Source organism: Erinaceus europaeus, chromosome 13 (genome assembly GCF_950295315.1).
Source record: "Erinaceus europaeus chromosome 13, mEriEur2.1, whole genome shotgun sequence".
NCBI lineage: Eukaryota > Metazoa > Chordata > Mammalia > Eulipotyphla > Erinaceidae > Erinaceus > Erinaceus europaeus.
In genome coordinates, this window is record NC_080174.1 from 72,863,875 (window position 1) to 73,147,167 (window position 283,293).

The 283,293-nt window shown below is 49.0% G+C and overlaps 1 protein-coding gene and 1 non-coding gene across 7 annotated transcripts; one reads left to right on the forward strand and one right to left on the reverse strand.

The window, feature by feature from the left end:
• Positions 1–4,633: 4,633 nt before the first annotated feature.
• Positions 4,634–195,226, reverse strand: SSBP3 (single stranded DNA binding protein 3). Of its 6 annotated transcripts, none has more exons than XM_060206250.1 (18): positions 195,086–195,226; positions 194,026–194,098; positions 193,704–193,765; positions 190,922–191,006; positions 61,507–61,596; positions 34,521–34,601; positions 33,426–33,485; positions 27,944–28,010; positions 27,789–27,865; positions 18,446–18,510; positions 17,757–17,805; positions 17,170–17,205; positions 16,681–16,735; positions 15,266–15,336; positions 8,115–8,193; positions 7,876–7,904; positions 7,654–7,755; positions 4,634–6,462 (listed from the first exon to the last, which is right to left on the reverse strand). In XM_060206250.1, the coding sequence occupies exons 1-18, from the start codon at positions 195,139–195,141 to the stop codon at positions 6,433–6,435; spliced, it is 1,167 nt and encodes a 388-aa protein (XP_060062233.1). In that variant the 5' UTR covers positions 195,142–195,226; the 3' UTR covers positions 4,634–6,432. The 6 variants fall into 6 exon arrangements, with proteins under 6 accessions (XP_060062233.1, XP_060062232.1, XP_060062235.1 ...); XM_060206249.1 differs by having other exon boundaries at positions 18,446–18,534; XM_060206252.1 differs by lacking the exon at positions 34,521–34,601.
• A 46,305-nt stretch (positions 195,227–241,531) lies between these two features.
• Positions 241,532–241,618, forward strand: LOC132532558 (small nucleolar RNA SNORD35). Its single transcript, XR_009544498.1, has one exon. It is a non-coding gene; the product is annotated as a small nucleolar RNA SNORD35 (small nucleolar RNA).
• Positions 241,619–283,293: the final 41,675 nt, after the last annotated feature.

A 283,293-nucleotide genomic window follows, 5' to 3' on the forward strand; every position in this document is an offset into this window, starting at 1 on the left:
TTCATCAACCTTGCTCTCACTGCTGTGGTCTCATCCTGGTGAAGGGTGTCTCCATCTTTCCATGTCCTGCCTGGCACCCTGGGCATGTGACTAGGGCTCAGTAAATAGTCAAACATTGGGGGTGAATGTCTTTTAGGACATTCTGAAGTGAGGGCTTGCCACTGGAAAGGCTGGGAGAATGGGGAGGAGGAAGCTGAAGGCCAGCTGTCAAGGACTGGGGCTGTATGAGCACCTGGTCAGGGGAGGAAGAAGCACCATCAGAAGAGCCTCTTCTTGTATACACACACGCACACACATACACACACATACACACGCACGCACATACACACACGCACACACATACACACACACACGCACGCACACACATGCACACACATACACGCACACACATGCACGCATGCACACACATACACGCACACAGTATTTTGCACCAGTGAGCCCAGGGCTGGACACATCCTGCTCTGATCCCTTCTTCCCTCCCCTGCCCAGGCCAAGGGGAGCCCCAAACCCACTCAGTTCACTAGGTCCTTACAGAGGTCTGAGCTTACTCAAGATTCATCCTCACAATACCTGTGGGATTCTCATGTCAGCAGGGTTGGGGTGCGGTAGAGAGCTGTTCAGGGTCACCCAGGTTTTAGCTGAGCTGCCTCTCACTGTGCCTGGCAACCCCCCTCCCCGCCACTCTCCTCAACACACACTGGCTGCTGGCTTGCCTCGAGGTTCTTCTCTTCTGACTTCAGGTAGAGTGCCAGCAAGGCAGGGGCACAGAGCTTTTCCTCACTCAGGCCTGGCAGCCTGACTGGCAGATCCATGATTAAGTCCCTTGTGGATGAGGTGTGACCCCCAGTCCCAGGAAGGGGTGAAAGCCCCTCTGGCATAAGAACAGAGATTTCCTTTTCTCTGGCCTCTCTCCTATCCTGGCTCAGCGTAAAGGTAACTAGTTCTACCTCTCTTCTCAATGACCTGGCCCCAGGGAGAAGGTTGGCCCCAAACCAGCCTCCCCTGGCCTGTAGGGGCAGTGAAAGTAGGGGTGTGTGTCTCTGTGTGTGTGCTCACAAGCACAGGTAGGCAGGGACAGGAGGCAGGCTCTCCACCCAGGCTCCTGGAGAGCTCCTACTCTGCTGGCTGTGGCCGCAGCTCCATGCTGGTGAATGAACAAAGGCTTCCTCAGAGGCCAGGGCAGTCTCATCTCTCCCACAGGACATGTCTCCACGAGTTCAAAGGGGTCTGTGCTGAGGAACAGCCTGGAAAGCCTTGTTCCACAGGGAGGAGGGGAGGGGCGGGAGGGGGAGATGGAATCTATTGGACTCTGCAGGCTACTCCTCCCATCACTTATTTGGACAACCCCAAATGTAACACCAAGAACACTTCTATAAGCCCTCACAGTCCGAGGCGGTGAGTCAGCATTGCTCTTTTTCTCTATTTTTTAAATAAAATATTTATTCCCTTTTGTTGCCCTTGTTTTATTGTTGTAGTTACTGATGTCGTCGTTGTTGGATAGGGCAGAGAGAAATGGAGAGAGGTGGGGAAGACAGAGAGGGGAAGAGAAAGATAGTTATCTGCAGACCTGCTTCACAGCCCGTGAAGCGACTCCTCTGCAGGTGGGGAGCCAGGAGCTCGAACCGGGATCCTTACACAGGTCCTTGTGCTTTTTGCCACCTACACTTAACCGCTGCGCTACTGCCCGACTCCCCTTTTCTCTATTCTTAAAAAAAAAACTATTATTGGATACAGAGAGAAATTGAGAGGGGAGGGGGAGCTACAGACTATACTTCACCACTCATGAAGCTTTCCCCCTGCAAATAGGGACCAGGGGCTTGAACTTGGGTCCTTGCAGATGATAAGTGTATGTGCTTAACCAGGTGCACCACCATCTAGTTCCATGAGCCAGCATCTCCATCTTCTATATGATGATGCTGAGTGAGGACAGTTCTGTATTAGCTGATACCCTGCAGTCTCGTGGCAAGTAGCGGCAGAGGCAGGAGCCCCTCAGCCTAAGCGGACTGATCTCAGGACTGGTTCAGCCATGACTCTTCCCGCCACAGCCCTGCTCAGGAGTATAGGGGTGTTCCCACAGCGTCAGCAGGGCAGGCAGTTTTACCTTTTTTGCCTCCAGGGTTATCGCTGGGGCTCACTGCCTGCATTCCAAATCCACTGCTCAGGAAGGCTATTTTCCCCCTTTTATGCCCTTGTTTTTTATCATTGTGGTGGTGGTTATTATTATTGTTGTGGTTGATGTCATTGTTGTTGGATAGAACAGAGAGTAATGGAGGAGGGAAAGACAGAGATGGGGAGAGAAAGTTAGACACCTACAGACCTGCTTTACTGCTTGTGAAGCGACTCCACTGCAGGTGGGGAGCCGGGGGCTCGAACCGGTATCTTTACACCGGTCCTTGCACTTTGAGCCATGTGTGCTTAACCCGCTATGCTACCACCCGGCCCCCTTACTTCCTAGGTATTGTTAGACTCAGCCTTCACTGCTGTCCTCATGCCAGCCCGTTTGCCTTCTTGTGAATAGACAAGGGACTGTGTCTCCAATGTGGCCAGTCCCCACTGAGATCCCTTTCAGGATGAGGACTGCACTGGAGCTCTTAAAATTCAAGTTGGGGGGGAGTCGGGCAGTGGCGCAGTGGGTTAAGCGCACGTGGCGCAAAGCGCAGGGACCGACGTAAGGATCCCGGTTCGAGCCCCCGGCTCCCCACCTGCAGGGGAGTCGCTCCACGGGCGGGGAAGCAGGTCTGCAGTTGTCTATCTTTCTCTCCCCTCTCTCTGTCTTCCCCTCCTCTCTCCATTTCTCTCTGTCCTATCCAACAGCAAAGCAATGTCAACAATGGCAATAATAACCGCAACGAGGCTGCAACAACTAGGGCAACAAAAAAAAGGGGGGAAAAATGGCCTCCAGGAGCGGTGGATTCATGGTGCAGGCACCGAGCCCAGCAATAACCCTGGAGGAAAAAATAAAATTCAAGTTGGGGGGCTGGGTGGTGGTGGCACACCTAGTAGAGGTTACTCACTACCGTACCCAAGGATCTAGGTTCAAGTGTCCAGCCACAATCTGAGTGGGGGAGGGGGAAGAGCTTCATGAGCGGTAGAGCAATGCTACAAGTTTCTTTCTCCCCACCCAGAAGTCACTGAGTGGTGTCATTAAGGATTACAGGAAGGAAGAGTGGAGTCACTGTGCAGATACCAAGCCCCAATGAGAACCCCTGGTGGAGGAAAAAGAAAAAAGTGAAGATCATGTTGAACACTACTAAAATAAATAATAAATCAATAGTGAGGGGCAGGGATGCAGTTCAGTTGTAGATGAGTGCTTTTTTTTATATTTATTTTATTTTCCCTCTTGTTGCCCTTTTTTACTATTGTAGTTATTACTAATGTCATTGGTTTGGACAGGACAAAGAAATGGAGGGAAGAGGGGAAGACAGAGAGGGGGAGAGAAAGATAGACACCTGCAGACCTGCTTCACCGCCTGTGAAGCGACTCCCCTGCAGGTGGGGAGCCGGGAGCTCAGACCGGGATCCTTGCATTTGTACCACATGCGCTGAACCCACTGCGCTACCACCCAATCCCCCAGACAAGTGCTTTTTGCATGCTTTGAGGCCTGGCTTTGACTTCTGGCAACACACATGCAAGAAGACAAAACAAAAACAAATCTTCATGAATTCTCTACTGCCCTGGATGTAATTAAAGTAAGATAATTAGGGGGTTGGGTGGCACAGCTGGCTAAGGCACAGGCATTACCATGCATTAGGACCCAGGTCTGAGTCCCTACCCCACTCCCCACCTGCAGGGGGAAACTTCATGAGCGGTGAAGCAGGTGTCTCTCTTTCTCCTTCTTCTATCTCCCCCTCCTCTCAATTTCTCTCTGCCCTATCAAGTTAAAAAAAGGAAAGAAAAAAAAGGGAAAACTGGCCCCAGGAAGTGGTGGATTCATTGTACAGGCACCAAGTTGCAGCAATAACCCTGATGGCAATAAACAAAATAAATAAAATAACAATTAGACTCTCTAGGATCAACAAATTAGCTCACTCGGAGAGGTGTGCTGCCACATAGGTTGGAGTCCGGCCCCCATCACACTGAAGGAAGCTTCAGTGCTGTAGTCTTGCATTCACTATCAAAGACAACACATCAGCCTCCCTACCACCCAACAACTAACAACTCAGCTGTGGGGCTGCCTTTAAGTACAAAATGTCAAGGCATCTGAGGCTGGGAGGGGTGGGGTGGGGGCTTGGTAAAGCAAATCCTTTCCCAAGTAGGAAGCAGTAAGGCATGGCTGCAGCCCCCAGTGCCCTCCTGAGCACTGCCGACTTAAGCTGAAAACACTGAGCTCCAGGAACCCTTTTCTATGTCCAGAAAAAGAAAGATCTCTGGCAAACTGTGTTTGCAACACAAGAAACAAACCAGTTTTGATCCTGTCCTCAAATATTAGAATGGAGACTGATGTCTTTCCTCCCTAGCCCTCACCAACAGCAGAAGATAAACATGCCCAGGAAAAGGTAAGAGAGATGCCACAGGACCAAACCCAGGGACACACAGGGAACACAAACTCTGTGGCCAGCCAGTTTCCATGCACTCTGTATAATCAGTTCAGCAACTCCCCCCACACACCCCCTCCACACATGCCAGGAAGGGCTGCGGAAAAAAGATGTCCCTTTAATAAAACGTTATCAACATATATCGTACACAAACTACAATGTATCATAATTACTTTTTTTTTCCTCTCTTAATTCAGAACCAGACTACAAGGTAAGAAAAAACACAGAAACAGCTACAATGTTCCCAATAATCCGCACAAGGTCTTTTTTCAGGCAGATGATATCTCACATAATATAATATACATGGATCAGAAAGGGAGGGGAGAAAACAAAGACCAGCTACGGGGGTGGGGTGGGGTGGAGCAAGGAGGGGGTGTAAATGTACAAAGAATTTGGGTGTCTTCAGGGCAAGACACAAAGGTTTCCATGGGAGAGGGGGCGCGGCGGTGAGGTGAGGGAGGCCATGAGTCATCCCTCTTGGGAAGGGACAGGCTCCGAGGTCTCGCGTGTCTGTGTGTGTGTGTGTGTGTGTGTGTGTGTGTCGGTTTTTGAAAATAAAAACAGGAGCGGAAACAACACATTTGTTTGGTTGTTGGTGTCCCTCCCCTCCCCCCAGCGATTCCAAAGTCTGTCCATCCAGTTCCAAGCATATACAGAGCAATCCTGGTCAATATCCCCATTTTTTTTTTTTAAAGGAAGAAAGAGAAAGAGGAAACAAACAAACAAACAAAAAAAACCCAAACTTCAGCCTTACGACGGTCCGTGAGGACCCAAGGGAGCTGAGGATGTGGAGGTCAATTTCCTTGTCCCAGGTCATAGCCATCCTGGTGGGGGCGGCCTCCCCCTGTGCCACTCCAGGCCACCACCCAGCTGGCAGGATCCTCGCTGGGAAGACTGGGGTGCAGGCAGAGGGTGGACAGGAGCCTCGGGGGGAGAGGTGCAGAGAGAAGGGAAGCAGTCCTGGGGACACAGTGTATGCCACTGGGTCACAGAGCCACCGGGAGGAATCCTGGAAGCGGTTGGTCAGGTGGTCTGACCCCTGGGGCCATGAAACTGGGGTGTGTGTGTGTTTGTGTGTGTTTTTCGGGGTCCAAGTTGCTGTTGGCCAGTTGGGTTGGGAAAATGGAGCAGAAATAACAAAAAAAAAAGCAGGCTCCTGTCCCCCTGTCCCCCCTTGCCTGTGCTCCCCAATAGAATGCCCCAGTAGGGTAAGTTCCTTTTTTTGCTTAAAAAATAAAGGAGGGGGGCTTTCTGAAAGAAACCACTGATTGTAAACTGCCCAGCATATTATTTTCAGATGGCTATGAAGACAGTACACTGAGCTCTCATGCCTAGACTAGCTTTCTTAGTGGCAGGCAGGGCTGGGGGACAGGCAGGCAACAGGGCTTGGCTGGTATTTTCGTTTTTTTTTTTTTTTTTTTTTTAAGGAGAAAGCAAAGAGGGTGGCTGGGGGAGGAGGAGGGGCTTGCTCTAGAAGCTTCTGTAAAAAAAAAAAAAAAATCAATTCCCCAACCAACCCCCCTGAAAACAAATTAAAGGAAAAAAAAAATCCCAAACAATGTGAAACCCCAAAATGAAACAAAACAAAAACCACAAAAAAAAAAAGTGTCATGTACATGAAAAAAGGTCCTCTTGGGAAAGGGCGAGGGTGTGGGGATTTTTCTGGTCATTGACTTGAAATATATCTTGAGTTTTGTCCTTCGTGTTTTATGGAATAAAAAGTTCAGCCTTTTTATTGCATGAAACTACAGTTGGGAGAAGGTGGGGGTGGGGGGAGCAAGGAGATGCCCTTCCCCCGGCTCCTGGGTTACGACATCTCCCTTCTTCTTGCATAATTTCTGGCATCTTCCCGCCTGCAAGGCCGGCTCTCTCAGCGTCTCGAAGAGGAGGAGGGGGGTCACACACTCATCGTCATGCTGGGGGAATACTAAAATGGGAGAAGCAGAGAAGCACAGCGGTAAGGACCTGGGTATACAGGCCTGGTGGGACCAGGGGGTGTTAGCCTCTGTCCCCCCTCCACCTTTTTTATGTCCCCTCTCCAATCAAGAACATTGCTTAGCTCTGGCTTATAGTGGTGCTGGGCCTCGAACCTGGAACCTTAGCGCCTTAGTCATGACAATCTTTTGCATAACCATTATGCAGTCTCCTTAAGCCTTCAGTAACTTCTTGCCAATGGAAGCAGCAATAGCTCTTATTCTAAGGGAGGGGCATGGGCCTGGTGAAGGCTTGCCCTGGGGCAGGGGGAGAACCAGCCCGAGGATGTCAAAGGCTGTTTCAGGATGCTGCTTCTCTGCAATGAGATGAAGTCAGATCACAGAGCCTACTCTGGGTCTGCACTGAGACTCCAGGAAATCACTGACTGCGTGAACATTGCTCCCAGGACAGATGCAAATGGGAGCCTGGATCACTGACCCAGAGGGACACAGCTCCAAATCCTGTCTGTGTGGACACCTCCAAGGGTCTGGCAGTGGGCAAAACCACACTGTGGTAGGGAAGACTAGCCAAGGCCAAGGGCCTGCAACATGGCTGTGGGACTCCAGTCCCTGGCGTGGGCTAGGAGACTCTACAAAGTGTTAAATCAAGCCCAGTCCCCATCACTCTGGGTACAGCTTTAATGTATGGCTCTTGTCTTTCTTCTCCTCCTACTGGGAAAGTCTGCCCCCTCTGAGGGCTCAAGGCCTCAGGTTCACTCCCTGCTAGAGCTGAGCAGTGCTCTGGTTTAAAAACAGAAAAGTCAGGCCTAGTGGTGAAGCCCCACTTATGGCAAAATAATAGGAACCGGGGAGTGGTGAACACATTACAATGCAGACTTGTATTCAAGGCCCCACCTGCAGACGGAAGGCTTTATGAGCAGTTAAGCAATGCTGCAGGTGTCTCTCTTTGCCTATCACCCCCTCCCCTCTCAATTTCTCTGTGTCTATCCAAAATAAGTAAAATATATTTTTAAAAAAAGTAAAACAAACAGCCTCTGGTCTGGGAGACAGTGTAGTGATTATGCAAGAGGCCCCATGCCTGATGTTCCAGGGTCCAGGTTCCATCCTTGGTACCCCATTCACCAACACAAACAAACCAAGAGTCCCCAGACCAATGCAGGGGTGGATGGAGCAGAGGGGCTTACATTGTCATTCTGGAAGGAGTGGAGGAAGTTCCCTCCTAGCTCGCCGTCATCTCGCGGGGTGCCTGGAGGATTGCTAATGCCACTTATGTTGTTAGGAGAATTCTGTGGAGAGAGGGAAGAAAGAAGTTGAGTCCTGGGTCTCAACAGTCTGCCCACCCACATGGGGAGAGGCTTCCTGGGGGGTTCTTCAGGAATAGGTGCTCTGAGGAAGGAGACACTCACTTTTGGAAGTCCATCTATGTCACCTGAACCTGGAAGGAAAAAGAAAGCAATTCAGTGTCTCGCTCACTCTCCCAGGGAGTGTCTCCATACCCGTCCAACCATGTTCAACGCAGACTCTGCCAAGAGAACCTTCAGACCAGGCAGCATCTTTCTCTTGGGCTCTGCCCTCCATGCCAGCCAAGGTCAGGGGTGCAGGAGCAGTTGCTAAGAGGAGGTGTGTGGATCGGGTGCTGGCTTACCTAGTGATCCGTTCATGTGGTGTGGCTCCATGCCGCCCATGCCTCCCATTGGGCCGTCCGAGCCTGGCCCCATCGGGAACTGAAGGAGAAGCACAGGGCGTGAGGCTGAGTGGGCCCCCCTCCCCCACAGGGAGCTCCCATGGTGGGGGCAGCTCCTCCCTCACATAATGCCTACATCTCCTAGCTGTACAGTGCTGAGGCGTATGTGAGGAAAGAAGCCCCAGAGAGGGAAAAGTGGCCTAGACCCATGCTCTTGTGCTGACAGGAGAGACAGAAGGAGGGACAGGTGACTGGCAGCAGGAGGCCCCATGCAGACTGATGGCAGGCAGGTCAGACGTCAGCAGTGAACTCTGCTCTACCCTCATCCTCAGAGCTATCGGAACCATGAAGCCCACCCACAGAGGAAGCAGTCAAAAGCCAGCGCTTACACAGCCTGGCCACAAAGGGATGGCTGAGCCCAGCCTCCATAGCCAAAGGCCTGTGAGGCAGAGCCGGCATGAGGTGGATAGAGGTGGAGACGGCAGACCAGAGGCTCGTTTGGCATCTGGCCTGTGCTGGGTGAAGAGGACAGAGCCGAGCCTGCAGTCTGCAGAGGAAGCTCACAGCTGTGGACGCTCAGCTACCCCACAGGGCAGATATGTTAACTTCCAGAGAAGGCAGAGAGAAGTCAGAACAGGCTGTCTAAAGGAGGTGGCAAAGGCCTCACAAAAGTGTGGGACAGCTTTAGTGCAGAGGCTGGTCCTGGAAGTCACTGCCTGAGCAGAAGGCAGCAGAGAGTGGCTGGAGCAGCTGCTACCCTACACCCACCACCAGGCCACAGCAGCCATGTCACCCCAGTGGCCTCCTCAGGGCCGACCTCAGGCTTTGGAGGCATATTTTGCTATCTGGCAACAAATAAAACCCTGACTAATCCAAATGGTAGAATGATGCAGGGGACCAAGTTTTAGGGAGATAACCCAGGGCACAGAAAAAAAAAAAATCTGCCTGACATAATATAAGCAATAATTCATTATATAAAAACAAATCATTAATTTAACATAAACACACTGAGAAATACTAATATATATTGCTGCTAGGGATTTGCCTATACAATTCTTCATGTCTATACCACTCCTGGTGAATCGATAGGTAGAAGGTAGGTAGAAGGTAGAGAGGTAGGTAGGTAGAAGGTGAGAGGTAGGTAGAAGGTGAGAGGCTGAGAGGAGAGACACCACAGCACTGTTGCACTGCTTCTGAAGAGAAACAGCGTAGGGTTCCCATGTGGTGGCTGGGGGCTTGAACCTCGGTCCTCACACATGGCAAAGTGTGCACTCTATAAGGTGAGCTGTATATTGGCCCCCAGGGAATAGATATTTTAGTTCTAGACTTGTTTATTCCTCCCTAGGGAACCAGAATTTATTTGCTGTCCCCCCTTCCCACCGGCTCTAAGCAGCCATTTAATTCATTGTTTCACTGGACTTACTTGTTCTGGATAGCTCTCTCTCCTCCTTCTCCCTCTCTCTCTATATATATTTAAATATTTATTTATTGGATAGACACAGCCAGAAATTGAAAGGGAAGGGGGTGATAGACAGGGTGAGAGACAGAAAGACACCTACAGCACTGTTTCACCACTTGTGAAGCTTTCTCCCTGCAGGTGGGGACTGAGGACTTGAACCTGGGTCCTTGGCGAACTGTAACATGTAACTGTACACTCAACCAGGTGTGCTACCACCCGCCCCCCCTCACTGATATTTCATATAAACAGAATATATATATAATGTGTGACCTCCTGTGACTGGCCTCTCTGACTTGTCGTGTTTTCAAGGTTCACTCCTGATTTACCAGAAATTGATAATCCATTCCTTCTTATGGCCGAGTGATATTTCACTGCATGGACACACCACCTTTGTTCATCCATTCATCAGTCAATTTAGGCTATCCCTAGCTCTGGGTTATGTTGAAGAACTTTTTTTTTGTGTGTGGGGGGGGGAGTCAGACGGTAGCGCAGCGGGTTAAGCGCCGCACGTGGTGCAAAGCGAAAGGACCAGCATAAGGATCCCAGTTCGAGCCCTCGGCTTCCCACCTGCAGGGGAGTCACTTCACAGGTGGTGAAGCAGGTCTGCAAGTGTCCTTCTTTCTCTCCTCCTCTCTGTCTTCCCCTCCTCTCTCCATTTCTCTCTGTCTTATCCAACAACGACGACATCAATAACAACAACTACAACAACAATAAAAAGACAACAAGGGCAACAAAAGGGAAAATAAATAAAATTTAAAAAAAGAAATATTTTTTTCTTCTTTTTCTTTTCTGACAGAGGGTGGGGGACAGCAAGAAATAGTGAAGAGACCTGCAACACCTTTGGTGAAGCTCTCTTCTAGCAGGTGGGGACTAAGGACTTGAACTGGGTTCTCACACACGCTGATGTGAGTTCTACTGGCTACCACCTGATCCCTGTGTGATCACAGTCACCTTGCTTAACCTTCTGAGGAACTGCCACCGCTTTTTTTTTTTTTTTTTTTTTTTACAAAGTAGTCACACCGCTGAACACCCATACTAGAAAGATTTAATCTCTTCACTGCCTGGACAGTTCTAGTCCTATTTGTCTGTCTGAATATAGCCATCCTGGTGGGTACAGAGCATCTCTATGGATCTGATCGGCATACCCCTGACCACTAACACTGCTTGGCATCTTTTGAGTACTTAGTAGTTATCTGCACATTTTGGAGAAATGCCTAATTAGATCCCTGGGCCATTTTTATTTATTGAAGTTTCACACATGCACAATCCTACCACAGAAGACTGTGTGTGTGTGTGGGGGGGGGGGTTTTGAGATTCAGGCTATAGCATTATTCTGGCTTATGTGGTGTTGGGAATGAACCTAGGACCTCACACATGAAAGGCCTGCACTCTGCCCACTGAACCACCTCCCCAATCACTCCCTGTATTCTTAAAACGGCTAAGTATGGGGCATCTGGTTGACTGCACATGTTACAGTGCACAAGGACCTGGGTTTGAGCCTCCAAGCCCCACCTGCGGGGGGAGAGCTTTGCGAGTGGTGAAGCGGTGCTGCAGGTGTCGGTTTCTCTCCTTATTTCTTCATACTTTCTTGATTTCTGGCTGTCTCTATCCAATAAATAAATCTAATAAAAAATAAAAAATACATAACAAATAAAAAATACCTAAGTGTAAGGTTGAAGAAAGAGAGAAAGAAAACCTTATATACAACTAGGCTCAAAATTCTGTATGTAATTTTTCAAAAAAAGTATGTTTTGATGCCATAATATAACAGCCTTTTTTGTTCCCTTAAGAAAAAAAAAAAAGATACTATCTAGGGCTGGAAAGATAGCTCAGTGGGTTGGAGTCCTGACATTACAGCGATGGAAGGAGCTCAGTGCTGCTGTGTTATCTCCCCTCTATCTGAGTGGAAAGTGGAAGATTTATTGTGCAGTTACTGAGCCCATCTGAAAACCCTGGTGATCAAAGACAAAAATAAAATGTGACCCTGACTGAATTTCCAGGAGGTTTCAGCAGAGCCACTGGTGACCCAGCTCACTGTGAGGGGTGGAGAGAGGCACAGAACTTCCTTCCTTAATGATAGACCTGCAGCCTTCAGGACATCTTTTCCCCCTTTGTGCAGTGGTTACAGTGAAGGGAGTCAAACACGGAATTCACTTTGGTGGTTGGTAAAATAGCTCACTTCGCCATGCAAGTGACCCAGGTTCAAGTCCAGCTCCCATAACTGGAGGAAAAGTCCAGCTCCCATAACTGGAGGAAACTTCAGTGCTGTGGTCTCTTTCCCTCCCTCTCTCTTTTTATCTGAAAAAGTCAGCCTGGAGGGAGTTGGGCAGTAGTGCAGCGGGTTAAGCACACATGGCACAAAGCACAAGGACCAGCGTAAGGATCCTGGTTCAAGCCCCTGGCTTCCCACCTGCAGGGGAGTCGCTTCACAGGTGATGAAGCAGGTCTGTAGGTGTCTTTCTCTCCCCTTCTCTCCATTTCTCTCTGTCCTATCCAATGATGAAATCAGTAACAACAACAATGAAAAACAACACAGGATTTGTCCACAGGTAGACAAATCCTACCCTTTTGCAGGGTAGTGCTGGGGAACAAGGTGTGCAGAACACTTATGGAGGCAAGAAGACTAAGTGAAATTTATCAAATTTAACTGAGTGGTGGGGACTCAAACCTGGCTCCTTGCGCATGATAAAGTGTGCTCCACCAGGTGAACTATCTCTGAGTCCAAGAAACCTTTTTTCTTCTTAAGCCAACAAAAGTGGGGGAAAAAAAAAAAGTCATCTTGGGAGGAGTCGGACAGTAGCGCAGCAGGTTAAGCGCAGGTGGCACAAAGCGCAAGGACCAGCATAAGAATCCTGGTTTGAGCCCCCGGCTCCCCACCTGCAGGGGAGTCGCTTCACTGGAGGTGAAGCAGGTCTGCAGGGGTCTATCTTTCTCTCCCCCTCTCTATCTTCCCCTCCTCTCTCCATTTCTCTCTGTCCTATCCAACAATGACAACAACAATAATAATTACAACAATAAAACAAGGGCAACAAAAGGGAATAAATAAAATTTTTTTTTAAAAAAAAGTCAGCCTGGAGCAGTGGTACCTTCAGCAGGGGAAGTCACTTTGACTTGCTGCTCTAACCAACCTGGCATGAGCAGAACAGTCTCACGACAGATGTGTGTGCACACAAGATCTTGTTTACATGCACATGTGTGTGGACCTGCAGGAACCTACTGCCAGCTCTAAATACTGTCCCCCCACCCCCAATGCTTGCCAATCAGGTCCTCTGCACCTATACATCTGGTTTCTTTTAAATTACCTTTATTTATATATTGGGTAGAGACAGCCAGAAATTGAGAAAGAATGGGATGATAAGGGGAGAGGGGGAGAGAGAGAGACCTGCAACAATGCTTCACCATGGGCAAAACGTTCCTTCTGCAGGACCTGGGGGCTTGAACCCGGGTCCTTGTGCACTGTAATGTGCACTCAACCAAGAGTGCCACCATTCGGCCCTTGCCCTTATAAACTGATCAGGTGAGCTGTCCATGCTTTCTAAGATGTCCATCATTCCTACACACACTTGAGAGTCATTGTGTCAATTAAACTTCTTTTCCTCAAGGAAAGAGGGTTGAATGCAGAGGCAACAGGATCCACATAGTTCCAGAGAAGTTACTGTTTTAACAAGGCTGAGCAGGTTCTGTTTAGCTTGGCTTGCCTTCTGGAGTCAGCAAGCAGTTGTTTCCAGCCCTCAAGTCGTCCCTTTGGTTCAAGCGGCTTTTCTGCACCCTCAAACTCCCCCCACCACCTCCAGTTGGACTTGGAGCCACTCAGATGTGGCCTGCTCCCCCACTTTGTCCTCTGCTCCTGGGGGTTCCCTTACTGGTCACCAGCAAAGTTCTTCCTGTTTTACTGTAATACCCCCATCCAGTTCCATCTCAGCAGGTAACTTCTTTTCTGTGGCCAGAACAGTGCTGATCATCCTACTTCTGAGCTCTCTCCATGTTTATCAAGTCAAATGCTTCAAACGTGCCTACACGGAGACCTAACACTTTCATGGTGAAAAGCCTGAAGCCACAGGTAGACAAATCCTACCCTTTTGCAGAGTAGTGCTGGGGAACAAGGTGTGCAAGAACATTTATTGAGGCAAGAAGATTAAGTGAAATTTGTCAAATTTAACCGAGTGGTGGGAACTCAAACCTGGGTCCTTGTGCATGATAAAGTGTGTTCCACCAGGTGAGCTATTTCTGAGTCCAAGAAACCTTTTTTCTTCGTAAGCCAGAGTATCACTCAGCTGTAGCCTGTAGTGGTGCTGGGGATTGAACCTGGGACCTCAGAACCTCAGGCATGAGAGTCTTTTGCAGAACCACCATGCTGTCTCTCCAGCCTATAAATGTTTTTGGTATTTATTTGTTTGTTTTTATTTTACCAGACACTAATCATCTCTGGCTTATGGTGGTGTGGGGAATTGAACCTGGGACTTCAGAGCCTAAGGCATGAGAGTCCCTTTGCATAACCATTATGCTATCTACCTCTGCCCATCTTTTTGTTCTTTTGGTCATCCAGGGCTTCACTATTATGGGCTTTTTCAGAAACAGAGAGGCAGAGAGAGGGAGAGAGAGAAACCATAGTGCTGAAACTTCCTTCGATGAGTTGATCTCGGGTCATGCACAGGCAAAAGCAGCATTCTCTTTAAGTGAAGTAGTCTACCAGCCATGAGTAGCTTTTTTTTTTTTTTTTTTGCCTCCAGGGTTATTGCTGGGGCTTGTATGAATCCACTGCTCCTGGAGGGTATTTTTCCTCTTTTGCTGCCCTGTTGTTTATCATTGTTGCTACTATCACTGTTGTTGTTACTGCTGTCATTATTGGACAGGACGGACAGAAATCGAGAGGAGGGGAAGACAGAGAGGGGGAGAGAAAGATAGACACCTGCAGACCCGCTTCACCCCTTGTGAAGCGAGCCCCCTGTAGGTGGGGAGCCAGGGGCTCGAACTGGGATCTTTATGCTGGTCCTTGAGCTTCGCGTCATGTGCGCTTAACCGGTTGGCTGTGCTACTGCCTGGCGCCTGTAACTTTTTGTTTTAAACCAGAGCTGAGCACTGCTCTGCGAGTGACTGACCCTGGGATTTTGGAGCCTCGCCAATATTTAGTAGTGTGTGCCCATTTTGTCCTGGCCTTGTGAGATTCCATCTCCCGCGTGCCCTTGCAGTCCTCAAAGTCTTCCTCATCTTTGCATACTCACTCATTTCCCTCCCTAATGTGGTGTCAGTCACCTGACCAGTCAGCTTTCTTCCCAGTCATGTGTGGGTGGCGCTGACACTCACCATCACCCTTGGCTTCATCGCCTGAACTGTTAGGACACATGGGCAGGGGACTCACGACATGTAAAGGAAAGCCCCACGGAGCCGGAGAGCTTGAGTGTGGGTAAGGTCAGAGGTGGGGCCCGCTGAGCCTCGATGGATGGGGATCACTCCGTCCCCTCTCTCCTTCCCCTGCCAGCTGGGAAGTGGGCACCAAGATGCCCGGGAGTTAATCACTTTCCTGCTGGTTCCTTTTATTCCTCTTTGGTAACAAATGGCTGAAATCAATTAAACTTGCTTTCCCCTCAGCTGATGAAGTTAATTATGATTTGTTATGGTATCTGATATGTAAATTATTAGAAAGCAGACTTACATTGGACCGGCTGCCTCCAGGCGGCACCGGATTAATCATTGTGTAGATGTTGTCACTGGAATTTGTTGAATCTGTAGAACAGTGGAAACCCACAAGTGTGTGTGGGGGGGGTGTGATTAATTCATTTCTTAATTAAAACAAACTCGTGGCACTTGAACTCATTCTTTTGTATTTTATCACCTAAATTTTCCTCTAAGTACCACCATTTTCTGGCTAATTTGTATTTAATGAAGATTCACCAAGTTTTTAATCACAGAAAAATTCAACTGTGAAAACCACTCAGCCCTGAAATGAAGGACTTCAGGGCGTGTGGTCAGCAGTATGGACTTGACAATGGGGGAATGTCTGTCTCTCGGTGTGTGTTTGGGGGGGGGCTATCTACAGGTTCCAGTTCTCAACCCCCCAACTCCAGACACCGCCTGGGACCAGGCTGGGGCAGCCAGTTCACCACTGGGTCTCACTCAACAAGCCCCTTAGTTTTCATCAAATGGGAAAAGAGAAATGACACTATGGGGGGGGGGGGAGGGGTGCACCCAACCAAGTTGATGGGTGAGGCTGAGGCAGGGAAGGGGCTGGAGATGCATTAGCATATGGAGTGGTTTAATGTGACCCAGCGCAAATGTAGGTCACGCAGCTCATAAAAATGCAGCCAGAGAAAGAGGGAGGCAGTGAGGGTCGCCAGCTCCACCCCTGCAGCTGAGCAGCCTGTCTGTGATGGGGAGCTGAGGAGGAGGTGGGAGAGGGGACTCCTGTGACTCCCCCAATTAGCAGGAAAAGTCTCCTCAGAAAGAAAAAAATAACAAAACCAAAACACCTTGGACGTGGATCTCTCAGGAGCAGGCATCGTATTTCTCAGGCAGAGTTCCAACCACCTCGCACTTTTTATTTTTGGGGTGGGTAAGAATTGTGTGTCGGATTCCTGTTGGCTGCTGGGTGCTATTCTTGGCTGGGAGAAAAATACAATTGTGGTGCTGTGCATGCATGTATACTCATGCCCTCTTCTCATTAAAAAAGGGGAAAAATGGGATGGCATACGTAAGGGACCAGAAACCAAGAGGTCTGAGTGCTCAAGAAGTGACCTACTAAGAAGTCCTCACGCCAGGAAACCAGGACCCCAAAGTCCCTTTTCAACGTACGTAGAGAAGCACAAACCACGACAGGGTTCTCTCCCTGCATATGGGAAATCAGGGCCTCTTGTTCCTGACTTCCTTGTCCTAACCTTTCCTTTATCCAGAGATAAAGAATGACCTGGCTGAGGTCACAGAGCAGCCTCATGTCCTCCAGTTCCTTGAAGCTACAATGTGGGAGGAACTGCTTAGGCAGTGATAGCTTAATTCTATACTAGGGCCCCCCAGCCCCCCAGAAAACCCTGTCACTCACCCCAAGAGCACCCCCTATACCCCAAATCCTCTCACCTGCAGGACTAGGCATGATGGGTGTTCCTGGGGGGCCACCACCACCAGGAGGGCCCTACAGATGTGACAAAAAAAGTGACATCAGAAACCTACAGGGACAATCAGGCTCCAGACAGCAGCACTCAGTCACAGGAGCAGACAGCAAGCAACTCAGTGAGCCCCTGATGCTGGCGTAACCCTCAGGCAAGCAGACTCAGGGTCTCCTCTTCCTCTAAGCCTGTGTGGCCATCAGTGAAACTAGAGGCCTGCAGGGGAAGCCAGTGGGCAGCCCCCTGCCCCAAAGGGGAGTCCCAATTCTAGGCCTTGGGTGGGCACTTCCAGGCCACTGGCAGACATGGACCTCTGAATACGAACAGCAAGTTCTAGCACGATCTGGAAGCTGTGTTGGCGTGTTGTGTGAACAGGAGGACAGGGGTGGGGGGCTGTGCAGCTCTTGTCCACTCAGTCATGTGACTAGAAATGCAATGCCCCGAACCCATACACACTTACCACGTAGGTACCAGGTGATGAAGAGGAGTATGGAATCTAGAAATGAGAGGTGTGTGGAGCTGGGTGTCAGTCACTTCCTCTGACAGGCAGTCCCTTGGCTTCCTACCAAACCCACTGGGGACATGACCCATTCGAGATGGAAAAGGCTGTGGGTCCCACTGAGCCACCCGGTCAGCCTCGCTCGGGGGGTAGGGGGGTAGGGGTATGACCCAAGTCTAGCTGCTGCGCTGGACTGGCCCCCAGAGGTTGCCCTTCTTCTCCCCATGGCACTGGCAGGGGATGGGGCCCAGTACAGGGACAGAATAACAAAGCTTTACCCCACTGGTCTGCCCTGTGCCATCCTGAGTGCCAGGTAGACAAGTTGGGCAGGGAATCCACAGGGCAGTGTGCTGGGAGTCAGGACTGAGCCTCCAAAGGCCCAGCACACAACTACTCCCAAAGCTTGGCCTCCAGGTGAACTTCACTTTGGAGGCATCAACGAGTCTTGGGCACAGTCCCCTCCTCCATCCCCCACCAACTGGGGACGGGAACCATGTCACTGCCAAAGACCCCACTTCTTAGCAACAGCCCCCGCCCCCTGTACTTACTGAGTTAGCACTGTTAGGATTGGGCCAGGGTCTGCCAGCTCCCGGGCCCCTGTGAGAAGGAAAGACAGAGAATGAAAAAGGTACTTGAACTCCAGTGGGTGGTGGTTCCAGGGGCAGAGCCAGAACTAGGGATCAATCAATAATGAGGGTCTTTCATACAGGCCGAGCGCCTGAGAGGTCACCTCATTCTGGGGGTGTAATGGGACAGGTTCACAGGAAGATAGCTACAAACGCCTCTCCACTGTAGGAGGGATTTATACAAACATTTCCTCTGTGTATGCACTTTCCTGAGAGGGGAATGCACGGATTTCACAGCAATCTTCCACTGCAAAGGGGCCAAGACCCTCTGAAGCACTGAGCAGTGACTGCTGGGGTCAAGCATCCAGGGGTTCAAATCTCGACTCTGCTCCTTTGAGCTGAGTGAGCCTGGGCAAGTTATTCCACCTCTCTGTGCCTCAGTCATATCCTCTTGAAGTGGGGGGCTAGTAGATACAGTGTCCTTGTAGGGTGATTAGTCCAGAATCCTGAGGGGGTCATGGCCAATAGGATTTGGGGGTGAGGTCTCACCACCCCGTCATCAACAACCTCTCTCGACTGACAAGGAGAATGAGGTCCAGAGAAGAGCCAGTGACTGCTGGGGTCACAATGATTCTGGGGGTGCCTGCAGGGATGAGTGGCTTTGGCCTTACATGTTAATCCCAGGCATGGCGGGGCCGAGGGAGTTGGGTGGTGGTCTCATGCCGCTGCCGTAATTCTGCAACAATAACCAAGGGTCAGTCTATGAGAAGGAGAAGGGGAAGCCGGAGGGGGGGGGGGGAGACAGACAGACAGAATATAATTGAGAGGGTTAGTCTGTGGAAAGGCTCCAAGGAGAAAAGTATACATAACACAATCTTTTTTTTTTTTTTTAAAGGGGTGTGTGTGTGGAGGGGTGGGTCACATGACAGGTCCACAATGACAAGCCAGCACAGAGGACAGCAAGGACAGTCACACTTTAAACATATCTCTAGGGTGGGGTTCCAGTTGGTTCTCTCAGGAGCACAAGGAGGCTGAGAAACTGGCTCATGGTCCCTGTGGGCACCTTCCCTCGGGGGCTGGACTCAGCAGCAGGGCAGAGGTGACACTCCAGAAACTCAGAGGGAGGGGCTGGGAGGTGGCTCACCTGGCAGAGTGTGCTTTACCACAGGGGAGGACTGGGGTTCAAACCCTACATAACCGGGCATGACAAGTGCTGTGCTATCTTTCCTGTCTTTCTTAAATAAAACAAACAAAAAACAAAGAAAGCCTGCTGAGAGCAGTGGGATTATACCCATGGGATGCCCCAGCACACCTGCCCTGCAAAAGAGATAATAACAAAGAGGTAACAAACCAAGAAAACAGAAACAAACAATGTGGTTACCACCTCTGAAGACACTGTTGGGAGGCTGGACTGGTCTGGGTGAGGAAGGGGGAGATGATCCCTGCCAGGTCAGTCCTGCAGCTGTCCCCACAGCACACCTTGACCTAGGTATGTACCTACAGTGCCCCCGACCCAGGTCTGGGCTGTGCTCCCATGCCTGCATGCCAGGATCAAGTCACCTGCTGCTCAGGTGTCTGCACTTGGGTCCCTCAACTGGCCCCTTACACACTGGAGGGGGAGAAGGAGAGCGGCAGCAGCTCCTACGCGGGGTGTGGAGAGTCACCAGGCCTCCTGAGTCCCAAACTCAGCTCAGCATGGCCCACAAAGGCAGAGGGGTGGGTGCCTAGAGCAGAAAGACTGTTGGTTCCCAGTTCTTCTACTATAACTGAGCTGGTGCTGCCTCCAACCCGTCTTCCAATGCTTAAAAAAAAATAATAATGATTTTTGCCAGAGCACTGCTTAGCTCTGGCTAGGGACTGAACCTGGGGCCTTTGGTGCCTCAGGCCTGAAAGGTGTTTTGCATAATCATTATGCTATTCTCCAAAAACAAAACAAAACATAAAACAGAGCATAACTCTGGCACATGGGATGCCAGGGAATTCAACTCTGGAACTCGTACGAGAGAGTTCAACACCTCATCTGCTGCACTATCCCAGGCCACACTGGTACTGTTTGTGGAGATGAAGGCTGTGTCTCTTCTCCATTTTGGCAGGCTCCTCCCTCCACACCCTCAAGTCCCAGCTCAAACAGCACGGCTCTGTGAAGCTGTCCTGTCCTCCCCTTTGGGTTAACTGCATCTGCCCAGCTACACCAGCAACGCTTTGTCGTCCACCTCCCCAAGTCTTGTGTCACCTTGGGCTGTGATCATAGATATATGCCCAACTCTCACTGCATTCCTTTTGGCAGCGCTGGGGTCTTTGAGGCCTGCATGATTTCACTGTTCCTGGGTCAGTTCTGCATTCAGATAAGAGGGGCAGAGAGAGTGGGAAAGAGACCACAGTCCCAGAGCTGCCCCACTGCCTTGGTACCTCCACACGGTGCCAGGGCTGAAACCTGGTCTACACTCATGGCAAGGCGAATTCTCTCTCTCTGGCCAGCTGAGCACTTTTTGATGGTGAGAACTGCATCCTAAAGGTCTTCATACCTCCTCCCCCTCCCCCTTTTAAAATGAGATAGAGATAAATAGTATAAGAGAGAGAGAGGAAGGGGGGAGAGAGGGGGAGACAGGGAGGGAGAGGGAGAAGAAGAAGGGAGAGGGAGAAAGAGGGAGAGGAAGAGAAGGAGAGAGAGGGAAAGAGAGGGAGAGAGAGGGAAAGAGAGAGGGAGAGAGAGGGAAAGAGAGAGGGAGAGAGAGGGAAAGGAAAAGGGGGAGAGAGGGAGAGAGAGGGAGGGAGAGGGAGAAGAAGAAGGGAGAGGGAGAAAGAGGGAGAGGAAGAGAGGGAGGGAGAGAGAGAGGGAAAGAGGGAGAGAGAGGGAAAGGGGGGAGAGAGGGAAAGAGAAAGAGAGGGAGAGAGAGGGAAAGGGGAGAGAGGGGGAGAGAGGGAGAGAGAGGGAAATAGGGAGGGGGAGAGAGAGGGAGAGAGGAAGAGAGAGGGAGAGGGAAAGAGGAAGAGAGGGAGAAAGAGAGAGAGAGAGAGAGAGAGAGAGAGAGACCTGAAGCTTGCTCCACTACTCATGAAACTTCCTTCTTCCCTGCAGGTGGGGACCGGGACTCAAACAGGGTTCTTGTGCATGGAACTTGTGCCTTTTACCAGCTGCACCACTGTCTGGCCCTTCTTTCCATTAGTGCACCAGGTGGCACAGGCTGGCTGCTCAGTCAGACAATAAAAGATGGAACAAGTGAGTGGAGGGAGAATGAGCCTGGCTGTAACTTAAATGCTGTCCTTACAGGAGACACTGAGAGAAGTAGCAACATCAGCTGGTCTTCACCGAATACAATGAATATATGCGCATTACTGCACACAGACAGAGAGAAACTGAGAAGGGAGGGGGAGACAGAGAGGGCAAGAGACAGACACCCGCAGCCCGGCTTCACCACTTGTGTAGCTTTCCCCCTACAGGCGGGCTTGAACCTGGGTCCTTGTGCACTTACTCAGGAGTACTACCACCTGGCTCTTCCTCACTGTGCACACTGTACAGATGACTTTACACGAAATCTCCATTCTGGTCCTTGTAACAAGCCATGAGGCTGGTATCACTCCCATTTTATTGAAGAGGAGACTAAGTGAGGTCTAAGGGGGAAAGCTTTACCCGAAAAGTCACTGTTGGCAAGTGGCACAGCTGGGGTTTAACCTGGCTGTGCAGGCCTCCAGAGTGTGTACTCCACACCCCACATCTGGTGAGAGGCGACTGGGAAGGAGGCCCAACGGGAGGCTGGAGACCCAGGGCTGGCAGGCTGGTGGCCGGCACTGTAGAGGTCTCCCTCCCAAGCCTCTGCGTCACTTCTGCTCGGTGCTAGGAGCCACAGAGGGGCTTGGAGTTGGGAACAATGTCTGGGTGGGGTGTGGACAGTGACAGGAGCCTCACTGGGTTGGCTGGCAGGCACTGAGGCAAGCAGAAGGACCCCTAGAAAGCCAACCCTTGTGAAACCTTCAAAGGCATCTCTCCTGGGGCTGCTCAAAGTCCAAGGGCCCTAAGGAAGAGGCGTGTGGCCGCCCTTGAGAAGCCGGCCGGCTCGTGTCCCCCTCTCACAGATGGGGTGTTGACTGCAGCCCCGACTCCTGAAGTCAGAACACAGTGAGCCAGTCCCGGCCTGGAAATTCGCTGGTGACCTGGACGAAGGACACACGTAACTGCAATGCTTCTTGTGTGTTAGGCCGTGCTCTGTGCTTCTCACCACCTGCACTAAGTCATGAGACAGCCCTACCGCTCTCCCCACTCTGAAGATGCTACAATGGAGATGCAAAAGCCGGGGGGCAGTCCCTTGTGCAGCTGAGCTCGGGATCCCCTCTGCTGTGTGCCACGTCGTCTGTAAAATGGGGACAAAGAGCCTGCAACCTCCCAGGGCCCAACGAGGACCAATGCGGATGACGGCTTTCCAGTGCTGTCAGGCGTCGAGGTGTGCGCCAATGTGGGATGTCGGCGGCGGAACAAACACCAAAGCCCTTAATGCCGCCTTAAGTATCACAGAACCTCAGGTCTTAGGGCCCTTTTTAAGCCCCGCGCACACACACAGCTCCTAAATCCCCTCCACAGATCTGAGCCTTGGCTCTCCTCCTCCGTTTCCTCACTGTATCCAGCTTGGTGGATCAGAAAGGCTCTCCATCCACAGTAGCACCTTGCTGCCTCTCACCTGGGAGAGACACATGGGCAGGGCTGCTAGGGCTCCTGATGGCAGAATCCAGTGCACCTGCTGTTCCCACCCTTCTCCACCTAGCCAGTGTGTCCACCAGGTCTCCCCTGCTCCAGAGTCATGCACCCTGAAGACCACCCTCTCACGTCACAGATAAAAAAAAAAAAGAGGGGAGCCAGAAGCCAGAGTCTCTCCCAAGACCTCCTACCAAGTCAGGGGTGAAAGTTGGGGTGAAAAACAGGGTTTGGTGGCACATTTCTGACCAGGAGCATCAGCCTTTCCCACGGGGGAGCATGTGGAAGCAGGGCTGGGTCTCAGCAGAAGCGGCTCTCTTTATGGAGCATCTGCCATACCCCACCTCTTGCACCACCCCAGGCCAGGGCAGCTGGAGATAAGAGAGGAGTCCTTAGCGTAGCGGGTTAAGCCACATGTGGCGTGAAGCACAAGGACTGGTGTAAGGATCCCAGTTCGATCCCCTGGCTCCCCACCTGCAGGGGAGTTGCTTCACAAGCAGTGAAGCAGGTCTCCAGGTGACTATCTTTCTCTCCCCCTCTGCCTTCCCCTCTTCTCTCCATTTCTATCCAACATACCAGCTGGTGGGCCACTCTTACCCCTCAGTATGGACCAGACCCCATAGACATGGCCAGCCACAGGACTCCTCTCTTTTTTCTTTAATTTTCTTTAAATATTTATTTATTTTCCTTTTTGTTACCCTTGGTTTTTTTTAATTGTTGTTGTAGTTATTATTATATTATTATTATTATTATTATTATATTATTATATTATTATACATGTCCTATCCAACAATGACATTATTAACAACAACAATAATAACTACAACAACAATTAAAAAAAACCAAGGGTAACAAAAAGGAAAATAAATAAATATTTAAAGAAAATTAAAGAAAAAAGAGAGGAGTCCTGTGGCTGGCCATGTCTATGGGGTCTGGTCCATACTGAGGGGTAAGAGTGGCCCACCAGCTGGTAAAACAATGTAAAATAAATAACAGGAGAGAGGTTTATAGAGGCCCTGGGGTTGGTAGCATGGGGATGGCTAGCTGATCTCACCTAAGGAGGCCAGCACCTGCCTCTTCACTGAGCACCTGTCTGGCTCTATGGGAAATTTCTACCCTCACTCACTGCTTGGGAAAGCAGGGAGAGCCACCCTGGCCCAGAAAGCCCTTTGCAGACAGACCTTAGCCTTTAGTCCCCCCTCCCCCCGTATTCCTGAAGAGGGGCTAGGCAGCTATTCTAGGACAGTGATGCACGAGACACTTGTTAAAGCCCTGGACTTCCAGGCCACACCTCTCTCAGCCAGTCTGATAAGGACCATGTCCACATCCGGCTTCTAGAACCTCAACACTATTATGGGCGGAACAAAATGCTAATGATTTTCATCCAGAAAACCAAACCAAACTAAACCAAATGAAGTGATCACCAAACCCAGACAACTAAAATCCTGAGCACTAGCTTTCAATACTCAAGTTGGGAAACAAGAAAGGTCACCATGAGAGTTGGGCGGCAGCGCAGCGGGTTAAGCACACGTTGCAAGGACCTGTATAAGGATCCCAGTTCAAGCCCCTGCCTCCCCACCTTCAGGGGAGTCGCTTCGCTTCACAGGCAGTGAAGCAGGTCTGTAGGTGTCTATCTTTCTCGCCCCCTGTCATCCCCTCCTCTCTCCATTTCTCTCTGTCCTATCCAACAATGATGACAATAATAACTACAACAATAAAGCAACAAAGGCAACAAAAGGGAATAAATAAATGTATTTAAAAGGAAAAAAGTCACCCCATGGGTTAGGCAGTGACGCACCTGGTTCAACACACACATGACCACTGAGCTCCCACCTGCAAGGAGGAAGTTTCATAAGTGGTCATGCAGATGTCTCTATCTCTTTCCCCCTCTCCCCCCATCAACTTCTTTCTGTCCTATCAAGTAAATAGCTACCAGGAACAGTGGATTCATTATGCAGGCACTGAGCCCCAATGGTAACTCTTGGTCGTAATAATAGTAGTAATAATAACAATAATGATGAAAAACTTAACCCTCCTCCCCCCTTCAGCAACCCTATAGGGCAGGTGGTGGTCTCCATGTCATGTCGCAGGATAAGAGCTGCTGAGCCATCAGCAGCACGCCTGGTAAAGTGCACATCTCACCATGCACAGTGACTCAGGGTCAAACCTCCAGCCCGCACCTGCAGGGGAAGCTTCACAAGTGGTAAAACAGTGCTGCAGGTGTCTGTCTGTCTCTCTCCCCCCATCTCAATTTCTCTCTGTTATCTCTAATAAAAGAAATAGAGTTAAAAAAACGGGGAGTCGGGTGGTAGTGCAGCGGGTTAAGCGCAGGTGGCGCAAAGCGCAAGGACCGGCATAAGGATCCCGGTTCGAGTCCCCGGCTCCCCATCTGCAGGGGAGTCGCTTCACAGGTGGTGAAGCAGGTCTGTAGGTGTCTGTCTTTCTCTCCCCCCGTCTTCCTCCCTCTCTCCATTTCTCTCTGTCCCATCCAACAACAAAGACATCAATAACAACAACAATAATAACCACAACAACAAAACAAGGGCAACAAAAGGGAATGAATAAATAAATAATTATTTTTAACAAACCAGATAATGGCTGGATAATGGGTGAGAACGAGGCTTCCTTGCCTTAGTCTCCAGCCTCTTTCCTGTGCTAAGACATTCAGGAAGTCCAAGATCACTGTGGACTTCTGCACCAGGAATGCCTTGCAGTGTGTCACTGAGGCCAGGAGAGGCGCAGCTGATAGACCGCCTCCACCCTCTGGCAGGACCAGGCAGCCCTACAGGTCAGGGCAGGAAGGGCAAAGTCCAAGAAACCTGGAGCTGCAGTGGACAGGGGTTTGATTCCCTTCAGGAGGATGACGCTCCCTGAAATCTTTCGGCACCACATGTTCCAGGATAGCTGAGGCAAAAGCAGCGGGCAGGGTGTGCACACCACAGCTCTGGACAGAGCAGAGATGCAACACTGCTAAATAGAGGCGGTGTATGTGATCCGGGCACTGCTCTATCCTCCAAGGAACGGAAAGTCTGCAGAGGGGAGCCCAGAAGCCAAGCATCTGGAAGCAGGGGTGCAAGCATCTGACAAAAGGGTTATTCTGCAGGGCAGAAAAGAAGGGAAGGACACCCTTCTAGAAAACTCTTCTAGTCTTGCTGTGAAACTCCCCTTCCTTTTTTTTTTTTTTTGTTTTTTGTTTCTTTTTGCCTTCAAGGTTATTGCTGGGGCTCGGTGTTGGCACTTGGAATCTACTACTCCTGGTGGCCATTTTTTCCATTTTAATGACTAGGACAGAAAGAAATTGTGAGAGGAGGGGAAACAGAGAGGGTGAAAGACAGACACCTGTAGACCTGCTTCACCGCTTGTGAAGCGTCCTCCCTGCAGGTGGAGGAGTGGGGGGCTCGAATCTGGATCCTTGAGTATAGTACTACGTGAGCTTCAATCAGGTGCACCACCGCCTGGCCCCTGACCCCTGCCCCCAGCTGTTCCCTTAGGTTTGTAGCTACTCCTAGAGAGCCAGAGGTCAGGAGTCCCCAGGAGGAAGAGCATAGCAAATTGCTCTGGCCACTGCAGGGAACAGCCATATTCAAACAGTCAAGAGAGAGAGGGTCAGGGAGGCGGCTCAGCAGTAGAATGCATGCCTCTTTGCACATGTAGTACCACCTCACAAGAGAGACAAAGCAAACAGCTGCATGGAAGGGCCGAGTGCCACTCAGGTCTCTCTCCTACAATTAAAGAACAAAACAATGGAGTCGGGCAGTAGCGCAGCGGGTTAAGCGCATGTGGCACAAAGTGCAAGGATCAGCAGAAGGATCCCGGTTCGAACCCCTGGCTCCCCACCTGCAGGGGTGTCGCTTCACAGGCGGTGAAGCAGGTCTGCTGGTGTCTATCTTTCTCTCCTCCTCTCTGTCTTCCCTTCCTCTCTCCATTTCTCTCTATCCTATCCAACAATGACGACAACAATAATAACTACAACAATAAAACAAGGGAAACAAAAGGGAATAAGTAAATAAATATTAAAAAAAAAAAAAAAAAAACCTCAGAAGGGTAGGATCAGTGAGAAAGTTCTGGAACAGGAATGGCCTGTCAAATTTCTGCCCCATGACATTCTGAGACACCTGACCCCCAGCCTCAATCTGTGGGTGGGGTATGGTTCTGAGTGACCAGAAGCTATTGTGTTGTAACTGTAAAAGGACAGATGGAGTATTTGAGTCATTTCTTTCAGAGATACAAAATTCCCCTTTTGGGTGACAGAGCCATCTGGCCAAGAGAGTTTGTGACAGGAGACTGGTATATGAGATTAGAAAGCCCTGGGCTGAAGTGGGTGCTCAGGGCCCTGGACACTCTGACGTTTCCCCTGTCTGGGGTGACTCTGTAAAGAACCAGGGATAGACTCAGTCCCCACTGATAGGCAGGGCCTATTGGGATAGGTGGGGAAGCCAGCATGACTCACTCAAGAAGAGGCTCCTTTGCTCAACAAATTGTTTGGCTTTGTATGTTAACTCTCTTTTCAATCACCAGGTTCCAGATGCCACCAGGATGCTGGCTAGGCTTCCCTGGATTGAAGACCCCACCAATGTGTCCTGGAGCTCAGCTTCCCCAGAGACACACCTTACTAGGGAAAGAGAGAGGCAGACTGGGAGTATGGACCGACCAGTCAACGCCCATGTTCAGCGGGGAAGCAATTACAGAAGCCAGACCCTCTACCTTCTGCAACCCTCAACGACCCTGGGTCCATGCTCCCAGAGGGCTAGAGAATGGGAAGGCTATCATGGGAGAGGGTGGGTTATGGGGATTGGGTGGTGGGAATTGTGTGGAGTTGTACCCCTCCTACCTTATGCTTTTGTTCACTAATCCTTTCTTAAATTAAAAATTTAAATAAAAAAAATAAAAAAAAAAAAAAAGAAGAGGCTCCTGGTGAGTGGCCACTCCAACTAGGATTGTTGCTCATGCTCCATCTTTGGGTCATAGTTTGCTATGACCCTTGACCTAGCTCAAGTCCACCCACCTAGGGGGGACGGGGAAAGAGGAGGCTTTGCGATTTCTGGGGACACTCCTGTCCCTATTACTCGGGCATCAACTTTCTATATGCCTTATGTCCCATGTCAGCACAGTCCTCTCCTCATGCTCTGCTCCCAGGGGTCCCCGACTCTGCTCTGGGTTGTGACTGGGGCCAGTCCAATTATAAGCAGAGAACAGGGCAGAAACTCGGCCACACACTCTCCTCTCACAGAACAACCAACAAACTGTGGAGGAAAGAAGGCGAGTGCGACAGACGGTGAAGACAGACAGGGAGGTAGGTGGAGACAGACAGATGGATAGTTAGTTACCTGTGGGCCAGGACCCATGGGCCCCATGCCTCGGGGAGGGTTCATTCTCTGCATTGATCCTCCCATGTTGGGGTGCCCTGCATGAGAAGCGGTGAGCTGTGAGCCGGCGGTACGAGCCCCCCTACCTCTCCTGTCCTCCCGCTCTGCCTTCTCACCTTGTTGTCGTGTGGGATCCATGGAATTGGGCAGCAGCGGCTGCGTCCCAGGAACTCCTCCCGGGGGCTGAAAGAGACACAGGCACTGAGACACAAGATGACCAGCCATACCCTGGAACTGGGGGACAGCAGGAGAAGTGCCAGCACACCTCAACCTTGCCATGGAAGGCCTGCCCCCACCCCCCTCCCACTCAAATTTGGCAGCATGAGCAGATGCTGCGGCAAACAGGCGTGTGGTGGGCTGGGGCTCCAGCTGTGGGGAAGGAACCACTGCCTGTTCTCTGTGGGTCTGTGTGCCTGCCAGCATGGGAACACAAGGGCTGTGTCACACCTGTCCCTCGTACTGCTTCCCCTTTGTCTCATGGAGACATGACAGTGTTGGGGAGCAGGGAGACACCCTAACTGATGACAATGCTGCCACCGTGGAAAGGCCTGTTTATGGGACAGCAGGGGGGAATGTGGCCTCTTGAAACTTAGTGAGGGACAATGAGTCTCCGAGGCACTCAATGACTCACTGGTAGAGTCTGACTGAGCAAAGCAGGATTTTCCCGCACTTGGGTTAAATGAGGGACTAGCAGGATTCTGGGTAGACTCCCAGAATCCCCCCAGAGTGGGTGCAAGCGACAGGTGCTGGTGTGACTACCCTTAAGAAGAAGAGAGAGGACTGGGTGCTGCAGGGTGTTCCTGGTCAGTGCTGGGTGTGCCCGCTGTGATCTGCTTGGGACTGAAGGTATTTTAGCTACAATCTTGGGAAAAGAGAGAGAGCAGAGCTGGGGTGCAGTGGGGGGGGGGAGGGGAGTGAAGGGGAAGGAGACATCTGCTTCTAGAAGCCAGGACAGGTGACACCCAAGAATGGAGGCTTTGTGAGAACTGGCTCCCTGTCGCTACCTGCAGGACTCTGTGCTTCTAGGGTGTATGTGGGGGGGAGGTCTGGGAAGCTGCCACAGGGACCCTGCTACCTCCATGCTGCAGGTGGGTTCCCGAGACCCAATTAACTTCTAGGAGACGGCCACACTGGCACACCAGTAAGTGCTAAAGAGGTCTGAGGAGGAGGTGGTGGGAAGCAGATAGGAGTGAGTCTCATTGTCCCCAGTGTCAGAATGAGGTAGATGACTGTGTCTCAGGTGGGAGGGTTCTGGGAGGGTCACAAGAGCATTAGCAGCGGGCACCTGGGGCTTCCACCTGCCTGGGGCCACTCTGCCTCTCCTTTCCAGAGCTGGAACTCAGCTGTCCCCACCCCCTTGCTTTCTGCCAGTTCTGCTGCCCCTCCGAGCCCCAAGCTCCCAAACGAGCCAGGCGTCTATCCATTTGAAAGCTACCCCCCACCTGCCCCACCCAGCCTGGTTACAAGACCCTAACGGGTCAGAGCAAGGCCTGCCTGAGGTGGCCTGGTTTAGGGTTTCAGAACTCTAAGGTGGACAGGGCACTTTTCTATATCATGAGCTGAGGCCCCTGACTCTGATGGGGCAGCTTGAGGCTGGGCCATTGCTTCTCCCCAGGCAGCCTGAAGATGTTCCCCCTCCCTCCCTTGCTGGGATGACTGGGTGGGAGCAGGCAGTTTGAGTTATGGCCAGGGGTCAAAGGGTCTTGCCCTGAGAAGGCAGGACCTCTCATAGCAGCTCAAGTAAGGGGGCCACAAACATCTGCCACAATCAGGCTTGGGGGTTGCTGGGAGATGCTCTGGGCTGTGCCTGGAAGGAGGGGTTCTTCTGTCACCGCAAGTGTCCGCCCAGGGACAGACAGATGCTCACAGGTGTGCATGCTCACTCAGGGGGATTCCACAGGGACATGCGGGGTGGGACTTGGGGGCTGCCTGACCATCCTGACTTCTGCCTCTCTCCTGATGCTGAGTTCAGTGGTTTCTCACCAACCTATTCACCCTCACTGGACACAGCAATGCTCCTTGTGGTCCCAAACTTCTAGTCAGCCAGACAGAACACTGGCTAGGTAAGACTTTTTTGTTTTAAGGATATATATAATTGGATAGAGACAGAAATTGAGGGGGAGGGAGGGGGAGAGACAGAGAGGGAGAAAGAGACACCCGCAGTACTGCTTCTCTACTTAGGAAGCTTTACCGCTGAAGGTGGGTACCAGGAGCTTGAACCTGGGTCCCTGGTGCATTGTAATGTGTGCACTTAACCAGGTGCACCACTGCCTCCCTCCTATCCCCCGTAAGACTTTCAAAAGCCAAGTCAGACCAGAGAGAGAGAGAGAGAGAGTGCTCACTGGGTAGGATGTATGCCTTGTCAGGCACACAAGCTTGGGGTTGAATCTAGGAAGTGAAAACACTGTGCAAATTAAAAAAAAAAAAAGGAGTGAGTCCCAAGTCAACGACTCTTAGCTTCTCATCTCCTAACCCAGGAGGTCACGTGAGCCAGGCTAAGGCCTGAGGCTTCTGTTCTATCCACCTGTGTGTGTTGGGGGGGGGGGGTGTGCACTGGGCTAACTCAGGGGGCACAGAGGCTTCTGTGCCACTGTCATCTCAACCCAAGTGAGACTCTCTCCATGAAAACTCCTGGAGCAGTGCCCATGAAAGAGAGGATGTGCTTGGAGCACAAAAATCAGAGTTCCTAAGAAACTGAGAAATCAGCATAGATTTCCGATGGGGGCCGGGGCCAGGCTGGGAAAGCTAGCATGAACTGTGAGGTGTGGATGATGGATTTCCCCTCTTTACAGCTACTCTCTTGGGTACTTGCCCACGCTTAATTGATAAACAGAAACATGGATGTTTCCTCTTGTGCCCCTCAATTGCTCCAGTTATGTATGATCAGGCAGCGTCTGCTCCCTCCTCGGGGCGGCCTGGTCAAAGGCATGGCCCTAGATGGGTGGGCTGCTGGAGGGAATGTGGCTACTGAGGCCCCTGGGTGTGATGGCAGCGGCGGAGAGCACTCACTGAGCAGCTAGAAACAAAGGCGGGCCAGTGCTGCCTCCCCCAAGCCAGCAAAAGGGGCTGCAGGAGAAAACGGCACCAGACTCAGAGCTGGAGTATCACTGGAGACTTCTACAAGTCTTTCCACCACTCAAACCTCCCATCTTGTCTTCTGTGATTTAACCAAGAGTACCTTCTTATTCGAGAGAAAAACAAAAACAAGCCCCGTCTTTAAGATTCTCTTTAAAAATTATTTTTTTTCTTTTCTTTATTATTCGATAGAAACAGAGAAATTGAGAAGGGAAGGAGAGCTAGAAAGGGAGAGAGACAGACAGACACCTGTAGCCCGCTTCATCACTCAAGAAGATTTCCCCCTGCAGATGGGGACCAGGGACTTGAACCTAGGTTCTCGTATACTGTAATATGAACGCTTAACCAAGTACGCCGTCACCTGTAGCCCCCTTCCCTGTCTTTAGTATTTGCCTAAATTTGTCTGTGTCAGAAAACACAGGAAACAAACAACTTCTGCAGAAAGAATTAAGAGGAAAACCAAGAGGCAATTTGACTTTACAACTGGAGTTCCCTAGGCTGTGTCTCTGTCAAGTCCCCACATCATCTTACTTGGGGACTTGGATTTAGAGAGGGAGAAGTGTGGCCTAGTACTTGGCCTGAGATATGGCAAAGCATCGGACTGTCAAACCAAGTCCTGAGTTGGGTGCTTGGCATCCCATGTGCCAGAGTGATGCTCTGGTTCCCTCTCCCTCAGTAAAACATTTATCATTAAGAAAAAAAAAAAATCCAAAAATGCCAGGACCTGAGTTTGAGCCCCAAGCTCCCAACTACAGGGGGAAAGCTTTGCAAGTGGTGAAGTAGTGTTGTAGCAATCTCTCTCTCTCTCTCTCTCATTATCACCCCATTCCCTCTTGATTTCTGGTTGTCTCTATCCAATAAATAAATAAGAAAAATTTAAAAAGAAAGGAAAAATGGAATCATATTAAAATAAGTCTAATAAACCTGCTGGCTATACTTCCAGCTCCAAAGGCAAAAAGGGCTGGATAAGACAGGATGGTGTGATTGCCATGTTTTTGGAAGGGTTTTTGCAAGGTCTAAGAATGCCGTATACAAAAAAATATTTTGAGGCTAGGGCAACAGTTCAGTGCTGGAGTGCAGAGCTTGCACACCTAAGCCCCTAGGTTTGACTCCTATGCAGGACTGGAGTGGTGATCTAGTCTTATTAGAAAGTACTTTGGGGGAGTCGGGCTGTAGCGCAGCGGGTTAAGCGCAGGTGGCGCAAAGCACAAGGACCGGCATAAGGATCCCGGTTCGAACCCCGGCTCCCCACCTGCAGGGGAGTCGCTTCACAGGCGGTGAAGCAGGTCTGCAGGTGTCTATCTTTCTCTCCTCCTCTCTGTCTTCCCCTTCTCTCTCCATTTCTCTCTGTCCTATCCAACAACGACGACAACAACAATAACTACAACAGTAAAACAATAAGGGCAACAAAAGAGAATAAATAAAATAAATATTAAAAAAAAAAAAAAAAGAAAGTACTGTGGGGGAGCAAGGTGGCAGCACACTGGGTTGAGTATACATGTACACAATGCGCAAGGCCCTGGGCCTGAGCCCCAGACCGCCATCTGCAGGGGGGATGCTATATGAGTGGTGAGGCAGTGCTGCGCATGTCTGTCTCTCTCCCTCCCTATCTCTCCCCTCCCTTCTCAATTTCTCACTGTCTCTAGCCAATAAATAAAGATAACGACAACAACAACAAAAATTAAATGTCTTTTAAAAACTACTTTGGTTTAACCAGAAATGTCTCTGTGCCTTTGAAGTCTGCCTATCTTCAAAAGGTGATTTTCATCTTTACTGTGGCAGCTCCCCCCTGCCTGCATGGGCTGAAGGAGGGAGAGCAGCTAGGGGCCGACTACCCCAGACCACCTAGAATCACCACCCCGAATGGGCCGGCATAAGGCATACAACCCCAGGCTGGGAGGCCCTCCTTACTAGAGCAAACCACTTTTCTAATTACTCGAACAAATCCTTTCTTGTCTCGAGCTGGGCCTGGGAAGCAGGCAGACATTGCTTAAAGACTCACAAATGTCCTGCTCCACTGCATCCGGGCTCCTGATCTAAGCATTCCTACGGGCCATTTCTCCCCTTAATAGCAGGATTATATTTACCAGCCTTGGCAATTCTCAAAAGCTTCCAGGAAAAAAAATGCACGCTGTCAATTAACTTCATTAAGGAGGAAGACCCTTTTCCAAGAAGGGCTGGGAGGAAGGGACTGCAGGGTGGGGGTGGGCACCCCCCCACACACACACCACCTTCCCAAGAGTTGCCGGAGCCCTGTATCCCTCACCTGGCCCTCTCTGCTGCTGTCCTCCTCCCCAGGGAGGCCAGTGGGCAGCCAGGCCGTAGGGGCTGTGTCAAGGGCTTGCCAGGTGGGCATGGAGGCCTGCTGACAAGTTACCTCCCAGGCACAAGTTCCCTCTTCTCATCCTCTGCCCCCATTCTAATTTGAGTTATAGCCCAACTGGGGCCAAGGGGAGACCAAGTGAGGGGAGAGAGAGAGAGAGAGAGAGAGAGAGAGAGAGAGGATGTGACAAAGTACAGTACCTGGTTTCCCATTCGGATTGGGGGCCTGGGGCCGCCTGCGTATCGCGGTGACATAAAAGGCTGCAATTACAGGGAATTAGTTCAATGATAGCCTGTGTCGCCACAGGGTGACACACACACACACACACACACACACACACACACACGCTCTACTCCGCAAAGTCCAGTTTTGTTACAGATCTTTGAAGCTCTCTTTCTCCCTGTGGCCTCTTTCCTTTATTTGGAGGGTACAATAGAAGCACACAGCACGTGGGACTCCTTACTCTGAGGGTGTGTTTGCGGAGATGGACTCTAGCTAGAGGGGAAGGCTGCTGGTACTGTGTCTGGAAGCTGGGAGTGCATGACATCAGTGCAGGGCAGAGGAGGACACATCTGCTCGCAGGAAGGGCAGACCCAAGAGCCCCAAGAGGAAGTGGGACATGAAACCCTGAGCGTGTGCAGACCAAACTGGACACGCGCGCACACAGGCACACACAGAAACCAACCGACGAGACGAAGGGAGTGAGGAAGGGGAGCAAGGGCACCGCACATGACAGCAGGGAGGCTCCCTAACTGAAGGCGGGTGGGGTGGGGTGGGGTGGGCCAGAAAGCTTTCTCAGTAGCGAGCACGCACAAAACAGAAGGCTCGGGATGCAGCTTGGGTTACAAAATGAATGGCGAACCAAACTAAAGAAAAAAAGAAAAACAAACCAAAAGTGAGAGGAAAAAAAAAAAATCAAAAACAAAATGCTAAATGCAAAACAAAAACAAAACCAAAAACAAACAGCCGCTGATGAGGTCACAGAAACATTCCTGTTTCTTTTCCTTTGGGTTTTACCTCCAAGCCGGTAACATGTGATCTGAGGAACGAAGACTAGCTTTCAAAACACTATCCATCCATCCATCTATCTATCTATTTATCTATCTATCTATCTATCTGTCTATCCCAGTCTTCACAAAAATTGTATTTGTCAATCAAGACTAGATGGCAATGGCCTGATCCGCCCCTCCACCCCCGTTATGATGTCTGTTTGTTCTCTGCTGGCTGGGCTGTGTTCTCCTGGTGCCCCGTGCCCCTGGCTGGCGGGCGGGCAGGGGGGGCCACAGTACGTTTACCTGACTGTGGGGTCCCATCATGCTGCTGGGATTGTGAGGTGGTGGCTGTGCGTGCGGCGAGGGCTGTGACCCCGGAGGACCCTGTGAGGCCAGACAGTAGAGGCAGGTTATAGATCACAGCACATGGAGAAGCGCAGGAGAAGCTTAAAAGAACAAAAAAATTAAACCAAAACAAAGGGTGGGCGGCGGGCAGGCGTGCGGGCTCTGGCTGGCAGGGAGGTGTGAGCTGCTGACTGGGTCACCGGCTGGGTGGGTGGTAAACACAGGGAGAGAGAAGCTTAGAGACACACTAGCCCCTTGAGGGGCTTATGGGAGATACAGCCCAGCTCCTTTGTGGGAGCATGCAGGAGTGGGCCTGCACCTCGCCTAGCACTGCAGTAGAGTTTGCCATGTTTAATACATTGGTTGAGATGGGCTCAGAGCACACACAGGGGCTGGACCCACTCTGCTGAGCGTGTAAGTGCCCCTCACAGTGGGTGGGAGAGAGCCAGGCCCCTGCAGCAAGGAGAGCCCTGAGGGATCAGTAGTCTGTGCAGGGGTGGGGGCCCTAATGAACGAAAGGCAGAGAGGGGAGGAGAGCTGGTGCCAGCGATGGGAATGAAAGTGGTCCGACAAGAGGAGGTGGTCAGCCAGTGTCCATTCCATGTAGCTCATTAATTCACCTTCACTGAAAAGGACCCTCCCTGCAAGGTGCAGTTTCCTTGTTCTTATTTTTTAGAAGCTGGGTCTCAGGTAACAAGAAGACTCGGTCCTGTATCTGTGACTAGTAGACCAGCTCACAGCTCAGAGTTTGAGAGTCTCAACACACAAAGGAGAGGGGCACAAGGGAAGGGAGATGGAGGCTGCTAGGTGGGTGAGTGGCGGGCAGGGAACTCTACTCCAGCTGGTAAAAGCCACCCACAGTTCAGAGCTGACCCCTGGGGCCCAGGGCTATGCTGACCTCGACTACCTCTGCCCAGAAAAAGATAGGCGGATAAATTCACTAAAACCACGCGGTTGGTCAAACTGTGGGTTGCAACCCATTAGTGGGTGGTGAAATCAATTCAGTGGGTAGCAGTCATTATTTTAAAAAACCTGAAACAAAATATAGAAGAGCTCTGTGTGCTCTAAAACAAATGTTTTTCACTGACTGCTATTCATTTGTAGATCTGCGTGTGCATATGTGCGTACAAACGTACTTGGTGGGTCACTATATTGGATGGATTTCTGAAGGCTGTGAACCAACCCCCAACCCCAAAAAGCAAACAGCAGCCTAGGAGATGGCATGATGTAGATAAAACACTGGACCCTGGGGGCCAGGCGGTAGCGCAGCAGGTTAAGTGCACATGGTGCAAAGCACAAGGACCATCGTTAAGGATCCCAGTTCAAGCCCCCAGCTCCCTACCTGCCAGGGGAGGGGGGGGTGTCACTTCACAAGTGGTGAAGTAGGAACGCAGGTGTCTATCTTTCTCTATCCCTCTCTGTCTTCCCCATCTCTCTCGGTTTCTCTGTCCTATCCAACAATGGCAACAACAACAATAATAATAATAACAATAAACAACAAGGACAACAAAAGGGGAAAAGATAGCCTCCAGGATCAGTGGATTTGTAGTGCAGGCACCAAGCCCCAGTGATAATCCTGGAAACAAAACAAAACAAAAAACAGTGGACCATCCAGTATGAAGTTGCAAGTTTGACCTCTGACACTGCATTTGAGTGATACTTTCACATAAACATTTTCTTCTCTCCTTCCTTCCTTCCTTCCTTCCTTCCTTCCTTCCTTCCTTCCTTCCCTCCCTCCCTCCCTCCCTCCCTCCCTTCTGCCACCAGGGTTACTGATGAGATTAGGTGCCTGCATGATGACTTCAATGAACCCTGTGGCCCTTTATTTTTTTCTTATAAGGAGGGAGAAAATGGGTGGGGAAGAGAGAAAAGAGGGGGTGGGGGGGGGAGGAGAGGGAGACCTGTAACACTGTTCTACTGCTTGTAAAGTTTCCTCCGTTACATAAGGTGGAGACTAGGGGCTCGAACTTAGGTCCTCATGCACAGTAACATCTGTGCTCAATTGGATGCAACTCTGCTTCGGGCAAAAAAAGAAACAGAAAAAGCTTGGAGTTGTGCGGTAGCGCAGCCGGTTAAGCGCACGTAGTGCAAAGCGCAAGGACCAGCTTGAGGATCCCGGTTCGAGCCCCTGGCTCTCTACCTGCAGGTGTCTGTCTTTCCCCCTCTGTGAACTTCCCCTTCTCCCTCCATTTCTCTCTGTCCTATCCAACAACAATAACATCAATAACAACAATAACCACAACAATAAAACAATAAAGGCAACAAAAGGGAATAAAAAAGTAAATATTTAAAAAAAACAAGGGCAACAAAAGGGAATAAATATTAAAAGATATTTTTATATTAAAAATAGAAAAAAAAAAAAAAGCAAAAGCACAAGCAGCCTGTTTATGTATTCCTGCCCACTCAGAATACTTGAAGCTGGCTTTGTGCCACCCTTCTCCGCCATCATTATACCTTTACAAGTTGCTTCTGAGTTCAAGCCCCTGGCCCCCACCTGCAGAAGGAAAGCTTTACGAGTGGTGAGGCAGTGCTGCAGGTGTCTCTCTTTCTCCTTTATCTTTCCCACCCCTCTCAATTTCTCTCTGTCCTATCAAATATAAGGAAATAAAAAGTCACTTTTGAGAAAAACTCAAGAACTTCTTGAGAGTGTAGGTGAGGCTGGAGAGGCACAAGCAGGATTTCCCTGCTCGCTCTCTCCCTTCAAGGCCAGGGGGCTCAGCTTCCTATTCACCCAGGAAACACAGCTGGGGCGGGGCTGGGCCGGGCTGGGCCGGGTCAGCGAGGGGCAGGCACGGTGAAGATCTGTCCAGACACAGCTGGCGAGGCAGTCTGGGGACCTGGGGTGCCACGGAGGATAGGCCTGGAGCTTCTTGGCCAAGCGAGAGGCTGCTCACTTCCGGAAAGCTCCGTGGAGCAGATGTTTCCTACCTGCCACGCTACTAATTTCAACAAGTGTGTGTCTTTCTAGCGGCTGCCAGCAACGGCATGGTTTGTTACCATGAGCAATTTTCTTAATTAACAGACATTAATTAGCCATTTAGCAATTTTGCAAGCATTTGTTTAGCGGCTTTCCTAAACATGAATACCACTGTGATAATGGCACTGATTAGAGGGGTCCCCTAATTAACAGTACAGGGAAGGAAAATTGAAATCACATAAATTAAAAAGGGAGGGGAAGTTAATGAAGGCGGGACATATTTGCACCTGCAAGTCTTTTGTACCATGAAACTTGGGTGCAATGTAAACAAAATAAGATGATTCAAAGCCAAGCCCCCACCCCCACCCGCCACCCCCCACCACCACCAAAGGGAAAAAGAAAAAGAACGGAGGGGAAGGGCTCACGGGTGAGGTCCAGTTGCCAAGAGGGGGCAAAAGGCCTCTTGGTTTTTCAGTTCTTGGCAAGTAGGGAGCCTCTTCCCTCCCCGCCCCTCACTGCACTCCCTGCAACAGTCAAAGCTTCTATGGGGACAGCAGCCTGACGCTGGGCAGGTCCCTCACACCTGTGCACCCCTCAGCCAGGAGAGGGGCACAGCAGCTCACTGACCTGAGAGAAACAAAGGGCTCCAAAGTGTCTGACATTCGGGCAGCCCTTAGCCAAGGCCAATGCTTGAGCCGAAATCTGAGGGCTTGCTCTGCCTGCAGTTTCTGCCTGCTACAGTCCTCTGAGGTCCAGAGGGCAGGGCTGCTACTGTTGCTGCAAGCCAAAGGCCACATGAGTACTGGGCAGTGAGGTCCCAGTCCAACCCCGGCAATGTCTCCAGTTCATGGGGAACAGTGGGGGAAAGGCCATGAAGTCTGGGGATGAAGGTGCAGTTGAGCTGAGGCTGGGGTTCAGAATACTGAGGACCAGAGGACCTCGGCGGCGGCGGTCAGTTGTCACAAGGAAAGAAAATCCCAGGGGAGGACTCAGGTCCTGGAACATGATGGCAGAGGAGGACCTAGTGGAGGCTGAGTCGTTATGTGGAAAACAGAAATGTTAACGCATGCACAAACTATCGTATTTTACTGTTGGCTGTGAACCATTCATCCCCCAATAAAGAAAACGAAAAGAAAAGAAAGACTCCACTGCTCACTGTCAGATCAAGTGCAGCGTTCACTCCCCAGGGCATGAAACTCCCCTCCCACTGCAGAGGGCTGACCGCCTGGCTCCACTGGCAGCATTAGGAGCAAGAATGCTTTTCTCCCATCCGACAGCTGCACAAATTCAGAGTTCCACCTATGTCCCCACTACCCTAAGACCCCAGTCTGGTGCTCTCTACTGTCTCTATACTTGCAACAGTGCCAGGGAGGGGTCGCACAGCTCTGGGTGTCGTCAGGAGTGGACAGATAGACAGCCTTGTGCCAGGGAGAGACATTTGTGCAAGAAAAGAAAAACGCAAACAGGCTTGTTGCCCAGCTCCACAGGGGTAAGGAATCCACCCTGTGGTTTTCTCCAGCCACAAAGATTTCTCTTTCTGCATTTTTCTTTTTTCTTTTTAACCAGTGCACTGCTTAGCTCTGGCTTACAGTGGTGTAGGGGATTGAACCTGGGACCTCAAAGCCTCAGGCATGAGAGTCTTTTTGCATGACCATTATGCTATCTACCCTCACTCTTCCTGCATTCTCAGTGAGACACCCTTAGGAAGGTTTAGAGGAGAACAGACTTTATAGTCTTTTCCCAACTAGTTCTCCATTTGGGCAAAAGGTCACTGGTAAAGAGGAACCTACTGGAGGGTCCTGACTGCTCTCTGTTGGGGTGTGGGCACCTGTCTTCATCTGTTTTTGAAGAGCATGGACAGACAGGTGGACAACACTGTAGTGGAATGCAAGAGGAGGTGGGGGGAGGGGGGGCTGGTGAGCTTTACCATACAGGACGATGTCCTACTCTGCCCCATGACCTCCCTGGTTCTGACTTGCTGAAAACTTTTGAAGAGCCCCAAGTAGATGCATCTGGAAACCTCTGTGGTCAAGACAAAACTCTGAGCCCAGTTCCATTCAAGCTCCTTCCCAATTGTCCCTGTAGCTCAAGCAGCCTTCTTGGTGTGTCTCAGAGGAGAGGCGGGGGGGGGGGGGGGGGGAGGGGGGAAGGGAGACATGGACACAGAATCCATAGGGGCTGAACTGGAGCTGAAAGCTCCTGCTAGAAACTGAGGGGTATCCACACCTGCCCAGTCACTCATCTGTTAGGTGGCCCTGACAACATCGGCCAGCCCTTCTTCCAGTGGCCTCCATTTCCATGGGGGACAGAGAGGTTTGGGAGAGAGATGTATCATATCCAGAGCCACATCTCCTAGCTCTGGCTCTGTCCATCATATCATGATCACTGAACCTAAGAAATCAGGCTTGGAAAGAACCGGGTTAAAACTCCAAGCCATCACTGAGAGCATTTGTGTTTTCTCATTGGTGCAAACAGAAGAATTGTGGTCATGATATTGGAGCCATACAGCCACACGTGAAAGTGGCCCTGACCTGCATTAGTTCACATCATCCTTGACTCCCAAGGGAGAAGGCTATTAAATGCACTTCAGTCAAGGAGGTTCAGAAAGGTGAAGCCGGGAGTCGGGCAGTAGCGCGGCAGGTTAAGCGCAGGTGGCGCAAAGCACAAGGACCGGCGTAAGGATCCGGGTTTGAGCCCTGGCTCCCCACCTGCAGGGGAGTCGCTTTACAAGTGGTGAAGCAGGTCTGCAGGTGTCTATCTTTCTCTCCCCCTCTCTGTCTTCCCCTCCTCTCTCCATTTCTCTGTCCTATCCAACAACAACAATGACAACAATAATAACTACAACAATAAAACAAGGGCAACAAAAGGGAATAAATAAATTAAATAAATATTTAAAAAATTAAAAAATAAATTAAAAAAAGAAAGGTGAAGCCACCCGCCAGGGGTACACAGCTATCAAGCAGTGGCACCAAGCAAGCCTCAGAGTCTGATTCCCGGGCCCTCGGGAGGCTCAGGTGGCCCGTGAGCCCTCTGGTCCACAAGGGCTGTCTCCACAGCCCATGAGGAGAATGAAGAATGAACCCTAGAGGCTGAAGGACTCGAAGGTGCCTCCAATCACTCACCCACATCTCCTCAGTGCTGCAGCCCCTTTGCTGGGACCACAGAGGCCCTTGCAAGATCTCAGGCTAACTGGGGAAAAGCACAAGGACACGGTGACAACCATGTTCCAATGTCAGCTTAAACTACACCAAGGGCTCCAACAGAGGCTGACAGGTGCAAGCAGGCCCCAGTGGCTATGGAATGTAGTAGGCAAGGCCCCGTCGTGTAGCCAACAATGAGCAGAGACAAGAATGTGGGTGCCCACACAGATCAGGACTCTTCCCATTCTGCTGCACAGCCTTCACAGGGTAATGGCAAGGAGAGCTGAGTCCAGGGGGAGACCTCCATCCTACAGGGGGAAACCCTGCTTCTTAATCTGGGGAAGGGAAGCAGGAAGCACGCCAACTTCCTGCCTGAGCCTTCATTCTGCTCCAGGCCCTATTAATGAACTTGCCATTCTATCTGAGACGCTCCCAAGATCTGACCAGAGATACCTAATGCCTGTGTTTTTCTCTGCATTTGCTTCCCTCGTGATTTCAACAGTGGAACAGTGGGCGGTGTAGCATCTAGCAGCCTCTTGAGAGGCGCTGAAGCAGGGCTGGGAAAGCTCTGCTCCGGTGTGATGTAGGCAGATACTAACTGGGGAATGGAAGAGCCTATGCTGGTGTCAAGCAAGCGTGGTGGGGAGCAGGGCATTCCCATGGCACAACAGATCTGAGGTCTCTGGTAATGCTCTTCACAGTGGGCCAGCAGGAGCCACCCACATACCTCTCAGTCATGCTTCCCGCCAGTCCCTGTAATTATTCCTGCAGCCATAGGGGGTGGTGGCAGTGGTGGCGGCAGCAATGCTGAGGGAGGCCTCACAGTTACACAGCCCCGGCTTCCTGCCCTAGCTACTCCAAGGCACACTGGGAGTCCAACTCCCCCACAAGGAGGACGGAAGATGTTCCACACATACTGGGGGGGGGGGGGCAAGACGGCTGGCACATGGGAGGTCCCTATGTCTCATGCTACAGTCACTACTGTTTGCCTATTGACAGGGAAACAGGGAAAGTGGAAGCAGCACGTGTTCTGCCTGGAGTGCCTTCCAGAGCCAGCTGAAAGCCCACACATCGTCCTCCTCCTGTTAGGCGCTTTCTGAATGGGGGCGGGGGATGAGGCATCCTCTTGGGACATCCTGCCTCAGATATGGGCATATGCTGTAGGCTCTAGTGATGCTGCCTCCCATCCCACCTGAGGGTCCACAGCAGGCTGTGAGGCTATCAGCAGGCAGACCCACGGCCACAGCCAGTGAACCCCTGGGCTCAAGAAACATCACCACCACCAAGGGGACCATGCTGGTCCTTGGGATGAAAAGGGAGGATGAAAGCTCCTTAAAATTGAAAATTAGGTGGCGCACCTGGTTAAGCACACAAATTATAATGTGCAAGGACCTGGGTTCCAACTCCTGGTCCCCATCTGCAGGGGGAAAGCTTCACAAGTGTTGAAGTAGGGCTGCAGGTGTCTCTATCTCTCCCTCTTAATTTTTGTCTCTATTCAATAATATTTAAAAAAAACACAGAAAATCAGCTTAGAAAAAAAGTCCACAACCCCACATTGCTATTTTAAGGATAATAATAATAATAATAGCAACAACAACATTTGTGCTGTTTAATATTTCTGTAACTGCCTGATTTAGCAACAAATGCCAACCCACCAGCTATCTAGAGGCCATGGACTTGAAGAGAAACAAGAGGCCAGGGGTGAACAGAACTGACTGTCCAAGGCGTTTGTCAGGGGTAGAGCCCTCCCTTGTGGCCCTGAGTCTACACTGTCTAGCAGCAAGTGGGTGAGCAGTCCAGGAGACACGCGGGAGCACACACCTGAGGCGCTGAAGGGCATGCAGACAACATGAGCCTCGCTGTCCTGTCTGGACCAGATGTGTCCTTTGTCCTAAGGCAAATCTTTGGGGGCCAGGGACACGGTGTCAAGTTTTGAGCTGCTAAGAACAATTTCTATCCCACAGTCCTAGTCCTCTTGCCACTAGGTGCCTCCCCCCCCCCCCCCCCCCGGGCTTATCTGGCGAGGTTGAGGGGTGGGTTTTACTGACTGGCAGTCGGGGAGATGAATCATGCATTATTGGTGGCCCGTGTAGTCTGATACTGGGTGTGTCACTTTAATTGAGTGAATACAAAATCACATTAATCATACACATGGTAAAAGGCAGTGACAGACAATCCAATTTGCTTGAACATGAATGCTGATGGAAAAATTCAGGAATTTTTGGTCCAGGAGGTGGCGCAGTGGATAAAGCATCAGACTCTCAAGCATGAGGTCCTGAGTTCAATGCCCGGCAGCACATGTACCAGAGTGATGTCTGGCTCTTTCTCCCTACTCCTATATTTCTCATTAAAAAATGAAATCTTTAAAAAATAAATTAAAGGGAGTCGGGCTGTAGCGCAGCGGGTTAAGCGCAGGTGGAGCAAAGCACAAGGACCGGCATAAGGATCCCGGTTCGAACCCCGGCTCCCCACCTGCAGGGGAGTCGCTTCACAGGCGGTGAAGCAGGTCTGCAGGTGTCTATCTTTCTCTCCTCCTCTCTGTCTTCCCCTCCTCTCTCCATTTCTCTCTGTCCTATCCAACAACGACAACAACAATAATAACTATAACAATAAAACAACAAGGGCAACAAAAGGGAATAAATAAAATAAATATTAAAAAAAATAAGTAAATAAAAAATAAATTAAAAAAAATTGAGGAATCCCATTATAGGGAGATGTCCATGGTGTGCCTGTGGGCCACCGGCAACCCTGATCCATCAACACACCTGCCTCCACCCCACAACCTTCTCGGTGCAGGAAGCTGACCGCCAGGTACAGTGAGGGGAAAAGAGCTTTCATCTCCCGATTTGAACATGAGGTCCTGGGAGGGTAGGATACGGAAGTTTGTCGTGGGTGTGGTGTAGAACTATAGAGTCTTATAATCTTGTAACAAACTGTTAATAATAAATTTAAAAAATTATTTAAAAAAAAACCATGCAGCTCCTTGGAAGAAGAACTATCTTCTCATCTCCATTAGAGACACAGACTTGTCAGTTACTGGGAGAATTGTCACTCTACCCTGTTTCTATCTGTCCTCTGTGGGGCAGGGGCTTTTCTATGTATGTGCACAGAGGGGACAGGCCAGAGTTGGAACAGTTTCAGAGCAGAGGGAGTCCATGCCATCTGTGATCCCACTCACCCAGCGCAGGCCTGGCACGGGCACAGCAGGGCCTCTAGTGGCTGGGCTGGGGCCCCCTGAGGTTTGCATCAAGGAGACAAGGCCTTGACAGTCTCAAGTCTCCATGTGCACTAGACAAAGGTGGGGTTTTTCGAGAGAGGGAGAGGGAGAGGGAGAGGGAGAGGGAGAGGGAGAGGGAGAGGGAGAGAGAGAGAGAGATCTGCCTGAGTAGAAGTGGCCCATCTTCCTGGGATAGGCAGCAAGTCACCAGACAGAAGGACAGGACCAAATATGACACCCACCCCAACTCTAAGGATCTTGTCAGGAGTCCTTGAATCCACCACGATCCTCTTGGTGGAAAGACCAAGCGAAGATACATGTGGTTTCCACCTGAGCAGAGGTCCCTGCTGGCCGTCCCTTCTTCCTGTGTCAAGCCTGGGTGGCATTGGGCAGACTACAGAGAGAGGCACGCTGTGAGCCTGGTTTTCCAGGACTGACTGCCATGGGCCTGCAGGAGGCGCTCGGTGAATGTTCTGATCAGGAGGTATAAGGCATGCGCACTCCATGGAGACCGAGACGCAGAATTAGCAGGCCAGGCTTGAAAACAAAGGGAGGAAACACAGCAAATGAAAGCACAGGCCAGGCGGGTGGCCAGGGCTGAAAGTGGGACTCTCCACACAGTTGCTCTCAGCCTCTTCCTTCAGCCCCATGCACAGATGGGAAGACTGAGCACTGGGGACAGGAGTGACTGGCCCCAGTCACAGGTTCCAGCCCTTGGACCGTACTGTATAATGCAGAATGGAAGAGGAAGAAGAGGAGGAGGAGGAGGAGGAGGAGGAGGAGGCGGCTGATGTCACAGCAGCTTCAAGACTACAAGAGCATGGATTCCATACTGAGTTGGAGCAGGGTCAGCAAACTGTGGCTCAGGGCCTGTTCCCTGTTTTTATGAATAAAGTTCTACTGGGACAAAGTCATGCTTATTCCTGTACTGGCCAGCCATGGCTGCTTCCCCTCTCAAATAGCAGAGTAACTGTGACAGAGACCAGATAGCCCAGAAACGTAACTATTTATTATCTGGCCTTTCACAGCACGTTTGCCTACCTTTACACTAAATGATAGTTTTCCAGACTGAACAAACGGGACTTTCTAAATGCTTACGGAAAAACAACACAGTACTGTACTTACATTCTGATTTTATTCTTTTTTATTGACTTCCTGATTTTAACTGCATATCTAATAAGCTATCTGAAGTACAGATACTTGGAAGCAACACAGGTGGCTGAGTAAGTTGTGGTATATATGCAGAATGGAACACTACTTACTCAGCTATCGAAATTGGTGAATTCACCTTCTTCACCTCATCTTGGATGAAACTGGAAGGAATCATGTTAAATGAGATCAGCCAGAAAGAGAAGAGTGAATATGGGATGATCTCACTCATAGACAGAAGGTGAAAAGTAAGAACAGAAGGGAAAACACAAAGCAGAACTTGGACTAGATTTGGGGTATTTCACCAAAGTAAAAGACTCTGGGGTAGGGGGGAGGGTTCAAGTCCTGGAACATGATGGAAGGGGAGGACCTAGGCGGGGGGTGGGGGGGGTGTCGAATCTTTTGCAGAAAACTGAGAAAACTCACACATGTGTTGATTGTAAACCACTGGTCTCCCCAACAAAGAACAAAGAGTAAGCTGATTTTACAAATAAGACTACTGAAATGCAGTGACAAAGTCTAGGTCTAGCTCCTTGGGGACATGCCAACTAAGCACTAGGCTAAGCGTTATTTATTTATTTTTCCAGAGCCCTGTTTAGTGCTGTGGGGGACTGAACCTGGGGCTTTGGAGCCTCAGGCATGGGAGTCTCTTTGCATTACCATTATCTACCCTCCACCCAGCAGGCCTAAGTCCTATTACGACCCTGCAACAGGTTGTGTGTCTGAGCACTGACTCTCAGATTTCTTGGTCTTAGCCAGTATTCACATATCAGGCAGGTCACCCCGGAGTTACCACCTTGCTGACCACTCTTCCCAATTTCCCTCAGGTCACAGTAATAGTACACAAGCTCATCTCTCATCTGTCAACGCAGGACTTAAAACATTTATGTCTTTAAAGATTTATGTATATTTACTGATTTATATACTTTTAAATCAAGGCACTTCTCAGCTCTGGCTTATGGTGGTGCTGGGGATTGAACCTGGGGCTTTGGAGACTTAAGCACAGGAGTCTTTTTGCATGGACATTATGCTGTCTCCCCAGACCAGCACAAAATATTTTGAGGATTTGATTTCTAGCACGGAGTTTAGTAGATCCATGCTCTTTTTAACCTCTTCTCTGTAGAGGGATTCTTTGGGGCCACCACAGCCAGGAAGAGGCTCTAACAAAATGCTGTGGTTGGGACGGGACAGGAGAAAGCTGGCTGGCTTGCTTTCAGCTGCTAGGTTCTGTGGGCTTCCCTGCTGGGGAGAGAGGGAGGGAGAGTTGGAGAGGAAGGAGAGGAGAGGACATGAACATGCAACTGGACACTTTTCAGAGACACAGGAAAAGGCATTCATCCACTAACTCAGAAGCTGTAGGCAGAACCTACTCCCACCTGTGAGTGTACCCAGCCTCTGGGCTCCAGCACACGCTGTGTGTTAGAGAAACCTGAATAAATAGTACAGATCTCCCCATAACTCACCCATGCCGTAGGCTGGTTGAGAACAAACCAGGATAATTGCCGCAACACTTGAAGACAGACTGGGTACGCTAGGAAAGGAGGGAGCTATGACTTCAGAAAAATCACATTTATGCCAGACCCCAGGAATGAGCAGGAAGAGGGTGCTGGGCTAACCGGCAGGAAAGGCAGTGGTGCTGGAGGACCTTAGATCTTTGCAAGTTCATGCAAGGGATTAGCAATCAAATCTGTGTCTTGAAAAATTACACTCTTTTGTGTTACTTGAGATGTGCCTGTGCCCTCTTTCCAGATAGAAGATTGTGGCCACTAGCTTTTGCTGAACATGAGGAGCGTGTACCTGCTTCCCTGTCCAGCCAGCCCTCCCCAACGCTTGTGAAGGAGCTGGCGGTTAAACACCTAAAGGTGATGGTTTCCCAGTCCTGGAGACAGAGCAGAGCTCTCTGTGTCACCACCCCCAACACAGACTTCCCCCAACACCAACTCGCTGCAGTAGAGCTGGACTCTGGGTTAAGTTTAGAGAATCAGAAGAGATCAAGATCCAGGATCTGGGACGGAAGTGGTCCTGCAGAACACAGATGGAGGACTTGTATCTTGTCAGGAGGACCAATGCCTCTCCTCTCCAAAAAGTACTGCCTTTTGCTCTGCAAATGAACAGAGCTGCAGACAAACAGCCAGCTCCTTCTGGCCCATCTTTACGCCGCTCCGGCCAGAGCTTGGGCTCTAAACCACAGATCCGGAAGGGTAGTTGTGTCCCCTGAGCTGAGGAGTGGGGAACAGGAAAGCCAGCCAGTGTCTCCCTTTCAGGTGGTATCTCAGGTCTCTTGCTTTCTAAGAGGCTCACAGAATAACCTAGGATCATTATAATCTTGTTCTCCTTCCTCAACTAGGGAGAAGTGGCAGTGGGGTAGGGTGAGGAAAGGAACCAGTACTCTGGAGAGAAATGGGTTTGGGAAGCCTGCCTGACTGGCCATAGGCTATGAAACGTGACACGTCTCATGGCCACTGAGGTATAGCACTGCGGTGCTGCAGTCCTGCGTTCTCAGGCACATGGCCCTCACTTCCCTCTGAAACTCACCCGGAAGTTGCGGTCCTCCCATCTCTTTAAAGAGACACAAGACAGGGGCTGAGCGGTGGTGCACCAGGTTAAGTGGACATAGTGCAAAGCACAAGGGTCCTGTTTTCCCCATCTGCAAGGGGGTCACTTCACAAGAGGTGAAGCAAGCCTGCAGGTGTCTTTCTTTCTCCCTATCTCCCCCTTTCCTCTCAATTTCTCTCTGTGCTATCCAATAAGATAAAGCTGAGCCTCAGGATCCCTCCACTTTATGGCATCCTTTAGGGACCACCTCTTGCTTTCGCCAGGCCTTCCTATCACCTCGCTCCCAGGGAGATGCTTCAGGCCTCTATATGCGAATCTGGGCTGGTCTCATGGAAGCACGGCCCTCCTGGGAGAGGCCCTCGTGTATCCCACCTGAAGCTGGATGCTTTAGCCAAATGATCAGCAATTGTCTTGTTCTCAAAATGGGCCTTCATTTCATTTCCCCCAGTGCTGCAATGTGCTGAAAGTATTGGGAGTACACGGGTTAGTTCTGTCACCCTTTACCTACCTTCCTTCCTTCCTTCCTTCCTTCCTTCCTTCCTTCCTTCCTTCCTTCCTTCCTTCCTTCCTTCCTTCCTACAGAAGCAGAGACAGAGACCACTACACCAAAGTTTCCCTCAATGCAGCAGGAGCTGAATTCGAACGTGGGTCATGCACATGGCACGGCAGCACACTATCCAAGAGAGCTATTTTGCCAGGCTTCGTGTTGTAGTTCATAGATGGAGAGACTGAGCTCCGCTTTCCCCTCAAGGAAAAGCTGCTACCTCAGAACAGACTACCAGTGTCCAAACTCTCAGACCCTCTCCATAGAGTCAGAGTCTTGGACTCATATACTATATTAATAATTAACTCAAGGAAGAAAAATTTAATCAGATCCACATTTAAGGCAATTTTTTTTTGGGGGGGAGGGGATCATGGGACAAGTCTTTGTTAAAATATTCTTGACTCCAACTGACTCCAAGGTTGGCAGGCCATGGAGAAGGGGAAAGAAAAATGCTGCAGCCACAGCAGAGTCCATGCAGATGTGGGCAGAGACGAGATCTAAGAGCAACAAGCTCTGGCCTTGCCCTGAGACCAACAGCTGGCCCAACACAGGCTAAGGTAAGGGTCACGGGGGCTAGGCCACAAAAAAGCTCAGTCTCACTAGGAAACTGGACTTCTTTTTTTGCCTCCAGGGTTATTGCCGGGGCTCAGTGCCTGCACCACGAATCCACTGCTCTAGGAGGCCATTTTTTTCCCTTTTGTTACCCTGGTTGTTTTACCATTGTGGTTATTATTGTTGTTGCTATTGATGTCATTGTTGTTGGACAGGACAGAGAGAAATGGAGAGAGGAGGGGAAGACAGAGAGGGGGAGAGAAAGACACCTGCAGACCCGCTTCACCACTTGTGAAGCGACTCCCCTGCAGGTGGGGAGCCGGGGACTCGAACCGGGGTCCTTACACTGGTCCTTGCGCTTTGCACCACGTGCACTTAACCCACTGCGCTACCGCCCGATCCCCGAAACTGGACTTTTAAAAGGAAAAACACTTATACTTTATCCATGGTACCACCTCCTGGGGAAGGAATGAGCCATCCCAGTGACCTACAGTCAGCTCAGGCTAGAGTCTACCCTGTGGACGGAGTCATTACTGAATGGACGCTTAGGGCCTGGGGCTGTCTTTCTTGTGACCCCAAGAGTCCCACTGGGCCACACAGAAACCCATCACTCTCAAATATACACTGAATGAACATGGATGACTGAATGCCAGTCCCTGGGAAGGAGCCCTTGTGCTGATTCCTGAGTAGCTTCCTCGCATTCTGAGCACATTCCTAAATGCACAGCTGCTGAAGCGGGTGGAGCCTTTTTTTTTTTTTTTTTTAATCAAATTCTACGTGATGAGACCCACGTAGAATTCACTAGTGATGTGGTCCGGGAGGTGGCACAGTGGATAAAGCATTGGATTCTCAACCATGAGGTCCCAAGTTCGATCCCTGGCAGCACATGTACCAGAGTGATGTCTGGTTCTTTCTCTCCTCCTATTTTTCTCATGAATAAATAAATAAATTCTTTAAAAAAAAAAAAGAATTCACTAGTGATAACATGGGAGCATAGGTGAAGACTCAGCTCCTGGGGTAGGAGAGCTGGTCTCCATCAATCCCTCAGCAAGAACAGAATCAGAAACTTCTAGGTGTATGGTCACAGCCTCCTTGACCAACTCTAAGAATAAGGTGGCAGGGCTCAAAGAGTTAGGCGGGCAAGAGTGAGAGACTGTGTGAAAGGTCTAGTAGGGCCTGGTGCTTAGTTGGCCTCAAATATGCCAATCAAATTAAGCCTACCCACAAACTCTTTGCCACCAAGGCTCTCTACCTTGGCTCCCAGCTTGCAGAAAGGACCTGGAACACACCTGCCCATGTCCACAACACAGGATCCTGGGTGCTGCCCTGGGTCAGACACCAAACAGGGTCCCACAAGTGTCACCTCATGGTCTCCTCACAATTGCCACAGGAGCCTGGGGCTTTCTTCATCAGCTGCTACACAGAGCAACTAAGCTGGAAGCAGGTTAACTGACAGGTGGTAGACACGACCACCCAGGTGCCAACCAAGGTGGCACAGCCTAAGGTCACTAGGACGGAGGGACTGCTTTCAGAGAAGGGGAGGGAGGAATGGAACAGGGAGCAGGTAAGCCACCAGGGGATCCTGTCACTGGGCTTCTGACCACTGATCAGAACAACTCAGATGTTAGGACACTGGGTCGGTCATCTTTTTGTCTACAACAGACAAAGACACACTGGGGGCAGAGAATTAAGAGTAGCACTCTGCATGTGCAGTGCTGGGGATCAAACTCAAGACCTCATGCCATCTCCTATTGGTAGTAATAAGCCATAATTGAACATGAAAATCTGTTTCTAAGTAGTTGGTTTTCATCACAGCTCCAGAAAGGAGAATGGGGACCAGATAAGTGATTGCTTCTCAGCAGGGCTGAGGATACCCCAGTTCAGAGAGGTCAGCTGACCTGAACGTGGACAAGGAGCCAGAAAATGATAGCCTTGCTCTAAGATCTTTAGCAGCTGATTCTCCTGCATTCAGGCAGCTGCCTGCTGCCCCACCCCCCATCTCTACCTCTGTACATCAGAGCTGATGTGGGGGCCTCCTTTGAGGGAACCCCTTGGGGAGTGCAGCACACAGCCCAGAGTCCACATGCCAAACCTATCCTCTCACCAAGTCTCACTCCACCATGCTGGTCTCAGCATGACCCCAAAAGAGCTTTCTGGAGCCAGGGTTGGGCCTGGCCCAGGGGCTTCAGTGAACCCATGGTCTTTGTGTAGGAGAAGGAGACAGTCAGGGAAAAGAGCAGCTGGAGAAGTAATTTAGGCAGAAAGACTCCAATCGCACACAGTGGGCCTCCTGCTGGGCCCCCAGTTCTTCCAACAGCGCCTCACACTTGGCACACAGTGAGATGATCACCACCTCTGGACCCAAACAGTTTCTTTTTGGGATGGAGTACTCTTTACTGTTGTGTGTGCACGTGTGTGTGTGTGTGTGTGTGTGTGTGTGTGTGTGTCTCCAAGCTGACCCGAGTCATTCCAGAGGCGAGTTATTATTACATGATGTGTTGGAATTCTCCTCAAACCTTTTCTACCAGGCCCAAGGAATCCAACCTTTTTTCAGGAGAAAATCTCAGTGGGATTTGCAGAGAAGGAAGCAGGGGGCAGGAACAAGGAGGATCTATTTTACCACGACCAAGAGACACGACAAAAACACAGCAGGCTCTCCACTACCCTGGGAGGGGGTGGGAGAGGCCATTCTAAGAAAAATACAAGATAAAACCCCAAATACAATAGAGGAGAGGCTAAAGCAACCCAAGCCCTTAACGCATGTGAAGCTGCCAGCACCCGCTCTGGGGTCCAAGAAAAGGGTGCAAAGAGAGGGGCCGTCACCTGAGGTCTCCCTAGGAGCCATGGCGATGAGAACACAGGCACCCCATCTCCCTCTAATGAGAGCAGAGACTGGGGGTGAGGGCAGTGCAGAGGGAGGTGATGGGGAGGCAGGCTACAGCCCTGCAGGGGCTGGGCCTCAGGGAGGCAGCCGCCTGGGGCTTTGTTACTGAGCAAATCTCCTAGGCTCTGACTGCTGATGCATAGCTAACAGGGCAGCAGACATTGATTTATGTTCAACTTTCCATTTCATCAGTGAGAGTTACAGCATGCCATGTGGAGTTCAAGCTTTTTTTTTTTTTCTCCCTTTTTTGGGGGGGTGGGGAGAAAATTCTCGTTTATAGACAGACCAGCACATGTGCACATAGGCACACAGGCCTGGCCTGTCAAGCAAGGACACACTGCCTGCCACCCCCCCACCCCCAAGAGGGAAGGCAAGGGGGCCAAGGCACGTCTGGAGTAACCTTTTGTCCGTGGTTGCTAGGAGCCCCGGTGCTGGTCATCTGCTGGCTGGGCAGCCGGGTGGGGTGGGCGGGACAGCAACACTGCTTGACCTTTGTGGAGGTGGGGCTGGCAAGGGAATAGGGCTCTTCTTCCTTCTCTCAAGCCCAGGACATGCCCCTCTCTCTCTCTCTCTCTCCCCCTCTCTGTCTCTCTCATTCTTGTGTGAGACAGCATTTGTGAGCCAGTCTGTGAGTGGCTCTGCAGCAGGAAGGGTGAGAGGACCAGCCCAGACCTGAGCACTGCAGGCTGGACAAGGGCCTATGCTGTTTTGTACCAGAGCACTGTTCAGCTTCTGGTGGCAACAGGAGTTGAACCTGGGACCTCAGAGTCTCCCAGTTTAGCTCTTTTGCATAACCATTCCAGTAGCTTAATTTCTAAGCTGCCCAATGGTTTCTAAAACTACTGAGCACTCCTTGCTGCATAGATGTGCAAAGTGAGGCCCACCCAGAGAGGGCTGGATGGTTTTCCAAGGAAACACAGCAGCCTGGCAGCAGGGTTTTACCTCCTTCCTCCCAGAACAGGGAGCTTCAGGCTCAAAGTCAGCCGCTGACTTGTACTGCACTTGTGGGGTGGGGGGAGGAGGTGGAGAACACTGCCAATGCCAAGCTCTCAGCCTTGGGCCCAGCAGGGGTGGCCAGCCTCCTCTCTAATCCCTCTCAGCAGGGGTGACCCTGCCTTCTGTCAGTCCTGACATAGCACAGACAGCAGGCTCAGGAGGGCTAAGGAGAGAAATGGAGGAGAGGAAGATGGAAAGGGGGGTGATGGGGAGGAGGGGGATTCCACTGCTCCCCAGAGGAGAAGTACTCACCCCTGACCTGGGACCTCTGACCTCCACCTGAAGCTGATGTGGCCAAAAGTGCAGAGATGGGCTCAGAAGAGGAGTGGGTGGGTGTCTGTTGCCCACCAGACAGGAGGCTCACCTCCAAGACTTGGAGCCCAATGTCCTGTCAATTTGGCTTCAGTTTCCTCATCTCTGGAAGGAATGTTCAGCGAATCCCACCCTCCCATGCAGCCCCCAGCTCAGTGACCCAGCCAACAGGGGCCAGTGCTGGCCAGAATTCCCAGGCCTTTTCCTGTTCTGCTTCCTCCCCAGCTCCAATATCATCCAGCCAGCGACCTTAGCTGCCAACTCGGGCCCTGGCCCCTTCCTCCCAATGAGAGGATGGCCTGGACCCCCACGTCATACCCATCAGCCTCAGGCACCCTTCCTGGGTGGCTGTCACCCTCCTTTCTTAGGACCCCTCCGAGGGCACCTCTGTTTCCCCAAGTCAAAGGTATCGGTGGTACCTTTTTCATGGCTGACCTGGGGCCAGCCTGGCCTACCAGGCTCTGTGGCACCTAGGCCTCCTACCACTCCCAACTTGCCCTTTCACACCCACGTCCTGGCACAGGCTCTCCCTTGCTTGGCATGCTGCCTGCTCCCGCCCCTCTCTGGCAAATGCCTCCTGCTTAGGCTCCAACTCAAATGTCAGCCCCTGGGGGAGATTTCCCCAGGCCAGACGAGCTGCTCCCCTCTGAAGGCACTGGCCTCCTTATGCAATCACCCCTGCCTCAAAAGCATGGCCCCCAGCTGCCTCTGCAGGGCCAACCAGAGCTAGGTGACTGGGAGGTCACTGCATCCTATGAAGACCATGTCTGGCGGCCTGGGAGGTGACACAGTGGATAAAGGGTTGGACTCTCAGGCATGAGGTCCTGAGTTCGATACTTAGCATCACTTGTGCCAGAGTGATGCTCTGGTGTGTGTCTTCTCTCTCTTTCCCCTCTCATAAATACATCTTTTAAAAACAAAAAGTCCATGCCTGGCAGATCTTGGAGGTTTACGCCCCACCTAGTAGAAGGCTTCAGGAGCCACCAAAAAAAAACAAAAAAAAAAAAAAACCAAGTGTGTCTAATTCTTCCTGAAGTTTCCTGATCCCAGACTTGCCTGAGTCAGCACGGAGAAGCCTTTCCTGTGGCACAGCTTGCTGGCTGGAGGAATGTCGGCCCACTGTGCTGTCGGCTGCTTCCCGCCAGAGAGGAAGGCAGGAAATGGACAGCGTTAGGCTCAGCTCCTGGGAACTGCCCAGGCTGCTACCCTCGGTATGTTCTCATCCACTGGGCTTTGATCCTCCCTGAAAACACACCACCCCACCCCGAGACTCCCAGGCCCCAAGGCTGTCTGCTGGGCATCTTGTCTCTACTTGGTTACCACCAGTGCCAAGATGCTCACTCACCTTGTCAGCATTAACAAGGTGGACAGTGGCAGGGTTTCCTTACAGAGACTCAAACTGACCTCAATCCTTTTCTCTCTCTCTTTTTTCAATAGTTTTTTAAAAAAAATTTTATATTTATTTTCTTTTGTTGCCCTTGTTTTTTTAATTGTTATTGTAGTTATTATTGTTATTGATGTCATCGTTGTTAGACAGGACAGAGAGAAATGGAGAGAGAAGGGGAAGACAGAAAGGGGGAGAGAAAGACAGACACCTGCAGACTTGCTTCACCACTTGTGAAGTGACTCCCCTGCAGGTGGGGAGCCGGGGGGCTCGAACCGGGATCCTTACGCCAGTCCTTGTCCTTAACCTGCTGCGCTACTACTGCCCGACTCCCCCTTTTTTCTCTTTAAAAAAATTGAAGATCTGAGGGCGAAAAGCTCACAGAGGCAGAGTTGAGTACTGGTCTACCTGTCAGCACTCCAGATATTACAAGTCATACTCCTTTTTCTCCTGTCCCTTCCCTTTTCTACCAGAGCCCTGCTCAGCTCTGCCTTATGGTGGTGCTGGGGATTGAACCTGGGGCTTCAGAGCCTCAGGCATGAAAGTCTTTTCCCAGAATCACTATGCTCTCTCCCCAGCACTTCAGGTGACTTTCAGAGCCCTATTATGGCTGCTTCTCTCCTAGAGAGGCCCAGCAACTTCTGTGGGTAATAGGGAGGGTTGTCCTCTAGAACTCTTCATAGGGAAGAGCTATGGTCTCATGTCTCATTTTGATTTCCTACATCAGGGTCTCAGGTTCCTGGGTCACAGACAACCCTTGTTTCTTCTTGTCCTGCCAGGCTGAATGAGGAGGTGGTTTGGGCAAATCTCTAAGAGGGTGGGCTCGGCTGGCAGGGACAAAGACTTGCTGGAGTAGAGGCACAGCAGTCCTTAGTGATCCCTACCACAGGCAGGGCAAGTGGAGCTTTCGGGAAAGGGCACTGGGTCCCCCGTGACTGTTTTTCCCACCTTCCCAGTTTCTGCAATGCCATCGATGTGGTCACTACCAGCAGAGGAGGTACAATGTAACTGTTTGGGAAAACAAACTTGGCAAAGCATCATCCTCAGTTCTTCATGGATGGAGCCCACAATCTCCAAAAAGGTCCATAAGCAACTGCCAGGACTTCTCCAAACTCACCTCCCAAGAAGCACCTGTTAGTCATCTCATTCTAAAGATGTCCCAGCTTGGGATTAATCGGCTCCAGGAAGCCCTTCCTGATCTCCTGTCTGGACAGACCTCTCCACTTCCTGCTACAGGGCAAAGTTTAACCGTCAGTTTCTCTGGTAGCTGGCTGCTCCAGTGGGCAGACAGACTACGGCTGATTCAGTTCTATCCTTGAATCTACTCCCATGCCTTCACATAAGAGGTGGTTGAGGACTATCACGAAGTAAAATCCCTCCTGCTGCATTAATAGGTGACAGACCTGGGCGGGCTAGGTTAGGAACAACAAAAACACATGACATGACTTCTAGGAAATGCCCCATGTTTAAGGAAGACATGGTAAGCTGGAATCTGAAAACCCTGCTGTTTCAGTCATTCTCACTAGTATTCTTTTTTTTTTAAAATTTTATTTATTTATTAATGAGAAAGATAGGAGGAGAGAGAAAGAAGCAGACATCACTCTGGCACATGTGCTGCCGGAGATCGAACTCAGGACCTCATGCTTGAGAGTCCAAAGCTTTATCACTGTGCCACCTCCTGGACCACTAGTATTCTTTTTAAAAAATATTTATTTATTTATTTATTTATTTGCCTCCAGGGTTATTGCTGGGGCTTGGTGCCTGCACCACGAATCTACTGCTCCTGGTGGTCATCTTTTCCCCATTGTTGTTGTTGCTGCTGTTGGATATGACAGAGAGAGACTGAGAGAGGAGGGGAAGATAGAGAGGGACAGAGAAAAAATAGAGACCTGCAGACTTGCTTCACGGCTTATAAAGCAACCCCCCTGCAGGTGGGGACCTGGGGGCTCAAACCAGGAATCCTGTGCTGGCCTTGGGCTTCGCACTATGTGCACTTAACCTAGTGCCCTACCGCCAGCCCCCGCCCCCCGTATTCTAATTTTGATTTTTTTATATTTTATTTATATTTATTGACTTTTGTTGCCCTTGTTTTTTATTGTTGCTGTAGTTATTATTGTTGTTGTTATCCTTGTTGGATAGGACAGACAGAAATGGAGAGAGGAGGGGAAGACAGAGAGGGGGAAGAAAGATAGACACCTGCAGACCTGCTTCTCCATCTGTGAAGTGACTCCCCCGCAGGTGGGGAGCCGGGATCCTTACGTGGGTCCTTGCGATTTGTGCCACATGTGCTTAACCGCTGTGCTACCGCCCGACTCCCCCGCCCAGTAGTCTAACTGACTGCCACGAGCCAGCCAGAGGTAGCATTTGAACAGAAATGTTCACTGGCTGCCAGTGAAAGAAGACAGAAGTGTCCTTTCTCTCTCTCTGCTTTGCTTTCCTTCCTCTAGACAATCAGGCTGCGCTTCTCTCTGTTCGGATCCCTAGTGGCCATGGCAGAACGACGACAGCCCTTGGCCGATGACCCTGGGCAGGGGGCTCACCTTCCCCCATCAGTAGTGTCTCCCAGCCATGCCTCCTCAGCAGAGGCAACTGTGATCAAAATGAAACCAAGTCACCTGTCCGCAACCACCACCTAACTGAAAACAACTATTGGAATTTGAAACAAAACAAGAACAAAACCAGCTTGTACTCACTGCTCTCTCCTCTCTGACCCCTGCCCTCATGGAGTTCCCCAGCTCTGGCTCTGGCAACCCTCACTGGATGGGGCCTCCCTTAGAAACACCAAAAGGCCAATGAGCTGGGGGACCTTCCCAGACCAGCGGGGTTGGCCAAAGCCAGACTGAGTTTGCCAGATGTGCAACTCAACTGACTTAAGCTGCAAAAAAAAAAAAAAAAAAAAAAAAGCCAAGCCACTGCTTTGTCATGTAAAATCCATCTGGATCCATAGCTGAAAATCCAAGTTGGAAGGGCCTCTGGAGACCATCTGGTCCACCCCGCTCCATCTACTGGCGAGGAAACTGGGGCCCAGAAAAGGGAGAACTTTTCCAAGGTCCATAAGCAGCTGTGGCCAAGTGGGGGACTAGAACAGACACACCCAAGTGCCGTGTTCTTCCTGACTCCCCACTACCACCCCTGGGCCCCAGGCCTGGTCACAGAGTACTGGGTCTACAGGCTTTGAGGCTGGCTGGGCTCTGCTCCTGCGAACACAAGCAGCACAAATACACTTGTTTCAGACATTTCCCTCGTCTCTAATACATGCCAGGCCCCAAGGATGCCAAGAGTAAGATAGTCTTTTTGTAACTGATGTGCAGAATTCAGATGCTCACATGAATTTCAACCATGAGCCCAAGAACCTCAGGATGCGTCCCCAAGTGCGGTCTCAGTAGATCCCCCCCAATAGCCAGCTTTCAACTTGCTCTCAGATAAGTCTCACACCACCTGACTAGACAGGCATGGGTCACCTGGGAAACCCAGGTGCTAAGTAAGAAGAAGCAAGTGGAAGGCTTCTAGTATGTGGAGGCTGACCCAGCCCTCTGATTCCGGGAGCAGCCTTGCAGTTAAAGGACTGAGAGTCCCAATGCTGCTTTTTGAGGGCCAGGCAAACAGCCACTCCCCTCCAGCTCATGCTGTCTCAGTTTAGCACTAACTAGGGGGTGGGGTTCTGACCTGAAATCTGGGCTGCCCACCTTGTCACCAACTCTGTCTGAAGCTGGATCCAGTGACCCAGGCTGGCTCGTTGGCGCAAAGACCCTCCAGCCATAGCGGCAAAGCTGCCTGCCCAGACTGAGGCCAAGCAGGGGGAGAAGTGCAATTGTTGGCAGCAGATAAGATCCTTGATATCATCTCCATTTCCTTTCTCATAGCAGAGTGGCTGCCTGCAAGATGAGCTTGGGGCAGGGCTGGCAATCAATAAATAGCCAATATTCCTGTTGTGAACAGCCTGCTCCGGAAACTGTCAGTCACCGCCTCCTTCCAGAGAGATGCCCCTTTTCCTAAGCAATGACCTAGCCCTGGCCACTGAGCAGCGCAGCCAGTTCAGACCCCATCACTGTCATCTGATCGCACAGAAAATGATATCCCCTGAGGACAGAGGGGAGTAAGGGTGGAGAGGCAGCCAAAGTCACCCCAGGAAACAGAGAGACCAGATCACATGCTTCTTGACAACCTAGCTCGTCTTGAGGGTCCAACCCAACAGGGGGAGGCAGAGAAAATGCTGAGTCAAGAAAGCCCAAGGGGCCAAGCGGTGGTGCAGCTGGTTAAGCACACACAGCACACACATTACAGCGCACAAGGATGCAGGTTTCAAGCCCATTCCCCACCTGCAGGGGGAAAGCTTCATGAGTGGTGAAGCAGGACTGCAGATGTCTGTTTCTTTCCCATTCTATTTCCCTGTCTCTACCTAATTATAAATAAAAATATTTAAAAAGAAGAAGAAGAAGGCCCAGAAGCCACCTCTGTTAGATGACGGCTCGTGGTGGCTAAATAAGGACAGGAATCAGTCCGGACTTTCTGATCACACACGCCTACACGTCACAGGGGAGGGCCCAAGAAGTATGCTTGGAATTAGGGCCTGAACCGTGGACAATTATACCAAAGCAGGAAGCTGGGAGCTGCCCACAGATCAGGCTGACCTCCGCCTTGCTCTCAGGCCAAAACAGAAGTCAACGGCCTGCTTAACGAAACACAACCTACAGTAACTATCTCTTCCTCCTCACCACCGTGGCCTTCAACAGGCCCCCGGATGCCAGAGGTCTCTGGAGGGATGCACACATTGGGAGTCCAGAGGCTGGACAGGCTCTGACTCCAGGCAGGAAGGATAGACAGAGACACAAACACACACACACACACACACACACACACACACACACACACGTACCCTATGGAACATTCATCTATGGTGGTCAGGATGACTGCTGCCCATAGCAGAGATGACCCCAGTGCCTGTGGTCTGAATTCAAGCTGAATAAGTTTTGATGCTTGGTTTGGTCCAACCTAGAGCTTCTATATATGTTTCTATCCTTGGATAGACCCCAGTATTGGCAGCCTGCTAGGGACACATAATAAGATATATGGGGGAGGGGGGGGTTAAGGATTTAAGACATAGCTTGGCCCACTAGAGTGCTTGCCTTGTTATTAATGGGTTCAAGCTCCAGTACCACACGAAAGCACCATGGATACTTGGGTTTGTGTGTGTCCCTTCCAAAGGTGGTGGAGGGATGCTATAGTATCTCTCCTTTTCCCTGGCTCTTCTGTTGTCACTGGGGCTTCCCTGCTCTGGGGCAGGGCTGGCAATCAACAGCTAATATTCCTCTGGAAATGGGCAGCCGTACATGTGTACACCCGGGGTTCAAACCAATGGCTGTGCATATGGAAAAGGAGGTGCCTTCCCAGGTGAGCTATCTTACTGGCCCCATACACTCTCTTAAATAAATACTGGGAAAATGGTGCCAGGGAGACCACTCTCAAGTTTTACACATGGCTGAGGCCTCACCACATTGATGATGATGATGATGATGATATTATGTCCCAGGAGGTGGAGCATGGCTACAGCGTAGGACCTAACATATGAGGCTTCAAGTCTGATCCCTGACATCACATGTGCCCAAGTGTTGCTCTGGTTCTCTCTTGCTATCTTCTCCCACATGCAAGTCCCTCTTACTCTTACTGACACCAAGGTGGATGGCCTGTTGATTCTGTTTTAGGAGAACACCCAAATACCACCGGTCACCTCCTGGCTGAGGAGCAGGATGTCCTCACCCTCCCTCCCTGGGGAGTTGACATTCACTGGAATGTGAAATCTTGCAAAAGCAAAGTGTCTTCTAAGTCATCTCTCACTCAGGGACGAAATCCCTCTTGACATCCTGGGAGAGGTATTTGTCTTACTATTATTTTTATAAAAACATGGACAGACAGACACACACACAGAATGGGGGAGGGAGAGAGATTGAGAAGCCACACGTGGCAAAACCTTGCACTGTTCAATATTCAAGTCAGCTTTCTGGTCGGCCGGTCTGTTTGTCATGGTCCTGCTCAGACACCTCTCCAAGGCCTCCCACAGCCCATGCTGCACACAGCTCAGGACTCTGCCGCATCCCAAGCAGGAAGTCTCTTTCGACTCTGCTCTACTAGTCTCAGTTATGAATTCTTTGCTTCTCCCCAGCCTGACAGCTCCTTCCATATTATTTACTTTTTAAAGATGTATTCATTACATGTGATGTATGTATATGTTTATATACACACATATATATATATATATATATGGAGTGACAGAGAGAGGAAAAGAGGGGGGGGAAGAGGGATCAGCGTAACACTCGGGTGCATGCAAGTCTGAGGCTCTACCAGCCGAGTGGTTGCCCTGTCCACATTCTCATCTGGAGGTGCTAACTTTCCTTAAGGCCTGATGAACTGTCCAACTCCATCAGTGTTGGGCTGGAGGAATGAGACAGAGCATTCAAGAGCTTCGTCAGGGAAGTTAGTTCCCTTCTGACCCTGCACCCAGGTCTTGCACCCAAGACGGTACTCCCAGTCTCAGGGACTCCAGTCCACTGCTAGGCAAAGGGAGAGTTGGAGGATGAAGGGTGGGGGGAAAGGGGTGCGGAGGCGACCATATTAACCCCCCAACTTAGCATGAAGCCCCTGGGCCTGGTCCAGCAAGGTGTCTTTTGGCCAAGGTTAGGGCGTGGCTCCCGCTCTTGGCAAGCAGCGTGCAGTGGGCACAGGAGCCAGGAGGATGCTGTCTGTGATCACACTTGGAAAAAATCGAGTGGTTAACCAGAGGGAGAGGACGATGGAGCCTGCCAGGATGGTGAGGTTTCGGGGTTGGTTTTCTTCTGTAGATTACGCCTAAGGTTTGTAGTTTGGACAGGCAGAGTAAACAATGACAATGACAGCAGCAATGAAAACAGAAACAAAGAATAGCTTACTTGTTGAAAAAAAAAAAAAAAAAAAGGAAAAGAAAAAGAAAAACCAAAGCAAAAAACCAAACCAAAACAAAGAACCCCTTTGCTGAAAAGACAGTTCCACAAGGACTCAGAAGCAGCCCAGCCTCCACTCTAGCAATGGATGGGGGGTGGGGAGGGGAGAGGCGGGGAGGGCTGTGTGTGTGTGTCGTGACTGCTGGTGGGGATGAGAGGAGGGAGGCGTGGGTGGGGGTGGGGAGGGTCTGAGCCAGCTCAATCAACTGTATTTAGACCATGGCAAACTGAGCTATGCCTTCCTCTCTCTGCCTCCCTCCCGCCTGCCCAGGGCCCAGCCTGGAGTGAGGGGGAGACAGGACGCAGGGCCAGCACGTACCTGAAAGAAACCTGGGGGGATGGGACCTCCAGGCATCCCATCATTGGGGGGAATGTTGCCAAGCACAGGGCTCGGGGCGGCTGCTGCGCTCTGTGAAGACAGGAAGGCACACGGTTAGCAGTCACGCCTACGAGGACAGTGGCAGCTTCCCCAGCCCGGGGTTCCCACACATCCCACTCCTCACCCCTCACGTCTATCAAAGACCAGTGTTCGTGGAGCAAGTGACATACCCCCTGAACAGCCTTCTTCTCAGCTGCTTAATGGGGGGAAATTAAGTTCACTCCCACTATGTACACATTCTGAAACAGAATAGCAGGTGCTGCTGTGGACAGGACAACCAGCCTGACTCACTACCTCTGGGATGCAACTCCATGAGGGCAGGAGATGAGTAACTAGCCACCATGCAGTGACTAAACAGGCAGCAGGGAAGTGTCCGCTCGGAAATGTCCCTGGAGAGGGTTAAGGAGTGAGGTCACCCAGGGGACCAGTCAGGGTCCTGGGTACCATAGTCCACAGTGGACAATGAAGACCCAACCCATAGAGGGGGTGGCTTAGTGATTTCCTTTCTTTTCCTTTTTTTAAATTTATTTTTTTATTCCCTTTTGTTGCCCTTATTTTGTTGTTGTGACTGATGTCGTTGCTGTTGGATAGAACAGAGAGAAATGGAGAGAGGAGGGGATGATAGAGGGGGGAGAGAAAGACACCCACAGACCTGCTTCACTACTTGTGAAGCAACTCCCCTGCAGGTGGGGAGCCGGGGGCTTGAACTGGGATCTTTACGCTGGTCCTTGTGCTTTGCGCCACCTGCGCTTAACCCGCTGCACTACCACCCAACTCCCCTCCTTTTTAAAAAAATCACCACTGTCATCACTGAGGCTCTGTGCCTGTATGATAACTCCAGCTATACAGTGCCCCCCCCCCCCAGGCTTATCACTGGGACTCGGTGCCGACTCTATGAAATCCACTGCTACTGGAGTCCATTTTTTTTTACATTATATATATATACATATATATATATAATTTATTTATTTATTTACAAAAGGAGACATTAACAAAACCATAGGATAAGAGGGGTTCAATTCCACACAATTTCTACCACCAGATCTCCGTATCCCATCCCCTCCCGATAGCTTTCCTATTCTTTATCACTTTGGGAGTATGAAGCCAAGGTCATTGTGGCCATTTTCCCCCCCATCTTTATTGGGTGGGACAGAGAGAAATTGAGGGAAGAGAAAAAGAGAGGCACCTGAAGACCTGTGTAACTGCTTGTGAAGCATCCCTGCTACGGGGGGTGAGGGCTTGAACCCAGATCCTTGCACAGGTCCTTGTGCTTAGTACTATGTGTGCTTAACCGGTGTACCTCCAGCCGGTCATTTTTTTTTTTTTTTTTGCCTCCAGGATTATTGCTAGGGCTTGGTGCCTGCACTACAAATCCACTGCTCCTGTGGCCGTCTCCCACCCCACCCCCTTTTTTATTGGATAGGACAGAAAGAAATTGAGAGGAAAGGGGGAAGTAGAGAGGGAGAAAGATAGACATACACCTCCAGACCTTCTTCATCTCTTATGAAATGACCCCCCACCCCTTGCAGGTGGGGAGCCGGGGGCTTGAACTGGGATCCTTGTGTACCTTTTTTTTTTTTAAAGACAGAAATTGAGAAACAGAGAAAAGAAGAGAGACACTGCAGCACTGATCCACCACTCATGAAGCCTGCCCATGCTGGTACTCCATCTAGACAGCAAGGGGTTTGGACCTAGGTCCTCAAGTATCTTGAAGTGTATTCTCTAGTGGGTAAGCCATCTCCTGGGCCTGTGACTTTCCTTTTTAAACGCTGCTAATCTGGCATTTACCTGGTACATCTGCCTCAACAAATGCCTCCCAGGGGTGAACAGACGCTGCTCTCTCAGCCTGGCCTCCTTCCAGACAATCTGTGTCCCACCTGGTGTGTGGCTGGCGTTTCTGTGCCCGGCCCCGTGCTCAGCACAGGCAGGGGTGCAGCAGCACAGGAAGTCTCTGGCCTCACTCCTCCCTAGCTACCAGGGAGGGTTCCTCCTACAGGAAGCTCACCTCCAACCTGGGTGGTCCCCCCTGTCCATTAGGACTGAAGGTGTGAAACGGAATCAACCACCCACCCCAGAGATCTGACTGCTCCCCCACTTTGGATGGATGCAGCTACCATCACCACCTTGAAGAAGTCACTTCATCTTTCGTCAGCTAGAAAAATTGCAACCAGAACCCCTAAACTTCTAATAGTGATGGCGGAAAATGAAGTCACAGGTGACACACAAACACATGGCAGAGAGCAAGAGGAATGGAGTCTGGGGAACCAACACACTGGGATTTAAGTGCTGTCACCTGTACAACAGGATGCCTTTGGGCAAGCCACACGGCCTTTGCTGTAAGGAGAGGATCCCTGCTATCCCGGCCCGCCTGCCAGCCTGGGGAGGATTAAGTGACAGGATGGGTTGTGTTTTGTATACGAGGAAAGATCTCTGAATCTGGAAGCACAGGGCAGGTAGTGTGGGTGCCTTAACAGACCTTGGTGAAAGAGAATGGGGTGGGCTGGGATGGTGAATCAACCCAAGGTTTTGTAATCATTACGCCTACAGCAATCGCAATCTTCTCTGTAATTAAAGAGATCCTACAACATCCTCTAATGTGTTTATGGGTTCCAGGCATCCCCCAAACATCCCGGATCTAGATCTTCCCCCTCCGCTAGGTCTGAGGCCACAGATCCACTCAGAGAGAGAGGCCACTGATGCCCAGCTGGGTCCAGCATTATCTGGGATGAGCGCCGCCTCAGGGACCCGCCAAGTTCTCCATTAGCTACACTGCTGTTTGTTTGTGGTCTCGGGTGCAGTGAAAATGCAAAGTTCCCTGACTGAGAGCCAACTCCTTAGCGGCAGCAGCAGCAGAAGAAAAGTTTTTATTTAAAGAGAGAAAAAAAAATCCCCCCTCACTTTGCTGAGGCTTTGCTGCTCTGGGTCAGTTTATTTCTCCAGACAGACACACACAAAGGGAAAGACACTGCAGTACCACAGCATCCTCCAATCTGGTGGTGGTGGTGAGGGGGGTGGGTTCAGGATCAAACCCAAATCACATGAACGACAAAACAGGCAGCCTCTCAGGTGAACTATCTTGCCAGCCAGAGTGCAAAAGGGTTTTTTTTTAATGGGGTGGGGAGCTGTGGAGATAGCATAATGGCTCTGAAAAAGACTCTCATGTCTGAGGATCTGAAGCCTCAGGTTCAATCTCCAGCACCACCATAAGCCAGAACTGAGCAGTGCTCTGGTCTGTCTCTGCTGCTCACATCACCACCACCACCACCACCACCACCACCACCACCACCACCACCACCACCACCACCACCACCACCACCACCATCATCATCATCAAATGGGGTGAGATAAACATCTATAGATATTTTCTTCAAGTTGTTTCAGATACTGATTTTACATCTAACTTTAATCCTTCAAGAACATCATTTGGGAAAACATACACACATACAGGCACACATGAAGAATTTCATTTCCAAAAATAATAATAATAATAGAATTTCATTTCTTAGTCAACTGCCTCAGTATAATCTCCCTGCATTTGAAATGGTGCTATTTTTCATAAACGAAAATTTTATAAGAGCTTGAGTCTTGTTTCTAAACTTTAAAATTCTCCCCTGTGTTTCTACTACTTCATTTGAATGGCCAGAGCTTTACACTGTATTTTATATCTGCCTCAATTCTCCTTCTTCTTCTTCTTAATATTATTGGATAGAGACAGAGGGAAATTTGAGAGGGGAGGGGAAGATAGAAAGGGAGAGAGAGGGAGTCGGGCTGTAGCGCAGCGGGTTAAGCACAGGTGGCGCAAAGCACAAGGACCGGCATAAGGATCCCGGTTCGAACCCTGGCTCCCCACCTGCAGGGGAGTCGCTTCACAGGCGGTGAAGCAGGTCTGCAGGTGTCTATCTTTCTCTCCTCCTCTCTGTCTTCCCCTCCTCTCTCCATTTCTCTCTGTCCTATCCAACAATGACAACAACAATAATAACTACAACAATAAAACAACAAGGGCAACAAAAGGGAATAAATAAATAAAATATTAAAAAAAGAAAAATGTAAATATTAAAAAAAAAAAAGAAAGGGAGAGAGAGACAGAGACACACCTGCCCTCTTGCTTTACCACCTGTGAAGTTTTCCCCCTGTGTGTGTGGGGGAGGGGGACAGACCTTGGGCTTGAACAACCTGGGTCCTTACACACTGTAATGCATGTGCTCAACCATGTGCACCACCACCTGCCTGCCCTCCCTGCTTCAATTATATTTCTATTTTTTTAAATTTTATTACTAGATAGAGAGAAATTGAGAGGGGAGGAGGGCATAGAGAGGGAGACAAAGAGACACTTGCAGCCCTGCTTCACCACTCATGAAGCTTTGCCCCTGCAGGTGGGGACCAGAGGTTTGAACCCGGGTACTTGCGCACCACAGTGTGTGTGCTTAACCAGGTATGCTACCTCCTGGTCCTCCTGCTTCTATTTTTAATGAACATACAAAGCTATAAACGTTTGGAGAAAAACCACCATCTTTCAGAAACAAGAGCTACCGTGCTCCATGGACATGGTTTGTCTATACTTATTCATGTCTCTGTTTAAGCCCAAGGGTCGAACACAGTAGGAGGACCAAGGAGTAAAGTGGGTGCGATCAGGCCATACTTCTGGGGCAAAACAACCCCCCCCAACTGAATATTTTATCTAGTCAGGGTGGGTGGTGGAAGATGGAGTCCCTGACCAGTGTAGGAATAGTCTGTGGAGATACAGCTTAGGCAGGGGTGGCTGGAGGGAGCGGCTCAGAAATCAGGTGTGAGTTCTTAAACTGACTCTCCTTGAGCCCCTGGGTGGCCCTTGGAGGGGGAAGACAGGGGGGTTTAAACCTGGGTCCTCATGCTTGGCAATATGTGTGTTATACCAGGTGCACCCTGCCTGGCCCTGGTGCTTAGTTGCATTAAAAAACAAAACAAAACAAAAAGATTATCTATCAATATTTATTTATGAGGGAGAACCAGAGCATCACTCTGGCACATAAGATGCCAGAGACTGAACCCCATGTTTGAGAATCCAATGCAAAATTAGTTCTAGAAAGAGTCACCAATTTGATTCTTTATTTTACCAGAGCCCTGCTCAACTCTAGTTTATGGTGGTGCTGGGGATTGAAGCTGGGACTTTGGAATCTCAGGCATGAGAGTCTCTTTGCATAATCATTGTGCTATTTTCCCCCACCCAATTTGATTCTTTAAATTGGCGTTTGTCATTCAGCTGAAAACACCTTCCTATTGTAGACCATAACAAAGTGAAAGGGAAAATTATTCACAGCTGTTAAAATGGCACAAGCACTTTCACCCACAGCCAATGGTCAAAGACAGTATGATTTTCTAATGAGCCTAAGAGTGTACAGAGAGATCGTTATTTAACCAATTTAATTAGCAGGCATTAAGACAGTGCTGGCTAACTTGGTGGTCACAAATGGTGTCTCTTTGGCATTAGATATTTTGAAGTATCTTTTGAATCACTCACTTCTGAAATGGTTTACACTGGCTATTTGTGGATCTACTTTTTTTTTTGGGGGGGGGCGTAAAATCTGCGTGTTTTTTCTTACCGAGTTTAAGATTCCTCATAATAAAGAAATAACGACTTTTAAATGAAGGCATGAATCAAAGAACGTAAGAAACCAAGACACCCCCATACACTCCAAGACCTCACCGTCCTATGAAAGAAATCAGAAGTGAGCCAGTCAGTGTCTCTCAAAACTGAGGGTGGGTGGTTCACAGTGTGGTGAGTGCCAGGGTTGGAGTAACCATAGCTTTGCATTTCTTTTTAAAAGATATTAATTTGGATAGAGACAGAGAGAAATTGAGAGGGGAGGAGGTAGACGCTTGCAACATTGCTTCACCACTCATGAAGCTTTCCTTCTGCAGGTGGGGACCAGGGATTGGAACCTGGGTCTTTGCACACTGTAATGTGTGCTTCAACCAGGTGCACCACCACCCAATCTATAACCATGGTTTTCATAGACGGATGTTATCATTCTCTAACATCCCCAATAAAAAGGAAGATTACATGAGCAAAACTGAGGTCGCAAGGCACTGGGGTGACTCATTTAAAATCTTCTCTGGGGGGGGCCGGGTGGTGGCGCACCTGGCTGAGCACACATATAACAGTGTGCAAAGGTCCAGGTTCAAGCGCCCAGTTCCCACCTGCAGGGGAAAGTTTTGCAAGTGGTGAAGCAGGTCTGCAGGTGTTTCCCTTCCTCTCCCTATCTCCCTACTTACTCAGTGTCTGGCTGTCTCTATCCAATAAATATTTTTAAAAAACGTATAAGAGAAATGAATAAAATATTTCTCTGGTAGCAGACAGAAGTCGCTCTACCAAGTTTCTTGTGTCTCAAACAATGATAACCACTGCTACTCCTTGATCAAGTTATCATGTGGCCATAACAGAAAAATTTCAAGAGGGCTGAAAAGTCTAAAGATGAAAACTAGTTACCAGTTATGAAAGGGTTAAGAAATAGTCCCCAGCTCACAAAATCCAACCCCAACCCCAACCCCAACCCCGGGGACCCTCTAGGCCTGTGGTCTAGGTCTATCATGTTACACCGCTCCAACCCACACCCTGACAGCAGGTTCGGGTCCACACCCATCTCCAAGGCTCTGCGCACAGTCAGGCATACAGCAGGTGTTCAATAAATGATTATGACTTTCATTATTCAAAGACTGCTCACATGTGGCTATCCTGAGCAAGCCTTCCCGGACTGCTAGGAACTGGCCTCTCCCTGCGGTTTCCAGCTCTGAGTTAGAGCTCCATTAAGGCACTCAACAACACGTCTCATGTGAGTTTTCTCTAAAAACACAAAACCCAAACCCAAACCCCCGGACACTCACTCACTAAGGCCTAGAGCATGGCGGGGCTGTGGAAGGCACCAGGGTGGAGCCCCCCTGGGGTGGTGCATTTGGTGGCGTGGCCCCCTACAGCCAGCTGCCCCCCCAAGCTGCTGGAGCACAAGGTGCCATTCAGACAGCTGCCTGAAGCTCTGTGAGCCCCCCGCAACATACTTTATTTTTGTTGACAGCCAGGGAGGCTTCAAGGAGGGCTGATCCCACAACTAGCTCCCTGCAGAGCAGCAGGGTTTCTTCATAATCTTGGTTGCTTACATAACCGCTAGGGCCCAGGGGTGCACAGCAAGTCCTCCACTCTGAGCCTATGCGCCAGACACATGCCAGCTTCTTGCACATGTATGCAGCCACCCTCCCCCAAACACCCCCCAGATTCAATTTTCAGCAAAGCAGGGGGAGGGGGAACACCTGGACACCTCCCCTGCCCACAGTCGGCACTATCCCCCCTACTGTTTCCAGGTAGAGAGGCAGGCACTAAACTCGGAGCCTTGAACACTACACTAAGGGACTAGACCTTTCTTCTCAGAGGAGGGCAAAGAGGCTTAAGCCTAATCACCCCTGACCTCTTCAGCGTCCAGCTTTCCCCACCTCTTGGGCACCCCATCATCGCAGTGCACCTGCTGAGGAGCCCATCACACCAACTCCCGCACCACCGCCTCAGCATCTAAGACTCCAAGCACACACAGAACCAGTTAAGCCCAGGTGTGATGCTGAGTCCTTTCTCTGCTCTGTAGCAAGAAGTCGCCTGTGATGACAGAAGCAGCAGGGTTGGTGGTGCAGGGCATAGCCATGTGCACACGGGCTGGGAAGTGGTGGTTGATTCAGGGAGCAAGGAGGACGTGGGGAACAAGCAAGGCTCGTGTCGGAGGATGGGAGGGAGGTCTGAGTGGCATCATCAATCCAGAGCTCCAGCATTTGATGCCAAGTCCTGCAGGGATCTGGGTCCCCACGAGTCAAGTTTCCTTAGAGGGGTTATAAAGCGGCATCCACATACTGGAGGTGATGCTGAAGGGATGTCAGCACAGAGAGGAAAAGCCAAGGGGGTCAGGCAGTGGTGCACTGGGTTAAGCACATGGTACAAGGACCCACACAAAGATCCTGGTTCAAGTCTCTGGCTCTCCACCTGCAGGGGTAGTAAGTAGCTTTACAAGCGGCGAAGCAGATCTGCAGGTGTCTATCTCTCTCCCTCTCTATCTTCCTTTCCTCCTAATTTTTCCGTTAAAATGAAAAAAAAAAAAAAAAAAGAAAAGAAAAAATGGCTGCAGGAGCAGTGGATTCGCAATGCAGGCACCAAGACCCTGCAATAACCCTGCAGGCAAAGAGCGAGAGAGCGAGAGAGAGAATAAAAGCCAAGAATGAGAGAAATGGAATTCAAAGAAGAAGAGGGGACAGAGCAGGGAGTCTCCTGGATTCATGCAGACCACAGAAGACTCTCAGTTTCGGAGAACAAAGTCTACAGCTTGAAGAAAACACAGAGCTGCCACTGTGTGAGGAGACAGAACCAGCTGGTGTTAAAAATAGGCCCAGATGACATGACACAGGATCCCTGCCTTCAAAATTTGAGGGTGCTGTGACATGGAAAGGAGTGGGTGTGCCCTCCTGGGGCAAGAGGTGGCCCTGGGTCCAGCTTTTCCATATCTAAGCACCCGAGTCAGCTGCCTCAGAAGGTGTGGGTGACCTAGAGCTGCTGGCTTAGGCACATGGACCCAGCACACTGTGGCCTGAGCTGTACTCTGCCACACCAGAGTCATGCTCATTGCCCTAGCCTCAGTCTCCCATTGCACGGAGAAAGTCACACCCCTATTGTCAAATGCCATTTTTCTATTATGGGAGAAGATGCCAGGACCCCACCCAGCCCCGACTATGGACCAACTACTGTGTGACTCAGATGGCCCTGCTAATCCCAGAGTCTTCGCTCAGTCCCAAACAGGCTGAGATCCTGCTGTTTCAAGGGTAAGTGTTACTCTGACCTCCCAGCCATTTGACCTGGGGACAGGCCAGGTGCAGGGGAGCAAACCCCCCACCTGCTACAGCCAGGCCACCAAGCCTGAGAGAGCTAGATTCTCACACAGCATCTTCCATAAGCTCCATGGGGAGACAGGATGGACGAAGAGGAATCACTGCCTTTCCGTGCTGACCACAGAGACCAGGAGGGGGGAGAAGGCACACTAGTTAACCCTCCACACTCCTGGGCAGACGTCCCTCCTGTCTGTCGGTTAAGGAAACTGAGGCACAGAAGTCATCTATCACTCTGAGTTTAGTAGCTCTGTCCTTGCACTCCCTCTTTGACTGTGGTCCACGGAACCCAAATAAATGGACTCCAACTCCTCTGCCCAAGCTTGTAATTCCCAGGAAGAGTTCTATGTCACCAAGAAGAAACAAGAGCCATATGTTACAAATACAAGGTATAGGTTCTGTGAGTATCTGATTATCCCTGCAGTTGTATCTCTTCCCCAACTAGACTGACCTTCTCCCTCTGCAAACATTTTGCTGAGATGGCCTTCATTAAGGGGTGTGTGTGTGTGTGTGTGTGTGTGTGTGTGTGTGTGTGTGTGTGTGTGTGTGTGTGTGTGTGTGTGTAGGAATGTAAGGTCCTAGAAAGAGGCTGTTGGATCTAATTGGCAAATTACCTGGGAAGACAGGGAGAAACGAGGTAGGTGGAAAACTTAAGGTGAGGAGTACAGTGCTGTGTACACTTCACAGACGTCAGAGACGCCTGGCAAACACCAGCTTGTGGGGCTGCCAGGACGTGCACTGGCCCCAGGGACAGGAGATGACAGAGGCCCGGCTCTGCCCTCAAGGTTTAGAGGGTGAGACCGACTGTGGTGTAGAGCCAATGGTTGTGGGAAGGTGCTCCGGCGGGCACTGCGAGGAGGGGATTAGGGGGATCAGGGCGGCTTTCTAGACGAGGTGGCACTCAAGCCAGGGCCTTAAAGGACGAAGATGCGGGAGGTGATAGGGAGGGGAGAGATTACTGCTGTCATCTTAACCCTCTGCGGAACCAGGCCTTCTGACAGCCTCTTCTTCACAGAGCAAATCCCACCACCTCTCTCCCCTCCCTGGGGCTCAGCTCTGGCTCTAAGTTTGGAGGGTGAGGTGTGGGGGTGCAGAGCTCACTCACTCACTTTCCCTACCCCAAGAAGGGTTGACTCTGCTGCAGGCCACTCCTGATCTGAGAAGGCCTGGCTACCCCACTGGCTGGCCAGCTTGTTGGCTAGCTTTAAGCCTTTTCCAAAGATCCAGAGAGAGTTCAGGTGGGACAGCAGAGGCTCTAGGATAGAGGGGCCAGGGTCACTCAGCTTAGAAGTCAGAGCTGGAAGCCAAGCACTGCTTTCAGCTGTGCCCTGGAGTCTCTGGTCTAAAGTCAAAACGGATGATGTTTAGAAGTGGTTGCTAAGAACAGAGACATCTGGGGTCAAGTCCCTGGACCTCCATTTTCGAGGGGCTAGGTACTAAGGCTCTTCACTGTCATCTGGAAAGATAAAGGGTTCGAGTCACAGCAAAACTCCTGAGTTGGTAACACAGCAATGGGGAACACGCTTGCTTTTTAGGACCCATCAAGAGAGCAGGCTGGGGGAGAGGAGAAGCCTGGCTGCACAGGAAGATGGCATCCTTGTGTTTGGATGTAACCCTTGTGAGGTGTGGCCTCTCCCTACCCATTAAAAACCACTATTTCTTCTGTTAAAAAACAAAGGTGGTGGGGGGGGAGGCATTTTCAGAAGGAAGAGGCACTAGCTCCCACATGTGAAGAAGGCAGTGGCCACTGTCCAGCAAGTGCCTGGTTTCTTCTGAGAACTGGATCAAAGGGCAGCATTTGTGTAAGAGGCGGAGCCCCGTGTAATTAATACCTAGGGAGATTGTGGGGCACTGGCCAGGGTGTCTTCCTCCCTGTGCAAACACCTCCCCCAATCTGGACTGCAGCACAGGGCACTAGGTGTGTGCACACCCAAGACAAGGAAGGTTCTGGGCTAGAGTTGCCCCCACCCCCAGCCCCGAAAGTGAACTGCACGGAGTGAATCCACAGCATGCTATGTGTGCAGTGCTGGATTTCATAAAGAAAGATGAGCTATGGCTCTAGTTTACACTATTAGCAACACACACACACACACACACACACACACACACACACGCATCCCACATCTTAGAGGAGTTACTTACAACCGCAAACATGTCATAGTAGGCCAGTGACAGCTCCTTAAAAAGAACACTGACAGTTGCTTTTGCAAAGTGGAAAATTCCCTGGCGTGGACCCTCATGCACGTTCAGTTCCAATGACAACTTAATCCTGCCAGGGCTGAGGTGTGCAGAGAACCACCATAAATTTTTTTTTTTTAAAGTGCCTACTTCTAGACATTTAAGTTTGAAAGAAATCATGAAAGGTCCATGGGACATCTTTATAGAGAATGGGAGCTACCCCCGTCCACGGTCGGCATCAAACTTGGTGGGAAGAGAAGCATCTTCCTTCGGCTCACCCTCTGCTGCCACACCAGAACCAGGAAGAGTTCACTGGGATCCTGGCACTGAAGCTGCAGAAGTGACGCTTGGCCTGGACTAGATGCACTCTGCACACCCAGCGCCAGCTTTCCTGTGTGGACGATGGGCCAGAGACACCGAGCTCTCCGGGGCCAGGAGGGAAGCGGGTGAGCAGCCTACCTTTGGGGCTTGCACGGTGGACGTATGGACTCGGAGCTGAGCAGATGCTGCCTAAGCTTTTAAAGCATGCGCTAATTGCACTAATTTAGCTAACAGTCTCTGTTTTGTCCCCCGCCCCAGTCAACCAGCGTCCTTTGGTACTGCTGGAGAGATGCAAGCTGTTGGCTTTAGTGTTATTTTGTCAGCCATTAAACGATTCATCGGAGTCATTAATTGATTTATTACTGCTGCCTGCTCAGAGGGTTTAGCAAATAAAGAATGATGTAGGTCACAGCGTAAAGGAAATTGGACCAAACAGCACCACGAGGAGCAGGCCACTTAGGGAGTCTGCCTGTATACACTCGGACAGCCCTCTGAGGCCAGCTGTTAGATAGGGGGCAGAGCTGCTGGCTTCCCTGCCTGGAATCTGGGTGCCAGTCTGCCTCCTGTGTGCGAGACGGGCTGCCAAAGATGTAAAGGCAGAGAACCGTGTCCGGAGGTCCCTGGCAGCCAGCTCCTGGGCACCTGCCAGCATGGTCCCCAGCCACTGAGTACCAGGGGGAGGGAAGTCCATGCCATCCCCCCACTGGGGGTGCTGATAGAGTATCTGGGCTGGTAGTAGAGCCCTCCAGGATGCTGGGAAGCCAAGGAGAGGGTCCCAGCTCTGAAGGGACATACACAGGTCAACCCCCGTTCTCTCCCTGCACTGTCCACAGAAGTGCTAGAGCTGCAACTGCTGGGTGCCAGCCTGGCATCTGCCCCCCCCTTTTGTCTCTGACCCTTTCAACAGTCCTCTGGGTAAGTGGCACCACTGTCGAGCAGTCTGGGCAGCTCTTGGATGCGTTCTGAGTCAATACAAGAAACTGGGATTGAGATATGAGGGGGCTAGAATATTCACTTTCCAGTAAACACCACCTATGGGAGAATTCATATCACGGGGTGTGTGTATATGTGGGGGGAGAATGTGCAAGTCTGTGTGTACACATGTCTGTCTGCCTGTCTCCAAGGCAAGAAAGAAAACAGCTTTGGGACTCAGTTTCCCCGAGGAACCAAACAGTCCTTCTGGTGGCTTCTGATTCTATTATTGAAGAAATAGGCCTCAAGGACACAGACACCCCCGTCCCATCCGCAGCATTCTAGAGTGGAGCTTACTCTGGCAATCTGTCAGAGGAGGCTCTTGGAAGAAGGCCAGGCGCCCACCAAGTCGAGTCTGCTTTGATGCTTGGCATGATCCAGACTGTGACCTACTGAGGCCTAGCCAGAGTCACGGGGCAATGGTCCCTTCACTGAGCTCCCCAGGAAGGCTACAGAGGACCACCAGGCAGAGGTTTCCTGTTAGCAGCCACAAGAAATGAGCCCAGAGCACCCAAGAACACACAGCCCCTTTAAGATCCTGATGAGAAGCTGTTGGGGAGTGGGGGTGGGGTAGGAACCAGGCCCAGAAGGACCAAAAACAACCTGACAGCCCAAAGCTCCAGGGAAAGGTCAGTTCATTTACCATGTGCTCTGACCCAGACTTGACTTCTGAAGCAGACATAAGATGAGCCTTTGAGGCGGCTCAATCCCCTTCCCCAGGTGTCGGCCCACGCAGCACTGAAAGCACAAGGCCAGGCCAGGTCTTTACAGAGCCCTCCAGTGAGGACCAACAAATTAAGATTCTTCCATTTAAAAAAGAATGGCTGTGGCCTGGAAGGTGGCGCAGGTGGATAAAGCATTGGACTCTCAAGCATGAGGTCCTGAGTTCAATCCCCAGCAGCACATGTACTAGACTGATGTCTGGCTCTTTCTCTTTCCTCCTATGTTTCTCATTAATAGATAAATTTAAAAAAATCTAAAAAAATAGTTTATATATATATATATATATATATATATATATATATATATATATATATAGAACAGCCACAGACAGTTACAACCCCCCACACCACACACACACCCTTCTAGATTTTAAAGGTCCTTTTCTGAATGATTTGTTTATTGGGGAGGGGAGCACACACATTAGTGAGAGAACCAGGGCATCACTCTGGCACGTGCAATGCCAGGAAGCTAACTCAGGACCTCATGCTTGAGAGTCCAAGGCGTCATCCACTGTGTCACTTCTTGGGCCACTAAAAAAGCCTTTCCTTCACATGTTTTATTTGAACGTATGTCCAATGAACCAATACATAGGCCCTTTTCTCTGGAATGCTGTCCCTCTCAGGAGTCCTCCCTCTTTGTCTTTTTTGAATGAGCCAGCTGTTGAGGATGGTTTGACCAGACCAGCAGGGGAAAGGTGTTGGCTCAGTAAAGCGGTTGTTATTTTTTTAATGGATGAAGTTCTTGCTGAAATTCTACATTTCCAGAAGGGCCGATATGGATCTTCATAGTAAAATTCCCAAGCAAGAGAACTCAGTCACCTGTTCACTTATGTGACCACCTGACTACAGCTATTCCCTCTTCTCCAAACACCAGCAAGAGCACCGCATATGTGCCACTATGCCACGTCACGTGTGAGACTCAGGTGCTGAGCATACAGGTGCTACCTGGCTGGCAAGAGACTTGGATAGGTCACTTTGTGTCAGTGGGCAGGTCAGTACAATGAAGGGGCACCATCCTACCTCCACACCTGGGCAAGTGAGGTAGCTCTAGTTACAAAGGAATAAGATAACCCATGGGGAGTCGAGAGGAAGCTTCAAGAAGCTCAACTACCATGATCATTCCCACTCTGGAGAAAACCAAGATGGCCCCAGTGGGCCAGAGGCACGGGGCAGGGATCTGAAGGGTCTGTAGAAACTGCTAAGATCCAGCTGCTTCTCTCCACTTCCATGTCTAAAGCAAAGACTGCTGTTTATTCTGATGGGCCTCGGATGCCCAGATTCTTGACCTCCCTCAAGATAAACATCTATTCTACAGTCCAAGTAACCACTTTTCCCATCGGTTTTCTAAAGGGGCAGAGAATGGGCCTGGCTCCCTGGAGACTTTGGGACAGGCAGAGATCCTGGGTGGCAGCTGAGGATGCCACTCTGAGATGACTGTCTCCATGTCCCACAGACAGAGGAAAGTTGTGCCCTCGAAGGGCTGCCCATCCATCACAGCTAGCCCTTCCAAACCACAGCTTCACATGGGGCCAGCCAGAGACTGCGCACTGAGCTCACTCAGGAGGAATGTATGCTCCGCCTTCCTGGTTCAATCCCTCACTCCACATGAAATGAAAAACTGAGCAGGGCAGAACCTGGGACACCAGGTTCTGAGCCCACAATGGCTTCTGACTGCATGCCTGCCTGCTGCCTACTCGCTGTGCTTATTCTTGTTCCCGGGAAGGGCTCACTCCAGGGCACATGTGTTTTGCCACTTTCCACTTTCTCTGGTCAACAAACTAACTCCCCCACACATCCCATTTACCTAGCTACAGGAATCCTGTTCATTCATCAATGTCCAGCTCAAATAGCCCTGCTTCCCAGTTCAGAGCAAGCCTGAATGTCCCCAGTAGGGTCATGAGTTCAAACACAATATCAGAAAATATCTCTTTGCGTCTGCATCCAGTGATGGGACCCGACACCAGAGAACTCCTAACCCAGACTTGCTGTGATAAAGTGGACGGAGTAGCACTGAAGGCGGAAGCTTCAGTTTTCCGACACCTTGGCTCGTTCAGAGTGGCAGGCAATTCACCCCAACTTGAGATTGCTACTGAACACAAGGGAAAGTGCACCTCTCTTAAGGTTGGCGTGAGAGTTAAAGCCAGCAGGGAGATCATGGAAGGGCTGTGATCTCATTTCAGCTTCTCCTCCTCCACTCTAGTCTCCCTCTTGCCCTGTACCTGGGGGCTACAGAGCTGGGTGGCACCCCTATTTTTACATGTCACCCCCTCTCTACCTGGAATGCCTAGCTCCTTTGACAGTCTTTGCCATTTCAATATATCCCTACATCCCTCTGCTGCTCTGGGTTCGAGGACTTTATCTCCTTAGTCCACAAGAAACTCTTAGCTATGACTCAGTTTTATTTATTTTGCCTCCAGGGTTATCACTGGGGCTCGGTGCCTGCACTATGACCACTGCTCCTGGTGGCCATTTTTTCAATTTTTGTTGTTGCTGGATAGGACAGAGAGAAACTGAGAGAGGAGGGGAAGATAGAGAGGGGGAGAGAGAGACAGACATCCGCAGACCTGCTTCACCGCTTGTGAAGTGACGCACCTGCAGGTGGGGAGCCTGGAGCTTGAACCAAGATTCCTGCGCTGGTCCTTACACTTCACACTATGTGTGCTTAATTTAGTGCACTACTGCTCAGCTCCCTCTTCCAGCATTTTTTTATCTAGATTTATTATGCAGACAAAGATGATTGTCCTGAAGGACTGTTAAAGCCTACAAGTAGAACCCAAATATTTACTTTATCTAACAATCAATAGCCAAAAAATGATAGGAGGCTGTGACAGAGCTTCTGGACAAAGCAAGGTCTGGCTCTTCTGGGAAATCTCTTTCTTATTTTTCTGCTACATAAAGCTCTAACGTTAAAAAACAATTTTTATTTCATTATTATTTTTTAACCAGAGCACTGCTCAGCTCTGCTTACGGTGGTGCTAGGAATTAAACTTCAGAGCCTCCGGAGTGAAATTCTTTTACATAACCATTCATGTTATCTCCCCAGACAAAATATTTTTAAATTAATTTGGGGGGGAGATTTATTTGGCTATTCACCTGTTTATGAGAGAACCAGAGCATCATTCCGGTCCATACGATGGCAGGGATCAAACTCAGGGCCTTGGGCTTCCAAGTCTAGTGCTTTGCCTGTTACATCGTCTCCTTCAGGAGCTTCTATTTAAAATTAGGTTTAAGGAATCCAGAAGCCTTCAGAAACTGGATCTAGAAACTTAGAACAGAAAAGAGTCCCCAGTCCCTCTGTGCTGAGGATAGCCTCAGCCCAAAGACCTAAGCATCAAGGGCAGAAAAGGCCCAGGAGGGTCATGTTCTAAGATGCCTATTCCAAGAATGGTCTCACCTGTGAGTCAGGACAATGAGCCCTGCCTCCTAGAGTTTGTGGAAGGGAAGTTTCCTCTGCCTCCCTCTGAAGAGCACTTGTATTCTGAACCTGACCTATACTCACAGGGGCTCAATAAGCACTAAGCAAACACTCCCAAGATTTCCTGCTTTTCTCTTTCTGCCAGGCACTGCTCATCTGGTCAGCCCCAGGGAATCACATGGGCTCTCTAAATTTGCCCAAGGTACTGCACCCCTTTGGGGGTGGGGGTAGGAGGAGACCGCTATCTCTCCTAAAGCTGATGTCAATCAATTCTCCCAACCTTTAAGGTGGTGATTCTGCTCCTTTGTGTCATAGCTGATGTGTCTTTCTGGGGAAGACCACAGTGTAGGAACTCTTCCTGCTGTGTTGAGACAAACACTGGGGGGCAGGTGCCACCCACGTACTACCCCCTCCAGTGGGAACCAGAGGGAGACACACTCCAGGCATGGGAAGAAAGGACTTGAACCATGAGGTCATGAAATACCCCTCTGGGGCAGAACACATGGACCTACCAAGTTGTAAAAAAGGGAAGTTACCGGGAGTCAGGTGGTAGCACAGCAGGTTAAGCGCACATAAGGACCCCGGTTCGAGCCCCCGGTCCGCCACCTGTAGGGGAGTCCTTTCACAGGTGGTGAAGCAGGTCTGCAGGTGTCTATCTTTCCTCCTCTCTGTCTTCCCCTCCTCTCTGTCTTCCCCTCCTCTCTCCATTTCTCTCTGTCCTATTTAAGAATGATGACATCAATAACAACAATAATAACTACAACAACAATAAAAAGACATCAAGAACAAAAGGGAACATAAATAAAAATTTAAAAAAAAAAAAAGGGAAGTTACTGTTCCCTGCCTGGCCTACCTCAGCCTGTGGTGGCATGTGAATGGAGCCCTGGGAAGGCCCCCTCCCCCTGGAACCATCAAAGGGGCTGGAGAGGATGAGGATGCTACAGTGACAGAGACGCCGGGCTGGGAAACAGGCCCTGGATGGCTGCCTACCCTCACCTATAAAACAAAGAGAGTGGGTGCCCAGCTCCCCAACTTGGCTGCACATCAAGCACCCTGGGGCTTTGGCAACACCCAGGTTGCAGGGGTCCAGCCTTCGGCACCTCTTGGGACCCCTGCCCCATCAGCCTCTTCCTGTGTTCTGCCTCTACCCTGACCTATGGGCAGAGAGGGACTCCCCGTCCAGAGATGGCCGGCCAGATGGGCAGTCCTCTTCTGCCCGCTCACCCTCCCCAGCTGGGCCCCCAGGAGGCCTGCAGGAAGGCTCCAGATGCAGGTCGGGGCTTAGACAGTCGCCCAAACAGGTATGGGCCCAGATTTTAATTGGCCTCTTGGTTAAGCCTTCTAATCTCATTAAAGCTGCTTCCATCATGCAGACCAAGGTTTTGAATTTAATAACAGGACAGCACAGCTCGGACCCACTGAAAGCTGATTAGGTCTGGAGAGACCCGAGAGAACCGCTCTGGATTGGAAACCCCCCCCCCCCCACGGCCACACATCCCCTGGGACCACATCAGACCCTTCTCTGCCCTGATGCCATGCAGATGGCACTACCGCAGACTGAAACAAGAGGGGACACGCTGAGGAAGGGGAGGAAGTGCTTAGAACAGGGGTGCAAGGCCAGACCTGCCTACCCCACCCTGGGGGAACCAGTGCAGCCCTAGGACTTCCCACACTTAGAAACCAGAGCAGTGATATCTTCTATCTTATCAATAACAGGTCAGCCCACCTGGAGATAGCTGCCCTTCTGGGCTCAGCACTAGGCTCAGTGGTCTTACTGCTACTCTTCAACCTGCTTTAGCCACTGGGAAGGAGAGGGCAGAGAGTTTGGGGTCCAAATGGTTACTTGGTGTCTTGCCGCCAACCCCCCTTCCCCACTTGAGGCCCCCCTCCAAAAGGAAGACCTTCCTTGACATGAGGGCTGAGGGAGGAGACAGAGGCTTGGTGTGTGCACACACCCCTGTGCAAATACTCTCAGCCTATGTCTCCATCATCTCCTAATGGCTAAATATATCCTGAGGAAAGAACTTGGCAGGGCTCAGGGATTCTGCAGTGGCTCCAAAGTAGCAAAAACAAAACACAAACACACACACACACACACACACACACACACACACACACACCTCTGCTTGGGATGCCACACTGGGTCAAGGACAGACACAGAGACACAAAGACGCAGCCAACATCCACCCATGGTGTGCCAGGGTCCAGTCCAACAGAGGGCTGCTGACAAGTTATTAGTATCTGATGGGAAAGACAATCTTTTAGAAGGGAAGGGACTCGGTGCAGGTTCCAGGCACCAATGCCTTATCCCAGGAAGGTGTTTGGGGGCACACCCAGTAGAGTGTGTACACACACACACACACACACACACACACACACACACACACACACACACACACACGCATACACCCTTTCTCTCTCTCTCTCTCTCTCTGTCTCTCTGGGACTCACTCTAAGGCACTGGCAGCATTTTCCACTTCACTTGCCAAGAATGGAGCCACACTGCCCTGCATGCTCCTCAGCCCCCTGCAAACAAAGGTGGCAGTCACAGGGATGGCCTCCACACCCCCACCTCTGGGCTCATGTCCCCCCACCCCTTGACATCGTCACCAAAGGAGAAAGGGAGGCCTGCAGTGGGATCCAGGCACGCCCAGAACTGGCTAGGGTGCCTCTTACTCCACCATGCTGTTATGCTATGGAGAATGTGGACAGAGGTGGTGTGTGTGTGTGTGTGTGTGTGTGTGTGTGTGTGTGTGTGTGTGTGTGTGTGTCCATCTGTCCCTTCAGCCAATCCACATTGTTTGCAAGTGCCCCTGAGACCACCCTCTTGGGCATGAGGGTACTGAATTACTAGGGAAATGTCCAGTGGAGAAGAGAGTTGTGTGGACAGTCCTTTCACCTCTGCCAGTTCCTGACTTCTCAGCTTCCACTGGACCCCTTTGGGCCTGACTCTCACCCCCCCCCCCCCATTTGGCCCTCAAGCCTAGACCACAGTGCTGGCCCCTCCCCTTGCTTGCTCCAACTCTTCTCTCTGAACAGACCTCACCAGGCCACACTACCCATGTAAGTTCACAACCTCTGATCACTGCTCCTGGCTACGTGCTCCCCCTCCCCCCCAGACCCAGAGCAGCCCACCTCCCCAAATTTGCCCGTGCCTTTGCAAGCTTTCAAGTGCTCTGACAGACTCTTCCTTGACCCTGGACACTCTCCCCTTTCTAGTCATCCACTTCTTTTGCTGTTGTATTTTGGGGGAAGCCCTGTGGGTGGTGCCTGCCAGGCCATCTCTCGGGATGTCGTCGCTGGATCCCAGGATCCCTGGGGCAGATGGTCTTGTGTGTGTCTCAGGGGAGAAGGCAGAAGGCAATTTTAGGCCGACACAGCTTCCAAAGGAAACTCTTACAGCCGACACCAGAGGCGCGGTGGGATCTAATCTTCATGTTTTCAAGCTAAAGGAACGAAGGGCAGGGAGGACAGGGAGATGTCAGGCAGCACAGAGCTGGTTGGCAGGACCTTTATCCACTCCTCCAGGTCTGTCCAAAGCCCCCACTGCAGGACAGAGTTCAGCAGGGGTTTGCCAAGACCATGCAGCTGAGAAACAGGGGCCCAGAGCAGTGCTAGAAGAGCTGACAGAGTAGGTTCAGGGGTGCAGAAGTCTGCCAAGAAGTCCCATGGACACTCGGCTTAATACCCTGAATGGTGCTTGACTGAGACAGAAGTGACAAGGAATGACCAGACCTGACCCATGGAGGTATTCATTCAAGCAGCACTTGCAGTCCTACAAATAAACGGCACAAACAACTAATTACGAGCCAGCGTGACATGGCCTCCGGGATTCCAGAGAAAGAAAGGCTTATTGTCGAGGGGTGAGGGGGATGGCCAGCCAGGACAGCTTCACAGAGCAGTGACACCTGATCAGTCACCATCTGCTCTTTGGTTCTGATGGTCTCTGTCCCCCCCATGTGTGAACTTTCCTTTCTCAGCTAGAATGTAGACCCTGAGAGACTGAGGCTGTGGCTGTGTCCCCAGCCCTCCAGAACCCCTCTCTCTCCAAAAACGTCTGGGGGTGAAACAGGACTGCTGGCAGCCACTCTTGACTGCCTGATGTTTCCATTCCCCGCAGCTGGTACTGATTGCTGGACTCACTAGGTGAGGAAAGAACCCATGCCCGTTCAGGATGCCGGGACCAACCAGCACGTGTCCCGACACAGTTCAGTTCTGACGCCCTCAGCTCAGCAGCACCGACTGACCTAGGAGGGAGCACACAGCCTATGCCAGATCCAAGTTTTCCCAGCAGCTCCCCCCTCACCTTCTCAAGGTCCTGACACCCCCCATCACATATATTTCCACAGAGGCCCTGAAGAACACAAACTCCAGTTGTTCCCTTTCTCTGCTAGATAATGGTTATTTCTTGAAGCCCCTCCTACCCTGGGACCCTCGGCACTGGGGCCAGGGGGAGACAACCAATGGGGGAGGGGAGGAGATGAAACAAACACACACACACACACACACACACACACACACACACACACACACACACACACACACACACGACAGGAAGCTCCAACCCAAACAGAGCTAATCCATTCAGAGCCTACAGAGGCTGAGCAGATGGGAAGCCAGCATCCCCCTGCCCGCCAACCCCCCCCCCCCCCCCCCCCCGTTCCAGGGCCTCCACCACAGTGTTATAATTATAAAGGGTGACCCAGCCACATGCTCCCGGGGCCGCCCCCTGCTCCCAGGCACCCGCGGGCACCGCCTGCCTTCATCTGGTTTGGGTTTAGAATGTGGCCCCTCCCTCCCCAAATCCTATGTGCAAAGACGCAGATGCCCAGACCTTACAGCAGGCTTCTATGAGAAGGAGGCCCCAACCTGGTGTGTCCTCTGCCTTGTCTTGCAAATCTCAGGACTCTGGTGTGTGTGTGTGTGTGTGTGTGTGTGTGTGTGTGTGTGTGTGTGTGTGTGTGTGTGTGTGTGTGTTGGGGGGGAGGAGTGACGACAATCCTAGAAGGGCTCCTGACCCCTAGTTTTCAGAGCCTGGAAGCACCTGTATGTGTGATGCCATCTCCCTGCATGCCTGTCTGTGTGTCCGTCTTCTCTCCAGCTAGGAGGCACAAGGGCAGGGACAACCAGTGCCCAGCAGGGTAAGGCTGTGCTAAGTGCAGGCAAAGCTGCTCTCGGTGAATATGCACCAGGAGCACCATAGGGTTTCATAATGGCGTTTATATTTCTTTGCATTTGTCCCCTTCTCTAAGCCTTTATTTTCAAATATTTTATTTTTCGTAAGAGAGAAAGTATGTGTGTGTGTGTGGGGGGGGGGGGGGGGGGGAGCCGGGTGGTGGTGCACCTGGTTGAGCACACATGTTACAGTGCACAAGGACCCAAGTTCAAGCCCCTGGTCCCCACCTGCAGAGCAAAACCTCTGCCAGTGGTGAAGCAGTGTTGCAGGCGTCTCTCTCCCCATCACCCCCTTCCCTCTCGATTTTAGGCTGTCTCTATCAAATAAATAAAAGATAATAAAAAATTTAAAAAGAGAGAGAGAGAGAGATGCAGAGAGAAAAAACAGAGCACTGCTCAGTTTTGGCTGATGGTGGTACTGGGGACTGAGCCTGGGACCTCAGAGCCTCAGGCAGGGAAGTCTTTTGCAGAACTGTTATGCTGTGTCCCCAGCCCCCCTTCTCTACATCTTAAGCAACCCAAGGGCAGACGCGCTATCTCCCCCATTCATTGTCATCTCCTCCATACCTGGCCCAGGTTGAGTGTTTATTAATACTTGGTGAGTGGCATGCGTCCTGTTGCCACTTTAGGAACTCTGACTAGCGCAGGGCTAGCTGGCTAACTCAAACAAGAAGCCGGCAGCGCTGGACAGGAGCTCACATCTCACTGGGTCAATCCTGCTGGTCCAGAAAATAAAGCAGAGTGACGTGTTTGCACCACAGATGGAGTCATCTGGGCAGACGTAGGAGTCCAACCAGGACCCGATGCCCAGGTCAGCTTGGAGGTGTGGGACCTGAGGGGGGAGACAAAAGGCGCCCGAGACGGCTTTTGTCATCCAGAAGGAGTGGGTGATCTAGCAGGACCGATGAGACAGACATGTGAAACAATTAGAGAACAAGATAACTGCCAGGCTCACGGTATTATTCCCTGATATAATAAAGTACATGCTGTACAACACAATGAGAGACAAGTGTGTGGCACACCGTGCTAATTACACAGGACAAAGAGTCAGCAAGGGAGAGCTGCAGGGGCACTGGTGCTGTCACACAGGGCCCCGGAGGCCCAGGGATCAGAAGTGAGCATGGGACAGGGGTGCCTCCACCTGGAAGCCTCTCTGGATTCCCATGCTTTCCTGGGAACCCCTGCGACCTCCTGCCCTGATTGACCTCTCTGTGGCTCACAGTCCTTGTTCAGCTCATTCCTTCAGCTCAGGCCATCCACCGGGATAGTCAGCAGGGGCCAAGGGGGAAAGTTGGTACCAAGCCAGGTCCTGGTAGTTCTCAGGGTTCGTCATTTCCAGTATGATATTATGAGCTCAGCACTGTGTCGATCCTTTGTCTGAAGCCTATTCTGCCCTTCCACAGCCCCAAAGAAGTGCAGATATGCTCAGCGAGGGCAGCCACCCTTAGCCATGGCCGTAAGGTCTAAAAAGTGAAAGTGAAAGAGCCACAAGACAACCCCCCAAACCTCTACACATCTCCACACCCACACAGCCAAACACAGACACCCTAGTCCCTTGCATGTATGAGAATCGGAAACATGAACAGCTCAAACCAGTGGGCATTGGGAGGGACCAGACCCCGAGGACTCAGCATGAAGAAGCAGAAGCATGTGAGGTGACTCATTTTTGTGCTGACCACAGATCAAAAAAGAAAAAGGAGAGGGAGAGGGAGGGAGGGAGGGAGGGAGGGAGGGAGGGAGGGAGAGAGAGAGAGAGAGAGAGAGAGAGATGTGGAGGACGGAGTAGGGCTCTGACGGAGGGGTCTGGCTAAGAGCAGGCGGCAGAACTGCAGAGGAAACTTGCAGGCCTTCCAGAGCATGGCAGCAGTGTCCCCCTCTCCTAAGTCGAAGGACCCTGGAGTAGTGCCCCCTCCCTGCCTGCCACCAGGAAACACCTGTCCAGCTGGACGATGAACAGTCTGTAGAGGTAGGGTACTCTGGGTGAGCTTGACTGGGGGATGCGGGGAGCGTGACGTGCACAGCAGGTGACACTCCAGAGCATGTCATCCTGGCCGGAAGGCCTGGTGTGCACGTCTGTGCAAAGGCCCCTCGAGCACAAGGGATGGAGGTGAGAGAGCTGTCACAGGTAGAGGCTGAGAAGCACAGTCCAGAGAGCTGGGGGGGGGGACCCAGAACCTGGGGTGAGGCTGAACTTACAGGTGCTGCTAGAGAACAGACCAGTCCTCACTTACAGGGATACCGCTGCCCCCCCAGTCTCGTCAGTGGGGACCCAGCACCTGCCTAGCTCAAGTGAGCAGCACTTAATAGGTCAACACATAGTAGGATTTTAATGATGAAATGTGACTGCTAAAGCACAGTCAGCAAGATGAGAACAGTCGGGAGAGTAGAAAGCTCTGAGCAACAAAAAGGGCAGACAGAAGAAAAGACCAAGGAGACAGCTCAGAGGCACTGCACAGGGCTTGCACATATGTGGTGCTGCGTCTGAGCCCTGGAACTGCATATGCCAGAACTGAGCAGTATTCTGTGCGCGCCCTCTCCCTCTCCCTCTCCCTCTCCCCCCATAAACACAAAATAACATCAAGAAGAAGTAAGAAAAGGAAGATGGGAAGCTAGCTAGCTTTAAGCTACAGGGCTGCTGGCTTCCTCTTCCTCTGTCAGGCTGGACAACTGGGAGCCACAGAGGAGCATCAAGAGCGTGCAAATCCAGTGGTAGTGTACCTGGTTGAGCATGACAAAGCACAAGGACCCAAGTCCAAACCCCCAGTCCCCACCTGCAGGGGAAAACTTCACAAGTGGTGAAGCACTGCTGCAAACATCTCTGTCTATCTCTCCTTTCAATTTCTTTTTTTAAAATAAAGTTATTTTTTAATTATCTTTTTAAATATATATTGTAAAATATTTATTTATTCCCTTTGTTGCCCTTGTTGGTTTTTTATTGTTGTTGTTATTGATGTCGTCGTTGTTGGATAGGACAGAGAGATATGGAGAAAAAAGGTGAAGACAGGGAGGGGGATAGACAGACACCTGCAGACCTACTTCACTGCCTGTGAAGTGACTCCCCTGCAAGTAGGGAGCCAGGAGCTCAAACAGGAATCCTTACGCCGGTCCTTGCACTTTGCACCACGTGCGCTTAACCTGCTGCGCTACCACCCGACTTCCTAAAAATTATCTTACTGACTTACTGGATAGAGACAGCCAGAAATTGAGAAGGAAGGGAGTGATAGAGGAGGAGAAGAAAAGAGAGAAACCTGCAACACTGCTTCATCACTTGCAAAGCTTTCCCCCTGCAGGTAGGGACCATCTCAGTTTCTCTCTGTATCTAATAAATGAATGAAATAAAATAAAATAATAAAGTTCAGAGGTCTGGGTGGTAGTGTACTGGGTTAAGTGCACATAGTATGAAGTGCAGGCATTCATGCAAGGACCCGAGTTCGAGCTCCCACTCCCCACCTGCAGGCGGGGTCGCTTCACAGGGGGTGAAGCAGGTCTGCAGGTGTCTATCTTTCTCTCCCCCCCTGTCTTCCCCTCCCCTCTCAATTTCTCTCTGCCCTATCCAAAAAATTTTAAAAAATGGCCACAGCTGAGCAGTGGATTGGTAGTACAGGCACTGAGCCCCAGGGATAACCCTGGAGGCAAAAAAAGGGGGGGTAGTGAAAAGAGAAACATGTCATAACTTTTCCGACCCCGGACAGCAGCCTTTCCCCTCCTACTCCAGTTTACCCTAAGTCGGCCTGCCAGCTGCGTCCTGTCTTGCAGCCCAGACACCCCCAGCCACCCCACCTGGCTCACTTGTTTCAGCACCACAGCCTTCAAGGCTCCATGCAGCTTAGCTGCCCTTTCCTGGCTCCCTTACTCAGGTGTGTCCCTCCACAGACCAGGACCCCACTGGCTTGGTAACTCCTAAGTTTCCTTCTAATTGTCCTTCCTGGAGTGCAGGTCCCGGTAGGGCAGAAATAGGTCCACAGAGAGGCCATGGGGCCTTCCCACAGGGGAATGAGAGTGCTCCTTGCTTCTGGGCAGAATGGGAGGAGCCCGGTATCACACACCTTGGTGTGATAAGCCTTTGGCTGGTGCCGGCCATGTGTCAAGGAGCAGCTGCGCTAAGAGCAGGGAGAGCCACAGGTCCAAACAGGCATAGGGTTTCACGCCAGGACACCAGAAGCCGTATCTGTAACATCAGGTGATTCGAAACCAGACTGAGTACCAGAGCAGCCTCACCTGATGCCAGGTTTGCCCTTTCCTGGGTTATCTCTGGAATGCTCAGGGAAGGTGCTGATGAGTGGGGGCAATTAGCACCCTGGTAGTTCAGGGGTGCTGCTGCTGGTACCATCATTGTGTTGATGATGGTTAACTGGGTGTCTCAGTGTGTAAATATTAATATTTATTTATTTGACAGAGACAGGGAGAAATTGAGAGGGGAAGAGAGAGAAGGAGAGATAAAGACAGACATCTGCAGCCCTGCTTTACCACTAATGTAACTTCCCCCCTGCAGGTGGGGACTGATGACTTGAACCCAGGCCCTTGAGCAGAGTAGTGTGTGTGCTCAACCTGGTGCACCACCACCCTGACCCCCTTTTTTCTTTTTTTTTCTTGTTGTTGTCACTGGGACTTCACTGCTTTGGGCTGCATTTTTCAGACAGAGAAGGATGGACAGAGAGGGAAAGACAGAGGGGTCAGGTGGTGTTGGGGAGCCGGAGGCTCGAACCGGGATCCTTACACTGGTCCTTGCACTTTGCACCATGTGTGTTTAACCCGCTGCGCTACCGCCCGACTCCCAGGTAGTTACTTCTTAAGATCTGTTTCACAGGATTAAACTGCAGAGGGTCACACACTGCTGGTACCTTTCAACAGCCTCCACCTTTTCCAACAGGGCCACCACCATGACTCACCTTGACCCTCAACAACTGGATTCTAACAGTGAAACAACAAGGACTTGAGGGTGAGGAACCTGCCTTACTTTCTCTCTCTAACACAAGCATTTCTGATATAAATTAAGGCATATTTTAAAGCCCAGCTCCCAACAAGCAACCTCAAGCCCCTCACCAGAGAGAGTAGGATAAGTGGGGACTCATCCTTGGGTTAATTAAAAAAAAAAAAATCAAGACTAGGGAGTCGGGTGGTAGCACAGTGGGTTAAGCGCACGTGACACAAAGGACAAGGACTGGCGTAAGGTTCAAGCCCCGGCTCCTCACCTACAGGGGAGTGGCTTCACAGGCGGTGAAACAGATCTGTAGGGGTCTATCTTTCTCTCCCCGTCTTCCCCTCCTTTCTATTTCTCTCTGTCCTATCTAACAATGATGACATCAATTACAACAATTATAATCACCACAGTAATAAAAAATTAATAGTTAAAAAAATCAAGAATAGGGAGTAAGGCGGTAGCGTAGTGGGTTAAGTGCACATGGTGCCAAGTGCAGGGACCGGTGTAAGGATCCAAGTTCGAGGCCCCGGCTTCCCACCTGCAGGGGAGTAGCTTCACAGGTGAAGCAGGTCTGCAGGTATCTGTCTTACTCTCCTCCTCTCTGTCTTCCCCATCTCTCTCAATTTCTCTCTGTCCTATCCAACAATGACAACGACAGCAATAATAACAACAACAATAAGCAACAAGGGCGACGAAAAGGGAAAAAATTGCCTCCAAGAGCAGTGGATTCGTAGTGCCAGCACTGAGCCCCAGCAATAACCCTGGAGGCAAAAAAAAAAAAAAAAAAACAAGAATATTATGTAGGGGGGCCAGGTGGTGGTGCACCTGGTTAAGCACACACATTATAATGCTCAAGAATCCAGGTTCAAGGCCCCAGTCCCCACCTGCAGGGGAGTCTCCACAAGCAGAGCTGTAGGTGTCTCTTCTTCTCTTTCCCCCTTCCTTCTCATTTTCTTAAAATATTCTTTTAAAAGAATATATGTGGGGTCGGGCGGTGGCGCAGTGGGTTAGGCGCATGTGGCGCAAAGCGCAGGGACCGGCGTAAGGATCCCGGTTCGAGCCCCCAGCTCCCCACCTGCAGGGGAGTCGCTTCACGGGCGGTGAAGCAGGTCTGCAGGTGTCTTTCTCTCCCCCTCTCTGTCTTTCCCTCCTCTCTCCATTTCTCTCTGTCCTATCCAACAACGAACAACATCAACAAGGGCAATAATAATAACCACAAGGAGGCTACAACAACAATGGCAACAAAAGGGGGAAAAATGGCCTCCAGGAGCGGTGGATTCATGGTGCAGGCACCGAACCCAGCAATAACCCTGGAGGGAAAAAAAAAAAAAATATATATATATATATATATATATGAAAGAAACTGCAATCTCTGGTGGTGGCTTAGAGAAGAAATGACTGGGTGCTGGTTGGTGGTGCACCTGCTTGAATGCACATGTTACCATGCCCAAGGACCCAGGTTCAGTGCCCCAGGCCCCAGCTGCAGGGGAAAGCTCTGCAAGTGGCGAAGCAGAACTGTGGTGTCTCTCTTCCTCTCTATATCCCCCTCCCCTCTTGATATCTGGGTGTCTCTATGAAATAAATAAAAAGAATACAGTTTGTTTTTTAAATAAAGAAGGTTTGGAGTAATTAGAGATAGGAGTCTGCACATGATACTATGTATACGGACCAGCCAGAGAAATAGCTCAACTGATAGTGTAGTGGACTTGCATGCCTGAGGCTCTCAGTTCTGTGTAAGGACCCAAGTCCAAGCCCTCAGTCCCACTTTGGAGGATGGGGGAACTTCACTAATGGTGAAGCAGTGCTGCAGGTGTCTTTCTCTATTTCCCCATCTCTTCTCAATTTCTCTCTGTCCTATCAAATAAAAGGGTGCAAAAAGGAAAAATAGAGTGGGGTGGTAGCACAGTGGGTTAAGCGCAGATGGCACAAAGCGAAAGGACCAGCTTATGGATCCCGGCTCCCCACCTGCAGGGGAGTCGCTTCACAGGCGGTGAAGCAGGTCTGCAGTTGTCTGTCTTTCTCTCCCTCTCTTCTCTCTACTACTCTCTATTCTATCCAACAATGATGACATCAGTAACAAGAACAATAATAATTACAACAATAAAACAACCAGGGCAACAAAAGGGAATAAATGAATCTTTTAACAGGAAAAATAGCTGATGGGAGTGGTGGATTCATTGTGTGGGCAGAGTTCCAGATAACCCTAGTTGGGGGGGGGGGGAAGACACTGGGAAATGAATCAACACATGTGATACTGGTGAATAACCTTCCCAGTTCCATTTTTAAATGGTGGAGGGAGGGGGGCAGAAAGAAAGAGAGCAAGACACCAATGTACTACCACCACCCACTTCCCTTGGAGCTGTCCATGGTGCCAGGAACGGAACCCAATGGTAATGTGTATGCTCTACCCATTGCGCTGCCTCCCCAGCCCTAATGCGTTTTTGGCAAACTGTCTGAGGGACAAGCAGAACAAAGCTGTGACAGACCAGGTCCCTTTTCGTCATGTGTGCTCTGTGTATGCAAGCATGCAGAACTCGGTGGCTCCAGCACTGCAGGGTACCCAGAGGGCTTTCCTCACCCTCCTGGGTCCTTAGTAAGACCCCTCATTCACTTGCCTTAGGTCTTGGCTGGGAAAAGTGAAGTGTGAGATGTGACTAAAGGGGAGTTAGGAAACTCCTACCAGACCTCAGCAAACAGAACCCTTCCATTGCCACGAACCACAAAATTTTGCAAGCAGCCTAATAAGAGCTGACGGGGTTGCGACAAGTCAGGTCGAATCAGTGACAGCCAGTGTAGACAGATCATCCAATAGTAGCCATGGACACTGTGCTGAGGGCCAGCTGCACTATGAAAAAGGACTCGTCCCTTAAACACACATGTACGTATGTACGTTATGTATACACAGAGCTAAAAAAAATCCCAGGGGACTGGAAAGTTGGCTTCTTTGTCACTCACTGTCCCTGACACCACATGGTGACTCAAAGATCCTGTCAGCAGCAGTCCTAAAAACCTCCTAAAGCTTCCCAACTGCCCTGGACTCAGAAGAGCCAAAAGCTTTAGCTGCTCTCCCCCCCCCCAAAAAAGGGGGGAACAAGAAAGAAAGAAACCCCTAGGAACACACCAAATCCATGTCCAACTCCTTTGCCCCTTGGAACAAAACCCATCACAGGCTCACACAAAGAGGGGAAAGGCAGGACAAAGGGGAGGCCAGGTCACACTCGACAAGGCGCTTTCTTGTCGTTTCCAAAACAGAGCTGTCCAGCTTATTAAAGCTTGCTTGTTGCTCAGATGTTGATGGGGGGGTGGGGAGAGAAGGGAACAAAATCTCAAAACAAAAGGAGAGACATGCCGGGTGGGGCGACCCAGGCGCCCGCTCCTGCACACTTCCAAGCCTTTGAATGCCCGCAGAGCTGGGCCTGGAGCCGGCAGCTGGCTGTATTATCTGACAGCTCCAAGGGCCCAGGCAATGGGGAGTGTGTCCCGAGCAGGTGAACGCCATCTGCCCGCCTCGGACAAGATGCCTGCGTCAGTGCTGTTGCTGCCAGCAGGCCAGGCCGTGCTGCCCACAGAGGGGCACAGCCAGCCTCCCACCCCCCATGGGATGTTTCATCCAGGCCTTCTTCTTACCAGACTTGGGGGGGGTGTGGCACTGGCTCAGTAACTCCCAGTTATTTATCACACTGGCGGGACTCTTTTGAAAAACACTTGGTCACTTTTCCTGAAGATTTCCCAAGCCTCCAGAAGCTGTCTTGGGGAGTGGGGGGGGGGGGTGGACAAAAGGAAAACTGAGCCCACTGACATACCTCTCCCATGGATGAATTTTTAAGGAGGATTTTTAAATTGATCTACAAAGAGGAGAAAGTTTTCTACCTGCCTTTTAGAAAGCACTCCCTGCATTAGAGAAAAAACAGTCCCAACACATCCCGGCCCATTTCCTCCTGCCCCCACCCCTGCCCCCGCCCCACCCTGGCTGCTTTAATTGGGGTAAGTGGCTCCCTGATGCAATCTGCGAAGGACGTGGTTCAGATCAGAGGGGCGGGAGAGGGCTAAATGGAAAAGTGGGCCAGGGAATGGGCAGCACTGCCCATGGGATCCAGAGATGCTCCGGCTCTGTCTCTTTACTCTTGGGAAGAGTCCACACCCCACACCCAACCCCTACTCCAATGGAATCCACTGGCTGGTCTGTACAACTGAAATGACTGCAATGTTGTCACAGGCTGGGGGGTGGGGGGGCAAGGAGGGCACTGCATTTTCCAGAACTGAGTCCGCCTATGAACCTGGGGTGTCTGTCGGGTCACGTCCAGTGCTCTCTGCACTGAGAGTGGCACCTGAGCAGTCAGAGCCCCACAGTTTGATGTCTTCCAATGTTTGGGTCTATTCCACTGACAACTACCGGTAACAGAGTTCTTTCTTCTCTGCCAGCTTGGCCGTGTCTTTGATGGAAAAAGGGACAAAGGAGAGAGGGACAGAGAGGGACAAAGGAGAGTGGGAGAGAGAGGGACAAAGGAGAGAGGGAGAGAGAAGGAAAGAGGGAGGGAGGGAAGGAGAGTGGGAAGGAGGGAGAGAGAGAAAAATAAAGAAGGAGAAAGAGAGGTAGAGGGAGAGGGAGGGGAAGAGAGAATCAATCCCAGAAGGGGGCAGCAGAGTTACAATCTAGTCCTGGCAGGTCCAGCTTGGGGTAAAAAACCCACCAAAAAGGCAGGTGAAAATAGCTCACTTGGATAGTGCACTGCTTTGCCATGTGCACAGCCCAAGTTTGAGTATGGGCCCCACTACACTGAAGGAAGCTTCAGTGCTATAGTCTAAAGAAGAAAGGAAGGAAGGAAGGAGGGAAGGAAGTGGGGGGGGCGGGAGGGAGACAAAAACCCTAGGAGGACCCCAGTTCTTGGACGCTTGAGGACAGGGCTGAAATATCCAGGACCTACACAAAATACAGAAAGTGACCAGGTTGGCACAGCAGAAAAGTCAAGGACAGCCCCCCCCCCCCCATTCCCAGATCCTTAGAGACTCCCGGACCAAAGAGGAGACAACTACCCTGCCTACCTTGAGGGACTGTGGTGGAGCTCACAAAGCCAAGAGGAGGGGAGAGTACTTGGAAGGATACTTGGCAAAGTATGACGGGCCCTACCAACAAGCTCCCCACATGAGTATATTTGACTAGCAGCAAAGGAGCTGCACACGGAGCCTTCGAGCATCGCCACCACCAGCTGCCCACCATTCCTCAGGAAGGGAACTGCGTGCCAGCAGACTCAGGAAAGCAGCCTGATGACAAGGAACCAGCAGCCTCTCTGTCCCGTTATGCTGCGCACAGCAGATTTCTGGGGTCTTCAGTGGAAGAACCAGCGAAAAGATTATTGAGAAACAGTGCTCGTGAGACGATGCCAGGGACTCGCGGACACCTGCAGCAGCCGGCCCCCTGCCCGGCATCGCACGGCCAGTGGAGGCTCTCACACACATGGAGCTGAGCCCAAGCCCAGCTCGGCCTCCTTCCTGCATCTAGCGGCCGGCCGCCTGGCCTTTTCTCCTTCTTGTACAACAAAGGCCACAGGAAAAAAGGCTCTAGCCTCAGCACCAGCTCCCCAGAGCTTTGTAGTATTTCAAAGGGAAACGAGATTGTTCGGGGCAACTGGTGGGAGAGGGGGGCTTCCTTCCACAAGGAGGGTGATGAGAGCCTGAAGAACAGGCAGGGTTCACAGAGGGCTGGAGCAGGAGCTCCCCCACCCCCCAACTCCAGGCCCAGAGGAAAGAGTCGATCCTCTGTGTGTTCTTCAAGGCTGTCCCGTTTGTTGTCACAGGTGCGTGGCCTGATTTGCCACCAGGTCCACTCTCATGCGGGTCTGGGGGCCGGCCACATGCTGGTGTTACCCAGAGGCAGAAGCCACAGGGCAGCACGCCCAGTGCAAGCTTCTGAGTGTCTCCTCCCTCTGCCCCCTGCCAAGCCTCCCCCACCCACCTCTAGTGGGGGTGATGGGTCCAGCTTCCTGGAAATGTCTCCTCCACTTTGAATCCTTTTCAGAAAGGCAGGCCCCAGGCGGGAGACCTGGGAGGGGCTGGGAGAGGAACATCCTGTCTGCATTTGGTGAGGTGGGAGGGGGTTGAGCCTCAGGGCTGCCCACGTGTGCTGCAGACCTCTTTTTTTTTTTTTTCCCCTTCCCTCCACTGAGCAGGAAGTGTTCATCTGACCGACAAACAGGCATCTGGGGGTCGTGGTAGGGTTAAGGTGGTGAAGCCCAGCTGATTTGTGGAAATGAACAATCCAAGACAATGAGTATGTGAGAGGAGAAATCGGCTCCAGATGCAGGCCAAAGCCAGCTGCCCAGGGACCAGTCGGGTAATCAATCCTGTTGATATATTTATTCTCCAAAGGAGGACAGGGGTGGGTGGAGGGTTTGTGTGGCTTGCTGCTGCTGCTACACCAGACAATGCAAGGCAGCTGGGAACACAGTCCTGGGATTCTTCCTTCTCCGAGGAACAGTCTGGGGTTGGGGGTGGGGCAGCAAGGGGACATGAGCACGCTAAAGCCACTGCATGTCAATGTTTTCTGACGCCAATGCCAACGGTCAAGTCCAGGGACTTGCACCAACGCGATGGGTCTGGAATGTCCTTCCCCCAGGGCTGCAGATGGTCAACTACCTCTGTACACAGGTCTTAGGAGAATGCTTCAAACAAGATAGCTAAGTTTTTTTTCAGATCTTGAGACAACCAGTAAGCACGAACCCTAGATTATTTGCTTTCAGCATCAAAAGTGGTTAAGATGGAAGGTGGGGGCGGGTAAGTAAACACACACATTACAATGTGTAAGGACACAGGTTCAAGCCCCTGGTCCCTACCTGCAGGGGGAAAGCTTCACAAGTGAAGCAGGGCTGCAGGTCTCTCTATCTCCTTCTCCCCTCTCAATTTTTCTCTAGCTCTATCTAATAATAAAAAAAAAAGGGATGGAAGATGGGGGTTGAGGTTTGCGGGGAGATATATAGTCAGCTGACCAATTATTAGGCAAGAAAGTTGGAGTCAGCACCCAGACTTCCCTACCCATCCTGGGGGCCTTTCCCCAGAGCCCAAAGGGCATCCACCTCCAACATGTAAGTGGAGATCCTGTCCCCAAGGGGGGGGGGGGACAGGTACTCTGCCAGAGGTGGGGGAGGTGGTCATCCAATGACAAACCCCAACTAAGTGTGGGTGACACGTTCAAAACCGTAGTTTTGACATTAAGAACCCTCTACATGGTACACAATCTGGCTGTGCTCTGGCTTCGATGCTGTGCCCAGGTCTAGCTATTGTAGCTTCCCCAAGGTGTATTTTTGTGTGTGTGTGTGTGTGTGTGTTGGTGGTGGCTGCAGGAAGTGCCACCTTCACATAAGAAATCCTTAAAAAAAAAAAAAGATTGCGAAATGGATGGAATGTTGCATTTGACCTCTCTAACGCTGCTTCCTAGGACATTCTATGAACTCGAGCACTTCTCTACATTCCTCCTCTAAGGACCACAACAGGCACTGTGAAGTGAACTGCCAGACCATCCCAGCTGCTGGCTGCACCCCAGCAGGGACGAGGCTGCCTGTTCCTTCCCCACAGAGAAAGTCCAGTGTCGGAAGGCAAATACATGTGAGCACTGGACAAGGAGGGAAGACCTGTTGATGTGCCCCAACATTGTTGCTGCTAAGAGAAGCTGGATGAAGAGAAAAAGGGAAGGAACGTGGAGATCCTAAGAACAAAGGAACAGCAGAGCTTGTCACTCTGGCCTTGATCATCCGTGGCACCCTCTCCAGCCATCTGTCACATCATATAGAAATTCCCTGTGTGAGTCTCTGCCCGGAGAGACTGTTGGCTCTTAGCCATCTCCCCATCCCCACTGAGCTCAGTGCCCAGGAGGCCCCAGAAACATTGTTGAGCAAAACGATGAACCAGGCTTACTACCGGGGCCACACTGTACAAAGGGAGTGAGGAGTAACCATTCCTCCAGGCCAACGTTCTCCAGTCCACAAGCTCTAAGAGCAGTGTGAGCTCTCACAGCCAGCCAGTCAGCCAGCCGGCCATTTCTCTTCCCTCTTGGGGAGCCGTGGAGTCTCTGGCAGTCAGAGAACTAACTCATCACGCCACGACAAGCAGCTCATAGCAGTTGGATTCAGTTGGTACAGGATGTAGAAAGTGCAGCCCGGGAGGTGGTGCAATGGATCAAATGTGGACTCTCAAGCACAAAAGTACTGAGTTCAATCCCTGGCATCATGTGTGCCACAGTGAGGCTCTTGTTCTTTCTCTCTCTCATTTTAATAATTCTAAGACAGATACAGAAAAGTTAGGGTTAGGGTGGGGGTAGATAGCAACATAATGGTTATGCAAAGAGACTCTCATGCCTGAGGCTCCAAAGTCCCTGGTTCAATCCCCCACACCACCGTAAGCCAAAGCTGAACAGTGCTCTGGTAAAAAAAGTAAGGGGTTTGTAATATTTTTTTCATCTACAATAACAAGAAATTAAAAATTAAATAGCACCCATTAAAAAATTAGGGGGTACAGGCAGTGGTGCACCTGGTTAAGTGCACATATCACAGCGCAGAAAGACTCAGGTTCAAGCCCCTGGTCCCCACATGCAGGGGAAAGTTTCACAAGTGGTGAAGCAGGGCTGCAGGTGTCTCTGTCTCTTTCCCTATCTCTCCACCTCCCCTCTTAATTTCTCTGTCTCTATCCATTAATAAACAAAATTAAAAGAAGAAGAAGAACTTGTTTAAGTGGGCAAGGAAAATAACCGGTTTTGTGTGGGACTTGCAGGCTTGAGGTTCCCTGTTCAATCCCAGCCACTGCATGTAGCTGAGTAGTGCTCTGGAGTGTGCTTCCCCTCCCCTCCTCATATCATGTAATAGGTATAGATTTTTTTTAAAAAAAACTTTTAAAAAATATTTATTTTCCCATTTGTTGCCCTTGTTTGTCTTTATTGTTGTAGTTATTACTGTTGTTATTGATGTCATCGTTGTTAGATAGGACAGAGAGAAATGGAGAGAGAAGGGGAAGACAGAGAGAGGCAGAAAGACAGTCACCTGCAGACCCGCCTCACTGCCTGTGAAGTGACTCCCCTGCAAGTGGGGAGCCAGGGGCTCGAACCGGGATCCTTACGCCAGTCCTTGCACTTTGCGCCACGTGTGCTTAACCCGCTGCACTACTGCCTGACTCCCAGGTATAGATTTTTAAAACCTGATTAATAATCCCCCAGGCAAGAAAAACAGCAGTTAGAATGACCATTCATTCACCCCAGCATCAGTACAAATCAAGACAATCTTTTGCAAGATAATTGGGCAAAAATGACTCAAGAATCTTGCAGAAAGACAACCATACTTTTTCTGATCTAGTCATTTCACATTTGGAAATGGATTCCAGGGAAGTCTTCCAAAATGAAATGCAAAGATGTCCACTGCAGAGTTACATACGATGGCAGAGTGGGGTGAAGGGAGGACAGGAAGTAAATGCCCAGTGACGCAGGAATGGCTAAATAAAACCTATGCACAGCCATGAAAGGAAAACGAGAGGCTTTTCAAAAGAAAAGTCCGTCTGACCACCAACACACATGCCTGCCAACCCACTAGCAGAGCAGAGATCTTCCTTTCCTTCTCCAAACCATCCCTAAAGTTGTCTTCAAGAGACAGGGGCTGACACACTTACGGGACGAAGCAGTGATACCTGTGTCTCCATCCTCGTTCCAAGCCTCATCTCCAGGAGAGCAAGGCAGATGAACCTGGTTTCAAGCCCTGTTAACACGACATCTCCCAGAATGACATTTAACCAACAGGAACCTTCTGGGAATATTGAAATACCCTCCAAAAAACCTCAAGCAGGCAGGCAGGCTTTAGATACGCTGTGCATGCGTGGAAAGAGAGCCGTATTTCCAACAGAGAGAGCTACACCACCCCGTTCCAGCAGCACCAGTGGCCAACTTTCCGCCCTTATCAGCCATCTGGGGCTCAAAGGGAAAGTGTCAGATTGATCACCAGGGTTGGATTTAAAAAAAAAAAAATTTTTTTTTTTCTTAAATCCCCTTAACTGAGAAAGCAGCTTGAGCCAATTCTGCTTTTCTCACAGACACCAAAACACCAAGCTATAGTTACACCAGTTCATCTTCACAACCCCCGAGTTTTGGGGGGTGGGGTGGGGGTGGGTGAAGGGGTGGGGGGATCGTTTTCCAAGGAGCTTTCTGCAGACTCTCACCTCGAGCACAGGCTTAGATGAACAGGACTGCTGGCAAGGACCATTCTCAGCCTTCGTCCCTCAGGTCCTCTTTGGGTGAAAGGGTGACGTCACCTCCAGGAAGTCTCTCCAGATCCCCAAGCCAGGAAGCCCCTCTCCTTCTCTGCTCTTGCACTGCGAAAAGGTTTTTCTGGACTACTGGACTACCTCACTAGCCTGGCTCACGTGAGCGACAAGGCTTGTCTTCTCCCGGAATGGACGTGGCACTGTCCACACCCCGAGGTTTTAATTTTCTCCTGTTTACAACATGGTAGGTGGCTAGTCCTACCTTACAGATGAGGATACCCAGCCTGGGAATGGCTGCAGTGCTGAGGCTGGTCCTCAATGTCTGCAGCAGACCACAAGGGACAGAGAAAGGTAGGGGACCAACGTATTCCTGCTTATCCTAACAGCCATGGGGAGAAGGATGAACTATGTACACCTTCCAGCTCCAGATAGAGTGCAATCACAGAAACAGCCAACTTCCTTCACACACAGCCTCTGACCACTGAGCTGAACTGGAGCCCAGGCCACAGAACAGACTGGGGCTGGGGTCTAGGCCCTCCACTAGGTGGCCTTTCGGTCATTAGAAGTACCCCCCCACCCCCCGGAATGGGACTGTAGCTGTTGGCCAGACTCACCTGGCACCATGCAGGTAACTCAAGACACAGCAGGCAGCAAACAGGGATAGGGAACCAACCCAAGCCTGAGACTTTACGGCTTATGGAGAACCTTCCCAACACATGAGCAGCAGCAGCAATGGGACTGGGGTTCCCCTCAAACAAGGGCATTGCCTCATGGATCAGATTCGTCCTAAGCCTTATTATTATCATTACCACTGCCACCAGGATTATTGCTGGGGCTTGATGTCAGCACTATAAATCCACTACTCCCAGCAGCAATCTCCCTCCCTTTTTTTCCTACTTTACTTGATAGGACAAAGAGAAATTGAGAGGAGAAGGATATATATATATATATATATATATATATATATAGAGAGAGAGAGAGAGAGAGAGAGGGGGAGGGAGGGAGAAAGAGAGAGAGAGGGATAGAGAAAGAGAGAGAAGAAGGAAGGAAGACACCTGCAGACCTACTTCAGTGCGGGAGCAGGGCTGGAACTAGGTCTGTACACATAGTAATGTGTGCTCAACTAGGCGTGCCAACATCTAGCCCCCTTTATTGTTGTTTGTTGTTGTTGTGGTGGTGGTGGTGGTGGTTATTATTGTTGCTGGATAGGACTGAGAGAAATCGAGAGAGGGCAAGACAGAGAGGGCAAGAGAAAGACAGACACCTGCAGACCTGCTTCATTGCTTGTGAAGCGAGCCCCCCTGCAGGTAGGGAGCCGGGGGCTCTAACTGGGATCCTTACACTGGTCTTTGCACTTCATGCCATGTGCACTTAGCCCGCCCCGCCCCTTATTATTTTTAAAGACAGATCTATCTGTCTATGAGAGGGATAGCCAAAGCATCGCTGTGACACATGAAGTGCCAGGACTAAACTCAAGTGCTTTGGAACTTCATGAAGAATTAGTGTCCACCTTCTGCTCAACAACCGGGAAGATTCTCAACATGACCCCCCCCCCACACACACACACAACTCTCTGACACCACCCAGACCCTCCCAGAATCTGATCTGCTTTCTAGGCAGGGGCCAGCTTTCCAGAGGGACAATGACTGTCTCTAGGAAAAACGGCCAAAAGCCATTCTGCATCCATTAGGTTGTAAAGAAGAAAAGGAGAAAGCAGCTAAGGCATGGTGTTTCCAGTATTTTCACGGTTCTTTCTTTTGAACCTTCTCTTTGATGGTGGCAGGTGGTCTGGCTGAGGCCTGAGGAAGAAGCCAAGCACAGGACTAGTGCATAGAGTGGGGAGACTGGTTTCAAACTCACTGGTCAAGACTCTGCTTCAGCCCCCAGGCCAGTGGGCAGGAACAGGACCTCAGAAGTGAATCAAAACCAGCCCAGTGGTGGAGGGGAGGGGGCTGGGTTTAGGTTTCTACATGAACACCAGCAACTTCAGGGAAAGAGTAATGCAGCAGAGGGGCTGCGAGCTGGCACACTGGGTTAAGTGCACGTTACAATGTACAAGGGCCAGGGTTCAAGTCCCCGCTCCCGACCTGCAAGAGGGAGGCTTCATGAGTGATTAAGTAGGTCTGCATGCATCTCTTTTCCCCTCTCCCACCTAATTTCTCTCTGTCCTAATACAAAGTAGCACTGGCATCAAGCCTTAGCAAGAACCCTGGTGGCAGGGGGAAAAAAGTTATGTAGCAGAAAGGCCCCTGTGCAGAGTGAGAAATGCTATTGCTGCAGCCTGGGAAGTAGCACTGAACTCTCATGCTTGAGGGCCCGTCTGATTCCCCAGCACCTTACATGCCAAAGCAGTACTTGGGTTCTCTCTCGTCTCCTCCCTTTTCTAATAAATAAAAGAAATGCTATTATTGTATTTTCCACCACCACTACCTCCCCCCCCCAAAAAAAAAACAAACAAACAGGAGAGGGAAGCTTCAATGATGCCAATACAAAGGTCACACTGATGGGGGCTGACTGGTCATTGAGCAGTCAGTCAAGAAAGATCTTGAGCATCGTTCAGGAAATTGAGGCAGAGACGATGGAGATGGTCTGTACCTCAAGATTGGGTGGAGACAAGCAGATAAATAGCTTCAGTGTGTGTGTGTGTGTGTGTGTGTGTGTGTGTGTGTGTGTGTGTGTGTGTGTGTGTGTGTGTGTGTGTGTCAGAGGCTGGAAACTATGCTCTTGCTTACAGGAGACACTCAACCAGCAGCAGTAAAAGGATGCATTTGATCTGACACCTAGAAGAGGCAGGAAAGAGTAGGCAGGAAAAGAAGCTACAAAAAGGAGCCCTGAGCAATTTGGGGTGGAAATAATTTCATGTGCAAAGACAAAGGGGCACCAGTGGATGCAGCCCATCCAGAGAGCTGCATGGAGCCCTCTGTCCTACAGGACACATGAGAAATGCTGTGAAGCCTTGGAGGCCCACTAGGGAACTTGTGCTTCATCCTTAAGACGAGGGACGGTTAACTCTGAATGAGGAAACTGAGGAGTTGAGTAAGGCCACCACCTGCCTGAGGTCAGATGGTTGGTGGGTGTTCTCCCTGGCTTCTGTCCTGGGGCTCCTCTCACCACACCCTGCCGCTGTCTGGAAGCTCTCACTACATTACCGAAATAGTCCACAACTGCTGGAGGGGCTCTTCGGGATGAATCTGCACAAACAAGTAATGCAACTCTCTAGCCTGAGCTCCAGCTTCTTCCGGCTGTGAAAGACTTGGGTGGTGGGATGGGGGTGGGGGGAGGGGGAGCAGCCCCTAAGAACTGCTACCCAGATCAACTGAAGGAGGTACACACAACCTCGGCACCGGGTGTGTGTGTGTGTGTGCACTGTGCACTGCCCCAGGTCGGCAGGCTCGGATCATTCAGTCATTCCAAGACGTCTGAGTGTCTAGCCTGTGCTGTTCTGATCACTATACACAGGATGAGGAGACAGAGCTGAAGTTCATCATGGACACCATAAGCTTGGGGGTGGGGGAGGTTTTTAGCCCTTGAGCTTATAAAGCAAGGGAGTGGGTAAGCAAGAAGAAAGTAAAGCCCTCAAACTTTAAGCATTTCTTAGAAGAGAGAGACAGAGAGAGAGAGAGAGAGAGAGAGAGCAGGATAGAGCAAGTGAGCAAGTGAGTTCTGGTTAAAAAATAAGGACTTCCCAGGATTCAGTGGGTAGAGAGGGCACAGTCCCACTGGCCCAGCTCTTGTTCTAGCCAAGGCCCAGCTTATTAAGATCACAGTGTGAGGAAGTCTGTTCTCTTCCCAATTTTGCTATGTCCTATCCTCGGCTGTCAGCTGGGACAGGTGGACCAAACAAGAGAGAAATAGAGTTATAAGCAGTAAGGGAGTGGTGAACAGGGCTGATGAGAAATGAAGGCTCACGAGGGCTCTGAGGAGCACACCACAGCACCACCAGTGCAGCCTTGTGGCACCGGGGAAGGAGCCAGTTTCAGTGGGTTGAGGTCTGTGGCCTGCAGCCAATCATCTGTGTCTGCCTCTATGTTTCTGCCCCTGGGTCAAGAGACAGCCCCTCAAACACTCACAGTGGCATCCTTTTGTACTGCCACCATCTAAGGATGCGTTCATTAAGTAAGTAACATCAGAATGGCATCTACTGAACAGCAAAAGATAATGGCCAGGCCAACCTAAGTAATCCAGCTGGGGAGACAGCATAAAGGTTTTGCAAAAGACTTTCATGCTTGAGGCTCCAAGATTCCAGGTTCAATCCCCTTATCACCATAAGTCAGAGCTGAGCAGTGCTCTGGCGTCTGTTTCTTTCATAAATTTAAAGAGAGAAGCCCCAGTCTCTCCCTCCTAAGATGGGCAAAAGAAAAAACTAAGGACAGGCGTGGTCTCTTGTGGAATGAGTCAGTTAGCTCCCCCTCCCCCCCATGTCAAGCAACTAAGCCCAGTTCAGCCAAAACCAACAATGCACTTATGCCTCAAGTGCTAAGTCAACTGGTATTACCAGGAGGCTCTGAAAGTCCAACAGTGCCCGGCACAGAGCAGGTACCCCCAAACGATGGATTGTTTCCTGCAAAACTGTACCAGGCACCTTGCAGGGGTGAGGTAGGCTCCTGCCTTTTGGGACAACACTAATAAAGAATGACTTACACACACTGGTGGAGGATGCACTGTGGAACTGTGCCCTATAATCTTCTAACCGGCTGTCAGTGTCACACACACAGCACCCTATGGTCTTCAAGGAACTCAGGAGAACACAAGTTCCCAAACCAAGGAGAATGAAGAGATCTTTGAGTTATTAGGTTACTGGGGGTTGTGTGCTAAGGTCCCTCCTTCCCCCTCATCTCAACTCTTAGAGAGTCAATGGCTAGTCCTGGAACAGGTCAATTAAGCTCCCACAGCACCTAAACTACTCATTAGATGGGGGTGGGGTGGGGGCGAATATCTCAGCTCTAAAACTCTGCCTCTAGGGCTCAATTAACTTTGTGAAAGACCTGGAGATGTACAGATAACAGGTACTTTTGCTTCAAGGGGAGACAAAAAAAAGTCAACAACTCCAAGAAGATCCATGCCCCTGGTCCTGGGGGCCGCCTCCAGCAGGCAGGCGGGGCCGGGAACCAGTTCCTCCAGCAGGGCGGGATGCCAGCGCTGAGTCCTGCTGGAATGAGGCTCCCCATCTTACCTGGAGAAGCTGGATGCTCCTGTCTCCTGTCCCAGCCTGTTCACCAGACCCTGTCCCAACAGGCAGGGAGGCCCGGCTCTAGGTCTCACCCACCATGCTCTCTGCCTTCAGGTAGGCAGCCCAGCAAGAAGGTCTGTAGAGGAGAGGGTGGGTGGGTAGGGGGAGCCAATTCTGGATGTCAGTGATAGCTAAGATGTGCACTGAATTCATGCAACTCTCACTTGTTCTAGAGCATAAAAGGACTAAATCCTGAGTGGACAGGAGAAGAAATGTCTGACCTGCAAAGACAACAGCTATGCCTCACATACCCCACCATCATGATTTTCTAAGTATCAGTTACAGAAAGCCAGACTGCTGGGTATTGTCCCAAGCATTTTACCAGAATCCATTTAGGCTGGGAAAATAGCATTAATGGTCGGCAGGGCTTTAATGCCTGAGGTTCTGAGGTTCCAGGTTCAATTCCCAGTATTACCATGAGCCAGAGCTGAGCAGTGCTCTGGTTCCTTTCCTCGCATCAAAGTAAATGAACCCCTTTTAAACCTTGATAGAACAAGTTTCATTTAAAATAAAAAAGAATTAACTAAGTCATTTAATCCTCAAGTGTGCCTTGTAGTCTGTGGTGAGCCCCCATTTTACAGATGGATGCAGAAGAGAGAGGTAGGGATTTTATTTCTCTGAGATCAAAGCTACTCTTTCCTGTTCTTTTTTCTTCACCCTTCCACACCCCATTTTCTTCTTTTTTTCTTTTTTCTTTTCCCCAATTTTCTTCTTTTTTCAAGTGTCCCTGAATTCCTGACCTCTGTGACCAAAAAATCTGGTGTTTAAGGTCGGATCTGTGAAACAACTTATCCCCCAGAACAGGGCTATCTCTCCTCACGGGATTAGAGGTGGGTACAGATCAGAGGAGTGCAGTAACCCTCAACTTTCTTCCAGGCCTTGCCAGAGCTCTCCCACAACAAATCCCTCCTCTCTGGCCATCCAGGGCAGGTGCCTGTCCCTTCCCAATACTGTCACTGTCACCACCTCCTTTCCTCACCAGGACAAGAGCCTCTGTGCTGATGGGATCCTACCCACTCACTCCCAAGGTTTCTGAGAGCCATCCTGATGATAGCTCCAATTCCCTCCCAAAGAATGCTGCTTCCACAGGGACCCCACAGCTCCACATGACCTCCCTCACCCCCTCGAGAGTGATCACTGCCCCCCAGGACGCGACCCTAATTTCCCATCACATCTGTATAACAGGGCAGGCAGTTCATCACAGGGGTGGTGGAGTCTGGAGGGCAGGGAGAGAGAAAAGCCGCCTGATTTACAGAATTTACCAAACGGGCCCGTTTTTCAACATGTCCTAGCCCTTGTGGGGAAACTCCAGGTTTTTTAGGAGGAGGAGATTAATGGCAGGGAGTTAATGGGGCAGTGATATATACTGCCTGAAATTCTATGAAAAGTTCTGTGCCGAGGCATCCGAGTCCAGCGGGCCGGCTGTGATTTAGGAAGCCAGCCCCTGAGAACAGGCAGGCCCAGGGCATCGGTAAATCTGCGGAGCGAGGTCATTTCTGGAAAGCAGTTTTCAAGATCTACAGCCTTATGGGCTGCCAAACCTCCTGGCTCGCCAGGACCCAAGCACGAAGACGGGGGGATGGGGGCAGGAAGAGGGAGTAGAGGGGGACCCCACACTTCTAGGAAGTGAGAAAGTTTGTCAGCAAGAGCTGCAGCAGGAAACCAAGACAAGGTGAACTAGCATTTTCCAACTTGCTTCTCTGGTGAGAGGAGGGTGTTCAGGAATAAAGATAAGGATGAGAATGGAGCCATGGGAGCCTGCGTAACCACCTACGGCCATTATCTTCTGTCAGCGCAGAACAGCCCTGGCTCATGGCAGCTAAAGGGTCCTACAACACAGCCACAATGTCCACAGACAACCATACCCTACCCACTCTGTGGTCCAGACACCTGCCCTTTGCTCCCACAGCCTCATGCCTCTCAGGGGGTAAAAGTCCCTATCAGATCAATGACACCACTGTCTTTCTCCAGCACCGTAATGGGGGGGGGGGTGCTGGTGGTAGTGCAATGACTGAATTAATTAATTGATTTTTTTTTTTATTGCCTCCAAGGTTATTGCTGGGGCTTGGTGCCTGCACTATGAATCCACCACTCCCGTTTTTTTTTTTTTCCTTCTCTTTACTTTTTTCTTTTTAATTTTTACTAGATAGGACAGAGAGAAATTGAGAGAGGATGGGGAGGGCCTGGGTGGCGGTGCACCTGGTTGAGCACACGTTTCGATGTGCAAGGACCGGGGTTCGAACCCCTAGTCCCCACTGCCAGGGAGAAGCTTCACGAGTGGTGAATCAGGGGTGCAGGTGTCTCTCTTCCTTTTCCCTCTTGATTTCTGGCTGTCTCTATCCGATAAACAAATAAAGACAAGAAAAAGGGGGGCAGGTGATGGTGAACCTGGTTAAGTGCTCACATTACAGTGCACAAGGACCAGGGTTCAAGCCCCTGGTCCCCACCTGCAAGGGGAAAGCTTCACAAGTGGTGAAGTAAGGCTGCAGGTGTCTCTGTGTCTCTCTCCTCCATCTCCCCCTCCCCTCTCAATTTCTCTGTCTCTGTCCAATAATAAATAAATAAAATTTTTAAAAAGGGGGGGACAGACAGGGAGATAGAGGGAGAGAAAGATAGATACCTGCAGACCTGCTTCACCGCTTATGAGCGACCCCCCCCCCTTGCAGGTGGGGAAATAGGGGCTCGAAACTCTCCTGGTAATATGTATGCCACCTCCTGGCCGCCCATGACTGAATTCATTTTTTAAAAAATATTTATTTCCTTTTGTTGCTCTTGTTTTATTGTTGTTACTAATGTCGTCGTTGTTGGATAGGACTGAGAAAAATGGAAACAGAAGGGGAAGACAGAGGGGGAGAGAAAGACAGATACCTGCAGACCTGCTTCACTGCCTGTGAAGGGACTCCCCTGCAGGTAGGGGGCTGGGGGTTCCAACCAGGCTTAGGCCAAGTCCTTGCACTTTGTGCTACCTGTGATTAACCCGTTGCACTACCGCCTGACTCCCAACTGAATTCATTTAAAAGCTGCCTTCCTTTTCCTGCCTGTTTCTCTTTCTCTCCTATCACTCCCTGCATCACTAAATCACACACACACACACACACACACACACACACACACACACACACACACACACACACACTTACCCGAACAGTCAACCCCAAAAGGCATGTGGATTTAGTCCGACTATGGATGTGAATATGGATCCATTACAGGCATTTACTGCTTCTCCACAAGCCTCAGGTTACTGTGAATCCCCCCAGAACCAAATTTCTTATCTAGGACATTAACACAGTGGCAGAGCTGTTTGGGGTGGGGTGTAGGGGGCCCTGCCTGGAATGGGGGGGTTGCACCTGCCCTGGCTCCCACCCCCACCAGCCTCTGATGCACCTTCAGCAGAACCAGGCGTGGAGTGTGGGCAAGGTGTGGGCACTGGGGCCCTTTCGTTGGCTCTGGTGCTGCTGGCGACTTCGGCGGCGATTCTAACTCTCAAATCTCCCTCCTGGAGCTCGGGTAATCTGATGATCGCAGTGGATAATTAGAGTCTCTTATCAAAACAATTAGCGGATGAATGAACAGGCAGTTCTGCCTCTGACACAACGGTGTAGGAACAGCCCGAGCAGCAAGGAGAGAGGGGAGGCAGAGTAGGGGAAATGGAGAATTCCAGCCCCCTGCCAGTCCCCCCCTCCTGCTTCCAACCTTCCTGCCCAGCCTCCAGGTCAGCTCCAATCTCACCCCCCTGCCCTCAGCACTATTCTCCCCTAGCTGTCCCTTCTCAGCCCTGTTTCCTTCTCGGTGGGGTTCCAGAAAACTGCTCCCCTGGCCCCAGTATCTCAGTGTGACTCCTTTGGGTTTATTCGCCCGTTTATGCAGGCAAGAGCACCCCAAGAGCAGCTCCTGGCATGGGGCAGAGGCTCTCCAAATGTTTATGGCGCAGACGAGCAGGCCCAGCCTGCTTCCCCCCTCACGGCTGACTGAGAAGTCTTCCATGGGAATACCCAGGCCGTTCCACCCAGTGCCCCCGTCTGCAATTTCATTAGCTAATGTTTAAAATTCAAAGCTCCTCCATCATTCCCATGTCTCCCCATCTGTAAACAGGCCTGTGGGTCCGATACCATTTGTTTCCACCAGCAAAAATACACAAGGATTAGCCAGAAAGCCCTTTGGAAACATAATCCAGAGTAGCCCCGGCTCATAAAGTGGGAACGATTTGTTGGAAGAGTTGGTCCTCCTGTTTGGTTTTCAGACCCAGGAAACAGGGCCAAGAAGGTGGTGGGGGGGGGTGGGGGTGCCCAAGATGTCTGTGGGGCTTTCACAAACAGATGGCGCAAAGGAGGGGACGGGGTGTCTCGGGATCTGGGCAGTGGCTCAGTAGCTTGGGGCTCGAGGTGCATCATTCTGGACCTAACCCCTCTAGGATCTCACCCCTGTGCCATAGTCCAGAGGGGTACACTGAGGGGGTGGGGGCTATTCCCCACCCACTCTCTATACCTCCTAATGTTCACCAGAAAAGGGAGGGAAAAGGAAAGAGAAAGGAGGGGGCCAGAGTGGAGTTGTTCCCCATCTGCTTTTGTTTTCCGTCGAGTTCCTTTCAAGGCCTCGGTTCTGCTAAGCCCTCCCAAAGCCATGGCATCATCTGTCCACTTCCCCCTCTGCAATCTGCCACCCTGCCCGCCCCTGACAGCCATCAATCACTCTGTTATGTGCTGACCTCAAGGCTCAGGGGACAGAATTTTCAAGTCAAATGTAGCCGTTAACATAAATAAAGCATTGCTCTGGATTTCTCTCCCTCCCTCCTTCCCTTTCTCTCTTCCTTTCTCTCTCTCTCTTTCTCTTTATGATTTCTGCAGCTGTTGCTGGGGATTCAGTAGGCAACAAAAGTGAGGGTAGATGGGCAGAGTGGAATGGCAATTCTACTTTTCTGAGTCATAACAATTATGATGTTGTAATAAGAAACATTTTTCTATGAATTTTAAAGCACCGGTTGGTTATCCTACTTTGCCATTGTTTCAGAAGGAAGGAGGGCAGGTTCAACATAACTGAAGGTTACAATGAACTGTCCTGAGCAAGGCCCTGCACCCCATGGAGCTGGGGCTCCCCCTGCATCTGAAATACAGCAGTTGTCCTTTAAGCACATTTACATGCAAACGACTTCCACACACCAAATATAGTTCTGTAAGCCAACGTTTATTTTTGAACATGAAGAGTCTCCCATAATAAAGCGCACGATAAATGCTATGATCCTCAAAAATGGTTTTTCAGGGAACTGGTCTAGTGACTAGAGGGAGAATGGGTACCCACATCCAGGGGGTCTCCCTGTGACCTCACAGCCAAGCAGGTGTCACCCAACGAGATGCCCCCCACACTCTAAGAACAACATACCACAACACGAATGAGGGAACCATCAGCACAGGCAAGGCCCACGATGCCAAAGCGACAACCCCCCACCCCTTTCCCCAGAACCTGAGGATGCAGGACAGACAGGTCAGGTAGGCCAGCAAGAGCCAGGTGTTTGGGAATGTTCTGCACACAAGCTATAAGCTGATCTTCAAAGTCACCAGCAAGAACTCCCCTGAGACAGCAGATGAAGGTGACTACAAGCACCTGACCAGGGTTCAAATATCTAGGTGGACTCTGGTCCTGCCTATGTGGTCTTGATCAAGTCACTAGCCCTTGCTGGGTTTTCTCCTCTAGCCAAGAGGTTCATTTCCCCGTGCTGCCCCTGAACTAGCCACCACACTGAAGCTCCAAGTAGCTCTTCCTCAGGTGAATGACCACTATGCGCACCGGGCTCCCTTCCCTCCTAGGACTTGACTCATTTATTTCCATGAAAAAAAGAGACAGAGGACAGAGTACTGGCTCAGCTCTGGCATATGGTGGTGCCAGGAACTGAACCTGTAGCCTCTAGGGCCTCAGCCAGGAAGGTCTGGTACATTACCTCTGCACTACCTCCCCCACCCTGGCCAACCTGCCTAACAATGCCTTGACATCCTCGTTCAAATCCTAGGCAACCCTGGGGGTTCCCAAATTCCTTTTGGGAGATAAAAATCAACAGCTTGGGTACTGAAAAGTCATTATAAACCACACGAGCGCGTGCACACACACACACACACACACACACACACACACACCAAAACAAAACAAACAGACAAACAAAAACAACAGGGTGTATACTCTCTGGATGGCATCCCCCTCACCCGTGGCCCAGAATCTTACACTAAGCTCTGAGGGCATCATGATCCCCACCATAAAGTGTCTGGTGCCAAAGGCACTGAAACAGGGTAGGGGTGTCCTCCCCTTGCAACAGGCCAACTCCATCCAGGTCACATGGGAAGGAGACAGGAACTAGAGTGCATGTCTTTTCTCTTTGGAGCCCCTGGCACGCGCGCGCATGTATGTGTGTGTGTGTGTGTGTGATTGCAAAGTGGAGAGGGTCTCCTCACAGAAGCAGCTAGAAACCAGCGTTCATTTCACAGATCTAACCATTAAGTTCCAAAAACTACTTCAGAAAGTTTACATGGCTATACCAGTCCCAAAGCTGGGGAAACAAATATACCTCGGGGACTTGTGGAAGAAAGGCAGCTTCTTCTCATCTCCAGTCCCCACCAAAACTCTGCGGGAGGCAGGATGATGGACACACCATCAAGGGGGTGGGGGTAGGAGGCTGTGTGCATGTCTATGACCCTGAGGATGAATGATGGACTTTTTTATACATGCTGTTCAAGGCAGACACATTAAGAGGGCTGCATATTTATCTTTCTGACATTTTAAAATATGCCGCAAAAAAAGCTGAATCTTAAATCAAGGTGCATTTTTGAAGGCATGTTAGATCAGGGACAAAACTGCTTGCTTTCTTCCTTCAAGGAGCATGTCTGCGGCAATGCTAAGGGGTTGCCATGTGCCACACTGAGTTTTGAGGGGCCACAGAACCATCCAGAGGACTGGAGCCTGCAACCTCATTGCCACAGCTTCTGCCTCCCACCTGCCTACACTCCTCTAGTCTAGGTCCATGGTGCAGAGCACCTGAGCAGACTTCAAGAAGACCACAGGCTCTGCAAGGGCTCACCGACAATGGACACTTTCCAGGCTCACGTCAGGGCTCTATTGGTCTGTCTATTGGTCTGAGGCACAATCCCAAGTGGGGATCCCCCAGCATTTTAGGAATCTGGAAGCTGCAGCAGCAAATACTCAAAACACAACAGCTGCCCAAGGAGTACTCCCTCCCGGGGGGAGGGGGTGCACCACAGGACTCTGGCTGGTGGTCCTCTCACCCCCGAGCCATGTTCTGCGGCTGCTGAGTCTTGGGGGGGAGGCAGCAGAGGAGTGAAACCTGGATGCTTTTTTTTATGAGGGGGGGGTGAAGGGAGGGGCTGATTAGATGTTCCACAAACTCAGGGAGGGGTTAGTGCTTGGGAGGAGTATATAACACATACCTTGAACACACGCCACACACTAAGGGGGCTGCACACTCCCAAACAATTCAAGTGCACACCTCCAGCCCTGGCAAACCAACACACAGTGCGGTCTGGTTACAGAAGTACCTGGTTTAGATATCCTGCATTCACACCCCTCTAAGCCAGAGCCATATTCATCTACCAAGAAGCAGCCCCTGGAGCACAGAGGGCGAGCCTGTCAACACAGGGTGCTATTCAGAGCTCTGGCCCTGGGCCTGGTATTAGAGCTGAGCCAGAGGGAGCCACAGTCAACAGGGGAAGGGGGAAAAACCAAAACAAAATAGATAAATCAATGAGCAGAACTGCTGCCACTGCAGGGTGTGTGCTCCTTCAGGGGAGTGCGGGTGAAGATCTGTGTCGACCAAGAGACAAGTGCCACCAAGGAGTTAGTGATACACATGGAGATTCACCAAGACGCTCTTCTCCAAGGCAGCCCATCCGGACACGTCCTTTCACGCGTCAGCAGACTCCTCCAGGTATTCGATCCGAAAGGTTACACACCACATCGGCTGACTGTCAGTCCCTTGGGGTTAACAGACCTAAGAGCGACCCCTTCCCAGTAGGCCCATGCTGCTGCCATTAGCATCAGTCACTTGTTCACCTCCCCCAGCGACTCTCCAGCAGGGCTGGACAGAGGAGGGGGCTCAGCTGTCCCGCGAATCATGGCCAACGTGCGGACACAAGTTCCACCTGCTGACAGTCTACGCCTCTGTATGACCCACAGCTCCAACCATATGCAGTTCAAACATGCCTCCCCCAGCCTCAACAAGAAGGACACAGCCAGCTTAGAAAACTCCCCTGTGACAGCCCCCCGCCCACGCCCCCATGTCCATACCAAGGAGTGATGAGACACCACTAACAGCCAGTACAGACCATCCTGAGTATGTGAACAGCGCTGACAGGACAGCGAACACCAAAAACTGGGGTGGGGTGGGAGGACAGGGGCGGGGTCACCACAGTAGTGGTGGGAGGGCAGGGGTCCTGTGAGGCCCATGAGAGCAGAGCCAGGAACACGAGGCAACTGCTAATCATGGTTACGGAAGGCGTCATTAAATGGTTTATTAAACTCTGCAGAGAAAATACATCAGCATCTATCAACACAAACACTTGTATAGACATCAAGACCTTGAAAAGGTCCTTAATTCTAATAGTAAGTAGATAACATCCCCAAGCACATGTGCCAGTGTGACAAACTCCATGTGGAAAGTCATCTCGATTGAGAGAGACACAGGTAGACCTGGACCGAAAGACAAAGGCACATATGTGGGTAGCCGCATGTCACATCATAGAAGCATCCGCCTGCATGCACACACACTTAACCCAGATGCCAAATCACTTCCAGATGCTGCGGCGCTGGGCGGCCTTTGTTAAGAAAGAGGAGGGGAAAAAGCTGGCTCTTCATGCCCAGATAGCTGGGCTCAGGTTGCATGAAACAGGATTAGTTCAGAAAATAGTGCAACTTCACAGCCAGGGTAAAACAAAAACAACAAACAAACAAACAAACAAAAACAACCCCCAGAGAATGGAAAGTGTGAACAGAAACACAACCGGCAAGGCTGACAGTGATACAATGCTCAGATCTTTGGCTGGGCTCTGGGCACCCCTCCTGAGATCTAAGTGGGGTGGGGTGTCTCAGGGCCAATAACAGAGCCAGAGTTCTACTCCAAGGGCCTTGATTGTAGGGGGGAGGTGGCAGGATGTGGCACCTACTGCTGTCTCTGCCTTGAGCCCATGCCAATCAGCTAACTGACCCTCTGCCAGCCAGCTCTCTATTCTGGGTGGTCTCCACCACAGACAAGTGGCACCTTTGTCCTCGCAAAGACTCAAGTGGCAGAACAGGAAGTGAGGATGATAGGTTCGCTTTCCCCGACCTTGTGTCACCACTCACGTGTCACCACTCATGGCCAATGCACCAGCCACCCAGCAGAGCCAGAACTCTCTCCATCTGTCTCCTCCCAACCCCAGGAGCCCCAGCCTTCCAAGCACTTTCAACCTCAAGTCCATGTGGGTCTCCCCCACTTCCATACAAATCACTCCTCGCAGACCTGTAGGTCACTAGAGGTTATCTAGCCCAAATCATCTTATCAGCCAGCCAGAAGAGGTGCCAGGGCTCAGAAAGACTAAGCCACTTGCCCAAGGTCATTGCTGGGACAGGATCCCAAAGTCACTCCTTACATTCCGCTAACCAGCCACTGCCGCCAGCCCTGGGAGGCAGAGGAAATGGCAATTGGGGTAATCAGACGCTGGCAGCACAGGCAGCTGGGACGGCAGAGGAAAGGAGACCTTGGAGGCAGGAGCCAGCAGTCCTCACATCAGCCCTGCAGGAGAAGAAGCATCAGCAGTGAGACGCAAAGAAACCAAGAGTGAAAGTGGAGGAGGCTGAGGGGATGAAGCACAGGTCTTCTAGTCCTGCCTCTCTCACTGATGAGCTGAGACTCCTTGGCTAGGTCCAGCTGCAGGCTGGGGTCTGCTTTTCTCCTCTGCAGAATGGAAAGGCTGAGCTAGGTGCTCTGCCTCTATGAGCCACCTGAGACAAGGGAGGACAGGAGGGTGATGGGTTCCCAGGGTCCTGTGGTAAGAACTCAGAGGAAGCCATGTCAGCCCCTGGGGTGGCCCCCAACCATCATGGCACCAGGGGCAGACAAGAGACGGGCAGCTGGCTCCAAGCTGCACAGACAAGCAGGAGTCAGGCCTATCAGAGTCGGGTTGAATGCTCGCCCAAGACCAGGAGGCTCAAATCAAGTGTGTGGCTGCTGGCACTCGGGTCAGGAGGCGAACACGAATACACACACACACACACACACACACACACACAGCGCGCACGCCTCCTCCCACGCAGCATTGTTCCCGCTGCCTCCGTCAGCAGATCTGCCGGCCCAACAGCCGGGAGCTTCCTAATAGGGCAGGCGGGACCCTGAAGACACCCGGTCACTTCCCCTCCAGAGGTCCACGGGGACACACCACCGCCTGGGCTGGGGGATGTGCCAGGAAGCTGGACTTGTCCTCAACAAAGGGCTGGGAGCCAGCCAGTGACGGGTGGGCCCTGGGGGCCTCACACACTCCACACCAGGTGGTCCACTCCAGTCTCCTGACCTTGTAGGCACCCTCCAGATCCCAATGGGGTACACTGTCACCCAGCCTGTGCACACAACCTCCTGGGAGAGCCTTCTCCATGCTCAGCGGGAGCCCAGAGTTAGGTGTGCAGGGGCCTCTAGCCATGCTGCTGTCCTGGATCCAAACACAGCCGCCAGTGCCCTGTGGACAGGCTGCCCGGAAGACTGAGGGACCCTGGGCTCTCGTCTCCACCCTGACCAGTCTGGTTCTCTTACATCCGGGCCACATGTATGGCCTAGAAATGAAGAACCCCAGGGCCAGTGAAATAGCTCACTTGGATAGTGTGTTGCTTTGCCATGTGCATGACCCACATTCCAGCCTGACCCCTACCCCACTAAAGGAAGCTTCCATGCTGTGGTGTTTTTCTCCCTCTATCTTGCTGCCTGAATCTACCTAAAATTAATCAAACAAACAAATCTTGTATTAGAAAGAGGAATTAAGAGCACCAACTCACACAACCTGGATTTGAGTTCCAGCTCTGCTACATACAAGCTTGCAGAAACTTGAGCAAGTCACTTAACCGTCCTGTGCCTCAGTTTCCCCATACGTCAGACTGAGATAACAATGCAGTTGGTGCACAGGAACTGCTTGGAACAGGAAAGACCACATAAAAGTCAGGTATTATTACAAGCCATCTTCTAGCTAAAGGCTGTTGCTTCCTTTGGAGGACCTAAATTCAGTATATTATCTTTTTTTTAAAAAATTTATTTATGAGATGGATAGGAGAGGAAGGGGGTGTAGGGAGAAACAGACATCATCCTGGTACATATGCTGCCGGGGATCAAACTCATAACCTCAAGCTTGAGTGTCCAATGCTTTATCCACCGCTCCACCTCTCGAACCACCATTCAGCGTATTATCTTAATTTTTACTACAGTACTGCTCAGCTCTGGCTTATGGAGGAGCTGGTGATTGAACCTAGGACTGTGGAGCCTCAGACACATAACCATTCTGCTGTCTGCCCCATACGCCTTCATTCAGAACAGCCCTCCCAGTTTACTCCAGAGGAAATGGGCTTCCAGATGGACTCGGGCTCATGTCAGTTCTGCTATAGTGACTGAGACACAGGGCCTGGCACTGTAACCTGTTCGGCCCGGATCTCCTTGTTGGGGGGGGGTGGGAGGAGAAAACCGAAAGAGGCCTCCACCCTGCCTCAAGGAGCGCCTTTGAAGGATGAAATGCTAATGCTTGTAATGCACCTAGCTCTCACTATGAATTATTAACAGTAACAACCTCTTCTCTCTCTCTCTTCCCCCCCCCCTCTTCTGGACACAGAGCCCATGTCGCTTCCTTTCAGCAATGGCCAACTGCTGGCACCTGGAACCCAAGGGCAGGTAAATTCCAGGGTCGCCTGCTTGCCTGCCTGCCATACAAATGAAGAGCCTTCATCTTGTGCCTGTGAAGTTGGGGCTTTTTTATTTGAACCCACATACGGGACTTTACCTTTCTGCCTATTAAATTCCATCCTGTTGTTCTCATCCTGGAGTTGGGAGCGGGAGTGGGAGCGGGAGCGGGAGCAGGAAGATCCACTCATCAACTCTCAGACTCAGCCCACACAGACGGGCTGCAAACTCCAGAAATTCATGGCATTTGGGGAAGCTGGACCCTCACTCAGGCCTCAGGCGGCAACAGTCACAGCTCTGGGGGCCTCTGCCCGCCAGCACCCAGACACATGACTCAGTTCATGACTGGGGTCCTCACAGGACTGGAGGGGTGGGGGGTGGGGCACTCTCGCCAAACATCAAGCCACACGCACACACGGCTGCCATAAACACAGTCCCTTTCCAGGCCTCTCCTGCAGTCCTTCCTATACAGTAATATGTTCCATTTCTCCCCCCACCCCACGTAAACACAATCAGATTTATTACATTCCAGCAATGTTTTCAGGATGGGGATTGAGAAAACTTCATTTCCCAGGAACAAAAGGCACTTGTGCACAAGTGTGCAAAGAAAAAAAAAGGGGGGGGGAGCAGGGGAAATAAAAATCAAACCCACCTTCCAGACTATGGGCCCAGGCAACCGTGAGCCTTGAGAAGCTTGAGACGGCAGGAAACAAGCTGCTCTAAGGCTAGGGGTCCAGACCACATGTCAGGCAGACTTCAAACCCGCCTGCCACAGGCTGCAGGACTTCATGCCGCCATTTCAGGGCTGACTCGCGAGTCGAGACACCTCCATTCCGAGAGCCCTTGGTTCCTGAGGCCCTGATAGGCCTGGCCTGGCCTCAGGAGACAGGTGAACAGGGGCTACATGGGTCATGGGCCCTGGAAGCAGCTAGGGTTGGGCTCTTGTTCAAACAGTCTCTGAGCTCTTACTACTCCTCTGAGGCCAGAGGAGGCAGCATCCTAAGAGGGGTTCCAAGGGAATCCCGGCAGGAGAAGAAAGTAGTTAGGGGGTTGGGGGGGGGGGTTGGCAGGAGACATGATCCTCAGAAAAAGAGAAGCTCCCAGCAGCAGTCAATATGATGTCACAGGACAACTACAAGCAGTGGAGCCAGAGGGATAGACTCAAGTTCCAGCCTCACCGCATCCTGTGTGGCTTTGCACAGATGCCTGAACCTCTCTGGGCTTCACGTGCACCACATGCGCAGAAAGGAAGGAACGACCAGAAGGGCCTCTGCTGTTCTCCTAGCACGGACACTCCAGGTTCAAGCAGGGTGCTCTGCATCTTGGGAAAATGCTGACTTCCTTTTCCGCTGATGGAGTGTCATGACTACACTCCCCACAGACAGAGACACACAGTCTCCCTCTCTCTGTCTCGTTCTCTCTCCTCTTAAACACAAGATAAAAACAGAACGGGAGAGGACGAGAGATAGCACAATCCTGAGAGAGAGCGCCATTCAGAAAGCTATCCCTTATACATGAGGCTCCCGTGAGCTGCTGGAGGTGTGAACCCAGGTCCCTGTACATGGGCAAGTGTGCACTCTACCAGGTGAGTGACCTCTTGGCTTCTAGATGTTAACATCATAAGCCTACCATCATCCATTCAGTGGAGCCAAAACATGTTAAGTCACCTGATTCCCTTCAACCAACCAGCTCATTGCAGCAGGCAAGGCAGACAAGCACAAGTGTCAGTTAAGGAGATTTTGACTGGTGCCCCTCTACCTCCTCGGGAGGGCAGCAAAGGGGGATGATGCCTAGACCCTCCAGAAACCTATGTAGGTCTCAGCTCCTCACAATATTTAATGAGAAGGGATGGGGTTCAATTTCTGTGCCAAGCTCATGCACTGGGGTGTAGTACACGCAGCCCTGATCACGGCCCCCAAAGCCAGGGAGCCAGTGGGCACAAAGCAGACACCCTCCCAGACTCACATCCGGTCTCTGCAGGTTAGCCCCACTCCACAGCTTTTCAAAGTCAACAAAGTCAGATTTTTTTTCTTTTCCCTTCAATTCCTAAAAGGCTTCTCAAGCCCCTTTTAATCTGCCTGCCATTTTGTTTGGTCTGCTCAGCTCAAGTCAAAGGGAACATGACATTTGGAATACTAACTGCAAATAATCCCACACAGAGGACAGGCCCTCTTGTGCTGCAGTGTCATGCGTGCTTCATGAGGAAAGCAGTGACACTCCAGCGACATAGGTGGGGCCCCCAGACCCCAAGTGTGGAGAACACCCAGCACCAACAGCTGGTCTTAACTTGCCCTGCCCAGGCATGACAGAGGAGAGATGTGGGCTGAACAGGCACCAGAGCACTGAGCTTCTGTATCCTCCGAGGTCTGGGTCTATTCCCAGCCACCATAACACACCAGTCTGCCCACAGCGGGCTCCAACAGTGGGGCCGGCCACAGGCTTCACTGGGTTCCACACACTCTCCATCCTTCACACACATGCGCACATGGGTGCAGTGGTCTAAGGTGCTGGCTGGCTGCTTTAACCCTTGGCAAGTGCAACAGAGGGAGAGAGGGAGAGGCACCGGAAGTGCTAAGCAAGGGGCAGGAATGGCTTCCTGTGGCCCAGGCTGACCACTGAGCCAACAGGGGGTGGGCTGCAGAGAAGTATTTTCTTTCCAAACTTTTAAAATTTTCTTTTGCTTTTCTATTTTTAGATCTGATTATTATTATTATTATTTTTTCTCTCCTCCAGGGTTATTGCTGGGTTTGGTGCCTGCACCATGAATCCACCACTCAGGAGGCCATTTCCCCCCCCCCTTTTGTTGCCCTTGTTGTTGTAGCCTCGTTGTGGTTATTATTATTACCATTGCTGATATTGTTCGTTGTTGGCTAGGACAGAGAGAAATGGAGAGAGGAAGGCAAGACAGAGAGGGGGAGAGAAAGACAGACACCTGCAGACCTGCTTCACCGCCTGTGAAGTGACTCCCCTGCAGGTGGGGAGCCGGGGGCTTGAACCAGGATCCTTACGCTGGTCCTTGCGCTTTGCACCATGTGCGCTTAACCCACTGCACCACCACCTGACCCCCTATTATTTCTTATATTGACACCAAGTTTATCACTGGAGCTCAATGGCTGTGTGATGAATCTTTTTCTCTTTTTCCTTCCTTTCTTTCTTGATAGAGATGGAGAGAAACTGAAAGGGGTGTGGAGAGAGAGAGAGAGAGAGAGACACTTGTACCACAGCTTCACATTTGCTGCAAGTGGGGACTGGTGGCTTGAACCCAAGGCTTCGTGAATGGTAACGTGTGCACTCTACTGAGTGCATCATGGCCTGGCTCTGAAAACTTTTCAAAGCCTTCTGGTATAAATGTAAGACCCCAGAACCTCAATAGAGTAACAACAGAAGATATGACTACGCATAATGTCATTTGTGTATGCAAATGAAAGTCAGCAGCAAATAAATTAAAAACATATACTTGAACCCCTTGTCTCCGGATTCGTTAAGCCAAGTCCTGAAACTCATCACCTCCACCAGAAGCCACCCGCCCCCCCCACGAAAGCCTCATGGACTGATGTTAAGAATTTCATTTCTAAGCTGCCCCAGCTCCCAAGGCCTTGCTGGATCCCTAGAACCTCGGGCCCAAGCCTGCCTCTTACACTTGCCTTGTACATGAGTATCTCCTGCTGCATTTCCTCAGGCCCAGGAGGCGGCACAGTGGTAGAGTGTAGGACTTGCGTGCAGGAGGTCCCAAGTCTACTCTGTGGCATGGCAATATACAAGAATGATGCTTTATTCTCTTGTTAATAAAAACTTTTATTTTAAATGAAGGGTGTTTCCATTTTCCCAACTAGACTATCAAGCTCTTGAAGAGAGAATCCTTTGGCTTTTGGTTTCCAGGTATGGGAAGAAAGATTTACCACCCATCTCAAACTGAATAACTACCTGCAGATCAAATCAGGGACCAGATGAGCATAGGGGCTTTCAGCTCTGCTGCCCCCTCTAGCCCAGGAAAGCTGCTAGAGGTCTGGAAGGTGGAAGTCCTAATAGGACAACTCTGAGCCACCCAGGTTGACTGTGGGTCGATCCACCTTGAGAGAAACATATATCACCCAAGGGGGAGAGGAGGGTGAGCATGAGTTTCCACACAGAGGGAGTTCTCTCTTCCTGACTGAGGCTAAACAGGGACCCAACCACAAACATCAAGTAAGGCTGAACATGACGTGGACTGTGTGTAAAAATAGCAGCTCTATCTCATGCCCCCTCCCTCCTTCCCAGCAACACAAAGGGCAGAATAAAGTGACACCCCTAACGAGCCTTAGCTTGTTCCAGCCTGGACAGGGCAGCCCCAGCCTCCTACATCTGGGCCAGCTGTTGACAGAGGACTCCAAATGTGACATGCTAATTGCCCTGATTATTCACAAGTACCTGAAACCAGACCAGGGGTGTAAGAAATCCCCAAGCATGAAGTATGAGGTCCAAGCTCATCCTTTGTGCTCCTGAGGGGGCTTTACAGTTTGGAGGATATGTCCTGGGATGTGTGCACACATGCTTACCTCTCTCTACTCACCCAACCCCCTACAAACACAACTCTGGACTAAGAGGTCATAGTTTTTTAATTCAAAAAAAAAAAAAAAAAGCCTCAGAATTGCAGTGCCCTCTACAGAAACTGATGGTTTAAAAAAAGAAAAAAAAAATTTTTTTTTTTTAAACCAGAGCTCATCTCTGGCTTTTTGGTGGTACAGGGGACTGAACCTGGGACTTTGGAGTCTCAGGCAAGAAAGTCTCTTTGCATAACCATTATGTGATCTACCCCTGCCCAGACGGTGAAAATTTTAAAAATAATAATTTAAAAATGACTCAGTAAAGGGAGGAGGTGGGGGGGGACAGGGAAGGGCTACAAATTTTATCCCATGGGGTTATAGGGAATATTCAAAAATCAAGTGGAAAGTTCAGTGAAACATTTTAAGGACAAAAACACCTATTTGGCATAATCTACCCTGGACAGACAGTGAACGCCGCTAAGAGCGTGACCTCAGGAATCAAGCTGCTTAGGAATCCAGGCTTTGCAACATCTGAGCTGTGGGACCCTGAGCAAGTTAATGAATCTTTCTGGACCTCAGTTTCCTAACTGGGAGATAAGGATGCTAGCTATTTCACAGGATCACTCGGGGGTCCTTGAGATAAGAGCAAAGCATCAACAGGGTGCCTAGCACAGGGTGGGGCATGTGTGTTGGGTAGGGGTTCTGGGGGAAATGGAATTTCAAGTGTTCTGAACACAGCCCCCCATTCAGGCAGGTGGGCGTGGAGAGTTAGTGGGGCCAGGGAGGGAGGCGGTGGCAAGGGGCCTCTGTGTTCCTGCTCTGTAGTGCCCACGGCAGGCTGCTTTCTGGAACGCCTTTCGGCCCCTGACATGTGACTGCCATCAAACTGGTGCTTGGTCAATATTTACAAAACTAATTGAACAAATTAATTTATCTCTCTGGCCTCCTCTATGCATTCCAGTTACCAAAAAGAAACAGGCCGCACAAAGGAAAGCTTCTCAAGGTGGCTTGTCTATTCTCAGCTGCAGGCATGTTTGCAGAGGGAGGTGACACCCACTGCCAGTTTCCCCCACAGACCCCAGGACCTGCCTCTAACCCCCCACCCTCCTGCCTCACCGCCCCCCCCCCCCCCAACAGCAGTAATTCCCACATAAGAGTGGGCACGAGAGAGGGAGAGAGGGACAAAGGCGTTAGAGGTTCCCACTGAAATCCTGGAAGGCAACCTACCTGCAGTGAAGAGCAAGTACCACGCTTTATTTTTAGCCAGAGGATAGAAAGCTACTCTGGGAAGGGTGCGAATTCTGCTTCATCACCCTCAGTACCTTTCCAGGATCCCAAGAGGCTTTGAAGGGAAATGGTGATTGATAAGGGGTGGAGAGAAGAATTCCTGCGACATCTCAAGAGGACACATAATGAGGTATGACCTGGTGGGGGCGGTAAGGTAGTCTCTGCGACCCACCAGAGAAGGATCTCAACCTGTCCCCCTTCCCAAAGCAAGGAGAGACTGGCTGAGACCCTGTTAGCTCTGGAAAACTACACCCTGAACCCCTGAACCGCTGGCAGAAAAAACCCCATTCTCCGCATTGGGGGTTTGGCTCTGAACTCACACCTGACTTTGTGGCATGTCTGCACCACTGGCCACATCAGGAGACAGCACTGAGTGCCAGTTCCAGTGTTTAAGCTTCTAGCTTCACCCAACTGCACCTATTAACCAAACAGAGCAGACCCTGACCCAGAAGCCATGCACCCATCCACAGGGACGTCCAGTCTTTACCGTGCTGTGCTGGACAAGGCAGCACAGGACAACCTGGACCCTGCCTTCCCAAGCCTGACTGCTGAAAGTTACAAGATGTTAATTCTACAAAACAGAAGTGTGGGGAGCAGGGGTTAGGGGGCCTGCCCTACTCAGGGCCAGCAGGAGCCCCTTTTAGGCTCCTATGAAAGAGGAGCAGAGGCCAGGGAGGATGTACCTTCCTGCCAGGAAGAGGGAAGAGCCTGTGCAAAGGGCCTTCTGAGACCAGGGGCAGGCTCTGTGGCTAGAGGACAAATGGAGTCTCAAAACTGTCCCTGCTGGGCTGGAGGGCAGGGGCTCAAATGTGGTGGGTGGGTTCTTGCCGCCACTCCAAGCCTAGTCCAGCGGGCTGTCGTGTTCTGGAAAGGTGTCCTTTCCCCTCAATGATGGAGCCTGACCGGGGAAGTCTCCAGACCCAGGCCCTTGCTCCCAACAAGGCAAAGAACTCTTGCTTGCATCTTACTCAACACCCTTGGCATTTTTCTAAGGTTTTGCTATCCCTGCCCACACTCCACCCCACCCCCTTGTTTTGCTTCTGGTCTTATTTTTATTTATTTATTTTTAAACTGGGGCCAGCCTGCTTACGGTCAAGTTAATGCATTTTTAAAAAGAAGGCCTTGAATGTGAGAGGGGTGGATCGATCACCCTGCTCAGCGTTCTTCCTCCACCACCGGCAGGCCAAGGGGTGGGCAGCCTACTCCTGCAAAGTGGGCCTGAGAGTGAGCCCCCCCCCACCCTCAATCTCCCACCCACACACTCCCACACCCCTCCCTGCAATGCCTACAGCAGCCCAGTCTAGCACACGAGAGGGCAGGATGGGTAAGAAAGAAAGCTGGACACAAGAGTCCAAAGTCTTGAGTTCAAGCTCCCCACAGTCTCTGACATCTTGGATGAGAGGCATCACACTTCCCCACATTTCAGGTGGCTTCAGTGAAAAGCAAAACCTGCCTAAAAACAAGGAGGAGATGAGAGAGAGAGACCCAGGATGTGGCTGGCTGACACACCCTAAGGGCCCCTTCTCCAGGCGCCCCACCTACGGCCCCCTACACTGGCAGGGGAGAGCAGGATCCTCTCTGCTGCCGTGGGCGCCCGCCTTGGTGAGCTGGCACGCTCTGAGCTCCCTCAAATGAAAGCCCTCCCTGGGGCTGACAGATGGGGAGTCCTAAAATACAACGTATGGATCATGTTTCGTGACTAGCACAACATGCCAGCCGGGACACTTTGAGAACCCGACCGGTTTTCAGGAACAGGATTTTACACATTTCCCAGGACTGGCGGCTCTGCCGTGCGCCTCCGCCCGCCCGCAGGCTCGCTTCTCTGGAGCCAGGTTCCTGCACCAGGAGGGTACTGGGCACAGGTGGGAAGGGGGTGAGGGAGTATGGGGGGGGGTGACTGGTGGAGTAGAGAGGACCCCCCCACCCCCAACAGGTTGTCTGTGTCCTAACTTTCTGTTGTATCTATTATGATGGGGGTTTCCCACAGATGTTTCTTGCCGCGAATCAAGTGTCCAAGTCACAGGCCTGGGTTCGGATCCTGCTCATAATAATCCTGGGCTCGTTTTTCTGCTGTTTGGTTCCCGATGCCTTTCTGCACTTTGGCTCTTCTCACCTGTGAAGTACGGTTGGTAGTACCTCTCCCTCCCCCAAGGTTACGACAAGGACCAAATGGACCTCACAAGAGCTCAGATAGATTGTGAGTTGCTGTGACAACCTCTCTCCTGCCACTCTCCGACTTTGAGAAAGAATGGACATGGAGAAGTCACTTAGCTATGGAGGCCACCAGTGATGGGTGTCTATCAGGCTGGGCAGGGTCTCTGGAATGTACCTCAGAGGGTCTGCAGCCCCTGGGCACACATGCAATCACCTGAACGTGTGAACATGCAGTGTTTGGAGAGAAGCACCTGGTCTCCAGTCTCAGGAGAATCTCCGGTTCCAATAAGGGCTAAACACCACAGCTCCACGGCACCTTCTCTGTTCAGCTGGGACTCCGGGACCTGGAGTGAGGAGTTTGCCCCATGCCCTCTCCCCAGGGGTAAGGAAGCAGTTCTTGATGTCAGTGACAGTGCTCCTGGAGGTAGGAAGCTATCAGGAAAGCTGCTGTGTGAGCCAGCCTCCTGGAAGGGGAAGCCATGGGTCACACAGGCTCTAGAATCGTAGAGAACTTGCCACTCAGTAAAGAGAGGTGGGCTGTACTTCCAAAGGCTTCAAGACCACCCAGCAGTGGGGATAGGCGTCTGCTGAGAGAACTGAGCTCACTCTACCCCGGTGGACTTATCTTCCTAAGGGTAGGGTTAGATTTAGAGATCAGCCGCCCTGCCAGACTTATCAGGGTATTAATAATATGAAACTCTAGGACAGTAGAAGTCCCAGGCTTTGGCTTGTTTGTTTTAACTCTGTGTTACTTTGGAAATAAGACATGAAACCTACGTTACAGAATTATCTCTGCAAAGGACTTAAGTTTCCATATAAAACAGGCCCTTGTAGGTCCTCTTTGGGTATGGGTGTGTCACACTACTCCTAGAAAGGGCATTATTATTCTGGAGAGCAGGGAGATCCCCATACAGTCTAGATACTTCGTTGGCTGCTGTCTCCCGCTAAGCGAGTAAATCCACTGATTCAACATGGTCTGCATCTTCAGAGTGGTGAAGGCTTTGCAAAGAGATGTAAAGAATTGGGGGCGGGAGTCTTTGACAATGAGGGGTGGGTGGGATGGAGAACCCAGTCCTCTTAACCTTCCTCCCCGCCTGCCAGAGCCCCAGTCCCCACAGACGCCAGAAGCTGCCACCCGACTTCCCCACCCAAAGACACATGGCTGTGAGTTTCATGTGGGGCATGTGGTTTGCAGCCTAGCATTTTGAGGCCCCACATAATCCAGACTTCCTATTTACATGACACTGGCTTTCTTTCACCAGCATGTTAGCTACAAATGCTTGCCCCTCCTCCTCAGACACAGAGAGGCTGGAAAGGCTGGAGAATTCTCAAACTTAGGGTGTGGACTGGGCACTGGCTCTTCATGCTCACACAGGAAAGTCTGTGAGAGAAAAAAGGGGGGCTAGGTGGTGACATGAAGACCCAGGTTCAAGTCCCCAGTCTCTACCTGCAGAGGGAAAGCTTTACAAGTGGTGAAGCAGGTCTGCAGTTGTCTATCTCTCTCCTTCCCTCTCAATTTCTCCATTCTATCAAACTAAATATAAAGTTTCTTTAATTTCATTTATTTTTTAATTAATTAATTTATTTTTTGCCTCCAGGGTTATTGCTGGGGCTCGGTGCCTGCACCATGAATCCACTGCTCCTGGAGGCCATTTTTCCCCCTCTTTTGTTGCCCTTGTTGTAGCCTTGTTGTGGTTATTATTGTTGTTGATGATGCTGTTCGTTGTTGGACAGGACAGAGAGAAATGGAGAGAGGAGGGGAAGACAGAGGGGGGAGAGAAAGATAGACACTTGCAGACCTGTTTCACCGCCTGTGAGGCAGCTCCCCTGCAGGTGGGGAGCCAGGAGGCTTGAACCGGGATCCTTATGGGCTTGTCCTTGTGCTTTGCACCATGTGCGCTTAACCTGCTGCACTACCACCCGACCCCCTAAATATAAAGTTTTAAACAACGAAATAGAAATAAGGGAAGGGGGCACACGCTGACCAGACACTGGCTCCTCTAGGTCTATCCACAGCAAAGACTCAAGAGTGTCTAGGAAACAGGTACTATTGACACAATCTGTCCTTCTGATCAAAGTTTCTGGCTCCTACGGCTGCCTGGAACAGACACCACGAAGCAGCACACCTCCACCTCCATCCCAGTCCTTGCCCTCACCTGCAGAGGAAGCCAAGGTGCTGAGAGGCCTTCCAGACGCAGGGCTGCCCCAACAGCTTCCCTAGCACCTCCTTTCAGAGAAGAGCCTGCTTTCATCAAGTTGGTCTCAAAACTAACGGGGGGTTTGAAGTCACCCTCTTGAAGTTCTTGCATCAAGATTTCTTTCAAGCTTTTTCCTAAAAAGCCTTGGTTTCCCTGGTCTCTCCTGTGAGCCAGGTGGTGGTATCTTACTTCTATACAGGCATGGCAGGTTCTGAACCTGAGTTTACTGGACTTGACTGACTGAAACTAGAGAACTGACTAGAAACAATGAGAATGGCTGAATATATATATATTGTTTCTGAGGTCACTTATCGCTGGTACTCAGTGCCTGCACAATAAAATCACCAGTCCTGTGGTAATTTTTTTCTTCTTTTTCTTAGATGTATATTTTTTCTAGATTTTTTAAAATTTCCTTACTGGGGAATTAATGTTTTACATTCAACAGTAAATACAATAGTTTGTACATGCATAACATTTCTTAGTTTTCCATATAAAATACAACCCCCACTAGGTCCTTTTTTTTTCAGATTTTCATTATTTTTATATATTCTATTACTTATTGGATAGAGACAGAAATTGAGAAAGGGACAGAGTGGAAGGGATGGAAGGCAAAGAGGGAGGGACCTGTAGCACTGCCTTACCGCTAGCTGCTGAAGCTCCCCTATGCAGGTGGGGAGAGGTGAGGAGGGCTTGAACCTGGGCCCTTGTGCATTGTGACAGATATGATCGACAAGGTATGCCACCACAGGCCCTTAATTTTGTTTTCTTTCTCCTTTCTTTTATTTGATAGGACAGAAAGCGGGGGAGGGGGGGTTGTGGTGATAGATAATACTGCATCACGGCTTGTGACGCTTTCCCCTGCAAGGAGGGGGCAGGGCAGAGTTTTGAACCTGACTCATGTGGTCATGTGCCTGCTCTACCGGGTATACCACAGTCCAGCCCCGAGCTGAGGATGGATGGCTGGACTGACTGATTAAGAGACAGACAGACCAGAGCCCTGCTCAGTCACACACAGTGCTGGGGGTGAAGCCCAAAGCCTCACAGATTGTAAAAATCTGTGCTCTGCCCACTGTGCCACCTCCCCAGTCCCTAGGTTAGAATCCTTATAACTTCTTGAGATATGAGTTTGAACACGTCTTTGATACTAGAGGCCAAGCACTCTCCCCTGGGTTGGGAGCTAAAAACTGTGTCCCCCCAGAGGGTGAAGTCCTAGCCGTCAGCACCTGTGACTATGACCTCGAGGGCAAGTAGCTGCTTTGCAGGTGTCACCAAATGAAGACGGAGCCATACTGGGTGGGGCTGAGTTCCTCTCCAGCGGTGTTCTGAATAAGTAAGGGGCATGTGGGCATTGGGGGGATGCCCGGAGGCAGAGATCGCCATAAGGAAAGGTAGGGCTTGCCAAAAGTTTCAGGAGGGAGGGAAGAAAAGCATGGCGCGGAATGTCTGCTCTGAGCCCTCAGAGGCAGTGGGGCCCTGCCTGCAGCCCTGGCCTCCAGAACTCTGAGAATCCCATTCTGCTGCTGAAGGCCGTCCCGTGTGGCACTCTGCTACTGCAGTCCTGCACACGGATACACCCTGCATTCTTCCCCGCCTGGTAACTGTGCTCTCTCTCACCTATTTCACCCGCCACCTGCCTATCCCTCTCCTCCTCTTCCTCTGTTCTATTCCCAACGCAGGGCTACGTGACCCAAAATAACACAGCTGCACCTTGCCATCTTGCAGCCACACCTGCCCTTCTACCAACACCATCTGGGACTGGTCAGACTCCCCATTCCTGTCTGGGTCAGAGCGACACAAGGTCATCTTTACTGGGTGGCTGGCCCTACCCCCTTGGCCTGCCAACTGAGAAAAGTCTGAAGCAATGCACAAGGGATTGGGAAATACAGACAAGATCGACTGGAAGGAGAGGGGATCCTGTGAGGTGTGTAGCAGGCAGGAGAGGGTTTGCATTAAGGGGTAAGAACAGAAGTATGCTCAAACCGGGTTCTGATAAATGGAGAACAAGGCCGAGAGAACAGACCCCCTCCAGCTTTCTCCCCCATGGCCAACCACAAGCTTCTGCTTGCCTCCCCCACCTGCTTGGCCCCTGCCTGGAACTTCACTCCCGACAGCCTGCCAAGCAGGTTAACACCCAGGGAACTGTCTGCCCACACAGCTGTTGCACTTTGAGCTTCTGCAAAGAGAAAGCCAACCGGCTTCCGCCCAGGGGCTGGGCTTTATTTGCTTTGGATTTTCAATACCTGGAACTTGGTGGGGCCAAGTCAACATCGGATGTCCAAGAAGCTGGTTGAGCAGATGGAGAGGACTCAACGCTCTACACAGTACCTCAGCCAGGCCAGCTAGAAGGAGCAGTGCCACTGGGATACTGGGACAGCTGAGCAGGGGCACCACGCCGACCGCTGTACCAATGAGCTGTAAAGCACTGGGAGGCTGACAGCAGAAGTGAGTGGCCTCTGAAGCTCAACTCTATTTCTGCAAAACCTCCAGAGGGATCGGCTAGGAGTGGCAGAGAGTATGGGTAGAGGAGGACGGAGACCTCACCAGACACCAGGCCTTTAAATCACTCTCTCCCTAGCGCCCGACATGAAGCTGAGCCTAAACAAGGTGGCTGGAGGAGCAGCCTGAGGTCTTGCTGAGAGAGTCTGGGCTGTGTGAGAGCCCCAGCTGCACTGCTGGCGAGCGATATCCATGCACACAGTTGTGCTGAGCACCTACTGTGTGTTCTCAGTGGCCTCCCCTGCAGAAACAGGGCAACCAAGGTCTTCTGGGGATGGACATGATGCCACAGAGCAAGCACATTATTATAAACTTAGAATTATCAAGAGTCGGAGGCCAAGCTCTACAGCAGGTGGCTGGCTCATCCACGGGGCCTCAGCTCCCCAGAGGTAAGTGGGGAGATGATCCCTGCTCCCTGCTGTACCTCCAGCTCCGACTGTGAAGCCTGGCACATGACAGGTGCTCAAATGTTTGTTCTATGAACCAAACAACTGCTGGGTATCCAAGGTACCAATAATGATGCAGGAGTATTAGAACTGCCATGTAACATCTTGAACATCTTAGGGACAAGAGACTCTGAAATCAAAGGAGCTGTCCTGCCTTCCAGCCAGGGAATAAAAGGGCCAGATGCCCACTATTGTCCCTGCCACCCTCAAATGAAGGCTAGTTATAAAGGGGAGACCAGGGAGTCAGGCGGTAGCATAGCAGGTTAAGTGCATGTGGCGCAAAGCACAAGGACCGGCATAAGGATCCCGGTTCAAGCCCCGGCTCCCCATCTGCAGGGGAGTCGCTTCACAAGCAATGAAGCAGGTCTGCAGGTGTCTATCTTTCTCTCCCTCTCTATCTTCTCCTCCTCTCTCCATTTCTGTCTTATCCAAAACAACGATATCAATAACTACAACAATAAAACAACAAGGGCAACAAAAGGAAATAAATAAATAAATAAATAAATAAATAAATAATGTTATTTTTAAAGGGGGAGACCAGCACAGAGAAACCTTGAGAAATACCTTGGCTTTCTTTGGAGAAAACTATTCACGGGTTAGTGCCGCTTCAGTCATGTTCATAAAATGAGGTGGGGACCGGGGTGGGGGGGAGTGGGGTGTGTACACACACAGAAGATGGGTGTCCAAGGGCCAGAAAAACAGATCAAAACCATTATTTTGCAGATATCTTTTTAAAAGAGATGGCTCCACCTCGGTCAAGATTCACCGCAATTTCATCTTTTTTTTTTTTTCCACCTCTCATCTGCCCTCATTTCCATGTGTCAGCAAATTATTAACCATCTGGAGGTCGTGTACCCCTCCCCCAGCTTAAACCTGTTGATGTCATTCTAACTTCTGGTGCAGATGAAACTCCAGCAGACCCCAAACCTTGGGTGATTCACAGGAAATACCTTAACATTTCCATGGCTACCAGCAGGACCTTGCCTGCTGCTTTCAACCTATGACACTAAGGTATCTGACTTCCTGGCATCCCTTTAGAAGGTGTGGCAACCCAAGGACAGTCTGATGAAGGAAGGCCTGGGAAACCAAAGGACAATCCACCTCCTTCAGATGTGTGACTAGTGTGCAGCTCTCGAGTCCTGTTTAAATCCCAGGGAACAAAAGGGTCAGATGCTCACTATAGATGTTCTACCATCAAGAAAAACAGGCACCCCTAAACAACAGTCTCTCCCAGTTGCAGGGGCCTCAAGAAAAGGCCATTAGAAGGTTCCTTTCTACATCACCATGCAAGCATTGCTCCTAGTAACTTCCCTCCTAGGAATCTTCTCGTCTTGCTGATGGAAGAATAGACCAAGGAACTCGCTGAGAAACGGTGCCAAACACAAGGCAGCCCTGTAAAAGCAGAAGTGTTCCGCTTTCTTCTTAAGTGATTAACAAGTCGAAGAAAGGCTGTGGTGCGATTTACGAGGGCCACAGCCAAGAGAGATTTATACTCGTATGGCCTTGGGATGGTTTTCTAAGGCTCTGCATAGCCCTCTTTTGGCCGAGGATCTCAGCAGCAAGTAATTTTCTAATTGATTCATTAGCACTCCAATCAACGACTCCTTTAGACACAAAGGGCCTTGCTTGTGTCTGAATGCAGGGAGTCTGGATGCTGAGCTGAGTGCTCCTTGGGGTAGCTCAGAGAGCCCCACACAGAGCCCCTCGGAGAGCCAGACCAACACACAAAAACTATTCCTACTGCAAATGGTCTACACAGCTTTGGAAAAGTTGTTTTCTCTGTAGGGTTAGGGAGACAACACAATGGCTATGCAAAAGGTTTTTATGCCTGAGGCTCTGAGGTCTCAGGTTCAATACCCGGCATCATCATAAGCCAGAGCTGAGCAAAGTTTTGGTCTTTCATTAAAATAAACAACAATAATAATATTTTTTAAAAATTAAGGTTGTACTCTGTGATGAGAGTTTTCTGACTGGAAAATGATTATGTACAAATGTCAAGGAAAAGAGGGGAAGCCATTCTGAAAAGTAACTACTCCCCCCCCCCATGAAAACAGTGAGCATAAAGTTCCTTTTGGTGATAGAAGAGTGGGCAACTTTCTCTTACTCCTACTTTCTAAAATAAACAGGTAGACAACACACCATTTCTTTGGTTTTTCTCACCAGTCAAGCACAGTGATTATACCCAATTCCCATGGTTACGTAGAGGGTGAAACTAACTTAGGTATGGACCCTGAGCTGTGGACACAGGACAGCACACCAGGTGAACCTACCAGCTCTGGAACCTGGGTCCAGCAGCTGCTTCCTACACCAAGACTCAAAGTCACACTCAGGGAGGTTACAAATGGCTCTTGTCATTCATAAATGGCTAAAGCTACGACTGTTTAAATTCACAGATCTCAAGTGCAGAAGAGGCAAAGGACACCTTAGGAAATGGCAGGAAAGTGATTTAAGCTCTACTTTACTGAGAAAGGAATTAGCGTGTAACCCTAGGAAACTACATTCCCCAGAAGAGGCAAACGGGCCCAATTTTGCAGCCAGTAAAGTGTCTTCCTAAACTGACACTGTAAAAAGTCAGCTTCTTTCACAGACCGTCTCTAGGAAACGTCTGAGACTGTCCCCATTGAACCCATGTGTGCGCGGCACACACACACACGCACACACCATACATGCACATACCATACATGCACACATATATATTCTAGGAGATTCCAAACCCCTTGCTCCCTGTCCCTCTTCAAAGTAGCATTACCCATTTCATGATTTGTCTGGGCAGCTGTAACATAAACATAAACTGCGGGTGGCAATCGTCTTGGGCAAGAAGCATGTGTGTCTCACCTCATTAGGACATGAAGCAGGAAGCTACTACATTTCACTCATCTTTTTTGACCTTCCAAGAACCCACTAAGATCAGCATTGTACACTGAGCGCTCACTTAACACCAGTGTGTGTGTGTGTGTGTGTGTGTGTGTGTGTGTGTGTGTGTGTGTGATGCGGATTATTTTCCCCACTCTATAATGGGATGGTGTTAAGGTGAAGTTACTCCTGACGGGACGTGCTGCGCTCACGCAGTGACTGCTGGTACCAGAGCTGTGGAGGAGTGCAAGATCCATCTTCTCCTCTGAAGTTCCAACATGGGGGTCAGTTTGTGACGGCTTTTCCCTACACTGAATTGGGAGGGGAGGGTTGGGAAGACAGCATATGAATTATGCAAAAGGACTTTCAGGTCTGGGGCTCCAAAGATCCCAGGTTCAATCTCCAATACCACTCTAAGCCAGACAAGAGGGGCCAAGTGGTGGTGCACTCAGTAGAGCGCACACATTGCCATGCACAAGGACCTGGTTCAAGCCCCTAGTCACCACCTATAGGAGGGAAGCTTCATGAGGGGTGAGGGAGGGCTGCAGGTATTTCTCTCTCTACCTCTCTCTTGCCCTCCCCTCTTAATTTCTCTCTATCCTATAAACTAAAAGAAAATATTAAGAAGAGAAAAAAAAAGGCAAGAGCTGAGCAGTGCTGTGGTGAAAATAAATAAATAAAAATTGGAGGATGATTAAGAGACCATCAGTCGGGTCCATAAGGCTCAACCAAGATTCCCCCACGACAGAGCACATCTGTGAGTGCCCACAAAAACTGATCTCTAAGGGACACCCATGAAAGGCAGGCTGGGAATAGCTAGAGAAACTCCAGACGAGGGGCAGAAGGAAGAACTGGCCCGAGGAGCCCCAGGGCTGGGCACTGCCCCCACCACAATTAGCGTCTCTCACGTCTACACGACCCTTATCTCCTGACTGGCAAGGTAACCAGGGGCCTTGGACGGAAGGCCAGTTCTCAGAGGCCTCTAGCAACTTTGGAGCTGAATGCCCAGTCAATTTTATGTCTTTTGTATCTAGGAGGCTCCCATTCTCTAATTAGAATAAGGCAGATCCATCCTTTCTACAGAAATCTGGCCTCCTGTGAGAGAAGAAACTGACAGCCAAAGTCACAGTTAAAGGGGGGGAGTAGCAAGATCACATTTACTTTTTTTTAAAGGTTCGTTTCTCATTTTGTTGCCTTTGTTGTTTACTGCTATTGTTATTATTATAGTTATTGCTGTTATTGTAGTTGGAATAGGGCAGAGAGAAATTGTGAGAGGAGGGGAAGACAGAGAGGGGGAGATAAAGCTAGACACCTACAGACCTGCTTCACTGCTTGTGAAGTGACCCTTTGCAGGTGGGGATCCAGGGGTTCGAACCAGGATCCTTGAAGCAGTCCATGCGTTTGGTGCCATGGTCGCTCAGCCCGCTGTGCTACCGACCACCTGGCCCCCACATTTACTTTTCTATCACAGAGGTCCCAGAAATCCTCAGTTCAACCCACCCTCCGACATTATCCTGTGACAGGGACACACAACGACAACATCAATAACACCAACAATAATAACTGCAACAATAAAAAAGGGCAACAAAAGGGAAAATAAATAGATATAAAAAATAAATGAAAATAAAATTTCAGCCAGATAAAAATTAGACAAAACTCTAAAGCCACCTTCCACACACACTGAGAAGCAACACTGAGGCCCAGAAGAACTGAGAAACTTTACCAAGATAAGCTACGCCTTCCTCCCACAGACATCATCCCGAAGACCCAAAAGGAACTGAGGGTGGTGGGCTGATTCCTGCGCTGTACAGAGAGGAGACTGATGGTCCGAACCACACTGGAACCAGAGGCTGAGCTGTGCACCCAGATACTAAGCTGCAGATGGCAGCTCACGCCTCAATCGAGAACACTCTTGAAGCCCAGCCCCAGGCCGGCTGACTAGTTGTAGGTGAGAGCCCCAGAGCTACTTCTCTGCAGCCAGAAAGCTGAATCCAGCAGCCACAGTATTTTCCTATGGGCTGCCCTGGCCTTGTAAAGGCTCGGCATGTCCCTTCATCTTCTGCAGGACAGGTGCACCGCCCAGTCCCCTACCTCCTACCCGTCACCACCCCTGCATCAGGCCAACCTTTTCTACACACTTGCCACACCCAGGCATGGTAGAGTAGGCCAAGTCTATGCTCAGATCCTGGAATCCCAGCTGTGGATATGCCCACCCTTCCCCATATGTCTCTCTGGTCCTAAGCTTCTGCATCAATGGAAAGGGAGCAGTGACCTTGCACAACTGTCTGCTGAGCCTTTCACACACAGATCTCTCCACACACTGCTCACGGTCGTGATGCAAAGGGGCAGTGAGCCACCCACAATCCCAGGGACACTCGGCCTGCCCAGAAGGAAGACATCCACAAGTAGCTGGAGACCCCTTAGAACCGGGGACTGGGCTGACAGAGCTCTGTGCAGGGAACCGCACTCATTACAGGTGCCATTCATCAAGCTCAGAGTCTTGGGCAACTACAGAAGCACAGAGCAAACCCCTCTGAGAAAGGTGGGGTGAAAGAGAGCCATCTCCTGCCACACACACACACACACACACACACACACACACACACACACACACACACACCCTTCAAAAGAAGGGGCTTGGGGCCTGGAGAGACTGCATAATGGGTATGCAAAATATTTTAATGCCTGGGGCTATGAAGTAGGTTCAATCCCCAGCACCACCACAAGCCAGAGCTGAATATTGCTCTAGTCTATCTACCTACCTAACTTCCTGTATCCCTGTCTGTCTGTCTGTCTGTCTATCTACCTCTCTTCCAGTATCTCTCTAATTAAAATAAAGATTTTAAAAATGTATAGAATAAAGGCTGGCCTAGGGAGATAGCCTAATGCTCTGAGGTCCCAGATACAATCCCCAGCACCACTTTAAGCCAGAGCTGAACAGTGCTCTGGTCTATCTACCTTTCGTCCAGTATCTCTCTAATTAAAATAAATAAATAAATATTAAAAATATTGAACAAAGGTTAGGCTGGAGAGATAGCCTAATGCTCTGAGGTCCCAGGTACAATCCCCAGCACCAGTACTCTCTATCTCTCTCTCTCCGTATCTCTCTTACTGAAAAAATAAATAAAAACAGGGCCAGGCGGTGGCGCACCTGGTTAAGCACACACATTACAGTGCACAAAGTCCTGGGTTCAAGATCCTGGTCTGCAGGTGGGGACCTGCAGAGGAAAAGCTTCATGAGTGGTGAAGTATGGCTGTAGGTCTCTCTCTGTCTCTTTCCCTCTCTGTCTTCCCCTCCCTTCTCAATTTCTCTGTCTTTGATAAATAAAAATTAAAATAAAATAAATAAAATATCTTGAAAATTAAAGGGGGAGAGGCTCTCAAACACTGGACGGTTCTCAGGCTGAGACAGCAGTGTGACCTGTCCACCGCACACAGGGGTCCAGGAGCGATGCTCACTGAGTAAATGGATGAAAACCAGGTAATCCGTCCTCGTCTCTGTGTCAGACACAGGGCCAGGGGGTATCAGCTGAGCTGCTGATGTGTTCAACCAAATCCAACTGCCGACGACGCTGTCCATGTGGAGATAAGTGAGAGGGCACTCCAGCAGAGCTGTTGAAACGGGTCTACCCCACTTCAAGCAGACTTTCTGCCACCACCACCCCCATAATTAAGGAGAGGGTATTCCTGGCAAGGTAAAGGTCTCCAAAAACCCTTGCAAAAGGCCACTCCCTCTCAGGGCACTGTAAACCAGGATGTGGTCCTCAAGGCAGTGGCTATTGTATGTAGGCCCTCGAACCTAGCATGATGCCCCCCTTTGTGAGAGGGAACAGACCCTCATTAGGGCTGCCAGAACCCAGCCCCCTCCCCTCTCCTCTACCCTCCCTGGCCACCCCCCCTCCCCCTTAGCACACTGCTCACACCACCAGCACTGTTGTTTTGGAATGTGCCAGTAATTCTAGTGGCAGGAACAGCAAGCTTTAAGCTCAGCAGAGAAACCAGCTGGAGAGACAGCCTCATGAAATAATGAAATGCCAAACCAACCCCTACATCTTCTCCAGTCTCTCAGGTCACCTACCAGATTAGAAGGCCTGTTGCTACGGCAACCATATCTTGCAAGTGCTGGCTGAACTTCCCCATAATTTTTAACCCTTTAACTCACTCAGGGGAGGGTGGTGTGCGAAACAAACTCAAACTACAGAGGGTTGTCCTGCTAAGTCTGGCTGTGCATTTATAAATGAAAGATGGAGAATGGCGGGGGGGAGTAGGTTTGGGGTGGATGGAGGGTGTGCAGACACTCTAGGAAGACGACATCACCCACTGTCACCTTTCCTTCCCGACACCATTCGGTGCCAGCAGGGACTAGCACAGGGAACTTTTTCTTGCAGCTGACAACTCGAGGGGGGGCACACAGGAGAAGGGGTTCAACAAAGGCAAGACAGGCCTCTGCCTACCCCTCACGGCCAGGCTCCGCGCCCTCGCCGCTGCCTACCGCGGGGCCCTTCTGTGGTGAGCAGAAGGCGGCTGGGAGCCAGGCGGAGGAGGACAGATGGCCAGGCAAGCACTGGCACTTTCCAGTTGTCTGATGGGCGTCTGCTGCCAAACAAGCCCCCCTCCCCAGCCCCCTCCCTCCTGGAAACCATGGTGCTGGCACCAAGGGGACCAGGATGCCGTGCCCAAGTTCTGACACTGGGGGGCTGGGAGGGGAAGGGCGGCAGTGTCTCCCTCCCTCACATCTGCAATTCACTGAGATGAGGGCCAGCCAGGCATCCACTCCCCCGTTGCCCCCTACCCACCCCATTCCAGAGGAAAAGTCTCCCTCCACTCACCACCAACTCAGCCCTTTGTGCTCACTGTCCAGGCTCACCAGGTCCCGACAAAGATAAATCTTCCTGGTGACTTTGCTGGGCCATTTGGATCAGACCCAAGAGACTTCAGCGCGCCACACAGGGGCCAGGGAACTCTGGCCATGACTCCAACACTAGGAGAGAGGCCCCCTGACTCACACCACATCTTTGCCAGGTACAGGGGCTGGAGGTGGGGTGGGTGTAGAGGTTCCTGGCTCACAGGAAGCTGGTATATCATCCCCCCACCTCATATGAGCCCCAACAGATCCTCAGAAGGAAGTGAAAACAGGGGAGAGGGCCAAACCCTGGTTGCAAAGTTAGGTCCAAGGGGGCAGGGAGAGGGAAAAAAAAAAAAAGAAAAGAAAAAAAGGGGGCAAGAGGAAGACAAGGTGGGAAGCTGCAGGCAACTCTAAGAATAGGCCAGGCAGTGGAGAGAGGTCTCCTCAGAGCACCCGACAAACGCCCAAAGCACACAGGTGACAGCCTCACTCCTGACAGGGGCCAGAGCTCACTCACAGAGGGGCAGGGCGGAGTGTTCTGCACAGAGGGTGACCAGGGATCAGTCAGGTCGGGAGGGGGGGGGAGTTAATGGGGAGGGAAGAGGGTCCAACAGTGCACCGACCCTCCAGAAGAGGCAAAAGATAAAACCCCCATCCTGCACAGTACTCCCTGCCTGGCCAGCCCAGCCCAGCCACCTCAACCGCTCCCGTGTGGGGGAACAGTGGGGAGGAGATGGGATGAAGAGTGAATGCCCTCGCCGTCCCTTTGCCGAGTTATTAACGAGATGCACCACCAAGAGCCCAGAACCCAGAAAGCTCTGGGGGATTTTCTCTGCCTGCTCACCACCACCAGGCTCTTCCGCATGGGGAGCCCTCGGGCGAGTTTAAGAGAAACTGAGGGGAGCCCTCGGAGTAGGGGAGAGGACAGGACTGTCCCTGGAAGGGGGGGGGGGTCCTCACTGGGCTGCATGTGTACCAGGCAGTGGAGTACTGGACACCAAATTAGAGGCAGGGCACCAACGGGGATATCTAGAGGGGGTGTCCCCAAGAGGACGCCGCAGCCAAGATGGGTGGGCCACAAGTTCTTAGAGAGCACCTCCTTACCATCCCATCAGGGGTTCCCCTCAAATGCCCCCCACTTTCCTGTAACACCACATCTCTGTGCAGTGTCCAGAGTGGGGCAGGAGCATGCCACAGAGAAGGGACCTGTTGTCTCCATTTTAACTGGGGGGTGGGGCAGCAGGTGGCCAAGCTTCGCCACCATTTGACCCCACGTAGCCAAGCCCTGTGTCCAATGAAGATTAGGACACCTGCGTGACTTCAAGAAATACAACAGTCGGTTTCTGGGGGTGGGCCATGGAGCACAGGGTAGAGCATGCTTTTCAGTGCACAAGGACCCAGGTTCAAACCCCCAGTCCACCTGCAGGGGGACATTTCACATGCAGTGAAGCAGCGCTAACAGGTGTTTTTCTCTCACCTTCTCTACCTCCCACCCCGACTCCCAATATCTGTCTTAACCAAAAAGAAGTATTTTTAAAAAAAGAAAGGAAAGAAAGGAGTGGTGGGCTTACCATGCAGGCACTGAGTGAGTGTCCCCTACCCCTACCCGACCAGGGATAACCCTGGTGGCAATTTAAAAGAAAAATCATTTAAAATTCTTTTTAATTTGGGGGGCTCGGGGGTAGCACAACAGGTTAAATGCACATGGCGCAAAGCTCAAGGACCAGCGTATGGAGCCCAGTTCAAGCCCCAGGTTCCACACCTGCGGGGGGGGGGGGGGGGGGGGTCGCTCCACAAGAGGTGAAGCAGGTCTGCAGGTGTCTGTTTCTCTCCCCGTCTTCCCATCCTCCCTCGATTTCTCTCTGTCCTATCCAACAACAATGACAGCAGTAACAAAAATAACAATAACAATGGCAATAAACAACAAGGGCAACAAAAGAGAAAAAATAGCCTCCAGGAGCAGTGGATTTTTTTTTTTTTTTGCCTCCAGGGTTCTTGCTGGGGCTTAGTGCCTACACTGCGAATCCACTGCTCCTGGATGTTTTGTTCCTTCCCTTTTGTTGCCCTTGTTGCTTTTTTAAATCATTGTGGTTCTTATTATTGTTGTTACTGATGTTATTGTTGTTGGCTAGGAAAGAGAGAAATGGAGAGAGGAGGGGAAAGACAGAGAGGGGGAGGGAAAGATAAGACACCTGCAGACTTGCTTCACCGCTTTATCCTGCAGGTGGGGAGCCAGGGGCTCAAACTAGGATCCTTGAGCTGGTCCTTAAACTTTGCGCCATGTACACTTAACCCACTGTGCTACCACTCGACCCCCAGGAGCAGTGGATTTGTAATGCAGGCACCAAGCCTTAGTAATAACCTTGAAGATATTTTTTAAAAAATTAGAAATTTATCATGGGCCAGGCAATAGCACACCTGGTTAAGGGCATACATTACAATGCATAAGGACCCAGGTTCAAGCCCCTGGTCCCCATCTGCAGGGGGAAAGCTTCACAAGTGGTGAAACAGGCTGCAGGTGTCTCTGTCTTTCTCCCTCTCTATCTCCCCCTTCCCTCTATAGTCTCTCTCTGTCTCTACCCAATAATAAATAAATATAGATTTTTAAAAAGTTAAATTTTTTTTTTTTTTTTGCCTACCATGGCCTCAAATGTCCCACCTGTATGCTAGGTCTCCATCCCTGCCTGGCGCGCAGTGGGGTAGCAGGCCTGGGCAGGCAAGCTACATCCTAGGAGTCTCAGGGGCTGTGCCTCTCACGTTTGGCCAGAGCCCTCAGCACAGTGGAGGGAAACAAGCACAAAGCCTCAGGTGCTTGAGCACGTCCCACACCTGCTAGGCCACCCAAAGCCTCCTGAGCAAGTCCACAAATGGCCACGGCCTTGTCTCCAGCACTGCAGCTGGAAAGCCTCCCTCATGGACAGAAACGAAAAAACCATAGGAAAGTCTCACTCCCTCTGCTGTGTGAGGAGAACCAAGACAGGACAGACAGCTGGATATCTACCCTCTGAGCCTCAGTTTCCCCTGCTGATCCACGGATCCGCCTGTCACTCTGATCTCTAACAACATGCTCCTAAGGGCGGGGGAGAGGGGAAAGCAGCAGCAGTGTCCCAGCTGGACAGGGCTCCGCACCTCCAGCCAGCAGAGCGAGCGAGAGCCGGCTGCCACGTCCCACCCACGCTCGGAGACATACGGGGAGATCCTACCCATGGCACTGCGTAATCAAAGGAGTAACATTTAGGTAAGGTGGGGGATTAAGCTAAACCTCACTTAAGAGGCAGGGATGTTGGCATTTGGGAGCAGGAAACGGGCCTGGGAACGTACTTAATACCTACCACAGAGCAAAGCGGATCACGGCCAGCTCCTGACTCAAGAGCGTCTTCGGGCCTCGCCACGTGTCTCCCTCCTGCCAAGCAGCGACTCAGCCAGGGTGCTGGGCCAATGGGGGGGCGGGGGGGAGTGGGCCTGGAGGTTGGTCCGTTTGGGAAGCCACATTTTCAAAAGACCACCGGCCAAGCAGAAGCCCGGAAAGATGCCTTCTGAAGCAGAAGAGGGGCTACTTTAAATGGAAGTACACTGGTGGGGGTGGGGGCTCTTGTGGGGAGCAGGGAGGACGTGAATGAGTTGTTATAATTACCACCACTACCACCACCCCCAGGCTGTCGCAAGAAAAGAGGAAGTCCTTCCCCTTGGTGGTGGTAATACCAAGAACAAACTTCCAACCATCCTGTCTAAAGTTGACAAAGCTGGAGAGACGTTGTCATGGTTATGAAAAAGACTTCCATGCCTGAGGCTCTGAGGTTCCAGGTTCACTCCCCAGCACCACCACAGACCAGAGCTGAATATCTGGTTGGTCAGTCAGTTGGTTGGTCGGTCTGTCTGTCTGTCTGTCTGTCTTTCTCTCTTTCTCCTTGTATCTACCTGTCTCATTAAGATAAACACTGAAAAACAAAGATTGAACAAAGCCTAGACTGGGGAGATAGTATCATGGTTATGCAAAAGACTCTCATGTCTGAGGCTCTGAGGTCCCAGGTTCAATCACCCAGTACCACCAGAAACTGAGCACTGCTCTAGTCTGTCTGTCTCTAATTTAAAAAATTAATAAACAGGGGGTTGGGTGGTAGTGCAGCAGGTTAAGCACACACAGAAAGAAGCACAAGGACCAGCTTAAGGATCCTGGTTTGAGTCCCCGGCTCCCCACCTGTAGGGGGGGTCGCATCACAGGCAGTGAAACAGGTCTGCAGGTGTCTGTCTTTCTCTCTGTCTTCCCCTCCTCTCACGATTTCTCTGTCTTATCCAACAACAACAGCAAAAAGCGACAAAACCAATAACAATAATGACAAGGGCAACAAAAATGGGAAACATAGCCTCCAGGAGCAGTGGATTCGCAGTGCAGGCACCAAGGCCCAGTGATAACCCTGGAGGAATAATAACAGTATTAATGAAAATATTCACGTTAACTGGGAACAAGCTGTCCTATTAGCAGCAAGATTCTGGGATCAGGAGGAGAAACTGAAGGCAGAGAGAGAGAGAGAGAGAGAGAGAGAGAAGGGGGGGCACGGGCATTTGGGTGAAGCAGAAAGACTTTTGGTTGGCGGGGACATTAGAGGTAATCAGTTGGTAAAACTGCTGATGGGGGAAAAATACAAAGAGAAGCATCCATGCCCTTCATATTTTAAACTAACCTCTCCTCTAGAAAGAAGAAAAGGAGAGGGGGACAAGGGGACATGGGACGCTCTACATGCCTCTACCTGACTGCAGAGGACTTTCATAAACAGGAGGTTTCCCCCACAGCCTTGGTCCACCCGCCCTTTCTGGCAGCAGAGGTTACTCTGATTTTGTGGCCAATGTCGCAGGTGGTAACTGAGATGCTGGATAAGTAAGAAAAGCTCCATTATGTAAAAACTCAACTGTGGAACACAGAAGCATCGAGAGCAAGCTTGGGGAGCAGAGCCTATATAAGAAACTGTAGGTCCATTATTTTAAGGCAGTGGGCAGAGCACATGACACTCCCCCTACCCCAGCAGCACCAAGCCTGGCACACAACTGGTTGGCAAGCTGATCACCTGCTCCAGAGAAATGTTTATGTCACAAATGGGCAGATCAACCAGGACTTCTGGGTCTTAGTGGGCACCAAACGCTACAGACTACAAAAATTCTTCTATAGGGGTCGGACGGTAGCGCAGTGGGTTAAGCACACGTGGAGCAAAGCGCAAGGGCCGGCCTAAGGATCCCTGTTCGAGTCCCCGGCTCCCCAACTACAGGGGAGTCGCTTCACAGGAGGTGAAGCAGGTCTGCAGGTGTCTATCTTTCTCTCCCCTCTGTCCTCCCCTCCTCTCTCCATTTCTCTCTATCGATACCTAACAACGACATCAATAGCAACAATAAAAAACAATAAGGGCAACAAAAGGGAAAATAAATTTAATAAAATTTTTTTCTGTTCTGTCCGCTGAGTGCTCAGGACCTAGCACAACTCTTGGCACAAACCAAGTGCCCAGGAAGTACCTGCAGAAAAACTGGGAATTTAAGACGAATAAGCGGGGGTGGGAGGCAGGTGGTGGTGGATCTGGTTCAGGACACACATCACCATGCACAAGGACCCTGGTGCAAGACCCCTGCTCCCCCCCTGCAGGAGGAATACTTCACGAGTGGTAAAGAACTCATGGCTGCAGGTGTCTTTCTTCCTCTCTACATTCCCCCTCCCCTCTCGATTTCTCTCTGTCCTGTCAAATAAAAAAATTAAAATAAATAATAAAAATAAGTCAAACCAAGTACCTTTTCTCTTAGCGCTGGAAGCAATTACATAACTTCCTTTTTCCCTGGCTGATTCACCTATCTCCTTGTGTTCTGCTCAAAATATCACACTAAAATTATCTGCAATTCCCCAAGTCCATGGTGGGATAAAGGAGCTGTCTAGAAGCTTAGGGAGAAGTGATGGCATAGGGATATGAAAGGCTCTCTTTGAGCTCCATGAGGGTCAGAGCTCCTGTCTGTTTTGTCTGCTACTTTATCCCTGAGAAAGTGGTCTGAGTCCAGGTCTGTGGAGTTCAGGTCTGTGGCATGCATTCAAACAAACACCTACAAACAATCACCAAGCAAATTCACTGTGTGGCAAGTCACTTCTCTCTCTGAGCTGTCTTTTCTTAAAGAAAATGACAGTAGGGGGGCCAGGCGGTGGTGCACCTAGTTGACTGCACACATTACAGTGCACAAGGACCCGGGTTCAAGCCCCTGATCCCCACCTGCAAGGAGAAAGCTTCACGAGTGGTGGAGTATTGCTGCAGGTGTCTCTCTGTCTCTTCCTCTTTCCATTTCCCCCTCCCCCCTCTCAATTTCGGGCTGTCTCTTCCAATAAATAAGTAACAAATAAATAAATTTTTAAAAAAAAGAAAGAAAATGGCAGTAGGGAGCCGGACGGTAGTGCAGCAGGTTAAGCTCACGTGCCTCAAAGCGCAAGGACCGGAGTAAGGATCCTGGTTCGAGCCCCCGGCTCTCCACCTACAAGGGAGTCGCTTCACAAGTGGTGAAGCAGGTCTGCAGGTGTCTGTCTTTCTCTCCCCCTCTGTCTTCCCCTCCTCTCTCCATTTCTCTCTGTCCTATCCAACAATGATGACAACAATAATAACTACAACAATAAAACAAGGGCAACAAAAGGGAATAAATAAATATTTAAAAAAGAATAGAAAAGAAAATGACAGTGTTAGAAGGGTTCAAGGTACCTGAACAGGTGGTTTAGAACCAGGTGAGCTGGCCCAGGAAAGGTAGATTAGAAACAACCCTTACCTGCCCACCCCCCAGTGTAGCCACAAGGGAGGAAGCTAGGAGGCAGTGTGGTGCCACAGAAAGAAAGAGCATTGGCTTTGGAGACCAGCTTGGGTAGGGACAGTCCTTGCTGAAGTCACTAAACTTTCTTGGGCCTTAATTTCCTTAACTACATGGATGGATGGGTGTATGGGTGTGTGTGTGTGTGTGTGTGTGTGTGTGTGTGTGTGTGTGTGTGTGTGTGTGTCACAACACCAAGCAACCTTCCTAAATCACAGCCCAGATAATGTTGGCACACATAAATGCACCAGACTTCTGGTTAGCGGCAGCAAGTGGTGAGGCACCACAACCCTCGCTCACGGAGCGACCCATGTCACTTCCAACTCTCAGCCTCCTCCAGATGGCTTCATTCTGGAGAAAGAGAACGAAGACCAGGTCACAACCAAGCACTAAACCCAGATTCCCCACAGGTGACATGGCCTATCCTCACTATAAAATACTCCCTTGGGAGGGGGGAGGCTAACAGTTCATCTCTAGCTGTTTTGCTCCATCTTCAGACACTGAAAATGACAGAGGTGGAAAAGAGAGAAGGGGAGAGACCCTGGGGAAAGAGGATCTCCCTAAAAGAAGGTGAGCTTTTCCACAGCCACAGCTCCGGCCCACACTGTGGTGGGCATGGGACAGGCTGGGAGATGCTGCCCGTCGAGGAAGGCCGCTGCGCATTCAGGCAGCCTCAAGGGGCCGGCTCACTTGGATCGTGCCCTGTTTTGCTATGTGTGCAACCCAGATTTGAGCCTGGCCCCCATCACACAGAACGAGGCTTCAGGGAGCCGGGCGGTGGCACAGCGGGCTAAGCACACATGGCGCAAGCGCAAGGGCCAGCGTAAGGATCCTGGTTCAAGCCTCTGGCTCTCCACCTGCAGGGGGTCGATTTGTAAGCAGTGAAGCAGGCCTGCAAGTGTCCATCTTTCTCTCCTCTCTCAATTTCTCCCTGTCCTATCCAACAACAACAACAGCTATGACAACAATAACAACTATAACAAGTACAACAAAAAATAGGAAAAATGGCTTCCAGAAGCAGTGGATTCGTAGTGCAGCACCGAGAAAAAAAAAAAAATGAGGCTTCCCACTCCTTCTGATCCCTTCTCTCCCCCCACCCCATATATATTCCTCTAGTGTGTCTTTGGTCCTAAGCATGGCTAGAGCAGTGGCATAAGGCCTGTTGTAACCAAGTGGGGGACAGCTACCTCCTCCCCATAGCCAGAAAGCCAGCAAGGCCTCAATGATTAGAGATAACTGTCAGCGCAGTATCTATGAGCAGAAGTGACGTGGAAAGACAAGTAATCTTTCTGGACACCCTGGATGAATCCTAGGCTTCCCTCCATTCTTCCCCCCCCACCACCAGTTGGTACAATTGGGCAGACTGATCATCAAATGTTCTCATTAAAAAAATTTTTTTTAAAAGATCTATTTACTTAGAAGAGAAAGACAGAGACCCAGAACACCAATCGTTCTGGTACGTGCTGGAGACTGAGGTCAGGAAGACCAGCGCTCGGATGTCCGGAGTTCTAGCCACTGTGCCAACTCCCGGGTGACAAAAGGAACCCATTTTAATTCTCTCTGCCTGCCTGGCAGGTGTTTTCTCCTCTCTTACCATGGGTTCTGGTCCCCATTCCTCACTAAAAGAGGGTACATGCTCAGAAGTTTCCTGGAAAGAAACTAAGGCATAACTAAAGAGAACCCAGAAAATACAGAGGGGTCTGGCAAACAGTTCTTAGGTGCCTGAAAGCACCATTTTGAATTGCCATATTTTCTTCCTCGCTCTGGAAGTTTACTTCTCTTCATCTAAGCCTTCACCTTCACAGGAAAGACAAACAGAAAAGGCTGCAAATATACACCCATGTAGATATCCTAGCAAGAAGGAGCCCACCACCACCATCAGCTCTCTCTCGCCCCTCCCACAGGGAATCCCCTCAGAGTACATGGGGGGGGGGGGGTGTTGCTCTGTTTCTACCTGAAAAGTCCCCACCATCAAGCAGGTGCTCCTCTGAAAACTCGCCCATGCCCAAAAAGGTGCTTGTCTGGGGAACTGGTTTTCTCTTATACTCCAAAAACCCTGGCAAAAAAAGTGCAGATGGACTTGGTTAAAAATGAGGGAAGGGGGAGTTGGACAGTGGTGCAGCGGGTTAAGCACACATGGCGCAAAACGCAAGGATCAGTGTAAGGATCCCGGTTTGAGCCCCCAGCTCCCCACCTGCAGAGGAGTCGCTTCATGAGTGGTGAAGCAGGTCTGCAGGTGTCTTGTCTTTCTCTAACCCTCTCTGTCTTCCCCTCCTCTCTCCATTTCTCTCTGTCCTATCCAACAACAATATCAATAACCACAACAATGTTAACAAGGGCAACAAAAGGGAAAAATAAAATTAAAAAAGAGGAAATAAATATTTAAAAAATGAGGGAAGGGGGGAGTCAGGCAGTAGCGTAGTGGGTTAAGCGCACATGGCGTGAAGCGCAAGGACCGGCATAAGGATCTTGGTTCAAGCCCCCGGCTTCCCACCTGCAGGGGAGTCGCTTCACAGGTGGTGAGGCAAGTCTGCAGGTGTCTTTCTTTCTTTCCCCCTTTGTCTTCCCCTCCTCTCTCCATTTCTCTCTGTCCTGTCTAACAAATACTATATCAATAACAACAACAATAACTACAACAATAATAAAAAACAAGGGCAACAAAAGGGAAAATAAATAAATAAATTTTAAAAAATGAGGGAAGGGAAGGCAGCCCATCTTGGGGATGGGTCCATCCACATCAGGGCCAGAGCCAACTTGGGTGTGCAAGGATCCAGGCGAGTCCTGCCCAGAGCAGGGCTCCTATGACCCAGGATCCAGGACAGGAAGTAACCCCCCCCCCCCCGAAAAGGGCACTGAGTGCTGTGTCTTCCAGCCCTGAGAACCTCAGGAGACAGCAGGCCCTCCCACCACTTCCTATCTTACTTTTTTGTTTTTCCTTCCATTTTTCCCTGACAAGCCAGGTAACTGGTTTTATTTACTGAAGTTCTAGTTTATCTCCTTAAGCTATCCAAACATTTGTCGGAGCATCCCAGCCACATGCTGGGCTGCCCTTGGGGTTAGTTCTGCGCTTTCAGGATAGATCTTGTGGCCCCTCTCATTGCAACTACGTCTCGTATCTGTAAGAGCTGGATGCTTCCCACGAATAGCAGCCAGACCGGATGGGTGGGAGAGAGGGACTTGTCTCAGCGCAGGTGTGCACAGCACAGTTGCTCCGGCCATGCCTTTTCTTGGGGAATCTTCAAGGCGGGGCAGGTCCTATCCCCCCAGTCTCCCAGGCTGTGCACATCTCTCTGTGGACAGTATTCCTGGGAAGGGAGGCATCAGTCCCCAGGAAGCCCCTTTATTTAGCACAGGACCCCTGCACTGTGGACCCTGTTCTCTGAGTCATGTCTCAATCCCCACCAGATAAAGACTCTTGTTGCAGCTATGGCAGCTTTTTCATTCCAGAACTGCCAACTTAGCTGTGTGTTGCTGTGTTTTTACCCATCTGGGAATTGGGGACAAGCTTTCCCTCCCCTGACCCCTCAAAAAAACCAACGGAAAACACACGCACGCACACGCGCGCGCGCACACACACACACACACACACAGAGTCTGCAGCAAGAATATGCCCTCATGCAGAAGAAAAGTTCAATTCTGGGAGTCGGGCAGTAGCACAGCAGGTTAAGTGCACGTGGCACGAAGTGCAAGGAGCGGCATAAGGATCACAGTTTGAACCCCAGGCTCCCCACCTGCAGGGGAGTCACTTCACAGGCGGTGAAGCAGGTCTGCAGGTGTCTATCTTTCTCTTCCCCCCTGCATTTCTCTCTGTCCTATCCAATGATGACATCAATTATAACTACTACAACAATAAAAAACAAGAGCAACAAAAGGGAAAATAAATATTAAAAAAATTTTTAAGTTCAATTCTAGAAGGTTCTAAGCACAGTTCTAAGATAGGAGCAGGAAATCTGCTACCTGCACCTTGTGCCACACACTGGGAAACTACAAAGATGGATAACCTCTCTGTATTCTCTCTCATCCTGAAACACAGTACTCTTGGGCCCTCAAAAACAACAGCCTCTTAAAAACCAAGATAGAAAGCTGGAAAACTAGCTCACTTGAATGGTGTGCTCTTTGCCATATGCACCACTCAGGTCTGACCTGGCTCCCACTGCACTAAAGGAATCTTCAGTGCTGCCGTCTCTTTTTTACTATATCTTTAAGGGGAGGGGAACCTACTTGAGAGCACATGTTACAGTGCACAAAGACCAGGGTTCAAGCTCCCAGTCCCTCTACCTGTAAGGGGAACGCTTCAACAAGTGGTGAAGGAGAACTGCAGGTATCTCTCTGTCTCTCTCCCTCTCTTATCTCCTCTCTCCTTACCATTTTTGGCTATCTTTATCAAATAAAAATAATAATAAAGAAAAAATGTTAAAATCACAGTGATACTAAAAAAAAACAATACTACTGTTCCTGAAACTACCATGTTCTGTTTTGTTTTGTGTTTGCTTTGCATGGTCAATTTTTTTTTTTTTTAACATCAAGATAAAAGTTAAGGATAGACAAGGCTTGATATTTTTTTATTTTTCTCAACAGAAAGGTATGGCAGGGAAACTGCAGGGGAAGATATCTCTTTTCCTTGTTGTTCAGAGTTTTCCTCAATCAGACTCAGGCTGGAATTTACCAGATCTTAACAACCGTCCGAGAATAGGGTGACCTGCACAGGACTAGGTATGCCTGCTCTCCAGAGAGGTCTGGATAGGTCACCTACCTGGTTACCATAGTGGAAGCACGGGAAAGCCAGGTTCCTGGCAAGGTCAGGCCTCAGGGGGGGCTCATGTGTTGTTCCTAATTCTTCCCTGAGGATTAGCAAGTACATGAGAGGACATCAGGGTGGAGACACCATGCATCGGTTGGTGCTGGTGAACTGGGTTCCATGGGCCAAGTCCGTATGTGTGAATCACGTTGTATTGGCACAATGCCACCTCCACTTAAACCTTCACTGTCTGTCCGAGGAGCTACAGGAGAGACGTTGCAACCCAAAGAGCCTGAAATATTTACTGTCTGGCCCTGGACAAGAAAAGTTTGCTACAACTTACACTCCAAAGCCAAATGCATTCCACGCTAAAGGATATAGTCTTAGATGGGTCCCAGGGAATGAAGGTATAGAATTCAGCACCTCTTATTTCACAGATAGACGAAGTGAGGCGTACAGAAAAGCAAGAGGGAACCTGCCTGGGTCAAGGCAGTAGAAAGACTAAGCTCCCAACTGCTTTCCAGCCCAGCACTCCATTTCACACAGAGTAGAGGCTGGGGCTCCTCACAGCAAAACACCAACAGCAGGAAAAATAAATAAAACAGAAATAGCAAATTAAATCCTACAGAGATCAATGCTTGGCCCAAGTTGAACACCAGAAATGTGAAAAATGGGGAGGGGAGGTAGAGGACATGGGATGGTCCAAGCAAATTAATTTCCAAAAGGACAGACTATTTTAAGCCCCTTCCACACACACACACACACCCAGAAGCATAGAGCTAATTACAGACCATTCCTCATGGCCCAAACAGATGGCAATTCCTCTCGAAAGCAAGGGTGAGTTTGGCAGAGCCAAACCCAAGTAGGTTTTTTTTTATTGTTGTTTGTTTGTTTTTGGTGGATGCCAGGGATCTAACCCAGGGCCTCTTAGATATAAAACACGTACTCTGCCACAGACTTGAGTACACTGAACCACAGCCTGGGCACCTCTACCCCTACAATTTTTTTTTTTTTTTTAAAAGACCAGCTGTCTGAAATTCCAGCCTTTCCTGGGCCTCACGCAACTCTGCCCTTGAGAAATCCACAGTAGTTAAGTTTCCACTACCTGCTAACACTCCACTAATTAAAACTTCTCCCAAAAGGAGTATCTAGCAGCACCTCCTCCCCCAGACAGCTGCGGGCACTCAGGCCAAGCGGGTAACACAGATAGCAGATACCCAGGTCCATGGGTGGGACAGGAGGACGGGGTCAAGATGGAGTATGGGAACCCACACAGCCTCCTTCCCAGAGCTTTCCTCAAGCCACTCCGGCAAACAGTGGACAGTGTGGACCAGGCATGGAGATGAAGCAATATTCCAAAGTTAAAATTAATTAACTGGTATGTTGACAGAGGCTCCATTGTGCCGCCTGGTGAAGCAATCAAAGGGCAAGGGCATCACACACAATGTCGAAAGGGCCTTGGCAGCCGCAGGTCCAGGAAGAGAAGACAGGCTCTGTCGTGCCACCAGCAGGGTTTCCCTAGAGGGAAGGTATGCATGCTTTTCCATACATGCACACATACAGAACACACATGCAAACATACTGCACGTGCGTCCCTGTAGCATGGAATGGTCAGTGAGGAAGCAAGATCATGAAGTTAGAGTTCTTGAAATCACCTTCAAAAAATAAGAATAACCCAAACACCACTAACAGCTGTTCTTCTGAAGCCAGTAGACAGCACACACAGTAAGTGCCATGTTTAGTAAAGCAGTGAAGTGGGCACAAACACCTGGGTTCAAGCTGTTGGTCACCATCTGGGAGCACCATGCACCATGCAAAGGGAAGACTTTGCAAGTGCTCTCTCTCCTTCCCTCTACCTTTAAAACAAAACCACAGGGGAGTCGGGCGGTAGCACAGCGGGTTAAGCGCAGGTAGCAGAAAGTGCAAGGGCCGGCAAAAGGATCCTGGTTCGAGTCCCCGGCTCCCCACCTGCAGGGGAGTCACTTTGCTGGCGGTGAAGCAGGTCTGCGGGTGTCTTTCTCCCCCTCCCCCCGTCTTCCTCTCTCTCCATTTCTCTCTGTCCTATCCAACAACAACGACATCATCAACAACAATAATAACTACAACAATAAAACAACAACAAAAGGGAATAAATAAATATATTAAAAAATCTTTTAAAAAAAGCAAAAACGGAGAGCAGTGGAATCATACTACGAAACCTCAACAGAAACAAACCCTCGTGGCTAAAATAAAAACCCGAAAACCTAAAGTGACAGACCATAGTGTGCAGAGAGGAGGCTGCCTGTACAGACACCGCTGAGTGGCAGGGAGGTGGGACAGGCTGGGGTGGCGGGAGGGCCAGCCATGAGAGATTTCAGGGACTTGGGTGCCCCACCTATCTACAACCTGCCCTTCCAGCACACTGGGAACTCGCACTTTACCAAGGTGGCCCTTCTCAGACCTGCCAGTGGCTGCCTCCCCAGGCGGGGTCCGGCACACGCTGGCTCCTGCGCTCCTCCATCCAGACCCTCCTTGAAATTACAGCCCTTAGATGATTTTGTTCAAATCCTGGCCTAGACCTTTCCTGGCTGTGTGACGTGAGGCCAGTTATGTACCTTTTCTCTGCCTCGGTCTCTTCATCTGGGAAAAGACTTAACAGCTCTGCTGTAGGTTAAATAAGTATGTGATTAAGTATTTCACAGAGAGTGTTTAAGGCACAAACTGGCACGAAGTTGGGACTAAGCATGTGAGAATAACGAAGCCCCCAACCCATGTATGCCCTAGTAGGGCATTCCTTCCAGAAAAGCCCTCTGAGTCCCTTCATAGGTTAACTGCTCCTTCCTGTCACTCCAAACTGCCGCTGACACTTTTCAGATGGCATGCAGACTTATTTATAGCACATTCTATTATTTGTGGCTATTTATGTGATTGTTGTCCACACAACTCTGAGTTAGGCAGAACACTAACTCTACCCAATCCCCATGTCCTGCAACATGGGGGCAGAGGCCCTGATCCCCACCTGCAGGGGAAAAGCTGCTATGTCTCTCTCCCTCTCTCCTCTCAATTTCTTTCTGTCTCTATCCAATAATGAAAATAAAGTACAAAATAAATAAATAACCAGAATCATATGAAACTCATCTTCCACAAAATACCTGAAACTATTCAAGCTTAACTCTAATAAAACTTGAGGTATTCAATTTTGCTGAACAAGCTTATTGGGAATCATTTTTATGGGGCCAGGAGATAAGGGTACCTGGCATACTATAAGAAGACCCTGGTTTCAATCCCAATGCCATACAGGTAGCACCATGGCACTGGAGAAAGTGCCACGGAGACAGCACAACAATGCTATGGTGTCTTTCTCTCTGTTTCTCTCTCTCTCAACAGTGTATGTTTCCACCTCTTCAACGCAAGGAAAGGAATAACAAATAAGCAGAAACACGCTTTGGATTCAGGTAAACTTGGTTTCCAGCTCCAAGACTGCACCTCTCCTCACAGCTGAGTGACACTATTCAAGTTACTCTCAGAGGCTGGTGCAGAAGCAGCAAGGACAAATTCTATTATAAGTGCAGGGTGATGGATGACAACAATGGTAAGTATCTCATGATATGGCTGGGTAGAGATTCACGGGAGCCCTTCAGCCAACACCAAAATGGGTGCATAGTACAGACAGACAGACAGCTCCTGGGGAGAAGATGCTATGCTACAGCCCAGTGAAAAGAAGGTACTTTTTAGGGCGCTGCATGGTAGCACACCCAGTTAAGTACACACAGTAAGAAGCACAAGTATCCCAGTTCAAGCCCCCAGCTCCCTACCTGAGGGGGGTTAGGGGAGTGAGTCTTTCTCTCTCCCTCTCTATCTCCCCATCCTCTCTCAATTTTTCTCTGATCTATCAAAGGAAAAGAAGGGAAAAAATGGCCACCAGGAGCAGTGGATTCATAATGTAGGCACCAAGCCCCAGCGGTAACCCTGGAGGCAAAAAAAATAGTAACAATAAATAAGGAAGGTACTCTTGCACTCTGGCAGTCCTAACTCTGAAAATGAAGCAGGGCCCTACGTCATAAGCCAGCCACCTGCCTGCCTGCAGTACTTCTGCAACAAGGCTAGTACTCCTCACCCAAGTGAGGTCAACTGCATTTGAAAACTGCTGTATTTTCTTCTGTTCATTCACCCTATACCTCACCTTGCTCCATACAATGTGCCCTAACACACTGAAAACTCTTGAAGAAGCTCCACAAGGATGAAACTGCTTAGCCCTGTGCACATCCCGTGAGCATCTGCTTACAGACGGTTCACTGGGGCACACGGGAACATCTCACTCAACAGCTGAGGGTGTTGAAAGACTAGGAAACACTCCAGGGATAGCTGGGAGACCTGGGCCCATGCCTCCCACCAACCAGAGCCATCTGAACTTGGCTCCCCCACTCCAGAAGGTGAAGCCTCTTGGAGGCCCCTGGGGCTGGAGGAGGGGGACACAAATGTGGAACCCAAGGGGCAGGGCTCTCAGCACCCCCGCTCTCACTAAATAAGATGGCTGCCATTTTTCTGCTTATTTGTGGGGGGGGGGACGGGGGGGAGGGTGTCTTCCTTGTCAGATTTCATTTAAAGAAAGGGGTCTCCTGCTTAAAAAGAGAAAAATAAAGCTGAAAACTACAGAAGCTGATGTCCTGTGTGATTCCCTAGTAATCATTACAGTTGGCACTCTTTAAATCCCTATTTTATGGAGGGGGGGCGAGATGCAGGCGGGGAAACCTCTCGACCAGAGAGGTCATGGGAAAGCTGGACTTACTCAAAGGAGGTCCCATGGGCTTAGAGTTGGGGGGTGAGGCAGGGAGTCTGCCTATGGGCAGGAAAGAAGGGAACTGGGGTGACCACTGCTAAGGGAGACGACAGGGACAGCACAGCTAAGCGGACGGATGAAAAGCCATCTTGAAAACCAAAGTCAAGAACACCCACGTGGAGGCCAACAGCAAGAGAGTGGCTGGTGTTTGAAGAGTTCTACCATCTTCAAAAAAAAGGAGTGCCACTAGTGCCACATCAAGCTGGTTTCTGTGGCCCGAGGTGGGGGAGACTGAGGTGTCGTGGGCCTCAGCTGCTAAGGGCAGTTGGCCAAAACTTTCATATTCCACCTCCAGCTCCGACCTAGTCTATGAGAGTCCAGAATATGTGTCTTCCCAGCCAGCCCGAGAATATGACCTCTTCCTTCTGGGTGAGACCCAATTCCCAGGGATGCTACCTGCACATACCCGTGACACACACACACACACACACACACACACACACACACACACACACACACCTCTACCGCTCAGGACCCCCATGTCCTAGGAGGGTCGGTGAGTGGTGTGGAAATCACAGTCTGTCTGAAGGAGAACACCCGCCTTCCTTCCACTAGGAGGGTCTATAATGCCTGGCTATGAGCCTGGCCCACCAGGCACCACCTTGGGGGTCCCTAGCTGCTTCTCTGTGGGCAGCAGTCCTCCCTCGACCAGACACCACACACACTGTCCTACGATCCTCCAGGGAGATTTGGGATACTGGGAGCTGGTTCCAACAAGAAGGTGCCAGGGCTGTCACTACAATTCTTCCGACAGTCTGAATCCCACCTTCATCAGCTTATCTGGAGACCCAAACAACCAGGAAACTCACAACATCGATAGCCGGCTCCCCGCCCTGTGTGTGACACGATGACAAGGAACTCCGCCTGCATGCAGATGTTATCAGATTGATAATGGGTGACTGGGACGCCGCCCCGTGGAAAAGACTCAGAACCTGGGGCGGGCAGAGCGAGCAGACGCACCCATCTGTCCGGAAGGCTCCAGTAGTCGGCTTTTCATACTTGGCTGTGCCACACACTGGACACAGGACTTGGGGGAAATCTCAAATGCCATCTAGCTGCCTTGGGATCAACCAGACAGGATGGCAAGCCCTGTCGCTCCCGCAGGACTGCTGGAGGGTGCCAGCCAGCTCAAGTATGGCAGGCAGGTCTAGAAAGTGTCCAGTGCAGGGGGGGGGGGATTATTATATTTAAGGGATTACAGCTCCTCTCTACACAAGAGTGGCCTGGAGGCACTACAGGATCCTGAAGAGGATTCTAAATCAACAAAGAATTACCTCGCGTGCAAGCAGTGGCAGACCTCAGCGAGGAGAGGGATTCTGAACTTGGACACAGGCTCAGAGGCTCAGAGGCTGGCTCTCTTGTGTTTCTGTCACACAGAATGCAGGGGGGATGCTGGGGGCTCTGGGGCTTCCCAGTGGTGCCTGGTACAGCGCTGTGGGCACACACAGCCCTCAAATCCATGTGGCCCAGACTGCAGCAGCGCTGAATAGCTCCTCCCAGGGGCGGCAGGGAGGGAGAAGAGCAGTGCTGTCACAGTGGGGAGACTCTCCCATGGGGTGGGGCCAGAGGGCAAGAGGACAGACAGGTCTCCAGGCACCTCCAGACACTCCTTCCACTGCTTCATTTTTATCGCCATACTGGACCACCCTGTATGTTAACATGGTCTTCCCCCAGGTGTTGTAGGAAGAGACCAAGTTGCTCAGCACTCAGGTGACCTGTGAGGCACACTAACCCACCTGCCCCAAGGGTGACTGCACTGCTGGGGCATTTAAAGATGCTACAGGTGGCACCGTCCAACCTCCAGCTGTGTGCGGGAAGCTGTCTCAGATGAGGTCCTGCTGGGGACCTTCCTGAGAGGTGACAAGGAACCAGGGCACCGAGGTCCCACACTCAGTCGGCCCCACACACCTAACTCAGGAGCTTCTGTAAAAACATCCATCAACAGCTGTGACTCAACTCTGGATGCCCTAGCCACCCTGCAAGCCCGTCTCCACCTCTAGAACGTGGGGCCACAATCCCCCCCTATACACGGGACTGATGAGAGGCTCGTCAATGATGATTACTAATATGGAGTGATAAGACACAATAATGCAAATGACTACTGCTCATAGGGGCTCTGCGCGTGCCAGTGCCGTACCGGGCACTCTGCCCACAGTTTATCTAATCCTGCCCAAGTCCCACAGGCATGCAGCCGCTACACAAGGCGGGGTGAGGCTGGGGTGGTGGTGGGAGGGGCTGTCCCCTGCTTCAAGAGGGAATAGCATCTACTTTGCAACGATCAAGAATCAGTAAAAGAGCTGGCAGGTGGGTTTCTCCCACTGCCCACTGAACACACTGAGCAGAACCCAGAGAGCAAATGCTGGCATCTCACTTCACAGGCACCTGCAATGCTCAGTTTACCGGGGAGGCGGGACATGGCAGAGAAGACACTCTCCAACCCCACCAGCCCAAGATCGTGTAGCCAGAGAAAAAGCATTTATCTCCCAACAGACACACCTGAATCCTGCTGGGTGAGGCAGTGAATAATTCAAGTACAATAGCATGTGGAGAGAGAGAGAGAGAGAGAGAAAGGGAGATGGGGAAAGTATATGTCTCTGGCAAAGTCATTGGAACTCAGCTCTGAGGGTATCTGTGCTGTATGAGCCTGGAAAAGTTCCTTGACTCCTCTGAGCTTGGAGACATTCCTCCTCTGCAGTCCAATTTGCCTACTTCAAAGAAGGATAATACCTGCCTCACGGAATTCATTATAGGAATAAAATAAAATTGCTCTGTGCATGTACAGGAGGCCAGGCATAGACCAAAGCCCAAGAAATGTCAACCATCACTCATGGGCACTGTCCACAATCCTCTAAGGCAAGATCTGTCCCTACGAAGAAGGTGCCTACCCCTCTACTTTCTCTTCCTCAGTCTTTGACTCCACTTTATGGATGGGTAAACTGAGGCTCAAGAAAGCCAAGATATTATTAACCCATGGCCATATACTGGACAAGTAAGCCAGACAGACAAGCATCATATCCCACTACCTGGCTACCCTCTCCTTTGCTTTTCTTCCTGTTCTGTCCTCCTGCATATATGGAAGAGGGGGTGTTTTCTGCACAAGGCAAGATGTCCCAACATATAATTTCCCCACGATGCAGAACAATTAACAGCAAGCCAAGGTGTCTGTAGGCATCTATGATGTGCCCAGGCCCTCCTCCTAGTGTTGCCAGCACTAACCCGCTGACACAGACACTCAAATGCCACCTGAGTGACTGACAGCCTGGCTCCCACCTTCTTCCCTCTTCCCCTCGAGGGCCCCCAGAACTAACAGAAGAAGTTGGTTGCTAATGGCAACGGCCTTGGGAGCAAGGTGAGACCTACCAGTCAGGCAGGCTGCTGCAAAGGGGGGAACCACCCAGTCAACAGCATCTGGGCCCCCTTTCTGCCCATCAAAGCAGCCTCTGCCCAGCCTGGGCCTCAGTTTCCTCTTTACAAAAAGAGGATGGCGCCTTCTATGGTGCTAGGGAGAAGGATTTAACAGAATCCAGCCAAGCTGGGTTTTGGGGGCTGTCCTGGAAGGATTTAGGCAGGTCAGCAAAGTGCTGTTTATAAAAATGCCTCCCAAGTCCCTAGCTCAGCAAAACACACACAACCAGGGAGCTTCATGTGGAGGGAGCTGAGCTGAGAGCCCTACACTGAGCCTGCCTGCTTAGGACTGTGTGAATCCTGGACCACTGTGCCAGTGTTACCACTAGTGCTCTTTTCTGCCACCAAGGTTTCCACTGGGGCTTCATGTCTCTGTGATTCCTGGCAAATATAGATACAGATAGACATAACATACATACATATATATATAGATATAGATATATAGATATAGAGTGAGAAAGACAGAGAGAGAAGGACAGACACCACAGCACTGTTCCACTGCTCATGAAACTTCCCCTTTGCAGGATGCTCCTATGGTGGTGTCTGGGGGCTCGAACCCAGGTCCTTGCACATGGTAATGTGTACACTCTAGCAGGTGAACAGTCTCCAGGTCCCCCTCCTTCCACTAATTCATTTTATCCCATTGTCCCCCTACTGGGCTGTGACAGGAAAAAGACTTTATCTTGATGCTCAGCCTTAAAAGTCCTTACAAAAAGCTGACTGAGGGCTAAAAGAGCCAGCGGGCAGCAGGCTGGAAACTTTCCGGAGGCAGCAAAGACAAACACAGAGAAGCCGGAGGGCGGGCGAGCAGGGACATGTACAAAGGACCCAGGGGGGCTGCTCACAGGGGCCAAGGCAGCAGCCAGCAGTGGCTGGTTGGGTTGCAGGCCTGAGTCCTGGCTTCTACAGACACTGGGAAGGGAACAGCTCTGGGAAAACAGCTGTTCTGTGCAATGCCACTTTAGTCACATGTGGCCAAGGTTAATCTTTACCTGAAGCCATCAATGCCTTCAGGTACCACTGGCCTTGCCCTACCCACTGCCAAGTCTCCAACCTGTCCAAGTCTATCTGAGCACATCAACACCAAACCCTCAACATCTCCCAGAAAAAGGTATGTCCACAAACCACTCAGGTCCAGCCTGAGATGGATGCTGGTCTTCTCATGTACTAGGTGAAGACCTGTGACTCAGAACCAAAGCAGCCAGTGAAGCTTAAGCCTCATATAGTGAGCTTCCCACCTTGCTCCCCCAGGGGATCTGTCAGGAAATCGAAGTCCCCACTCCAGGCTCATGTCTGAAGCCCAGTGTATGGGTGCCAGGGAACTGAATGACCACCAAGAGTGAGCAGGCTGAAAAGGGATTTTAGGGGCAGGGAGCCACTTCACATAACGAGTGTGAGGCTTGCATGCTGGAGGCCCTGGGCTCAGCCCCAGCTCCACCTGGGAACACCAGAGATGGTGCTGGAGAGATGCCTCTGTCTCCCTCTCTAAAACCGAAAAAAGAACAGATGTTCCCAGCTGTGACCATGAACTGCAAGACTGACAGGGAGACAGAGATTACAGAGTCCTATGCTAAATATGAACTGATATGGGCCCCGGGTCAGATCAATGAAGTTTACATTTAATGGTATTTATATATCTTCCTCATATTTGGAAGTTACTCTCTGCCCTAATCCAGCTTTCTAGTCCTATTCAACTCTGAGACCATCTTTCCAGATAACACTTTTAGTCCACCTGCATGTCAGCTATCAAGTTCAGGCAAAAATTACTAAAGTCAGGAGTCGGGCAGTAGCACAGCGGTTTAAGCGCAGGTGGCACAAAGTGCAAGGGCCACCCCTCGGCTCCTTACCTGCAGGGGAGTCACTTCACAAGCGGTGAAGCAGGTCTGCAGGTGTCTATCTTTCTCTCCTTCTCTCTATCTCCCCCTCCTCTCTCCACTTTTCTCTGTCTTATCCAACAACAACAGTAGTAACTATAACAATAAAACAACAAGGGCAACAAAAGGGAATAAATATTTAAAAAAAATAAAAATAAATTACTAGAGTCATAGGCCCCTCAGAACATACCTAAATTAGACTTCCTAGCTTCTCACACAAAAACCCCTAGTTTCATCTGCTCTAGTCCTACCTTAAGGTTCCTGTTTATTAAATAATTTTTCCTGCTTTATATCTTACCACCTTTCAGTCAGCAAGTTGCAGGTGCTACTATGATTCCATCCTGCTCTCCCTGGGCAGGCGATCTCACCAATATGTTCCAGAACCTTACTTCTACGCCTAGAGCCCTACTCAACCAGGGAAAGACAGAAATAGGCCGAGGGTATGGAATGACCTCCAGCGTCCATGTCTAGCAGGGAAGTAATTACAGAAGCCAGACCTTGCACCTTCTGCACTCTATAGAGATCTCTGGTCCAGGGGGCCAGGCAGTGGCGCACCTGCTTGAGCACACACACTACAGTGTGCAAGGACCCGGGTTCAAGCCCCTGGCCCCACCTGCAGGGGGAAAGCTTCACAAGTGGTGAAACAAGGCTGCAGGTGTCTCTGTCTCTTCCCTTCTCTATCTCCCCCATCCTCTTGATTTCTTTGTCTTTAACCAATCATAAATTAATTAATTAATTAATTAATTAATAAGAGAAAGAGAGATCTTTGGTCCATACTCCCAGAGGGATAAGGAATAGATAACTTTCCAATGCAGGGGATGGGAGATGGAACTCTGGTGGTGGGAACTGTAATGGAATTACACCCCTATTATCTTACAATCTTGTTAATCATTATTAAATCACTAATTTAAATATATATGTGAACTAACTGGGCTCAGGAGACCATTCAGTAGTGCTGAGTTCACCTGAGGTCCTTAGTTCATTCCCTGGCATTCCATAAGAATTCTATTATGTCCCCAATTTTTTTTTTTTAAGAAATCTATTATTGGGTCCGGTGGTAGCACACCTGGTTGACCGCATATGTTACAGCGCATATGTTTACAGTCAAAGACCCAGGTTCTAGCCCCGGCCCCCACCTGCAGGAGGAAAGCCTTGCAAGTATTAGAGCAGTGCTGCAGGTGTCTCTCTCTTCTCTTCCTCTCTAGCTCTCCTACCCTCTCGATTTCTGGCTGTCTCTATCCAATAAATAAAGATAATAAAAAAAATGATTAAAGAAATCTATTATTGTTACCTCAGTCATCATTTTGTGACAAGAGCACGGCACAAGCCACAAGGAGCAAACTTTAGAGTGGGACAGGGCATCCATCACCCCCACACCCCTGGGAGAAGTCTCTTATTATGACAGGGTAGCCGACTAAACAGAGCAGGAAGGGAGGTTCAGGTTGTAGAAAGTGGCCCCAGCATCCAGACCAGCTCTTCACTAGTCGCCCCTCTCAGCAACAGAATCCAGGCCCTGCATCTGTTCCTGGGATCCTAGATGTTGGGCAGAACCCCGTGGGGGCATCTCAGAAGACTCCATTCAGGAGCAGCTCACTTGAACTTTTCAACAGTCTAAACAAAGAATGGCAACACCATTTCTCTGCTGGGGAAACTGAGGCTCAGCAAAGGAAGATGGCAAACCACTAGGCAGTATTTTTAATCCAGTACTTTATTTTTAACCAGAGCTCTGGCTTAATGTAAGGTGTGAAACTGGGCCCTGGGAGCCTCAGGCATCAAGGTCTTTTGCATAACCACTGCTACCGACCTCCCCAGCCCTAGTAGGCTCTGTGTGTCCCTGCTGGAAGTCCCGGTGCAAGCATGCATCCATTTACTGGTTCAGCAAAAATGTGTGCCAGTGTCTGCTGTGACGGGGAAATACTCCACGTACTTGCATCCACACTAGTGATGGACACCTCCTCCTGGTTTCCATGATTTCATTCCACACCTAGCTGACGCTGCTACGCCCCCCACCTAGTCACTAGCCATCCTCCTCCCATTTTCTTTTTAAATGTTTTCTTCAAGATTTTACTTATTTATTAATGAGAAAGATAGGAGGAGATAAAGAACCAGACATCACTCTGGTACATGTGCTGCTTGAGAGTCCAAAGCTTTATCCACTGCACCACCTCCCGGACCACATGTTTTATCTTTCTTTTTATTTTTTAAAATCAGTGTTCTTGTCATCACATCTTTTCCCCCCCAATTTTTATTTATTTATGGATAGAGAGAAATTGAGAGGGGAAGGGAAGAGACAGAGAGACACCTACCGCCCTGCTTCACCTCTTGTGACGCTTTCCTGCTGCAGGTAGGAACCAGGGACTTGAACCTGGGACTTTGCTCACTGTAATGTGAGTCCTTAGCCAGGTGCGCCACCACCTGGCCCCACACCAACTCTTTTTCATTTCCATGGGCTGTCACCAGTTCAGTGAAGCACTAAGAAGTCAAGCTGCAGCGCCTGGGCTGCAGGCCTGAGGAGACCACCTGGAGAGACGGGCTAACCACCATGGCCTTGCTCCACCAACTCCCCTGTCTCCTGGAGAGAGAGATGGGGAGAGCCAACACTTCAGAACTCATACAGAAACCGCTTTTATGAGAGCCGTACAGCCAGAGCCTTCCCCAGGACAGGTCTCTGCAGGGGCATGGAGGCCCCGTATACAACTGCAGCCCCCACAAGGAAGGCCACAGGGGAATCATAAGCTGGCCGAGGACACAGGTGGTGCTTCCAGGCTCAGAGACCAGTGGGGAGAGGGGAAGGAGGGTAGGAGCAGAAGGGAAGGAAAGAGCCTTTGTGCTGGCCTCCCCTCCCCTGCCAGGAGTCCCCAAGCAACCATCAGTTATGCAAATAGGGACCCCCCCTCAGCCAGAGCCAGCACCCCTCCCAGGCCCCCTCTCTGGCTCCCCTGGCTCCTCTTGCCCAAGTGGGCCTGACGCTTGCTGTTCCTGTAAGAAACCCGTCCTTGTCCTCCAACCCCAAGATCTGTAGTCCAGATTCTGACTTTGAAATTAATCTTACTCTGACTTTGACCAGATCAGCTTCTTAACCCACTGGTTGCTCCACACTTGGGAGCCAGGCTCAGCTAAGCCAGGGAGAGAGTCCACAACTGGGGCCTGGGGACTCAGCACTGCGGTTCCTTCCGCGGATTGGCATCTGTTTCCATTTCATCTCCCTACTTCTCTCCCAAAATACAGTATCGGAAAGGGAAACTGGCTTGGAGGCAGAGCCCCTCACCATGTGGTCAGTCTGGACACCAGTCACAGGGGGAGGGAGAGAGGGGAGGGAGAGAGGGAGGGAGAGAGACAGAGAGACAGAGGGAAAGACCGCCTCAGCCAGGTGACAATTTCCAGGGCTGGGGGGGGGGGGGGAGTGAGGACGCTATTTTTGAGCACCTTTTTTTTTTTTTTTTGATAGTATACTTCTGATTGTTTCAGTTTCAAATTACCATCAGCTTCTAAATCGGGCATCCCAGCTCTACCACAGGCCCGGCAAAGGTGGGTATTCAAAGCAGCACTTATTTACAAATGGCAATGCAAATCAGCCCGTCAGACAGGGACACACTCCCTACCTCTGTCCAGCCCTGAAGGGGCCCACCCAGCCAAAGGTGACTGGTGCCAGGGTCATCCCTCCCACTCAGCCCCAACATGGGAAACAAGGACCAGGACAGCAGTGACAGACAACCAACCATGGGCACAAAGGGTGAGAGAAAACTGGGGTCAGACAAACAACCACACACCGCAGCTGCCTGGTGCCTGCTCTCTCCCCAGTGAGATACTGGGCAGTTCAGGATCAAGACTGTTAGCAACACAAACCTCCATGTTGTCTGTGAGTCCCACCCACTCTGTAAAGTCTTCTTACTTTTACCTCCCTAGGCACAAGGGTTCCAAACCAAGGACAGTCAAGAAACACTTTGCTCTGGGGGTGTCAGAGGGGAGACCAAGAACACAGACTTCACCACATCCCTCAAGCCGATTTTACCAGGAATGGTGTGTCCCCACCCCCAACCCCCACCCCAATGCCAAAAACAGACACTGTGGTCCTTCCCCCACAGTACCCCTGGGCCTCATCTGAGAAGCCCTCCAGGTCACCGTGTACAGCAGAGTCTGCTAAATGCTTACTGTATGGCACTGCTGTCATCTGTTTTTTTTACAGAGGAGGAAACACAGGGTGAGAGAAAACTGGGGTCAGACAGAGGAAGGGTACCCCCCCCCCCCAATTCTCCTACATCAGAACAGGTTTCAGGTCTGCTGAAGCATTTTTTGTCAGCTACAGACATCAACGAGAAAAGCCATATGAATCCCACCATCTAAACATCATAAGGGGGTCCCCCCCCCCCCACAACTTTGGGTCAAACTCACAGAGAGAGAACCATACATACATTTGAGAGAGGCAACTTCAACCAACTTCAGCGGAGTCTTGGGGATATATTTGGGAAGATGGACTCAAACAAAGTGAGCAGCCAGGGCCAGGAGGTGGCTGGTGTGGCAGAACAGAGTTTAGAGCACATGAAAAACCCAGGTTTGAGCCCCTGGCCACATGGGAGCAACCTAGCACTATAGGGAAACTTCACAAGTGGTGGAATAGTACTGTGGTGTCTCGCTTCCTTCCCTTTTTCTCTTTCTCTGCCTCTTACCCTCTATCTGGAGGGAGACAGAGAGAATGAACAAGCAAGGGGGGGAGAAAGAGAAGAAGAAAGTCTGTCAGGAATGGTGCAGTTGTGCAGGCATGAAGCCCCAGTGAAACCCTGGTGGCAAGGAGAAAGGAAGAAAGGAAGAAAGGATGAAAGAAAGAAAGAAAGAGAGAAAGAAAGAAAGAAAGAAAGAAAGAAGCCAACCAACCCCCAGAAACTGCCTCTGGTGAAATTGTTTAAGGCACTAAAATTCAAAATGCATGTAAATAACTAGAATACAATGTGGGCAAAATATTTATAAATGTGTATGTGATTTTTTTTTTCTACCATGGGATCTGAGACAAGTATAATTAAGGTCTTAAATATTTTAAGTCAGGAAAAATGCTTTTGGGCAAGAATGAGACAGGGTCAGGGGCGCCCCTCCTCTGTCCTGCCACCTCCAATCCACACAGGCTCTTCCCTCCAAAGAGGCACAGGCCTGGGTTCTGCCCACACGCTCCCCAGCTTAGAATCTGGGCACCAGAATTCTCACTTCCGACCTGGAAAAGTCACATCAAGCCTCAATGTTTCCATAGTCTCAGCACAAAGTCCCCCCCTCCAGTCCAATTTTGTTTACCTAAAACCCAGTTAACCCATGTCCATTAACTGTTTGTTTGTTTGTTTAACCAGAGAGAACTGCTCAATTTGGTGGCAGAGGATTGAACCTGGGACTTTGGAGCCTCAGGGATGAGTCTCTTGCATAACCATTATGCTATCTCCCTCACCCCACCCCCACATAAATCTTTTTTCAAATCTTTCAATTTACTTTTTATTGTCTTTATTTATTGGATAGGAACAGGCAGAAATCAAGAGGGATGGGGCAGACAGAGAGGGAGAGAGACAGAGACAACTGCAGCCCTGCTTCACCGCTTGTGAAGCTTTCCCCCTGCAGGTGGGGACTGGGGACTTAAACCCAGGTCCTTGTGCATTGTAGCATACGCACTCAACCAGGTACACCACCACCCAGCCCCCAAGAGTTTTTATTTTTTTAAGATGATGAAGTAGCCTGGGAAGTGGCAGAGCAGGCAAAGAACTGGAGGAGCATGCACCAGGTCACAAGTTGGATCCCCAACACTGATGCTCTGGTGAGTCACCCCCACAACCCCACCTGCATATAAGTATTTCCTTAAAGTCCATTAAAACAGAATCTGGGGAAATGGCTCAGCTGGTAGAGCACCAAGACCTGTGTGCCCAAGGTTCTCGGTCTGATCTCTAGCACCGCACGTACAAGAGCTATGCTCAGGCCCTCCCTCCCTCTTTCTCTGTCTCATACCAAGTTTCTCTCTTATTTGTAATGAATACAATCAACCTTTTTTTTTTTTTTTCCTCCAGGGTTATTGCTGGGCTCGGTGCCTGCACCATGAATCCACCACTCCTGGAGGCCATTTTTCCCCCCTTTTGTTGCCCTTGTTGTAGCTTCGTTGTGGTTATTATTATTGCCCTTGTTGACACAATTCGTTGTTGGATAGGACAGAGAGAAATGGAGAGAGATGGGGAAGACAGAGAAGGGGAGAGAAAGATAGACACCTGCAGACCTGCTTCACCGCCTGTGAAGCGACTCCCCTGCAGGTGGGGAGCCGGGGGCTCGAACCGGGATCCTTACGCCGGTCCCTGCGCTTTGCGCCACATGCGCTTAACCCACTGCGCCACGGCCCGACCCCCTCAATCAACCTTTTTTTAAAGATTTTATTTATTTATTAATGAGAAACATAGGAGGATAGAGAAAGAGCCAGACATCACTCTGGTACATGTGCTGCCGGGGATTGAACTCAGGACGACCTCATGCTTGAGAGTCCACTGCTTTATCCACTGCGCTACCTCTAGGACCACCACAATAAACCTTTTTAAAAAGAAGATTAAGATAATCTTCTGTCAGAAGTGGATGGGTTCTCTCTCAGCATTGCTTTAGTGTTTCCTTGTAGGTGTTGTGCAAAGACTCTATGGTCAGAACTACTCAGGGCAGGAGAGACAGGGGTCCTAGCAAAGATGGAGGAAATAACCGATACAGCTAAGGCCTAGACTCTGTAGGCCAGCAAGCCCCTCCCAACACACACACACACACACACACACACACACACACACACACACACACACACACACACCGTCCCCTATGAAGGGGGTGCTCACAGAACCCAACTTTTTCACACTAGCTAACATTTTTGGGGAACAGGTTCTCTGTCTGGCTTCCTTTAGCTCTCATGCTGGCAGTCAGGCCAGGACCAACTTTTGTTTCTTGAGGAGCAGAGAAGGCAGAGGCCGGGGCAGTAGGTCGCTGGAGCCTCTAGTTTAAGTTTCTCTGGTGAGTGGCAGGGGCACAAAGGAAGGAACCGCTGGGGGAGGGGAGGCCACAGAGCTGGAGGGCTGGGACAAAGGGGACAAGAGACAAAGGCACAGGAAAAGGGAGCCCGTTTTCTCCTGCAAGGAAAGACTCTCCATGGAGCTGAATGTTTTGCTCACACTTCCTGGGGGAGGCCTCTTCAGATGCTCCAGGGCCCGACCTAGCCTCAGCACCCCCAGATTCTCTGCCCACCCCCTGCTATCCAGACCCCTTCCCAGTCCCCTTGCACAATAAGCTAGGGTGCTTTACACTGGCTGCCTCTCTTCCCAGCCCCGATTGGCCACCCTGAAGAGAGACAAAGAATTATTTATTTGAAGAAAAGGAAAACCCTCCTAGTGTCAGCCAGTGACAGACGGGAGGATATTTTTCTATCCAGGAACGAGAAGGCACCAGCACTGTGCTCCCGCTGCTGCGAGGTCACCTCTGTACCCACATTTGCTCTTAAAAATCCTACCTGCATGGTCCTTTGAGCTGCTTTCCCCCAGGGGCCACTCCCCACTCCCCACCCCCCAGGGTACAATGAATGACCTGACGGGGAATGACCAGTACCAGGGTGGGAAGTGTAAGCAATCTGAAACAGTCTGAAATGTGACTCAGGAGAGACTGGAGAGCCCTTGAATGTCCAGTTCGGGGGATGGGGGCCTGCGTCCCATCGTTGGGGGTGGGGTGCATGGCTTCATTCTTTGGAGCTCAGACTTGTCTGATTTTGATTTTAGTAGTGGAGTCATGGTGCCGTCACATTTCACACGGACAAAGCCAACAAAGGGACAGGAGGTTAGGTGTCCCCACCAGTAGGGAAGGACAGCAGAGGAAAGTGGGTGGGTGAGGGGTAGGGTAGGGACAACTGTCAGGTGTCCCAGTCCACAGATCACAGCCCTTCCAGGACAGAAGAAGTGGCACTCCCTTCCTCTCCAATGCCACCACAGCCTTGCCCACACCACAGCCCTTTCTCTGGACACCACTCCTTACACCCTGAGAGCTGAGCTCCGACAATGTGCTAAGCATGGGCCAGGGTGGCACGATCCCTGCCGTCCTCTCCCCCAAAAAATCACTCCTCCACCCGCTTCATTTAAAGACAGACTGGGTGCTGAGGGCTGACTTGTATTGGGGGATCTGGGTAGTTGTCCTCTGGGCCCAGAAAGGGGACAATGGGAATCTGTGGAGTGGTACAAAGAACATCCTCTGTCCCCAGGTGGGCTGGACCCCAGGGTCCAGCAGGATGTTGGGCAGCAGCTCCAGGCTTCTCCCTCAGTGGGGTGTAGGCTGGGAAGGTCTCTCTCGGTGACTGCCCCCACGTGCAGCAGGTGGGAGTGAGGAACGACAGACAATGCTCTTCCAGAAGGGCTGACCCTCCTGGACAGTGAAGTCACACCTCCCCAACTGACAGGCTCTCCCCCAGACCCAGAGGCCTGAATCTCAGAGGCCCCTACAAGGTCCCAGACACTGCCTCAGGCCACCCCTGGTTCTGGAATGGAACCAGTCCCTGCTGCATGCAGTGACAACATCTATCCTTGTGAAAAGAACACCACATGCCACACACTCTCCAATACATACATTCTCAGCAAGAAGACAGGGAGAGGCAAGAAGCTGTCTGTATGTCCAGAGTGCCAGGCACTGGGGACGGGACCAACACCCACTTCCTGAAAAGCTGCAGCCCGTGGTGGCCCCATCCCGACCACAGCCTTCGCCCCAGGGCAGACTCTTCCAGGGCAAGCGCACTGCCTCTCTGGAGAGAGTGGCCCTGGACAAGCACCAGTGTCTCAGAGGTGAAGGTGGCCAGGGTAGTCATCCCAACCCCCAACCACAAGGGGGAATGTATGTTTTTGTTTTTCATAAAAACTCAGTAAAGTTAACTCTAAGAGAATGAATGCATCCACCAACAATTTTTTTTTTCCTTTGGCCTCCAGGGTTATCACTGGGGCTCAGTTTGCATTGCAAACCCACTGCTCCTGGAGGCCATTTTTCCCATTTTGTATTGGATAGGTCAGAGAAATTGAGGGAGGAGGGGAGACAGAGAGAGAGAGAGAGAGAGGGAGAAAGATACCTGCAAACCTGCTTCACCACTTGTGAAGCAACTCCCCTGCAGATGGGGAGCCAGGAGTTTGAACCAGGATCCTTGCACTTCATACTATGTATACTTAACCCAGTGCACTACCAACCGGCCCCCTCCATCAAGAATTTTCTTAAAGCCAACAGGTAGTGGTATATAGTAGGCCAGGAGGTGGAACAGTGGATAAAGCATTGGGCTTTCAAGCATGAGGGCCAGAGTTCAATTCCTCAATCCCTGGCAGCACAGCATTAGAGTGATGTTCTTGTCCTCCCTCTGTCTCTCTCATACATACACACACACACACACACACACACACACACACACACACACACACAGCCAACAAAGAGGCTAGATGATGGCACACCTGGTTGAGTGCACATTACAATGCACAAGGACCCGGCTTTGAGTCCCTGATCCCCCACCTGCAGGGGGAAGACTCTGTGAGTGGTGAAGCAGTGTTACAGGTGTCTCTCTCTCTCTCTCTCTCTCTCTCTCTCTCTCCCTATCTCCCCCTTCCTTCTCGATTTCTGGCTATCGCTATCCAATTAATAAGTAATTTTTTTTAAAAAAGCAACAAATAGCCTTTGTTCTTATGTTTAGGTGTTTTTGGATTTGTATTTGGAACAATCAAATTTTTAAAAAAATTGTACTAGAGTTACTGTAATGCAAGGGTATTCCTGTTCCGACGTCCTACCCCTAGCCTCTCCTCGGGGCACAATCATGGCTTCCTCCACACTCTTTCCTGGGTACTCCAAATGGCTCCGTCTGAGACAGGCTCAGAAAAATATCCTTTACATCACTTTACAGAGAAGGGAGTAACCACTCTGCTAACCAGAATACTAGTACAAAAATCACAGACTGCTGGATGGTAGCCAGGGGTCAGGATAGCCCAGGGCAGCCAAGGTGAGAGTGTCCTCATTGGCCCCCTCTCAGAGACAGTGGTCTCTCAAGAGGAAGCTAGAGTGCATTCTAGTGACTTCCTGGAGGACAAGCCTGTGAGAATCAGGGGAACCTATCTTCTGTGTGAAGCTCTGCATTATCTTAAAACACCCAATTCCTGGGCAAGGCAGTGGCATACCTGGTTGAGAGCACATGCTACCATGCTCAAGGGCCCAGGTTCAAGCCCCTGTTCCCCACCTGCAGGGGGAAGCTTCATGAGCAGTGAAGCAGTGCTACAGTCTGTCTCCTATTTCCTTCTCCCTATTCATTTCTCTCTGTCCTAGCAAGTATAAAGACTTCAGAAGAAAAAAGGGGGGGTGGTAGCGCAGTAGACTAAGCGCACGTGGCGCAAAGTGCAAGGACCAGCATAAGGGTCCTGGTTTGAGCCCCTAGTTCCCCACCTGCAGGGGAGTCGCTTCACAAGTGGTGAAGGAGGTCTACAGGTGTCTATCTTTCTCTCCTCCTCTCTGTCTTCCCCTCTCTCTCCATTTCTCTCTGTCCTATCAACAACAACGACACCAATAACTACAACAATAAAACAACAAGGGCAACAAAAGGGAATAAATAAATATTTTTAAAAAGTTTAAAAAAAAAAGAAAAAAAAGGGGGGTCAAAGTGGATGTGTAGTGCAGGTACCGAGCCCAAGTGATAACCATGGCGACAATAAATAAATAAAGCTTCAAAACTCCAGAGTGAAAGAGAGGAGCATCTATAACATTTTTGTGAGCAAAGGATTTGATTGTCCTGTCTGTGGTCAATGGGGGTGGGGTGCGCACACAGGAGGAGACAAACCAACTTTGTGATGAGTCAGAAATGAGACCGCCCAGATGAGTACCTGAGAAAAAAGGACCTTGTTGCATGACTCCCCCCCAAGGACTTGGGGTGCCATGTCCTCCAGCAGTGATGATCATTATCACAGTCTTAGAAAGTGGTCGTTTGAAGGGAGTGAGCATTTCAGGCCCTAGGAAAAGACTAAAGGTCCAACTGGGAACTAAAAGAGCCCCCCACACACACACACACCAGGGTGTGGCCCGGCCCTCCCAGAACAGATAAGAGCTGCTAGCTCACAATGAGAAGCAACAGCCTGCACACAAAGGCCCACAGGCCAGTCCTCACTGCGCCTCCCCCAAATCTTGTTTATCCTTGTCAGCTAAGCAAACAGGAGTCTTCCCAGATAATGCAAAGGTCAACTGTGGACTTGTGTGGCCTGATAAAATCACCACCAACCCTTCCTTACAGAGAGGTCCTGTCATAAGATGGTGCTGCAGAGAGGGGAGGGTTAGAGAGTCAAGCCAGAGTGAGCCCCACGTCCAGGGGGGACCACCCTACTACGTCAGCAGAATACCTGTGCTTGGGGTTCCAAGCCATAGCACTGAGTTTAATCCCTAGCATTGCATATTCCAGAGAGATGCTCTCAGTCTATCTTCTGCCCTCACTCTAATAACAGCAGCAGCAGCAGCAGCAACGGCGGAGGGGGTGGGGGAGGAGTGGGGCAAAAAAAAACAGTCACTAGACCTCCAACCTGAGAACCTAAGAAAGTTGGCAAAGATTGTATTAACTCAACACTGAGGACATCTAACATCCAAGGCTGTCAAGAAATCAAAGACCTGTTCCAGAGAAAAGTAGACACTGAGACCAGGGCTCACACCAGACGCCCACAGTTGGCAACACAGACCACACAAGTGGGACCTGGGAGGTGGCCAGCCTTCCCACCACACCCAGGGGAAGACCACTCCACTCCATCCTAGTACCTCCAGACCACTCTTTGGGCCAATTACTATGAACTGTGTGCCCAAGGTCCTGCACGTAGTCCCAGCCCCCACAGGCAGCAAGTCAATCTTAAATTTCGTAGACTCAGGAGAGCTCAGTTAAACTGAGGCAAGGAAGATGAGCAGGACTCCTCTGAAGAAGACTGGAGGACGATGCTCCCAGACGGAGAGCAGCCCTGGAACAGGAAGCCTAGCCCTTGGCTGTCTTAGTTTTTGTTTGTTTGTTTAATGTTTAGGGAGAGAAGGAGAGAGAAAGAACCAGACATCACTCTGTTACGTGTGCTGCCAGGGATCAAACTCAGGAACTCATGCTTGAGAGCCCAGCACCTTATCCACTGCACCACCTCCCGCACCACACCCTTGGCTGTCTTGGAAATAGCTCAGTTAAGCTTGTTGCTTGAGACTCAAGGCAGACACTCCACCTTAACACCAATACAGTCAGAAAACTTATTTCAAAATAGAGAAAGGGCAAATTTTTAAAAAGACTTTTATTTTTTGGGGGGGCAGAGGATAGATAGCATAATGGTTATGCAAAGAGACTTTTAGAGCCTGAGGCTCCAAAGTCCCAGGTTGAACCCCCCTGCACCACCATAAGCCTGAGCTGAGCAGTGCTCTGGTTATTTAAAAAAAAAAAAAAAAAAAAAGACTTACTGTTTTTCAAAGATTTCGTATTTATTTGCTAGAGAGAAAAGAGAGAGCCACCAGAGCATCGCTGGCAGATGGGGTGCCAGTGACTGAACTCAGGACCTCATTCACGCTTGAGAATTCAACAACACCGTATCCACATATTTTTTTATGTGAGGGAACCAGAACATCACTCTGGCACATGCAATGCCAAAAAACTCAAGACCTCATGCTTGAGAATCCAATGCTCTATCCGCTGCACCACCTCCCAGGCTGATCCCTCAATTTTTTTGTTGAGGTCCAAGACTCACCTGCCTTCTCACCTCTCCCTACTGACTGCCCCTTCCTTTTCTGCAGTAGCTTCTATTGGGTTGTCGGAAAAGTCGTGACTCGTTTTTGCATAGAAAAACATAGAAAAAATATGCCATGACTTTCCCAACAACCCAATCATTCCCAAACAGCTCACACGGGTCTCAGCTGAAGACCCCACCTCTAGACGACCTGTGGTTGTCTCTGGTGCCTGTCCATGTCTTCAGAGCAGGCCTGGTGGGTAGGCGGGGGTGGGGGGAAGGGGGTGTTCCCTAAGCAAAAGGAAGCAGCATGCCTGACCTGCTCTGGACAGCACAGACCAGGAAGGAAGGAGGAAGCCACCCCAGGGCAGGAAGTCTGCGCTCATCCCTAGAGGAGCTCAGCGCACACCCCAGCAGAGGGCACTCGGTCCCAGGAAAGGTACTGTGGGAGCAGGGAGTTGGGGTGGAGGGGGGGGCACTTCTCTGGCCTTGGACATGGTGTGCACTGACAACACACAAACAATTCCAACTGAAAGCACTTAGCTCCCTCAGCTGTCTATGCCCCGACCCCCACCCCTCTCCATTCCTCACCAGAAACAGACTTTGCAAGAAAATGAAACAAGTTTTACAAGCTTCCCTATTTACTCAGAGCTACAAATCTATCAGTGGGGAAGCTTTTTAAAATAAACTCTCTCCCAGCACTGTCACTTCCTTTCCTCTGCTCGCCATGAACCCCACACACATACCACCTCTTAGACACTGTCCTCTGTTCAGCCCTCACAGACACACAAACACACACCACGCCTTAGATCTTCTTTGTTTATTGTCTTACGTGTGACTCCTGAGCCTGAAAGAGGGATGAAAATTCAGAACACACAGCAATCCACCTCTTGTTAATACTTCCTGCTTTGGATTCTGCTCTTCTACGTTGCACGTGTCCAAACACACCCAGGACTTCCCTCTCTCTCTCTCTCTCTCTCTCTCTCTCTACTTGGAGACACCTTCCCTGAAACACCAGTTTCCCAACTGAGATAAGTTATGCAGATACAAACTATTGTGTTTTGCTGTCAACTGTAAACCATTAGTGCCCCAATAAAGAAATTTCTTAAAAAAAGAACACCCTTCAGCCTCACATTCTTCATTCCACAACTATGGCGTCAGCAGGAAAGTCATGATGTTGTTGTTTTATTTTCCTATGTTTTATGCGAAAGTGTGTCGTGACTCTTCTGAGTCCGATACTTACCCTGAGCATTTTCCATGTGTCCTGCGGCATCTTCTTCAAACAGCACTTCAAGTGGAGTGTGAGCCCCCACTTTCGAGATACCTCATTTTATACAAGAGGCTCAGCAGTGAAGATAGAATGACCCAGACACGGAGCACCTTGCAGCTCACAGAGCACCTTGCAGCTCACAGAGCTGACCACAAAGTGAATTCTCAGGAGCGAGGGAAACAGAAGGCCCTGTAGCAGGTAAGGGGACCCAGGGTGTGTGTGGGGGGGTGTTTGTGGTTAGAAGCTGCTCAGCTCTCATACCCAGTGCCAAGTTGCTTAGAATCCATACTCCAAGAACTGGAGAGTGCTGCACCAAGTTGAGCTCACACATAACCATGCACAAGAACGCGCGTTCAAGCCTCTTTTTCCCCTCCTGCAGGGGGAAAGTTTCATGAGTAGTGAAGCGGGGCTGTAGGTTTCTGTCTCCCTCTCTCTCTCTCTCGTCCCCCTTCTATCATTCCCTCCCCTCTCAGTTTTTTTCTCTGTCCTATCAAATACGAAAGAAAAAAGATGTGGCCATTGGGAATAGTGGCTTCATCATGCAGGCATAGAGCCCCAGTGATAACCCTGGTGACAATAAAATAAATAAATAAATAAATGTTAAAAAAAAAAAAAAAAAAGATCTATACTCCAGTGTCTGCCTGGACAGGGACACGGGGAGACACACACACACACACACACACACACACACACACACACACCACGAAGCATTGACTTCATCTTCAACTTGCCTACCCCATTTCCAAAACTTCTGTGGCTGGCTTTCTGATCTCTGAACCCATAAACTAACTGTCTTTCATACTGCTTCCTTTCTCCCTTCTCCTCCATGCCTTCTACCCATATCCAACTAATAACGACCCAGTTCCCATCCTTGCCTGCCTGCCCAGCCACAACCCACTCACCTCCTCCACCTGTCTGTCTGCTTCAATCCAGCCCCCCACACCTGTCCACCTGCTTCCCCAAGCATTCGGCTCTCCTCCGCCATAAAGTAGAGGCAGTGCGAACTTTCATCCCATCTGCCCCACACAATGGGCTACCTGGCACCAGAGCAAACATTTTCCCCAAAGTCAGACGTCGTTATTCAAATGCATGGGTGCTCTCAGATCCAGCCACACTTCACAACAGCTGCCTCTGGCTGAACAGTCTCCACCGCCCATCGTTTCCTGGACACGGGTCAGGAAAACCAACCAGTGAGAGGCGGCTGGGGCAGAGACCTAGAGACAATTCTAAGCCCGTCCCTCCACGGCCTGAACTTGAAAGCCAACCTCTCCTTTAAAGCAGAAACAACGCTGCCAAAAATGCCAGGCCAGCCTTCTTCCTTCAAGAGAGGAAAGATTTCCAACTACAACCCTTTCAACTAAGTCCAATGTGGTCTTGTAAATAAAATCCCCTGACTCGACCTCCCCACTAGGCCCTCCTTGGATTATTTCCTTTAGAAACACATAATCTAAATGTTGAGTGTTTTTACTTTCCAGACCATTCAGAGATGTGGGGGGGGGGCACGTCTGTTTCTATTTGAAACTGTCAAAATTAGCATTCAGTAATTAAAAATCACACCCTTTCTCTTAATAACCTAACCAGCATGATACAATCAGGTTGTGCCAACTCTTTAATCTAATTGACTAATTACAGATTTTAATTTAGTCAGTTACTGAACAACTGTTGACAATTTGTTTTCATTAGGGACAGAACAGAATAAATATTTAGGCTTCTAGTCACAAAGACTCCTGCGATCAGTTCTCCACTGTGACCCCAACTTCAGAGCGAGCTCTGGCTCCACACACACCCTGAGACAGGTACACAAACCCCTCCAGCCGCTGCAGCCTGCACCCACCCACACTGGCTCCCCATATAGCCTCCTTGAGGCAAAAGTCCTTAAGCACCAGGAGCAGGGGCCTCCCATTCCAAAGTGCCAGGCAAATCCCAAATCCACACACGTCACTCAAGAAGTGGCAAACACTTAAATGCTGTGAAGACAAATAAATTCAACACTTTGTGTCACTGGCTCTTAAGCAACAAAATAAGTTAACAGTCAAAATAGGTTTCTGTGCATTCGTCTCACTGGGAAACAAACTGTCACTGACATCCTTTCTTTTTTTTCTCCTTCCTTGCTTTCTTTTAAAGACACATATGTACAGGTTCCAGCTGAAATAACCCAAGTCTTTTAAGCCCATCTTCCACCTCCAACCCCATCTTACCAATTCACACAAGTTTGTTCAAATAACCACAGCTGCAGCCAGGTGGTGGCACTCAGGGTTAAGCGCACCTAATACAAATAACCACAACTGCAAGAAGAATGGGGGCTCCAGGTTGAAATCCTGGCTCTATTATTCAGTGCTGTCATCGCACTGGGCTAATCACCTGAGACTCAGTTTCCTTATCCAACCAGAGACGTGAAAATATCCAAGGAGCTATTTTGCTGGCCCACGGATCATTTAGCTCACTTAGTGTGTTGTTTTGCCAAGTGCACGACCCAGGTTCCAGGCCCCACAGCTTTGAAAAAAGCTTGGTGCTGTGCTCTTTCATTATCTCTGCCTCTCTGGCCCTATCGGGGAAGGAAGGGAGGGAGGGAGGAAGGGAGGGAGGAAAGAAAGAAGGGAGGGAGGGAGGAAATAACAGGGTTTATTACTGTTGTTGTTGTTGTTTTGGTACATTGGAGCCTCAAGTATCTGCAATTTTACCATCTCAGGCCAACTTTTTCACCTTGAGACAGAGATCATAGTACTGAACCTCTCAATGCCACAATATTCCCATGTGGTACAGAGAGCTCGAACCTGGAAGGAAGATTGGGGCTAGGCAGTGATGCACCCTGTTGAGCGTACTTATTACCATGCACAAGGGCCTGGGTTCAAGGCTCCAGTCTCCATCTGCAAGAGGGAAACTTTGCAAGCAGCGAAGAAGTACTACAGGTGTCTCTTTCTTCCTCTCCTCTCTCAATTTGTCTCTATTCAATAATAAATGTTAAGAGAAAGAGGAGAGATAATTAGAACACAGATCAAACGGGGACCTACCTCACACCTGAGGTCTTCATACTTTAATGCACTATGTCACCTCCTGGGTTGCCCCAGCCTGGCGTTTCCGACTGGTTTTCCAAAAGATTTCACTGGGGACTCTGGAGCACTACTGCTATTTTAAAAGATCAACAAGAATCAGATCTGGCTCAAGTGAAAGGGGACCCAAATTCCCCCATGTTTTCTGCGGGCTAGAATTCTGCTCAGCTGGAGTATTCAATGTTAGTTCCCCTGAGCCAAAAGAGAGCTCTCAGCAACAACTGTAACAGCACTTCTTTTTCCTTTTTCGTAATATTAATGGTGCCCCATGCATGTAATCTACATGAATAAGATATTCACCAGCATGGAGTCCATAAGGGCCAGTAGGGAACTCATCAAAGAGGGTCTTCTAACTGTAGAGACGGAGAAGCTCTTAAGAGACATAGGAAAACAGATGTGAAGATTTATTTTCAAAGGCTGGGGAGATAGCACAGTAGCAATGCACCAAACTTTCACGACGCCTGAAGCCTCAGATTCAATCCCCAGCACCACCATAATATGTCAGAGCTGAGCAGAGCTCTGTTCTCTCCCTCACTTATAACAAATGAATCTTTGGGATAAAATGAAAGATTTCCTCTTGAAAGGAAATTATCCTCCCTCATCCTTAGGTGAACTTCCTCGGAGGCCCATGGATGTCACAACACCAGTAAGGCACCATGTGGCCCGTGGGCAGGGCTGCAGCGTGCTGGGTCACTCAGGTCACTCTCACCGACTACTGCCAGCTCATTATCAACTATCCCAAATGAGGCAAGTGGGTCATCAATGACTAAGGCAGCAAAGATGCCACATCTGATATTCATTCTTGGGGAAGCAGCAGCAGGATGAGATGGTGAGAGGCACTTTAAGTAAGCAGGGTAGTGGCTCAGAGGTAGAGTATAAGCCAAAGGTTCTCCTCTAGTCTATTGGGTGTGGTGTGTGTGTGTGTGTGTGTGTGTGTGTGTGTGTGTGTGTAAGTACACACACGTACCTGTGCCTGCCTGTGTCTGTGTTATATGTAAGGCTCTTTATCTTCAACATTACTGCCTCTGAGACTGGGGAGACAACACGCAAAAAGACTTCTGTGCTGTGGTCCGGGAGGTGGCACAGTGGATAAAGTAGTGGACTCTCAAGCATGAGGTCCTGAGTTCAATCCCCGGCAGCACATGTACCAGAGTGATATCTGGTTCTTTTTCTCTCCTTTCTCATTAATATATATATATATATATATATATATATATATATATATATATATATATATATATATGACTTTCGTGCCTAGGGCTTGGAGGTCCCAGGTTCAATCTGCAGCACCACCATCAGTCAGAGCTAAGCAGATCTCTGGTTAAAATAAAAATACTTAATTTAAAAACACAGCAGCCTGGATCCTGGTGGTGCAGTGGATAAAAGTGTTGGCCTCTAGGGGCCAGGTGGTAGCACACCTAGTTAAGCATACACACTACACAGTGCACAAGGACCCAGGTTCAAGCCCCCTGCTTCATGAGTGGTGAAGTGGAGCTGCAGGCATCTGTCTCTCTCCCTATCTTCCCCCGTCCCCTCTCAATTTCTCTTTGTCTCTATCCAATAATAAATACATTAAATTTTTTAAAAGTGTTGGTGCCTAAAGCAGAAAGTCTCTAATTCAGTCTCTGGCATCACATGTTCCAGAACCATGTTCTGGTTCTCCGTCTTCTTCCTCTCTCATTAATAAATATTAAACATATGTACATATGTATGAATATGTGTGTTTAATATTTTCATACACACACACACACACACACACACACACACACACACACACACACACACACACACACACTACTGACCTTCCTAGTACTCAGGTTCCTCATCTCCAAAACAGGACAAAAACCACAAGTTAACCCACCCACAGGGCTGCTCCGAGTACAACATGAGAGGAGATCTAAAACACGCAGGACAGGGACAGGCACCCAGCCTGTCCTTCATGAGCCTTCCGTCGTGAGACAGATGGGAGGATGGCTAGTCCCCAACATTTCCCAAAGAGGGTGAGAATGGAGCAGGAACACTTCTTAAAAGGACTTGACACGCTATAAGTTCTCAATCAGCATGTTTTCCTTGTTAAGAGATTGATTATCGCTAAACCCATGCTGCCCCACCGTTCTGTAATCCATCTCTGACCAAGAATCCATCGCCCTGACTATCAACATCTCTGTAAAAGTCACCCCCCAAAACTCTTGTTGGCCAGAAGCACACACACTGTGGTTGTCACCTCAGTCTCTTCTGTTTGAGTGCCTTCTGATGACAATGCTGATAGCGAAATCAAGCCAAAGAAAGTACACGGTGACAGTCAACTAGCTCTAAGTTCATTATCTGTAGCTTGGGGTCAGAATTGACTGCACCACTCTGGTGATCAAGTTTTCTACAATTCCCTATCCCGTGCATTAGCGTGCTGACAGAAATCCACTGCGGTATTTAAAGTGGCAGCCGTCACAACTAACTCAAATTGTATTGGCTTCCCCGATGCTGAAATGCTCTGCTGAAACCATCAATTGGCCAAATCGGAGATAACGTGGTGGCTGAAATTCCCCGTCATGCTGTTAAATCCGCTTTGGAAGAGACTCGCTAGCCGGCAGGGAAAAGGCCGGGAGCTGCGGCCAGGACCGCCCCATGTCACACAAGCAGGTCCATGGATGGGATCTGGTGGATGGGCTGGCACTGCCAAGAGGAAGAGCCTCCAGAGAGAGGATCGCCCTTTCTGCTGGACGCCTTCTAATTGACATCAGCGGTGCACACACGCCCGGCACCAGGCCTGACCTCTGGGCTGGCTTCCCCCTGATGCAGGCTGCAGGGCTAAAGCCACCGCAACCCAAAGCAAGCTGCAAAATTCCTAAGGGCGGCAAAGACACAGGTGCCAGCCTCTTAAACAGACGCTCATTTCTCAAGGCAGTGCCGCTCTCAGGCATCAGAGTCCATTCAGCCTCCCTTCCTCTCACTTGTGGAAGGCTTCCCTCGACACCCAACTTCAGAAATCTTTGTGAGATGGGGGAAATCCAGGTTTTCCTTCCATGGGCAAAGTAACCAACTGACTAAACACCCAAGGCTATTTGATAGAATCAAAGCTCAAACCCCAGTTGGTCATCCAAGTCCAGCTCCTGTGCACTGTGCACCACTTGGCCTGAGTTCCCAGCACAGAGCATGCAGCAGGCAGGTGTCAGGGATCAGGATGCAGCAACGGAGGATCCTCCGTGCTGTCTGCTGAGACACACTGAACATCCCAACAGGCTGTAACGCTGCAGCCAGCATCCTGGGCATGGAGGACCCAAGGGGGTTGCCGCCCCAGAGCCAGCTCTCTCAAACAGCCTTTTGTGGCTGGGCAAGATGGATCAGAGGAAAGCCTCAGACAGAAGCCCCAGGGAGCAGCCATGCAGCTGAAGGTCAGAGGACTGGGAAACAAGTGAAATGTCAGGCGCTTCACCCAAACACACAAAGAGCAGGGGGCCACAAAGCCTGTTTCCAGAGCTGTGTGAACAGCTGTCAGGGGGTAGGCACAGGGAGTGTGCGAGTCTGGGCCAAGCTGGGTCAGAGAGGATGCCCTGAGTCCTTACATCACAAACTCTGGTTGTGATCAGCTGAGCCCTAGGCAGGGGTGGGCACGGAGTGTGCTAGGAACACCTGTCCCGTCCTCGCTCTGGGAACAAGTTGCAAACTTCCAGTGGGAGCTACTGATTACCTAGCACTTGTTTAGCATTTGAGGAATGTGTTTTGTGCAGTCAGTGTGCTGACGATATGGCAGAAAGCACCAAAGAAGCCACATACTGCTCTGGAAGCAAGAAGTAGGGTGGGAAAACAGGTTCCCAAGAGCCCTCGGAGGTGGTTAATACTTTCCCCTCCTTACCCATCAGGAAACTGACATCAGCTATCACCGGGCACCTGGTCCCTAGGACCCAGCCCGGAGAGTTCCATGCTCACTCTCAGCCTGCTCTGGGCTAGTGACTTTTAAAAGCTTAGACGACGAGCCACAAGAATGCAAATTTCACATTAGCCAAGGCCCATGGCGTTCCTCTGTAGGCACACACAAATCACTGGAAAACAGAAGTTTCCTAAAACTATACTTATGTTTACTTTGTGTGATACACTTGTTTCTTTTTATTTTTTTTGTAATTGCCAGGGGTTGTTTTACCTTGTTCTCATGGGTCACAGAACCACTAGTCCATCTTTGCTAACAATGCCGCGGGGGAGGGGGAAACAACGGCACATCCAATTGAGGAAACATGTTTCCATGAGCAAGGACGGGGTTGGAGCATGCCCCCCCCTCCGACTCACAGAGGTGAAGCTGCATAAGCAGTGAGGAGGTACCACAGGTGTCTCTCTGTTTCTATCTCTCCTTCCCCTCTCATTTTCTCTGTCTGATAGAGCAAATAAAATAGAATAAAAATGGCCACCAGAAGTGGTAGATTTGTAGTGCCAGCACTGAGCCCCAGCAATAACCCTGGTAGCAATAAAAAAATTTTTTTTAAGTTTTTAAAGTGTACCTAAAAGGCTTAAACTCCCAAGCAAGGCTCAAACTCTCCTACTCCACGAGGCTCCATGACTCAAGACACTGCCAGAAGCTGCAGGAGTGGAAACACAGGTGGAATAAAAATATCAATAAAAGTTCCTTTCCGTCAGGGATTTTTATTCTGGATGGGGAAAGGAAGAGCTATAACTGATATCCAAATAACTCCTCTAGTCAGCAAGTAGCAAAAGTAACTCATCTAGGGTGGGGAAAATAACCCAGTCAGTAAGCAACATTCATGCTGAGTTTTGAGGTTCCAGGTTCAAACCCCAGCACCACCATAAATCAGAGATGAATAGTTCTGGTTTAAAAAAGAAAAAGAAAAAACACCTGAAGAATATAGCTAATCTGTCTTATGTGTGACCAGAGCCAAGCCCTCACCACACTGAAGAAGCTTTGTTAATACAGTATCTTCCTTTTTTTTTAATTGTTATAGTTATTATTGTTGTTGGATAGGAGAGAAATAGAGAGGAAGGGAAGACAGAGAGGGGGAGAGAAAGGCAGACACCTGCAGACCTGCTTCACCGCCTGTGAAGCGACTCCCCTGTAGGTGGGGAGCCGGGATCTTTACTCCAGTCCTTGCGCTTTGTGCCACGTGAGCTTAACCCACTGCGCTACCGCCGGACTCCCGCTACAACATCTTTCTATCTCTCTTTCTATCTGAGAAAGTTGGCCCAGAGTAGAGGTGATGATAAAATGTCACAGTACTGGGGGGTCAGGCAATGGAACACCTGTGGGGGGGGGGGCTCCCACTTCATGAGTGGTGAAGCAGGTCAGCAATGTCTCTCCCTCTCTATTTCCTCCTTCTCCTCTCAATTTTTCTTTGTCTTACCCAATAAAATACAAAGAAAAAAAGGAAAAATTGGCTGTTAGGAGTGGTGGATTCATTGTGTTGGCACTGAACCCCAATGATAAACTGGTGGCAATTAAAAAGAAAGTCACAGCATCTCTGGAAAAAGATAAAGGGGGAAGGTTTTCCCTGGGGTGGACTTGGCAAAAGATGGCTCCACATTACAGATGAGTGATCTAAAAGACCTGAACAGGTGGTCTGGGAGGTGGTGCAGTGGATAAAGCACTGGACTCTCAGTCCTCAGTTCATCTGTGATGTCTGGTTCTTTCTCTCTGTATCTCTGTCTCTCTCTCTCTCCTATTCCTCTCATTAATAAATAAATAAAATATAGTAAATAAATACATAAACAGAAGGCCTGAACAGCATGGGACCAGAAGAGCCCATCTTAGGTGATCTCAGCACTTCCTGGCAACCACGGGGAGAGGCCAAGGGCTGGCCGAAGCGCCAGGTACTTGGTGCCAGAGAAGTGGCTAGGTGAGGCGGAAATGGAACCAGCAGCCCTCACTATACCCTCACAAGCAGCAGGGCAGCCGGGAGACTGCACAGCACTCCTGGGCCCATCACCTGACGTCTCCTGAAGGCAGATTCACAGAGATGCAGAGACCTAGTCAACAGCTGAGCAAGACCACGGGGGAGAAACGCTGCAGGTGTCCCAGTCTCCAAGGCCATGTGCTGCCGTCCCCCTATGGGACCATCAGGAAGACAGGGTGCAGCCAGGCTGGAGGTGAGGTGACACAGCCGATCATACATGGTGACACAGAAGCTCACTACGACCTCATCTTGATCTTTTGGGATAGGAATGTTTGATGAAACCCAGCTGGGTTTGCAGGTTTGAGCCCTACTGCTGACCGCTGGCTGGGAGGCTTTTCTCTCCAGGGCAAATGACCTACTTGCGAGGAGACTGGGTGACCTCTAGTTCCATCACACACAGTCCTGCTAAGACACACACACACACACACACACACACACACACACACACACACTTCCCCACAGAAGAGGGGACTGCTTACCTAGGCCACCACCACCATCTTGACTTCCAGCACCCCAGTCTCTCTAAAGAACAAGACCTGGCATAGGAGTCACTATTGTGCCAGTGAGACACTTGCCCAGAAAGGTGCCTACTTTGCCAGGTACCCCACCCAGGCTCCAGCCCAGCCCCCCACCACACTGGGGGAAACTTCAGTGTCTCTCTCCATGCCCCTGTCTCTCTATTGCCTCTGTCTCTCCATCTGGACAAAAGCTAGCACACAGGTGAAACTCTTGTGACAGTGAAAGAGAATAGGGGGAGGGGGGATCTACACACACGCTGTCACCTCTGTCTTAAACCAGTGAGCATAGCAGGCAGTGGGTAGCTGGACTGAATCAACATCTCAACACCTGGTTGTGCCTTCTGGCCCTGGTGTGAGAGTCAAGTGACCAAAGCCCCAGGCTCAGTCCAGAGCGAACAGGGTACTCAGGCCCCTTGTCTGTCTGCTAACCTGTGAGGGCAGACACCTGCTTCCCCAGCTCACTTTCTCCCTAAGACTCTTTTGCAAGAGTACTTACTGCATGGGGGCCTGAAGCCTGGGACGAATGGATGGGGACACATGGACATACACACACCAAAGAGGATGGCAACCCCTTCCCTCTTAGGGGCCTGGGGCCTGCCTGTAAACATCTGCACAGTTCTCCACTGCACAGCTCATCTTCCCTGGACAGCTGTCCCTGCTGTTCCCAAGGCCGCCCTCGTGGTGAGCTGAGCAAGGACAATCTGTACCTATTTTACAGCTGACAGAACAGGAGAGAACAGACCTTGATACGAAGCCCCTTCCCGCCCACTGTCCCCCAACTAACAGGAGGTGGGGACTACAAATGTGACTCTAGGTCACTGCTGATGCCAAGGTGGCAAGCAAGCCCTTTGGGTCCTTCCATTCAGCAATACAACAGCCACCCCTAGGACTGGAACAGGACCCCTCTGTCCAGCACAGATAAGGGGTGCAGGCATCTCAGGAGAGGGCACTTATCAGCGTCAGCCTATGCCAGGACCCGCTGCTCTGCACCCCCACCCCCCAGGGGGAAGGGTTAAAACAGGACTGCTAGGAACGGGACAGGAGGGGAAAAGCCAGTACACGTTTGCGGATCTCAAGCACTGAGAAATTCCATGTCCCAATCCCTGGGGTCAAGCTGCTCCACCAGTAAAACAGGCTGTTGTCTCAGTCACAGTCTAAGTTTTGGGGATATACTTTTAGTGCTATCAAGAGAAAGTTAGGATCACGGTCTAAGTTTTGGGGATATACTTTTAGTGCTATCAAGAGAAGGTTAACAAACTCTGCAAACACTAACCACATGGAGACAACCGTTTTACATAGATCATAACCTCTCAGTCCTCACAACCCCATCAAAGGACCAGCAGCCCTCTGTGCCACAGATAAAAACACTGAGGCTGGAAGAGTCTGCACACACACACCCAGCTCCCCAGAGCTGAGACTGGGCCCCAGAACTCAGGTGGTTCAACCCAGCCACCAGCCAGAGCCCAACCCTCCTAAAGTCTGACAGCCTGAGGTTCAAGAGGAAGAGTTTAAAAAGTCCAGCATGTAGGGGGAGAGAAAAAAAAAAAAAAGGCCATTCCTAAAGCTCATCTTGTAGAGGCTAGAGAAAACCCCATTACTCTGGTGAATCAAAAACAATCATTATTGTCTGTCTGCTGTAAGCTCCCAGCAACATTAAAGAAGTTTATATGAATCATCTACTGTACTTGTACCATGGTCAGAATTAATACCAAGCTTAAAAAAAAAAAAAGATTAATTTTTCTAAATACTCTAAACCCCAGACACTACTGTCAGGGCGGGAGCAAGTGTAACATTTCTGTTATCTGGGCTGACAAGCCTTCAAGCACATGCACCTCCCTTCCACTTCTCCCTCTTAAGAAGTCAACAAGAGGGAAAGGGCCAAGGAGGCTCTGGCCTGAGGTCCCCACTAGAGAATCCACTTCCCTTGGAGAAGTGACCTTAGGGGGAGCCACAGAGAGCGTGGGATGTCTCCCTGCTCCCTGGGAGCCATGCTGGCACAGAGCTAGCTCTCGGGCCAAGTTTACAAATGCTTAGCTAACAAAGATGGCATTATATAAAGATTGGTGCACACGGCTGGTCTTGGAGTTCCAATGAAGTGACCATTGCCAAAAACTTTGTTTGGGTCCCCGCCACTCCTGCCACCTCCTGCCCTGAAATAAAGGGCAAGGATTTGCAATTTGGGGTCTTTGCCGCCACTTGAAACCCATTAAGGTGGCTGCAGAGCCTGGGTTCTGGCAAAATGCAATTCCAGTTACTCATTTAGTGTTTAACTAGCAATAGAGGAGTCTGGCAAGCTCTGGGCTTAGGAATCGTAGCACACGGGGTTAGGGGAGCCCCAGGAAAGGACTCAGAAGCACTGTGTAAGCTCCAGGGGGAGCGGGCAACAGAAGCCACCCCGATTATGTTTTGTTTTTTCAATCTGTCACACAAAGGTGACAAGAGTCAGCACCAAAAGCAATGTTGTGGACCTGCCAGGACCTCTGGGCAAATTGCTGGCGGGCATACTGTGGATGGGGGGAGGGTATTACCTCCCCGCACCCCCCCAATTCAGGACCCAGCTGCAGCCTTCTACCTTCCTCCTGCAAGGATATTCTCTGTTGTGCCCCAGCCCCCAAAGGGTTCTCTGTGGCAGGAGTGGACACTCCCTGCCTGGCAGGAGCCTCAGCTCAGCATATCCAAGGAGAACCCTCTCAAATATCACTTTGCTATTTCAAACCCACCGAGGATGCTGGGCCCCTGCCACGGAGCCACAAATACCTCAGCTCCTGTCCACACCCAGAACTCTAGGGGCACTCTCCTGCTCTGACCAGCCCTCCCAGAGACAAGGACTCACAGGCCAGACTGTGGGGAGGTCAGCAGAGCCCTGCAGGTTGAGGGGACGGGGACAGGTGCCAGCCCTGCCGAGGCTAAGTTGAGTGCTCAGAGCAGCAGAGTGACAAGGGACCACATACAAGTCTTCAGAGTAGGGAAACTGAGGCTCAAGGCTTAACAAGGTCAAGTGTCCACTATACACACCCCCTTCCCCAAGATCTTCACTGGCAGGGAGAGGGTCACAAAGGGAATTTGGGCTGTGGGCCAAGTCCATGAAACACCTACAATCATGGACAAAGTCTCCTTTGTGGAGACACATGTATTTTCTGGAAGGAAAGTCCACAGTTTTTATCACATTTTCCCTTGCCAAGAGCCAGGCACCATGACAAACCCTTCCTGGAGCTTGGGTCCACCCCTGCTGGTGACACTGTAATTCCCCTCTCACAGGGACTACGGTTTACTCCTCTACTAACTTCACTTCTTCAGTAATTACACATGGGCACACTTTCCAGTCCAAGCCAAACAGCCTTCCTCTTTCCTGCAGGGATTCTGTATCAAGTGAGTCTTGTCAAAAGCTGGGGTGTGTGTGTGTGTGAAAGACCTGGGGCTCACCCCAGCTCTGCCACCACCTTCTGATTCCAGGCCCTTTAGACAAGCCATTGAACCTCGAGACCTCAGTTTCCTCCTCTGCAAGAGGGGAATGAGCTACAGTTTTGAGAGAGAGAGGTGGAGAGGAGGGTGAGAGAAACCAGAGCACCACTCTAGTACAAGCAGCCTAGGGTAGGGGATGGAACTGGAGCCTCAGGCACCTAGCTGCACTCCACCGGCCTGAGCCATTTCCCTGACCCAGGGATGAGACGGAAAAGAAACCTGACAAGGTCACTCACTCACTGTAAGATGACCCCTCAATCAGGTATGTGAAAGTACAAGCAGGCAGGGGGAGACAGCGCAATGGTTACTTTCATGCCCGAGGCTCTAATGTCCCAGGTTCACTCCCCAATACCACCGTAAGCCAGAGCTGTCTCTTTATCTCTTCCATTAAAAACAAATAAAATATATGAAAAGGAGAAGAGGAGTTACAGAAGAGAGTTCGCCTGCCAGAGTGCACACACTACCAAGCAAGAGAACCCAGATTCCAGGCCCTAGCACCACATGGACATGGGAGCACCACATGATAGGTGCTGTGGTGTCTCTCCTTCTCTCTCTCTGCCTCTATCTTAACCTTAAAAAGATCCACTAAGAGTAATGTTTTTCATTTCTAAGAAAGTGACGCAGGAGGTCGTGCAGTAAAGTACTAGGCTCTCAAGCATGAGGTCTCCATTTCAACCCCCAGCATCACATGTGTCGAAGCGATGCTCTAGTCCTCTCTCCCCATCTCTCTCTCATAAATAAATATTTTTAAAGCCTGTGCGCACTGTGAGCAGGACAAGAAGTCCTCTGTTCTCTAACACTTTCAGCTCAGAGGCCACCTCAGGGCCTTCCTCAGGTAACCCATTTCTCACCACCACACGGAAAACAGAACTAGCTACCCACAAGGAGTGGAAGAATCAATCTCTGGCAACTGAGCTGGCAACAAAGACGTCACCAAGCCCTGACCTTGGAGGAGGGGTCAGCATCCCAAGGAGCCCACTGTAAGAAACACCGGAGCAGCTGGGAATACACACTCACAAAAGATTAGGACCCTGACAACATAGCCTGGGCAACCCCAAGGGACCCTGGGGCTTTCATCAATACCCAGAAAAGGCTCAGGTCTGAGGAGATCAGAAAGGAAACCACAGCAGGGCCCCCCAAACCCTTCCCTGGGGGCCTGGTGGGGGGGAGCCTCTTTTGACTGCCAGCAAAGCAATTTCTCAGAAAAGCCCAGTCCAGAGAACGAATCCTCTAATGCTCTGAGTTACGTGTGGCCAGCAGCAGGGGGCTGGGGCTGAGCACGCCAGGTCACCAGGTGTGGAAGGGAAAATAGACTGTGACTCAAACAAAAACTCGCCAATTCAAAGAAGGCTTGAAACCTGGCTCCACTGAGTCACCTGGTTGATTCCAGACCCTCGGGCCTGGCCTAGAATGAGAGGGACCTCTGAACCAGTCATCAGGACAGGAGAGAGATACAAAATCAGGACCTTCCTGGCAAGCTCCTGCCCAGCCCAGAGGTGCTGCTGCTTTCTCTCCTGTCCCCACCTGGGAAGTACCCTCTACCCACCCAGGCCAGGCAGAGTTACCTGCCGTGGGACTATCACCATCACGAATTTCTCTGAAAACTCCATACACACCTTTTACACCCCACACTAGCTCCTAAAAGAGAATCTGAGGTAACTTGTTCATCCCCATTAAAAAGTAGCTGGCTCAAGCTCATCCAGCAAAAATGATGTCACCGAAAGAACATCTCCCCACATTCCTGGGCTGTTCCAGGTCAGGTTATTCACCGGCTCCAGATTACCCACTCTTTCTCATTCCTCAACACTTCCATTCCCTCTGCAAGGGTGCCTACTGTGTACAGAGTATTGGGGGAGCTACAGAAATAAACAGCTAGCTCACTCACGGACTCTCACACAGAAAAAAACAAATCAGCTGTGGTTGAAAAGATAAACCTGGAGGAAAAAATAAGCTGACTAGGTGCAAACAAGTGAAACTTGCCAAAGACAGAAGGACCCATCCTGGACTCAGTTATGACCTGTGTCTGGCTCATTTCTAGAAGAGTGACCCAGAAGGCGGTGCAGTTAGAGCACTAGGTTCTCAAGCATGAGGCCCCGATTTCAATCCCTACTACCCTCTCAACTCGGGGCATCAGTTTCCTCATCTGCAAAGAGAAACTGACAACAGGTCTTCTTTATATAGTCAAGAAAATTTATTGTTTTTTTATTATTATTATTCTTTTTTTGCCTCCAGGGTTATTGTTGGGGCTCAGTGCCTGCACTACAAATCCACTGCTCCTGGAGACCATTTTTTCCCTTCTGTTGCCCTTGTTGTTTGTTTACTGTTGTTGTTACCACTGCTGTCCCTGCTGTTGGATAGGACAGAAAGAAATCAGGAGATGGGAAAGACAGAGGGGGAGAGAAAGACAGACACCTGCAGACCTGCTTCACTGCTTGTGAAGCGACCCCCCCTGCCTCAAACCGGGATCCCCACGCCAGACCTTGTGCTTTGTGCCATGTGTGCCTAAGCCGCGGCACTACTGCCCAGCCCCCTACTGTTTTTTTTTTTTTTTTAATTACTAGAGCACTGCTCTGGTTTATGGTGGAGCTGGGAACTGAACCTGAGACTTTGTAGCCTCGGTCATGAAAGCTGTTTTTAACAATCACTATGCTTTCTCTCTAGCACTTGAGAAGCTAAACTTGGCTAGCTATATCATTCAGCAAGAAGCCCAACTCCTACAAGCCAAGAAGTGCTTGTAAAAGGATACATATATACAGATTTTTATTTGAGAGAGAGAGATGCCAGATGCCACAGCACTGAAACTTCTTCAATGTTCAACTCTTTAATGGGAGACAGACAAGAACCGGGTCACGTACATGGCAAACAGTTCACTATTCAAGTGAGCTATTTTGCTGACCCTCTTTGGTTTTTTTTTTACAAAGAAATGAAGGGACAGTAAGAGTACAGGAAACCATCCTAAAAGTTCTCCAGTAACTGTAGAGATGTACAGGGTTTGAGACTATATTCCAGACGAAAATGAATATACCAGAAAGCGGCTTCTGCAAGAAGGCATGAAGACTAACTCAATGGCAGCTATGGGGATGGAGGGAATGGACAGAGATGTGCAAAGTGCAAAAAAAGAAGAAGAAGAAGAAGAAGAAGAAGAAGAAGGAGAAGGAGGAGGAGGAGGAGGAGAAGAAGAAGACACTTTCTTAAGATGTCTTTATTTATTTAGGAGAGATGGGGAGAGAGAACCAGAATACCACTGTGGTACACATGGTGCCAAGGATCAAACTCCTGCCACTGAACCCTACATTTTACTGCTGTGCCATCTCCTGGGTTGAAATAGAGATCTTTTAACTTTCTGTAACATTTCTTTCGCTTGGCCCAGGAGGCAGTATAATAAATAAAATCATGGACTTTCAGACATGAGGTCCCAAATTCAGTCCCTGGCACTGAATATGCCAGAGTGACGTTCTGGTTCTCTCTCTCTCTCTCTCTCTCTCTCTCACACACACACACACACACACACACACACACACACACACACACACCTTGCTCTTAAGTAAGTAATCTTAAAAAAGACAAAACTCAAATTTTCCACTTGCTTCTCTGATGTAACCACAAAAACCTGATGCCTCCTCTCCAAGGAGAATCCCCAACCCAGGAAAGAGAGGGGACGTACCTAACGTCTCAAAAATGCTAGACCTGAACCCTCAAGCCGTCCTTTCTCAGCAGCATCTCTGACCATCTGTGCCAACCTCAGCAGTTAACCTCCATGCCATTGTGCTATCGTCCTGCAACAAAGGAAGAAGAGCAAACCCAGCATGTGTCCTCGACCACCATACCACTTCAAGACGGCAGCCAGAACATGCCACTGAAAGCCAAGAGGGAGCCTCCTGTTCCTTACCAGAGCACCAATATGAGTGGAAAAAAAAGAAAAAGTCATGAACTTCTTCTAAGGAGAACTTGCTTTGAATGGACACACCCATTCCCCCTCTCTGAAATAAAGCCATTTTGCAAAGCAGTTGAAGACAGGTCACAGGAAGAACTGGCTGTGCACAGGTATGTGCACACACATGTGAACGCGTGCGCACGCGCGCGCACACACACACACACACACAAACACACACACATGGGTTCTTATTAGGTAGAAAAGCCAAACTCAGGAGTTGGGTGGTAGCGCAGCGGGTTAAGCGCACGTGGTGCAAAGCGCAAGGACCTACGTAAAGATCCTGGTTCGAGCCCCTGGCTCCCTACCTGCAGAGGGGTGGCTTCAGAAGCAGTGAAGCAGGTCTGCAGGTGTCTTGTCTTTCTCTCCCCGTCTTCCCCTGCTCTCTTCATTTCCCTCTGTCCTATCTACCAATGATGACATCAACAACAACAATAATAACTACAACAATAATAAAGACAAGGCCAACAAAAGGGAAAATAAATAAATATAAAAATGTTTAAAAAGAAAAAAGAAAAGCCAAGCTCTTCAACTGTTTTCCTATGGCTAGTGGACTGCTGAGCCTCCTCCCTCCACCTCTAGCTCAGGAAACCTTATGATCCTCACCACGGATTTTCCCAGAAGAACCACATCACAAGCAAACCAGTCACCACACCTTTGGCTACGGAAAGTTTACCAGGCCAGGGGTAACACAGCCAGCACCACACCACCCCTACCCTCCACCCCACCCCACCCCGCCATCCATGCAAAGCATGGGCTCCACAGCTTAACTCCATCCCTGGCCCCTTGCCAGGGTCTCATTTTCAAGCCTGAAGAGGGCACAGGATCTGGCCGACTTCCTCAACATTCTACTCTTGCTCTTTCAGTCACAGCAGCATTTCATTAACACTGAATGTTCTCAAAAACCAGTAAGCCTCTGGTTAAGTCTCCAGTCCCATCTACTACAGGAGAAATATGGTCAGCATGAACATATTCCCAGTGATAGAATTTGACTACTTAAGAAACTCCACCAGAGGGTGAGTTAGTCTCTCAGACCTAGTTTCAAAGTCTGCAGAGAGGGGACACAGATGATCAGGGCCAAGTGGGTGGACCTTGGTAACATTCAACAAAAACTAGGCCTAGACTTTGAAGGCCATTGTGACCTACCCTCTGCAAAATAGAATAAATCAATCACCTGAACTGTGCACATGCATGCACGCGTGCGCGCGCGCACACACACGCACACACACACACACACACACACACACACACACTCTCTCACCCATCCACAACACCAGTGGGAAGGAGCCTGGGAGGGCCTTTGGGCCCTTTTCCCTTCCCCAGAAGACCCCAGTAAAGTTTTCATCTGACATAAAGTCTGACTCCAACCCCCCAGGTTCAGAGTTCAATATTTTTTTCCTTGAGGAGAGAGCATGGGGTAGACACCGTAAGAAACTTACCCAGGTGGATGGTGGGGAAGGAAGCACAAGCACTACAACATGATTAAGCCAATTATCTTCACGAGACTTCTTAGAACATGGGATTATGGACCAGCCAAGGACCTCAAAGTACAGACAACACGAGCCCCCCACCACCGCCGTCAACACACACCCCAAAACATAACCTGAAAGATTTTGCTCTTTGAAAGTAGCACTTGAATTTCTTTCACTCACTCACTCACTCACTCACCCACCCCAACCCTTCCTTCCACGCCAAAACACAAGTTTTGTGCATGCTGGTATTCATGCACTTTTTCTGGTTGTGGTCCCTTTTTTTTTTTTCCCCTAAACCCATACAAAAGAGGCTCAGTCCTCTCCCAGTTAACTGTCCACTCTGGTCATACTCCTTACATGGTTGCGCCCCTGTACGACATCACTTAATTCTCCAAACAGGTACCTATACTCTTTTGCATAATTACGACATTATGAAACGCCATTCGCCAAGTCAGGACGCTGAGGCAGGAGGGCGCAGGGTGAGGGACGCAAGGAGGTGGGCAAGACAGAAAGAGGCAAAAAGAAAACAAAGCCCACTGCCAACTGGCTGTGTGTTTGCTTTTGGTGCTAAAGAAGTTAGAGGTATCCAACCCTATAATTATCGCCAGGATTAAAAATCTGTTACTCACGTAATCATGAAAGGCCTTTGCTTCACTTGAATGTTCACAAGTGTCTCGCCTTTCAGGAGCTGCACAGTAAAGGTCCCAAAATACGCTGCAAGTTGGAAAAATAAAATGAGATCGGGTTACTAATTATTACTTGTGGATCCAATGGCAAGTGTGCTTTGAACAGTACTCATAGCGCTGGGTCTCCCAAAGATTCCACCCCACCTTGCCTGCCTCCACAGGGCAAATTCAGCCTTGACAACAAAATGACCCAAGCTAGCTCCCTGGCAAATCAGCCGCTCGTAATCAGAGTAGTAAGAGTTCCTACCAGCAGGCACCTCCTGTGTGGACATCGCCAGCCCACAATACCACCCAGGTGAAAAGTAGGGGATTTTTAGCCCCAGCCTCTAAACTCAGACAGGCTAACACAATCACAGCAAGACTCAGAGAAGACCTGTGGTGATCTAGATGGGACTCTGTGCCTGGCTCCTCTTACCCACCAGCCCAACCAAGATGGCTGTCCCTTATAAGAAAAGACTAACCGGTCACAGACAGGGCACAACTATGATTCATACGTAAGGCAATCGGTGTGACTGGCGACAAAGTGAAGCTACAGGCTCTTAATCCCAGAGCCTGCGGCCCCACCCTCCGACAGAACCCTCACTCCCACAAGGGCCTCCCCTACATTGTTGGGGGGAGTGGTTACTTTTTACTGGAGAGGTTTTTTTCTTATTTTTACAGAACAGCTGCTGCCTCAAGGGTACAGTTTCCCATCTCCCCCCAAAGATTTGCCAGCACACCATATCTACCTCCCAAGTGCCGTCTCCCCTACCACAGGGCCCTATGCCCCCGTCAAATTATTTCTATACAAGAGTCATTTCTTTCCTCGCCCAATGAAGAATTAGTTGAACCAACTGGCCACAGGAGAAATCAAGCTGAATAGAAAGCCTTCCTGTGACAGAAAAGCACCCATCCACCTACCAAAACAAAAGGGAGCTGGGGAGAAACTGCCCTGGATACTCCTGCCTCATCCACCTGTGAGGGAGGCACCAACTTTGCCTTTCAGGACAACAGACTTACACATAACTCCTCTGTCAACCAGTAACACTCTACACCAAAAAAAAAAAAAAAAAAGGTAATTACTAATTTTAACAAGGGGTACTAAATTCACTACTGATCAGGTACCCAAGGCTCAGAAACCTACTTGCTCAGTAAAATGGGAGTAAAAGTCTGCCACTTAGCCCAGTGCTCAGTCCCCCATCAGGAAAACAGCCAGACAAAAAAAATTACCTCACCTGTCAAGTAAGACAGACAAGTGTGTGGACTCCAGGTGTATGGATCACAGCTTCTTCTCACCCCCAGGCCTCGCACATCTGCTCTGAGTCCACTCACACACACACAGAAACTTCCAATTAATAAGGCCACAGCCACTCCCTCACCGCCTAAGACCAGCCAGGCACTCTCTCTACCCCATAGGACAAATGTGGGGAAGTTTCAGGGGATCATGGTCTAAAAGAAAAAAATGGAATCTAAGAACTGCAGTGGGGGGACTCAAGAACATTCTTTGCTGACCTCTACACGCGTTTTCTTTCCACTCCTTCCCGCACTACAGAAAGTTTTAATGCTACAAAGTCCTTTCTTCTCATGACCCTGTTTTCACAAAATCCATACTAGTTCCAAGAGCCACCAATCTAAGCCACACACTCCTTTCCAAACCCAACCACGCAACACCTATCACCCACTCCTACAGGTAGGAGGATCCTTACGCCACACCAAATGCCTCCAACACTGGCAGCTTCCAGGTTGGCAGAAGTAATTAAAAACTCATTTTCCCTGCACAAGTTAGAACAGACACTTCATCCGCCTGCATTTCAAAGAGATTCAAAGCAGTAACCTGAGCTGGCAGGCAGGTAAATGCTCAGGTCCCTAGACATGGCCCTCCATCCCTGTTCCCTTCCCACCACCAAAATCGCAAAAGCCGCTTTCTTTTTCTCAAGTAAGTGGATGCCCAAGACTCCACCAGTAGGTCCCACAAAGCACACACATCTTGCACTCTTACAGACAAGGCGCTGGTCCCACACTGCAGGGTAAGTGGAGGATCACAAGTAAGAGTGGCCCAACTGTAGGCAGTCTGTGAGGTCAATGCCAACCAGTTAAAGTTCTTCATAAAATTAAACTTTGTGATTTCAGGGGGGTGGGGTGGGGGCAAAGGGAAAAGGTCCTGTTGGTCTGAATCTGTAGCTTTAAAGGAAGTGACAGCCCCTTCTGTTTCAGTGTCTGAGCTGTTTCAGTGTCTGGAAAAGGCCCCAGTAGACTTGCTCGCACTCTCTCTCCCTCTCTCCCCGCCCCTTCTCCCTTCTGGAGGTTTTGAGTTCACAGAAGAAAAAGGAAGGGACAAGCCAGTTGTAAAGCAGACCTTGCGTCCCCCTCCACCCTGCCCTGCCCCCACTCCCTCTAATTCAAGCAGCATGCAGAATTGACAAAAAATCCCTCCAGGTTTCTGTTGTTTTCCCCCCTCCCAAGCCCTTCTTGCTGGGTGCCCCAGAGTGAGAAGGAAAAGTGAAAAGTTTCTATCCACACATCAGACACAATTTAGTAAGTTCCCAACAGGAAGGGGAAAAGGCAAAAACTTTACACACAAGTCCTATCTCTTTCTTTCTAGACCGGCCCTGGAAGGGCCTGACTCTGTGCAGTGCTGAAGGCTACGGGGAGGTGGAGGCCTGCTGTGGACCCCACATCTTTGTTCACTGGGTGTGTGTGTGTGTGTGAACAAAACTACACATTCAAAAGTATCATGCAAACTTACCACCACCACGAGTGCAGAAACCCAGGCGGTTCTCCCAACGTGATGTTCTTTTCCCATCGAATCTGGAGAGAGCAAGCAGAGAGACAGAGAGAAAGAGAGCTTAGAAGAGCAGAAAGAGGGGAGGGGTGGGCTAGGGGCTTCCCAGAACCAAAAGGCTACCAGGACCCACTAACAATAAATGCCAAAAGGTGATAAAAATTCAAAATGGTGGCCACAGTGGCTGCTCCTGAAAACAAAGGCTCTAAGAATAGTGGGGAGGAAGGGGGTGCCAAGAAATAGGCTGGGGGTGGGGGGCAGGGAGGGGGGTGTGAGTTCCACTCACCTCTGACAAGAAGGTCTGTGCAGATTTCTGTGCTCCTACGTGCAGTAGATATTCGTAGACATATAAAGCTAACCTGGAAAGTGGGCAGGGAGCAGAGAGAGAGTGAAAGAGAGAGAGGGGAGGGGGAAAGCCGTCAGCTCACTAGGGTGCCAGCTCTGGAACCTGCCAGGACCCACCAAGCCCTGTCCCATTGTGGCCCCGACCGACCGACCGTGGGCTGGCTGGGTCCTGCTGGGGATGCGGGCGCCAGCACTTAGTGGGTGGGATCCTCTAGCTGGGGAGGGGCTGGAGAGCAGGATCCCCCAAACTTGAACTTCCATGCGGCGTCAACTCACAAGTCACCCGACCCCGGTGCCTCGCCTCCAATTCCCATCCCGAGCCCACTCTGCCACCCTGCACACTCTCTCCCCAGCTTTGAGGAGGGTCCAGGGAGACTCAGCCCTGGGACTCCGGGGGTGCTCAGCGCTCCGGAGAGGGCAGCAGAGCGCCACCCTCCCCACCCCCTCCTTCGCCCCAACAACTGTCCCCCCAAGCTCGGGGCCAAGCCGGCGCCACCGTTCCTGCCCAAGCCGGTGCCCCGGAGGGCACCGGGGGGCGGGCGGGGAAGCTGAGGGCAGGGAAGGGAGAGAGTGCTCCGGGCAGAACAAAGCCCCCGGCATGCACTCCTCACGCCGCGGGCGGACAAAAGGAGCCTCCGGGGCTGCGGGAGCCACGCGCCCCCTGCCCGCGCCCGGCGGGCAAAGTGCTGCGGCCGCGGCGGGCGCCCCGGCTCCCCGGCCGGACCTCGCCCACCCCCGCGCCCGGCACGCCCCGCGCCCGCCCGGGAGCCCCCTCCCTCGGAGGCGCCCCCGGAGCCCCTTCCCCGACGCCCCGGCCTCCGCCGGCTCCCAACAATGGGCTCTGCCACGCCGCCCTCCGCGGCCTCGGGAAGGGGCAGCGGGCGGCGCCGGGGCCGGGGCCGGGGCGCAGCAGCCCTCGCCCGCGCGCCCACCTGCCTCCCACCGCCCGTCCTCCCGCAGCCCGGCGGCGGCACGGCCGCCACTTGGAGAGCCGAGCTTACTTTTCCCGAGCCTGCCCGTCCGAGGGCACCGCCGAGCCTTTGCCTTTGGCAAACATGGTTTGCAGAGAAGAGGGCGCCGAGCCCCGCCGCCGCCGCCGCCGCCGCCGCCGCTACCGCTCAGGCTGCTCCCGAGCCGCCCCTCGCTCCCGGCCCCCTCCCCGGCTCGCTGCTGCTGCCGCCGCTGCCGCTGGAGCTCGGCTCGCCGCGCTCCCCTCCCTCCCCCCCAGGCGCTGGCTCCGCGCTCTTTCCAGCTGTCAAAGCGTCAGCCCCAGCCGCGGCCCCATCGCCCTGGAAGTCCTTCTCCCGCGCCGAGCCGGCTCGGCCTGGGGTGCCGGTGCCGCCACTGCCCGCCTGCCCGCCCGGCTGCCCGCTGGCTGCTGCGCGCCCGCCCGCCCGCTCCGCCTGCGCCGCCCTCTGCGCCTCCGGCACCACTGCCGCTGCCGCTGCCGCTGCCGCCGCCGCCGCCGCCGCCGCTGGTCTACTTGGAGCGCAACCGAACGTGGCTGCCCGGGCAGGGGGCGGGGCGCGCGTCAGCGTGCTGAGATGGATGGGCGCCTCGGCCAATGGGCGCGCGAGGGCGGGCCCGGCCCGGGAGGGTCGCCCTGTCAGCGCCCGGCCGCGCCAGTCCCCGCAGCGGCCGCCTCCGCCGAGCCGCGGGCCCCTGCTGCTGCGGGCCAGCCGGGTTGCCGGGGTGTCGGGGTGCCCGGAGCCCCTCTTTTCGTGGCAGCGGGGAGGGGACGCCTTTCGAGGCGAGGGAGCTCTGGGCGCACCGGCCAGCCGAGGGGTCTGACCCCGGGGTGCGGGCGGGGAGGGGAGCTGCGGCCGGGGGGAAGGAGAGGGGGCGCGGACCCCCCCACACCAGCCCAGCACTTGCCGCCTCCCGCCACGTCCCTCTCAGGGTCGGCTTCTCGCCCCTCCACCCCCGGGGTCGGCCCAGCCCCCCGCGCCCGCCCCCGGGGCCCCGACCCTGGCCCCCTTCGCAGACGCCCCCCCCCCCCCGGTCCCCCTCCGGCCCGGCCGCCGAGCGCCCGGCGCGGGACTGCACGCTGCGAGCTGGGCGGCTGGAGTCGGCGCCGAGGCGCGCGGCGATTCCTTTACTCGATCATTAAAATACTTTGGAAAACCCCAAAGTAGAGCCGCGCGAAAATGGCCCTTGGCGTGCTCGGGGGAGCCAGGGGATGGAGGGAAGACTGGAGCTAAGAGGAGGCAGAGTGGCAGTTTGCAAGGCTGGCCGGCCCTGGCAACTTCGCCCCAGGGCTTGTCCACGGGAGCTGGAGCCCCTCCGCCGCCCGGGGGTGGGGGCGTTACCTGGGCGCCCCGAGGCGCGCGCCAGTGAAATCTGCAAACTTCAAATAAATGATTCTAAATTGGGGAGTAGGGGGGTGTAGGGGGGGCGAGAACCAGGCGTGGGGGGAAGGGAAGCTTCCATTGTCAGTGACCCAGGTGTACAATGGGAAATGGGGGGGGGGCTAACAGTGACCCAGCTATTTGCTATTGACTCCTTTCTGCCCACGGCGAGAAGCCCGCAGACACCCACTGGGTGTCCAGTAGTAGGGACGCTTAACTACCAGAAGCCAGCGAAATGGGGGAAGACTCCCCCATTTTCAGACTGTTTTCTAAAGCGCGGTTCTCTTTAAATGGGATAAAACATTGTGGACACTGTCTCTTTAAAAGAGTCAAGCAGAAAAAGCTGTGTAAGCGCTGATTGGCTGCCTGTTTGGATACATCTTTAGGGGAGCCTTGAAACTGTTAGCCTAGGTTGGTTTTTTTTTTTTTTTTAACTGCGCTGTTCCAATAAACAAGTAACGCCCCTCCCCCTAACATGCCTCGCACCAAACAATTAAAGGATAGGTCAGTGTCTGGGGAAAACACGTTTCAAGTAGGAAAACTCAGAACTGGATTTCAACAAAATAAGAATAATTCCCAGCCATTAAAGTTTGCTTATTTTGATCTGTAAAAAATTTTAAAAGGGGGTGGGGGAGAACAGGCTTTTTTATAAGAAATGCCCCGCAGCAAACCGATCTGCATTGGTTCAGGAAAGAGACTAGGTGCATTTTTGGAATAATCTACTCGGTGTAACAACCTCCATAAATTAGAATACAGGCAGACCTAAGAGCTGCCTCTGGACACAGGCTTTTCTTTGCCCGGCTGAGAGCTCAGAGGGGAAAGGAGCAGAAAAAGGGGAGCACTGACCCGCCCCCCGCCCCCCCAGTTGATGGTGGCCTGTGTGCTAGCCCCTAGTCTAAAGGTGGTTTTGTGAATGAGAACAGTATAGAGGCGGGGAGGGAGTTAAAATATAACGATAAAGAAGAGAAGGAAATAATTACAGTTATTTTTTCCCCTAGGCGGTTTAATTTAATAGGGCTAACTTAAGGTACCTTAGAGCCTACACTAATTAGATTGGCCTGTTCATACCCTTCCCCTGGACTTCTATTTTTGATGGGCTTGGAATGGCCAGAGATGGCTTGTCAACAGACTGACTCACAAGAAGCCTGACTCATCTTGGGTCTGCAAGGCCCACAAGTTATGAGTTTCCTTTGGTTTAAGCTAAAGGAAAACACTGCCCTTCTCTGACCCTACTCCATCTGGGTCTCTTACCTAGTTGGTCATGTCCTGTCCAAGTCAGGGGATCAACACAAGCATATCTCTGCGCATCGTTTACCTTATTTGTCAAATAGGAATGGGAGGTTACAAACCAGGAATGTAGCTCAATGGTATAACATACACTGTGCATGTATGAGACCCTAGATTCTATTCTTGGCATACCCCCACCCCCCACCCCAAAGGACCTTCCTTCTAAAATGCTAAGATGGCCGTGCTACCCCACCCCACCACCCCCTGCCCAAAAGAAGAGAGCATGCATGGCAAGAAAGGGGTTGCTTTAGGGGGAGCTGTGCCAGGCAGTTGGTTGCTCTTTGCAGGGACTTGAACCAGAATTGAACCCCGCTTTGTTATTTCTCCATGGATCTAAAAGAGCTAGTGGGGAGGATCAGGTGGGCCTTGGGGGGTGGAGGAGAGTGATCTTCTAAACCACCCCCTGCCCCAGGCTGCTGGAGAAGGGAGTTGATGGGTTTCCAGAAAACAGAATTCATTCATCAATAGCCCCAATCAGGTGTGTATCTGCTGGGATAAAGATCCAAAACGCTGCTAGGTCAGAAGCAGGCACAAACACCCAAAACCAGTATTGAGGCAACCAGCCTGCCTTTCCCAATGGGGCCCCAATATCCCTCACCCACACCTTGGGTCCAGTGCCTCACATGCTTTTCCCTAGCAACTCTTTAAAACAGATATGCCCTGCAAAACCATCTTCATTTTAAAAAATATTTATTTATTTATTCCCTTTTGTTGTCCTTGTTTTATTGTTGTAGTTATTATTGTTGTTGTTGTTGTTAATGTCACTGTTGTGGATAGGACAGAGAGAAATGGAGAGAAGAAGAGAAGACCGAGAGGGAGAAAGAAAGACACCTGCAGACCTGCTTCACTACCTATGAAGCTACACCCTTGTAGGTGGGGAGCTGGGGGGGGGGGGCCTCGAACCGGGATCCTTACTCCGGTCCCTGCGCTTGCGCTTTACCCGCTGCGCTACCACCCAACTCCCGTGAAACAATCTTGTAGAGTGTCTCCTGCTTTCCACCCTTGGAGCAAACCCATTCCTCTGTCCTGCTCCTTGGTCTTGTTGCTCCCCACTCTTTCTGCCCATTCTTGTAGCTATTTGTTTACTGTCTGTCTCCCAGACTGGGGAAGGGCCAGGAACTGACTCTGAGTCACTCCAATGTCTCTAACTCCCTGCCTGGGTTCAATACCTGTGCACATGCTGACACTCAGCTGACACTGGGACCAAGAGGCAAAACAAGGCCCCCTCCCCAAAGTAGCTCTGGGTCCTCAGGGTGGGGCGATAAGAAATGCTCAGCGCCAACAAAGGGACCAGATAAGGTCAGTTCCACCCGCCTAAGATGCAGCCTCTAGAAGGACTGGACTTTCAGCTCCCAGAATGCACCAAGTCACTTCACACATCAAGTCTGAATCGGTTATCCTTCCCCTCCCCCCCTCCTTCAAGCTCTCCCCCTTTCTCCTTTCATGAAGAACGCAGTTTTGAGTATCTACTATATAGAGCATAGCCCTAAACACCAGGTAATAAGCCAGACCAAAATCCCAACCCTGTGGAGTTTACACTAGTGTGAAATCCTGTGCCCCAGACCCTTGAACTGTGACAGACTCCTACCCTTGTTCTTGGTAACACCCAGCCTGCACAGGTTAGCACCTCCTCCAGGAAGCCTTCCCGAAAAGCTTTCCCCAAACTCCCAGACTGGCTCAGTTGTCCTCTCTCTTTCCCTACCACCACCTAGAGGGATTGTTGTTGGCACTGCGTGGGTGGCTTGTGTGCTTCTCCCAGCCAAGTATGGGCCCTTGAGTCCAGTAAGAAAGACCGTTTGCCTCAGTGCCCATGTACTATGTTGACGGGAAACCGAGCCCCAGTGAACAGTGACAGTGTGAAGGAATGAGCAGGGCAGATGGGAGAGAAGGGGGAGAGGTCAATGCCAAGCTTAGGGGAGAATGTGGCTGTTTGTTCTTCTTTCAGGTGACAGAAACTGGGATACAGAAACCCTATGCTCTCAGACAAAGTGGTGAGGTGCCTGGCTCCCAGAGAGAACAATTTTTAAAAAGTAAAGCACCCATATCCAGATGGTGGTACACCCAGTTGAGCACACAGTTTACGATGTGCAAGGGCCCAGGTTCAAGTCCCTGCTGTCCACCTACAAGGAGGAAGCTTCACAAGTGGTGAAGCAGTTCTCTATGTATCTCTCTGTCTCTCTCTATCTCCCCTTCCCTCTCAATTTTTAAAAATATTTTTTTAATTTATTATTGGGTAGAGACAGAGAGAAATTGACAGGGGGAAAGGGGAGAGGGAGGGGAAGAGAGAGTGAGGCACCTGCAACACTGCTTCACCAATCATAAAGCTTAGCCCCTGCAGGTGGAGACCAGGGACTTGAACCTGGGTCCCTGTGCACTGTAATGTATGTCATTAACCAGGAGCACCACCACCTGGCCCCCTCAATTTTTCTCTGTCCAATAAAAAAAAAAGGGAGAGAGAGAATAAAGGAAAGAAGGGGGAGGAAGGAAGGAAGGAGAGAGAGAAAAAAGGAAAGAAGGGGAGAGGAAGGAAGGAAGGAAAGAAGGAAGGGATTTATCATACTGGCATCGAGCCCCAACAATAACCTCAGTGGCAATAAAAATTAAAAGGCAAGAGGCACCCATGCCTATGGACCCAACCCAGGAGATTGTACTGCCAGAGAATCTTGTTTCCACTTCCTGGTTCAGACAAGTCTCCACTTCAGTGTTGTTGTTCCTGGAAGATGCTGAGCCAATGGGTGCTCACTCCCCTGGGAGACGCTGAGCCTATAACCCGTTCCTCTCTGGCCTGGGCACCCTGGGTTCTGTAACTACCCAGGTCACCTTTAGTGAAAAACCCTTAGGCAGCTACAGAACCAGAGAGATTTGGGGCCAGGCTGCAGAGATCTGGTTTTGGTAGAGATTTCCCGTGGAGATGAGTGAGAGTGAAAATTCAAGACCCAGAGACCCGGCCTTATGGCATGGCTTCAGGCCCCTCCTGGACAGACAGCTTGTCTGTAGAACAAGGAGTTTGGTGCCTACAGTAGATGATGACCTGGCAGGTGGATGCGAGTGAAGTGTGAGGCTGCCATTCAGGTACTGAGCGAGCAAGCTCGTGGTTCTGAAAGCCTCTGGACAGTTCTGGGTGGCTGCTGTGAGGGGTTTGGGGAGACTCCAATGAGATGGGGGAAGGGGTGCTTTGTATATTGAGAATGACGGTTACTGCTGGTGGCTGTAACAGCAGAGCCAGTGAGCAGAACAGAGCTCAGAAGGAAGTGGATTTGAGGTAAAACTCAAACGTATCAGGCCAGATAGTGGTGCACCCTACTGAGTGCACATGCTATAATGTACAGGGACCCAGGTTCAAGCTCCCACCCGCCACCTGCAGGGGGGAAGCCTCATGAGCAGTAAAGCAAGTCTACAGGTGTCTCTCTAGCTTTCTTGATCTATCTCCTCTTCCCTCTTAATTTCTCTCTGTCCCATAAAATAAAATAAACCTAAAATGTGTCTTTGAAATGGCTTCCCAGGGTTATATGCTTGTCCAGAGTCAATTGATCATGGCAGGAAAAACAATGGTGTTCAGGCACTCTCTAGGATGGATTTATTTTTTATTGTTATTTATTTATAAAATAAAAAATAACCACAAGACCATAGGATAAAGGAAGTACAATTCCACACTCCACCACCAGAGTTCTGTATACCATCCCCTCCCTTGAAAGCTTTCCCTCTGGAAGTATGGACCCAGGATCATTATGGGGTGCAGAAGGTGAAAGGTGTGGCTTCTGTAATTGCTTCTCCGCTGAACCTGGGCATTGGCATGTTGATCCATACTCCCAGCCTGTTCCTTTCTTTCCCTAGTGGGGCAGGGCTCTGGAGAGGTGGGGGTCCAGGGTACATTGGTGAGGTCCTCTGTCCGAGGAAGTCAGGTTGGCATCATGGTAGCATCTGCAACTTGGTGGCTGAAAAAGCATTAAGATATAAAGCAGATGGGGCGGCGGTAGCACACATGCATGAAGCACAGTGACCAGCTCAAGGATCCTGGTTCAATTGGTAAAGCAGCTCTGCCGATGTTTATCTTTCTATCCCCATCTTCCCCTCCTCTCTCAATTTTCTCTCTGTCCTGTCCAACAACAACAGCAATAACAGCAACAACAACAAGAAGGGCAACAAAATGGGGTGGGGGGAATGGCCTCCAGGAGCAGTGGATTTATAGAGCAGACAGCGAGCCCCAGTGATTAACCGTGGAGGCAAAAAAAAAAAAAGCAGAACAAATTGTTTAATAGTCAGGAACCTAAAGGCAAGAATATAGCAGATAAGTTTTGGGATCTCCATTTTGGCAAAGGCTAGTAGTTCTATTTTAGGTTTATTCCAAAGAGTCCATGACTCTACTAATTATTGCATGAGCATGACAGCTACCATGAAGATGGACCAAAGGTATTGTCTGGGGAGATGGTGTCAGAATTGGAAATCGGACTGAAAAGCTGGATTAGGGCAAAGAGTATATAGGAAAAGGACATAAGTATCATTTTTGTGGGGTCTTTCTACTTGGTTGCTATTTTGCGTCACACTGCAAACTGTTGCTCACTTTTGCTTTAAGGTGCGTATTTTCTCCTAACGTATGGGTCCATGTGTATGTGTGTTCTGTCTCATGGGCCCTGGTCTATACTTAGTGCTGTGGCTTTGTTAGGAGGGTCACCACCCGATATGGGATTGAGGAGTCCTATGAGCTAGGAACGGTCTCACCAGAGTGCTGGAGTTGAAAGCTGACATTTCACGCTTGGTGTCTCTGGACACCATCTGAAGTGAAGCATGTCAAGGTGGTGCTAGTTGCATTGATTTGGTTGAGCTCAGCAGATTCAGTATCAAATGGTGTGGATCTAGTGAAGCATGCAGGAAGATAAGCCATGGCCCTGATTATTATTATTATTTTTATTGTCACCAGAGTTATTGCTGGGGCTCAGTACTGGCACTATAAATTCACCACTCTTGGTGGCTTTTTTCCCTTTTTTCCCCCCTTTCTAATTTTTAATTTTTAAAAAAATATTATTTATTCCCTTTTGTTGCCCATTTTTTATTGTTGTAGTTATTATTGTTGTTGTTATTGATGTCATCATTGTTGGATAGGACAGAGAGAAATGGAGAGAGGAGGGGAAGACAGATGGGGGAGAGAAAGATAGACACCTGCAGACCTGCTTCACCACTTGTGAAGCGATTCCCCTGCAGGTGGGGAGACAGGGACTAGAACTGGGATCCTTACGCTGGTCTTTGCTCTTTGCGCCATGTGTGCTTAACCTGCTGCACTACCACCCGACTGCCTTTTAATTTATTTTTTAAAGATTTTATTTTTATTTATTTATTAACGAGAAAGATAGGAGGAGATAGAGAGGAAGAACCAAACATCACTCTGGTACATGTGCTGCTGGGGACTGAACTCGAGACTTCATGCTTGAGGATACGATGCTTTATCCACTGTGCCGCCTCCCGGACCACATCCCTTTCTAATTTTTGTTAGATAGGTCAGAGAGAGAAATTGAGAGGAGAGGGGAGAAAGAGAGAGAGAGAGTGAAAGACTCCTGTGACCTGCTTCACCGCTCATGAAGCGAGCCCCTTGCAGGTGGGAAGTGGGGGTTTGAACCCAGATCCTTGCACTTGGTAATCTATGTGCTTAACTGGGTGCACCACTACCCAGCCCCCAGTTTTAGTTCTATTTAGAAAAGACCTACTGAGAGGCCGGATGGTGGCACATCTGAATAGGTACACATGTTACAATGCTCAAGGACCCAGGTTCAAGCCCCTGTCCCCCAACTATAGGGGTAAGCTTTACAAGTAATGAAGCAGTGTCTACGATCTAGTTATCTATCTCCCCATTCCCTCTTGACTTCTGCCTATCTCTATCAAGTAAATAAATAAATGAAATGAAAATGAAAAAGCACCTACTGTGTGCACTTTCTTGGGCCAACAAGCAGACAAAGCGCCTGCCAAGGTAGCTGAACAAGAAAGCTTCTTTCTTCTGTCAGTGGCCCCTGGTCCAGCCTGGCCTGTTTTTCTCCATGGCAACCATGCACAGTGGCTACCTTATGCATTTAGTTGTTCTTTCTCTTCATTGGCATTTAAGTGCCATGGGAGTTTTCTTCCCCATTTTAAGGGGAAAAAATGATAGGGGGCTAGGCGGTGGTAAGTGACTGAGTTCACGTTACCAAGCACAATGTCTAGGGTTCAAACCCCGGGTCCCCACCTGTAGCAGGAGGGAAAGCTTCACAAACAATGAAGCAGTGCTGCAGACATCTTTATATCCACCTCCCCTCTCAATTTCTCCCTGTTCTGCCAGACAAAAACAAAAAGCAAGCATACAAAAATGATTTACTTAGTTATTCATGAGAGGGGGAGAGAGAGAGAAAAACCCAGAACATTGCTCTGGCATATACAGTGCTTGAAAGTCTTCTAGTCACTGCGTTACCCACTTCCCAGGCTGCTAGTCCCCACTTTTGAAACAGCTACTCACTTGGTAAAAATGTGTTTGACACTGAATGAGTAAAGTGATTCACTGAACAGAAGCTTCCTGGACATCTGGGGCTTGGGCTTGGGGGTGTGACAGATGCTGAAAACTTGGTGTAAACAGGACGGTCATGCTGTCCTTCAGTGGGGCACTTACAGACTGGGGTACGGAGGAGGGGATTAGGATTAATTCAGATAGAACACAGGCACGTATGGGACAGCAACTGTGCTGAGTAAAAGATGCTGGAAGAGGGGCCTGGTGGAGGCACATCTGGTTAAGTGCTCATATTACAGTGCTCAAGGACCTGGGTTCAGCCCCTGTTCCCCACCTGCAGTGGGGAAACTTCACAAGCAGTTAAGCAATGCTGCAAGTCTCTCCCTCTCCCTCTCCCTCTCCCTCTCCCTCTCCCTCTCCCTCTCCCTCTCCCTCTCCCTCTCCCTCTCCCTCTCCCTCTCCCTCTCCCTCTCCCTCTCCCTCTCCCTCTCCCCCTCCCTCTCCCTACCTCTCTCTCCCTCTCCCTTTCCCTCTCTCTCTCCCTCTCCCTCTCCCTCTCCCTCTCCCTCTCCCTGTCCCTGTCCCTCTCCCTCTCCCTCTCCCTCTCCCTCTCCCTCTCCCTCTCCCTCCCTCTCTCTCTCCCTTTCCCTCTCCCTCTCCTCTCTCTCTCCCTCTCCCTCTCCCTCTCCCTCTCCCTCTCCCTCTCTCTCTCCCTCTCCTCTTGCTACCAGGGTTATTGCTGGGGCTCAGTACCTGCACTACCAGTCCACAGCTCACGATGGCCATTTTATCCCACTCTTTTTTTCTTTCTTTCTTTCTTTCTTTCTTTCTTTCTTTCTTTCTTTCTTTCTCTCTCTCTCTCTTTCTTTCATATATATATATATATATATATATATATATTTATTTTTTTTTTATTTATTTTTTGCCTCCAGGGTTATCCCTGGGGCTTGGTGCCTGCACTACAAATCCACTACTCCTGGAGGCCATTTTTCCTTTTTTTGTTGTTGTTGTTGTTGCCCTTGTTGTTGTTGTTATTGTTGCCATTGCTGTTGTTGCTGCTGGATAGGACAGAGAGAAGTGGAGAGAGGAGGGGGAGAGAAAGATAGACACCTGCAGCCCTGCTTCACCACCTGTGAAGCAACCCCCCCCCCACAGTTGGGGGCTAGGGGCTCAAGCTGGGAACCTTACTCCGGTCCTTGTGTTTTGCACCATGTGCGCTTAACCTGATGTGCTACCGCCTGGCCCCCCTTTCTCTCTATTTTTATTTGACAGGACAGAGAGAAATTGAGAGGGGAAGAAAGGTAGAGAGGGAGAGCGAGAGAGCTGGGCTGGTTGCTGTCGCACCTGATTGAGCGCACATGTTACAATGTTCAAGGACCCAGGTTTAAGCCCCTGTCCCCCCCCATGCAGGGGAAAAGTTTTGCAAGTGGTGAAACAGTGCTGCAAATGTCTCTTTCTCTCTCCCTCTCTATATCCCCCTTCCGTCACAATTTCTGGCGATCTCTATCCAATAAAAAAGATAATTTTAAAAAAGAAAAATGAGGGAGTCGGGTGGTAGTGCAGTGGTTAAGCGCACGTGGCATGAAGTGCAAGGACCAACATAAGGATCCCAGCTTGAGCCCCTGGCTCCCCACCTGCAGGGGAATCACTTCACAAGTGGTGAAGCAGGTCTGCAGGTGTCTGTCTTTCTATCCCCTCTCCGTCTTCCCCTCCTCTCTCCATTTCTCTCTGTCCTATCCAACAATGATGACATCAATGACAACAACAATAATAACTACAACAACAATAAAAACAACATAAGGGAAAATAAATAAATATAAAAAAAGAAAAATGCATAGTTTCAAAAAAAAGAGAGAGAGAAAGGTAGACATCTGCAGATCTAATTCACTGCTTATGAAGTGTCCCCCGATGCAGGTGGGGAGCTTAAATCCAGGTCCTTCTGCATAGTGACATGTACACTTAACCAGATGTGTCACCACCGGTGCCACCCTCTCCCTTCCTCTCTCCCCTTTTCCTTTCAATTTATGTCTCTATTAAAAAAATAAATAAATGAGTAACGAAGAGCAGATGACAGTGAGTCTTAGCTCATGAAGGCCAGGGAGTAGTAAGGAAGGGCTTCTCTGAGGAGGTGGCTTTTGGATTCTAAAGGGTGTGTGAGAGTGGGAGGGCAGCGTGTAGCAGGCAGGGACCCTGCCAGGTGGAGTCATTCAACACTGGTCCTAGGAGCAGGAGCAGGTGTTCCTTGTTGTGGTATTAGAGAAACCCCAGATCAGAGAACAAGAACCCCCTGGCAGAGCGGACACTGTGGGAAGTGGGTCAGTGTGGCAAAGCTGCCGTCAAAAGTGGCAGACTGGGCAGGAGAGACAGCTCACCAGGTGGGGCACATGCTTTGCTGTGTGTGCCTGGCCCAGGTTCAACCCCCAGCCCACCACATGGGAGGCATCATGGCAGTGATGTCTTTCCCTCTCTCTGTCTCTCTTTCTCTGAATGAAAAAGTGACCCAGAAGTGCTGATGCCATGCGTGTGCAAGGCCACAGACATCCCCCCTACACACAAAGATAGATAGATAGATAGATAGATAGATAGATAGATAGATAGATAGATCACTTCATGCCCATTAGGATTACTATTACAGAAAAGAAAGTGATGTTGGTAAGGTGTCCAGATGGTGACACACCTGCTGTCTCTTCTTTGCTCTGTTTCTCTCTCTTCTCTCCTCTGCCCCAACAACTTTCTACCAAAAAGAAAGAAAAAGAATGGTGAAGTTGTGCAGGCTTAAAATCCCAATGATAACCCTAACAATAAAAATAAGGAGGAGGAGGAGGAGGGAGAAAGAGGAGAAAAGAAGGAAATTAAGAGCACAGGGAGCCTCAAACTATGGGAGGGAATCTTTACCGACACCAGGAGCCTCTAATGCCCTGGGAGAGGAAGGCCTCCTTTCTCTCTCTCCCCCCCCCCCTTTCCTCCTTTTATGATTTAATAGTGATTTATAAGGTTATAAGATAATAGGGGTATAATTCCACACCACTCCTACCATCAAAGTTCTGTGTCCACCCCTCTAATGGCTATCTCAAGATAGTCTCCCCAAGATCACATGAGCTTGAAAAAAAATACATATATATAGTTTCTTTTTTTCAAGCTCATGTGTTTCAATTCTCTATATTCCACTTATGAGTGAAATCACCCCATAGTTGTCCTTCCTTTTTCCTCTTCCTTCTCAGATAAGAGCACCTGACCTCCTCAGGTGTTTACCAGAATCTCTTCCCTCTTAGGGCTGGTACAAAAATAAAAGCCTTTGATTACAAAAGTTTCAGGTCCCAGTGGAACTGGGTTTCAGAGCTCTCTGCTCATCTTCCGCTAACATTTCCCTCTCTGGGAATCAAAAAAATCTTTTTGGGGCACAGAAGGAAGGAGTTCTAGTTTCTGTAATTGCTCCGCTAGTGGATATGGATTTTGGCAGGTTGATCCACACCCCCAGCCTGTTTCTATCTTTCTCTAGTGGGGTAGTGCTCTAGACAGGTGAGGTTCTGAGACATTGATGAGGTTGTCTAGCCAGGGAGTTCAGGATGGAATTGTAGTGTTATCTACAACTTAGTGGGTGAAAGTAAGATATAAAACAAGACAACATGTTTAATATACAGGGACCAAGGACTAGGGATAGGCCATTTAAAGCAGGGGCTAACCTTCAGGTGGAAAGAGGCTAGGATATCAATCGTGGATGTATTTCTAAGAGCCCATGACTTAAGTAATCTTTGCTTGCTAGCTAACATGAAGGTGGGCTAGTAACATTGTCTGGAAGGATGGTGTCAGAGTGCAGAATAAAACTTGAAAACCAGGTTAGTGCGAGAGTGGGTCACAAACTTGAAAAGATATATAAATACAATTAACTGTTTATCACATCAGTCTGGCCTGGGGCTCATGTATATTCATATTTAGCACAGAAGCCTGTATAATTTCTGGGTCCCTGCCAGTCTGAGCTCACAGTTCATGGTCACAGCTGGGAACATTTTAGGCTGCAGTCATTTCAGGACCAGTCTTTTTCCAGTGGCAGAGTAGGCTAACCCAGCCTCCCTTCAGAGAGTGGGCAGTTCCTACCGTTGGTAGTTTATAGTGAGGCTAAGGCCCTGGAGAGGTCCACAAAACAGCTAGTGAGCACATTCTTGATGGGGTGACTGGTGATAGTCAAGAGAGGAATACAGCCCTTAGAGGTCTCAGCCCATAATATCTATGTGGGAATCCAAGGATTCCCAGGTGATAAGGTGGCCTGATAGTGGCTAAAATGACCAGCGTTAAGTGAGCCCGTCTCTTTCCTCTCTCCGGTTTTTGTAGTTCCTTCTTTGACGAGCTTAAACTTTCTCCCAGCTGTTAAGGCTCCGTTTATATTGAGTATCTTTGTCTTCCCTTAGCTGCCCCCCAGTGCTTAAATTAAATTTTAAAAAGTCTTTTCTTTATTTTCTTATTAGTTATTTAATATTGCTTTACAAAATTACAAAATAACAGGGGTACAATTCCACACCGTTCCTACCACCAGAGTTCTGTGTCCCCATTTCTTCCACTGAAAACTACAGTGGTTCTCCGAAAGTCACAGATATAGGTTGACTATTATTTCTGTATCTATCTATCTTTCTATCAATCATCTATCTATCTACCTTTTTGCTCATTTTTTTCCATATGGTCCTGCCTTCTCTTCCTTTTTTTTATTAGTGATTTATTACAGATTTACAAAATTATCACAGGGATATAATTCCACACCTTTCCCCCCACCAGAGTTCTGTGTCCCAATTCCCTTCATTGGAAACGGCATTAGTTCTCCTAAGATCACAGATATGAGTTGACTATCATTTCTATAATTATCTATCTATAGTTATATGTATTTGCCCATTTTTCCCCCCATGGTCCTGCCATTTCTTCCTTTTTAAGTCACACCTACTACTTCTTTTTATTTTTCTGAAGGTTTTTAATTAATTAATTAATTAATTCTTTTATTTATTTCTTTAGTCTCCAGGGTTATTGCTGGAGCTCGGTGCCTACACTATGAATCCATTGCTCCTGGAGGCTATATTTTCCCTTTTATTGCCCTTGTTGTTTATTGTTGTTGTTATTGTTGTTGTTGGATAAGACAGAGAGAAATTGAGGGAAGACGGGAAGATATGAGTTGACTATCATTTCTATAATTATGTATCTATAGTTATCTATCTATCAGAGAATGGGAGAGAAAGACAGACATCTGCAGACCTGCTTCATCACCTGTGAAGTGACCCCCTGCAGGTGGGGAGCCGGGGGCTTGAACCTGGATCCTTATGCTTGTCCTTGTGCTTTGTGCCATGTGCACTTAACACACTGCACTACCTACCGCCTGGTCCCCCATACCTACTACTTCTGAGTGCTCTCTTTCTTTCTTTCTTCTTTTTTTTCTTTCTTTCCTCTTCTCTCTCCAGGTCCTGATAGAATTGGTCATCTTCCTCTTTCATTTCTCCCCCTCTGGGAGTATGGACCAAAGTTCTTTCCGGGATAGAGAGGGTAGTTGCTTCTCCACTGGACATGGACACTGGCAGGCTGATCCATACCCCCAGCCTGTTTCTGTATTTCTCTAGTAGGGTAGGGCTCTGGATAGGTGAGGTCTCAGGGCACACTGGTGAAGTCTTCTGCCCAGAAAAGTCAGGATCTGCAACTTGCTGGCTGAAAGGTGGTAAAATATAAAGCAGGACAAAATGTTTAATAAACAGGAACCATAAAGTAGGAATAGAGCAGATGAGAATAGGGATCTTAGTGTGGATAGAAGTTAGGAAGTCTATTTTACATATGTTCCCAGGGGTGGAGTCGGGCGGTAGCACAGTGAGTTAAGCACGCATGGCCCAAAGTACACGCACGTGGCGCAAAGCGCAAGGACCCTCATAAGGATCCTGGTTCGAGCCCCTGGCTCCCCACCTGCAGGGGAGTCGCTTCACAGGCGGTGAAGCAGGTCTGCAGGTGTCTATCTTTCTCTCCTCCTCTCTGTCTTCCCCTCCTCTCTCCATTTCTCTCTGTCCTATGCAACAACAATGACACCAATAATAACTACAACAATAAAAAACAACAAGGGCAACAAAAGCAAATTAAAAAAAAAAAACATATGTTCCCAGGGATCCATGACTTTAGTAATTTTTACTTGAGCTTGACAGCTAACATGCAAATGACCTAAAACTTTGTCTGGGAGGATGGTGTCAGAATTGAAAATAGGACTAGAAACGTAGATTAGGGCAGAGAGTAGCTCCCAAACTCAAAGAAAATATATAAATACAACAATAATAATAACAACAAAAACAAACAAACAAGGGCAACAAAAGAGAAAATCAATCAATCAATATTTATTTAAAAAAGAAAATATATAAATACAATTAACTGGTTACCCATCAATCTGACCCTGGGCCCATGTATATTCATATTTAGCACAGGAGCCTGTATAACCTCTAAATCCCTGTCAGTCTGTGCTCATAGTTCATGGTGACAGCTGGGAATATTCTAGGCTGCACTCATTGCAGGACCAGTCTTCCTTGAGTGGCAGGGTAGAATAGCCCAGCCTCGCTTTGGAGAGTGTGGCAGTTTCTACCATTGCTACTTTATAGGAGGCCAAGGTCCTGGAGAGGCCCACAAAAAGGCTACTGGTGATGTTCCTGATGGAAGTGACTAATGATGGTGGAGAAAGGAATCTGCTAGAGGTCTAGGCCCAAGTTATCTATGTGGGAATCCATGACTAGGGCCCCAGATGATGGGATGGCCTGGTATTGACCAAAAAGGTCACCATTAAGGGAGCCAGTCTCTTGCTCTTACCTGGCTTTTGTAGTCCTTTCTTTATGTGACAAGTTTAGACTTCCTTCCAATTGTTGGTGCATTGAGTGTCACTTGTTGTATCCAAACCAGTATTAGGCTTATGGAATCTGGCCTCAAGTTAGGGAGGAAATACAACTAGGATTTTAGTGGGGTCTAAGTTAACCTTAAGTTTACTTGTTTGATGATTCTGATAAAGGTTGTCATAGGAACAATAACTGTCTTTTAGTTGATTAATGTATTTTTGCCAGTATATCTCTTGGCCAGTTGTATATATTGTTTCTTCTAAAACTTGTCAAGGGTGACAATGAGTCAGAAGAGATTAAGACTTATATCTTGTTTTCTTTTGTGTAGTTAGTTGAGTAGATAGAGTGTTTGAGGGAAGTAAAGTGGGGTGTATGAGACAAAGGTATCTAGGCCTAAATAGTAATATTTGATTAGATAATTCATGGTGCTTTTTTAGGCCTTTCTACTTGCTTGCAGTACTTATCAGGTCTAAGTCTAGTCATAGTAGACTATTAAGAACTTAAAAAAAAACATTTATTTATTTATTAATGAGAAAGACAGGAGGAGAGAGAGAAAGAATCAGATATCTCTCTGGTGCATGTGCTGCCAGGGATTGAACTCAGGACCTCATGCTTGAGAGTCTAGCACTTTATCCACTGTGCCATCTCCTGGACCACCTATTAAGCACTTTTATTTTGAGGTATATATTGCCCCTAACTTATGGATATGTGTATATACACTTACCCAGATTCCTAGGCCCTAGTCTATATCTAGGGTCTGTAACTGTTAGGGAATTCATCACCTGAAATGAAATTAGGTAGTTCCATGTGTTAGGAAAGGTGTCAACTGATTATTGGAGTTGGAAGGCTTGGCATCTCTAGATATAATTGAAGCAAAAAAGCAGTGACAGCAGAACATGGCATGGTGACTCAGGTTGCTTTGGTTTAGTTGAGGTCAGCAGAGACAGTATAACAGGATAAAGGATCAAGAGGAAAGGCATGGGGGGTGCTGGAGGTAACACACCCAGTTAAGTGCACATAGTGCTAAGCGAAGGAGCCCAGTTGGGAGCCCCCCTGGCTCCCCACTTGTAGGGGTGGTCACTTCCCAAACAGTGAAGGAGCTCTGCAGGTGTCTGTCTTTCTCTCCCCTTCTCTGTCTTCCCTTCCTCTCTTAATTTCTTTCTGTCCTATCCAACAACAATAACAACAGCAGCAGCAGCAGTTCTAACAATAACAATAACAACAACAACAACAACAACAATGAGAAAAGATGGCTAATAGGAGCAGTGGATTTGTAGTGCAGGTACTGAGCCTCAGTGATAACCTTAGAGGCACAAAAAAAAAAAAAAAGGAGAGACATCAAGAAATAAAGATAAAGTCCCAGAGGTCCCAGAACTAGGAGAAATATAGATTTTGAAGAGAATGGAGAAGGTTCCTTGTAGTCTTAGTGTTTAAGAAGGCAATAGATAATTATTATTGTTATAACCAAGTTACTTGGGAGCTTGGTTTTCTTTGAAAAATCCCTTAGTTAAGACTTACCGGGAGTCAGACAGTAGTGCAGCAGGTTAAGTGCATGTGGCACAAAGCTCAAGGACCGAGTAAGGATCCTGATTCGAGCCCCCGGCTCCCCACCTGCAGGGGTGTTGCTTCACAGGTGGTGAAGCAGGCCTGCAGGTGTCTTTCTCTCCCCCTCTCTGTCTTCTCCTCCTCTCTACACTTCTCTCTGTCCTATTCAACAATGATGACATCAGTAACAACAACAATAATAACTACAACAACAATAAAACAAGGGCAACAAAAGGGAAAATAAATAAATTTTAAAAATAAAAAAAAAGATTTACCATGGATGTGAGGGCAATCTGGCTGCGACATCTGTCACCCCACTGATCACCAGGGTTGATTTGGCTGATCTGGCTGGCTAGGCGGATGTCCCCTTCCTCTCTCACCGTTTCATGTGTGTCTCTCCTGAAGCTGTGTGCTCAATTGAAGAGGATGGCCTTCCCCGAATAGAGATGGACCAGTCTTTGGTTGAGGGTATAGGAGTAACTGTGCTCCCCTCCTAGAACCTCCAAATAAACTCTCAAGATTTACCATACTATACTAGAACTCACCATGAATTATGTCATTTAATTCTATCTACTAATAACTATATCTTAGGTACGAGATGACCAGATGATTCTGATCTATGTCGTCTAAGGTCATAGGTATCTTAGTATTTGAAAAAAGAAGTTAGGGAGTCGGGCTGTAGCACAGCGGGTTAAGCGCAGGTGGCGCAAAGCACAAGGACCGGCATAAGGATCCCGGTTCGAGCCCTGGCTCCCCACCTGCAGGGGAGTCGCTTCACAGGCGGTGAAGCAGGTCTGCAGGTGTCTGTCTTTCTCTCCCCCTCTCTGTCTTCCCCTCCTCTCTCCATTTCTCTCTGTCCTACCCAACAATGATGACAACAATAACTACAACAATAAAACAACAAGGACAACAAAGGGAATAAATAAATAAAATAAATATTAAAAAAAAAGAAAAAAGAAGTTATTTTTTATAAGTGCTTTAGCAATTTAAGCCCATTAACATAATTATTTTATTATTATTCATTTGTTTGTTTGTTTTGACTCCTGGATTATTGCTGGAGCATAGTGCCTGCACTACGAATCCCCCAGAAACATAATTCAGTCAGTTTACAAATTTAAAATATTGAATGGTTAGACTAGAGGAATATAGACTCAGAACTGAAATCTAGGCAATTAAAGAACTTGAAACACACAATCCATTTTCCCCTGACATATTGACTAAATAGTGATTTATAAGATCACAAGTTAATAGAAGTATATTTTAACAGCATTTCTACCAACTCCATCCCCACCCCCCCTAAAGTGGGCCTGAAAACCCACCTTCCCCTCAGAATCTTTCACTTTGGTGCAATGCTCCAAGGCCAGAGCGGTATCATTCCATATTTATCTTTCTCTTTCCAGCTTATCTCATTTAACTTAATGATTCCTTCAAGCTAGATTCAAGATGACATGAAGAAGGTGAATCTAGACATTTAAAAAATTTTTTTAAAATATTTATTTATTTATTTAATCCGTTTTTGTTGCCCTTGTTTGTTGTAGTTATTACTGTTGTTGTTATTGATGTCGTCATTATTGGATAGGACAGAGAGAAATGGAGAGAGGAGGAGAAGACAGAGAGGGAAAGAGAAAGATAGACACCTGCAGACCTGCTTCACCACCTGTGAAGCAGCTCCCCTGCAGGTGGGGAGCCGGGGGATTGAACCAGGATCCTCACTCCGGTCTTTGTGCTTTGCTCCACCCACGCTTAACCCGCTGTGCTACCGCCCGACTCCTTTTAAATTTATTTATTGGGGAAGAAATGTTTTACATTCGACAGTAAATACAATAGTTTGTACATGCATAACATTTCCCAGTTTTCCATATAACAATACAAGCCCCACTAGGTCCTCTGTTATCCTTTTTGGACCTGCATTCCCCCCCAACCACCTCAGAGTCTTTTACTTTGGTGCAACATGTCAATTCCAGTTCAGGTTCTACTTGTGTTTTCTTTTCTGATCCTGTTATTCAACTCCTGCCTGAGAGTGAGATCATCCCATATTCATCATTCTGTTTCTGACTTATTTCATTTAACATGAATTTTTCAAGGTCCATCCAAGATCGGCTTAAAACGGTGAAGTCACCATTTTTTTTCCCTCCAGGGTTATTGCTGGGCTCGGTGCCTGCACCATGAATCCACCGCTCCTGGAGGCCATTTTTCCCCCTTTTGTTGTCCTTGTTGTTGTAGCCTCGTTGTGCGGTGCCTGCACCATGAATCCACCGCTCCTGGAGGCCATTTTTCCCCCTTTTGTTGCCCTTGTTGTTGTAGCCTCGTTGTGGTTATTATTATTGCCATCGTTGACGTTGTTCGTTGTTGGATAGGACAGAGAGAAATGGAGAGAGGAGGGGAAGACAGAAGGGGGAGAGAAAGATAAACACCTGCAGACCTGCTTCACCACCTGTGAAGCGACTCCCCTGCAGGTGGGGAGCCTAGGGCTTGAACTGGGATCCTTACGCCAGTCCCTGCGCTTTGCGCCACATGCGCTTAACCCACTGCGCCACCGCCCGACCTCCCTTTTTTTTTTTTTTATAGCTGAGTAGTATTGCATTGTGCATATATACCACAACTTGCTCAGCCACTCATCTGTTGTTGGACACTTGGGTTGCTTCCAGGTTTTGGTTGTTACAAATTGTGCTGCTAAGAACATATGTGTACACAGATCTTTTTGGATGGATGTGTTGGGTTCCTTAGGATATATCCCCAGGAGAGGAATTGCAGGATCATAGGGTAGGTCCATTTCTAGTCTTCTGAGAGTTCTCCAGACTGTTCTCCACAGAGGTTGAACCAATTTACATTCCCACCAACAGTACAGGAGGGATCCTTTGCACCCACAACCTCTCCAGCATTTGCTGCTGTGACCTTTTCTGACGTATGACATTCTCACAGGAGTGAAGTGGTATTGCATTGTTGTCTTTATTTGCATTTCTCTGACAATCAAAGACTTGGAGCATTTTTTCATGTGTTTCTCAGCCTTTTGGATCTCTTCTGTGGTGAATATTCTGTCCATCTCCTCTCCCCATTTTTGGATGGGATTATTTGTTTTCTTGTTGTTGAGTTTGGCAAGCTCTTTATATATTCTGGTTATTAGCCTCTTGTCTTATATATGGCATGTAAAGATCTTCTCCCATTCTGTGAGGGGTCTCTTGGTTTGAATAGTGATCTCTTTTTTAAATTATTTTTTTAAACTTTATTTATTCATTTTTTCCCTTGTTTATTGCCATTGTTGTTGTTATTATTATTGTTGTTATTGCTGTCATTGTTTTTGGATAGGACAGAGAGAAATTGAGAGAGATGGGGAAGACAGAGAGGGGGAGAGAAAGACAGACACCTACAGACCTGCTTCACCGCCTGTGAAGCAACCCCCCTGCAGGTGGGGACCCGGGGGCTTGAACCGGGATCCTAATTCCGGTCCTTGCGCTTCGTGCCATGTGCACTTAACTGCTTTGCCACCTCTCAGCTCCCCTTGAGTAGTGGTCTCTTTTGCTGTGCAGAAGCTTTTTAATTTGATGTAGTCCCATAGGTTTGTGCTTGCCTTAGTCTTCTTTGTAATTGGGTTCCTTTCATTGAAGATGCCTTTAAACTTTATGCAGAAAAGAGTTCTGCCAATATTGTCCTCTAAGTATCTGATAGTTTCTTGTCTAACATCCAAGTCTTTGATCCACTTGGAATTTACTTTTGTATTTGGTGAAGTATGGTGGTTCAGTTTCATTCTTCTGCATGTTTCAACCCATTTTTTCCAACACCATTTGTTGAAGAGACTGCTTTTCCCATATTTAATAATCTGGGCACCTTTGTCAAAGATTAGATGTCCATAGGTGTGGGGGCTTCCTTCTGGGCTCTCAATTCTATTCCACTGGTCAGTGTGTCTATTCATGTTCCAGTCCCAAGGAGTTTTGATGACAATGGCCCTATAATACAATTTGAGATGTGGGAATGTGTTGCCTTCAGTTCCGTTGTTTCTTTTCAAGATTGTTTTGGCAATTCTAGGTCATTTCTGGTTCCAGATAAACATTTGTATCATTTGTTTTATTCTCCTAAAAATGTTGTTGGGACCTTGATGTGGATAGCATTAAACTTGTTTTTTTTTTTTTTTAAGATTTAATTTATTGATTGATGAGAAAGATAGGAGGAGAAAGAGAAAGAACCAGACATCACTCTGGTACATGTGCTGCCAGGGCTTGAACTCAGGACCTCACACTTGAGAGTCAAACGCTTTATCCACTGCGCCACCTCCCCCCGGACCACAACATTAAATTTGTATATGGCTCTGGGTAGTATATTCATTTTGATGATGTTAATTCTTCCAACCCATGAACATGGAATATCTTTCCACTTCTTTGTGTCTTTTTCAATTTCCTTGAATAGTGACTCATAATTTTCAGTATACAAGTCTTTCACTTCTTTGGTTAGGTCTATTCCTAGATATTTTATTGTTTTTGTTGCTATAGTAAAAGGAATTGATTTCTAGTTTTCAACTTCTTCTAACTAACTTAGTGTTTGCATAGAGGAATGCCACTGACTTTTGAATGTTTATTTTGTAACCTGACACCTTGCTGTATTGCCTGATGATTTCCAAAACCTTCTTGCTGAATTCTTTAGGTTTTTCTATGTATACTATCATGTCATCTGCAAATAGGGAGAGTTTCAATTCTTCTCCTCCTATCTGTATCCCTTTAGTTCCTTGCTCCTGCCTGATTGCTATGGCAAGAACTTTTAACACTATGCTGAATAATAATGGTGATAGTGGGCAGCCCTGTGTAGTACCTGATCTGAGGGGAAATGCTTCCAGTTTTTCACCATTGAGTATGATGTTGGCTGTAGGTTCGCTATATATAGACTCCACTATCTTCAGGAATTTTCCATCTATTCCCATTTTTTGTAGTGTTTTGATCATAAAGGGATGTTGTATTTTGTCAAAGGCATTTTCTGCATCTATTGATATGACCATGTGGTTTTTGGTCTTGCTTTTATTGATGTGGTGGATCACGTTGATGGACTTACGTATATTAAACCAACATTGCATGCCTGGGATAAACCTCATTTGGTCATGATGAATAATCTTTTGAATATACTGCTATATTAAGTTGGCTAGAATTTTGTTCAATATTTTAGCATCTATGTTCATCAGAGATATTGGTCTGCAGTTTTCTTTTTTGGTTGTGTCCATGTCTGCTTTTGGTATCAAAGTGCTGTTGGCTTCATAGAAGCTGGAAGGGAGTATTCCAGTGTCTTCAGTCTTCTGGAAGACTTTTAAAAGTAGAGGTTATTTCTTCTTCTTTGAAGATTTTGTAGAATTCACTTGTAAAATCATCTGGTCCCGGACTTTTATTCATGGGAAGGTTTTTGATAAAAGTTTCAGTTTCATTAGCTGTGATGGGCCTGTTCATCTTATCGTGTTCCTCTTTACTTAATTTTGGAAGTTCATAGGTATCCAGCAGATTGTCCATTTCTTCCAGGTTCTCTAGTTGGTGGCATATAGTTGTTTATAGAAGTCTCCCATGATATGCTGTATTTCTGCAGTGTCCGTTGTGATATCTCCTCTTTCATTTATGATCTAATTTATTTGGGTCTTCTCCCTTTTTTGTTTTGTGAGTCTGGCTAAAGGTTTGTTGATTTTGTTCACTCTTTCAAAGAACCAACATTTACTTTCATTGATCTTTTGTATGGTTTTCTTATTTTTAATTTTATTGATTTCTACCCTAAGTTTAGTGATTTCTGTCCTTCTGGTTGCTTTAGGGTTCCTTTGTTCTTCTTTTAGGTCTTTAAGATGTACAATCAGGCTGTTTATTTGTGCTTTTTCTTGTCTCCTAATATGTGCTTGTATGGCTATGAACTTCCCTCTCAGTACCACCTTAGCTGTGTCACAATATTTTGATAGCTTGTGTCTTCATTTTCTTTTTATTTATTTATTTATTTATTTATTTATTTATTTATTTATTCATGAGAGGGATAGGAGAGAGAGAAAGAACCAGACATCACTCTGGTACATGTGCTGCCGGGGATTGAACTCAGGACCTCATGCTTGAGAGAGCAACATTTTATCCACTGCACCACCTCCTGGACCACGTGTCTTCATTTTCATTGGCACTTGAAATATTTTTATTTCTTCGTTTATTTCCTCTTTGACTCAGTAGTTGCTAAGTAGTGTACTGTTGAGCTTCCACATTTTGGGACTATTACTAATCTTTTGTTGATTGTTAAGTGTTAGTTTAATTCCACTCTCTTCTGAGAAGGTGCTTGGGATGATTTCAGTGCTCTTGAATTGGCTGATGCTGTCTTTGTGGCCTAACATATGGTCTATTCTTGAGAATGACCCATGTGGACTTGAGTAAAATGTGTATTCCAGTTTCTTGGGACTCTGAAAATGTCCAAGAGTTCTAGTTTTGTCTATCTTCTCATTTAGCTCCCTCATGTCTTTATTGATTTCCTGGCTGGATGATCTGTCAAGTTGAGAGAGTGGAGTATTGAAGTGTTGCTGTTAATATATTGCTGTGTTCCTGTTAATATATTGCTGTAGCTCTTTCAGTGGATGTTTGATGTATTTAGATGGCTTCTCATTAGGTGCATAGATGTTAATAATTGTTAAGTCCTCTTGATAGACTGATCCTCTGAGCATTAAGTAGTGTCCATCCCTATCTTTTTTAATTTTATTGATTTTAACGTCTATCATGTCAGATATGAGAATAGCTGTGCCTGTCCTTTTTTGTGGGCCATTGGCTTGTATGATAGTTTTTCATCCTTTCACTTTGAGTCTGTGTTTGTCTTGTTGAGTTAGGTGGGTTTCCTGTAGACAGCTGGGCTGTATTTTCTGATCCATCTTCCTACTCTGTGCCTTTTAATAGGTGAATTCAGGCCATTGACATTTACTGATATTAAAGACTGAAGATATTTTAACGCCATTCTTGTAGATTTTTAGTGTTCTGATATATGGCCTGTTTGTGGTGGTCTGACTGTTTATAGGAGAACTTTCAGAACTTCTTTCAGGGCAGGCTTGGTGATAGTTGATTCTTTCAACTGTTGCTTGTCTGAGGTTTTTATGTCTTCTTCTAGTCTGAATGACAGTCTAGCAGGATACAGTAGTCTTGGTTGAAAGCCTTTCTCATTGAGCACTGGGTGATATCTTACCATTCTCTTCTGGCCTGTAGTACTTGTTCGAGAAATTTGCTGCTAATCTTATGGGTTTTCCTCTGTAGGTGACTCTTTGTTTTTCTCTTGCAGCCTTCAGGATACTTTCTTCATCCTTATTCCTTTCCATTCTAAATCTGATGTGTCTTGGTGTCTTTAAGTCTGGGTTAATTCTGTTTGGGATCCTCTGGGCTTCTTGAACTTTTACGTCTTTGATGTTGTCTAGACTAGTGAAGTTGTCAGCAATTATATCCTGAAGAATGCTTTCTTCCCCTCCCTCTCTTTCTTCCTCTGGTAATCCAATAATCTGTATATTATTTCTTTTGAAGTCATCCCATAGGTCTCTGTTGTTTTCAGTATCTCTTAACCTCTTTTTGCGATCTCTTACTTCTTTTTTAGTTGTCTCTAACTTGTCCTTGATCTTTCTAATTCTGTCTTCAGCCTCGTTTATTCTATTCTCTCTCCCCTCTACTTTTTTCTGGAGTTGATCTGTTTTGTTAGCCTGTTCTGATACAGTTTTAGCTTGTGCAGCTAGTGTTCTTAGTTTAACTATTTCACCTTTCAGCTCTCTAGTAACCTTGAGATAATTAGTGTTTTCTTCCAGGGTCTCATCTGTTGTTTCTGCATTTCTGACGACAATTCTTCAAACTCTTTACTCACTCCTATGACTACTTTATAGTCATAGGAGTTTGGATGTTGACCTCATTATTCTGTGCTTCAAAATTTTGGGCCACATGCATTTAACCTGCTGGGCCACCGCCCAACCTCCTACTTCAACCTTTTGGGGGGCTTTTAGCTGGACTCTTGTCCTGGTTCATTTCTCCAATATGTCTTCTGTTGGTTTAACTATTCTATATAGTATGTTATGAGGTCCCTCCCTCAGTACTTTTCAAATTACTGATCACTCTTGCCTGGATTGACTTGTGTCTAAGTAAGGTACTTAAAAGAGTTCACAATTAAAAAAAAAAAAAAGAGTTCACAATTGTGGAAATCAATAGTTGTTTCAATATTATTTCAATCCCTGAGTTGGAACACAAAGGCTGTTAAAGCCTCTTTTGTTCTTTTTCTTCCCTGTAGACTATGGGAGCCTGAAGGCTTTTAAACTATAAGTAGGTTTCTTAACTTAATGACTGACCCTGACCAAGAGATAAAGCAGGGTGTGGCAGAGATTATCCAGTGATTATGCAAAGAGACTCTTACAACCCCACTGCTAGGCCACCGAGGTATAGATCTTCTCTTGGGTTTCCTGGTTAGTTCTCTGTCCCCTGTTGTCAACACAAGGCCTCCCCACCACTGCTCCAGATTCTGAGGGCAGTAGCAATGGAGACTCACAGTTCCATTTGGTGAGTCTTAGGGAAGTCCTCTCCTCCCTTCATCCATGTTTTTGTTGGTGAAGCAGACTGGAGGTGGTGTCTCAACTGGTAAGCTGCCGGACTGTTACCCACAACTTAATCTCCCCCTAGGCTCCTCTCTGTCCACAAGCCACATGTGTTTGCACTCACGGTGATTTGGTGGGTTCCTGAAGTCATTTTAGTCCTGTCTTCCTGAGGTCCCAGGTAGTCTCCTTTGGTATTCCTAGTTGACCTGGGAGAGGAGAAGAGAAAAACATAGCTGCTGCTGCTGCTCTGTAGCCCTGCCTCCCATCCCGAATCTAGACATTTTTATTATCTTAATAGTATTCCATTATGTATATATACCACAGCTTACTCAGCTACTCATCTCTTGCTGGGCAGTTGCTTGGTCTTGGCTGTTACAAATGCGCTGCTATGAATATAAATATATAGAGCTGGTTTTGGATGGATGTGTTTGGTTCCTTAGGACACATCCCCAGGTGAGGAATTGCAGGATCATAGGGTAGGTTCATTTCTAGTCTTCTGAGAGTTCTCCAGACTGCTCTCCCTAGGGGTTGGACTGGCTTATATTCCCACCAGCAGTACAGGAGGGTTCCTTTGCACAATTTCTCCAGCATTTGTTGTTGCTATCCTTTCCGATGTGTGATATTCTAACAGAGAAAAGGTGGTATCTCATTGTTGTCTTTATTTGCATTTCTCTGACAGTCAGTGACTTGGAGCATTTTTTCATGTGTCTGTTTGCTTTTTGGATCTCTTCTTTGGTGAATATTCTGTTCCTATCCTCTCTACATTTTTGATGGGGTCATTTGCTTTTTTATTGCTGAGATTGGTACATAGACATATATATATGTCCTTGATCCATCTAGGATTTACTTTTGTGTTTGGTGAAATGTAATGGTTCAATTTCATTCTTCTGCATGTTTCAACTCAATTTTTCCAACACCATTAGTTGAAGAGATTCTCCTTTCTCCATTTAATAGTTTGAGCCCCCTTGTCAAAAATTAGATGACCATAGGTGTGGGGGCTTATTTCTGGGCTTTCAATTCTATTCCACTGGCCAGTGTGTCTATTTTTGTTCCAGTACCAAGCAGTTTTGATGACAATGACGCTATAATATAGTTTGAGATTTGTGAGCATAATGCCTTCCAGTTCTGTTTTTTTTTCTTCTCCCCCACCCCAAGATTGCTTTTGCAATTCTAGGTAGTTTTTGGTTCCAGATAAATATCTGAGGCTTTTGTTCTATTCTAAAAAAAAAAAAATTAGGTGGAACTTTGATGGGGATTGCATTAAATTTGTATATGGCTCTGGGTAAAATATTTTGATGATGTTAATTCTTCCAATCCATGAACATGGATTATCTTTCCACTTATTTATATATTAAAAAAAATATTTTTATTTATTGTAGATAGAGAAATTGAGAGGAAAATCAGAGGTGGGGAGGGAGAGAGAGACACTTACAACACTCCTTCATCACTCATTAAGCTTCCTTCTGTGGGTGGGGACTGGAGCTTGAACCTGGGTCCTTAGGCACTGTAACCTGTGTACTCAACCAGGTACACTAGCAACTGGCCTCCAGTTCTTTGTATCTTTCTCTATTTCCTTGAATAGTGACTCATAGATTTCAGTATATAAATCTTTTACTTCTTTTTTTTTGATAATCTTTTTTAAAAAAATTTTATTTATGAAAAGGAAAAATTGACAAAACCATAGGATAAGAGGGGTACAACTTCACACAATTCCCACCATCAGAACTCTGTATCCCATCCCCTCCCCCTGATAGCTTTCCTATTCTTTAACCCTCTGGGAGTATGGACCCAAGGTCATTGTGGGATTCAGAAGGTAAAAGGTCTGGCTTCTGTTCCTGATAGAAATGACCGGTAATAGGCGGTAGTGCAGAGGGTTAAGCGCACATGACTCAAAGCACAAGGACCGGCATAAGGATCCTGGTTTGAGCCCCTGGCTCCCCACCTGCAGGGGAGTTGCTTCACAGACAGTGAAGCAGGTCTGCAGGTGTCTTTCTTTCTTTCCCTCTCTCTGTCTTCCCCTCCTCTCTCCATGTCTCTCTGTACTGTCCAACAATGACGACAACAACAATAACCACCACAACAAAAAACAACAAGGGCAACAAAAGGGAATAAATAAATAAATATTTAAAAAAAAATGAAATGAGCGGTAACAATGGAGAGAGGGATTTATTTGAATTCTAGGCCCATCAAGTCTGTCTGGGAATCTTAGGACTCCTGGATAGGGCTCCAGCTGATGGAATGGCCTGATAGTGAGAAAGAGTCATCATTAAAGTATGCCAGTCTCTTGCCCTTATTCAGCTTTTGCAGTCCTTGCTTTGATGAGGTTAGCTTTGGAGTGAGTGAGAGAACTCACTCCAAAGTAGGAAGTAGGTGAGGAGGGTATCTAAGTCTAAGTAGACACTATTTCATTATGAAATTGATACTGACTCACTAGAGACTATTGTGTATCTTTGCTTTCAGGTATATATTTTGCCCTAATTTATGGATACATGTGAACATATGCTCTATCTTACGGGACTTGGTCTATATCTAGGTTTTAGGACTTTGTTAGGAAGTGAACCTCCTGGAATGGAATTTGAAAATGCCATGAAAGGAGAGGTCTCACCCGAGTAATGAGGGTGAAGGGTTGACATTCCATGCCTGACGTCTCTGGACACAGTCTGAAGTGAAGCATGCTGAGACGGTACTCATTGCGTTGATTAGGTTAGGATCGACGGATGCATTATCATTTGGTATGACTTGAGAGAAGCATGCAGGAAAGTGAGCCCCACCCCAGAGGTTCCAGGACTGGGGGAAATATAGGCTCTATAGAGGAAGTGGGAGGTTCCTGCTGTCTTAGGGTTTAAGAAGACAATAGATAGCTATTGCTATAATCACATTGTTTGGCAATTGGGTTACCTTTGAAAAATCTCTTTGTTAGGATTTGTTGTATCATACACACCATTATCATATTTTATGTCCTTTGACATTATTTGTATATAGATATGCCACTGGTTGCTTCTGTTCTCCCTGGACTAAGCTTTTAAGAAAGTCAACATATCAAAGACTCAGAGTATGTATTAAAAAGACTCAGTCTGTGCTTTAAAAAGTTTGAGACATTCAGTTTCCTCCCTCTCATATTACTTAGTGATTTATATGAATATAAATTAATAGGAGTGTACATAAACACCATTCCCACTACCAAAAGACAATGTCTCGTCCCACCGTCCCCCCTGCCCCCGCTGCCCCATGAATCTGAATATCCACCCTCACCCTCAACCCAGGGTTTTTACTTTGGTGCCCTACTACAAATCTTTCACTTCTTTTGTTGGTTTTAGTTGTAGATATTTTATTGTTTTTTTTTTGTTGCTATAGTGAATGGAACTGATTTCTGGATTTCTTCTTCTTCTGACTTAGTGTTTGCATAGAGGAATGTCACCAACTTTTGTATGTTAATTTTGTAGCCTGAAACTTTACTGTACTGCCTGATAATTTCCAGGAGCTTTCTGCTGGATTCTTTAGATTTTTCTATATATATACAGTCATATTATCTGCAAACAGTGACACACTTCTTCTTTTCCAATCTGTATCCCTTTAATTTCTTACTCTTACCTGATAGCTATGGCAAGAACTTCCAACACTATATTTGTCTCACTTTATGTCTTGCCACCTTGCAGACACCAAGTTGCAAATGCCACCATTATTCCATCCTGACTTCTGTGGGAAGACGTCCTCAACAGCATGCCCTGGAATCTCACCTCTCTTGAGCTCTACCCCACTAGGGAAAGATAGAGACAGACTGGGGGTACGGATCCAGCTGCCAACACTCGTGTCCGGCAGAGAAATAACTACAGAAGCCAGAACTCCTGTCTTCTGCACCCCCAAAACGATCTTGATCCATACTCACAGGGGAGGAGAACTGATAGGAAGAAGGTAAGAGGGCTCTGGACTCCAGCTCCATCAGCACCAGGAGAGAGAGGAGGAAAAGGAGAGGGACATTTGGGTGTAGTAGTGGTGTCGTAAGTGGCTTGGAGGGAGAGAGAGGGCTAGACCTGGAAGAAAAAGCGGGGCAAGTATGTACAAATGTAGACAGACAGTTGCAGAGATGATGGCTGGCCCATGTCTACAACCTTAGGGGGGTTGTGGCGGCTTGCAGTGGGGACATTAGGGATTCAGAACTCTGCTGGTGGGAGCAGTGTGGAAGTGTACCTCTGATGACATGTAATTTTGTAATCAAAATTAAATCACTAATGAAATTTTAAAAAAGAAAAAAAAAAGAAGTTCTTGACTCCAACCAGGATTCTTATGCTGGTCCTTTGTGCTTCGAGACATGTTCACTTAACCCACTGCACTACAACAGCCTGACCCCCAGTTGGGAGTTATTTTTCTCTTCTTTTCTTTTCTTTTCTTTTCTTTCCTTTCCTTTCCTTTCCTTTCCTTTCCTTTCCTTTCCTTTCCTTTCCTTTCCCTTTCCTTTCTTTCTTTCTTTCTTTCTTTCTTTCTTTCTTTCTTTCTTTCTTTCTTTCTTTCTTTTTGTCTCCAGGGTTATTGCTGGGCTTGGTGCCTGCACTGTGAATCCACTGCTCCTGGAGGCCGTTTTTTCCCATTTTTGTTGCCCTTGTTGTTATTATTTCTTATTGTTGTCATTGCGGACAGAGAAATGGAGAGAGGAGGGGAAGACAGAGAGGGGAAGAGAAAGATAGACACTTGCAGTCTTGCTTCACCCCCTGTGAAGTGACTCTCCTGAGGTGGGGAGCCTGAGGCTCTAACCGGTATCCTTACCCAGGTCCTTGCGCTTTGAGCCACCTGCTCTTAACCCTCTGCGCTACCTCAGCTGACTGCCAACTCTGTTTCCAAGAGTCTGGAACAGAGAAGTTCAGTGTAGGCGTAGGGGACCAGATTGGGTGACGAGACGTCAAGCGTTGGACAGGGTGGGCGAAGATATCCACGTATATTGGCAGGTCCGGTGGAGCGTAGACGTGGGAAATGAACTTAGATGATGCCGCATCCCGACGAATATCTGGTGGGGCGATGTTGCTAAGAACTGGCAGCCATGGAACCGGGGTGGAACAGATGGTTCCAGAAATTATCCCAGTTGGAGCCCCTGGCTCCCTACTTGCAGGGGGATCACTTCACAAGCAATGAAGCAGGTCTGCAGGTGTCTCTCTTTCTCTTTCCCTCTATGTCTTCCTCTCCGCTCTCCATTTCTCTCTGCCCTATCCAACAACAACAACATCAATGGCAACAACAATAATAATACCCACAACAGCGATTAAAAAAAACAACAAAAACTAGGGCAACAAAAGGGGGGAGCCTCCAGGAGCAGTAGATTAGTGGTGCAGGCACCGAGCCCCAACAATAACCCTGGAGGCATAAAAAAATTGAAGAGGGGTCGGGCAGTGGCGCAGTCGGTTAAGTTCGCCACCTGCAGAGGGGTCGCTTCACAAGCGGTGAAGCAGGTCTGCAGGTGTCTATCTTTCTCTCCCCCTCTCTGTCTTTCCCTCCTCTCTTCATTTTTCTCTGTCCTATCCAACAACAACAGCAGTAGCAACAAGAAAAATAATAAAACCAACAACAATGGAAAAAAGATGGCCACCAGGAGTAGTAGATTCATAGTGCAGACCCTGAGCTCCAGTGATAAGCCTGCAGGGAAAACAAAAAACAAAAAATCTTTAGGCCAACTCCCCATTGCCCTGAGGATGAAGTCCTGGCCCCTCCAAAATCACCATCTCATCATGACCTGGCCCTGCTGGCCTCCTCCACTGTCAGCTGCCAGTATTCTTGCTCTCTGCACAGCTCCCCTGCAGCCACTCTCAACTCCTAGCCATGCTCACTCATCAAGCCCTGCTGCTGGAAATGCCATTCTGTGATAGCAAGCAGGCTTTCAGGTGCAGATAGCAAAAGTTTTGAGGGCTGGGGAGACAGCATAATGGTTATGAAAATGACTTCCATGTCAGAAGCTCTGAGGTCCCAGGTTCAATCCCTAGCACCACCATAAACCAGAGCTGCGTAGTGCTCTGAACACTCATGTCTCTCTGTATATCTCTTTCACAAAACAAACAAAAAGAATCTACCAGGAGCAGTGGACTCACGCACCTTGGAAGACTCAACAAAATTCTCTGACGGGGGCTGATGAAATAGTGCTACTTTGCTGTGTGTATGAGCTAGGTTCAGTCTGCCATTGAAAGAAGCTTCAGGATGCTGTGGTCTCTTTCACTCTCCATCTCTGCCTCTCTGCCTCTATCATCTATACAAAACAAAACAAAATAAAATACCCCTCCACAAAGAATAAAACTTGATGACAAAAAATAATAAAATAAGAAACAAATGAAGAGTATGGCTCAGTCTCTTTTCTTTGCTACTATTGATAATCATAGTCATCCTTTTTTATTTTTTTTTACTTAATTTTATTGTCTCCAGGGTTATTGGGGGGCTTGGTGCCAGCACTATAAATCCATTGCTCCTGGTGACCATTTTTTCCCCATTGGATAGGACAGAGAGAAATTGAGAGAAGAGAGGGAGATAGAGTGGGGGAAGAGAAAGATAGACAGCTGCAGACCTGCTTCACCACTGCAGGTGGGAAGACAGAGGTGGGGTGGGGTAAGTGGTGGCTTCATACTATACTTGCTTAACCTAGTGCACACTGCCCATACTCCTTCATCTTTTTTTTATAGCTTTTCTTTTTTTTTAAATTTTTTAATATTTATTTTATTTATTTATTCCCTTTTGTTGCCCTTGTTGTTTTATTGTTGTAGTTATTATTGTTGTTGTCATTGTTGGATAGGACAGAGAGAAATGGAGAGAGGAGGGGAAGACAGAGAGGGGGAGAGAAAGATAGACACCTGCAGACCTGCTTCACCGCCTGTGAAGCGACCCCCCTGCAGGTGGGGAGCCGGGGTTCGAACCGGGATCCTTATGCCGGTCCTTGTGCTTTGACTCCTTCATCTTTTAAAAAAATATTTTATTTGCTTTTAATAAGAGAGATATAGTGAGAAAGATACATAAAGAGAGAGATACCAGAGCACTGCTCATTCTGGCATATGGTGGTGCTAAGGATTGAACCTGGAACCTTGGAGCCTCAGGCATGGAAATCTGTTTTTGCATGACCATTATACTGTCTCCTCAGCCCCATATTGTATCATACTTCTTTATTTATTTCCACTAGGGTTATCACTGTCAGCACTATGAACCCACTGCTCTCGGTGGCCTTTCTTTCTCCCTACTTTATTATTCAATAGGACAGAGAAAAATTGAAAGAGGAGGAGGAGAGAGAAAGATTCCTGCAGACCTATTTCACCACTTGTGAAACTCCATTTCTACAGGTTGGACTGGGGCCTCTTAAACCAGAGTCCTTGCACATGGTGATGTGTACTTAACTAGGTACTCCAACACATGGCCCCACATTCTTTTCTTTCTTTCATTTTTTTTGCCTCCAGGGTTATCCCTGGGGCTCAGTGCCTGCACCATGAACCCACTGCTCCTGGAGGCCATTTTTTCCCTTTTTTTTTTTTTGCCCTTGTTGTTGTTGTTATTGTTGTCATTATTATTGTTTTTATTGCTATCATTGCTACAGGACAGAACAGAGAGAAATCAAGAGAGGAAGGGAAGACAGAGAGGGAGAGAAAGATAGACACCTGCAGACCTGCTTCACTGCTTCACTGCTTGTGAATCGACCCACCTGCAGGTGGGGAGCCGGGAGGGGATCTTCACACTGGTCCCTGCGCTTCGCACCATGTGCACTTAACCCCCTGCGCTACCGCCCGGCCCTCATCTCTCTCCCTCTTTATCACCCCCTCCCATTTCAATTTCTCTGTCTCTACCGAAAAAGAAGGGAATTTTTTTTTTTTTTAAAGAGGAAATAAATGCCAGCTGGAAGTAGTAGATTTGTCATGCAGGCACAAAGGCCTACCTATAAACCTGGTGGCAAAATAAAATAAAATAAAATAATCCCTCAGGGGGTTGGGCTGTAGCACAGCGGGTTAAGCACACATGGCACGAAACTCGAGGACCAGCATAAGGATCCCAGTTTGAGTCCCCGGCTCCCCACCTGCAGGGGAGTCGCTTCACAAGCAGTGAAGCAGGTCTGCAGGTGTCTATCTTTCTCTCCCCCTATCTGTCTTCCCCTCCTTTCTCCATTTCTCCCTGTCATATATGGCAACAACGACATCAACAACAATAATAATAATAACCACACAACTGCATCTTACCTTGCTGATAAAGCTCAGTGATCTGAGCAAAGGGCATGACTCCTTACTATACTCCTGGCCCCTTATGAAGAGACTCAAGATAATCTAGCCATAGTTGAAATAAAAACAGGTGACCGTAGGGGGTCGAATAGTGGAGCCCCTGGTTGTACACAGACATTACCATGAACAAGGACTCAGGTTCAAGCCTTCGCTCTCCAAGTGCAAAGGGGAAGCTTCACAAGTTGTGAAACAAGCTGGCAGGTGTCTGTCTTTCTCTCTCCTTCTCTATCTCTCTCAGCTCTCAATTACTTTCTGGCCTATCAAGTAAAAACAAAAACAAAAAACAGAGGCTGGACAGTAGTGCAGCAATCGGGTTAAGAGCACATGGCACAAAGTGCAAGGACCAGCATAAGGATCCTGGTTCAAGTCCCCAGCTCCCCACCTGTTGGGGAGGGGGTCACTTCGCAAGTGGTAAAGCAGGTCTGCAGGTGTCTATCTTTCTCTCCCTCTCTCTGTCTTCCCCTCCTCTCTCGATTTCTTCTGTCCTATCCAACAACAATAACAGCAATGACAACAACAGCAAAGGCAACAAAATGGGAAACAATGGCCTCCAGGAGCAGTGCATTCATAGTACAGGCACCGAGCCCCAGCAATAACCCTGGAGGTAGACAAAAAAAAAAAAATACAGGGAAAAATGACGGCTAGAAGTCGTAGACTCATCATGGCAGCACTGAGCCCCATGGATTACCCTGGTGAAATAAAAATTAATAAATTAAGTAAGAGAGTAAGCACGAAAGCAGTCCTAGTTAAAAGTTTAGAGAAGCAGGGCTGGTTGATGGCTGACTGGGTAGAGCACACATTTTGCCATGTGCAGAGACCCAGGGTCAAGCCTCCTGTCACAACATGGTTGTACCACACAAAGGGAAGCTTCATGAGTTGTGAAGCAGTGCTGTGGTGTCTCTCCTCCTTCTCTCTCTCTCTCTCTCTCTCTCTCTCTCTCCAGGTTATTGTTGGGGCTCCATGTCGGCACTACAAATCCACTGCTCCTGGCAGCCATTTTTCATTTTTATTGGGTAGGATAGAGAGAAATTGAGATAGGAGAGGATATAGAGACAGAGAGAGTTAGACACTAGCAGACCTGCTTCACCACTTGTAATGTGTTCCCCCTGCAGGTGGGGAGCCGGGAGCTTGAACCCAGATCCTTGTGCTTAGTACTGTGTGCTCCACTGCCTGGCCCCCTCTCCTCTGTCGTTGTCTTCTTCTTCTTTTTCTTCTTCTTCTTCTTCTTCTTCTTCTTCTTCTTCTTCTTCTTCTTCTTCTTCTTCTTCTTCTTCTTCTTCTTCTTCTTCTCCTCCTTCTCCTTCTCCTTCTCCTTCTCCTTCTCCTCCTCCTCCTCCTCCTCCTCCTCCTCCTTCTCCTCCTCCTTCTTCTCCTTCTTCTTCTCCTCCTTCTCCTTCTCTCCCTCCCTCTCTCCTTCTCCTTCTTCTTCTCTTCTTCTTCTTCTTACCAGAGCACTGATCAGTTTTGGTTTATAGTGATGCAGGGGATTGAACCCGCCCAGGCTGGTTTCCGCCCAGGAAGATCTACCTGTGAACAAGCCCTGGCCCTCTCAACTTACACTGAAAATGGATTCCAGAAGAATTTAAAGACGGGTGCTGTTTTTGTTGATCTCACAGCAGCCTATGACACGGTCTGGCACCGTGGTCTCCTAGTCAAGATCTCAAGACGCCTGCCTCCATGGGTGGCCAACACTATATCGTTTCTTCTCCAAAACAGAAGATTCCGGGTGCATCTGGGTGACAAGTCTAGCAGATGGAGACTTGTCTCAAGTGGCCTCCCCCAGGGCTCTGTTCTGGCTCCTACGCTATTTAATATTTACATCACTGACCTCCCAGAAACTTCTTCAAGGAAGTTCATCTACGCCGATGACATCTGCTGTGCAACTCAGGCATCCAAGTTCGACATCCTCGAGGAAACACTCACGAAAGACATGTCTCTGATATCTGATTACTGTAAAAAATGGCGACTAATCCCTAGCACTGCAAAAACGGTATCATCTGTTTTCCATCTACACCATGCCTCGGCCTCGCGTGAGCTTAATGTGCAGCTTGGCGATACGAGAATCCGGCATGAAGCCCAGCCAGTCTATCTTGGCGTTACTCTCGATCGCACTCTGTCATTTCACGAACATCTCATAAAAACTGCAGCAAAGGTGGGCGCGAGTAATCACATCATTGCAAGACTGGCCAGCTCCTCATGGGGCGCGAGCGCTTCCACACTACGATCATCATCTCTGGCATTATGCTATTCCACTGCAGAATACTGTGCCCAGTATGGTTCTGTAGCCCCATGTCCACTTGGTCGATTCCAAATTATATTCCACCATGAGGATAATTTCTGGAACCATCTGTTCCACCCCGGTTCCATGGCTGCCAGTTCTTAGCAACATCGCCCCACCAGATATTCGTCGGGATGCGGCATCATCTAAGTTCATTTCCCACGTCTACGCTCCACCGGACCTGCCAATATACGTGGATATCTTCGCCCACCCTGTCCAACGCTTGACGTCTCGTCACCCAATCTGGTCCCCTACGCCTACACTGAACTTCTCTGTTCCAGACTCTTGGAAACAGAGTTGGCAGTCAGCTGAGGTAAAGAACAAACACCTCATCACAGACCCCTGCAAGCGTCAACCCGGCTTTGACCTGGCACGTTATGATTGGGCCCTCCTCAGTCGCTATCGAACAGGCCATGGCCGGTGCACCACTATGTTCCATCGCTGGGGAGCCAGAGACGACCCGAACTGCCCCTGCGGCTCCAGACAGACTATGACCCACATAGTCAACGACTGCCACCTCTCCAGATTCAAAGGAGGTCTCAAAACTTTACATCAGGCTCAACCTGACGCTGTTGACTGGCTACGGAAGAAGGGCAAACGCTAGAAGAAGAAGGGGATTGAACCTGGGACTTTGGAGCCTCAGGCATGAGAGTCTCTTTGCATAACCATTATGCTATCTACCCCTGCCCTCTTTCTCTCTCTCTGACTCTCACCCTCTATCTGAAAAACAACAATAGCAAAATAGTTCACAGGATTGGTGGAACTGTACAGACCTTGAAGGCAAAGGGGAAAAAAAATTTTTTTAAGTTAGGAGCTGGGACAATAACTCAATGGGTAGGCATCTGCACTGCCATATTCATGGTCTGGGTCTGAGCCCCAGCACCATATAAAAGGTGCTATGATCACAGAGGAAGCTCCAGAGATGTGGTGGTGTCTCTTCCTCTAACTATCTCACTCTATCTAAATGAAAACTGTGGCCCAGAGAGGTGAGATTGCACCTGTGTAAGTAGAAGTGGGTAGCTAAGTCCAAAGCAGCCTCATGAGGTGCAGAACTTGTAAGAAGCAAAGTGAACAACCTTCAGTGCTTTCTATTTCCAGAAAATGTGTCTCCTGTCTCATAATAAGTCTAGGATTTTTTATTTTATTTTATCTTATTTTATTTTGCTTCCAAGTTATCGCTAGAGCTTGGTGCCTGCACTATAAATCTATTGCTCCTGGTGGTCATTTTTCCATTGTTGTTGCTGTTTTTGCTACTATTGTTGGATAGAACAGAGAGAACTTGAAAGAGGAAGGGAAGACAGAGAGAGGGAGAGAAAAATAGACACCTGCAGACCTGCTTCACCGCTTGCAAAGCAACCCCCCTGCAGGTGGGGAGCTGGGGGCTCTAACCGGGATCCTTGTGCAAGTCCTTGCGCTTCACACTATGTGCTACTGCCTGACCTCCAAATCTAGGATAATTTTAATAATTGCAGTAACTTGCCTAAATGTGACCCTCCCTCAAGACTGTATGCATTGGGGTAAATCTACCCTTAACTGACTTCAGAATTCCTCCTGGCATAAAAGAGTGTGTTTCTGCAAGCAAACTGGTAAATACACAGCAATAATTGGTAAATAAAATGAAGTTTATTGGCAGCTTTTACTGTGTCCTCCCTCTGGAACCTTGTAGATCCTAAGAGTAGGGATGTGAAAGCCCTCCAGGAGGGGGTATGGCTGTGGGTAGAGGCTGTCTCCAGGGGAGTGCTGATTCCAGCTGTGAGTAGCTAAGAACCAGCTGTGTGGGTTTTGGAGAACATCTCTGTGAGTTCCCACCACTAACCACGGCAATGCCCAGAACTCACTCATTCCCAGCAGTCAGGGGACACACACAGTATGGTGGACTGAGCATTGGAAGGCAGCACAGGAACTTGTTAGGTGTTCCAGACTCCAAGGGTGAAGGGGAGGAAACTTGGCAGGTGGAGTGCTCTTCTGGCAGGTGTGAAGGCCTGGGTTCCACCCCTGGTACTGTGTGTGATGCAGCACTTCCATGGTCTCTCTGTCTCTCTCTTACACACACGCACACGCACATGCACACGCACATGCATACACACACACTAAGCAGATCTTAAGAAGAAGAGGGGGGAAAAAGGAGAAAGGAGAAGGATGAGGAGGGGGAGGAAAAGGGGAGGGAGGAGGAGGAGGGGAAGAAGAGGAGGAAGAAAATCTTGAACTGTGCTCAGAAAATGTTAGTTTTTATCCCTTTATGCCAAAAGCTCTAGAAGTGATCATGTTTCCCTTTTTGCCTTGGTGGGTAAGAACCTTATAGCTTCATTGAGTTTTCTGTCATAGTAAATACATTGCTAACTTTTATTCTCTTGTTACTTCCTCTTTTTTTAATAAATCTTTTTTATTTATTTTTTACTTCCAGGGTTATTGCTGGGGCTCAATGTCTGCACCACAAATCCACTGCTCCTGGAGGCTATCTTTTTTCCCCATTGTTGTTGTTGCTGTTCTTGTTGTTGTTGGATAGGACAGAGAGAAATGGAGAGAGGAGGGGAAGACAGAGAGGAGGAGAGAAAGATAGACACCTGCAGACCTGCTTCACTGCTTGTGAAGTGACTCCCCTGCAGGTGGGGGGTTTGTGTGTGTGGGGGGGGCTTGATACGGGATCCTTGCATCAATCTTTGCACTTCACACTATGTGCTCTTAACCTGGGACGCCACTGCCCAGCCCCCTCTTTTTTATTTTGTATTATCTTTATCTATTGGATAGAGACAATCAGAAATCAAGAGGGTAGGAGGAGATAGAAAGGGGAAGGGGAGAGAGAGAGAGAGGGAGAGAGAGAGAGAGACCTGCAGCACTGCTTCACCACTCACAAAGCTTTCCCTGTGCAGGTGGGGACTGAGATCTTAAACCTGGGTCCTTGTGCATGGTACTATATGAGCTCAATCAGGTGCACCACCACCCAACCCCCCCTTTCTTACTTATTCAGTCCTGCTTTTCTCTCTCTCCTTGAACACAATTTCTGAGGCAAGTTCTCTGAACAAGAATCGTGTGTGCTAAGTGGCAGGGAATAAATGCCCAGTAGAGAAACTGGCAGCTGTAAAGACAGTTCAGGTTCCATGAGTTGACAGTGCTTCATTTACAATAACAGCCCCCCCTCACACACACACCTCATTCCAGCCTGGCCAAGCTCTCTACTACCAGGTCTTTCCTTCATATTGGCATCTGCCAGCCAACCAGAATCTAGGCGTGGGAATCCTGCACTTACAGGGTGACTCACAGCTCTGACAAGTTGGAAAAATAAAAATGGGGGGTGGGTGGGACTAGTGCTATCAGACACTACCATCAGCCAAAGGCACTGTGGGTCACCTCCAGTCTCTCCTTCTTCCAGATGAAGAGACCCCACACACACCCTCCACCTGGAGATGACTCAGTGAGTGGTCCCACCCTGCTACTGAAATGGAGCCCTGTAGAGGACAGAACAATGACATATGTGGCCCAGATGTTGCATGACTCCCCAGCCTGGACCAGACCCTGAGGTGTTTTGGGGGACTCCGTCATAGAGTGAGAAGGCTCCCTGTGTGCCAACTCGGCTCTCTGCCTTGTGATGTCTTCACTGTCTCCAGGATGGTCCCTCCCATCCTCCCTCTTTCCCTGGGCAGGCAGCCTCCAGGTCCAGTGGAGTGCCACACCTATCATTCCCATCTCCCTGTCACTAGAGAGGAGCCTACACTCAGGAAGGACACTATCCCGGAATCAACAGCAGCAGGTTCTCGTTGCTGAAGGACTTCACATGCCACACTGCTCTGGGCTCCAGCTCCCCCAACTCCTTTTTGTCATCTCTGACTTCCAGTCATGTTCAAGAACTGGGGGTACTTTTGACCAACCAGGAGGTATTTAGCCTCCCAGGGCAGAAATCTGACTGTCACAGCTTGCTTCCTCATGCAGTTTCGTCACAGCCTGGGAAGACTGAGCACACAGCAGTGTGCAGGGAAGACTTAGGTTCCAAGGCTCAGCATGGGGAGTCAAGGGGCTCTGGGGAGGAAAGAAGAAGCTGAAATAGATGAGGCCAAGGCAGAGGCTGGAATGGGGAGTGCAAGTTCTCTGTCTTACTGCCTGTTGGCCGGCTGCCCTCCTTTCAAGCCTCAGCTTACTGCCCTGGAACATGGGTGAAATAACTTAAAACTTTCTAGGATGCTCTGGCAGGTAAGGTGCTAACATCTAGAAAACTAGCACTATCCAGGAGTCGGGAGGTAGCGCAGCAGGTTAAGCGCATGTGGCGTAAGGATCCCGGCTTGAGCCCCCAGCCCCCCACCTATAGGGGAGTCGCTTCACAGGTGGTGAAGCAGGTCTGCAGGTGTCTATCTTTCTCTCCTCCTCTCTGTCTTCCTCTCCTCTCTCCATTTCTCTATGTCCTATCTAACAACAACAATAATAACTACAACAACAATGAAACACAACAAGGGCAACAAAAGGAAAAAATTAATAAATAAAAATATTTTTTAAAAAAACTTGTACCATCCAATATTTCCTGATCAGAGGCCCTTGGTTCAGTGCTGTGATCTCACTTAATTTTCTGAATAACTTCAGTTGGGATGGTGATGACCACCATTTTTGCAGAGGTGGAGACAGAAGCTTCTAGAAAGTCCATGAGGCAGTTGTATGTGGATAGGCAGGTAAACAGAGGCCCAGGTCAGTGGGTCTGGATGACTGTTGCATCTACTGGGTTGGGGACAACAGTGGGTGAAGAACCCAGAATGCAGTTCATGAGGTGGGGTAGTAGCTAGAGCTTGGACTTAAAAGCATGAAGTCCTCCGGACAGGGGTAGAGAGCTCCAAGGTCCCAGGTTCAATCTCCTGTACCACTATAAGCCAGAGCTGATCAGTGATCCGGTTAACAAAAAAAAAAAAAAAAAGAAAGAAAGAAAGAAGAAAAGAAAAAGAACAAGACTGAAATCCTGAATTGGATCCCTGGCATCATACGTGCCAGAGTGATGCTCTGGTTCTCTGTCATGTTAATAAATTAATAGGGCAGAAGAATAGCGTAATGGCTATGCAAAAAGATTTGCATGACTGAGGCTCTGAAGTCCCTGAATTCATTTCTTGTACCACCATAAACGAGAGGAGCAGTGCTCTGGTAAAATAAATGAATAATCTTTTTAAAAAGAATGAATCAAGACGGAGCACTGAGCTGGGTGCCAGGGACTGTGATTTTGGCTGGACTCCGGCCTGCCATGCTACCTGCCATAGCTGGTGGGTAGCAGGCGGCTGCCCTAGGCTCTCAAAGCCCTGCCAATCATGATGCCCATGAACCACGTGAGAGTAAGTTTTGGAAGAGGTCTGAGTTTGAAAGCTGAGATGCTGATGTTTGCTGATGCCTGTTTCCATGGAAACAGGGATTCAAATTGGAGAAAGAGCCTGCTGAGCTCTGCTCTGGGTGCCCCAGATTGGGAAGGGGATAGGGTGGCTCGTGGCACCCCCTTGATGGGTGGCCTCTGGAGTGAGCTGAGTCCTTATCTTGGGCTCCAAGGGTCAAAAGTAACATCCAGAGAGTGCTCAGGAACCCCCCAACGCCCCCTCCCCAGAGTATCTGGTCAGTGGGGAGAGAAATTGAATAGAGAGTGGGGTGAGGGGTCAGGCGGTGGCACAACTGGTTAAGCACACACATTACAGTGCACAAGGGCCCAGGTTCAAGCCCCTGATCCCTAACACGGGGAAAGCTTCACAAGAGGCAGAGCAGGGCTGCAGATGTCTCTCTGCCTCTCTCTCTCTCTCTCTCTCTCTCTCTCTCTGTCTCCCCCTCCCCTCTCCATTTCTCTTTGTCTCTATCCAATAATAAAAATAAATAAGTGAATAAATGAGAGTAGGGTAAAGAACCCTGCAACAGATACCCTCTGAACAGATCTGCGGCCAGAATTGAGTTCTTCATGCATAAGACACGTGTCAGCCAGGCTCTGGGCAGCATGGAGAGAACCAGGAAACAGTCCTCGGGTTCCCTCAGGACACAGGGCCCAAGCTGGTCCTCAGTTCACAGGCATGTGTGCAGTCCATGTGGATGCAGTCTGGGAGGTAGCACAGTGGATTAAGCACTGGATACTCAAGCATGAGGCCCCACGTGTGATCTCTGGAATCACATGAGCCAGAATGATGCTTTGGTGTTCTCTCTCTCCTTCTGTTCCTCTCTCATAAGTAAATAAATAAAATCTTGAAATCACAAAAAGAAAAGGAATCCATGTGGAGCTGTGTTCGGATTGGGGGAGTGGTCTTCTGCATGCACAATTTCACTGCCCTGCCAATTTTCATTCTTTTTTTTTTTTTTTTTTACATTTTCTGGGAGTCAGGAAGGCAGCAGGTAAAGCGCATGAGGTGCAAAGCGCAAGGACCGACTTAAGCATCCAGGTTCGAGCCCCCGGCTCCCCACCTGCAGGGGAGTCGCTTCACAGGCGGTGAAGCAGGTCTGCAGGTGTCTGTCTTTCTCTCCCCCTCTCTGTCTTCCCCTCCTCTCTCCATTTCTCTCTGTCCTATCCAACAATGACAACAACAAAAACTACAACAACAACAAAAAACAAGGGCAACAAAAGGGAATAAATAAATATTTAAAATATGTATATATATATATTTTTTTCTTTGAGAGTCGAGCGGTAGTGCAGTGGGTTAAGTGCAGGTGGCTCGAAGCACAAGGACTGTCGTAAAGGATCCCGGTTCGAGCCCCCAGCACCCCACCTGCAGGGGAGTCGCTTCACAAGCGGTGAAGCAAGTCTGCAGGTGTCTTTCTCGGCCCCTCTCTGTCTTCCCCTCCTCTCTCCATTTCTCTCTGTCCTATCCAACAATGATGACAACAATAACTACAACAATTTAAAAAAAAAAGGGCGACAAAGGGAATGAATAAATAAATATTAAAAAATATATTTTCTTTATTTGGTGCAGAAAAATGGAGTGAGAAAGGCAAGATAGAGAGGAAAAGAGACAGAGAAACACCTGCAGCCCTGCTTTACAGTTTGCCAAGCTTTCTCCCAACAGGTGGGGACTGGGGACTTGAACCTGGGTCCTTGCTCACTGTAACATGTGACTCAACCAGGTACATCACTGCCCAGTCCCCAATTTTTCATTTTTTTAAAAAAAACATTTTATTTATTATTTTTTAGTGAAAGGTAGGGGAAATAACTAATGGCTATGTAAAAAGACTTTCATCCCTGATGGTCCAAAGTCCCAGGCTCAATCCCCAACACTATCACATGCCGGAGCTGAGCAGTGTTCTGGTAAAAAAAAAAAAAAAAAAAAAAAAGATTTACTTTTTTCCTTTTTTAACATTTTTTTTCTTTAAGTTTCTCTTCTTTCTTTTTTTTCTTTAAAGCTACTGGGAGTGTTTCAAGTACACCGAGGTCACTGTGTAGCTTCTAGTATTTCTTATTTATTTATTTATTTCCCCTTTTGTTACCCTTGTTTTTTATTGTTGTAGTTATTATTGTTGTTATTGATGTCATCATTGTTGGATAGGACAAAGAGAAATCGAGAGAGGAGGGGAAGACAGAGAGGGGAAGAAAAAGATAGATACCTGCAGACCTGCTTCACCGCTTATGAAGCAACCTCCCTGCAGGTGGGGAGCCCGGGCTGGAACTGGGATTCTTAAGCCAGTCCTTACGCTTGGTGCCATGTGCGCTTAACCTGCTGCACTACTGCCCAACTCCCCTTTAAGTTTCTTTTTTATTTTATTATTTTTAAAAAATATTTATTCCCAGATGGAAAATTCCTAAAGATAATGGAGTCTATATATAGCAAACCTACAGCCAACATCATACTCAATGGTGATAAACTGGAAGCATTTCCACTCAGATCAGGTACTAGACAGGGCTGCCCACTATCACCATTACTATTCAACATAGTGTTGGAAGTTCTTTCCATAGCAATCAGGCAGGAGCAAGGAATGAAGGGATGTAGATTGGAAGAGAAGAAGTCAAACTCTCCCTATTTGCAGATGACATGATAGTATACATAGAAAAACCTAAAGAATTCAGCAAGAAGCTTTTGGAAATCATCAGGCAATACAGTAAGGTGTCAGGCTATAAAATTAACATTCAAAAGTCAGTGGCATTCCTCTATGCAAACACTAAGTTAGAAGAAATTGAAATCCAGAAATCAATTCCTTTTACTATAGCAACAAAAACAATAAATATCTAGGAGTAAATCTAACCAAGGAAGTGAAAGACTTGTATACTGAAAATTATGAGTCACTACTCAAAGAAATTGAAAAAGACACAAAGAAGTGGAAAGATATTCCATGTTCATGGGTTGGAAGAATTAACATCATCAAAATGAATATATTACCCAGAGCCATCTACAAATTTAATGCTATCCCCATCAAGATCCCAACCACATTTTTTAGGCGAATAGAACAAATGCTACAAATGTTTATCTGGAACCAGAAAAGACCTAGAATTGCCAAAACAATCTTGAGAAAAAAGAACAGAACCGGAGGCATCACACTCCCAGATCTCAAACTATATCATAGGGCCGCTGTCATCAAAACTGCTTGGTACTGGAACATGAATAGACACACTGACCAGTGGAATAGAATTGAGAGCCCAGAAATGAGGCCCCACACGTATGGACATCTAATCTTTGACAAAGGGGCCCAGACTATTCAATGGGGAAGGCAGAGTCTCTTCAACAAATGGTGTTGGAAACAATGGGCTGAAACATGCAGAAGAATGAAACTGAATCACTGTATTTCACCAAATACAAAAGTAAATTCCAAGTGGATCAAGGACTTGGATGTTAGACCACAAACTATCAAATACTTAGAGGAAAATATTGGCAGAACTCTTTTCCACATAAATTTTAAAGACATTTTCAATGAAACGAATCCAATTACAAAGAAGACTAAGGCAAGTATAAACCTATGGGACTACATCAAATTAAAAAGTTTCTTCACAGCAAAAGAAACCACTACCCAAACCAAGAGACCTCTCACAGAATGGGAGAAGATCTTTACATGCCATACATCAGATAAGAGTTTAATAACCAACATATATAAAGAGCTTGCCAGACTCAACAACAAGACAACAAATAGCCAAATCCAAAAATGGGGGGAGGACATGGACAGAATATTCACCACACAAGAGATCCAAAAGGCCGAGAAACACATTAAAAAATGCTCCAAGTCTCTGATTGTCAGAGAAATGCAAATAAAGACAACAATGAGATATCACTTCACTCCTGTGAGAATGTCATACATCAGAAAAGGTAACAGCAGCAAATGCTGGAGAGGGTGTGGGGTCAAAGGAACCCTCCTACACTGCTGGTGGGAATGCAAATTGGTCCAACCTCTGTGGAGAACAGTCTGGAGAACTCTCAGAAGGCTAGAAATGGACCTACCCTATGATCCTGCAATTCCTCTCCTGGGGATATATCCTAAGGAACCCAACACATCCATCCAAAAAGATCTGTGTACACATATGTTCTTGGCAGCACAATTTGTAATAGCCAAAACCTGGAAACAACCCAGGTGTCCAACAACAGATGAGTGGCTGAGCAAGTTGTGGTCTATATACATAATGGAATACTACTCAGCTGTAAAAAATGGTGACTTCACTGTTTTCAGCCGATCTTGGATGGACCTTGAAAAAATCATGTTGAGTTAAATAAGTCAGAAACAGAAGGATGAATATGGGATGATCTCACTCTCAGGCAGAAGTTGAAAAACAAGATCAGAAAAGAAAACACAAGTAGAACCTGAAATGGAATTGGCGTATTGCACCCAAGTAAAAGACTCTGGGGTGGGTGGGTGGGGAGAATACAGGTCCATGAAGGATGATAAATGACATAGTGGGGGTTGTATTGTTAAATGGGAAACTGGGGAATGTTATGCATGTACAAACTATTGTATTTACTGTTGAATGTAAAACATTAATTCCCCAATAAAGAAATAAATTATTAAAAAAAAAAAAGGGCAGGTGATGGTTTACTCTCACAATGGTCTGTGAATGCCAGTGAAGGCGATGCCTAAAATGCCAATGGCTCAGCTGATGCCAGGAGGAAAAAAAAAAGAGGAAGACACCTGCAGATCTGCTTTATTTGTAAAACATCCTCCCCCCACAGACCGGATGCCAGGGGCCCAAACCAGGATCCTTTTGCTAGTCCTTATCCTTAGTACTATGTGCACGTAACTGGGGGCACTACCGCTCAGCCCCCATCAATCTTGAGGCCTCAGATCTGCAAACCCAGCATTCTAGCCACAACCATCTCCCTTGCCACTGTTTTCTGGGTTTTTTAAATCTTGTGACTTTTTAATCTTTATAAACAAGAAAGGAAGAAAAAAAACAGCATCAGGTTGGCATATATGATGTCAAGGATCAAACCTGGAACCTCAGTGTCACAAGTTCAGCACTGAACCCACTAAACCAAATCCTGAGGTGAACTGATGTTTTTGTGACCAGAAATGTTATAGGAACACTTGTTTGCATCAATTAGTCTACAGTAAAAATCAGTTTTGTTATATGCCATGTCAGCAAGGTGGAGACAGGCTGCATATGCATATTGGAATGGTAAGGGGTTGTGGTCACTTCTACCACTAAGTGTAGGAATCTACTGATAAAATAAAGAAGTTAAACTACAAAAAAATATATATATTTATTCCCTTTTGTTGCCCTGGTTGTTTTATTGTTGTAATTATTACTGTTGTTGTTATTGATGTCGTTGTTGTTGGATGGGACAGAGAGAAATGGAGAGAGGAGGGGAAGACAGAGAAGGGGAGAGAAAGATAGACACCTGCAGACCTGCTTCACTACCTGTGAAGAGACTCCTCTGCAGATGGGGAGCCGGGGTCTCGAACTGGGATCCTTATGCCGGTCCTTGTGCTTTGTGCCACCTGGGCTTAACCTGCTACACTCATGCCCGACTCCCTATTTTATTATTTTTTACTTAAAAATTTTAAATTGTATTTATTTATTATTGGATAGAGACAGAGAGAAATTGAGAGAGTAGGAGAGAGAGAGAGAGAGAGAGAGAGAGAGAGAGACCTGAAACAAACTTTACCTCTGCAGGTGGGGACCAGGGGCTTGAACCTGGGTCTTTGCACACTGTAATGTGTCTGTTTAACCAGGTGCACCACCACCTGGCCCAGAATTTACTATTTTTCAATGAAAGAGATAGATAGGTAGATAGATAGATAGACAGATAGAGCAGAGCATTGCTCTGATCTGACTTATGGTGGCGCTGGGGATTAAACTTGGGAACCCAGAGCCTCAAGCATGAAAGTCTTTCCCCTCATCAAATTTCTGTTATTTCTATCATCTCTGTTACCTCTCTTATCTTTTTTTTTTAACAAATTCTTTTTAAAAAATTTTTATTATTATATTTTTTAAAGTTTATTTTATTTTATTTATTAATAAGAAAGATCAGAGGAGAGAGAAAGAACCAGACATCACTCTAGTACATGTGCTGCCAGGGATTGAGCTCAGGACCTCATGTTTGAGAGTCGAATGCTTTATCTACTGTGCCACTTCCCGGACCACTTATTATCTTTATTTATTTAATTAGAAAGGTAGGAGGAGAAAGAACCAGACATCATTCTGGTATATGTTCTGCCAGGGATCAAACTCAGGACCTCATACTTGAGAGTCTTATGCTTTATCCACTACGCCACCACCCAGACCACTATTGATCTCATCTTCAATTTTTTTTTTTAGATAGAGATATCTGATCATCATGTAACTTTGGTATTAAACTTATTAACTTATTAAGGTGGGGGAACTGGGGCTTGAACTGAGATCTCCAGTCCTTAAGCTTTGCACTATGCGCTCTCAACCCAATGCACCACAGCAGTACTGTGATTTGTTCACATCTGTATCTTAGGAAAATCACTCTATTAAATGAGAACAACTGGTAGGAGAGAGAAGGAGAAAAAGAAGGTACATTAAAGATGATCTATGGAAGAGAAGAGTGGCAGTGGCTGTGAGGATAACAGGAGGAAGCCCGGATGGATTAAGGAGGCAGGAGAATTGTTAACCTGGGTGATCAAGCTTTGTTTGAGTCTGGGCTCCCATGAATTTAGAGCCTGAGCAAGCCTTGAGTGCGGAGGGGTATCTGGGAAGTGACCATAAAATAGGAGGAAAGAACCTGGAAAAGAGCCAATCTGTGTGTTACCACATTGAATGCCCCAGTGCACCGGAACCTTCTCAGAGGGGTAAAGCATGACTCTCAAAACAGTCTACAATGAGGCAAGAGGGCAGGCCCATGACCACTGGGTGAGGGCATTCACCCACCCCTGCATCTCTGGACAACCAGCAGGTCCCCACAGGCCCCTCAGGCAACTGTCTCAGGGAAGCTTGAGCCGGAAGTGATAGTCTGCAGCAGCATGTCTCGCCTTAAAATGAAGCACTGACAGTGCAGGTAAGTCCACAACGGCGGTGGAGGGGGACCCAGCAGGAAGTGAGGCCTAGAAAAGCGATGCCTAAGAGGGGCTCCATAAGGCTCTCTGAGACTCCTTCTGCCCTGGCTCCTAGGATTCCCCTGTTCTCTTTGAGGCCTGAGGATCCAACTCTCTTCCTAGTTCTGCAAGCCACACCACAGACTCCTGGTGGGTTCCTGCTGGGCTCACATCCGCCACCGTCAGTTCCTGTTGCTTAAGACTAAGCAACACTGGTGAATGTGATATGGAACATCCCAAACAAACTCCAAGTCTGTTATGAAGCAAGTAAAAGAAACATTTTCCACGGAGTCAGGCGGTAGCACAGCAGGTTTAGCGCACGTAGCACAAAGCTCAACAACTGGTGTAAGGATCCTGGTTCTAGCCCCCAGCTCCCCACCTGCAGGGGAGTCGCTTCACAAGTGGTGAAGCAGGTCTTCAGGTGTCTCTCTTTCTCTCTCCCTCTCTGTCTTCCCCTCTTTTCTCAATTTCTCTCTGTCCTACCAGCAATGAGAACATTGATAACTACAACAATAAAAACAACAAGGGCAACAAAAGGGGATAAGTAAATAAATAAATGTTAAAAAAAAAAAAAAAAGGAAAAGAAACATTTTCACTGGGGTTTGGTGTCTGTAATACCGAATCCACTGCTCCTGGAGGCCATCTATTTTCCATTGTTGTTGTTACTAGATAGGACAGAGAGAAATGGAGAGAGGAAGGGAAGACAGAGAGGGGAGAAAGAAAGATAGACACCTGCATACCTGTTTCACTGCTTGTGAAGTGACCACCTGCAGGTAAGGAGCTGGGAGCTCGAACCGGAATCCTTGTGCAGGTCCTTGTGCTTTGCACTTTGTGTGCCTTAGCCCAGTCCCAGTGCACTACTACCCAGCCCCCTCTTTCTCCTTTAAAAAAAAAAAAATATATATATTTATTTATTTATTCGCTTTTGTTGCCCTTGTTGCTTTATTGTTGTAGTTATTATTGATATCATTGTTGTTGGATAGGACAGAGAGAAATGGAGAGAGGAGGGGAAGACAGAGAGGGGGAGAGAGGGATAGACACCTGCAGACCTGCTTCACCACTTGTGAAGTGACTCCCCTGCAGGTGAGGAGCTGGGGGCTGGAACCTGGACCCTTACACGGGTCCTTGCGCTTTGCGCCACCTGCTCTTAACCCTCTGCGCTACCACCCGACTCCCTCTCCTTTTTTTTCTTTCACCTTTTTTTTTAATCTCCTCTTGCTCTCTCAATTTCTCTCTATTCTGTCAAATATAAGAAAGGGGAAAGAAAAAGGAGGAGGAGAGGAAGAAAAAGAAAAGAAAACCTGGCCACCAGGAACTGTAAATTTGTCATGCAGGTACTGAGCCACAGTGATGATTAATCCTGATGGGGGAAAATCCTGGTGGTAGTAGAGCTGCTACCAGTGTTTCTCCTTCTCTCTCAGCCTTGTTCTCCTTCTTTATCTCCTGACTCTCACTATCTAACAAAAACAAAACAAAAAGCAACTAGGAGCCATGCAGGCACTGAGTCCCAGGGATAACCCTGGTGGCATAAAATGAAAGGGTGTGACATCACCTGGGGTACTAGTCAGAGAATCCTTGTATTTTCTCATAGACACCATGGGACCTAACAGATCCCTCCCTCTACCACCACTGGCCACATTCATCAGGAATGTCATCTGGAGTCAGGCGGTAGCACAGGAGGTTAAGCACACTTGGCGCAAAGCTGGAGGACCGACATAAGGATCTCGGTTCGAGCTCCTGGCTCTCCACCTGCAGGGGCGTCACCTCACAGGTGGTGAAGCAGGTCTGAGGTGTCTATCTTACTCTCCCCCTCTCTGTCTTCATCTTCTCTCTCTATTTCTCTCTGTTCTATCCAACTATGACAACATCAATAACAACAACAATAGTAACTACAGCAATAAAACAACAAGGGCAACAAAAGGGAACAAGTAAATAAATAAAATTATAAAAAAAAAAAGAAAAAAAGGAATGTCATCATAAGCCCTTTTGAGGGCCTCTTCAGGACCTTGTCCTCACTATAAAGTAGCAATGGTAGGGATTGCCCCACACTCTGAAGGGAGGCTGGGTCAGCCTATTTTGCTACTAGAGAAAGACTGGTCCTGAAATGAGTTTAGCTTAGAATGATCCCAGCTGTGACCATGACTGTAAGCTCAGACTGACAGGGACCCAGAAATCATACAGGCTCCTGTGCTAAATATGAATATACATGAGCCCCAGGTCAGATCAATGTGATAAGCAGTTAATTGTATTCATATAGCTTTTCAAGTTTGGGAGCCATTTTCAGGACTAACCTGGCTTTCAAGTTCTATTCTGCACTCTGACACCATTCTTTCAGACAATATTGCTAGCCCACCTTCATGTTAGCTAGCAAACCCAAGCAAAGATTTCTTAAGTCATAGCCTCTTAGAAATATACCCAAAATAAATAGCCGAGCCTCTTTCCACCCTAGGGTCCCTACTCTAATTGACTCTATTCCTCCTTGGTCTCTGTATATTAAACATTTTGTCTTGCTTTATATCTTACTGTCTTTTACCCAACAAATTGTAGATAACACTACAATCCCATCTGGACCTCCCTGGGCCATTGACCTCACCTCTCTAGAGCCCTACCCCACTAGAGAAAGATAGAAACAGGCTGGGTGTATGGATCGATCAGCCAACATCCATATCTAGTAGAAAAGCAATTGTAGAAGTCAGAATTCCTTCTTTCTACTCCCTCAAGAGAATTTCAGCCCATACCTCCAGAGGAAGAAATGTTAGGGGAAAATGACCAGAGGACTCTGAACCCTGGTTCCACTGGGAGCTTGAACTTTTGTGACCAGGAATCTTTGTTTTGGCACCATCACTGACAGGGGAGAGATTCTGGAGAACACCTGAGGAAGTCAGGTGCTGTTTTGCTTATCTGAGAGGGAAGAATAAAAAAGGAAGGACAGCTATGGGATGATTTCACTCCTAAGTGGGACAGAAAGAATTGTCTTATAGCTTTGTATATCACCGTTAAATCACTAATATATATGTATATATATCGTATACATATATAAGAGAGAGGGTGTGCTCAGACCAAGGTCTTGACCAGGGACAGGGGACCTGAGTACTCCACATGGGGCAGCTTTCAGCAGTAGATGATGCCCCTGGTCACTGGCCAGGCATGAAGAAAATCAGGGTGAGAAGACATCTTGAAAGTGATTGGGATAGACATCAAATTGATGGGATAGACACGCCAAGTAGTGTGCTCATTATTGCTGCTCTACAAGCATTAACTAAGCTTAGATAATGGGGACCTAAGCTCTTCCAGGAGCAGGCAGCTGAACAAAGCTGACAGACACCACGATAAAATCTAACAGGAGAGCGAAGAGCTAACTAAGGAGGGATAGGTAACATATATCACAGGAGAGTGGAAAGGCTGCCCAGTGGAGGAAATGTTTGGGTGGGTGTTGAAGGATGAGGAGGATGGGAAGCCCGGGAAGTAGACAGGAATCAGTGAAGTCAGTATGTGAGGCAATGTGGTGTTTGGGGAACGTGGACAGTCAAGCGGAAGGGCTGTAGAGCTGTGGAGTTTGCAATGGTTCCTACAGGAAAACTGCTTGAGTCATCTGAGTCTATGGCCATGCTACCCTCCACATGCTGGCTTTCAGGAGCTAAGCAGGGTAGGCCTAGTTAGTAGTTGAATGGGAGAATTTAATTTGAAAAGGACACATGGGTGGTCCAGGAGATCGCACAGTGAATAAGGCATTGGACTCTCAAGCATGAGGTCTCGAGTTCAATTCCCAGCAACACATGTACCAGAGTGATATCTGGTTCTGGTTCTTTCTCTCCTCTCTCCCCTCCTATCTTTCTCACTAACAAATAAATAAATAAAATCTTTAAAAAAAAATCAAAAGATTTTTGGCTGGGGAAGATAGATAGCACAGTGGTTGTGCAAAAGACTTTTAGTGCCTGAGGGACCGAAGTGCCAGATTTATTCTCCAGCATAAACCAGAGCTGAACAGTGCCTTCAGGATTATTGCTGAGGCTCAGTGCCAGCACTACGAATCCACTGCTCCTGGTGGTCATTTTTTCCATCTTATTGGGTAGGACAGAGAGAAATTGAGAGGGGAGGGGGAAATTGAGAGGGAGAGAGAAAAACAGAAACCTTCAAACTTGCTTCACTGCTTGTGAAGCATCCACCCTGCAGGTGGGGAGCCAGAGACTTGGACCTGAATCCTTGCACATGTCCTTGTACTTAGTATTGTGTTCTTAGCTGGGTGCACCACCTCCCAACCCCTTGATTTACACATTTCAAAACATGTAGGATGAGCGTCTGTTGGTGGCACACGTGGTTGAGTGCACATGCTACTGTGATCAAGAAACCCAGTTCAAGTCTTGGCCCCCATGTACAGGGGTAAAAGTTCATAGGCAAAAACAAAAAACAAAAAAAAAACCTCATAAGCAATGAAGCAGCTCTACATGTCTCTCTCTTTCCCTTCTCTCTTAATTTTTCTCTGTCTTTATACAAAAATAAAGAAGAAAAGAAAGAAATACATATTTTTAAAAAAGAATTGGTTAAAACGTGTAGGATGTGGGAGTCGGTAGCACAGCAGGTTAAGCGTAGGTGACACAAAGTGCAAGGACCCGGTTCCAGCCCCCGGCTCCCCACCTGCAGGGGAGTCGCTTCACAAGCGGTAAAGCAGGTCCTCAGGTGTCTATCTTTCTCTGCCCCTTTCTGTATCCCCTCCTCACTCCATTTCTCTCTGTCTTATCCAACAACAATGACATCAATAACAACAATAATAACTACAGCAAAAAAATAAAAAATAACTACAACAACAATAAAACAAGGGAATAAATAAATAAATATTTTTTTAAAACATGTAGAATGCAAAAAAAATTAAATAATAAAATCATACTGAGAAGAAAAACAAGTGTGGGATAAAGCATAGTGGGTTATACAAAAGTATTTCATGCCTAGAGCATCAGAGGTCCCAGGTTCAGTCTCCCACACTGCTCACTGCTACAAGCCATAGCTAAGCAGTGCTCTGATGAAAGGATGAAGAGTAAGAATAAGAAGGAAGAGGAGAAGAAGAAAGAGGAAGGTAAGGAAGGGATAAAGAAAACTAAAAACCCATTTCTTTCCACCTAAACCCTCTTAGGTAACTGCAACCGCTTGTTTTTAGTACTTTCTTTTGTGTTTCCCCAAATAATTTATATATAACTTTATTTTTTTATTGCCACCATGATTATTACTAGGGCTTGTGCCTGCACAACAAATCCACTGCTCCCAGTTGCAATTTTTTCCTTTTTTTTTTTTTTAGTAGAGACAGAAATTGAAAGAGGAGGGAAAGATAGAGAGGGAGAGAAAAAGATCAACACCTGCAGGTCTGCTTTCTTCACTGCTTGTGAAGTGACCCACCTGCAGGTGGGGAGCCTGGGGAGCCTGGGGCTGGGACTGGGATCCTTGCACAGGTCCTTGTGCTTCACACTATGTGCGCTTAACCCAGAGCACCACCACTCAGCTTCATATCTCTCTCTCTTTCTCTCTCATTCTTTGTTGTCAACAATTCCTTTTTAAAGCATATTCATGTGCCATTTTTATGTCTTACAAATGAATTCATGTTATATATCCTATGCTATAATATGATTTTTCCTCTTATATTAAATATAGGTACATCTCATTCTTTTTAATAATCTCACAGCATTCTGTTGCATGGGGACAAATCGCCTTCTAAAATGTTTATGCCCACATATACAGTTCTTAGGCACAGATGTTCTAGTTCACTTTCATCCTTATCAACATCTAGCCATCTTTTTCATCTTGACAATTTGATATATCATTGATAAACCTAACAACCTGGTATTTTATTGCTTTGCTTTGAAATGATTCATTATAAGTAGGATGGCTTTTTGTTTTCCTGTCAGATCTATGCTGGGGCTTTGTGCCTGCTTGATTTCAACACCTTGATGTAGTCTTTCTTTTAGCCAGAGGCGGGGGGTGGGAGAGAGAGAGAGAGAGAGCAGCACTGCTCTATCGCTTGTGAAGCTCTCCCTGTGCATATGCTCCCATGTGGTGACCAGGGATTTGAACTTGGTTCCCTGCACTTGGTAAAGTGTGTGGCCCACCCCATGATCTGTCTGCATGCTCCTGGCTGCTCATCTTTTTGCTGTGTTTACTGGTCACTTATATTTATTTTTCAGTTTATTCATATTTTCATTTACTTTCATGTCGGCTAGTCTTATTAATTTTATAGAGAAAATGTTTGTACTTTAATGAAATTATACTTGTGTTTATAAAATCAATCATAATACTTTGTATAGATCTTTTTATTTCATAGTGTGTTTGCCATGTGGAATTTTTGTTTAATTGTCACCAGAGCTATTGCTGAGGTCTGGTGCCTTCGTGATGAACTTACTGCCTCCAGTTACCTTTTTGTCTTCTTTCTTTCTTTCTTTCTTTCTTTCTTTCTTTCTTTCTTTCTTTCTTTCCCTCTTTCTTTCTTTCTTTCTTTCTTTCTTTCTTTCTTTCCCTCTTTCTTTCTTTCTTCTTTTTTCCTTCCTTTCTTTTACGGATAAAGATGGAACTTGTGAGGGGAGGTGGATCTAGAGGGAGAGAGAAAGAGTGACACTTGCAATACTGCATATGAAGTTTCTCCTCCTGCTGGTGGGGGTCTGGGGCTTAATCCCTGAGTTCTAGTGCACGATAATGAATATATTCTACCAGGTGTGCCATCTCTAGACCCCCATATGAAGTTTTTAAAGAATTTATTAGTAAGTGGGGGTAGGTAGCATAATGGTCATGCAAAGAGACTCTCATACCCGAAGTTCTGAAGTCCCAAGTTCAGTCCCCTGCACCACCATAAGCCAGAGCTGAGCAGTGCTCTGGTATATACAAACAAACAAAGAAAACCAATTTATTAGTGAAAGAGAGAACTAGAGAATTATTCAGCATATGCAGTGCTGAGGATCAAACTCAGAACCTTGCTGTGTAAGTCCTGAACTCTACCCACAGGGCTACCTCCCTGGCTGTACTAATTGGATATGGAAAGTATTTTATGGCTTTAAATTGATCATCCTTCCCTTTGATCACATTTAGGTTAGAATCACATCTGAAAGTCTTTGTCTACTTCTAGGTTATGGAATAACCAATGATTATGTTCCTCTAACACTACCATCATTTTAGCATCTGTGTTAAAAATTAGGATTTGGGGGCAGGAAAGTAGCACACCAGGTTAAGTACACGGAGTGTTAAGTGCAGGGACTGTGCCAGGATCCCTGTTTGAATATCTCCCACCCCCATTCCCTGCAGGTGGGGAGCTGGGGGCTCGAACCGGAATCCTTGTGCCGGTCCTTACGCTTTGTGCCACGTGCGCTTAACCCGCTGCACTACTGCCCGACTCCCATGTGTCATATTTCTACTGATCAGCCTGGCCCAGGTCAATTTTTTTCATTCTAGAGGGGAAAGGGAAAAACACAGACCCACAGAAAGAGTTCTCTATAACACTGCTCTGTCTCTCTCCTTATCTCCCCCACCCCTTTCAATTTCTCTCTGTCTCTACCCAATAAAAAAGAAATAAATAAAAAAGAAATAATCTGCAGGCGGGTCGCTTTACAAGCAGTGAAGCACGTGTGCAGGTGTCTGTCTTTCTCCCTCTCTGTCTTCTCCTCCCTCAATTTCTCTCTGTCCTATCCAACAACAGCAGCAGCGGAAACAACAGTAGTAAAATAATGGCCACCAGGAGTAGTGGATTTGTAGTGCAGGCATTGAGCCCCAGCAATAACCCTGGAGGCAAAAAAAAAAACCCACAGATTTTGTTGGAAATTTAATTTAGATACGAATGTCCGTCCCATATATACACTGTGCTAGCAACTTGCTCTCCTATTAACCTCCTGTATTTATAATCACTTTTTCCATCTGTCCCATCATGTCTGGGCTTTCTTTGCCAGGAAAGTCTTCTGTGTCCAAGTCATGGGTGAGGTTGTGAAAGTTCATGCCAAAGTGCGAGTGATAAAAGCAACAGTGTGGACCCCCCCACCTGCAGGAGGGTGGCTTCACGAGTGGTGAAGCAGGTCTGCAGGTGTCTTTTGTTTTCTCCCTTTCTTTATCTCTCCTCCCCTCTCAAGTTCTCTCTGTGCTGTCAAATAAAAATAGAAAGGAAAAAAAAAAAAAAAAAGGAAAAATGGTCACCCTGGTGTTTTTGGGACCGGAGCAGAGAGACCAGTTCTCCTGACAGGAGGGCTCTTGTTTAGCAGATTATTTCTTTTTTATTTATTTCTTTTTTATTGGGTAGAGACAGAGAGAAATTGAAAGGGGTGGGGGAGATAAGGAGAGAGACAGAGCAGTGTTATAGAGAACTCTTTCTGTGGGTCTGTGTTTTTCCCTTTCCCCTCTAGAATGAAAAAAATTGACCTGGGCCAGGCTGATCAGTAGAAATATGACACATGGGAGTCGGGCAGTAGTGCAGCGGGTTAAGCACACGTGGCACAAAGCGTAAGGACCGGCACAAGGATTCCGGTTTGAGCCCCCAGCTCCCCACCTGCAGGGGAGTCGCTTCACAGGCGGTGAAACAGGTCTGCAGGTGTCTATCTTTTTCTCCCCCTCTGTCTTCCTCTCCTCTCTCCATTTCTCTCTGTCCTATCCAACAATTACAACAACAACAATAATAACTACAATAATAAAACAACAAGGGCAACAAAAGGGAGTAAATATTTTTGTTTGTTTGTTTTTCTTTTAACCAGAGCACTGTTTAGCTCTGGCTTATGCTGGTGCGGGGGATTTAACCTGGGACTTTGGAGCCTCAGGCATGAGAGTCTGTTCGCATAACCACTATGCTATCTACCCTCCGCCGGGAATAAATATTTAAAAAGGAAACAAACATTTAAAAAAAAAAAGAAATATGACACATGTGTGACATCCAGTGCTGAGAAAACAAAAAACATGATTTAAACAGCCCACTGGTGGTGCACATGGTAGAGTGGTAGAGAGGGCCTATCATCACCATCACCATCACCATCACCATCACCATCATCATAATCATTATGGTATAAAGGCTTTGCACCTGAATGATTCGACTGCTCCCAGAGGCTGGTGTCCCCTCAGTTTTTTTGATGAGAGAGAAAGAGAGAGGGAGAGGGAGAGGGAGTGGGAGAGGGAGAGGGAGAGGGAGAGAAGACACCACATGCTGTTTCATTGTGCATGAAACTGCAGTGCATGATGCCTCCATGTGGCCCCTGGATCCTCGCACAGGGAATATTGTGTACTCTACTTGCTGAGCTATCCCTGGGCCCCCTTTTTTAATTTTATAAATATTTGTATATATATATATATATATATATATATATATATATATATATATATATAGGGCTGGGCAATAGCACATCCAGTTAAGTACACATAGTACGAAGCTCAGAGACCCACATAAGGACCCGCAGAGGATCCAGGTTTGAGCCCCCAGGTCCCCACCTACAGAGGAGTCATTTCACAAGCAGCAAAGCAGGTCTGCAATTATCTCTTTCTCCCTCCCTCCCCTCTCTCAATTTCTCTCTGTTCTATCCAATAAAATGGAAAAAATTGCCTCCAGGAGCAGTGGATTCATAGTGCTGGCACCAAGCCCCAGCAATAGATAACTCAGGGTGGAGATTTATTTAATTCTTTGAGTGGGAGAGAAAGAGAGAGAGAGAGAGAGAGAGATGCAGGCCAGAGCATCACTCAAGTATGTGCAGAGCCAGGATTGAATTGGGGGCTCGAGCATGCAAATCATACGCTTTCCAGCAGAGCTGTCTCCCCTGGGTGGACGACTGGGTCCTTCCATCATTTGTTCTCTGATCTGACAAGGTCAAGCAAGCCACTCCCTGCTTGGAATGTGGTCTTCCTTGGTCTCCTTGAAATTCCAGGTTCCTGAATTTTCTTGTCCTTCTTTCTGGTTCATTTCTTCATCTTCTTCCTGGTTTCTCATCTCCAGCCTCTTTTGTAACTGTGGTCTGTCCTCAGGGCTTGTCCTGGGCTCCTCTTGTCTTCTCTCTGCATTCTGTCTGCAGGCCATGGCCCCGTTCTCAAGATTTCCATCATCTCCTGTAAACAGAAAACACCTGAACTTGTGTCGCCATCTAGGCTCCTTCCCTGAGCCCAGAAACCTCCACAGGACCCAAGCAACACAACCAACAGGGCACTCGCCACTCAGTCACTGCCAGTCCACACTTAAGGCTGCCTTCCTGGAGGACGTTACGAGACCATCAACTTACGCTCCCAGACCAGAAGGCTTGTTCCCTCTGTGCTTCAAATCTCCCCCATGCACCTCCTCAGAGTCTCTGTTTCATTCATCACAGCCACATTCTCTCCCTGGCCCTTTGTACCAGCCCTCTCACTGATTTCCCTGCCTCTAGGCTTGCTGACTTTGATCTATACTATACAAAGGTATGTGGGTACCATCAAGTGGAATGTGTTCCAGAGATGCATGCTCAGTTTAATAGCCTAGGAGAGATCAATATAATTTATCACATTCAGAGAATAAAAAAGAAACATGAACATTTCGCCAGACAGAAGAAAAGGTATTTGATAGAATTCAACACCAGTTCATCAAAATACTTTCAGCAAACTAAGAGTAAAAGGGATTGCCCTTTAAAACTAAAACAAGTGGGAGTCAGGCGTTAGCGCAGCGGGTTAAGCACACGTGGCACAAAGCACAAGGACAGGCGGAAGGATCCCGGTTCGAGCCCTGGCTCCCCACTTGCAGGGGAATCGCTTCACAAATGGTGAAGCAGGTCTGCAGGTATCTGTCTTTCTCTCCCCCTCTCTGTCTTCCCCTCCTCTCTCCATTTCTCTCTGTCCTATCCAACAACGACGACATCAATAACAACAACAATAATAACTACAGGGAATAAAAATAAATAAATAAATATTTAAAAAAATCTTAAGGGAATCGGACTGTAGCGCAGCGGGTTGACCACACATGGCGCAAAGCACAAGGACCGGCGCAAGGATCCCGGTTGGAGCCCTGGCTCCCCACCTGCTGGGGAGTCGCTTCACAAACTGTGAAGCAGGTCTGCAGGTGTCTATCTTTCTCTCCCTCTCTGTCTTCCCCTCCTCTCTCCATTTCTCTCTCTCCTATCCAACAACAACGACAACAAAAATAATTACAATTATAAGACAACAAGGGCAACAAAAGGGAATACATAAATAAATATTTTTTTAAAAATAAATGATTTTTAAAAATTAAAAAAAACTAAAATAAATAAATAAATATATATATATATATTTTTTTTTTTTTTTTCTGTGATCCCAGGACCTTGCACATGTGTGATGCCACTGTTACATAGCTCCCCTGGGTCTTTTTTTTTTTTTTTTTTTCCAAAACTTATCTGAGGGTTGTGGAAGCAAAAGACAGGAGGGAGGGAGGGACAAAGAAGAGAGACACCTCAGCTTCACTCCACCATCCCTGGAGTTCCTTTCATGTCCACCACTGTGCTAACATGTGGTACCAGGGCTGGGGTCCAGGACCTAATGCACAGTAAGGCACAGACTTAACTGATGACCTATCTTCCAATCAAAAAGGAAGCTTTTTTTTGCCTCCAGGGTTATCACTGGGGCTTGGTGCCTGCACTATGTATATGTATCCACTGCTCCTGGAAACCATTTTCTCCATTTTATTGCCCTTGTTGCTATTGTTGTTGTAGTTATTGCTGATGTTGTTGCTGGCAGGACAGAGAGAAATTGAGAGAGTTGGAAGAGGCAGGGAGACAGAAAGACACCTGCAGACCTGCTTTACTGCTGTTGAAGCAACTGGGATCCTTTGACCAGTCCTTGCATTTCGTTCCATGTGCACTTAACCCGGTGAGCTACTACTGTCCGGGCACGGAAACATATACAATATTTTTTGCCTCCAGGGTTATTGCTGGGGCTCGGCCATTGCACTATGAATGCACTGCTCCTGGAGGCCATTTTTTCCCTTTTGTTGCCCTTGTTGCTGTTGTTGGATAGGAGAGAGAGAAATGAAGAGAGGAAGGGAAGACAGAGGGGGAGAGAAAAACAGATACCTGCAGACCTGCTTCACTGCCTGTGAAGTGACACCCCCTGCAGTTGGGGAGCTGGAGGTTCAAACTGGGATCTTTACAATGGTCCTTGTGCTTTGTGCCATGTGAGCTTAGCCCCTGTGCTACCGCCTGGCACCCCCAACATTTGTTTTTTAGCTGTGGGATTAATGGTTTACAGGTGATAGTAAAATACAGTTGTTGGTACATGAGTAACATTTCATAGTTTTCTAAATAATTCCTAAACCCCCCACCTAGGTCCTCTTCTGCCATCATGTCTTAGGACCTGAACCCAACCACCCTCCCACCTCAAAGTATTTTACTTTGGTAAAATACCCCAAATCTAGTCCAAGTTCAGCTTTATGTTTTCCCTTCTTTTCTTTCTTTCTTTCTTTCTTTCTTTCTCTCTTTCTTTCTTTTTTTTTTTTTTTCTTTTTTACCAGAGCACTGCTCAGCTCTAGCTTATAGTGGTGCAGGGGATTGAACCTGAGACTTAAGAGCTTCAGGCATGAGAGTCTCTTTGCATAACCATTATGCTATTTACCCCTGCCCCTGTTCTTATTTTTCAACTTCTGTCTATAAGTGGGATCATCTAATATTTATCCTTCTCTTTCTGGCTTATCTCACTTAACCTGATTCCTTCAAGGTCCATCCAAGATAAGGTGAAGAAGGTCAATTCACCATTTTTAATAGCTGAGTAGTATTTCATTGTGTATATAGACCACAATTTACCTAGAAAAGGAAACTTATGAATCTGGGAAAGAATATCCACAAAAACCCTCTAGCCAACATCTTATAATGTGAAGCACGAACATTTTCTCTGTGGTGTTAGGAATAAGACAGGCAGGCTACATTACAAACTATACCTTGTTAAAAAAAGAACAGTGGTCCGGGAGGGAGGGGGCGCAGTGGTAAAACATTGGACCCTCAAGCGTGAGGTCCCGAGTTCAATCTCCGGCAACACATGCACCAGAGTGATGCCTGGTTCATTCTCTCTCTCCTGCTATCTTTCGCATTAGTAAATAATAAGTAAAAAAAAAAACAAACCCTCAAAGTTTAAACCCAGTGCCACAAGGGGCAGGGAGGTCAGAACACCACTCTGGTATATGTCCTATTGTTAGGGACCAAACCAGTAACCTATTGATCCCCCCACCCTCTGTGTGTGTGTGTGTGTGATGTAAATTTCTCTCTCATATATAATAAACAAAATACATTTTGAGAAACAGTCAGGGCCCAGGTGGTGGTGCACGTGGTTAAATGCTGATGTTGGGAGTCGGGCAGTAGTGCAGTGGGTTAAGTGCACATGGCGCAAAGCCAAGGACCAGAGTAAGGATCCCGGTTCGAGCCCCCGGCTCCCCACCTGCAGGGGAGTCACTCTACAAGTGGTGAAGCAGGTCTGCAGGTGTCTATCTTTCTCTCCCCCTCTCTGTCTTCCCCTCCTCTCTCCATTTCTCTCTGGCCTATCCAACATCAATACTAACTACAACAATGAAACAACAGGGACAACAAAAGGGAATAAATAAATAAATATAAAAAATTAAAAAATAAATGCCAATGTTACATGCATAAGGACCCAGGTTCAAGCCTCTGGCTCCCATATGAGGGGGTGTGGGGGAGCTTCACAAGTGGTGAAGCAGAGTTGCAGGTGTCTCTCTATCTCTTTCCCTTTCTATCTTCCCCTTCCCTCTCAATTTCTCTGTCTCTATCCAAAATTGAAAATAAATAAAAAATAAGAGAAAGAGAGAGAGAGAGAGATAGGGAGGGGGGGGAGAGAGAGAACAGGCTTGGGGGAGGCGGCATCTGAGACCCTCCCTTAGGATAACTCACAAGACCAGAAGATGTGGAATAGGGGTGAAGTCAAGAGTCGCAACCTCACCTTTTGGGGACTGTTGCCAAGAGGGAACAGATGTGGTTAGTATGGCCCAGAGGAGCATTACCCTCCCCCAACAGTAAGAAAGCAGCTCCCAGGAGGATGACCCACTGGGGCTGAGCTTGGTGGGGTGGTCTTGAACTCCTCACCCCCTGTGGGGGGCCAGTGGGGAGCTGCATGATCCCTAGTCACCAGTTCTGGAAAGGGGTCCCCCACTCATGTTGGGGGAGAAGAATTAGGCATCTTGGAGGTTCTTTTCCCAATCCACAATTTTTCAGTCTCAAAGCTGGGAAATATCACATCCATCCACTTTGCTTCCTCCCTCCCCCACAGGGTGCTGGCAGCAGATCTGCGGAGTCTCAGGTCAGATAAGATTTATCTAGAGCCCTCTCCCCAGGCCCCCTGAGCAGTGGAACACTCCCCCTCTGGGCGGTCACCTTCCTAAAGCTAGCCAGCCCCACCCCAGTTAAACCCCCAGAGTCTCCCCCTGGGACCCCTCCTAATTAACCCCCCAGTGACTCTCACCCCAACTCCTCCCTTCCTCCCCACAGTTCAGACTCCACTCCAAGCCAAAGCTGTGTTAATAGGTAATTACCAGCTCACTGCTCAAAAGCCCTCCCACTGTGGTCCATTATTACACTTAGAGTAAAGTCCCTGGGGTCACAGGCCACCCCTCACTGGCCTTAGCCTGTCCCTGCACCCAGCACCCCCAGACAAGCAAGCCTTTTTAGCTCACAGAGCTAAGCTTGTTGCCGCCTCAGGACTGAGAGCCTGCCTCTCTCTCTCTCTCTGCCCTGAATATTTTTCCACAATCTAGACAGTGAGGTGCTCCACCCTCTGCACCTTTAGGGTTGAGGGCTACCTCCCTTGGCTACTTTGAGTCAGTGGCAGTATCTCTCAGCTGAAACTTTCTTCCAGGCAGGAGATTTGCCCAAAGCCTTGCACTTCCCTGGAGATAGTCACACCCAAGGGTTGGCCAGTTGGTGTGAGGGCACAAAAACCAGTCATCTTGTCTACAACAACTCTGAACAGCCATTCTTTTGTTGTTGTTGTTGTTGTTGTTTCCTTTTGGGTTCATTTCATTTTGTTAGTTCTGCAAATACTAAAGTCTTTTTTAAAATTATCTATATTTATGGGATAGAGACAACCAGAAATCAAGAGAGTAGGGGAGATAGGGAGACACCTGCAGCACTTGCAAAGCTTTTCCCTTGCAGGTGGGGTCCAGGGACTTGCACCCAGGTTCTTGTGCACTGTAACTTGTGTGCTCAACCAGGTGCACCACCACCTGGCCCCTCTCTCTCTCTCTCTCTCTCTCTCTCTCTCTCTCTCTCTCTCTCTCCCTGTCTCTCTCTTGTATGATAGAGAACAAAGCACTACTTTGTCAGTCTTTATTTTATTTAAGCCACAACTTATTTGGAGGGCTTGATGCCTGAAAGACTCCACAGTGTCTGGTGGCCTTTTTCTTTCTTTTTCTTTTCTCTTTGATAGAGAATGGGAGACAGAGAGATGTAGAGACACAAAGGAGGGGGGTACCTGCAGAACTGCTCTACTGCCTATAAAGTTTCTCCTCTTCAGGGTCCTCAGGGTAAGCCATCACCTGGTCCCAAATGATTTTCTCTATTTCTTTTTTTTTTTTTTAAGTCTTTTAAAAAATGATGCTTACTTTTAAATTTATTTATAAAAAGGAAACATTGACAAAACCATAAGATAAGAGGGGTACAACTCCTCACAATTCCCACCACCAGAACTCCGTATCCCATCTCCTCCTCCGATAACTTTCCTATTCTTTTTTTTAAGATAGTTTTTTTTTGTAATTTTTAAAATTATCTTTATTTATTAGATAGAGACAGCCAGAAATCAAGAAGGAAGGATATAGACAGAGAGACACCTGCAGCCCTGCTTCGCCACTTGCAAAGCTTTCCCCCTGCAGGTGGAGGCCAGGGGCTCAAACCTGGGTCCTTGTGCACTGTAACATGTCACTCAATCAGGTGCGCCACCACCTGGCCCCAGCTTTCCTATTCTTTAACCCTTCGGGAGTATGGACCTTTTTTTTTTTTAAAAAAAACAAAACATTTATTTACTTTATTGGATAAACAGAAATCAAGAGGGAAGGAGGAGACAGGGAAAGAGACAGACACCAGCAGCACTGCTTCTGCACTCGCAAATCAGGTAGAGATTACTGGCTTGACTCTGGATCCTGGTACATTGTGATACATGTGCTCAACTGGGCATGCCACCATCCAGTCCTGATTTTCATATTTCTTTACCCTTTCTTCTCGCCCTTCCTTCTTTTTTTTGGCCTCCAGGGTTATTGTTGGGGCTTGGTGCCTGCACCAGGAATCCACTGCCCACTGCTTCTGGGGGCCATTTTTGTTGCCCTTGTTGTTACCCTAGCTGTTGTCATTATTATTGCTACTGTTGTTGTTGGATAGGACAGAGAGAATTTGAGAGGGGAGGGGAGACCGGGGGGGGGGGGGTGGAGAGATACCCGCAGACTTGCTTCCAGGCTGTGAAAGGACCCCCCTGCAGTTGGGGAGCCAGGGAAACCAGGATCCTTAAGCATCTTTGCATTTTACACCATGTGTACTTAAACCACTGAGCTACCAATTTACCCCCACCTTCCTCCTTTCCAACCTTCCTTCCTTCCCTCCTTCCTTCTTTCTTCCATTCTCTCTTCCCTTCCCTGTCCTCCCTCTCTCGTTTAATATTTATTACTATTCTTTATTGCAAATCCTTCTCAATCATCTTGATGTCCTTTTTATATATTTTATTGATTTACTTTCCCTTTGTAAAAAAAACATTTATTTATTTATTTCCTTTTTGTTGCCTTTGTTGTTTTTATTGTTGTTGTAGTTATTATTGTTGTTATTGATGTCATCATTGTTAAGACAGAGAGAAATGGAGAGAGGAGGGGAAGACAGAAGGGGAGAGAAAGACACCTGCAGACCTGCTTCACTGCCTGTGAAGCGACTCCCCTGCAGGTGGGGAGCTGGCAGCTCCAGCCGGGGTCCTTGCGCTTTGTGTCATGTGCACTTAACCCGTTGTGTTACCGCCCGACTCCCCATTTTGATGTTCTAAACTAGTTCTCTAGGATATTTCCCAGAAAAGTTTTTTTTGTTTAATATTTTATTTATTTATTTTTAGTGAAAGAGGGATATATAGAGAAAGATACACACAGAGCACTGCTCAGCTCTGGCTTATGGTGGGGACTAAACCTGGGACTTTGAGCCTCAGGCTTGAAAGTCGTTTGCATAACTATTTTGCTGTCTCCCCAGCCCTTTGTGTGTGCGTGTGGTTAGGTTTTTCATCCCTGTATTTCTCAGTTCCTGGAGGCTGTCATTTTTTCTTTTCCAGATTGATGGTGAGAGACAGAGGGAAAGAGAGCCAGATAGAGAAAGAGATGCCACAATACTGCTCCACCACTTGTGAAGCTTCCCCTTTGTAAAGTGTTCCCAGTGTGGTGATGGTGGTGGTTTGCTCAAATCTAGGTCCTTATGCATGGTAGTGTGCACTCTACTAAGGAAACTGTGTCCTGATCCCCTGCCCCCAATACACATCTCTTGCTGGGATTGGAGCACAGAGTCTCATGCATGCAAGGCACACACTCTCCCGTGGAGCCACCTTGCGGCCACCACTGTTTGATTTTGCAGTAACATGGCACCATGATGTCATCTAAGCTTCAGGTGTGCATCTTTAGAAGTCAACATGCATGCTCACTGGTGGGGAGCCAGTGGCTGGAACCAGGATCCTTACACCAGTCCTTGTGCTTTGCGCCATGTGTGCTTAACCCGCTGTGCTACTGCCCAACTCTCACAATTACTCCCTTTTATGTAATTTACCTGCCACTCCAGCAAGACTATTCTAGCTTCTTGATGGGGGGTGGGGGGGTGGAGGAATCTGGCAACGTGAAACTGCTTAGACCAACTTCCTTTTTGCTCATCCCTTCTTCACTCTCCCACCCATAGGTGTTGAGTCCAAGAGTGCACCCCAGCAAGCCTCCCCTGTGCTGATCTCAGCACAGACTCTAAGCCAGCACAGAGGCATGTCTGCACCACTGAGACTCAGCCCCAATATTCTCCCTGTTCTCTGAATACACTGTGTCCCCTTCATTTCTCTGTCACCTGAGTCTGTTTTATTTTATTCTATCATTGGTGAGGCTTCACTATCCTGGCCCAACTTTTTAAATAGTAGGAGCTGGACTGAGGGCTGGGGAGGTAGCATAAGGGTTATTCAAAAGATCTTCGTGCTTCAAGTTCTAAGGTCTCAGGTTTAATCCCCAGCACTACCTTGAGCCAGAGCTGAGAAGTGCTCTGCTAAAAAAACAATAAACAAACAAATAAATAAATAGAAGCAGAAACAGAGACAGAGTGAGAGGGAAAGACCACACCACCCTAGATATGCCCTGTCTCATCTCAGAAGCTGTTCAAACTCTGGTCTGGTTAATACTTGGAAGGGGGCTTTCCCCCGCTGCAGGTAGAGACCAGGAGCTTGAACCCAGTTCCTTGCTGGTAGTAACATGTGTGCTCTACCAAGTTTCATCTTTTTTTTAATTTCATTTTTTAATAATGTATTTATTATTATTTTTAAATAATAGCTGGAATGCTGCTCAGCTCTTGCTTAGGGTAAAGCCAAACACTGAACCTGGGTCTCCGCTGTCTGTTGTATGAACCGCTGAGTTCTCCCTCACTCCTGGGCTTTCATCACCTTTTGAAATGATCTCATATCTGTTTGTTCATTTCCCTTTGTCTCTCTCCCCCACTAGGGCCTTCACTCCACAAAAGCAGCTGCTGTGCCCTCGTGGTGGATGGCATCGCCCAGTGTGTGCTTGGTACTCACTAAATACCTGTGGACTGAGCATGTGTGTCAAAGAGTGGCAGAGTCAAGGAATGACTAAGTGATGCCTGCTTTCCTGCTCTCCTCTGCCTTGCCCCACCCCCAGAGCCCCCGAGGCAGGCTGTGGGCCCCCTCCCCCATGTGACCCGGCTGAGCCAGGGGCCTCCTGGGAGGATGGAGCCTGCAGCCGCCTTGGCTGCCTGCCCTGTATTGATCAAAGCTGGGAGGCCTGCTGGCTGAGGTCTGTCCCAGCCTTCGGGTGGGGGAGTGGAGGGGGATTCTGGCTGAGATTCGTTTAGGGCTTGCCTGGGGCGGAGTAGGCCTGGAGAAAGACCCATCTGCTTTGGGAGTTGACAGCACCCCTTCCCCACACCTCATGGGAGGCCTGGTGGATGGGGGTGGGGTGACTGAGCAGGAGGGAAGGGAATAGAGTCAGACTGTACACAACTTGCAGCAAAGCCCTGCATTTGGCCACACATTATGGTTTAGAGAGCACCAAGGGGTGCACGAACCCCTCCTCAGACATGCCTGTGGGGCACCCCTACTGTCCGGGTCCCAAGGTTGAAGTTTCTGACAGCGAGCACAGGTAGCAGTTCATTGGCCATGGCTAAGAGGTGGTCAGAGTCCAGACCTGAGAACGAATTATAGGAATAATTCCTACTCTGTGCCAAAGGGCCTGGGGGTGCTGGGAGGTGACTCACCTGGCAGAGCACACACTTTATCCTGCTCAAAGACCTGGGTTTGAATCCCCAGTATCACATGGGAGCACCATACATGCCACACGATAAACTTTATCAATAGTGCAGCATATCTCTCTGCCTCTGAGAGAGAGAAAAAGACCTGCAAACAGTGATGGAATCCTAAAGGCAGGAAGCACAGGCATCAGGAAAGGGGGGGGGGCTGAGTTACCTTGGTCTAGAGAGGCGTGGCATGCCCAAGGTCACAGGGCATGCAGCTGAACTGGGCCAGAGCGTAGCCTCCCCCCTGCGGCTAAACCAGACAATACATGCATTGGCATCCCTGGCACTCTGTGCATGTGCTGAGCTCCTCTGCTGGGCCAGGCCAGTGCTGGCTGTCGGAGCTGGTGTGGATATGGGCAATAGGAGCTCACAACCCTGGAGAGTGCACATGGCACATGGGTGTATACACACACACACACACACACACACACACACACACACACCAGCTACTCGCACTGGTCCAGTGAGGAAGGCTGAATGAAGCACAGAGCTGGGACACAGGGTGGCGAGGGAGTGAAGGAGGTGAGCACTGTCAGAAGTCACCTGGGAACGTAGGAGCTGGTCCCTGAGCTGTGTGTGAGAGGCAGGAACTAGTGGGAGAGAAGGAGGAGAGACAAAGGCCAAGGTGCCAGCCCCCCCTAGCAGGTGTCTAGGTACTGGGCTCCCCGCCTTCTCTCCTATACCACACCACAGCAAAGGGAACTCTGATAATGGCTCAGTCATGCCACAATCCTGCTCAGAGCTGGTCAGTCTCCCATTGCCCTCATCTCTGAGGGAGACCCCATGCTGCTCTGGCTGGACATCTCTCCTGCCCTCACTTTACAGTCCAGCAAACTGAGGCCAGGGAGACAAGAATCTAACAGCAAAGACTCATCAACTCTGCATCATCAAGTAACTGCAGAGATGATTCTATTGGTAACTTGACTGACTCTCATGCTTGAAGCAGGAGGTTCCAGGTACAAGCCTCAGCACCACCATAAGCCAGATTTGAGATACCAGATACCTCTGGTATCTCTCTTTCTCTCTCTCTCTGTCTTTATCCCTTTAATTAATAAATGAAACACACACACACACACACACACACACGCACATGCACACACACACACACACGTGTGTGCCCATTTGACAGATGGCTAAACTGGGGTCCCCAAAGAGCAGAGTGGTGGTTCAGGGCCCTAGGATGACTGCACTTAGTCATTCTTCACACACATACCAGGTGTGGGCTCTGCAGCAGGGGGACAAGACAGCTGTGGACCCCGATGTGAGTTCTCACAGCAAACCTGACAGGCTACAGCAAACACTGGCAGAGGAAGGCTGGGGACTGGGCAACCTGTGGCAGGACTTGGGCCTGGCTGAGGTGAGAGGTAGCATTTCAGGGGCATTCTGGGTAGGAGCTGGGGAGAGAAGGAGTTCCAGGCAGCCTCATGTTTCCCGCCTGCCCATCCAGGCTCCCTTCTGGAGGATTTAAGACTGTGTCGAGCAGTTGTTTTAAATTTCCGGGCAGGGGGCTCAGGGGGGTGGGGGGCTACGGGCTGTCTGGGGTGTGGGCTGCTATTTACCAGGGCCCTTTGTGGGATGCGACTCTCCAGGCTGGAGGCTCCCACAATTGCTTCCAGCTGGGCTGTCAGCCAGACTGGAGGAGCTGGATTTTTTTTTTGGGGGGGGGGGTGGTGAAGGTGGTGAGAGAGGCACACAGGGGCCATGAGGGAGTCGCTGCTGGCCCCGAATCCCCTCAGCCTTCCTGGGTGGCTGCTTTTTCTGGGGTGCAAGGCTGATGAGGCATCCTTGAACATAAATGAGAATCCATCCGGCCTGGCCAATGCTGAGCTTTATGGCCTTTATGTACTTAATCTTTCATTTCCTCTCTCCTGCTCACTTCCCCTCTTTCCCGGGAGGAATTGCTCTGCTTCCCCCCTCCCCCATGGCTTGGGAGGCTCCAGGGCCCCTTTGTCAGAAGGTACCGGTGTGTACAGCTGCCCCCTCCCTGTTCCCTTGGTCTCCGCCTGGGCCCCCCACCATTCATTGCCTTTATGACATGAGTAGTGAATAAACATAAAACCTTCCCTCTGCTCCTCAGCACCCAGGACACAAAGTCCTCAGCCAGGCGGCCAAAACCCTCCAGCCTCCTCTCTCAGTACTCCAGACACCCCAAAGCTCTACAGCACATTCCAGGGTCCCCACCCTCTCCCTCCCTCACTCAGGCCCTTCACCCCCACCCCCCATATCCATCATCATTCTCTGGAACGGCTCAGCCCCAGCACCTCCTCCCAAACACCCATCTCAGTGGGGTGGGCCTTTGCTCTGGGCGCCTGCAGACTTGCTATATGTAAAAGAGCACTTATCTGCTCTCGCTAGCTTGTTAGCTAGGTGATGAAACTATAGAGGACGATATCAATTTGAAGGCAGGGTGGCCTGTGTATGTGGGGGTGGGGGAATGGGGGACACCTACTTTCATGGAAACATCCTTTTCCCTCATGAGTAATTTTGTACTTTTTTTTTTTCTGATTTCTAGAACTTGGTTCTGGGGCTGTGACTTTTTTCTGGTTATCGCAGAAACCAACAGCGGTCTTACTCAGGTGTTTACCAGATCCTACCCTCTGTTTTATACAAGGGAAACCAAAGCCCCGATAGGGGGAAGAACTCACCCAAGGTCATACAGTAAAACAGGGCACACAAGGGTGTGTGTGTGTGTGTGTGTGTGTGTGTGTGTCTGTGTGTGTGTGTGTGTGTGTGAGAGAGAGAGAGAGAGACAAGGGAAACCAATTCCTTTAGAAGGTACTTAGAAACTAGCTCAGGGGCCGGGCAGTGGTGCACCTGGTTAAGCACACACATTATAGTGCACAAGGACCCAGGTTCAAGCCCCTGGTTCCCACCTGCAGGGGGAAGCTTCACAAGTAGTGAAGTAAGGGCTGCAGGTGTCTCTCTGTCTCTCTTCCTCCCAGTCTTCCCCTCCCCTCTCAATTTTTCTCTGTCTCTATCCAAAACAAATAAATAAAAATAAAATAAATAATTTTAAAAAAGCTCATGAGAGGACCCGCAGCCTGGAGCAAGGAGACTAGTAGTAGGTTTTTAGCCTCCAGATGAGCCCCCAGCCCAACTTCAAAGGAGTCACTTGACTTCAGTCTCATAGACAACTCTGTTTCCGGTCCCCATCGATTTCCTTCCTCTCGATTCTGCTGGTGGGAGAGAGGGTGGCTTTCAGGAGGTTCTGCTCCTCTGAGGCCCCTCAGTTCTTCCCTCTGGCCATCCCTCTTTCTTCCCTCTCCCCCTGTTCAAGGCCTCCCTGGAGAGCTAGGCCTGGGCTGGGGGGAGGCAGCAGGTCCCAACTGCAAGGCCTGGTGGGTCCCACACTCAGAGAATGATCTGCAGAGGACAAAGGATGTCAGCTGTTTCTTTTGTTCTGGGGGTTAGATGGGACAGGCCCCCAGCCAGTGTGGGGAAGAAGGGAGTGGAGGGGGGTGAATCTGTAGGGCAAGGATCTACCGGGTGTAGTGTGAGTGAAGTCTCTGCTGCTCCGAGGGTCTAAGGAGGAGAAAAGGTCAGGAGGAGACAGGAGTCCCTGGCTTGGCCTCCCAGGCTTCCTCTGGGGCAGTGGGGGTAGGAGGTGGAGGGAGCCATATGTCTGGCGCCCCTGCAGGGTGGCTTAGCCTGCAGAGGCCTGGGTCCCTGGCCCCTCGGCCACTAGGCTTTCTCATTGGCTCCCTCTTCATTCCTCAACCAGCCCCTGCAGAGCAGGCCATGTGCCAGCCCCGTGCTGTCTCTCTATGTACCTTATCTCTCCCCATCTTCCGCCAAGCCCCCATGTGGGTGTTTTATCACCCCCATTTCACAGGGATCAAAGGAGTCCAGTGGCTTGTCTCTGGCTGCTCAAATAGGAACGAACAGCAGTAGAATGTGAAATCAAGTCTAGACCCAAAGCCCCAGCACTTATCACTCTCTCCCTCTGAGGGCACCCTTGGCTCCAGGTCAGATTTTCAGCTGGACAAAGGGACCATCAGTCAAGTGAAGTGGCTTTCCTGCGGGTCACCCCGCATATCTGAGACACCCGCTGGTCTGCCAGGTTGTCCGGCCTGCTCTGACCGGCTTCAGGCCTGGAGGAGGCAGCCTGAGGGCACGGGAGATTCTCCTCTTCCTTGGGGGTCAGTTTAAGCTCTTGGATTTGCCCCTGGGAGCCCCAGAGTGAAGAGGGCAGGCATGAAAGCGGGCTCCTTATCAGCCCGGTGACCTTTGTCAGAACATCCCAGTCCTCGGAGACACTGCCCCCCCCCCCACCAGTAAAATAGGCTCTGCCGTGGGACATGCTGAGGTCTCCAGGGGACAGTGAAGGCAAAGGTGAGCTTGCCAGGCAGGTCTCAGAGCTGACTAAGTCCTTTCCTCTTCCTCCTCCCCTCCTCCTCCTCCTCTTTCTCTTCTTCCTCCTTCTCTCCCTCCTCTCCTGCTCTCTTTTGCCTTGAAGGTAGGTCAGGACTATGTAATGAACCTTGGGGAGCCAGTCAGGTCAGAGCTGAAAGAGACAGCCCAGAGAGCAGGAAAAGGAAGGAGGCAGGAGAAGGGGACCGGAAAAGCTGAAGAGGAAGGGGCCAGCTGGAAGGGAGTCTTGTCTTCAGATGCCTGGTCAGAGCCAAGAGTTCATTTCCTAGGAGCTCACAGCATGGGAGCCACTTACTGCAGTCTCACCCTCCCTCCAGAACCCCTAGTCTGCCTTTCAGGGAATGTCCATCCTGGTCCCAAACTGTCCAGATGAGGAGCCAGCAGCAGGGCAAGGGGGAAGCCTTGTCTGGGGCACAGAGTGGAGCAGTCCCAGGCTTAGCATCCCTCATGGGCCCAGTGGTTGCAGGGGGCTGGACTGAGGGTATTGTCTTGAAATCAATGGCACCCTGAGTGGGCTCAGGAATCTGTAGGAGAAGGTGGGAGCGCTCTAGTTGGACCCCCCACTGTACGTATCTCTCTGCCTCTCTATTTCTATCTTTGAGGGAAAAAAAGGAAATGGAAGGAAAAAGGAATGACTGTTGGGAGTAATGAAATCATCATGTACACACCACGCTCCCATGATAACCCTGATGGCAGAAGAGAGAGTGAGGGTGGCCGGGTGGTAGCACACCGTGGCTGGGGCTCGGTGCTGGCACTGTGAGTCCACTGCTCCTGGTGACCATTTTTTCCATTTTATTAGAAAGGACAGAACGAAATTGAGAGAGAAAGTGGGGAAAGAGAGGGAAAGAGAAAGACACCTGCAGACCTGCTTCACCACTTGTGAACTGTCTCCCTTGGAGGTGCGGAACAGGGGCTCAAACCCATATCCTTGCGTGGGTCATTATGCTTTGACTATATGTGCTGAACTGGGTTCTCTACCACTCAGCACCCCCATACTCATTTCATTATCTGAAGTTTACATTTAACTAAGAGCAGCAGAGGGCCAGGTAGTGGCACACTGGGATAAGCACACATAGTACAAGGACCCGCTCAAGGATTGTTGGAGCCCCTGGCTCCCCACCTGCAGGGGGCTCAACCTTATAAGCAGTGAAGCAGATCTGCAGGTGTCCATCTTTCTTTCTCCCTGTCTCCCTATCCTCTTCCTCCTCTCAATTTCTGTCTGTCCTATCCAGGAAAAAAAAAAAAAAAGGCAGCAGGAGAGTGGATTCGTAGTGCAGTCACCGAGCCGGTGATAACATTGGAGGCTAAATAAATAAATAAATAAATAAAATAACTGAGAGCAGCTGGGGAGCTGCTCAGTGGATGAAGCACAGGACTTGCATGCATGAGACCTCAAGTTCAATCCCCAGTCTTGGCATGGTGTATGCCAAAGTGATGTTGAGTTTCCCCTCACTTCCATAATATCTTTAAATAAGTGAATTTATTTTTAAATATTTTATTTATTCTCTTTTGTTGCCATTGTTGTTTTATTGTTGTAGTTATTAATGTTGTTGTTGATGTCGTCGTTGTTGGATAGGAACAGAGAGAAATGGAAAGAGGAGGGGAAGACAGAGAGAGAGAGAGAGAAAGACAGACACCTGCAGACCTGCTTCACCACCTGTGAAGCGACTCCCCTGCAGGTGGGGAGCTGGGGGCTTGAACCGGGATCCTTGTGCTTTGCGCTATGTGTGCTTAACCCGCTGCGCTACCACCTGACTCCCATAAGTGAATCGTTTAAAAAAATTAACTGGAGCAACAAGGGCAACAAAAAGGAATAAATAAATATTAAAAAAAAATTAACTGGAGGTCCAGGAGCTAGCTCAAACCATAGAGCACACCCTGACCAAGCATGAAACCCCAACTTTGGTTGTTTTTTTTTTCCTCCAGAGTTATTGCTGGGGCTTGGTGCCTGCACCAAAAATCCACTGCTCCTGGAGGCTTTTCCCCCCTTTTGTTGCCCTTGTTGTTTTATTGTTGTTGAGGTTATTATTATCTTGTTGTGGTTATTATTATCATTGTCATTGATGTCGTTGTTGTTGGATAGGACACAGAGAAATGGAGAAAGGAGAAGACAGAGAGGGAGAGAGAGAGATAGACACCTGCAGACCTGCTTCACCATCTGGGAAGCAACTCCCCTGCAGGTGGGAAGCCCGGGGCTCAAACCAGGATCCTTGTCCTGGTCTTTGCACTTTGCACCATGTGCACTTAAACTGTTGCGCTACCACCTGACCCCCGAAACCCCAACTTTGAACCCCGGTACTGCAGGGAACAGCAGGGGAAGCTCCAAAGATGGTGGAGCAGTGCTATAGGCTCTCTCTCTCTCTCTCATGGTGGAGCAGTGCTATGGGCTCTCTCTCTCTCTCTCTCTCTCTCTCACCTCCAGGCTTATTGCTGGGGCTTAGTGCTGGCACTATGAATCCACTGCTCCTGGCAGCCACTTTTTCCATTTTATTGGCTAGGACAGAGAGACATTAAGAGAGGAGGGGAAGATAAGAGAGGAAGAGAGAAAAATACACACCCGCAGACCTGCTTCACCACTTATGAAATGACCCCCCCCCCCCCCCGCAGGTGAGATGCAGGGGACTTCATCCTAGACCCTTGCTCCAGGCCTTGCACTTAACTGGGTGCGCCACTGCCTGGGCCCCCTCTCCCTCCCTCTCTTTGAAATAAAAAGACTGGAGAGTCTGGGCAGTAGCACAGAGGGTTAAGCTCACATGGCACAAAGTGCAAGGGCCAGCATAATGATCCCAGTTTGAGTCCCTGGCTCCCCACCTGCAGGGGAGTTGCTTCACAGGCAGTGAAGCAGGTCTGCAGGTGTCTATCTTTCTCTCCCCCTTTCTGTCTTCCCCTCCTCTCTCCATTTCTCTCTGTCCTATCCAACAATGATAACATCAACAACAACAATAAAACAACAAGGGCAACAACAGGGAATTAAATTTTTTTTAAATAAAAAAAAAGAAATAAAAAGAATGACTGAGTTGATCCAAGACCAGCAGAATCAAGTATATACAAGGCCCTGGTGACACACACACACACACACACACACACACACACACACACACACACACCTTTTAAAATTTTTATTAATTTATTTATAAAATAAAAAATCTCGACAAGACCATAGGATAAGAGGGATACAATTCCACACAATTTCCACCACCAGAGTTCCGTACCCCATACCTTCCCTTGAAAGATTTCCTATTCTTTTTTTGCCCTCAGAGTTATCGCTGGGGCTCTCAAATCCACTGTTCCTGGAGGCCAGCCCCCATTTTTGTTGCCCTTGTTGTTGTTGTTATTGTTATTGGATAGGACAAAGAGAAAATGAGAGAGAAAACAAAGAGAGGGAGAAAAAGAAAGTCACCTGCAGACCTGCTTCACCTCTTGTGAAGCAATTCACCTGCAGGTGGGGAACCAGGGGCTCAAACTGGGATCCTTGAGCCAGTCTTTGCATTTTGCACCATGTGTGCCTAACCCACTGTAGTACTGCCTGGCCCCCAGCTTTCCTATTCTTTATCCCTCTGGGAGTATGGACCCAGAGTCATTATGAAGTGCAGAAGGTGGAAGGTCTGGCTTCTGTAATTGCTTCTTCACACTTGTATTTTTTTTTTAAGATTTTTAAAATGTTTATTTATTCCATTTTGTTGTCCTTGTTTTATTGTTGTAGTTATTATTGATGTCGTTGTTAGGACAGAGAGAAATGGAGAGAGGAGGGGAAGATGGAGAGTGGGAGAGAAAGACAGACACCTGCAGACCTGCTTCACTGCCTATGAAATGACCCCCCTGCAGGTGGGGAGCCGGGGTTTCGAACCGGGATCCTTACACGGGTCCTTGTACTTTGCACCACCTGCGCTTAACCCGCTGCGCTACCTCCCGAGACTTGTGTTTTTTATTTGCTCTGACAAATCTGTCCTGGTTGTCATGGGAAGATGGTCTGGGATGGTCTGAGATGGGAAGCCAGAGGTGAGAAGGGGCAGAGCCATTAAGAGACAGAGAGCTTGGATGGAATGAGAGGGAGAAGGAAGAGACAGGTGTATCCTTTATTCATGAGGAAACAGAAAAGACTTGTTCTCAGTTCCTGGTGGGTCCCCACTCAAGTCACTGACTCCTGAGGAAGCAAAGCTAGGCCCCAGCATCTGAGATTCCCTCAGCTGAAGCACCACCACTCCCTTGCACCTCTGCCATTACCCTAGCCCTGTCTCCAACTGTCTACTTGGAGGATACAGACAAAATGATCCCTACCTAAGCCACCATGCTCCCTGAGAGAACCACCCCCAGTCCTGCCTTAAATCAGGACCCTGAGGTGTCTTTGGCTCTCCTAGGAGTCACTGACTGCCCCCTCCCACTCCCAGAGGAGTTGTGGCTGTGGCTGCCCACCCCCCCCCCACCCCTGTTCCTGGCAGTACCACCCCACCTCAATCTGTTCTGCTAGTCTCTTTCTGAATAAAAGAATTTGACTTTATCTCCCCAAAGGTCACCTTACACAAGGCCCTGCCCTTGGGGGTGGACATTCCTCACATTCCTGGAGCTTTCAGTCCTCAGTCTTGGGGAGATTCAGCTAGGGCCTACTGTGTGCCCCTGGGGTGTGGCTCAGGGCTCTCTAGCTGGCCTAAGTTTGAGTTCTACCAGCTACCCTCTCCTACCCTTCCTTGCTGAGCCATGAAGTGCTCTGAAAATTGGAATAATTCAGACCAGAGTGATGAGTGGTGTGTGTCTACTTACCTACTTCAGATCCATGGTATCTCTAATACCAGTTCCTCAGCTATCTTCTCTGAGTTTCTGCTTCTTCACTTTTATTTTGGAACTGGCAATCAATTTTATTTTATTTTGTTGCTGAGGATCAAATCCAAAGTGTGTGTGCTACCACTGAGCTACATCCCCGAACTGTTCCCCATTTTAACATTTTCTTTCTTTCTTTATTTGCCACCAGGGTTCTTTTTTTTTTAACATTTTTATTTATTTATTTATTATTGGATGAAGACAGAGAAATCAAGAGGGGGAGATAGAGAGGAAAAGAGACAGAGAGACACCTGCAGCCCTGCTTCACTACTTGTGCAGCTTTTTCTCCCTGCAGATGGGGCCCAAGGGCCTGAACCTGGGTCCTTGTGCACTGTAATGTGAGCGCTTAACCAAGTGCGCCACTGCCTGCCACCAAGGTTCTTCTCTGCTGTTTTGTACCTGCACAATTTCACCATTCCCAGAAAAGTAACTTTCTGTCTATCAGTCTTTCCTTTTTTTTTTTTTTGTATTTCAGTGAAAGACAGAAGGGGAAAGGGAGCTAGAAAGAGGCTGAAAGCAAAGGAGAGACACGTCATTGCTGCATTATTCTTTAAGTTTCCTCTTTGCATGGTGTTTCCACATGGTAACTAGGGACTCAAACCCTGTTCCTGGTGCATGGTGAAGTGTGCATTCTATACGATGAACTATCTCTCAACCCCACTTCCTAGTTTTCAAAGGTTTATTAATTTATTTTGCCACCAGGGTTATTAGTGGAGCTTGGTACCTACATGACCACTCCACGGGTCTTGGCAGTCATTTCTCCCCCCCACACCACACACATACTTTTTTTTATTTTTAACAAAGATCAGAGAGACAGAAAGAGGGAAAGACACCTGAAGCTCTGCTCCACTGTTCATAAAGCTTCCCTTTTGCTGGTAAGGATTGAGGGTTGGGAATCCGGTGGGAGTGCAGCAGGTTAAATGCATGAGGCTCAAAGTGCAAGGATCCTGGCTTGAGCCCCAGCTCCCCACCTGCAGGGGAGTCTCTTCACAGGCAGTGAAGAGGCTCCCCACCTGCAGGGGAGTCTCTTCACAGGTAGTGAAGCAAGTGTGTAGGTGTCTTTCTCTCCCCCTCTCTGTCTTCCCCTGCCCTCTCCATTTCTCTCTGTCCTATCTAACAATAATGACATCAATAACAACAACAATAACTATAACAACAATAAAAAAAAGGGCAGCAAAAGGGAAAAAAAAAGGACTGAGGGCTTGACCCTGGGTTATCACAGATAGCAACTTCTGCACTTTTGTGCACTTTACCAGTTGTGGTACTGCCTGGCCTAGGATTAATTTTTTTTCCTGTTGTTTTTAATTTCTTACAATTTGACAGTAAATACAATAGTTTGTACATGCATAATATGTCCCAGTTTTCCATATAACAATACAAGCCCCACTAGGTCCTCTGTCATCCTTTTTAGTACCTGTATTCTCACCCCCCCACACCCACCCCAGAGTCTTTTACTTTGGTGTAATAAGCCAATTCCAGTTCAGGTTCTACTTGTGTTTCTCTTCTGACTTTGTTTTTCAACTTCTGCCTGAGAGTGAGATCATCCCATATTCATCATTCTGTTTCTGACTTATTTCACTTAACATGAGTCCATCCAAGATTGGCTGAAAACGGTGAAGTCACCATTTTTTATAGCTGAGTAGTATTCCATTGTGTATATAGACCACAACTTGCTCAGCCACTCATCTGCTGTTGGACACCTGGGTTGCTTCCAGGTTTTGGCTATTACAAATTGTGCTGCTAAGAACATATGTGTACACAGGTCTTTTTGTATGAGTGTGTTGGGTTCCTTAGGATATATCCCCAGAAGAGAAATTGCAGGATCATAGGGTAGGTCCATTTCTAGCCTTCTGAGAGTTCTCCAGACTGTTCTCCACAGAGGTTAGACCAATATACATTCCCACCAACAGGAGGGTTCCTTTGACCCCACAACCTCTCCAGCATTTGCTGCTGTTACCTTTTCTGATGTATGACATTCTCACAGGAGTGAAGTGGTATCTCATTGTTGCCTTTATTTGCATTTCTCTGACAATCAAAGATTTGGAGCATTTTTTCATGTGTTTCTTGGCCTTTTGGATCTCTTCTGTGGTGAGTATTCTGTCCAGGTCCTCTCCCCATTTTTGGATGGGATCATTTGTTTTCTTGTTGTTGAGTTTGGCAAGCTTATTATATATTTTATTAGCCTCTTGTCTGATATATGGCATGTAAAGATCTTCTCGCATTCTGTGAGGGGTCTCTTGGTTTGAGTAGTGATTTCTTTTGCTGTGCAGAAGCTTATTAATTAGATGTAGTCCCATAGGTTTGTGCTTGCCTTAGTCTTCTTTTAATTGGATTTGTTTCATTGAAGATGTCATTAAAGTTTATGAGGAAAAGAGTTCTGCCAATATTTCCCTCTAAGTATCTGATAGTTTGTGGTCTAACATCCAAGTCCTTGATCCACTTGGAATTTACTTTTGTATTTGGTGAAGTATGGTGGTTCAGTTTCATTCTTCTGCATGTTTCAACCCATTTTTTCCAACACCATTTGTTGAAGAGACTCTGATTTTCCCGTATTTAATAGTCTGGGCACTTTTGCCAAAGATTAGATGTCCATAGGTGTGGGGGCTTCCTTCTGGGCTCTCAATTCTATTCCACTGGACAGTGTGTCTATTCATGTTGCAGTACCAAGCAGTTTTGATGACAATGGCCCTATAATACAATTTGAGATCTGGGACTGTGATGCCTCCAGTTCTGTTGCTTCTTATCAAGATTGTTTTGGCAATCCTAGGTCATTTCTAGTTCCAGATAAACATTTGTAGCATTTGTTCTATTCGCCTAAAAAATGTGGTTTGGATCTTGATGGGGATAGCATTAAATTTGTAGATGGCTCTGGGTAATATATTCATTTTGATGATGTTAATTCTTCCAACCCATGAACATGGAATATCTTTATACTTCTTTGTGTTTTTTTCAATTTCCTTGAGTAGTGACTCATAATTTTCAGTATACAAGTCTTTCACTTCTTTGGTGAGGTTTATTCCTAGATATTTCATTGTTTTTGTTGCTATAGTAAAAGGAATTGATTTCTGGATTTCATCTTCTTCTAACTTAGTGTTTGCATAGAGGAATGACACTGACTTTTGAATGTTAATTTTGTAGTCTGACACCTTACTGTATTGCCTGATTTCCAAAAGCTTCTTGCTGGATTCCTTAGGTTTTTCTATGTATGCTATCACGTCATCTGCAAATAGGGAGAGTTTGACTTCTTCTCTTCCAATCTGTATCCTTTAACTCCTTGCTCCTGCCTGATTGCTATTCTAATACTATGTTGAATAGTAATGGTGATAGTGGGCAGCCCTGTGTAGTACCTGATCTGAGGGGAAATACTTCCAGTTTTTCACCATTGAGTATGATGTTGGCTGTAGGTTCGCTATATATAGACTCCACTATCTTCAGGAATTTTCCATCTATTCCCATTTTTTGTAATGTTTTGATCATAAAGGGATGTTGTATTTTGTCAAAGGCATTTTCTGTATCTATTGATATGACCATATGGTTTTTGGTCTTGCTTTTGTTGATGTGGTGGATCATGTTGATTGATTTATGTATATTAAACCAAACTTGCATGTCTGTGATAAACCCCACTTGGTCATGATGAACAATCTTTTGAATATACTACTGTATCCAGTTGGCTAGAATCTTTTTCAATATTTTTTAAATATTTATTTTATTTATTTATTCCCTTTCATTTCCCTTGTAGTTTTACTGTTGTAGTTATTATTGTTGTCGTTGTTGGATAGAACAGAGAGAAATGGAGAGAGGAGGGGGAAGACAGAGATGGGGAGAGAAAGACACCTGCAGACCTGCTTCACCACTTATGAAGTTACTCCCCTGCAGGTGGGGAGCCGGGGCTTGAACTGGGATCCTTTCGGCCGGTCCTTGTGCTTTGCATGGTGCCACCTGCGCTTAACCCACTGCGCTACAGCCCGACTCCCCTTTTTCAATATTTTAGTATCTATGTTCATCATGTTCATCAGAGATATTGGTCTTCAGTTTTCTTTTTTGGTTGTGTCCCTGTCTGCTTTTGGTATCAGAGTGATGTTGGCTTCATAGAAGCTGGCAGGGAGTATTCCAGTGTCTTCAATCATGTGGAAGACTTTTAATTGTAGAGGTATTTGTTCTTCTTCGAAGGTTTTGTAGAATTCATTTGTAAAACCATCTGGTCCAGGACTTTTATTTTTGGGAAGGTTTTTGATAACTGTTTCAATTTCATTAACTGTGATGGGCTTATTCATGTTATCTAAGTTGGGATAGTGGAGTGTTGAAGTCCCCTACTATGACTGTGTTGCTGTTAATATATTGCTGTAGCTCTTTCAGTGGATGTATGATGTATTTAGATGGTTCCTCATTGGGTGCATAGATGTTAATAATTGTTAAGTCCTCTTGATTGACTGATTCTCTGAGCATTAAGTAGTGTCCATCCCTATCTTTTTAAAATTTTATTCATTTTAAGTTCTATTGTGTCAGATATGAGAATAGCTATTCCTACCCTTTTTTGTGGGCCATTGGCTTGTATGATGGTTTTCCATTCTTTCACTTTGAGTCTGTGTTTGTCTTGTTGAGTTAGGTGGGTTTCCTGTAGACAGCTGGGTTGTATTTTCTGATCCATTTTCCTACTCTGTACCTTTTAATAGGTGAATTCAGGCCATTGACATTTATTGATATCAAAGACTGAAGATATTTTAACTCCATTCTTGTAGATTTTTAGTGTTCTGATATATGGCCTATTTATGGTGGTCTATTTATAGGAGAACTTTCAGAACTTCTTTCAGGGCAGGATGGTGATAGTTGATTCTTTCAACTGTTGCTTGTCTGAGGTTTTTAACCTCCATCTAGTCTGAATGACAGTCTAGCAGGATACAGTAGTCTTGGTTGAAAGCCTTTCTCATTGAGCACTCGATAGATATCTTGCCATTCTCTTCTGGCCTATAGTGTTTGTGTGGAGTAGTCTGCTGCTAATCTTATGGATTTTCCTCTGTAGGTAATTCTTTGTTTTCTCTTGCAGCCTTCAGGATACTTTCTTTATCCTTATTCCTTTCCATTCTAAATATGATGTGTCTTGGTGTCTTTAAGTCTGGGTTAATTCTGTTTGGGACCCTCTGGGCTTCTTGAACCTTTATGTCTTTGATGTTGTCTAGACTAGAGAAGTTCTCAGCTATTATTTCCTGAAGAATGCTTTCTTCCCCTCCCTCTCTTTCTTCCTCTGGTAAGCCAATAATGCATGTATTATTTCTTTTGAAGTCATCCCATAGGTCTCTGTTATTTTCAATATCTATTAATCTCTTTTTGAGATCTATACTTTTTTTAGTTGTCTCTAATTTGTCCTCAATCTTGCTAATTCTGTCTTCAGCTTCATTTATTCTATTCTCTCTCCCCTCTACTTTTTTCTGGAGTTCATCTATTTTGTTACCCTGTTCTATACAGTTTTAGCTTGTGCAGCTAATTGTGATCTTAGCTCAGCTATTTCAGCTTTCAGCTCTCTAATAACCTTGAGATAATTAGTGTTTTCTTTCAGAGTCTCATTTGTTGTTTCTGCATTTCTGATGACAATTCTTTCAAACTCTTTACTTACTCCTGTAATTATTTCCTTAACTAGTGTTTGGATGTTGACCTCATTATTTTGTGCTTCAACCTTTGGGGGGCTTTTAGCTGGACTCTTGTCCTGGTTCATTTCTCCAATATTTCTTCTTGTTGGTTTAACCACTTTATATAGTATGTTGTGAGGTCCCTCTCTCAATACTTTTGAAATTACTGATCACTCTTGCCTGGATTGACTTGTGTCTAAATAAGGTAATTAAAGGGTTCACAGTTGTGAAAATTGACAGTTGTTTCAATATTATTTTAATCCCGAGTTGGAGCTTAGTGGCTTAAAAGCCTGTTTTGTTCTTTTTCTTTCCAGTAGGCTATGGGAGCCTGAGAGCTTTTAAACTATAAGTTGGCTTCTAGCTTAATGACTGACTCCTGACCACGAGATAAAGCAGGTTGGGGTAGAGATAATCCAGTGGTTACTCAAAGAGACTCTCACAGTCCCCCTGCTAGGCCACCGAGGTATAGATCTTCTGAGTTTTCTGGTTAGTTCTCTGTCCCTTGGTGTCAGGCCAGGGCCTCCCCCCTGCTGCTCCAGATTCTGAAGGCAATAGCAATGGAGACTCACAGTTGCATTTGGTAAGTCTTAGGGGAGTCCTCTCTTCCCTTCAGCTGTCGTTTTGTTGGCAAAACAGACTGGATGTGGTGTCTCAACTGGTAAACTGCTGGACTCTTCCCAGCCACTTAATCTCTCCCTAGGCTTCTCTCTGTCCACAAGCCACACGTGTTTGTACTCACTGGTGATTTGGTGGGTTCCTGAAGTCGTTCTAGTCCTGTCTTTTTGTGGTCTCAGGTGGTCTCCTTTGGTATTCCTAGTTGACCCAGGAGAGGAGAGGAGAGAAACACAGCTGCTGCTGCTCCGTAGCCTTGCCTCTGGAAGTGTCCAGGATTAGTTTCTTAATTTATCACTCATGAGAGTTTCACATGAGGCAGACAGAAGAATAAGAGAGAAATAAGTGAGAGCACCCCTCTAGTACGTACTGTGCTGGCGATGCAACTAGGAGCCTCAGGCATGCAAGTCGGATGTTCCAGCAGTGGAGATATTCCTCCCCCACCCCCAGCTACCAGTTCCTTACCTTTTAAGGGGGGGTAATAATATAAACTCTGGTGACAAGCCAGGAACAGGGTGTACATGGCTGGATGATCCACAGGTGGGGCTGTATGGGAAGCCTCAGAAACCCCTACTCCCTAGAGCCAGCAGAGGCTGGAGGCAAAGCCAGTTGGGCAGGGAGCAGGGAGACTGACAAATGCTCACAGCCTCCATGACTCACTGCTGGGAACCAATGGGATGGCCAGAGATTGGGAGCTTTGGCAGGGGGACTTCTCTGAACTCTGTTATATAGGGTTCCTCTTCCTTTATATCTTTTTCCCTTTTATTTTTTCCCCTTCTGCCTCTATGGTTATTGCTGGGCCTTTGTGCAGGCACTACAAATCCACTGCTTCTGGAGGTCTTTATTATATTTTTCCTATTTTCATTTTATTTGCTAGGACAGAGAAAAAATTGAGAAGGGAAGGGGAGACACAGAAAGAGAAAGACACCTGCAGATCTGCTTCACTACTTGTGAAGTGTCCCCACTGCAGGAGAGGAGTGGTGGCTCGAACCTTTGCACAGGTCCTTCCACATAGTACTATGTGTGTTTGACCAGGTGCATGGCCCCCTAACCTCCATATCTTTTCTAAAACCTCTCTCCCCAACAAGGTGAATTGTACATGGGTACATGACCTCCATGAGCCCAAGGTTATCATTCTAGATCTTTCTCAAAGCACCTGGGATCTGGAATTTCCTGCCCAAAGAGCCCTGAAGTAACTCCCAGGATCTAGATTTGTTCTCCCAGGCAAGTGCAGGTGACCCTAGCTAGGCCTAAAGAGTGATCACGGAAGACAGCTGTGCCTGGAGCTTGACCACACAAGAAGTCTTGAGAGAGAGAGAGAGTTACTCATTCAAGGGAGAGAGGGGGAGGACAAAGGTGGGGAAGGGTGGGAGGAGCTCAAGGGAACACACTCTGGCATACATAATTCTTCTTCCTCTAGCATTTGCCCTTCTTCCGTAGCCAGTCAACAGCGTCAGGTTGAGCCTGATGTCAAGTTTCGAGACCTCCTTTGAATCTGGAGAGGTGGCAGTCGTTGACTATGTGGGTCATAGTCTGTCTGTAGCCACAGGGGCAGTTCGGGTCGTCTCTGGCTCCCCAGCGATGGAACATAGCGGCTCACCAGCCATGGCCTGTTCCATAGCGATTGAGGAGGGCCCAATCATAACGTGCTAGGTCAAAGCCGGGTTGACGCTTGCAGGGGTCTGTGATGAGGTGTTTGTTCTTTACCTCAGCTGACTGCCAACTCTGTTTCCAAGAGTCTGGAACAGAGAAGTTCAGTGTAGGCGTAGGGGACCAGATTGGGTGACGAGACGTCAGGCGTTGGGCAGGGTGGGCGAAGATATCCACGTATATTGGCAGGTCCGGTCGAGCGTAGACGTGGGAAATGAACTTAGATGATGCAGCATCCCGATGAATATCTGGCGGGGCAATGTTGTTAAGAACTGTCAGCCATGGAACCGGGGTGGAACGGATGGTTCCAGAAATGATCCTCATGGAGGAATATAATTTGGAATCGACCAAGTGGACATGGGGGCTACGGAACCATACTGGGGCACAGTTTTCTGCAGTGGAATAGCATAATGCCAGAGATGATGATCGTAGTGTGGAAGCGCTCGCGCCCCATGAGAAGCTGGCCAGTCTTGCAATGATGTTATTCCTCGCGCCCACCTTTGCTGCAGTTTTTATGAGATGTTCGTGAAATGACAGGGTGCAATCAAGAGTAACACCAAGATATACTGGCTGGGCTTCATGCCGGATTCTTGTATCGTCAAGCTGCACATTAAGCTCACGCGAGGCCGAGGCATGGTGTAGATGGAAAACAGATGATACCATTTTTGCAGTGCTAGGGATTAGTCGCATACATAATGATGCTGGGTATTAAAATAGCAACTTCACTCTTGAGAGCCCAGTGCACTACCTCCTGTGCCCCTTAAATTCTTAAAAATAACCTTGTGAGATGGGAGTCAGAAGGTGGCGCAGCGGGTGAAGTGCACGTGGCGCAAAGCGCAAGAACCAGGTGTAAGGATCCTGGTTGGAGCCCCTGGCTCCCCACCTGCAGGGGACTCGCTTCACAGATGGTGAATCAGGTCTGCTGGTGTTTATCTTTCTCTCCCCCTCTGTCTTCCCCTCCTCTCTCCATTTCTTTCTGTCCTATCCAACAACAATAACAACAACAATAACCACAACAATGTTAACAACGGCAACAAAAGGGAAAATAAATATGTAAAAATAAAGATAATAACCTTGTGAGGTAAGTATCTAGCAGGAAACTGAGGCTCAAGAAGGTTTGTCTTTGCCTGGAGAAGTATTTCAGCTGGTAGCACATCAGACTTGTAACTTTGGTTCATACCAAAGTGGTGCTCTGGCTTGTATCTTTCCTATTGTTTCATGGGAAACTCTTTGTCATAAGTAATAAATAAAGTTAATACTAAAGGGAGGAGGAGGAAGAGCCTTGCTTTGAACTAACCTGGCTTCTCCCTGGTTCAAGCTATATCACTCTAAAGGTCTAAAGGTGGGTGTCAAGAAAACACTGGGGGGGGGGGCCCTCAGGTCTTGGTGACACCCTGCTCCCCTCGTGCCCTCCAACTAAAAGCAGAGTTCAGTCCTCTCCCAGGAGCTGGAAGTCTCCCTCCTGCTGCCACCCACTTCACCCACCAGACAATTTTTATTCTTCTTTGCCTCCAGGGTAATAGCTGGGACTCTGTGCCTACACCATAAATCCACAGCTCCTGGAGGCCATTTTTCATTTTCATTGGATAGGACAGAAAGAAACTGAGAGGGGAGATAGGGGAGAGACAGAGAGGCATCCTGCAGGTGGGAAGCCTAGGGCTTGAACCAGGATAGGGCGCTTTATCTGTTGTGCACCCCACCCCCCACCCCCACCTGCCAGATTTTTCACTCCCTTGTGTCTCTGTCACTAGTGCTTTTTTCCTCTGCCTTCCTGCTCCTTCTAAAGATTCCATCAGCACCCCCTCTTCGGAGAAGTCACCTAGCTTTTCCCCAGATTGGGGATCCCTAATCCGGGATCCTGCAGCTCTCTCTCCCCTGCCCCCCCCCACAGTAATAATAATGGTATTTGTAAAGTGTTAACTGCGCATTTTTCTTCATTGATCCATTTAACCCTCACAGCCACTCAGGCAGGTTTAATGATCACCTCCATTTTCCAGTCGGGGTAAAAGGTTAAGCAAGCCTCCAGCATCCCCAGATGTGGGGACCTGCACCCCGGGGAACTGGCTTCACAAAGCTGGCCTTGAATCCTCCCGTGCTGGTGCAGACTGGGGGGTTCTGTCTAGGATGGGGCACCCACCCCCGGGGGATAAGGTGACTTCTGACCTAGCAGGATGGGCTCAGCAGCCGACCCAGGTGCAGTCAGGGGCAGACGCCCGATGCCTGGCGCTGCTGCCCTGGTCTGGGGCCTCGGGCGGCCCAGCTGGGGCGGGCTCCGGGCCAGATGGGCTGCACCCGGGCGGGGAGGCCCGGCGGCCAGCCGGGGGCGCGCGTTGCCATGGGGACGGGGGCAGCGGCCCCGCCCCTGCAGGCGGGGGAGCAGGTGGCGGGACTGTGCGCTAGCTAGGGAGGGGCCGGAAGGGGCCCGAGGGGCCCGGGGGTGGCGGGGCGCGCCCCCAGCTCCTCCTCCTGCTCCTCGCGGCCTCTGGGTCCCCGCTGCGGGCGGCTAGGCCTCCAGTTCTGGCCTTGATGTCCTCCCTGTAAATTGGGGGGATTGGGACTCCCTTCCTCTGGGCGTTAAAGCACACACTTGCTTTTTGTGGCTCTGGAAAGCCCGGGAAAATGCAGGACTGGGTGGCGACTCCTCATCTTCTTTCCTAGATGTGTTAGCATCACAGGGCCCAGAGCATATCATCTCCATGCCACAGTAAGCAGTGGCAGCCCAGAGACGGTGAGGGCCCTGCCCAGGGTCACACAGCCGGCAGAGACCCAGAC

Excerpts from the sequence above, each read along its gene's own strand:
- SSBP3 (XM_060206249.1), bottom strand. The coding sequence starts at position 195,141 with ATGTTTGCCAAAGGCAAAGGCTCGGCGGTGCCCTCGGACGGGCAGGCT. Across the intron at positions 15,337-16,680 it reads CATCATGCCTAGTCCTGCAG|ATTCAACAAATTCCAGTGAC; the intron begins GTGAGAGGATTT and ends ACTGTTCTACAG. Across the intron at positions 7,756-7,875 it reads ACATAGATGGACTTCCAAAA|AATTCTCCTAACAACATAAG; the intron begins GTGAGTGTCTCC and ends CTCTCTCCACAG.